The sequence below is a fragment of the Aptenodytes patagonicus genome, chromosome 1, assembly GCF_965638725.1.
Source record: "Aptenodytes patagonicus chromosome 1, bAptPat1.pri.cur, whole genome shotgun sequence".
NCBI classification, from domain to species: Eukaryota; Metazoa; Chordata; class Aves; order Sphenisciformes; family Spheniscidae; genus Aptenodytes; species Aptenodytes patagonicus.
In genome coordinates, this window is record NC_134949.1 from 199,343,606 (window position 1) to 199,626,969 (window position 283,364).

General features: G+C 40.6%; 1 protein-coding gene and 1 non-coding gene across 2 annotated transcripts; one reads left to right on the forward strand and one right to left on the reverse strand.

Moving 5' to 3' along the window:
• The first annotated feature begins 70,049 nt into the window (after window positions 1-70,049).
• On the forward strand, window positions 70,050-242,262 carry TRPC4 (transient receptor potential cation channel subfamily C member 4). Its single transcript, XM_076354478.1, has 11 exons — window positions 70,050-70,462; window positions 134,953-135,357; window positions 163,958-164,476; window positions 195,191-195,527; window positions 212,531-212,670; window positions 220,902-221,215; window positions 223,467-223,662; window positions 225,347-225,541; window positions 236,862-236,903; window positions 238,700-238,789; window positions 241,299-242,262. The coding sequence occupies exons 2-11, from the start codon at window positions 134,980-134,982 to the stop codon at window positions 242,013-242,015; spliced, it is 2,928 nt and encodes a 975-aa protein (XP_076210593.1). The 5' UTR covers window positions 70,050-70,462; window positions 134,953-134,979; the 3' UTR covers window positions 242,016-242,262.
• Window positions 127,649-128,241, reverse strand: LOC143156008 (18S ribosomal RNA). Its single transcript, XR_012994560.1, has one exon. It is a non-coding gene; the product is annotated as an 18S ribosomal RNA (ribosomal RNA).
• Window positions 242,263-283,364: the final 41,102 nt, after the last annotated feature.

Below are 283,364 nucleotides of genomic sequence, written 5' to 3' on the forward strand. Positions count from 1 at the left end.
TGCAGTCTGGATCAGTCCATGGCAAATGGTAGGGCTGTGTTTCCACCCCTGGGGCAGTCGGTTCCAGGTGTACTGGACACCCCTCCAAGTGAAAGCAAACTGTGGCCTGCACTCTGCTGCCAAAGGGATTGAGAAAAATGCATTAGCAATACCAATTGTGGCATACCACTTGGCTGCCTTTGATTCCAATTCATATTGAAGTTCTAGCATGTCTGGCACAGCAGCACTCAGCGGTGGCGTGACTTCATTTAGGCCACGATAGTCTACTGTTAGTCTCCACTCTCCATTAGACTTCCGCACTGGCCATATGGGACTGTTAAAGGGTGAGTGGGTCTTGCTGATCACTCCTTGGCTCTCCAGTCGACGAATCAGCTCATGAATGGGAATCAGGGAGTCTCGGTTGGTGCGATATTGCCGCCGGTGCACTGTGGTGGTAGCGATTGGCACTTGTTGGTCTTCGACCTTCAGCAACCCCACAACAGAAGGGTCCTCCGAGAGACCAGGCAAGGTGGACAGCTGTTTAATCTCCTCCGTCTCCAAGGCAGCTATACCAAAAGCCCACCTGTACCCTTTTGGGTCCTTGAAATACCCTCTCCTGAGGTAGTCTATGCCAAGGATGCACGGAGCATCTGGGCCAGTCACAATGGGGTGCTTTTGCCACCCATTCCCAGTTAGACTCACTTCGGCTTCCAATACAGATAGCTGTTGGGATCCCCCCGTCACCCCAGAAATATAGATGGGTTCTGTTCCTATATATCTTGATGGCATTAGGGTACACTGTGCACCGGTGTCTACCAGAGCCTTATACTTCTGTGGGTCTGATGTGCCAGGCCACCGAATCCACACAGTCCAGTAAACCCGGTTGTCCCTTTCCTCCCCCTGGCTGGAGGCAGGGCCCCTCTAATCCTCATCACAGTACTCGTTTCTCATTTCTTGTACGAATGAGTCAGAAGTTTCTTTATTAAGATCAAGAGTAAGATCAGCCCTTCTACTCTCTCTGGGGAACTGCCCGCTGGAAACTGGAGCAGCAATTTTCCTGGAAGAACCTCTTTCTGTGATTGTTTTCCCTTGTAATTCACGTACCCGTGCCCCTAGGGCTGCAGTAGGTTTCCCATCCCACTTCCTCATGTCCTCTCCGTGGTCACGCAGGTAAAACCATAGGGTGCCCCGTGGTGTGTATCCTTTATATTCTCTCTCTTGAGCAAAAGAACGCTTACTTCTAATAGCCGAGATACTGGTCCGTATAGGTGAGGAGTAGGACCTATCCTCTCTGAGTTGCTGGATCTCCCGGGACAGTTTTTCGGACAGTTTCTCCACAGCCGAGACGATGGAGGAAGAAAGACTTTCCTCGTATTGCCGGAGTTGACTAGCCAATTCATCCACTGTTTGTTCCTCTCCATCTTTCCAGGTTATCACTGCCAATGAATTGGCGTATGACGATGGTGCGCTCCTTATAAACTTCCGCCACATGGGTCGTGTGCACTTGACTTCGTCTGGATCTTTGGATAGTTGTTCATTGTTCAGGTCATCATAAATCACCTCCAGCACAGCTAATTCTCTCAGAAACTGGATACCCTTCTCCATGGTGGCCCACTTGCTTGGGCGACATATGACATCTTCCTTAAAGGGATACCTTTCCTTCACGCTTGACAAGAGTCGCCTCCAAAGGCTGAGGATACGTGTCCCTTTTCCAATTGCTTTATCAATGCCCCCTTCCCTAGAAAGGGATCCCAGCTGCTTGGCTTCTTTACCCTCTAATTCCAGGCTACTGGCCCCATTATCCCAGCATCGGAGCAGCCAGGTGACAATATGCTCACCTGGACGGCGGCTGAAATCTTTTCGTATATCTCGCAGCTCACTCAGGGATAGAGATCGGGTGGTCACTGTCTCGTTTATGAGTTCTTCCTCTTCCTCCTCCCCGATCAGCGGCCGGCTTTCCTCCTCCCGTTCTCGTGATGGTCCTTCTCTAGGGTCATCTGTCTCGTATACTTCTTCCTCCGGTTCCCTTTTAGAAGAAGCTTCTTCCTCCCTTACTAAACGAGCTGACTTCCGCTTCCAAGATTTCTTCTTGTGTACAGGGGCGACTGATACTGGCACAGGCTCGTTCTTTGGTTCAGCCACAGGGCGTGTTGCTGGGGTTGGAGTGGCCGCAGTGCAAGTGCATGTCACCGGAGTCTGAGTGGCCGCAGGGCCTGTTGCCGGGGTTGGAGTGGCCGCAGTGCATGTCGCTGGGGTTGGAGTGGCCGCAGTGCATGTCGCCGGGGTTGGAGTGGCCGCAGTGCAAGTGCATGTCACCGGAGTCTGAGTGGCCGCAGGGCCTGTTGCCGGGGTTGGAGTGGCCGCAGTGCATGTCGCTGGGGTTGGAGTGGCCGCAGTGCATGTCGCCGGGGTTGGAGTGGCCGCAGGGCCTGTCGCCGGGGTCGGAGTGGCCGCAGGGCCTGTCGCCGGGGTCGGAGTGGCCGCAGGGCCTGTCGCCGGGGTCTGAGTGGCCGCAGAGCCTGTCGCCGGGGTTGGAGTGGCCGCAGTGCATGTCGCCGGGGTTGGAGTGGCCGCAGGGCCTGTCGCCGGGGTTGGAGTGGCCACAGGGCCTGTCGCCGGGGTCTGAGTGGCCGCAGAGCCTGTCGCCGGGGTTGGAGTGGCCGTAGTGCGTGTTGCCCAGGTTTGAGTGGCTGCACGGCCTGTTGCCCGGGTCTGAGTGGCCGCAGTGCGTGTCGTTTTACTGTCAGAGCCAGAGACCTTCTCTTCCCTTTGAGGGTACTGAATGGTGTTGAACAGGGCTCGGTAGGCATGGGCCAGGCCCCAGCACGTTGCAATGAGTTGCATCTCTCTAGAGTTGCCAGGGTGACAGCATACTTTTTCCAAATATTCTACTAACTTTTCAGGATTCTGCACTTGCTCAGGGGTGAAGTTCCAAAACACTGGGGGTGCCCATTGGCCTAGGTACTTGCCCATCTTGTCCCACACACCCTGCCACTCATAATTATTCAGCCTTGGGGCAGATCTCTGGATGATATTCTTAAATTGCTTACCAACTTTAGACAAAACCGAAACAATATTCCCAAGAAGTATTAATAGAAGTATCTTAACTGCCCAAGGATGCTCAAAATACTGAAAAATTACTGTAATGAAGGAGGAAACATCATAGAAGAAGGTAGTGACACTGCCATTCTGTATTTCCTCCGTAAAAAAACTCTCAGAAAAGTTACTGCAATTGCTAGTTGTCTCCACGATATGGTATCCATGGTACAGTAACGGCTTCATTGCGAAGTTTACATACCACAGAAACGTCAAGGTCAATGTTCTAAAAACAAACCTCACAAGCGAGACATTACTATTCACTGCAGACCACAGCAAACTGCAAAACCCAACACCAATCTTTAACATGTACAGCAGGAAAAAGAGCGCGATGCAGATTATACAAATCAATATCGAGAACAGAGAAACCAACATTGTGACCCTCAACTATTAACAGATATAAGTTCCTTAATACACTCCGGTTAATCTGTTATTATCTCAAACCCTTCGTGCCCCACGTTGGGCGCCAAAAAGGACTGTCGTGGTTTAATCTCAGTCAGCAATTAAGCACCACGCAGCCGCTCGCTCACTCCCCCCCACCCGGTGGGATGGGGGAGAGAATTGGAAGAGCACAAGTTAGAAAGACTCGTGGGTTGAGATAAAAACAGTTTAATAATTGAAATAAAATGATAATAATAATATGATAATAATAATAATAATACACAAAACAAGTGATGCACAGCACAATTGCTCACCACCCGCTGACCGATGCCCAGCCAGTCCCCGAGCAGCGGCCCCCCCGGCCAGCTTTTCCCAGTTTATGTACTGAGCATGACGTCACATGGTATGGAATGTCCCTTTGGCCAGTTTGGCTGTGCCCCCTCCCAGCTTCTTGTGCACCTCCAGCCTCCTCAGTCAGTAGAGCATGGGAAGCTGAAAAGTCCTTGGCTAGTGTAAGCATTACCTAGCAACAACTAAAACACCGGTGTGTTATCAACTTTGTTCTCATCCTAAATCCAAAACACTGTACCAGCTACTAGAAAGGAAATTAACTCTATCCCTGCCGAAACCAGGACAACACCTTAGCATATATGAGGTAATTTATAAGATACAAACCTGTGGAGCCCAAGCTCCATTAGTTCCAGTGGCCCTGTTTTTTTCCATGATCAGGTGTCTGTGATTCTTAGGTAAGTTTCACATTCTTACTTATGTTAGAAACCAGGCTCTTTTTAACCAAAGGCTATCTAAATATGAAGTCATGAGAAATATGTTTCAACCAGGTATGACAGACAGACAGAGCTCTCAAAGATACCAGTTTTGTGGGAACAGGCTGGGGAGCGAAGGGAGTTTCTGCTGATGCCCCCATTATGGAAGAGTTGTGTGAGCCTGGCATCAGAGGTCACACAGGCAGAGGAGCTCATCTCTGCATAAGAAATCTGTAGGAAACTGGGCTTCTTTTGATCTGAGTCTCACAGCAATACTTGCAAATGAGAAGCAAATGAAGCCTGTGAAATATATGGTGTCCTGTTGAAGAAATACTACCCCTATGTCCACTTGGTAACAGGAAGAGATCCATTCACGTCCATCTGGGCAGCATAGGAGACCACTGAACTGCACTGAATAGGGGGGTACAGACCTCAATGACCATCATGTACACCAGGAGAGGTCTAGCCACAGAGGTCAATGGGAACAAGTATTCACTTTTCACACCTCAACAGATTTAGGTTTATATCAAAGCCTGTGTTCAACTTCAGCCTTTTTTGTCTCTGGGACATTTGCAGGCCCTGGAACAGCAGTGTGTTTTAGTCTGGCCTTTCTCCACACCCATGAATGGGGTCTTCTGCCAGCTCCAATTTTAAATAAGGAGCAGGAAGGGAGGTTTGGGATGAAGAGATCTCAATGCACAGCCCATTCTACTACTTCTCATAGCATTCCTAGGATATAATGCTTTTTTTCTTTTTTTTTTAATGTTTTATACTCTTTTAAATAGCTTTGCATTGAAATATCAACATCAGTAATCTGTTAGGTAGGATAATCTATGAGATAAATTGAAACAGAAGCACAGTTCCAAAATAAGTGCTGTCTGGCATTTTGCCCTTTCTTAAATACATTTTCCCAGAGGCGCCACCAGCTTGGCTGACAGGCTCAGCTGTGTCCTGCAGTCAGTCTCTTCGGAGCCATCTGGAACTGGCTGTATCCAGCAAGGGGCAGCCCCTGGCCTCTCCTCACAGATGCAGCTCCTCCGCCTGCCACCAAAACCTTGCCACCAACACCTTACAAGAATGAAAATAGAAGATGGACATGTGTTATACACTGGACAAACCAGAAATATTGCAGTGAGAGAGAGCAGAATCCCAGGATTTTCTTCCATCCTCCCATGAAACACCCTGAACCACTTTCTCCCTCTTCTCCTAAACTCATGGATCATGTCCTGCTCTGTATTCTCCTCTCAAATCAGACACTTTACATGGCACCTGCTTTTTTTTCTTATTTGATCTACCTCACTTAAGAAAATTCAATCAAAATTTCTTGCCATTGTGTTTACATTTAGCAACTCTAAAGATTTGAGAATCAAATTATTTTTTAGAAAGGCAAAAATGGTGAAAAATAATTGCATGTACTTATTGAAAAAAATGCAAGTTCAGCAATAGGGTCACCATCTACATAATATTTATTTTTCCTTCATTTCTTTTTTAGCTTTTCTTCTTTTTAAATCATGTTGTACATATTGATATTGGGTATCTAGTCCTTATTTAAATTCACAAATTGTACAGTAGATAAACTTCTTAAATGTAATGTATAGTTTGGATTGTGAAAACCAAAAATGATTAAGTTGTTTTAGGTACCCAAAAAATCCAGCATGCAGAAGCTCAGTACATTTTAAAGTCAGATGATAAAGGTAAGATGATAAAATCCTAATTATTTTTCTTGTCTTGTTATGAATAAAACAAAATTTCACATAATGACCTCATTCAAAATGTGAGATTTAGTTGAGTAATTATGTTTTGAATTCTGTGTTTAAAATAATCTCTGAAACTTATTTTCCCTCTTTTAATGTCAGTTCATCGTTATGCAAAACTTAGGAAGAGGCTTTCCATGAGGAATAAACCAGCCGCAAAAATGCCAGGCACCTGCTTATCCAGCCTGTCAACATTTATATTGGAAGTGAGTACATAGCAGCAGTTAATCTCACCTGTAAAATTATAGCTACTGGTGCAACCAGATGCTGAAAATATGTCTTTATGGATTTTCCTTTCCATTTTTAATGCAGGATATCCACTAAGATACGCTATGCTGAAAAAATCAGTGTCCTTATTTTTCAGCTGAAAATTCCACTAATAGCCAGGCTAGTATTACCACTGAAGTAGAAGCTGAAATAAAATGTCTCTATTTATCTTTCTCTAGATTTTCATCATCACAACGTTATTTCTCTAGATATATTAAGAAAGAAAGCCTTTTGCTTTTCTGCATGCACAGTGAGTACAATGCTACTGCAAATATAGCACAATAGGTTATAGCAATGCTTTTCCTTTGGATCTCTATTCTCACATTCCTGTTAACCTCGCTTAACATTATAACTGTCCTGGTTTCGGCTGGGATAGAATTAATTTTCTTCCTAGTAGCTGGTACAGTGCTGTGCTTTGGATTTAGGAGGAGAATAATGCTGATAACACAGCGATGTTTTAGTTGTTGCTAAGTAGTGCTTACACTAGTCAAAGACTTTTCAGCTTCTCATGCCCTGCCAGCAAGAAGCTGGGAGGGGGCACAGCCAGGACAGCTGATCCAAACTGCCCAAAGGCATATTCCATACCATATGACGTCATGCTCAGTATATAAATTGGGGGGAGTTGGCTGGGAGGGTGGTGACCGCTGCTCGGGGACTGGCTGGGCATTGGTCGGCAGGTGGTGAGCAATTGCATTGTGCATCACTTATTTTGTATATTCTTTTATCATTATTATTATTATTATTATTATTATTATTATTATTATTATTATTATTTTCCCTTTCTTTTCTGCCCTATTAAACTGTCTTTATCTCAACCCACAAATTTTACTTTTTTTTTTTTCTGATTCTCTCCCCCATCCCACTGAGGGGAGGGGAGTGAGCGGCTGTGTGGTGTTTAGCTGCCTGTGCATTAAAACACAACAATAACATAGCCTCATAAAGATTTTTCCAGTTTTTCCAATGCATCCAATGCATCTTTTCATCATCCAAGATGTTCTCTACAGCCTGGCTGAAACAATCCATATTTTGCTTTCTGGTGGAGTTACCATGCGATGTTACAGGGGAGTCAAGGCAGAGGATGGCTGTTGGGATGTCCTCCTCCCAGGAGAATTAGAAAAGAGATCAGGAAACAGTGGTGGTAGGAGCTGGTGAAATGGTAGCTGATGATGGTAGGAGACACAGAGTGGAAAGGAGGGATGATGGACATGATCGGGAGCATGGATGAACACGTAGATTTGACCTCGGGTACTGATATGTGAAAGGTTTTCTTCACATTACTGCATTCACAGCTTTGTGAGAAAAAAGCAAAAGAAGGTTTTCTTTACTGTTGCTGTTCCCCGTGCAATAGGAATACATCATCTCCATTTTGCTTATCTCATATACCGTCTTGCTGAGATGGAAGCACTGAACTATTTCTGTACTGTGTATCTAGAGTACTGTGGTATGAATGTCTCTGTAAGATAAGGCACCTGAAGCCATCAGTGGTAATACACTGCAAAGAGCAAGCAGCCAAGACAAGACCAGTAGCATCCAGTTAGCACAACTCCCACCCACACCCTTGTTCAGTGCTGATGCTAGCATGAGATTTGTGTTATGCTTATCACTCCATAAGCCCTTGGATTGCTACTGATGGTAAGGCAGCACTTCACTTTTAGGTACTTCACCAGTGGACACTATGCCATGAGACATTAAGGATATGTCTATATAGTAAATTAAACATAGTCAAAATGGCTTCCAGTACTAAGGCCAATTGGCATAGAACAGCTGTCTCCATATTCTCAAATTTCCCTACCCTCCAAAAATAGGCAACTGCCTTTTAGAAATTGTCCCCGGTCTGGTCTAACTCCCAGACTATTCCCAGGTACTGTCTGAGAGAGCTGGCTAGTTGGCAGAGGTCAAATTTATGGCCTGGACACTTCTAACAACCTACAGTGAATTGATTTCTACAGTCAAGTAATGTTGCCTGGCACCATTTAATTTTCGAATGCACTAGGACTCTTTGTTTTACAACTGGCTTCGTATGAACGGGCCTTTGCTTCTCTGCAGAACTCCGGTAATTTAGCTGGAGTTCTGCATGACAATAAAGTACTAACACTGCAGGTGCAATGGGAATATCAAGACCAAGCTGAGAAGAAAGACAAAATGTCAGTGAGAGATGAGAAAAAATTATGAATAGATAGTTATTGCCCATGAGGAAAATAAAAAAAAAATAGGTCAGCCCCACTAAAGGCACCTGTAAAAAAATGGTTCCAGCAGGATTTTGGTGTGGCCAAGTTTCCAATCAGCATCTGTAACTTTGGTAACTTTCTTTTTTTCTTTAAGGAAAGAGCAATAGAAAAAATATTGCTTATGGTCTTTTAACTTGACCATGGGAAAATACTTTGTTGGCTTTTTAAGTCTTTTATTGTTTTGCAAAACAAATATTTGTTGCAGAGACCTTGGCTTGAACTTTAATGTCTTAGGAACATGTAAATGTTACCTGTGGGTTGAATTTTCTTAATATGTACTCTGTTTTCCGGTCATCTCTGCAATTAACAACTAATTCATGGGAGGAAAAAAGATGTGCTGGAGAAATAATAGATCTATTTTCAAGTGAAGTTAGTAGTGTAAACTTTCAGCTTTTGCTGAAGAAAAAATACTTAAAATGTTAAACAAACTGTGGTGTTGATGATAAATCTACAGTCATTCAATAGATGGGCAGAACTGGATATTGATCTGAAAAAAAAGTAACAGGATGCAGGTGCACCTTAGGAAAGAAAGAAATTGTTCAAAGAAGAGGATCCTGCCCAATGTCTCTAGCAGAGCTAGATTTTGAAGTGATCATTAATTAGGGCTGATCAGAAGCTGATGAATTTGGTTTCTGTTTTTTTAAATAAATTAACTTTAGTAAAAAATTCTGTCTTTTCACAGTCAGAAACCCGAAACTATCTCAAGAAGAAGAAATACAATTTTTCAACAATAAAGATTAACATTATGGATACTTGTGGATCTAGAAATGATTTTTTTTAAGGTATAAAATCAAGTTTTTATTTATAACAAGGAGATAATTTGCATACAACAATACAGCTTTTATAATGCTGTTTCCATCTGAATCTGATTCCAGAGAAATTAAGGGAAATATATATATATGTTTCAGAGAAGGACTCCAGATCCTGTACAAGTTAGTATCTCAAAAAGGGCCACAAATCTAAACAAAAGCCTAAAAGAATTGGAATAAAAGGTCTGCAAAGAAAATTACATTAGGTTAGGTGCCTAAAAAAGGCAGGTATTTAAAACAGGATGACACTTTGGAAGATCTTAACTTTCTTCCTGGAAAGTTTCAGCATCTGTTGTTCGCTGCCTGTCCACTACTGTCAATTAATTAAATTTAGATGAAATTATTCATCCTTAAAAGACCTCAGTTTCTTATAAACACAACAAAAATCAAAATAACATCATCACAACACCAACAAATGTGGACAATTTACACAAACTCCACCCCTTGTCCCTTCACCACAATTACAACAAAAATTCCCCACAATTATTCTGCTCTCTAACATTGTTCAGTCCATGCTTTGCCCATTACCTCTCCCAATTACTATTCTTATATTGAATTCCGAAAAGCCCCATATTGGGCACCACAAAGGACTGTAGTGGGTTGATCTTGACTGGCCATCAGGTGCCCACCAAGATGCTCTATCCCTCCCCTTCCATCAACAGGATGGGGGAGAAAATAAGACAAAAAGCTTGTGGGTCAAGATTGGGGCAGGGAAGTCACTCAGCAGTTACTGTCATGGGCAAAACAGGCTTGACTCAGAAAAAATAATTTGATATATTGCCAATCAAACAGAGCAGGATAATGAGAAATAAGAACAAATGTAAAACTCCTTCCCCTCACCCCTCCCTTCTTCCCGGGCTCAACTTCATTCCCAACTCTTCTACCTTCTCCCCACAAGCAGTGCAGAGGTATTAGGAATGGGGGTTGCGGTCAGTTCGTAATGCTTTGTCTCTGCTGCTCCTTCCTCCTCACCCTCTTCACCTGCTCCAACGTGGGCGTCCCTCCCACAGGAGACAAGCCTTCATGAACTGCTCCAATGTGGGTCCTTCCCAGGGGCTGCAGTTCTTCACAAACTGCTCCAGCATGGATCCTTTCCACAGGGTGCAGTCCTTCAGGAATGGACTGCTCCAGTGTAAGTCCCCCATGGGGTCACAGGTCCTGCCAGGAGCCTGCTCCAGTGTGGGCTCTCCACGGGCTGCAGCTTCCTTCAGGGCACATCCACTTGCTCTGGCGTGGGGTCTTCCACAGGCTGTAAGGCGGATATCTGCTCCACCGTTAACCTCTGTGGGCTGCAGTGGAACAACCTGCTTTACCATGGTCTTCACCATGGGCTGCAGGGAAATCTCTGCTCCAGTGCCTGGAGCACCTCCTCCCCCTCCTTCTTCACTGACCTTGATGTCTGCAGAGTTGTTTCTCTCACATTTTCTCACTCCTCTCTCCCAGCATTTTCTACCCTTTCTTAAATATGTTATCATAGAGGTGCTACCAACAATGCCGACTGGCTCAGCTTTGGCCAGTGGCGGGTCCCTCTTGGATCCAACTGGAAATGGCTCTGTCCGACATGGGGGCAGCCTCTGGGTGTCTTCTCACAGAAGCCACCCCAGCAGCACCCCGCTACCAAAACCGTGCCACATAAATGCAATACAGACACATAAGTGCTTGCCGCAAATCCAGTGGCAAGGTAAACAAAGGTAAGAAATAGCTTTAACACATGTGAGAGGTGTCAGGGGACCATGAATAAGTTTACATGTGAAATGAGAAAAAGGAGTCTTCTAGCAGTCCAAAAGTGAGGCTCTAGACCTGCTTTTCCACAAGTGTCATTCAAAGCACTCAATGCAGCTTGTTTTAAACAGAACTTAATGCATTGCAGTTTGTTCAGTTTGTCTATGACACAGGGTTGCACTTGATGACTCAAAAACTGCTGTGAAATTTCTGTGCTTTTATATCTGCTGATAGCAATAGGCTAATGATAAAACATGAGTTAAAAACATTATCAGCAGTATGCTTTCACTAGAAAACAAAAGGAGGGGATTTAATTCTTATTCGATTTATCTTTGAAAAGGAGAAAGCTCTACTTTGCACAGAGAAAACAAAGGTTTTGAAATAAATTAAATATCTATCAGACTGAAGACAAGATATTTATAAAGATATCTTCATAATAGGCATTTTAATTAAATTCCAGCATCCACATTATATCAGTGTTCACAAGGGAGGCTGATGTACAATAGAAATAGGTTGTTGTTCATCATCCAGTCTGCTTCATTGTTTAAATACATGTTGAAACCTAAATGGTTCTTAACAAAAAGAATATGAAATTTCCAAGTATACATTTACATGTAGTACTGGAAAGGAAGGAATTTCTTCCATGATGCATTTGGGGTGTCAGGATGCTGTTTATTCCCATTTCACTAATCCATTATATTAACAAAGAGGACACAGAAATCTAATTACAGGTTTTTCTTTTGGGTCATGAGCCAGCACATGTTCACTTCTCTCTCTCTCAAATTTTCTAAGTATGATCACATTCACCAGAAGAGTAGAGAGGACAGCATGGGGCAGGAATTTCTGAAATCATTGAAAGTGAATTTCCCAGAGGTCCCAGTTCATAGCCCCATGATATATAAAACTCATTGCATCCTACTAGATTTTTGTAGTTTTAAGAGATAGTTTAGATGCATTTGAATGTTTTGTATATATTATTTCTCTTGGCATTTACCTTAAACATAATGACACTTGCAGTGTCTTACTCAGTCCATCCTTGGTTGCTAGGGTTTTACTCCTAGTCAGCAATGAAGACAAATAACCCTGAGACATAAATGACATCTGACAGTAACGGGTCTGAATACAATACAGTATGCCTTTTCTATGCTGCTGAAATCTAACTGTTTTTCAGGGACAGATTTGCTTTTTTGCTACAGGCAATTAAATTACTTTTTGTATTAGGTATTTAGTTCCCATTTCAAGAAAGGCCACCAACCTTTACTGAGAAAGGCTGGAAGTGTGAAATATATTGGAACTTTCTCTTGTCTCAATGAAACCTTTTCAGCTCATATATAGTCTGAAGGAATTCAAAAGACAACTTTTCTGATGGTGTTTGAGGGATACTGGCCACAATTACAGACATTCATCTTGTAAACAGAGGAGTGGCACTACCCTTATGTAGGTAGGCTGTAAATTTAGTTGCTACTTTTGAAACCAGGAAGGATCCTGTTAATCCTGGTGTTCATCTTCATTGCATGACCGTGAAATTAAAGAGCCCTGGATGAACCAGCAACTGCAGGTGAGTTTCTGACATTTCTTAAAATCCAGCATAGTTTCTATACTCTACAGAAGTAACCTGCAGGAATGAGTCAAGAGGGCTTTGCAAAGTCATCTGGCCCTCTCCTGTGACTCTATCCTCTTCCCCTGTTATTCTCAGCACAAAAATGTCTTGTTTTTTCCTTGGAATAAAAATATATTGCATAAACCCAAGTAAGTTGGATGCTAAGCATAATACTAGTGTGCTGGGTTGACCCCGACTGGATGCCAGGTGCCCACCAAAGCCATTCTATCACTCCCCTCCTCAACTGGACAGGGGAGCGAAAATATAATGAAAGGCTTGTGGGTCAAGATAAGGACAAGGGGAGATCACTCATCAATTACCATCACGGGCAAAACAGACTTGACTTGGGGAAATTAATTTAATTTATTACCAATCAAATCAGAGTAGGATAATGAGAAATAAAAAACAAATCTTAAAAACACCTTCCCCCCACCCCTCCCTTCTTCCTAGGCTTAACTTTACTCCCGAATTCTCTACCTCCTCCCCACCCAGCGGCACAGGGGGACCGGGAATAGGCATTGCAGTCAGTTCATCACATGTTGTCTCTGCCGATCCTTCCTCCTCAGGGGGAGGACTCCTTACACTCTTCCCCTGCTCCAGTGTGGGGTCCCTCCCATGGGAGACAGTTCTCCATGAACTTCTCCAATGTGAGTCTTTCCCACAGGCTACAGTTCTTCATGAACTGCTCCAGTGTGGGTCCTTTCCATTGAGTGCAGTTATTCAGGAACAGACTGCTCCAGCGTGGGTCCCCTGTGGGGTCACAAGTCCTGCCAGCAAACCTGCTCCAGCATGGGCTCCTCTCTCCATGGGTCCACAGGTCCTGCCAGGAACCTACTCCAGCACAGGCTCTCCGCGGGATCACTGCCTACTTCAGGAGCATCCACCTGCTCCTGCGTGGGGTCCTCCACGGGCTGCAGGTGGATATCTGCTCCACCGTTAACCTCCATGGGCTGCAGGGGGACAGCCAGCCTCACCATGGTCCTCACCACGGGCTGCAGGGGAATCTCTGCTCCGGTGCCTGGAGCACCTCCTCGCCCTCCTTCTTCACTGACCTTGGTGCTGCAGAGTTTTTTCTCTCACATATCCTCACCCCTCTCTGCAGCTGCAATTGCTGTTGCGCAGGGTTTTTCCCCCCCTTCTTAAATATGTTATCACAGAGGCGCGACCACCGCCATTGATTGGCTCAGCTTTGGCCAGTGGCGGGTCCATCTTGGAGCTGGTTGGAACTGGCTCTATCAGACATTGGGGAAGCTTTTGGTGTATTCTCACAGAAGCCACCTCTGCAGCCCCCCGCTACCAAAACCTTGCCATGAAAACCCAATACAACTAGGATCTAGAGGATCTTCTTTGATAAACTGCTCAATCTTACAGCCTTTGACAGAAACTAATTTTGCCAAAATTGTGAATGAGAATACAGTTGGAAGACTTCAGAATATAGAAGGCTTCAGACAGAAAGGCTTATTAAAAAAACAACAAAGAAAAGGCAGATGATGCACTGAACACTAAATATGACTGTTCATCGAATGAAATACTTGCTTTTTTTCTTCTGTCTTCTTTTCTTTCTAAAAAGGTTTATCAGTAATTTATTTGCTTTTCCTGTAAGTCTTTTCCATGTTTAGAAAGTCCTGACATGTCGGAGTCAGCTTCAAGTACTAAATCCCTGAGCTACAACTTTAACTCACAATACTTGGGGCAGTTGAGAGAAAGGGGGAATTGTGTTTTATTTTAATGGGGCTTTACACTGCCCTAAGTATATCTTTAAAAAAAAATCTGGATTAAAAAAAATAGTCTACATAACTATGGAGTTAATTATACTGTTATACGCTCAGCTGAGGTAAAATAACATAACCTTCAGTTCATAGCATATAAGAACGTGACAAACCGTTCATAACAAAACAAGTCCATCTCAAACTATCTGTTCCATTGGTCAGAACAAATCTGTAAAAAAGCGTTGCTCAAAGCAGCAAATTTGCACCTTGTGCTATCCTTTCTTTGAGGTAGAGTTTATGTAGGCTGACTTGAAAAATTACAATTAAAGCTTTTATCTTTCTTGCAGAATTTTTATACACACTTTGGAGATTCAATTTTTTTGCAGCGCACAAGGCTCATAAATTAGCCACTTTGAAATTGAGGATATTGAATTAAGAAATATTCAGGTTTAGAGAGTATATTTAAGAGAGCCTGTAGCAACAAAGACAGACAAAAGACTGCAAAATAGAGACAAGGCAGTCGTTAGGCACACATACAATCTGTGGAAATGTAATTATTTTCAGTCACTCAAATTCTTGCTCTTTTTTGCTAGCACAGCCATGGGACAAATCCCCAAGCTTGACATCAGTTTGGAGACAAACAGTGGAACCTGCTTTGGGAACTACTGGTACCTCAGTCTTGTACAATGTATACGCACATTATCGTTCCAGCTAAGAAATAATATGAAGTAGGAGTCTGATATAATGCCAATGTCTACCATGCAGACACTTATCTCTGAAGTAATACAGTCATGTTGCCAGTGGAAAGAAATAAGTGCTAGCAGGGCATAATTAATCTCTTCTTAAAGCAGACATTTGAAATAGGCCAAATGAATCACTTCTAAGAAGTGTCCATTTCTCTCAAGTATGGGATATTGATAAGAGGATTAGCCCAGCTGCAGATCTCTGCAACTAAAATAGGAGAAATAAATCTCAGTTTTCACACACTGTTGTATATCATAATCACACAGTTATAGGTATTTCTCTGAAGCCTAACAATCCCAGTTGGCATGTTACATATAATACTACATGGCACGTTACGTATAATACATAAAATACTATCTGAAGACATCTCCACTATCATCAGCAGAGCAGATATATAAAAGACTCTACCTCCCTAGTTCAACTAATTGAAAATTAAATCTAAGGAATTCACTAGTTATCCAAAAAGAAAGGAGAGGCAAAGAATTTAGGTTATCTAATCAGAAAAGTAAGTTAACATATTCCCTAATTTAGAAGGATAAAATAAACAATAACAAGAGCAGCCAACGAAGATAGACCTGATGTTTCTTACAGTTAAATAAATTATGGAAATTAAGGAAAGACCAGAGAATTGTTGGAAAGTTACAGCTCTCCCCAAGGTGTATCACACTGTCATTTCTCACATATAAGCATAACACTGCCTCCCTTTTAGGCTGCAAATTAAGAAAATTAATATACAAATATAAAGTTTGAATAATTTAAAACAGTGTGATAACTAACCTCATTTCTCTAGTTAATAAAAGGAAAGGAATTCTTCACAAAATGCTCTTCATTGCTATTATCAGTTCAATTCTGCCTTTCTGGTGGCAACAGAAGGTCAATTTAATGGCTTTGAAAGATCCACCAGTAATGACCCAGAATCAAAATAAGCATCATGCCATTAGCAGTCACTCAGCAGACAGTGAGCAGGTGGAAGATGATTTTGTGGTTCAGACTCAGTTCTTATATAATGATCCTTAGTTTCCTCTGAACTATCTGAAAACTGCCTTTAGAAATGTTTTGGAAGGAATTAGGGAGGACAGATACTTGCAAGATAACCACCTTACTCATCCATGAAGGGACTTTTATGTGGACATTCCAAGAGCTGCGCGAGGTGGACAGCCATGGAGTTTAGCCTTAAGAGTCAAAACAGAGGTTCAGCAATATGATGTACAGTTCCAGACTAGGATCCTGAACAACTGTGAGTCTAAAGAAATCTGTATTATACATCTAACTCTACTGCCCAATCTGTGACCGAATCAATTCTAATAAACACTGGTTTGTCTGGAAATATTCTCAGGTTTATTCAATTTACTTCTATGGACACAACCTGTGACTGTATTTGGGCGAGTTCCTTAATTCCTCTGTACTTAATTTTTTGTATGTTGATGCCTTACTCAGAAACTGCAGTGATATTGCCTTACACATAAAGGCAAACCTGGACACATACTTTGGGTAAATCTAGCGATACCTTCACTGAAATAGTCTTGTAACTTATTTCATAACCTGGACTGTATTATGTGAATGAATTAAAAAAAAAACTTAGTAGAAGTGGCTCATTTAGAATGCTGCATTCTCATATTGCATGCTTTCTTTGGAAAGGGTTTCTTGAGAAAAAAGACTAGAAAATTAACACTTTCTGTATTCTCCGCACCCACTACTTAAAAAAGAAAGAATAAAAATTCTGGTCTGAGGGGCAAAAGAGAGGGGTCATAATTTTTATGCTCTTAGTCATTTGATCCACCTGAGCAACGGCCTCTCTGCATGATTTTCTGGACTAATATGACTCAGCTATGGAAAAACATTAGTTCTTGCAGGATGTTTCTGAGCAAAATATCTGTATTGACTCCCTGTCTTTCTTCAATGTTAATCTACGCATCATGGGGATGATGAGTTCTTAAGTATCTATCTTCTCATAGTATTTAGATTGTTGTGTTTCAAAGTAGAATATAATCCCCAATAAATTAAAAAATAATATTTCAGAAGATTTTTCAGAAGGTAAATTATAACAAATAACTTGCTACATTCATACCCAATTAAAAGGAGTCAGCAGGTAAGAGTAGGTGCTGTGTTCTGCAGTTCGCACTGTGTTAGACTGTTCCCATCTTCTGTGCACTTTTGTTCCAGAAGAAAACCCTGAGGTGTAATATTTCTACTGCATGCAATGCATTTGTTGGGAAAATATATTGTGAATTTATACATAGGAGAAAACAGCTGTCATGTGGCTGTGACTGACCAGAACACCTCCACGGTGGAGGAGAGTTCAGAGGAGAAGGGCAAAAAAACTCAATGAGCTCAGGGAAGAATGTATCATGAAGAAAGCTAAACTTATCTCAACACCAGGGAGACTGGAGGGTAACGTTGGTTTTCGATAAGACAGCTGCACCATTGAATCATAAGGTTGCCTGAGGTAATGAACACAGAATAACATCTTCCTGAGCTACCCACACCAGTGTGCCAGGGCTGGGAGGGCATATATAGGGCTCAGCCCGACATAAAGTATAAAATCTGGTCAACTAATAGAACAAAACTGGAAAAGAGCATGATCTGGCTTCAACCCCATGTGTACCTTCCTAGGGACCGGGGACGCGCAGCATCATGACAGTGAGCATACAGGGACTGGTAATGAGAAACATGTTTGTACTGTGATTCAACCAGTATACTGCAAGTGGTATATTATTTTTCTGTTGTGATTTCAGTACATTGCTGCATCACTCTGCTAAATCAAAATCCCAAATATACCAAATAAGTAAAATTTGATAATAAACATTAAACCCTCCTCCTGGTCAGAGAGTATTGAACTCTGGCAGTGGTAAATGTCAAAATGCTTTTCTTAAGATACAGCTGAGACAAAAGTTAGATCTACTGTTGAAGAGGGTCAACTGAAATTTCAAATAATACAGTCAGAGTTCACAACTCATGGAAAGCAAGGCATAGGAAGCATACAGTACATGCGTGGTTCTCATTCCAAATTTTAAGTCACAAAATGGATCAAGCCTATCCCTGAGTTCTAGGAACATTCCCATTTCCCAGTATTTCATTGCTTAGCTGTAGACTGGCTGGGATACTCCTAAACAAAGAGTCACTCCTAGAACTGTATATTGATAAATGATCCTATGAAAATTTCGATGGCAAGATTGTCAATTATGCTATTATAGGGGAAAAAAAAAAAAAAGAGTTGCGGACAGGGACACAATGCATGCTTGCCTCTGCAAATCAGACAATGTGATAATATGGACCACTATGCAAAAATAGCCAGCTTTCAAAGCATAAAGAATATGCTTACAAGGATACATTAGATTGAACTGTTGGAGAAAACCAGTCACTGGGCATTTTAAATGTACTTCTACAAGTAAAATAATTTGGAATACTATTATTTTTGGTAGTTCATAATAACATAGATCCTTTTTTTGGTAAAATATAAGGAAAAGCAGTACTGTTTCAATGGAGAAATATTGTAACAGATGATTCTCTCTTTATTGTTGAATAAAATGGTGTGATAGGAAATACCACAGCTGTAGTACTATAGTGTAGCATTGAGTGTTCCTTGAGTTATTTTCGGTGTTTCCTTAGTAAGGTGTATATATATTTTTAATAGAGGAAGGTGGTTTTTTTTCTTAGGGGATGACAGGTCTGGTTTTCTACAATGGTTTTTAATTAAGAACTTGTCAGACACTTCCCATTGTAAAAGTGCAAAGTAAAAGTAAAAATAAACTTGAGGTTCTTTCACTCACAGCCTCAAACACCAAAGCTGGTGTATGAAGTCAACTGGATTTACTGCACATGCCATGTCTCTTCACACACTTTACTGGGTGAGCAAGCCACAGTGGAAACAGGGTGACTTATAAGTGAAAGTAACAAACTGCAGCACACTTTGACCAGATGAAATTAGTGAGAGAGAACCTCATCTCAATAATGAAGTAAAACTGTTGGGAACAGATAAAATGCTGGGGTTTTTTATTTTCTGATTTTTGATCATAGTGATATATGTCACAAGGTGAATACCTAAAGCAGTAGGTGACAGTCTACATTCCTCACTGCAGTATGTGGGGTGGGATTCAGCCACGCAAACATATGTGTCTACTGTCATTTTAGGCACTGTGGGGGTAGCCTGCCAGCTTACAGCTGAAGCTCCAGAAAGTTGTAAGTTGCCTGTAAATATATGCCATCTTCAAGTAGGTATCTTAAATAAAATAGGACATTTAAAACAGCACTAAATGCCTGTAGGACAACTCAGGCCAGTCCTTACCTTCTTTGCTGAAGAATATACATGTTGGTGTGTTTATCTATGTGTACAACTACAGAAATATGTTCACATGCATGTATGTCACCCACAGTCAAAGGAGATAAGTATCTATATTAATCTATGTGTATCTGTATGTGTATGCGATTTCCTTTACACAAACACATCAATCCTCTGCATCCAGCAAAGTGCCAGCTGAGCCCAGAACAAGGCTTTCTCCACACTGCTGCATCACTTACACCTTCCGTAGGCTGCCGTGACTGCCATGTTCGCTGTGTCACCTTAACTGGCTCTCCAGTCTTCCCTAGGCAATTAATGCACAATGTTACCTACTCTCCAGGTAATATTATTTTTTTAAAGTTATGTAGTCAGCATTTTAGTACAAACATATTCTCTTTTTTTTCCTTTAATCTAGGTGACCTGGTCTTCTAATGGGGCTGACGGGTTCTTCCAGAGAAGTGTCAAGCACCATCTGTTTTCACAGATGAGGTCTCAGTCACGATTTCCCTGTTGTTGAAATATTGTCAATCATTTTCTAAGGTCTAAGATTTTTTATAACACTGAGGTATTTAAAGAACCACAGTTTCTTCTCTGCCAGAAAGGCTGCTTTGTTTTGTTTTGTTTTTTTGTCAACAGATAAGATCACAAACCATATTCTGAATCTGTGAATCAAGTGAATCTGTGCATCAAGTGAGAGGCATAAAGGGGTACTCGGCTTCTCTCCACAGGTGCTGTATATTACTGATAGCAGCGTGGAGATGGTAATGGTTAATCAAGCATGTCACCTCCCTTCTTCTCTTTACTGGGTGTGAATTGGGAACAGTCTTGCTCTTTTCTCCTGTCTCAGAGTGCTAGACAGTGTGCCTGGTTTGATGAGGGAGAGGAGGAAGAAGCAAGTCAGCCTGGGGAGCGGGACTGCACTTTCTGTTTTTGCCATGGAACAAGGCAGAAACAGAATCAAGACTCTGCTTTTCAAACATAGGGGCTTTTTTCTGAGGGACAATTTCTCTCTGACTAAGCACATACAGGCTTAAATCTAAACTTGAAATTTTTGTATTCTGTGTGAGCAAAGTATCAGACACAAGTTACATCTATATTCATCTACACCACAAGTTACATCTACAAGTTACAATTAACATTCAGTTAATAATTTAAAATAAGTACTGCTTTGCTTTTAGTAAGAGGTCTGGCATACAGTCATACAATCAGAGAGTCATACAATGATTATAAATTTATCCATATTTTATTTAGGAAAGCTGATTTTTTCCAATTAGAGAGAAGTACTGTACAATAATTGGCATTTCTCTAAGGGTTGCTTTCTACGAAAAGGCAATTAAAAAAACCGGTCTGAAATGCAAATTGCATTTAAACCGACACTTTTATTCTATTTCAGTAAACTCTGAACTCAGTTGGAAAGAATTGTGTAATGATTACATTTTTGTACAAGATGGGAGGAGTGGTGTGGGATTTTTTCCACTACAGATCTCCTTGGATCAGTCATGTTGGATGGAATTCATCTCACCTGTCTTTAGCCAGATAAGTGTTAGTCATCTAGTTTAATCTAGTTTCCCTGGATTGCCTGGAGACAGATGGGCACCCACAAAAGACAGCTGAGCCATCCTCAGCTGTTCAGCATCTATGGGATGAATTGTACTCCAGATCATCTTATGTCTTCCCGGTAATTATAAAGAAGGCATAAATGGCTAGTTTAGAATAGATACCTGAATTTTACATAGCTGAAGTTATGCTACATGAACCCCAGTCTTTGTCTCAGTGTGACTCAGTTCTTCATAGTACTGCAATCTCATCATTACATTCATGCTGTAGTTTTAACTTTAATCCACAACAAGTTCTAAATAGACTTCAACTACATAGATCTTTACTTACAGGGCAGTTCCACTGACATTGGTTATATTGTTCATATAATAAGGCAGCATCATTCATTGTCCTCTATTGTCTAGAGGAAAATTTGTTTCCACTTCCTTTGTGATTTGTTCATTCTCTCTGGCCTTTCCTTAAGCTGATAAAGGAGGGCTAACTTTTCCAGTAATTTTCTTTAAAATAAAAAATAATTCTACATTTCCAGAATTTTTCCAGAAATGCCAGCTGTAACTCAATACAATGTAAGACAGCAACTAGTAAAAACGCTTTAAACTTCCAGCTACAAATTTTAAAAAAGTTGACTAAGGAGTTCTCTAGTTACTGAATACTGATTTTCAGTAATTCTTGCAATATTGGGAAGGTTCCTAAAGACTGAAAAAGGCTAATGTTGTACTCACAGTGTTGCTCAGAGTAATTAAAAACAGACCAATCTGACCAGCATCAGTAAATATGGGAATGGCTGACACTCTGCTAATTAAGAGAATGATTAATGAGTTATGGAAAACCATTAGAACTTTTCCAAGTAGTTTGCTCTTTTAATGATCCCAGTTTGGTTAATAAAGGTAATGGATGCTGCTGTAACATACCTCCACTTCTGTAATGATCATGACTCAATATTGTTTGACATTCTGATTAAGAACTAAAATGATCTGAAATTAACATGATGCACCAAATACATATATTAAAAATAGCCACAACAGATCTCAAAGATAATTAGAGAATCAGACAGTGTGATTCTGAGAGAGCAGAAGAATCTGCAGGAGTTGGTTCCTAGCTTTATGAGACATGCAGTTCTTTTCAATAACTTGGAATAGAGCAAAATCACTGATAAAGTTTGCTGATGGCACATATTTTTGGAAAATAATAAGTACGAAGGGAGAGGATAAGTTCCCCACGGCTGAACAAACACATTGCTTTGTCTGTTCAATGGAAGCAGACAACATGCTTTTTTATTCTGTCAGTGGAAGTTAAACATCTAGAAAATAGGTGTTATTGAGAGAACAGGAGAACTTCTGGTTGGCAGTGCTCCTGGAGAGGACTCTGGAGTGAAGGAGGAGCGACCCCTGAACCTCTTACAGAATATCTGTAAGACCAATATACAGTCCCAAGTAGGACTCGCGTGGCTACATTTCCTTTGTACTGACAGCTGTGACTGTGACCACATCCACATATGCTGGTCACAATTTATGAAGCTTGTTGATGGCCTGGAAACTGAGAAATCAAAAGTCTTGCCTTGTAATGGCATCCTGGGAGTTGAAGCTGAAGTACCTATACTGAGAGTAGAACATGGATAATGGGTACTTCAAACCAGCTGCCAAAGTTATAACAACATCCAATCCATACTGGAAGCTGGATTGAACAAATTAAGGCTAAAATAAAGATGTATTTTTACAGTTTTCAGCCTAATTACTCACTGAGAAAATTTACAGTAGCTCCCAGTGCATTTTCCTGACATTGAACATTTAAAACTAGGTTGTGATACTAATTTTTAAAAGTGTAATTCAACTAAAAATCTGGTGACATGTCATGGTTGATGTTTTACACAGCCAGACTTTTCTTCTGGGAAGTCTCAGTCGATTTTTTTTAAACAACAGTGAATAGATGAAGTTGACCTAATAGATGCAGATACATTTAGTTTTGAAAATGTTTAAAAGAAGCTCTTAGCATCCAAAGTTCAGTCACTTGCCCAAGGTCATACAGGGCGTGTGCAGCAGAACCAGACAGTAACTCATGATCTCCAGTGCTCTCAATATACTCTTCTTTCTCACCATCTGATGAGATCTCACTGCTGATTATTTAGATCCAGCAGTGTCCCCATTCTGAAAATGATAAGCATTAAAAATAAGCAACAGAAGCACAAATGCAGTTGCAAAAGCTTTTGTTTCTGATTCATTTTCAAATCACTTTTAAGCTGATAAAACAGAATTCAGTCCACGCTGGATGCTATGTATGATATGGTTAACTGACTTGGGGTGGGGGTGAGGATGTTATTACTTCAAATGAATTCTTTATACCTAACTTTAAAATCTTTAGTCTGCATGCTTTATAGCTCTGATTTTTGTTACAGACTTGCTAAGACATCTTGCCATGCAGGCTATCCTGTTTCGTGCAGTACAGCCTCCACCTAATGCTTGTCATACAAAAAATTCCCTACAGCCACCATCTCAGTCTCCAAAATGGCCCATGAAACCTTCATGGAGAAGCACTTTCTACTTTTTATACATACTTTCTTTTTTTAGCTGAATGATTGGCCCCATGATACTATCTCTTTCTTTAATTTAAATGTAAAGGATTGTCATTCCTTGAAGGATAGCATGCCTTGGTGTTTTATATTTGACTTGAACTCACACCCAGGCATAAGACAAATATAGAAGTAGAAGATAATTACATGCAGAACTCAGAGTTTGCGATTTGGAGTAACACAATGGTACCCAAGATCCTTGTGGTATACCATGACATGTCCTATCAAGCACATGGGCTTGGACAGATGGCTGGCACCACAGGAAACAGAGAAAAGTATGCAAAGACAACAGAATAAATGTAAAATTGAGCTTTAATGCTTTGTTTCCTCAAGTCCACCTACACTTCAGATGTTCAAAAAATAAGGTCTCATACAACCCAATTATCTATCTGCCCAGATACAATAATGCATTTCACAGGATCTTTGTGGCACATTTGTTTTACTACAGCTTTAATCTTTTTTTTGTTTGTTTGAAAATGAGCCATTTTCCCTAACTTAACATGTACAAAAACTAGAAAGATAATTTAAGATGCCTATTCTAGGAGTTTGAGGGTTTTTTCCTAACTTCCTAACAAGTAGTTAAGCAAGAAAAGACAGTGGAAAAAGAGAAAATTGGGATAGTAACATATTTTACAAGCACACTAAAAATTCTCATCCCGTGCATCGGTAAAGGTATAGGTGGCTGAAATCTGTTAGGTATGTAGTAACCTAGCAAGAAAGGGTTACTCAGTTTCTTTCTTCATGTGGTGTCAACATAATTGCTCAGTACATTAAAACATTACCTCAAAACATCCCAAATATTTGTTAGCATGGGTGTTTCCTCCCACATAAAAGTGGGCTCAAATCAGAACCATTCACCCACAGGCTTCCTGACAAGGAAGCTGGAGACATGAGAATTCATGTGTCAACCAGCCTGCAAACCAAACCTGGCTCATCAGGCTGGGTAATATGCAAAAGAAAGGTCCCATATCCAATCCACTGAGCAATTTTTTATTGTGGTCAGGAGGGCTTTCATAATTTAGGGCTTGTGCTTTGATATTTCAATCTAGCACAGTATAATTGAACCTTACTGGCTTCATTTATCTTATCTTCAATCTAAGTTGTTATAATACAAAAGCATTACAGAAGATATCAGATGTTTTGGCATCTGGGAGCATTATTTACAGTCCAGGAGACAGATTGTGAACATCCTGTAGCAGAGTTCATATCAGTCCATATTGCTTGTTAGGGATGTTTCTTCTTAAGCGTATTAGTCAAAGGAATACTTTCAAATGATCCAAAAATACTCAGTTCAACCAGGGGCCGAGGCTTTGCATCCAGAACCGTCACCTTTAACATTCTGCAAGTTGTGTTACCCGAAGAGTGTGTCAGCCCCTCATCTGAGGAACAGGACCTTCCATCCTAGGAAGCACGGCATGCTATGTGAAATAGTAGCTATTTTGTGCTTTCACAGATATTTTTATCCTGAAAAGTAGCACTGGGTAAGGAGATCAAAGATTGCTATCATGGAAGGTGTTATCTTGTTTCTGGTGTTGTCTTATTTTACCAGGTAAGAAAAAGAACAACACAAGTACCATACAGCATGTGCCTTTTCATCCATTCCTAAGGCACAGCTTGTTGCACAGCCCACATCCACTGAACACTTTTAACAGCTTTGAACAGCAGCACTGAAACTCAAAGAAAAAAAAAAAAAAAAGAAAAAAAGAAGAGTAATTTTCCCTGGGAAACCAAGTGTGAAGCAATTCCAGAATCCCTAGCGCTTGAAGGCTCTGACCTTAGGTGAGGCTGGAGCTCAGCCCCCCACTCAGCCATGTTTTTCAGGTGAGCAGCTTCAAGCTTCAGTATCCTAAAACTGTTAGTCCTGGAATAATCCATAGCTATCCCAGTGTCACAAACCCTGTCATTCTGTCAGGCAGACTGTTGTAGGTTTAGGAACACACTCCTTCCAGGGTCTTAAAGCAACTCATTTTCATTTCCAAAAAAAAACGTGCCAAATTGCTTAACACAGATCTAGGAACACTGAAAACACAAACTTTTTTGTAGGGTAGTTCACAAGCACCCAGACAAAAATACTTCCAACCTGACATGTTAGAAAGTAAAAATTTCAGGCTCAATGAACTAGAATTTTCTGCCAAAATAGATTTAGTTGATTTTTTCCTATTATCTCTAACTTTGTAAGTCATAAACATTGAATAAATTCACTACACTGATATGGTCAGCTAGGGGCATTTCTGCAGGGCAATCAATTTCTTGGGATGTCTGTCCCAGTGGACAACACATATCTTGTAAGTAGATATTTGGAGTAAGTTTTTAACAGCTGAGGCAACAAATCACTAGGTTTTATTTTCTCTAGACAGTGTTTATTTTTTACATTCTTAACTATTGACAATTGTATCTGTTTCCCTTGAAAAGTTTTTTTCTGCTATGTCTGTAAACCCTGTGACATGCAGCTAACACTATTTGTTGTTTAAATATCTTCTTTATGGTAAGACTTCATCCAAACTGGAATATTGCGTATCTCTATTACAGGGAAAGGACCACTAATCAGTAATCAACATCTGAACAAGAGAGTTTATGTTACAGAACCAGACTTCAAAGCAGCCTCAATGTGTGCCAAATCTCCTAATGAACACAATTTTTCATGTTACTGTATACTGTACATGATCCAAAGCCCTGCATACACTTTCTGAAGATTAGAAGAAAGTCAGCCATATAATATGCTATGTAAAAAAATAGCAGTGCAAAATGTCAAGTCCCTAACTCATAAAATACATGAGAATAGTTCTGACACAGCAGCAAGGATGACTTACTCTGGGTTTGTAACCTGATCTTCTGTCACCCTAGCAAAGACAGTTGAATTGTTACTGAAAATGTTCCTCTGCTGTGGAATTTCAGTCCATTTTTAAAGTTAAGCAGCATAAATTTGGAAACACCACCCTCCTAACTGTGGCATTTGAGGAGCCATTTCACAAGAGTCGACCTGCATAGTTGGGGCAGCAAGGGGACCCGAGGAGCGAAGCTGTTCAGCTGTCCCACTGTCAGCAATCCCCACTCTTCAAAAGCCAGAGCTTGAGTGGTCTCAGCGAGATCACTGCACTTCTGTACTGGCATATTCAGCCTAGGAATGTGTCACGTTGAATCTCTGCCCTATCTTTATATTGTTAAAGAGCAAGTTTTTACTCCCAGATTATCTTAACAGCTACAGTACTCTGAAAGTGCCATTTACCTTAGTACAACCACCCATTGCAAAGTAATGCAGTCAGGACTTGGCTCTTCTTTTTATTTTAAGCTTGTGAAGCTTCTGCCTGGCAATGGTCTCCTTTCCACTATGACTCACGTCCTCCTGTGTCTCAGTGACCATTTTTATGTCAGCATTTGAAATTTTTATTTGGTCTGGAAATGGTATACCCAGCAGAAATTTATCAGTTATAAGTGTTAACTGGCACACCTGACACTCTGCCTAAATGGTTAACTCAATTCCTTATAAAAATCCAACAGTATAAGAAATGAACTTGGAAAAGTGGAATGTGTAGACTGTTAGATGCCAAAAGTTTAAACATTCATGTCTCAGAACAGGCTCAAATGATCAAAGTAACCTTAAGTTGCTCTATTATTACAAATAGTTCTCATCTACAAAATAAGTCACTTTTTGGGAAAAAGTTTTTAGGGAAAGTTTTTGTACTTGAGAGTATAAAAGAAGTTGCCTATGAGTAAAAAGGGAAAAAAGGTGTTAGGAATTTAAACACTTGGACAAGACAAGTCCAGCACGTAATGTTGATGATGGTGACCTCTTCCCTGAAACCTAGACTCAACATCTGCAAGTTTTTCTTTTCCTAGTTATTTTTTACATGCATTAGCACACTAATATTTATTACTGGCTTTCTCAACAATGGGTCATGTTGACTAGAATACCAGGAAAAATGAAGATAAGTAATATCGAAAATGTTATTCTGGTGTTTGCATCCCCAGACTGGTACTCCTTCTGGATTTCAATTTTTTTTTTTTTTTTTTTAAATTATTGCTGCACACAAAGTGTAATTTTCTAGGACTTAATATTTTTTGTCCTTTAAGAAACATTCATTCATAATTAAAAGATCATTTAACAAGAAGTATATAAGTTCCGATTGTTTAAAATTGAGTCTAGGAAGATTTTAAAGTTTGAACTCTGTTGCACTGGATGACAGCTGAATCTAAAAGTAAATGCAAATGGAAACAAACATTTCAAAGATAGCTTCTATTATACATGCCATGCCAAGGACTGCCACAAACATATTTATCATTACAAAGGAGCATAAACTTCTATAATGTGCTGTTTTTCCTCCAGAAAATGCTGATTTGTCAAAACCAAAATGTTTCTCTGAATATGTGGCTTTTGATAAGTCTTCCTTGTTTTTCTGCTAAGTATTGTTCTTAGCTCCTTGGCCAATGCCACCAAGCCTGGCACAGGCTGCCCTGGTCGGTGTCCCTCGGGCTTGTCAACAACCACCCCAGTTGGCTGCCCATGTTGGTGGTTGCAACAGGCAGCTGGCCCATGAACCTGGACAGATCCTGTGGTCTAGGCACAGGGCTGATGCTTGGTCTTCACAGTGTTTTTTCTCCATGGCCTGGATGTCCCTCTTCCATTTGATAGCTATTCTGCGGTGGTGGGCAGTGCAAATGCTGCACCAGTATCATTTGGCAGCTCATCATCCCATAAAGCATACATTATTTTTCCAACATTTGGCATGCCAATAAAGAGTGACCCTCTGGACAGGATAATATGCACATGGTGATGATCAAGTTTGGAGGCATATTTTCAAGACTTTTCCTCATACAGGAACTGCTGTAGAGGCTGCCAAGCCCATATGGACTGGCCAAGGAAGCAATCCTTATCTACTCTGCATCCACCAGCAGGCTGTCATGCACAGAAACACACCAAGAGACATCTTCAAATAAGTGATGTTTCAATTGTTGGCCACATTTTCAGTATCCCTCACCAAAACAGAGTGTTTTTTCCAGTAAGAAACAAAATTTCCATATCCAGGTGTGTTTTAGGATATTTTCCATTGCATTTTCTAACTACATATAAGCAAATTTCTAAAATAATGTGCCATTTTGAAATGAGAATCTGAAACTCTTTGACTATAAAAATTAAAAATTAATTTTTGCTAAAACAATTAGAAAAACTAACACATATTTATAGTTTAAATGCCATTCAAATTTGTAATTTATTGATAGAAAAAGTTGAAACCCTCTCCCCAAATTTTATGCTGTTTTAGTAGTCAGCATTCATACAGATTACAATGAAAAATATACTGTGCTTATGACCTCCCTGCTGCACTGATAAAGACTAGCAGACAACCTAAATAGAGAGGGAAAAAAAGAGGAATTTGAATTTTTGAAAATAAAATACACATACTGTGCGAAGTTCTCCTGTACTCTCTCGAAACAGCCTGGCTTGTAACTTTTAAGATATCAGTTTTAAATTAAACTTGAAGAATGCAAACTTTGAAAAGCAACAGAGTTGAGAAGGTGTGGGAATCATGGAAGTATTTATAATGGAATTTCAGATAAAATTATTTTTTAAAATGACATTCCTGTGGACTCAAAAATCTGTTTAGGCTGCAATACAGATCTTTTTGTAATTGTTTTTGCTCAGATGCTTTTAGAAATTTAATTAACTTTAAAAAACTCATAAATTCAACACAATACAAATAATGAAACAAGAAGGAGTGAGAGTGTCAGGAACAAAATATCTACCATGTTTCTTGGTGTGTTGAAAAATAAAAAGACTTCTTGAACAAAAATACTACTTCTTCCAAGCTGATAATTTGCTGTTTTTTAGACCAATATAAATTGAACCTAAGGGAGAAATGGGAGAGAACTGGATTCCTGGCTTAGTGGGAAATTATTAAATTTGATTTTTTTTTTTCCTTCTACACTGGAACAAGACCAAAGAAGTCAGCGTGTCTTATGAAACAAAATTTTGAGGGAAAAAATAAAAGTCCGCACTTTGGGCTGATGAGCATTTTTTTTTTTCTCACTTAAACTTTCTTACTTCAAATTAAATTTTTAAAACCCCTGACCCAGTCTGAATCTTTCATAATGCTTAGATCCCACCATCCAGTGTTTCAAGGTGAATGTGGCCTTCTTCAAATTGCTGACTGAGAAGAAAGATCCTTTGGGAACAAGGATGGAAAGAAGGCAGAGAAAAGAAGAGCAAAAGGGAAGGACAAACAATAAACAAATTTCAAGCAACTCTTTCCAGAATATTCAGCTACACCCAGTCTTTATTTTTGCTGCTATACCTGGTGGTGCAAATTCAAAGCTTTTCACCCTTCTTGAAATTGCTTTGCTTTCTACAGAGTGATCTGAAATCAAGAACAAGGTGTTTTCAAGTTCTCAGTTTATATTAAACACCCAAAACCTCCCAACATGAAACTGGTGCTTTTCCTGGCAATCTGTCACTGCTACTTAACCGCCTTTAACACATCTTAACAAAGTGTTTCCTTGCTGAAGTACTCTCAATATTTGTGTGCTTGCTGTGCTCTGATTTTTATTCTTTGAAATACAAGTGCTTCATGACAAGAATCAGGTTCACAAGCTTGTCAGTAGCTTACAGTGTGTTGTATCCTCTGTACATGATAACTGGCACTGTGAATTTTTCCAGAAAAAAAGGTTTTCAGCTTTTTCATATCTCGTCACTCCATGATATCTTCTTTCATCTCTCTTGCCCTCTCCAAGGAACAAAGGCATGCAAAACCAAGAGCCTTTAGGATCTCTGCCTGTTCTTTAATCTCTGTGGAGTATTTTCTGCTGAATGCCAGGGTGTAGGAACAGTAAAATCTTGATCCCAGACATTCTTCTGTTTCTGTGCCAGGCTGTTTCACAGCGATCTCCTTCTCATTTGATCTGGCCCAGTCCTCAGCTCCACGCTCTGCCAATGTGGGCATCACCTGGCCCATGATACCAGTGTGTGCTGGCAGAGGAGGCGGTGGTTGCTGCCTGTAATTCTGATTTTCGATGACAGAGTCCCCCTCCTCCCCATCCCTTTCCTTTAACAGAAGGAACTCCTGGGGACTTGCAAGTTGTGGGGACCTACTGCTACTGCCTCTTGTCACCACAGAAGAGTCACCACATGCTCTTCTTTTCTTGTCACCTCTTGGCACCATGTCAGGGTTGCTCCAAGGTGGATAATTTACCATGAAGCTGCAACTCAGCAGTGTGTCAGTAGTGATAGATAGTTGGGGTTTTCCCAGATCTTCTGCAGATCAGGGCTTTCATCTGCAGTGCAGAGAAGTACAGGCCTGATACAACAACAGAGTCCTTGAGAAGTGGAGATGCAGGATGCGGCGTGAGGGAGTACAGGAATGGAATGATAAGAGATAGGGCAAAGGCTGGCACTGGAGACCTTATGGCTATAAATAACCCTCCAGTGGTCAGTTACAGAAACATAGGATGGGATTTCGACAAAACAGGTTTTGAGAGTAAAAAAGAAAACAAAGAAGTAGTATCTAACAAGTGTAACAGGCAACATGCATAATAAATTCAGGTGAGACAGAGAGCTGCAGACCAGGGGTGAAAGATCATGGTGTAAAAGCATGTTAGCAAACAGACAAAAATGGCCCTAAGTGGATCCTAGAGTGAGGAAGAAGAAACCATCAACATGGGCATCCTAATGCTCCCAGCAAAGGACTCCAAGCACTGACAGCTTCCTGTAACACCCCCACCGCCAACACCAGGATGACACCAGAAAGTTTAGGACCCTGAGGAGCAGAGGAAGAGTGAGCAGATCAGGAAAAGGGGTAGAAAATAAGAAGTGTGTGTATAACAAGTTTAACTGAATTATTATAATTACTGTAACTTTTTCTGCATAGATGTGTCTTTCTCTTTCTGCAACAATTACTCCTGGATTAACAATGATTCTTGGATAAGACTGTTAAAATTTTAATTATATTAACAATAAATTCTTGACTTTATATATAAGGTGTTTTTCCTCTTTTTCCCTCCAAAAAAGAGATTTTGAGTGTAATACCTGCTCCATACCCCAATAAAGTAGTAAAAAAAATACTTGTGGTACCAGTAAACTACATCATTATGACAAGAAGACATGGGTGTTGTCAGAATAGCACCCACCAGTTGTGATACAGGGGCAGGTCACTACATGAATCCCTGAAAAATGTCCTTTGACCTTATCCCTAAACATTACCTGCTGCAAAATCACAGATCCAGAAAAAATAAGCAAATCATATAGTTACATGAAGCTGTGTATGAAGCTGTCTGCTGCTTTGCCTTGTGCTGAAACAGTCTCAGAGGACATTAGAAATCAAAGAAGAATCTTTCTTAGCTAACAGATATCTGCAAGACATGAGCAGAGGATTCAGCTCATCCCTGGATTTCTATGCCTACCTGGATGGAGTGTTGTTTATTTTCCTTTCATAGCGAAGACTATCATAGAATCATAGAATCATAGAATCATTGAGGTTGGAAAAGACCTCTAAGATCATCGAGTCCAACCGTCAACCCAACACCACCATGCCCACTAAACCATGTCCCTAAGTGCCTCATCTACACGTCTTTTAAATACCTCCAGGGATGGGGACTCAACCACTTCCCTGGGCAGCCTGCTCCAATGTTTAACCACTCTGTCAGTAAAGAAATTTTTCCTCATGTCCAACCTAAACCTCCCCTGGCGCAACTTGAGGCCGTTTCCTCTCATCCTATCGCTAGTTACTTGGGAGAAGAGACCGACACCCACCTCACTACAACCTCCTTCCAGGTAGTTGTAGAGAGCGATGAGGTCTCCCCTCAGCCTCCTTTTCTCCAGGCTAAACAGTCCCAGTTCCCTCAGCCGCTCCTCATAAGACTTGTTCTCATCAGACCCTATGTTTTGAGTCCGTTACTCTTAAAATATTCAGAGTTTAAAGCTCACAGCAAGTCTATAGTTTAAAATCCTTGTGTTTCTCAAGTATGTGTAGACTCAAATAAAATGGCTAAATATATCAAAAGAATTGGTTTTACAGGCTATAATCCATTACTACTAAAAGTCATCATCTATCAGCCAAAGGCGATTTATTAGTGTCAGAGAAAAACGGGCATTCCCCTTGTCAGGAAAAATTCTGCACAGACTGTTACTCAATGAAAAAGCCATCATACTCCCCTTAATCAGCAGAGAATAGTAAATGAAGAGAAAAACCAATGATGTTTCTTTCTTTAGTCACAATTTAAGGAGAAACAAAAAGGCTACAGAATGTTAATATGGGATTGAAAGGGACACAGCACACCGGTGGATGCCAAATGCAGAGTGCAGCATTTATTCTATAGGCCTATGAGATAAAGGCATCACTAGAAATGAAGGACAACTGGTCCAATTGCAAATAGCAGATGAGTTGCATTTTCTGATAGTGAAACTCAGTAAGACAGTCAAAAGCGACTGGACATGATGGCTCTAAACTCTTCAGAAGGGACAGGCGAAGAAGGAGAGGCAGTGGGGTGGCTCTGTACGTTAGGGAGTGTTTCGATTGTCTAGAGCTCAACAATTGTGATGATGATACGGTCGAGTGTTTATGGGTAAGGATGAGGGGGAAGGCCAACAAGGCAGATATCCTGCTGGGAGTCTGTTATAGACCACCCAACCAGGATGAAGAGGCAGATGAAGCGTTCTACAAGCGGCTGGCAGAAGTCTCTCAATCGTTAGCCCTTGTTCTCGTGGGGGACTTCAACTTCCCGGATGTCTGCTGGAAATACAACACGGCAGAGAGGAAGCAGTCTAGGAGGTTCCTGGAGTGTGTGGAAGACAACTTCCTGACACAGCTGGTAAGTGAGCCTACCAGGGGAGGTGCCTCGCTCGACCTGCTGTTTACAAACAGAGAAGGACCAGTGGGAGATGTGGTGGTCGGAGGCCGTCTTGGGCTTAGCGACCATGAAATGGTAGAATTCTCGATTCTCAGTGAAGTAAGGAGGGGGGTCAGCAAAACCGCAACCATGGACTTCCGCAGGGTGGACTTTGGCCTGTTCAGGACACTGGTTGAGAGAGTCCCCTGGGAGACAATCCTGAAGGGCAAAGGGGTCCAGGAAGGCTGGACGTTCTTCAAGAAGGAAGTCTTAAAGGTGCAGGAGCAGGCTGTCCCCACGTGCCATAAGAAGAACGGGCGGGGAAGACAACTGGCCTGGCTGAACTGGGAGCTCTTGCTGGGACTCAGGAAAAAAAGGAGGGTTTACCGCTTGTGGAAGAAGGGGCAGGCGACTCAATAAGAGTACAGGGATCTCGTTAGGTCGTGCAGAGAGGAAATGAGAAAGGCAAAAGCCCAGCTTGCTTTTTTTTTTTTTTTTTTTTTTTTTTTTAGAATGCAATCTGGTCACTGCTGTTAGAGACAACAAAAAAAAGTTTTTACAAATATATTAATGACAAGAAGAGAGCCAAGGAGAATCTCCATCCTTTATTGGATGCAGGGGGGAACATTGCCACTGAGGATGAGGAAAAGGCTGAGGTACTTAATGCTTTCTTTGCCTCAGTCTTTAACAGGCAGACCAGTTGTCCTCAGGGTATTCAGCCCCCTGAGCTGGAAGACAGGGACAGCGAGCAGGATAAACCCCCCATAATCCAAGAGGAAGCAGTTAACGACCTGCTACACCACCTGGACGCTCACAAGTCTATGGGGCTGGATGGGATCCACCCGAGAGTGCTGAGGGAGCTGGCAGAGGAGCTCGCCAAGCCACTCTCCATCATTTATCAGCAGTCCTGGTTAATGGGGGAGGTCCCAGACGACTGGAGGCTTGCCAATGTGATGCCCATCTACAAGAAGGGCTGGAAGGAGGATCCGGGGAACTACAGGCCTGTCAGCCTGACCTTGGTGCCGGGGAAGATTATAGAGCGGTTCATCTTGAGGGCGATCACAAGGCATGTGTGGGACAACCAAGGGATCAGGCCCAGCCAGCACGGGTTCATGAAAGGCAGGTCCTGCTTGACCAACCTGATCTCCTTCTATGACCAGGTGACCCGCCTAGTGGACCAGGGAAAGGCTGTGGATGTGGTCTACCTGGACTTCAGCAAGGCCTTTGACACCATCTCCCACAGCATTCTCCTAGAGAAGCTGGCGGCTCACGGCTTAGACAGGTGGACTCTGCGCTGGGTCAAAAACTGGCTGGACGGCCGGGCCCAGAGAGTTGTGGTGAATGGAGTTACATCCAGTTGGCGGCCGGTCACAAGCGGTGTTCCCCAGGGCTCAGTACTGGGGCCGGTCTTGTTCAATATCTTTGTCAATGATCTGGATGAGGGGATCAAGTGCTCCCTCAGTAAGTTTGCAGACGACACCAAGTTGGGCGGGAGTGTTGATCTGCTCGAGGGTAGGAAGGCTCTGCAGAGGGACCTGGACAGGCTGGATCGATGGGCCGAGGCCAACTGTATGAGGTTCAACAAGGCCAAGTGCCGGGTCCTGCACTTTGGCCACAACAACCCCATGCAGCGCTACAGGCTTGGGGAAGAGTGGCTGGAAAGCTGCCTGTCGGAAAAGGACCTGGGGGTGCTGGTCGACAGCCGGCTGAATATGAGCCGGCAGTGTGCCCAGGCGGCCAAGAAGGCCAATGGCATCCTGGCCTGTATCAGCAATAGTGTGGCCAGCAGGAGTAGGGAAGTGATCGTGCCCCTGTACTCGGCACTGGTGAGGCCGCACCTCGACTACTGTGTTCAGTTTTGGGCCCCTCACTACAAGAAGGACGTTGAGGTGCTGGAGCGTGTCCAGAGAAGAGCAACGAGGCTGGTGAAGGGTCTGGAGCACAAGTCTTCTGAGGAGCGGCTGAGGGAACTGGGACTGTTTAGCCTGGAGAAAAGGAGGCTGAGGGGAGACCTCATCGCTCTCTACAACTACCTGGAAGGAGGTTGTAGCGAGGTGGGTGTCGGTCTCTTCTCCCAAGTAACAAGCGATAGGAGGAGAGGAAACGGCCTCAAGTTGCGCCAGGGGAGGTTTAGATTGGACGTGAGGAAAAATTTCTTTACTGACAGAGTGGTTAAACATTGGAGCAGGCTGCCCAGGGAAGTGGTTGAGTCCCCATCCCTGGAAGTATTTAAAAGAGGTGTAGATGAGGCGCTTAGGGCCATGGTTTAGTGGGCATGGTGGTGTTGGGTTGACGGTTGGACTCGATGATCTTAGAGGTCTTTTCCAACCTTAATGATTCTATGATTCTATGACGTAAATGAAATGAGAAAATTAGATCCATTAGGCATACTTTGAGCTTGTTCTGTTTCCTAATGATTCTGGTTTTATTTTAGTAGATTGACTATTACTTCAGTGGTGTAACTCTAGATTGATGCTGGTAATGAGATTATTCAAGGTTTTTACACATAGACCTGAGGATGTTCCAATTATTGTGACCAACATACTCTGCTGTAGCATCCCTTCAGTGTATACAACATCAGTTCAGTATATACAACATCAGTTTCTGTGCTTTTTCTTTGGATAAAAATGAGTAGCCATAATTTACACAGCACTGTCAGCTCAATGCATATTCGTTATGATGCTTTGTAAGAATTCCTATCAACCAGAGTACCTCTGAGACTTCACATTTCTAGGAAGTCTTGCTTGCTGCAGGACCATTTTTTAAGTTGCCATTTTGACACTAATAATTCATGCTGCAGAAGAGATCTTCACTGTGCTCCCTCTTTCAAGATATTCTTTATAAGGCTTATTTTGTTACCCTCTTTCCTTTTTGTCTATTTTGCCTCTGGTTAAAACTAAATCATACAGGTGCAAAGGTCTGACAGATTTTAAATGAGAAAAAACAAATCCAGTCTCAGAAGATACGATTTTCAAACTGGACTCAAATCAGTACTCATAAGTTTTACGAGCTCCTATGCGTAAATGCAAATCTTCTATTCTCACAGAAAGCTACAAAGTAAATCAAGTCTTTGATTTTGAAGTAGACCTTACTTATTCAATAAATCAAGAGGGAAGTTTAGGCATTTTGGCAACATATTTGTTAGAAGACAAGTTATGTGGTGACATGTAAGCAAAGGTAATAATTTGTTCTGTTTTCTGTATTCTGTTCTCCGAGCTGGGGGAGAAAAGCCCTCCAGACAAAGCAAATACGGGGGGCTCTCCCTTGGAAGACTGTTGCTGGAAGGAAACCATCACTTTTTTGGCAGAGGAGAATGTTACAACTGATATTTCTCAAAACATACCTCAATCTTTGGGTTTTTTAAATAAAATTTAAAAAAGATATTTTTATGTTCATTCTGTTTTGCTTAAATAGCTAATCTGCTGTTTACATATCTACCACTGTTCCCACAATATTTTGCTCATAGACTCATGGTTTGGCTAAGCTGATGAATGGCCATTAGCATATGCGACTATTTCAAGGCTCATTATGGCTCTGATTTCACACATTGTTCTATGGGAGATGGTGATCTTCCTCCCATCTCCCCACACCTGATCTCCAAGATGAACACCTCCATTCTTCACCTGGAAGTAGCTCTGGCAATCACTGGACCCCTCCATGAGCTGATTAAATTCACCCTAATGTGAGAAAGGATTCTTTTTAGTCTGAAAAAGATTTTTTTCTAAATTTAGGGAGTTAGCTTTCATCCAAATCTATTCTCTCAACTGGTTGAATGTGCAGGAAGGAGATTAAAATCAGAAATTAAATGCATTTGAGCTGCTGTGGAGCCATCAGGAAAGAGTTTTGGTTTTCATATCAAAAGTAAATAACTTCTGATTTTCCCCTTTTCTTTTTCAGGAATAATATTATATGGTTTACAGTGAAGGGAGCCTGAGAGGTGAATCAGAGCCATATCATATTGGTAGAAGTGCTTTTGCTTTTGAAAACATACGGTAGAAAACCATGTAACGTTATGAACATTACACTACCCTGTGAATAAAACTCAGAGAACAACATGCCTACCTTCAAAGACTACTTCTGAAAATGCATTGTAGAAAGTTGTGATAGACATGAAGGCCTTCTGGTTGCAGTGCATCTGTTCTAAACAAGTGACAATATTTCATTGATTTAAGGACTTCTATTTTTTTTATTTTTTCCATTTCAAACCCAAAGAAGGGGTTTTATGCCAAAAAATCTTCTTTGTTTTTCCAACTGCATCAGTTGGCCTAATAAAAAAATCTCTTCTCTGAACGTTTTGTTTTGGTGGATGTAAATACTGAAGGCTGCTGATATATGCATCAAAACTGCATTTATGCAAGTCAATAACCAATGAATACACTGTCTGAGCTACACTGATATAGTACTATTTACCAAATTTTTTACCTATAATTTTAAATATTCAGTGCTACAGTGCATTCAAAATGTTAATTACTAACTAGATCTGGTATCAATTATCATTGTCCAAGAAATAATTGTTGCCATATACCTCTTTTTCAGACATGAAGACAATCTGCTATATCTCTAAATTACGGTCTTTGATTTTATGCTGTTTAAGAATAAACTGTGCTCTGAATCACTCTTTTTTAATCCTTCATGTATAATTGAAGCTCAGACAATCAGATCTGATACTAAATCTTCTGATGTTAAATTTATTCACATTGATAAATCATTGTTTTGCTTCTTACTCTCTTCTGCCAGGATGCTAGAAAATAAATCTGATATAAGGATGAATAATTTGAATTATTTGCCTGTTTGGAAAAGTATTAAGCTTGGGGAAATTGATTTATTTGCACAATTCAAAGGAAGCCACATTTGTATTCCTTTTAGAAGTATGGTTCATCACTACTCTAGTGCATAAGAATTTACCATTAAAAGCAGCTCTAAAAAGTTATCAACAAGATTCATTTTGAGAGAAAAAGTATTTCTAAAGTTACTGTATCATAAAATATAAGGAGTCATGTTTTAATCAGACTCAAATGTATCTGTGGTACAAAAATAGGTCAACCTCTAAAATCAGATTGTATGAAGTTACAGATGTATGAAAATCAGTTTGGCGGTTTAATAATTACATTTGGAAACAAAATAGTTACATGCTGTAATTATAGTGTTAAACTACTGTCTTCCTTCAAATGTCCATAAAGGAGAAGAAAGCACATGTGTTCAAAGGTTTTTCAAACATTATTAAGTCTAGTGTTGTCTAATTTGATCATGGGCTCCATTCTGTTAGCCTTCCTCATGTTAATCCATTTATTACAAGGGACACTTCAAGACTAAACCTTTCAGCCTGGCTGAAAGCACAGTCTTCACTTCGTAGAACATTATTTTCTAATTGTGTATGTGTCTGTATTACTGCTTAATATGAAAACAATACATTTTTCTATCCACATATTTGTTTTTGATATTTTGGACCCTATATTATATTTTTAGCCATCATTTTGATACCTTCTATTACCATTTAAAATAAGAACATTATAGCTATCTGCAAAGGCAATTAAGTGCAAATGGAAATCCAGATAAATCCAGTTAGAAGCTATGTTCAAGCTACGCAGGAGCTTGCAAATACTGGGGTTTTAAATCATGGCTGTGTTACAGAAGTGAGAGCCTTTCCTAGTTTCCATGTTGATGTGCATACTCTGATAGCATCTCACATCTCACTCTCTGAGGAGGAGCCGTCATATTTTTTACTGTCGTCAGGGACTATGATTCCAGGGTATGTTACGATATGCATTAGTCAGTAAGTCTAAATGCAATCTATATGACTAGCAGGAACTATTCTATTTCCTTGTGGGAGAACTTAATGTTCTAACATAAAATCAGCTTTCAAGACAAATTCAGCATGGAATCTAGATCACATTAACTTCCCACAGATCACAGGAAAGCATATGAATCAGTGAAATTTAAAATTAAGACTACTGAATACACTGAATTCAGAGCTATCATATATATACTATAGTTTATAGTATAAAACAGTATCATAGTATTGTTATATTGCAGTATAGTATAATAATACACTACACTGTTTGGAGAGTGAATCTAAACAAGACTATAAATGCCTTTAAACCACTGAAAAAAAAATCCAAAGAGCCAAGAAAAAACTAAAAGTGTTTAGCCCACTTCGCAGCTTGTCTTCTATAGGCACCTTTCCAGCCTACAGACTAGCTGTTGAGCTTTTGCCTTTCTGAGATCTAACTAAAACATTTCTCCTGTTTTGGAGGAGAGTGGCTGCCCTTCTTTACAAGATGATGGCAGAAATAAGGAAAAGTGGGGATGCACAGAGGAAGAAAGAGAAAGGCCCAGATTCAACCCATTCCTGGAAACTATTAGTGGTGCTTATATCTGGTATTATGCCCGTTTCATCCTCCAAGTGCTGCTTCAGCAGATTTTCTTTAAGTTATCTCTATTCAACGGTTTTCCAACCAGAGGCTGAAATGAGACATCACTTTACCTCCATACTCACAGCTCCCACTCCCCTCATCTGAGAGGAATTTCTCTCAATGGCTTCTCCTTGAAACAGGTAGATAGCAATACACATTCGCTGGGTAAGAGCATCACTAAATCTTCCTTCCCCAAAGCAGATGCTGTTAACAGATAGGTAGGCAACCAAGAAACTGAGCAAAACTTAATGTGACACGATTGGTTACCTTTTTGATTATACTGGCACTCAAAAAGATGAGCCTGTATGTTGTGAAAAAGGTATGACAAACTGTGTGACCTAAATTCATCTCTGTAGATGTAAGAGTGCTTCCATGTGGAAAAGCTGTCCTGCTTTTACAGGACATTTCCTAACAATGTTTCCCCCCACCCTGTTTATTAAGACTTTACTGATTGTTTGGGTCCCATGTGAGCCCTGTCAGCAGAAGACTGCCCAGACTAAATCATCATTGTTCAGGGTTGCCAGGCAAAATATGTGAGAGACAGACAGTGCTAACTGGTACGGGATGCAGTCAAACCAGGGAGTGGGCTGACTCCTGCCCAGGTAGGGTGGCCTACGGCCAATGTGCAGACCCACACTCCAGCCCTGCTTGCTTTACAACATACATACAGGAATTTCTTTCAGTGTTTCTGGTGATAAAACAGGGACTGATCCAAAGCTGAATTCATCATGTTTGGGGTGAAGGGATCTTCCACTGGAAAAGTTTAAAGCTGTAGGAGAGAGATAGACAGAAGAGAAGAAGGAAAACCAAGCCCTAAAGACCAACTAATCTAATGATAAAAACAATTAGGTGGGATGCAGAATGCCATGACCGTAGAGATTTGACCATTTAGGACTCAGTTTGTATCTACTACTTTGTGGAAAACTTGGAGATAAAAATCCTCTTCTTTTTTTTTTTTTTTTTTTTTTTAACTGGATAAGAAATTGAAATGTTTTTGAAGTCCTGAAAGTTTTAATGGGATAAGAAATATGACTGTCTGTTCTCAATAATTTGCCCATCACTGTGCCATTGACATATGAGTATTGTCTTAGAAGATATCATCCTGAAACCTTTTAAAGCCATTCTTTTTATTTTAAAGTCATAAAATCCCTTGGTTTTATCTCCCATCTCAGATGTAAACAGTGATTTTAGAGCCAGAATCAGGCCAATTTGAAACATTTTGTTCTCATAGTCAGGAGGAACTAAATTTAAAAGTGCTAGTGAGCCAACACCTGCTACGAATAAAAGATAGGCCCAACTTCATGCTCCAAATTTATTTTTCAGTGCATATGGGAGATGTGGTAAATCTCCAATAGGCTGCTCGACAGTTTCTAGGGGAAAACACACATAAACAACAGTACTAGGAGAACAAAGTATCATGATATGGAAAGAGTAATTCTTTCAATGGATTATTGCTGAGGGACAGTCTAAATCTGTAAGCATTTTGAGATGGAATTTCTTTATACCCAGACTGGTTAAAATGTAGATGCAAACTGCATAAATCTGTTTCAGAAGAAACTGAATATAGAGAAGGAAAAAATCAGAGGTTGTAGCAACATGTTTGATTCAGAGACATAGCTGATGAGATCAGACTTATATTTGTACTTCTCAGAAACGATGAGGGCCAGTGAATCATGACATTTCTCTTCTGGCAATGAAATGTACATTTAGTTCTATTGTATGCCCAGAATAAGATTTTGCAGCGTTGCATATGTTTTCTTCTGGTTCTCCATGCAAGAGTGAATGTCACACTGAGAGGACTGACTCCTTATGTCATTAATAGGCAGAAAAATGTACTTTGCTTTAGATAGAATTTGAAACTTCACTGTTAAAAATAATAGTTTTTCCATACTCAATTATTTAAGGTTTTTTTGTAATCTTTCTTTTTTATATATTGTTGTATACAGAGCCCCTACAGAGAGTCACAGTCCAAAAAAAGACTTTGTCTGAATAACAAATCCAGCTGCATGCAATCACACTGCTTTATTACCCTTCCTAGGTCCCTCCCTGAAATACTCTTCTGCCAAGTGTCTACCAAAATGAGAAAATCTAGTTAACAGGTTTTCTACGATCACTTTCATCATGCTGATGAGTTAATATTTATTCTTGTATTCTCCATATCCATTTGATTTATCCACCTGTGGACAGCAAGGCATACTCCAGACAACTTTAATATAGGCCTGATGGCACAGGCTTCAGTGAAATCTCTAGAAGCATAGCAAGGATCCTGGATATGTGCCTAGGTTGCTAGTGCATGCTGAAATCAATAGCGAACATCATTATTGCTATTGTTTTGCATGCTAGTTGTATTTAGGCTGGCATTATTATGACAAAATGAAATACAATTATGTTTTACTCCACTGTGAATAAAATCTCTGAGCCTTCAAGACAGAGATAATCTCTACCTTAGCTATAAGTAAAGAATCTAGCTTTGACCTCTAGGAATTACCATACTACTTCTGGTGCTACTGCTACTACTAAGAAGCACATGAAGAAGTTTAAAATCTCAAAAACACAATGTAACAAGGAAACAAGAAAAGAAATAATGTAAATCCACTCTGAGGGCACCAGGGTAGTACTATCAGACTAGACGGAAATTATCAGTACAGCTTTTCATTTTATTGGATGCGTCAGTCTCCTGTCAGCAGTTCCAGAAACCCCTGGAGTTGTCTCTGACAGGGAAGTTTCTGGATGGCATCTGTTTAAGCAATATTGGAAATAAAATATGTTATTTGTTTTCCTGCTATTCTAACAATAGCCTTGATAACATGCAAGTTGCATAGTTTGCAGATGTATAAAAAAGCAAAGCAGATACAGACATATCTGCCCTTTTCTGCCTGCTTGCTGCTTAAACTGTGCAGCTAGACATACAGTTAATGATCCTGTTCCATCAATTTTAAATTATAAGATTCTTCCTTTGCTGGGAGCTGTTCTTCATCACTATTATCCTCTTTTGTGGAGGTCAACAAATAAAGCAGATATTTGGTTTATAACTGAAGTGCTGAAGTGATACTTAATGTAGTAGAAACTCACAGTATTCCCATCAAAGTAGAGAAAGCTGGACCATGACACTCCTATTTCACATTCTGAGTCCAAGAGAGCCTTGGTTTGGATCAGGTTTGTAAAATCAGGCTTAGAGTCAGCTCCTCGTTTAGAGTATATCCACAGACCCCCTCTAACTGTAATGGAGTTGTACCACTTATTCATCCTATTTTATGCAGACTCAAAATTAGGCTCACATTTCACAGTGTTGTTATAAATAGGCAAACACGCTGGCTTCATAGGGCTCTTTGGCTGTAATTTTGGTTTATAAGAGCTGTTGTACAGTTTGGCAAGTTAAACATTACACTTCTGGTCCTGACTTCTAAATCTCATGGCTATCAATATGAAGAGCTAATTAAAATAGAAAAATCAGCTCTCAGCTACCTACAGAAATGTGTACTTCCACATTCTACTTTGCAATGCCTAGATTTTAACTTGGATGACAATGACATACTGTCTAAAAATATTCTCATGCTTTCTGAAACGTACTGCTAGAGCTGGCTTAGAATAGCGGCTGTATGTCTGGGCTTTGTTCATTCCTGTATGGATGAAACATTCAAATGTAGATATTTTATTTAAGTAGATATGAATGACAGCTTTTTTTCCTCCTCATAACAACTGTTTATATTTCATTGGAAAATCAAGTGATGAAAATATTTGAAAATTTGAAAACCAATATTTTTATATGGAAAACCTGTGACAGCTTTTACCCCAGTCTGATAGTAAAAGTAGTTCACATGCTTTCTGTTATTACCATCCTCCATATGACAGATTCCCTGGCTAGAATACGTTTTCCTGTAATGCACTATTGCCTCCTGCTCCTGGGAATTCTATCTTTAGTGAATCATTGAAGGCTGAGTCTGATTGGAGAATGTGACCAGAAGAAGAAAGTGGTGATAGCAGGAAATCACACTATAACTTCTATGACAGAAGCATTTCTAAATGGAAATATTTAAGTTTTTAGTGAATTACATGAGATTCCTATGTGCAGTTCTTCAATTTTTAGTTAAAACTTTTCATGTAAGCAGGTCTGTTTTGAAGAAAAATACATTTAATCAAAACTCGGTATCCACTAGGAAAACGTGGGTTTTGGTTGTTTTGTTTTGTTTTTCACTACAAAGTGTAGATGTAGCATTCAAGGAGAAAACATGGAAGAATTGCTTTGAAAGCTGCAGTTCTTCAGAGTACTTTTACAGAGGCAGCATAAACTGTCCCTTTTCACACTTATCTGAATCCCCCTCCCATGGCAACTTATTTCCAACGCATTCTACATAATTAGCTGTGCTCCCACAAATCCTAAAGGCATGAAATACCTTCTTTAGCTTCTCCACTATTCTGAGAGGGAGAAGACCTTGTAGTTGTACATGGTCATAGTTTTCATGTAATAGGAATTAACAAAAAGAAATCCCAAAACTTGTTTTTAAAAGGCTGGCAAAAGACTTTCCATATCAATGCTTTCTATTTTCACAAAAATGAAGACATTATAATATGAACTTTAAAATAATTTAATTTAAGGAAGGTATTTTTAGAATCACACTGAACAATTGTCATTATCCTATTGATTTATGACAACTATTAAGGATACATTTTCACAATATTTTGTTAATAATTTTGACATAATTTGAAAATATCAAATCACTAATTATAAGCTGATATTATGGAATTCATGTTTATTTAAGTGATGAGTGCAAAAGAAAATACATTATTCCCCTACTCTTATAACCATAGCTCTTACCACTCTGTTGCTTATGACTCTGACTGTTAGTATATTCAATTCAACAATTCTCTTCTCCAGGAGTTAGTACAATACAAGCATTTTTACAGGGTAGTGCAAAGGCTGGCCTATAATGTGTTCCTGGATCTAGTCCAAGAACATTGGAGTCAGTAAAAAAGCCTATTAATCTCAGTGGTCTTTGTATCAGGCTCTACAGAAAGTGTGGTATCGTAGATTTCCTTAGCACAAAAGTAATATAAAAAAGCTTATTTTAATAAAATTCTTGTAATCAGAAGCTTTGTAAATATATGCTTTTTATTTTAGGATAGGATGGTTGTTGATTCTATCTGAAAGTGGAAAATATTTCAAAAATATTTTCCTCTATAAACTGGAAATGCAAAGATTTCAAAGTAGTGTTGTCCATGTCATCCCCCCCCACACCTTCCCTGCTGTTTTTTAGTTCCTTCAAATATGTTTAAAATAATAATAATTTTACTTCCAAAACTTTCTAGTCTTGGACCTCCACCAGATCTCTCCTTCCCAGTCTTTGTTGGACACATCTATCATATTTTAATCATGTCTCAAAAGGGTTTTTTACACATATGTTTTCAAATGCCTTCTGTAATCCTTGTGAAGCCTACAGATTTCAAAACATATTTGACATCTGGAACTGCCTGTTTTAATCCATTTTTAGTCAAGCAGTCTGTTGTACAGTGTTTGGTATCTCCACGACATATTAACATTTAGATTTAAAATGTTAGTCTTCAATAAGACACTGTACTATGCTATCTTTAAATTATTTCATCTATCACTTGCTTGCCAAGCTGTTATGTACAATAGGATGAGGGAGCTAAAATACTCATGACCATCAGTACCTGTGATAGAATGAGCCAAAACCTTCAGGAAAGGGTTGGGCATGACCCTTCATCCAGTAGTTGGAAAAAGGAATCAGGCTTTTGCTGGTTTCGATCTGATTCTGAGGAAGTGGCTAAGAATATGAAGATGGAAAGCAATTTGGATGAAAGCAGTTCCAACGCAAGTGTTTGTGATTGCAAACAAGGAGAAAGAAATCCCCCGAAGGGAGTTTTCAAAAAAATCAAGAAAACAGTGAGAGTTCCTGGATGGTGCTCCAAAGGGTAATATAGTGCAGATGGGCAAGCAGGTTTTGAAGGGAGGCAATATTAAATGTCAAGGGGAAAACTGCCCTTTTGTTATATGTTACCATTGCAGTACCAAAAGTCTTTTAATGACCATGACATTATTAGTCATATAAAAAAGCAGCTCCAAGACAGAGTACTAAGAATACATAGAAAAGCATAGTACAAGCTTGTTGTGACAAAATCAAGGAAAAATAAAGAACATAATGAAATATACAAAGAAACACATAAAATTAAAATAGCATAAAAAATACATTAGAAAAGGTAGAGCAGTGTAGGCCTCTTTGTAAGGAAGACAAACAATAAATTGTTGACATGGAAAAGAATGAATTTGCCTTTTTTCTTTTTTTTGATTACATAACTTGCTTCAAGATTCTGTAAAAAAGTTAACAATAGCCATACATTCAGCACAGTTAAAATTAACAACAGAAATACAGGGCAAACCAGAAAAAATTATACTTAATATTTAGAGTTGTCAGCAAGACAAGAAGTATATTGCAGGATTCATGCAGAACTTGGCAGAGCAATCTTTGACTCTTCAGCAATTGTCTTCAGGAATCCCTAGAGGAAGCACAAGACCTCAAAGATCTTGAATGGGCAAACACAATAGCCATTTTTAAAAAGGTATATAATAGGTGATCTAGGAATTTATAGATCAGGCAGACTAGCTTCAGTATCAAAAGGGATCCTGCAAAAAATCATGCAATGTTAAATTTGTAGGTATTGAAATATTCTTGATGATAAGAGAAGATGATAGTAAGTGAGAATGGAAATTGACAATAAATTATTATGCCAATTATATATATTTTTCTTCTTTAACCTAACTTTTAGACCAGCGGATAGGAGACAAGTAGATTACACCATAGATGTTGCTTTGAGTAAGGCTTTATTGTGTCCCAAATTATATTCTTGTAAGCAAAATAGACAACTATGGTCTGGATGCAGTGATTTTGTAAGGTAGGTACTAGTTGAAAGATAATATTCAAAGACCAGCCAAAGACTTCAGTCAAACTGAAGGACTCTATCAATGGAGTCTCAGAGGCTACCTCTGAGACTACTACTCACTCTTTCCTACCAGTGAGCACACTGGGGAAATGTGGTCCTGAAGTCCAGGATTCAGGTGCCCAAGTTGCCAGGACAGGAGTTGGCTAGAGCAGACTGTGAGCCTCTGCTTCCCTCAGACCTTGCCTGATATTTTTTTCACAGAAATCAAGGAGGAAGAAAATTGAAAGGCAAGAATACAAAAGAGGGAAAACTGAGTAGATACAACTACCACAAAAATGCGTCTCAGCTTGGACTGGATCACAGGTGGAAAATGAGTCATTGATGTAATGCAGTTACTAAAAACATGGCTATCGGACTGAAGTGTACTAGCAAGCATGTTACATGTAAGGCATGAAAAGTCCTCGGAACTAGTTGTGCTTTGATGGGAGTACATATGTCCAGTGTTGGAATCCACACCTTAAAAACTACAGGCAAGCTAGGAGTCGGAAAGGAAAAAGTATAATGGATAAAAAACCAAGATATCTGAGCAGAACATGGATGGGTTGCATTTTTGTGTGACCTGGAAAAACAACCAGAAGATGTGACATGACCATGCCTTTGAAAAGAAGTCATGGATCATTCCATCTGTGTGTTCCTTATGGGCAGGATGAGCGGTACCCAATTTATTTTGCAGAAAACCTGATTTAGAATAAATATTAACAAAATCAGTAAAAAATGTTTCTAACTTGAGGTAAGTTAAAGCACTTAAGCAACTGCATCAGAATGTCAGCAAATTCCTATCAAACAGGATTTTCAAGAACTAATTAAGCAAATATGTGGAAGGGTATCACATGTAGGATATACTTGATTCTGTCTTACAATATAGGATGGACTGCAGGGCCTCTTGCAGCAATCCCTAGCCCTACATTTTTATTATTCTGTATATAATGAGCTTCAACGTCAAATTGTTTTCACAGGCTAGGAAATAATGACCTGAACAGCAAATTACTTACGTTGATTCATGCTAATGTAATCAGCTAGGTAACTGGTGTTGCTCCTGGTAAGACATAACATGGGCAGGAAAAAGAACATAATTTTGACCTGGGTTCAATCCTAATTAAATGCAGAAGATAGACTCTTTTCCCAGTATTATGATTATTTATTGTGGCGCTCTCCTAGTAGGTAAACATTCATCTTCATGGAGATCTGAGGAACATTTGCATTCCTTATTCACAGTACTCAGAGTGAAAAGAGGATCACACCTAATTTCCTCATAAGAAATAAAATAACCATTGCAGTGTTTTAGGATTTGTTCTTTTGTTGGCCTTTTCCTCCCCTGCATCAACTGAGAAATATTTACTGCATAATGCTAGATCACATGATCTTATTCTATTTCTTGAAGTATGAAATAACCTTTCTTTGTTTCCTATGTCTAGCAGCTTGCAACACGGTGTTTTTTTAGTGACAGAACACAAGGTCTTCAGTTAAATGTTGGCTTGTAAGAAGTAAATGGACTTTCCATTTTACCCAACAGTGAGGAATTTGGCAAAGCCATTCATGAAAGCTGTTTGCCAACAGCAGAGAGGAACAGAGGAGCGGTGAAAAATTTGACACTTGCCTCTCTTCCACATTCAACCTTTTCACAGAGACTAAACCAAATCAAGACTGAATGAGAGTCTTTTGTTGGTATGCCATGTAACTTGCCTCTGTTTTTTTTGATGCATCTTTTTGCACTCTGAGCCAGCCCAGGCTCTAAATAGTAATCAGTCATAATCAGGTAATCGCACATGAGTTTCAGGCACCCTTGAGAAACAGTACCTCTTGAGATGGTCTGCTACCCGCAGCAAACATATCAAAATCACACTTCTTATAATCACCCTCCTTTTTCTTAATCTCTTCTATAGTGTGTCATGGCTACCACCATCATCACGTCCACCCTCAGATCCAGGAGTTTCCTACCCAGTACTTCTTAGACATGATGTGCCAGCAGGCCGATAGACTTCCTGAGTTCAGACAAATTGTTTCCTAAATATTATAGGTAACTTCCTTCTCCTTTCCAGTGGTTACTGGAACCTGCAGATGCCATTTTTGACAGCTAACAGGTTATTTGGATATGGCAACAGGTTTCTATGGATGGAGTGGTATGTCCCTGTCTTTTTGAATCCTTATTGAGTACTTTCTCACTGTTTGAGAGCTCTGCTTTGCAGTCTGTATTTCCAACTGACAGTTTCTTCAGCACTGCAGACTTCTCTATTGAGAAGTCCTGAATTAAATTATTTTTTTAAATAATGACATTTAGAAAAGCATTAGATTTATAAGGCATTATCTGTGATATTGGGATATACTCTTATCACCAATTCAGAGTTATGTTTCTATCATTTGACTGTAAAGTTAGGAATAGAATATCTAACGTTATCCACCACAGTCAGTAAGATGAAGTCATCATAATTATCACCAGCATAGTAAGAACGTTTCTGTTAGTAAGCAACAGGATATAACAAGGTGTGCTTTGTTGATCTATATTAAGCTCATTGACTTGCCAATAGTTATTGAGAGACTTCAGGTGTTTTTTTTTTTCTTTTCTGTGTATAAGTTGAAATAACGGTTTTGATAAGTTACTGAAACTCTTTTGTTCCTTTTCTCCATACTCATGCTGGCTCCTAACTATAACCTTCCAATGTGATTTAAATAATTCACAAAACATGACACCTGCTGATGCCAGGGGAGGTTATGCCGGGGATGCATTGTGGTTTCCATTGGAAACCTTACAATGTTCTGTAGTTCTGCATGGGAACATAACACATTAGCCTAATGTTTTGCTTTGAGTGTTAAGAGTTTTATGAAGCCAGAACTCCCAGAATGAGCCTGAGGAACAAAAGAAAAAGCTTACATGGAGTTCAGCAAAGCACTTGATGATTGTCACACAGCTCTGTTAATGACTACTGAAGTTTTCAAAACCTTGGGTCAGAACTAATTTCTGCTGGTCCGCATGTATTTTCCATTGGCTTCATTAGTGCTGGAAAGAGGAAGGTGGAATTCCAGTTAGTATATTTGGGGTTGCACGTGTTGTCTGTGTTTTTCACTTGGACGTGGTCCTACTTGTCCTTCAGAAACTCAGCTGAGCAAATTTGGAGATGCTTTTTATTGCCAAGGAATCTTGATTCGTTGACTTCTATGTTTCCCCCACTAGCAAAGAACATATATTACGAAGATTTGAATACCCTCATCTCTGACCGTCATATGCATTCTCTTTATCTTTGGGACTGTGCAACTATACTACAACTCAGGAAAACTTTACAGTGTGGTGAATAAAGCAGTCTCTGCCTTCACCATTATCTTGGCTGGGCAGCACCATCAGTGGCTCCTGGATCATTGCATTTCTTTCTGGACAACTCATAATTACCTTCACAAGTACAGATTTAGGTTTTTCTACTATGGCCACAGTTTATTTCACCTTGCAACAGGCTCCTCCAAAAGCTCACCAACTGCTTTAGAGTATCAAAGAAAGGGAAAGGACCCTCATGTCTGTAACTGATCACACATTAATGTGAAGATTGATTTCTGCTGTTGTGTGGAAAGAAGGCACCATTGTTCAAAAAAACCATGGAAGCAGGGAGCACTGTTATTAAAACACCCACCAGTAGAATTGTTTGTAGCGATGGGATGATAGACCTGATTCCTGGTGGGCAGTTGTGTTGGATAATTGCATTTTGCATGTCACAAATACCTTTGAGGTTCAGTTGAGTGTGAGATTCTTCTTGCTTTACTCAGTTGTGTACAGCTGTTATGTTCTGTTTAATGACTACCTCTGTCTCCTGTTTTTAAAACAGACATCTGTATTTTATTGGTAAGAAATGTTTTCTCTCAGTGAATTCTTGTCCAGAAGCATGAATTTCATTAACATGTGAAAGCAGTAAATTTTTTATGAAAGGTGAAATAGAGTATTGTGTTGGTATGGGTTTTTTCCCTTGTAAATGAAGTTCTTATTTGTTAACTATAATTGTTATATTTTATTCTGGAATTTCTCGCCAAATATAAAATAAAAATAAAAAGAATGTTTGTGTTCAGTAATGTTTATAATTTAAATAAATAAAAAGAAAGGAGATAAGCAACTGCTTTCAAAAGGAAAGATGCAAATCATACTTAAGAAATGAATGTGTTTTCCTTCACATTCCTTCATTATTTCCATATTTCTTTTAGGCATAAAGGGGCAGAAGGCCAAAAAAACAGCTACAGCATAGATGTGGTAAGGTCTTTCACTTTTCTCCCTTCAAAGAGGTACTGAACCAGAAAGCATTTTCTACAGAGATCCTTGCCCTCATCAATAGCAAAACATGTAGTCTCAGTATTTTGCAAGATACAATGCATTTCCAGAATTCTATAGTAAAATGGCCATGGGGACTATTTAAGTATGATCTTCACCAGCAGTATTCGGGGCTATTCTTTTTTTTTCATTGCAGCACTCTACCTGTACCAGAATGAAAAGCATTGTGTTTCATCAGTCAACAGCCTAGAAACAGAGTTAACATGCTGGCGTAACCCATGCTTAGGTCAATTGCAAAAACACATCCATTAGAAAACAACCTGATCCCCAAAGGGCAGGTCAGGCAAATATATCAAGTGTTGCACAAGCCACTGTGGAAGAACACTAAAAATTTGGGAATAAGTTATCTAGAGAGAAGCCATGTTCACTCTGATGTTCCCTTCAGGTTTGGTTCATTGCCTTCAAAAGTTTTATTCTAAATATGTATAGGGTATTTGTTTAGTGTTCATTCTTAATATTTTGGATCCAGCTGTGGTTTGATAATACATTATGCTGTCTCACATCTGCATATGGGCTTATAGTTCCTATTTTTGGATGACCATTTGCATGTACAAATCTTTGAACAAGAGAATTCCTGTCTGTGAATGGGGTTCTTAAAAAACAGCACCCTAATATTATCTCAGCTCCTGTAGTTAACAGTGTTTTACACCCAAAAAACACTCTTATTATTGCTACCAGTGCTCAAAACATTTGTGTAGAAAAATTTGAAAAGATGAGTGTTAGAAGGAAATAGAGCTGTCCTTTGCAATGCTACTAAACTACAAACTAATTCACTTCAAAAATTTGACTAGAAAACAAAATAAATTTCATGCCTGATATCATCACAGCTATATCATTTAAAGTCTTTCCCATAGTGCTGATAACTGTTTTATCCTTCAGCAGGCTGCCTGGCTGTCCAGCTGAGAGAGAACTTCCTTTCATTTAATTAGAAAATGCAACCTTTTAAAAAAATAATTTAAAAAATGTTTCATTATTTTGGTATATAATCCCATTTAACCAAACATTGACTAGGAACTCTAAAGTTTTTATCATTCTTATTTTTGTATTCTATCACTGATTTTTTTTTTTTTCTTTTTTTCTTTCGTAATATGTTATTTGCTGTAGTTTATACCATTTCCCTGAGACAGCCTAGGGACTGATATTGTCTGCCAGACAGCCCTGTTTCGTTCCATGCATTTTGCCTGGGGCAAAATGATCACTGATTCTTTCCAAGTTTCTGTCATAATATTTGTCCTCTGATTGTGCTGAACTAAATAAATTACTAAGAGCTACTGGATTATGTTCTTTACAACATTTGAGTGAAAGGCCTTCACTTACGTCTGTGTAGAGCAAAGAATGTTGCAGGTAATTATATTTTGTCAGTAACATACTTACACGTTTCAGCTGGCTTTGGAACAGGAAGCATTGCAAATGGTTATGCAGTCTGCTTTTCATAATTAAGTATATATTTGTTGTTAGGAGATCTTGCATCAACTTTCTCCCTGGCCTTAACAAGGCTATTATTTCACCCAACTGCTGACATGCCAAAGTCCCTGCACAGTCTTTCTATTTTATTTTATCCTCCTGTCTTTCATTGCTATTTTTAAACTGGCATTACTCCCTAAATTCACAGATGATGAGGCCAAAAGGCCTGCAGGGCATCACGGGACTTCCGTGGTGGCCCTGGGGAGGCTGCGTGCTTGCAGCAGGAGCACCAGGCTCATCCCTGCTTCCTGGCCATGCTGCTTGCCCATGTCGTGAGCCCCGTGGAGCCACCCAAGACAGCTCTGCACCTGAACAGATAGACAGTGTTTGCCAGAAACATCAGAAATCCTTAGTTTTCATATTTAGAGGTTTAAGGATCCTCTGATAAATACTTAATACCTCTTCGTGAAAGGCAGGGGCGATGACAGTGGTATCACTATAGTGAACAAATGGCTCCCCATCACCACTTGACACCAGCTATACTCTGATGGATTTTTTTAACACAGAGTATATGCACCGTAGCTCCATAGCCCTAGGCAGTGCTGGCACAGCATACCGATGATTCTCAGTCCATTCTGATGCTTGCATGCCTGCACACGTGCACACTCTCCTACACATATGCTTACAGAGTCAACATAGTCATTCTCAGTTAAAAAAAAAAGTTTGTAATTTTTCACAGAGAGATAGATCAAAACTCTCTTATTTTAAATGCAGATATTGACTTAGTGTCTATTTAAATAAAGCAACATGAAGGTTGGTAATTGGTATCTGTGCGTGTGTTTCTGTGTGCTTATTGTTTCTCAAACCAAGTGTCTAAGGGAGACAGCAAAAATAAGGAAAGAGTGAAAAGAAAGTATGTAACAATGGAAAAGAATTAGAAAAAAAAAATAGTTTCCTCTCTTACAAAGTTAAATTAATTTGATAGCTTTATGATGAATTAATGATTTAACACAATTCTGTGTAAATACATGCAATCACCCACTTAATAATCTATGAACATGCCATATGAAGTCTGACTCTGAATTACATTAATGTTAAAATAATTTAAAAATAAATCAAAGGTTTTAAATGTATAAAATTTGAACATTAAGCTACACAAAGTAGGATATAAAAGCACAGTAAATGATAGATACAAATGTGCTTTAAAATGTTTGTAATTACTTTCATGCACATAACGACTATTTATGCAAAAATAAATCTACACAAATATCTTGCAATGGATATTGGTGACTTCAACATGAAATTAATAAAGTTAACTGTTGGCTTTCTAAAGTGTTATAACATTTATCCTTAGGATAATGAGGCATTTCCATGACTTCATTTATGAGCATATTTGCCAAGGGACTAATAGAATTATCCCCACAGAAATAAAAAAAAAAAATCTATGAAGAAATAAGCAACCAATATAGTTGCTCTGAATTTCAATAAATGAGCACAGCAGACAACTGAAATATAGTCTGCTTCAAGGAATCTCAGCAATACTCAAGTCCAAAAATGAACAGTGCAAATGCATTTGAGAAAATGAATATCACCAAATATACACTGTAGAGCATATAAACATTGTTATTATAGCCCAACTATGTTCATTCATGCACGGTAAGTTCATTTATTCATCTCAGATTGATGTAATAGATCAACATATGTATAGTCTTACAATAGGCACTTCCCTGCAAATAGATTACAAAATTAAATATGTAAGTGAGAGGGCGGGTAAATACTCAGCGGCGTTTTGTGCCATTTGTTTTACAGCTAATTAGAGGGGTCCAAAATATAGCCAGAGAATGAGATAAAAACTAAACTGTGTGGACAGTTAAAGTCCGTTGTTCAAGCTCACTCCCTGACTTTCTTTTATTTAGGACATTTTCCACCATGGTTATATTCATTGTGCTACTGTATATTTGACTATTTTAAAAACAGTAGAAGAAGAACACATGGTAGCTTTTATCTGTGAAGCTCTGGGTATTTCTGCACTGTCAAAAAACTTAGCTCTTCATTGCAGTCCTGGGCCTTTGTCCACAGATTGCCCATGTAGCATTAAAGTTATTTTATGCTGCAGTTTCTTCTCTGAGTGTTCCTCTCACAACAAAACTCAGCACGGCAGGATGGGTGTGGAGACACCTGCTCCGGCTCCCTCCCCTCCTCGCCAACACTATCCCAGCAAGGTCTGCACCTCCAAGCACCCACCCATGAATTCATGTCACACCCCTGGACATTCAACTTCCACCTCTGTTTCTTGCCATAAAAAAGAGCACTGTAGCACAGCCCTCAGATTGTTTTGGATGCTTTGAATGGGGGGGGGGGGAGAAAAAAAAAGAAAAAAGAAAAAAGTGCCCAAAACCCCAGAACTAAAACAAACCCCAAACAAGTAAAATACAATCACTATGGTTTAGGTTTGCTAGTACATGCACAGATTCTGGGATTATGTCTTCTGTTTAAAAATATATATGTTCCCTGTGTATCATTAATGACATGAGACCTTACAAAAACTCCATTATACATATAGGGCTATTTGTTGAACAAGGTAGTTATAAATAGTTTGATGTCACCCACATCTTCACGCAGATTGGGTACCAGTCTGGGTCCTCCTAGATCATGGGTTGGAGGCTGCCTAATGAAGATTAATGAAGAAAAACAGAAAGAAGAAAAACAACAAGCATTTTCATTTATATCTTTAACTAGAATATTCCAGGTGGGATACCAAGACATCAGACAAAATGCTAGAATTGAAACGCTGTCTCTTTATTATGTAAAGAGACATTAATCACAGGAAGGAAAACTGTGTATTTTTCCTTCAGCTTCTTTGTAATTTTCTAAGATGGGTTTATTTTTTATTAGACACATGCTTTTACAGGCGATAGACAGAGAATTGCTAATGTTCAGAGTCTGGATCATGTCCTGCTATCACAGAAGTTTTATTTCTCAGATTAAACTGACAAGGTGCAGCAGATGGTGACTGAGACCATTTGTTGCTGAGAAATAAAATGTTTTATAAATCCATGCACAATATAGGGTTAACTTTCCATGCAAGGCGATTCTGGATTAAGCTGACTTCCTCCAAACCTTCCCGTGAGGTTCAGTAGCTTTGAAAAACATTTCTGAAAATACATCTGAAAATAATACTTCAAAGCAACATGTCAAACAAAGTAGCAAAATTAAAGAGTATTTTTGGAGTACACCTATGAAGGTCAGCTGAGTTTGACTTTCAGAATTACTGGTTCTGCCCCTGGTGAAAAATTTCCTTGCCTAAACAGCCTTTAATCTTTTAATACAAGCCAGTTAAATTGTGAGAGAGGATACCACTGCAAAAAAGAAATCTGATTCCTTAAAAGAAAATAGTTCTCTGTATAATGTTTGAATCCAGAACTAAAAAGCCAGGGAAGTTCAGGCATGTGTGCACTCAGGATTTAGTGCTCCTAACAGGGTTATTATTAAAACATCTTGGGCTTCTAAAATAGTTTTCTCTATCTTCTCGTGATAAAGAAGCAACTACAGTACAGCACACGCTGCCCACAGTGCATGTTTTTTTTAGAATTAGAAGAGAGAAAAAGAGGGAAATTTGGATGAAATCTATACAAAGAAGAGATTTTCTCTGCCGTAGTTGGTAGGAGAGTGTCGCTTGGAAGGTGGTCTGTGTGGGGGCTCTGTGCTGAGCAGGCAGCCGAGAGCTGGCTGCAGATGCTGGGGAGGGAGGGAGCGACCCGAGCTGCAGGTCCCCGTGCTGGTGCCTGCCCTCAGGGCTCCCAAAAGGGACAGCAGCTGCAGACAGCAGTGTTGGTGACTGTGGATGGAGAAGTCCACCCCACTGAGTTGGCATGGCATCTGTGGGTACGTACTGCATTACAGGAAACCAAAGGGGTTTGAAAAATATTTTAGACCCATCCAGCCGTTTGACTGTCACTGCCTCGTGCTTGAATGATGACTGGCAATATTTTAGCAAGGTTACCAAGACTGTAGAGCTACTACTATCTGTGTCATTAAGCTGGTGCAGAGTCACTCTGAACAAGAGATAAAAAGGAGGTAAAGGAGAAGTTTCTTGAATATCTCAGATTGGCTGCATATCAATGCAAGAAGCAGGTTAAAAACAAAAAAAAGCCTTAAGAAGATAGAAGTCAATACTTTAATTGGCTTATCAGACACTGGCAAGAATATTAATAGATGTGTATGGCTTGGTCATATAAGAACAAGGAATATTTATTTGTTTAGAAGTGATCAGTAATACAGATAAATGACCCAAAGTATTTGTCCTGGGCATTTTAAAGAAAACAAAACTGAGAAGAAATATGAAAGTAATCTTTAAGTATGCACATGAGGGCTGCAGAAATGAATTGAATAATATCTTTCCACAGGACCTGAATGAACTGGCTTATTTATCAAACACATATAATTTATATGTTCCTTTTCCAGGTTAAGTAAGGTGGCCCATTCACATAAGTAAGGCTGGTAAATTGTTGTCATTGGGTAAGATGACATGTCATGATACTGAGTCCCTTTTAATCCCTACCTACTATCGCTCCTAACCTCTCCTCAAGCATTTGTCACCCACATGAGCTCTCCTTCCTTCCTTCCTCCTCAGGGTCATGAGTCTTGCAAAAATCAGTTTATTAACAGTCCAATTAAGTTTATACAATAGTTCATGCAATTACAAGAGGAGGAATTAGTCTAGACTTGAGGAGAAGCTTTCTACCATCACTGAGCATGAGTGCTAGACTGGTTTAAGTAGCAGGACTATGGTATTTCCACCTTAAAAATAGTATAGAGCTGCACAAGTATCCATCAGGCATGGTTCAGTCGTGGCCAGTGCTGCTTTAGGAGACTTTAGATTCCCTAATACAGCACTCCTACTCCTTCTGGCAGCTCCAGAAAGCTCCTTTCCAGTGAGACACTGCAGTCACCAACCCTGACACGTGCTTCAGGACTTACAGCAGTTCTAATGCAGAGTCTGAGACTGAGTATCCTGCCATTTTTATAGTCTTTTCCACTATTACAATAATTATCCAGTAGCTGCATTGTATTTTGAAGACCCTGCCTGATTAAGTTGAAAACAGATCTGAGTGCATCTCTCAGCTCCTCCAGGATCACTGTGCCTCTTGGGGCTGCCACGCTCCTTCTGGCTCCAGCAGCCCTCGCCTGTGGCTGAAATACAGCGATGAAGTGAGCGGTCTCCCATGTCAGGAAAAAATTAAGGACATTTTTTCACCATGATTTGAGTCCTGTTTCCTGTCTAACAGCACAAATCAAAACCAGTGTTATCTGGCACCAGTGCTATCTTCTCATGGGTCAGAGACAGCGGTAAAACCAAGAACTGGGAGACGTAAGACTGTGCTCCATGAAGAGGACTTCTACCTCATTCCCCTCCTGGAGGATTTTTTCAAAGGCCAAGAATAATCTAACCATACCTTTTTTGCAACATCTTTTTTGTTTATTGAATGAAAATGGTGTTATATCATCCTTTTTACTTTATATGGGCCATTTCTTTTCACTAACAGTAACCTATTAAGACTAATCATGCAGAAGGTTACTTTTAAAAGATTTATTGCCTCTAAATTAAATATATGAATTTCATCAGCCATCAGACCTCAGCAGTTTTCCCAGATAGAAACAAGATGTTAAAATATCATTATTATTTTTTTGAAATCACTTTCAAATGTATCATTTTAGATGGTCGATACTGACTGTTTTGGGAACCGTTGTTGAGGAGACAAAGCATGAAAAATGTCCTTTATTCCTGTGTGAGGTATGAAAGCAGCTAGTGCATAGGAATTTTTTTCTAGGGTGACAGATGAAACAGTTCTTAATGTATGAAGTGATTTACCATTAAAACTAAATACTAACAAATACAAATATTTTAGCAGAGGGAAAGGTCTCTATAGACATAAAATTGTTACAGAAGTCACTACAAAGAAAGAAAATGATCTAACAGTCACAGAATCTCAATGATTAGAAAATTTGATTTTTCCGTAGTTCAAGAAATCTCTTTAGTTTTGGAAAACTATTCATAAATTTTAACATGCATAATAAACCTAAAAATTCTTGAAAATCTTGACAGTCACTTGCACAAATGATACAATTACACATAGAAGTATTTCCACCCACAAAATTATCTAAGAGGGAAAAAAAAAGAAAAAGAAAAGATTTCTATTTCATTAAATACTACGTCATGTATTTAAGCAAAGTCTTTGGGTAGCAGTGGTGAAAAGCGTAACATCTCAGTGAAAATGCCAGCATTACATTATATTTGACAATGGATATGATGTCAAGCAAGGTCAAGAAGGCAGTTATTGATAAAGCTTTAGGATTTTCATATTCAGGTCATTTTTGCCATGTCTCCAAGTCCTTTTTCCATGACTCAGCTTTTACAAGTCGTTGTTATCAACAGTGCTGTGCTAGTTTACACAAACATAGACTATTCTATTGCACTAAATATCCTCTGTTTAGTGAGTACACTTATTACCATTCCTTTACAGTAACAATATGTATAACTTCAGTATAATTCCAAATAGTCTTTATGCTCTACTTCAAATTATCTGAACAGCTGCTTCAAATATTTCTCTTCCCTAGAGAAGCATCATGAGTAAAGTTGGATGACTATTAGAAACACATCCTCATTATCTCTCATTCTGACATTAAAGATGTGTTTATATTAACTGCATCTTCTCCTTTTGTGTGCTTATCTGTGTGAGCATCCTAGTTATTGTATTCATAGTCAGGAATTTTCAGAAATTTAGTGAATATAAGAGAATGCAACAGAGTATTTACAAAATCTAGATACTCAAGACTGATCTGGAATGAACTGAATTTATTGTGGAGAAACATTGAGGAACTGATTTTGAGCAAAGAATTAATTTCAAAGAGATGAAATAGTTATTTCAATATTTTTCTCAGTTCTATCTCTGATGTCTGAGTAATAGTGATTGTAGAGTCTTTACAAACCCTGAGAAAGGCAATCAAGTAACTCCACTAGACTCCATAGACAGTGTGTAGAATGAGACAGTACAGGTCCAAATGATATTCACATCATATTCTGTTGCTTCATAGAAATCTTCAGTTGAAAAATGGTGCCATGAAATGCAATTACTCCCTTATTGTATCTCTGTTAATTGCTTATCCCATCTCAAGGTCTGACAAGTCTAAATTTTCTTACTAGAAGATGTGGTACCCCTTCATCATCAGACCTTGTCTAGGTTATGAGCCCAGGAGGCACAAATCGTAGCTGCCTGCCCAAGTCCTCACGAATCCTCACTTCCAGTTATGGCACAGTTTTGTGGGTGTTGCAGAAGGGACCAATCCCACACCCACTCCATAGACTATGTGGTGCCTAGGAAATGAAAGGACTCATAGCTTATCAGGCAAACCAGATCTTGACCTAAAGGATGCAGCTGAGATGATGTAACTCAGCTTAGTCCATACACTTATGGACATGATGTTTGTAAATTCCTCCTTCCAAGTTGCAATATTGCTTAAATTTCCTTTCTCAGCAGGCCATGCTAGTTGTGTTTCTGTGGGCTACAAGGATGAGAGTCATTGCAGATGTTTATACGAAGGCTAAGAGCCATGTTCTGTCTTTGTAGTCATTGAGGAGAAAAAGGCATTCCTATGGCAAAAATATGAAATATTTTCATCTATGAAAACATATTGTCTAAGCATTTTGTCTACACTGATTGCAGTGTAGCTCGTATGAAAGAAAGTACCTCATACAGACATCTGTACTGTAGCTGTTTAGTATCTGGTGAGGTGGATCTCGCTGGAGGTCTTAGGACCTTCATAGAAACTAGGCACCCATGGAAGCAGGATCTGAGCACCATATTAAGTGCTGAGCTATCCTGAGATACAAAGGCTTCAGGGTCTTGAGGAGATGACAGTTTGACTGTGATAGATCTCTACTTTCTTGATTCCCAGTAGTGATCCCAGCATAGCATTGATGGAAAATAAACTCTTTTTGTGTAAACCAACCAGTCCTCCCACAGCAAGGGCAGCAGTGACCAGAGGCAGGGAACAGACACAGCAAAACTGTTTTCCCTTGCTCTCGTGCAGTCAGTCATCAAGTGATAAGAGGCTAAAGCTCTGTCCACTAAGAACACCCAGAGAAATGATATCCTGTACTACAGACTTTCACCAAACAAATCAAACTAACAGCTGTATAACTATTTTATGGTGAGTACAGTGCCAGAAAAGATACTGACCTGAAATAAAATACTTACCAGCTTCTCTCCTTTAATAAAAAATACCTACAAACACACACCTACATATGTGATACACATTTTTTCGATAAGATAGTACATGATTGTTGTTCTTTGGCACAGAATTGAGCATGAAACTCTACAAAGTGTGTGAGATAAGAAATAAAGGAAAGAGAAGGGTAAAATTAATTCTTTGTGTGAGCCTATTTCATGTCTCATGTGTATGAGTAAAATGATGTGCACTTTACGCATCTGTGCAATGACTGCAAATTGTCTCCACAGCACCATCTATCGGTCTTTCCTCGACTGTAAATCATGCTACAGAAAATACGCACCTGGAAACTACACATCTCGGGGCTGAGGCAATATAGCCATATTCTTGGTACGCTTGTTCTTCCCTCTGCTTTGCCCAGCTTCTGTCACTTCTCTTCAGCTAATAATTAGAGGCACAACACACAGGAGTAATTGGGGAATATAATGGTATCCATTTATTTCAGGACAAATAGAAGTTCTCTCAGAATTACTCATTAAGCAATGTTCTGAAAATCTATGCAACAAATTATCTTTCTTTTCTGTTACACATAATCAAATATGAAGTAAATTTCCTTCCGAGTTTAACATCACTTGGAGAATACAATACCAAAAATGTAGCTAAAGACTGCATTAAGCAATTTGAAATCCAGGAAGCCAAATTCATATTGTTCTGTCACACACAGAATAAATAAATAAATAAATAAATAAATAAATAAATAAATAAATTCAGAAAGCTACCAAAGCACTCTAAAATGATAATAATAAAAACATGAGTCAATTCTCTTTTAGTTTATTTCTGTGTAGCTATATACAAGCATAAAAGATCTGGCAAAAGAAATTGTTTCTAACTGTTAAAGGAAAGCAACTTCGATCTTTAAACATACTTTGATATCTTCTTGATACCCTCTGCCTCTCTTAATGTCATCAGTATGACCCGCCATAAAAAATATATATATGACCATTATGCTTAACTATTAATGAGTCTCAGTATGCATAGCAAGACTGGTTATAAGCAGTCCCTTATACACAGAAATAGTCCTCTTCTAGCACTTTACATTCATGAAAACATCTAAAAAAAAGATTAACAACTTTATCTAAAAAGCAGAATTAGTGCAGCATCCATTCTAGGCAAATCTCTTATTGTTACTGTTGTTATTACTTACAGGTATTTATGATTTCTTCCTAGACACTGAGTGCACAGTCATAATGGTGTGATAAAGAAAGGTGATTGACACATCATAAGTAAGAAAACCAAGTCTCAGAAACAGCACAAAAGAAGTATTTACAAGGTAGGAAGAGAACTGATGTCTCAAGCCTGAATATCTTCCATCCCCTACTTGTTCTAGTGTCCGTCTGCAAAATGAGTGAATTTTATACGCTGTCTTAGGTTCTACACACTTTCGACACAACCCACCACCAAGCTGAACTGTTGTTATTCTGCAAATTGTAGGAAACAGATCATTAATATACTGTAAAAGCCAAACATTTTTAAAAACATCTCCCTTTCTCACACATTAAAAGCATTACTGATATGTTTGTCTGGTGGAGAGAAGGAGAATAATTATGTCTTTTTAAAGGCTTGGGGAATTAGTCTGTGATTTGCATTTAAAACAGAGTTCCAAATAGAGGGCAAAGAAAAAATATGTTTGCTTTATCAAAATGTTAGTTGAAAAAAATATGGAAGTGATAAAACTGCCAGAAAAGCACATTTAGGACAGGATTCAGTTGCCTGGTGCCATTTTAGGCACTGTGGAGCACCTGGCCGGTGGGATATCTCAGTTGCTCCTTTGGGTGGGTTTGGATCTGCTGTCAGGCTGGGGTTACACCTGCCAGCCCTACAGAGCCTACAGCCCTATTCCTTTGGGATACCCTAAGGAATCTAAAATGGTGCTTATGGTTAGGCAATTGAATTCCTCATTTAAAGTCCTATTGTCTTAAACCGCAATGGGCACAAGCCAAATTCCTGTACTCGCAGGCACTAGTGCCCTGCTGGCTTTTATGGGACTCTGTCCAAAGGGAAGAACTCCCCATTTTCAGATGTAAAGGCCAGGACAGAAACTGTATTTGCTCTCTTAAGCTACATATGCTTCCAAAGTTGAATCACGCTGTTCAAATGGCATCTGAGAGTGGAAACAGATTGGCTGCATGTCTTTCTTAAAAGCATGAAAACTCAGTTTCCCAAAATATCGTCTATAAAAAGGGGTACACTAAGTTTTGGAGAAAAAATGTCTCATTACAGCCACTTAGAGACTCCTAAAATAGGAAAAAAGCTACTCTTAGAAAAAGGTTCACATGTTTCAAAGATATGGATTCCACAGCTTTCTCATGTGAAGCCTTCCGGTATTAAGTCTTTTTATAGTTAGAAACATCCTACTTATGTATAGTTTAGGTTTTCCTTGCTAAGACAAAAAATTGATTACTACTTCTACTTCTGGTGAATATGTTAGCTGTCTCTTTACAACTGCCTTTTACACAACTATAAACTATACAATCTAACTTAAAGGTACCTTTTCTTAGGCAGAACAAGCCCAGCTGAAGTATTTCTGAAAGATCACATTACCTTATTATCCATGATGTTGACCTCTAGGCTCCCTGCGTTTTTTTTTTTTTACACCACTGTCAAACGTGAGGTCCAAAGCTGATGTAAAGCGCTACTTAGCTAGAGCAAAACAATGATTTCTCATGTGTTACACTCCTGCTAATACATTCTGAATGACTACGGCTTTCTTTCAACTATTGCTTTTTTTGCAAACAGCTTCTCATGGCTGACACTCTGAGCATATGTTCCATTAAAACCTCCAAACTTCTCCTACCAGCCGTCTAACTATGTTGCCACCTTCTTTTTTTGAAGTGCTGTTCTCTGCTGTCATCATTCCTATTATTTCAAACTCACTTTTATCAGATCTGAGAGGCCTCCACCTTTACGTTTTCAGCTGTTCTGCCCCATTAAGACAGAATAAAATCTGGTTATACACTCTACCTGTTGAGGATGTAAAACCACATCTCGAAAATTCCAAGAAAAGTCTCCTTTTTTTTTTTTTTAATGCTTTAGCACGTGTTTAAGATGTTCAACCACCTCTTCTCCTAAATTGATTTGAGGTAGATCTCTCTTTTGAAACCCTGTTTCTTCTTCCCCTAAAGACTTTTGATGTATCTGCCTTCTCTTTTAGAAGATCATAAACACATTCCTGGTAACGTAATGTTGCCTTCTCTTTTTCCCAGCCTTTTTTTCCTGAACAGCCTGTACCCTTCTATATCAACACTCCCATCCTTTGATTTATCCTACGAAGTCTCTGTCTTGCCAATTAAGTTATAGCTTTGTTTGTGTAGCAAGACATCTCGTTCTTTCTGTTTATTCCACATACTCTTAGAGATACCTAAAATGTCTGGCTAGTTGCCCTGGAATCCTGCCTCTTGTTTCCCTTTATCTCCCAATTGAAAGATCTCATTTGTTTCCATGATTTCAGATCTTTTACCAGGTTACCAACCTTATAAACGCAGGTAAAGGTTTCAACTCTTTCAGAAAATGAGAAAGGGATCATTGCCTAGGTTTACATTCTACTCTTCTTCAACAAACTTTGCTTTGCCATTGCTGTCGTAATGCTTTTGCTGTGTAATTGTAAGGACTATGATTCAAACATCTGTTTTTGTGTCTCTATAATGCTGGTGTTTACCTGTGAGATAGGGGCCTGATCGCCTATTAGAGCCAAAAGGGATCTAGTGTGGATTCAGGTGCCTGTGCATAGGTGTCCAATGCCCTGTGAGATGCCACAGAGTATCTGGCCTAACCTCCAAAAAGGTACAGGTCACCTTTAAGACAAGTTCCTTGTCAAGGCACGACAACACAAATCATATCTGCTCACCTTCTGTGGGTGTCTTGGATAGCCTTGGGAACCTCAAACAGCATGAGGCACCTCTGCATTTGTGTTTGCCCCCTTCAGTAGAGTGCTTAGAGACTATCAACTCATCCTGAAGTCAAAACCACACTCAAAACTGAACTTTTCCCTAAGCTCCCATGACTGTATTGAATAGATTTCCACTGACTGTAAAGGGAGCTTAAGACACTCAGCAGTTCAAAGGTCTACACCTAAATTTAGATGTCTCTAGTTCGGAGCTGAATCCCACTCTAGCCTTAGGTTTGATCCGTTAGACCTGTGCTTTCCTAAAACCCCTACACTGAAAGGCTGTGACAGAAAAATCTCAAAAAAATGTAACAGCTGGGTATTCTGAAAGAATGTAAGTTCTTACTGGGAAGCACAGACATCTGAAAATAATCATGGAAGACAAAAACTAAATGGCCTTGAAAAACACCAAAAATTTGAAGGATGTCATTCTACTATTCGTTAAAAAAATTTCAAAAGAAAGCAGTGAACCTTAGTGCACCAATTTTCACCCTCTGATGTCAGAAAAATAAGCTTAAAACATTCAAAAACTCAGGGCAGGAGAAGAAAGGAGGAAGAGTTTGTAGCATGTCAGTAAAAATAACAGATGCGAATTCTGGAAAACTGACAAATGTAGGTAGGTAAAGGAACTTTAATTGCTTGATGTCCGCTAAAAATATGAATTGTTGGGATTTAAATAGTAATAAAATGGGAAGTCTACCTAGGATTCTGCATACTTCTAATGTAAGCTGCAAAAATAAAATTAAATATCAGTTTAAGTGCCAATAAAGCTAAGGGACCTGCTTCCCTCTGTTAAAATACAAACCCCAAATATCTTCTCACCTGAATAACTTGGAAGTCTTGTGAAAGTCAAATAAGGACCATGCATCTGAAACTAAGGTTGACCAAATACCAAAATTTGGTATTGGAAAATTTTTCCAGTAGTTCACTTGTGTTGGCCCTGTCTATTATTTTTTCCTTTTAATGAAAACAAACTAAAAAAGAAACAAAGAAATATAGTTCAAGATTCTAGTTGACCTAACATAGAAAAAGAGCCTGAGTCTAAGGGTCTCACAGCTGAGGTCAGTACTTGCCTGCTTTGAGGAAAGTGTAACTATTTATTCACTTCCCTGGATCAATGTCTCTCCCTCTACTTCTCCTTCCCCTTGCATGTTCCTGTCTCTCTCTTCAGTAATGACCCTTTTCCCCCACTAAACCTTCACAAGAACAATTTCTCCACCAATAAACATTTCATTAAAAAGGAAAGATTTCTGCTGGTGTCGTCGTCGTCCCCCCTGCCCTTTCACAGATCCCTCATGTTCTTCAATCATTCAATAAAAGGAATCTCTTTTTCTCAAGTCTTGGAAACTTGAGTTTTGACTAATGGCATTTAAGTACATAAATGGCAATACAGTGAGTTATGTGGAAGAAAAGACTTAACAGTATGGAATGCCTGGTGTGGGCTGGCAAGAACAATTTACTGCTTGCAAAAAGTTCCGGCTGGGAGAAGTGCATGGCCTGTAACAATAGAACTAATGGAATTAACTTGTTACAGTTTTCATAAATTAGATTAATACAGAGAAAAAAATGATAATCCTTATTCTTTGTAACAATGTAGTCTCCAAAACAAACATAGAAAAAATTCTAAACTGCAACAAGAGATACTATTGTACTGTGTGATTTCACATTTTGCATCATTGCTAATGAGTAATAGATCAGTAGAAGCATATTTAAAAGTACATAAAAATAATAGAAACCTGAGGAAATCTTCCTTATTATCCTAAATTAATAAAAATAGTAAAATTCATGTTTTAATTAATTGGCTAAATAGATTATTTTAAATAATTGCTCTAAATTCCTTTCTAATGCATGTAAATCTCCATCTTAGTGAAAATTTCATAATCGTTTAAACTTCCATGCTACTAGTAAGAAAAGCTGTCGTTAACACAAAAAGAAAAGATGCTGAGACATAGGAATATTATGGCACCTTTTACCTGGTACTGACTGAGCAAATCTGGTTAAAATTTCTGCATGGCTTTTTCTTTCCTTTTTAAATATAATGAGCCATCTCTCCAGGTAAGCTAATTCAGCATCACTGATTTGGGTAAACTTACTCTGATTCGCACCTGCTGCAGATGTTCTTACCTGTACCCATTGATATTAGAAGGCGAAATCAATTAGTTTTTTTCTAAATGCTCCAACTTTCTCTTATCTTTCAAGCTACCATTAATTGTTGTTTTTCTGTTTGTAGTGGTTCATGAAATAAAACAAGAGATACACCCTAATGATACTTGCACAAACTGCAGAGAGAAGGGAAAAAAACCCTGCTTGGTATTTTGGATATATAAGATTTAGCTGAACTGCAGATGGCCAGCTGCTGGGCATGCCTCAGTAGGTGTTCTGAGGAGAATGGTGTAACATGGGGGTAGAAATGGAGAAGATCCCAAGGAGAACCTAATTTGGTATGACACTGTGAGCAGATTAAAGGAAGGCCCAGTCATGCTGTTACCATATAACCTCTAAAACCTCAATATGTGATACGCGTTTCACAGAATGTTTAATTTTCCCCCTATACCTCTGTCTCCCTGCCACAGAACTTACTGCTGAGAAACATTTGGCATCTAGCTACGTGCTAGGAATAAAATATGCTAGCATACACTCAGAATGTTGCAAAGATCCAGACCCCACTGTCCTGAATCAGAAATAAAATTCTATTTGCTTTGTTTTCATCTCAGTAATACTACAGAGATTTTATCTGAACATTGGTTTAACTGGGAATTATAAGCATTGGCAAGACCCACGGGAGACTGCTAATGGGTTATCATAAGTAAAATGCCAGAAAGCGTCAAGCACATTGATAGTGCCATGTTGCATTCACCCCTGAAAAGAAGAAATGTCACAATGATACACGTAAAAAGACAAAGGAAATACTGTTAATTATAGAGGTATTTTCTTGTGATAAATTGAACACTACACTCAAAACAGAACTTGGCTTCTCAACATCTACTAATAAAATGTATGGGAAGAAAAAGCACTCTCTGCTCTGGGAAGTGAACATCAAATACCTCTGAAAGTAAGTCTTGTCTACACTTCCAACCTGCAGTAATGCAGTGCAATCTCGGCAGTGCTGATAGCATGCACAAGGGGTACAAATACTCCAATGATAGGTAGATCAGCTCGCACTAACACTTCCAGTGCAATCAAATGGTGTAGCCTTTTCCGTACTTCATTGTGGGCTCTCAGGCTGTCTTTGCACTAGGGTGCCTCTACTTACCCAATTCTCTCTCCTTGCCTTTGTGTGGATGTGCATGTATGGGTATATGTGTGTATATACATACATATGCATACACATTTGTGTGTACTAGAATGAGTGTAAAACAGCTTCCCAAAACAGCTGCTTTTGGCATTGGATCTGTATTTGAAACAACGCGCGTTGGTCTCATGAGGTCAATTAACATCTCTTAGGAGGCGCCATGCAGAGGCCTTGTTACAGCGTGCCTGTATTGCGCACTGCTCAGTGGCACTAGGCTGTTTTCTGAGCGGCTCCCCAAAGACACTATGTTTTTGCCAAAATCTTAACAGTAACTCATTTGGGGCACACCTAAAATATGTATCCCAGTGGTTCACACACTGGTCTGATGCAGAGGCTCGATGCTGCAACCGTGGAAGTCCCAGAGCAGAATCAATCTGGCATTTTCACCACTCAGCTCCTACTGCGCTTAACGCAGAGTAGCTGCATCACCGCTTCCTTTTTCTTTGCTGCCCGCGGAGGTCTGGTGCCTGTACAAATAGCTGCCACCGAGAGCGGTGTAGCTGGCAGTTCCTCAACAGTTGCTGTAACGGCGTTTTCAGGCTTGCCTGCTTCGTCAAGCGCTTCACGACTCAGTGCGCCGAAGTCTCTTCCAGAGGCACGGGGCGAAGCTCAGCACGACGGATACGCTCGCTCTTTGCATTTTTCGCACACATACCCCCAACACACCCACCCCCGCCCGCCCTGGGCAGCCTGGCCCTGGGGCAGGGCGCCGCTCGGCGCGGCGGGGCGGGCAGCACGGAGGCTGCCGGTGGCCGCGTTGCCTGCGCGCCGCTGCGCGCTCCGCCGGGGCTCGGCGGCGGCAGGCGGCTCCTTCCCTGTGCTGCCCTGGGCTTATTTCACCCCCCTTTTCCCCCGCTTCCGCGGGAACCCGAAGGTGGAATCTATTCACCCAACGTGACGGGCAAAATCAAAACGGCGGCGTGCTGCCCGGTGGTTTCAGGCAGGAGTCCGCCTCTCGGCGGGGCGGGGCGGGGCGGGCAGGGCCGGGGGCCGGCGGGGATGCTCGCCCAGGCGGGGGGCAGCACGGGCGGGGCACAGCGGGCTCTGCATACGGTGGCGGGTGCCCCCCTCAGCTCCGTGCCTGCACCGTGGCCAGACCCCAACACGGGGCCGAGTCCGAAGGGTCTCAAAAGAAAAAAAAAAAAAAAGAGAAAGGAAGAGACCTGGCTGTCTTGTCGTGCCTTCTCAGCATCTCTGTCTCTGCACGTTGCACCTTTTTCTTACCATTTCTAAGCTCGTGCATTTAAGTTCTGTCCTAGTTTTTTAGGGAAAGGAAAAGTAAAGTGGGGAAACGGTGTCTAGCCTCATTCCCTCCGCTCCTCTATTATGAAGCTTGGCTGCGGCTCGGTCCCGCACAGCCTCCTGTTAACGTCCAGGCCGGCCTGACCCAGCGGCACCGGGCGAGGCTGGGGCAGCATGAGGGCAGGGACCTACCGCGCTGGACGGTGCGCGGAGGGGCGCACTCGGGACCAGCCCAGCCTGAGCCCCCGCTCGGGGCGGAGGCACGGTCAGAGCCTTCGCCGCGCCTCGGGAAGCAGCATCGCGAAAGCTACCGAGGCCAAATCTCGGCTCCAGGCTCGAAGCGCACCGGGAGCGGCCCCCGCGGAGGCGGACTCAGAGCCCCTGCTGCGATCGCATGGAGCGGTTTAGGTCTTTCCCAGCTGCAGAGAGTTGTAGTAGCAAACTTTCTCTGGAGTCGACCGCTGCTCGTCGGTGTATTTGCCTTTGAGCGGTCCCGTGCGGTGCACGTTCTTGGCTCACCTAGGAGCCCAACTCCATCTCTAGGTGGGTGTCTTCTCGCTCCTGCCTCCCCTCCTCTCCCCGGGGAGACGTTTGGGTGAACACTGAACAGCCAAACACCCGCGAAGGGGCAGAGCGGGCGGGGGCGGCCGGCCACGGGGCGGGCCGGGGCAGTGCGCGGAGCCTCGCGGAGCCCAGCGCGGAGGCGCAGTGCGCGGCGCGCCCGCAGGGGGGCGCAGGCGGGCAGCGCCGGTGCCGCCGCGGCGCGCAGGGGGCGCCGGGCGAGGGGAGCGGCGCGGCCGCGGGGGGCCGGCGAGGGCAGCGCGGCGGGGGCGGCGGGCCGGGCGCAGGGCGGCGGGAGGGGGCCCGCTAAGGCAAACCTTGCCGCCGGCCGAGGAGAGAGGGCGTCGGCGAGGACGGAAAACCCCAGCGTTTGCCCCTCTGCGCTCTTCTTGCCTTTATTTCTGTGTCTTTCCTCCCTCCCCATGCTGCGCAGCCTGCGCTCTCAGGGAACCGTCGCATCGAAAGGAGCTGTTACTTTTTACAGCCAGCATGAGGCTCCCCGAGGGAGCAAGGAGATGCCGCACTAAGCAGCCGGGGAAGAATCTGCCTCTCATCTGTTGCACCGGAGCCCGGCGGCAGGCGCGGTCCCCCCGGCTGGGGGTGATGGACACCCGCTAACTCGTGGGCGTGTATCCGAGAGTGTCTGCACGCGTGGCAAACACGAAGAAAATAAAGTAAAAATGGGAAAAAGTGGCTGAGACGGACGAGAGCCGGTGAAATAAAACAAACACCTTTTAAAGGGATTTAACTTACAAAAGGGATTGAAAAGGATACTACTTCCAAGGGAAAATGTGACCTGTTAAAACTGTTGAAGGAAGATGCCGGCTGTCAACGCATGCACCTAAACCAAGTAAGTTCTCGTCAACTTTGATATATTATCTTTCTGAATCTTTGATTACCTTCTTGTCCGTCTACAAAAAAAAAAAAAAAAAGTCCCTAGGACGGTCTGAGGTAACTTTTACGCCGACACAAGCATAAAGCGACATTGTGCACCTCCTTGGTCACAGCCCAGAGGAGCATTAAGATCCCTTTCTTTCCCTCGTACGTAATAAACGTGTTTTTTCCCTCGCAGCCGCTGCCGTGGGAAGCGGCATCCCTCGGTGGCTGGGTGCAGTGTGACACCTGCAGGACAGCAGAGCGCCCGGGGGAGGGAGCGGGCAGGGGACCGCTCCCCGGCGGCGCAGCGGGGGAGGAAGCTCCGCATCTGCCATCCGCTCCGGGCAAAAGCGAGGGCGGCCGCAGGTGGGAGCCTCGCCGGGCCGCCCTCCCAACCCGCGGCTCCTGCCGGCCCGGGCGGGGCTGAGGGGCACCCCGGCCCCCGGCGGTGCAATAGCGGGAGTTTGCATGTCACGCACAGGGGCTGCCTGCTTTCGGCCCCGCGCACACGGGTCGGGGGGGAGAGCCCCGCCGCGGCGCCTCCTGCCCCGGCGCTGGGTGCTGGCGGGGAGCCGGGGCGCGGCGGGGCGGGTCACGCCGCGGGCCACCGCTGCTCCCCTCGGTACCGGCGGCCGCAGCTGGGGTGTCCCCGTTGTCCCCTCGAAGGGACCTCGCTCCCCGCCGGTGCGGTCCGCAGGGACCCTCCTGGGAAGGCACAGGGCCTGCCGGGAAGCCTCCGGGGGGGACCTGACGAAACGCAGGTAGATGGGAGGAGGGCACGGTGAAACGAGCCGTGGGACGGCTCACAGATAAATAAAGTGGCTGGTGGGATTCATCCCTGCGCTGGGTTTACACTTGCGAGATCCTGACTGTTGTGGCAATCGGACAGAAGCCATAGTCCTGTTGGTAAGAAGCAGCTGATGCTCTGGAGGCTTAAACGCTGATAGAAAATCACACTCTACAAAGGGGCAGAACTGCGAAATTCGCTGCAATTGGCAAAACCTGCAGCCTTGTTAATCTAGTATTTCCCTGTTTTTACAAGAAAATGTCGTTTATGCCCTTTTGTTTTACTGGACTCAATTGAGTGATTTCCCGTTAGCATGGCAACCAAAATTTGCATTTCTCTAAGCGTACCTTGTAAGTGAGATGGCTCTTCCAATGCTAAAACACCTTTTAGGTGGAAGTAATAAAAACACTTTCATCTGAGAAAGAAATACTTTTTATAAGAATCAGTGCACATATAGATTTCCTATAGAATACAGTATATACAGAATCGGAAATAGTTTATTGTAAGTCCTACACACTAAACTAAATGCCAACATTACAGCACTACTTGAGGCTACTTGAAATTTCAAATTTAATTGTACTGGAGTGACATAGCACGTTTCAGTGTTTGCTGAAAGCATTACTTTCTCCAAAGCCCAGACCTGGAAACCTTAGCAAGGTTATCTATGCAAACATACAGATTTTTTCCATAATTTAACCTCATTTACATAAGCAAGAGTTTTATGTACAGTCAGAGAAGCCAAGCACCAAGGTGAGACTGCTTTAGAACTGTCTTAGAATAGCAGAAATTCTGGACTTACAGAAGACGTGAGTTTACACCCCTTCTTCAGGCAAGACTCGGAAATAGGCTTTGTCCTTTAGTATCAAAACAGCTGAAACTCTCATGGCACAGTTTGGTTTTCCTTTGTTGTCGCCTTCTATACTGAAAAACCTTGGTTTTGCTTGCAGAAGGATGGGGTTCTCCACTATAGTTTTTCTTCTCTTTCATCTGTTGTTCAGACTTTGGAACAGATGAGACTGTATTTGGAAACAGCGAAACAAAAACATGTCTGTCTTTTAAATTCAACTTCAGCCACTTATTCTGAGTCTATATATAGTAGTCATTGCCCTTAAAATAGCTCCAGAAAGAAATTCCATTTCTTCTTATCTCATCTTATTTAGAGCCAAATACTGCCAGTTGAAATTTAAGTCAGTTGAGGTCTCTACAGATCTGGTATGATTTTGCTTATCTTTTTGAGTATGCCTGCTGAAAATATGTGTCCAGAGCAATGTGGCTCCACTCTTGATGAAAGTGCAGTTGCATTACTCCAGTGGGGAGAGCTCACCAAGTATATATCGGAGGACACATGTAGAGAAAACTCTTAAGGGATTAGCTTTCACCTTTGTACGTGTGTGTATATTGCCTCACTTAGATGACAAGTAAAAATGAGCGTGACTGCTCCTCCCAACACCTGAGACCGGGCTCCATGCCAGTACACTGTTTAATCTGTCAGCTTTTTCTGGGACGTGATTCATTGGAGTAAGGGTGGCAAAATCAACAGGGAAAATCCCGTGTAGCCTCTCTGCTGCTTCTGGTGATTCTGGTAATCAGCGCTAAAAGGGACTGAATTCCTTTTGAAAATGATGACTAAGTCACCATAGCTTGTCTTACAGAAAGGCGACATAGAAGCAGGAAGAAAAGACTGTTATAACCTGTTTCAAGAAAAAGCAGACAAGAACAGAGGAAGCATTGTTCTATTCAGACACTTAATGGCTTTATGAGTGTCAGATTTACCATTACCTTTTCTGTTCAGATTTAAGTTGTGTTGGGTTATATTCTGGTTACTTTATCAAATATAATATTTTAAATTACTGAAAGGAGGTTGAAATCAATCTTCCATCACCATGTTTTGTGACAACAAACAAATTTCAGAAACCATCTTTTTTAGAAGCCCTGAATCCACTGAGGAAGATAAGACAGACTTGCCCTTACTTTACTACACTTACACTACTTTACTTTAAGCAGTGTAGCATAGCATTAGTATAACACCAGCAACAACGGTGCCCGGATCCTCATGTCCACTGTGATTTGTTGCTGCATAACAAATTCACCTGATTAAATAAATATTAATTAATATAGTTTTATATAATGAACATAAAGAAAGGCTGAGCAAATTAAATCTTCTTTTTGTAACAGATATCCATGCACAAATCCTTCATAGGTGCATTAGCTTTCAGTCAAATAGAATTTGAAACTGTTAAAAGAGGAACACCTGGATATAAGGCATAATTGCTTTGCACAGTGAAGTTTGCAAAGAAATTAAAGGGTTTTAGTGTGCAACACAGACAAAAGTAACAAATAAATGAAATTTATTATAGCAGGTTTTTCTTAGAGTTGTGGGCTGTTTTTTTTTTCTCCCTTCAAACTTCTGTTTTAGTTTGAATTCTCAAAGTACTTCTAACACTTTTTTACAACCACCTATTTCTAATTTAGACAGTGACTGGTGTGAGACAAAAACTGAAAAGAACCTTGGATAAAAATTACCTTTTTTTTTACAGCTAAGCTATTTTTCAGTGAATGTGGGCTGAGGGGGGACAGGAAAACTTCCTCAAATTTGAGTGAATTTTACATATGTCTAAGAGTATGAACCAGTCAAATGTAACCTCTAAAGTCTGTGACAGCTTCTGCAATTGCTTGGTCACTGAGCCTTTGCTCAATACACTCACCTGAAAAGCTTCGCACATACCTGTACATGTCAGATGAATTATTTGAATGTTATGATAATATTATCCGGTATATTATGCAATGGGTAGAGAGGGGAACAATAGATGGAGAAAGATTTTTCACTGGGCTTTCCTGAGACAGAGGTTACGGGATTATTCTGGAGATACTTTCCACATATCATTGAAAGCTTCTAAGGAGCAAGCAGCCTTTCCCCAGGAGGCAAAGGCCCCCATCCCACTGCTGGTGCATGGACAGTCTGTGTGTGGCCAAGCCCTGTGGTGGTGCCCCTGAGCTCTTCCCCATGGGAAGTATTGGGCCCAACGCTGTTTAATATCTTCATAAGTGATCTGTATGATGGGATCAAGTGTACCCTGATGAAGTTTGCTGATGATACCAAATTGAGTGGGGAAGTGGACACTTTGGAAGGGAGAGACACTCTGCAGGAAGACCTGGATAGGCTGGAAGAGTGGGCTAACAAGAACCTTACGAAGTTCAACAAAGACAAATGTAAGGTCTTGCACCTGGGAAAACAAAATCCGGGAGTGCAGCACAGGCTGGGATCTACCTGGCTGGGGAGGAGCTCTGTGGAAAGGGACCTGGTGGTCCTGGTGGACAACCAGCTCAATATGAGTGAACAGTGTGCTGCTGCGGCAAAGCAAGCCAACAGGATGCTGGGTTGCATCAACAAGGGCATCACCGGCAGAGATAAAGAAGTCATTATCCCACTCTACTCAGCACTTGTCAGGCCACACCTGGAATGCTGTGTTCAGTTTTGGTCCCTGCTATACAAAAAAGATGTGGGCAGGCTGGAGAGGGTCCAGAGAAGGGCCACAAAGACGATCAAAGGACTGGGAAGCCTGCCATATGAGGAAAGGCTGAGAGAACTGGGTTTGTTCAGCCTTGAGAAAAGAAGGCTTAGGGGAGACCTTATCACCATGTTCCAGTATTTAAAGGGTGGCTGCAAAGAAGATGGAGACTCCCTTTTTACATGGAGTCACATGGAAAAGACGAGGGATAATGGGTACAAGTTACTCCTGGGGAGATTCCAATTGGACACAAGAGGAAAATTTTTCACAATGAGAACAATCAGCCATTGGAATAACGTCCCCAGGGAAGTGGTGGATTCCCCAACATTGGACACTTAAGATTCGGCTGGACAGGGTGCTGGGCCTTCTTGTCTAGACCGTGCTTTTGCCATGAGAGGTTGGACCAGATGATCCTTGATGTCCCTTCCAACCTGGTATTCTGTTAATGTATGATTCTAGTCCTAGCTCAGCACATGCTGGTTTTCCATTAGTATTTGCCTGACACTCAATTTCTTTTTTTTTTTTTTTAAGTGATTCCTTCTGATACCAGTTTTTAGGACCAAAAATACATCCTTCCTTGGCTCAGAGAATTGTAAAGCTCATGCCATCTGCATTCACACCCAAGACCAGACTGGAAAAACAGATACTAGGGTCCTCATGTCCTCGTGCCAGCTAGTTGTGCAAGGTGCAGTTCAGTTGGCTTAAGGTATCTTCCCTGACTGCCAACTGCCACTCTAGGAGGACACCAGTCTCCTAGTCTTGTAGCATACAGGCCAGCCTTTTTTTGGCTACATCTGATACCCTGAACTGACATGAAATACTTACTGAGGTGAAACTGTAGGATCTCTCTTCCTTTCCTGGAAAGAGAAAGGCAGAAGCAGAGAGTGAACCATGCTCCGTATTTTGTCATCTCCTTTATAGCAGAACAAGCATCGTCTAGAGGTGCCTGTCTCTATTTGCTAACTATGCAGCAAGACCCGAGACAAGAAACTTGCCTTCTTAAGTTAGGTTAGCTGAATCCCAGCTGTGCATAGCAGGCTGTGGTAGTACAGCATAAAGGTTAAATAAGCACAGAGGTCAGTAGTGAGATCCAGGACAAATGGTTACTATAATCAGGCTAAAATGCATGTTTTTTTAAAAAAGCCATGTATACACATGCACACGCACCAAGCTGCTGTGCTAACTTTGAAACAATCCGTAAACAGCATGAACTTAAAACTGACTGTTGGGTGTATGCTTCTGGGAGTTTGCCAGCTGTCAGCTCTGCAATCCAGTTTCCTTACACAGGATTCTTCAAAACATATAGTCTTATGCAAACTGTCAATAACTACCTAAAACATTTGTCACTTTTCAGCTCAGGTGTCTGGTTCTCATGTCCGTCAGAGAGGCAGCAGCTGCCAAAGAGCCAAAAATTTTCTCAGTGAAGTCCAAGTAGTGGGGATGATTATTAACCCGGGCCATAAAGCATGAGAGGAGCATTAATACAACATCTACCCCAAAATGTATGATGGGAAGTTGGCCTAGCCTGAGAGCTTTGCTGCTCCTTACAAGATATGGGCATTCTGCCAGTAAGAACCTTCCTACAGTAGACTCCATGTGGGATTGACTGAGAATTCAAATTTCTCACTTTAACCATAATTTAATCAAAGTACCCACTCACATCAGGGAGGTTTGCAGTCCTAGGAAAATCAATGCAGTCCTGTGTTCATTAGATTAATGGACACGCTTTTGTCTGTGTTCCTTCTGTGTTGCCCTAAATCAGGGGAAGAATACTAAAGGATTCTATTTTGAAGATGAAAACTAATATTCCATAGCATACAGATGTCTTTAGCAGATTAGCAGTTTGGTGTCAGACCTGAGTGTACAGTACTAAGAAGAGAGAACACCAAATTTACTCCCAATGAAAATTTCATTGTTTTCTGTATTTAAATGTATTTTTTTCTAAAAATTTGTATACTTCAAAACTTAGTTTGTATTTGCTAATAAATATTTTATTTCATGCATTGATTTGCTACTATCATTTCCATTATAAAAAGCAGAACAGGCCAATTTATTTTTTGAGTAGAGGAACAGACAATAGGATTGTAGCCGAAGATACAGGATCATATTGTGTCTGATTTAAGGTTACCCCCAGTATATGTGTATATAGTAATTTATGTCAAAAACATTTTTGCTGACAAATCTTGAAAAGCTCTAAAAAGGGATTTTTGCACCAAAGGTCAGGTTCTTTTCACCTAGCTGCCAAAAATTTGATTGCCAGTTGTAAACCAACCATCTATGTTCCTTGTGTAGTCACTGAAAAGAGACAGAAACCTCCAGTGGACAAACTAGTCCCATCTAACTCATACACCTGACATAGAGTGGGAGGAATCAGGTATTTATTGTTGCTGGTTGTTGTTGGATTTCACACAGCTAAAGTAAGGCAAAATGAATCTCACCCTAGCAGTTTCAAAAAATAAAAAAACATATTCAGAGGGGACAGAAAATAGACACCTGTTTTCTTCCAAGGTATCTCAAGGTCTTATTGACCTTCATGGTATTGATGCAGACATTGTAACATAACTAGATAACTACAACATAATTCAAATATCCTGTTGTCTGTTCTCAGAATTTTTAAGAGTTTGTGGTTGGATTAGGTAGCTGAAATACAGCTTGTAGCTGTGCCAAGGGAAACAGGAGCATCAGCCGGACCCGTGTAAAAGAAGAACACACAGTTCTGGGTGCTCACATCCCGCCTCCCGCAAGTGCAAGATGTCTCTCCTCCAGAGAGAACATCCTGCATCTGCGGAGCAAGGGAAAGCAAGCACAGATTCTCTTCAAATGCTTTCAGCATCACTATCTCCACAATGTACCTTAGTCTACTGAATACGTAATTACAACAGAAATTATCTTTCAGTGATGACATAGTTGTTTTAATTTCTGTTCATGTGGAAATGTTCATTATTATCAAAACACTTCAAAATAAATCCTTCTGCTATGCTTCAACACTGACTGCTACATACATTCTGCCTATCTTCTACTGGAAAACAACTAAAATATCCCATTTGTGTTTTGCTTATACTGACAACATTTTGTTTTAGATTGGGAGAGATGTTTGCCTTTCATTTTTGATGGTAATCACTTAAAGTGATTAGAGATGCAGTCAATCCCTTGAACTTGTTTATGCTGGCATGGTGAGTTTGTTTTTCAAATTTGATGCGTTCTATAGTACATTTGTACCTGCAACATCATCAGTTTCAAAAACATATGCTTTCCCTATGGTGGCTTTAATTATCTAGCAGATACCCTACAGAAGGAATTTTGGCCATGAATAAAACCAAAACCAAGTTGCCTACAGAACAGTTGTCTAATTTGCCTTAAGCCTCTTAGCTACAAAACTGTCATTCAAAAGGCAGTAGCTGCTTGTCTTTGAATTCATCTGGACACCTTAACGTCAGACCTGTGAATCAAAGCTAGTCTTTGTAGCTTGTAGAAGGAACCTAGTAACTTCGTAGGGTGATTCATGTGACCTATCTTGAAGGAAATTAATTGCCCTCTGCAGGGGGTACTTTTCTTCCTATTTGTAATAAAGGAAAATCGGGATGACAAACCGGCCTTGGATGTCAGTGTTTTGGATTCCTAGGTTAGCGAATATGAATCTTGCCTTTATTTTTCAAATGTTTTAAATCGAAGTACTTCATCGTGCCACATAATGATTAATAAAGCTTCCTAAGTCTAATATGAAGAATGTGCTATACCAATTTTTAAAAACTAATTAGGAACCTGGCACCTACGGCACAGAGATCACATACTGCAAATTGACGGCATAGGTAGGTATTTGTACTAAGTCCTGGGCTATAACTACTCTTGTATTTTCTTGTAAAAGGCATCAGGCTTAGTACAGAGCAATTGCAAAATAATATTTTGGTCTGCCCACTTACATAAAAACATTTTCATGATTGTTTAACTTAGTGATATTAACTTTGAGCATATTTATTTATGCACTGAGGCCAGTTGTACCAAATACTGATGTGATTTGAGATGATTACATTTATTGCTGCCGTGTCTTTACGTAGAACTAACCTTCCACATAACTTTTTTTTTTTAAAATCTTTTTTTTTCAAATCTTTGTTTTTTCAAATCTTTTTTTTTTCAATTGAGGATTTGCTTCTTCTACAATACTTAAAACAAGCACACCGAGCAAGGGTTCAAATCTCACTTCTTTTGAGTGTGCTTTGTCCACAGGTGAGAGAAGCAGGGGATGCTCAGTGAGCTGGGTTGCATTTCAGTGGTCGGGCACTAGTCCAGCCTCAGAGCTGCACTGAGTTACTGGACTAACTGACAGCACACACTGGATTTTGTAGGGATGGATTAGTATAAAAGAAAGATTTCTCACTCATCCCCAGAGTGCTTCCTCTTCACTCACTTCCTAGAAACCACCCTCATTTTGCTACTGCCTCTGCTGGCTTTAGGCCAGGTGGGAGCTTTCTTCCATCTGAAGAATTCCTTTGGGTTAACTGCAGACAAGACCTAGCTTTTTAAATCTTTATAATTAAAAAAAAATCCAGCGCATAAGATACAATCTGGATGTATGCCTTCAATCCATTCTGTCATTGTATTTTGTTAAAGGGACTTTACTCTCATAACAAGGTATTTCCTTGCTTAGCACCACACTGTTTTACTAATGTTTTCTTACTGATGTGCTCTTGTGCATTCACCCTTGCCCCTTATTAATGTCGGATTTCCCACTCACTTGCTCAATATGTTAAGTCCAGAAGTTGTAGGTGAGCTCTTGGTAACACTGAAGAGGATTTCATTTGGCTTTAGTGTTAGGAAGCACCAGGGTCTCTGGGGAGGAGCCAACCACCTAACCCTGAGGAGAGGGTTAGGCCAGCAGTATCCATGTGTGGGTCTGCAGGTCTGTCCGATGAGATATGTTCAAGGAACTCATTAGCTTGTCAGTCCTCAAAGGTTCTGTAGTTCTTCAGGGCACTGCTAGTAACACTCAAGAAATAAGTAACTTAGGACATTATATCGTGCACTACCCAAAGCCCACATGTCAGGGTCCTTATTTTCAGGAAGAATCATTGGTGCTTAATAATTCTCCTCAGTGATAATATACAACCAGGTTTCTCTTAAAACCAAAGTTTTGCTGACTTGGGCAAGGTAGCGAGGGCATGAGTGGGACTTCAAGGAGGAGAGAAATATATTGACATTTCAAAACAAAAATTAACAAAACAGTAGGCATTTTCATTTCAAAGCAGTCATACAAATAAAGGACAATGAAGACCATGTCTCTGTTGAGAGACACTAGTGCATTCAAAAAGGCCAGCTCATGCTCATATTCTCCATGATATTCCCATTGACAGTTAGATAACAGACATCTTTCACGGCTTGATTTCCTTCTGGAAACATAGTGATTTGGTAGACAAGTATACTGGAGCAAAATGACACTTTAGTCATCTTACTCCATTAGTGTTTTCTTCCTTAATTGCCTGTTTACTGTTATTTTAACACTCTGTCCTTAAACCCTTTGCTTAAAAACAAAGTCTACAATAAAAATTGCCTAAAACAATCAAAAACTCATAATAGCAAAGCTTTATGGTCAGCACATGATGGAATTCAGTTTGAAGAAATAAGATGCTACCTGTGTTTTGTAATTTAACCTTGATTCAAGAAAGTATTTGAATGTAAAGAAGGCTTGGTGTTCTACTGAAAGCAATGCTTCAGAGGATGCTTCTCATTAAGCATTCACTTAGTTTCTTTCCTCAGTATAAGACATTTGCCTGAATCCAGGTTTAAGGAATATAATTTGAAAGTTCAGGTGAAAATTTTATATATGATAACAAAGAAAAGTATCAATACTACACAAATTCATACAGAGAATCCAGCATCACTTTAGCAATTTCACACGATAGAATTATATTAAAGATGTTTCTGCTATGCATGTTTGCATTCTCCTTTGGAAGTGTTACTTTCTTTCACAGATGCAACCCATTATTTGATTTTTTTCCCATTCCTTTATCATAGCTGTCTGAGAAAACTGCTTTTATTACATGCTTTTATTATATAGGTAGCTGTCATTTAACAAGTCCATTTTATAGCCAAAGATGCCATATTCAAAAACACTTTCAGCAGCTTTTGCATACCGTAAAGCTTCCTAAAATCCCACAAGCTGCCTGCTTTTCAATCTATTTGCATACTTATTTGTTTTAGATTGCAACTGTGTATGTTCTTTGGGCTTAGAGAAATATGAAGATCACAGGTGAATTTAAAATGATGGCAATGGTCAAAGTAATTTGAAATTCTAGCACCCTAGTGTGAAATTTTACAAAATACAAAATGAAACAATTGTGCCTTCTCATCAATCATACATGCATTGGTTCAGATGGAAGATGTAATTCTGAAAATTTGCCCCCTTCGTTCCAAGAGAATTATAATGCTCTGGCAGCTTTTTGTTTCTTCTCAATAATTTAGCAGTTTATGAAAAATATATTGTGTCTCCTTCTCCACTCTGATGCAGTCAATGCAATTACAAGTTGTGGAGAATCTAGTCCAAAATCTTGCTACTCTGAGTATTTTAGAAAAATGTATAGGCCTAAAACATTAATCTATTTACCATCATTACCATGGTTGCAGCGCGCATCTGCCCTGTGTAATGTTGGGATGGCTCTCAATTATTTTGTCCATTCTGTATCTAAATACTTTTTTCTATTGCAGTTCACAGATTCATATATTGAATCTTTTCATGGAGGGAAGCAGTGAATCTTTGCTTTAAGTATACTCCTGTAGTTGACAAGGACTAAAATTTCACTGCATCTGATTACAAGAATTCCTGTATCTTTCTGTTGCTGGGGAATTGGCTTTAAGAATGAAAATTAAGTAGGCAATGACACATCTAATTTTTAAACCAAACCTCTGTTTTAATAGTTTGTAAAACATTCGGGAACTATTCTGAACAGTTTTTTATAGAATTGCCAGAAAACTGATTGCCATTTCAAGATGATAGCACATCAAAGCAAAAAAAAATCAGTCTTGGAAGCCTCTATTATAAGCAGAACTCTAGTGTACTATTACATATTCAATATGTTCAAGCTGTTATTCATACTTCCAGTAGATCACATATATTTCATTGAACATAAGGTAACATGGTTTTGTTTAATGTTTTATCTACTTATGTCAACTGTGAAACCAGGTGTTGTGTTATGAAGGAATCATAAAAATTTTTGTTCAGTTTCCTCAACTTTGCTTAATGTCTTGTGACAGCTCAATAACTTCTCCGAGTAATAGCAAAACACTGCAGTAGAGCTAATTTCCAATGTGGGCATTCCACTACCAGGTTTTATAGGAAAGGTAAATAACTCTGTTCATGTTTTGATAATTTTGAAGGAAATAGTAGTGTCTACATCCATAATCTGAAAGATTTACAGATTTATGGATGCCCAAATTGTATTATTCACCAAAATATGCTTATAGATATTTATATTTTTGTGTGTATATACATATAACACATATATCTTTATATATACACATAACAGAAGAACACATATGTATATTTACATATATAGAGATATTTATGTGCACTATGTGACTGAGACACATTAAAGGTTAATTTTTGTTCTGGTGAGTGAAAGAGAAAAGCTCTCCAGAGGTCAGGAATACAGTCCATTAAAGTGTCTATCTTGTGTGTGTGCACACAGAGTTATCTGTATCTTGTTGGCTGGGAATATTTACCTCTCTCTGCACTTGCTTATATGATTTAAATGCTAAGTGTTTGAGTCCAGTTCTTGGCCAAGTATGTCTTCCTTGCCACCCCAAGCAAATAAGAACTGTGAATTTAACTGTAATGGCAACCTACCAGGACATGGAAAATTTGAAGCCATCCAGAGGCAGTTCCTTTCCTCACAAGTTTAGAGACTCCCAGGAGGTGGAGGCTTCTTTAACAGCCAGCAACTTCTGGGCATGGAGCTGACAGCCCTGACACTGTGCGAACTTAGACACAGCTCCTACTAAGGAATTTTTTTCTTAAGTCTAGTAGCACATACAGCTTGACTAGGACTGAGCCAGTATCTTTCACTTTGTTTATTATCCAGAAGGAATTTTTTTGGTAGAATTTTATGTAGAAATAATAGCTCATTCATTTAAAAACACAGCAGTCTATTCATCACATTCATGTATGTCTAACAGTAACATTTTTAACTGTTTGATCCTTAGATGAACTGCACATGGCAGCTGTCAGGGAAAGCTTCTGAAAGAAGGCAGGATACTTTTGTGCTATGCTGCTTCAAAACTTCCTCAGAAACCTGCTTCTGAGTGTAGAAACCACAGCGTGCATGATATAAAAAGAAAAGGTAGTTCATCCTTCAGAATCCTGCTGGTTGTTTCACAAAGAGTCATTGCAGCGGCAGAAGCCTGGGAGCTGATTGTGTTTTGTGATCTCCTGCACTCAAGTGTAAGAACTGTTAATGAAAGTAGAGGAGGAGGATACAGGCACAATGAAAAAGGAGATTTTAGAGTAAGCGGTGTATATCATCTAAGCCAATCTAGAAAACATCAGCCTGGCCCAACAGTTTCAGTCTCCCTGTGACATGCACCTGAATACGGTCCTTGTTGATTGGTTCAGAAAAGCAGTTACTTGAAATGTCTGATAAATCACCTTTGTTGACATAAAACAGGAAACACATAACCAATATTCCATATTCTTGCCTTAAACCTCTTGATCATCTCTGTACTCGCCCGTCTACAAAACACTGAACAAGCAGCCCCTTTTTTGCCTGGACCTGTGAAGTAGCTGCACAGGGTGATTGAGTGTAAAGGAACTGGAGGGGACAAAGCCACCTAATCCCTTTGACTTCTCTAGTTAACCATGTTTCAGTTAGTCACAAACTGGTCCTTAGAAATTACTTTTCAGATCTTGATCTCATATGCTTAAAAAAAATATTTTAAAGTTTTCAGAATTGTGGCACAGAAAGGCTAAATGACTTCTGACTCATTAATCGTTAATATCTATCATCTGTGGATAATTTATCCGGTTCCTTTGAGTGCTAGCTAATAACTTATGCAGTGGAACTGGTAACTTCCCAGATCAAATAAGGGTAAGTGCTAATATCAAGACAAAATTAATAAAATGCAAGGTTTTGACTTGGATTGCCAGGTCAGAAATTAAGATGATAGCCAAAGCTGTACACAAAATACATTTGCTAGTTCAAGTGAAGTCAGTAGCAGCTTGTTCTGAAGAACGTAAGTAAAGCACAGACTCATTTTTGCGGAGGTCCATAAAGCGGGCTCTTTTCTTCATTGATTGGGTGATAGGCTTTCACAGACATGTTTTCACATTTCTTTCCTGTAATATTTTACTGCTTATCTCCTTGTTGTTTATAATCATATATTCAATTTTTAATCATTATAATTATTTTACTGTGTCATACCAAAAAAAATACATGAGGTCTGTCCCAGTGTTGGAACATAGACAGACCTGAGGGCATTGGGATTCCTCCTCCAGCTGTCTAAACCTTGAATGCCAATGCGATGAAATTGAATAGCCCTCTTCAGGGGCAAATCATTGTCTTCAAGTATACTAGAGGCTGAAACAACCTCTGAAAGTCCTTTATGGAGTGAGAGATCCTAAGTAATCTTAGCTTAATATCTCTAGACTGCTGACAATGAATCTGTTCCTAATCAGAGGGCTGAAGTTGCAAAAAGAGTGACAACTGCAAGCCTCATCTCTCCCATTTTCCTCTGCTGCCTTTCTGGGTTTCAGTAGTGGCCAGAAACATGACTGAACTAAAATTGATAAGTACAGGCACCCCAAAGTTTTCTGTAATGCTAAAACCAAGAAGAGGACATTTCCAAAATATCTGTATTGAGTTTTATTTTAAAAAAAAAAAAAAAGGAAAGAAATTGCTACAGGATTACAGGTGTAAAATGGATTAGAGATGAGAACAGAAAGCAACAGTAATTAAGACCAATTTAAAAGAAGATTTAACAGCTGTTCAATTCCAAAACATTAAGAGACTGTTTAAATAAAACACACAGAATAGGAGGAAGCACACCAGGGAATAGACAAATAGCGAAGAGATTTCAGAGAGGGTTTAAGAGTAGATAAAACCATGGTTTGCTGAAGAGGGAAGAGGTGGCTTGAAGTAGAAGATTAAAAGATTGAGTGGTACAGTAAAGCCAGATCACAGTGAGCCAAAAAGATAAGAAAAGCACTTGCTTTGTCATTTGCTAGGGTAGATGACAGTGAAGTGGGTAGTAGTAATTTGAGAAATAGTAGTTTTCAGGATATACAATAACCAGAGCTATTGAACTGCGTTTGTAGTGTAGCAGAACTGTTGTACTTAAACACGTGTATGCCTTCATTGCTTTCTCACCTATAGTATCTGGCACATTGAAACATAAATCCTAGATTAATGAATTAATTTATCATTTCCTTAACCCCGGCCCTGCAAAGATTTATTCCATGCACTGTGAGTGATCCCCTACCCAGCTAAGTCAACATTTGCTTTGCCACTGACTTCAGCTGTGATATTACTTCAACTACTGAGTAGTTGTAATGCCTTTGATATTTTAGCAGCAGTCAAGATTGAAAGGTGCCACGAGTGGTGGGACAAACTGGCTTACTGGAGTGTTGGCAGTAGAGGGTGGGACATTTTACCATATACCATCTTGGAGATTTCACATGAAAGAAATCAAAGGATACATGAGAATGTGCTTAAAATTGCCTGGGAAAGCACGAAGAAAACAAAATATGATACCACTGGGGCCTTAAATAGCATTAGCTGAGTGATACCAAAAGTCAGCTATATAGTATCATGGATGTAATTTCTGAACTGTAGCAGTCCTGGCAGCTTTTGAGAATCAAATGAATCATGTATTTGGGTGATACAAAATTCTTAATTGTACTTAATTCTCAAAATATTGTCTAGCTGTTGAATAAGAAGCAACACAGACCAAGATCTACACCGAGTCTTGGCAGTCAAGTAGGAGAGACTCCAAATAAAGAAAGAGTTGTAACAGATCTTTTAAAATGAATATACTCTACTTGAACAGAGAGATGAAACTGGGCAATGGAAACAATCCTTTTTTCAAATAAGATCAATTGAAAGTGAAAGACTCCCATTTCAAGTGTCAACTGATCTTGATAATTTGTGTTTTTCAAAGTGTTGTAAAAATGGTGTTGTTACTATCTCTAGGAGTAAGTGTTGATTTCCTAAGTAGAGGGTATGTGAATCTCATTACTTGTGCGAAGTAACACAGTGAACTCATAAACTGTGGTGGATTAAAACCTGGAAGATAACAACTGACATGAAGGAAATAACCCGTGTTGAAGGTAATGGAGGTTTTTCAACTAACTTTAATACAGTCACAGCCTTACTGCCTCTATCTAAATTCTTTTAAACCTAGTAGCTTGTGTTTGACAGTGGCAAAAAGCATATTTCTAGACAGGAGTACAGTAACAGAGGAAACGTATACCATCATTTGTTGTAGTACTCTCCCAGACTCCAACCACTTTCAGTTCACGGTCTTCCTTTGCCAGATACGGTTCCTCTGTGTTTTGTAATCCTCTGCGGGTTTTTGTTTCATGAACTCATCCAGTCTTCTATGTAAACCATGTACACTTTCAGCATCTTCACAATCCTTCAGCAATGAATTCCTGTCGTGGTTTAATTTCAGTCGGCAACTAAGCACCACGCAGCCGCTCGCTCACTCCCCCCCAACCGGTGGGATGGGGGAGAGAATTGGAAGAGCACAAATTAGAAAAACTCGTGGGTTGAGATAAAAACAGTTTAATAATTGAAATAAAATGATAATAATAATATGATAATAATAATACACAAAGCAAGTGATGCACAGTACAATTGCTCACCACCCGCCGACCGATGCCCAGCCAGTCTCCCAGCAGCGGCCCCCCCCGGCCAGCTTTCCCCAGTTTATGTACTGAGCATGACGTCACATGGTATGGAATGTCCCTTTGGCCAGTTTGGCTGTGCCCCCTCCCAGCTTCTTGTGCACCTGCAGCCTTCTCAGTCGGTAGAACATGGGAAGCTGAAAAGTCCTTGGCTAGTGTAAGCATTACCTAGCAACAACTAAAACATCGGTGCGTTATCAACTTTGTTCTCATCTTAAATCCAAAACACTGTACCAGCTACTAGAAAAGAAATTAACTCTATCCCTGCCGAAACCAGGACAATTCCTCAAGTAACTGCCTGAAGACTCATCAGCTCTTGTTCTTCTTGAACCTGACTCCTACTGCCCTCGCTGGACTCCTCCTGGATCTCATACCTGAAAACCAGTGAACAATTAATCCATGTCTGTACTCTTCTTGACACCCATAATTACACAGACCTATGTTACACCTTCCATCTGTCATTCTTTTACAGAGTGAAGATTTGTAACTTAGTAATTCCACTTCTGGAAGCTCTTCTGGAAGTTTAATCATTTTGCTGCCCTTCTCTGAATGTTTTCCGGTGCTACTGGCTCCTTTTTGAGATAAGGAGCCTAGAAATGCATGTTCAATCCTTTGTGCTACTCTGAAACTAAAGACACATATACATTTCCATTAGTATGAGTGAGCAAATTCTGTTTGACAGGAAATGGACATATTAATTAGAGAAAATTCATCTTATCTTTTGGGAACCATGACTCCAAATTCTTTGCCTTGCCCCTTGTTATAAAAGAAGAGTTACAGAATACTTTCTTTTTCCTGAAGCCAACTTGGCAGAGGTAGCTGAGACATGTGGGAATATAACTGGTCATGACTCATTTAGGCTTAGACAAGAAAGGAAGATTTATAAAATACCTTCTATTTTGTTTATGGAAGTCTATTTCAATGCTGGGAGCATAACTTCTATTATTCTATTTGAAATAAAGATCAAACAGCTCTGTAAAACCTGAATCATTATCTTCTGGAAATGCTTGCTAATACTAGTAATCAGTCCTTCTAATTCCTCTACATGTGTTAAAATTCTGCTTATTGCTCACTGTAGCATATGGATCTAATGCAAATTGTACAAGAACTTTCATTATTCACTTGAACTTTCACTGGTTTTGCACTCTAATGATTCTCTGCCCAGCTGAACTTGTCATTTTGAGTTCGTTAAAAACACATCTCAGTCAGGCCTGTGGAACTGTAGAATTTAAGAGAATAGGAATTTACTGAGTCATTTAATACTGAAAATAAGCAGAGAGACTACCCACTACCCTTCAGAATCCACCGTTCTTTTCTGTCTTTTGCATTCTAATTACATGTATCACAAAGTTATAATCCGTCTTTTTCTTCAGACTTGAAGAGTAGAATGTCAGTGTATGTATTTCTCTTCAAGACATCCAAGGAAAATAAATCAGAGATCCTTTAACAAAAAGTTAACAGTTTGATTGTTTTTCCAGTTTGGCCGTTGAAGGGAAAGGAGTCATCATTCAATCTCATTTCTCTCACATCTACCTGCAAAATTTAGAATTGATATTATAGTACTGTTGAGACGCATTCATAGTCAAGTTCCCACTCAGTTGGCATTGACAGAAACATAATCCAGCCATGGGCTACAGCAGTTCTGATTTTCACCAAAGTAGCGTTTGAAAACTTCACACATGCCAAAGAGTGATGTCAATTCCCTAACACTGCAAGGTGTTGTCTTTATTATTGTATATGAACAGCTGAAGTAGAGGGAAGGCTTAGTAGGCCAAAGCCATACAGAAAGCCCGTGGCTGAACTATTGCCAAACTTTGAGGAACCATTAACCCTGGAAGTGTTTCACTGTCTACCTTCCCTATCCTGTCTTATAATCAATTTTTAATTACAAACAATGCAAAGGTGATATGATTCTATCATGCATATCTGTGGCAAAGCATTAGGGATGATAATCTTGTAGTTCAGAAATGCTGTGAAGTCTATAACTCAAGTCACTGCTATATAATCTGAAAAAAAACACCCCTTTGTGCTTCTCATTTTGTTGTGTTGCTGGGTTCTTTCCTCAGCAGCTGCATTGCAAAGCTTATTCTGCTTTTGATGTGTTTTGAGCTGGGATTCAAATATTCACTTGATTCCAGCAGTGCCCTGCATCTTGATCATACTGACATAGATCATGCTGTTTGACAACATTTCTCCATGCAAAGCCTTGGGACATCACACATTTGCATTACTCTTTCAGAAAGAAAAAGGCTCAACCTGCAATGGCTCAGTTTGTCTTTCGCTGAAAATCTTGACAGGGTTACAGAACACTGCAGATAAGCTTTAGTCATATTTGACTGAAGAAAAAAAATTGGTGAAAATATAAATGAAATGGTGACATGTACAGCATCCTTGAGGTCCCTCAGTTTTCTCTCTTGGGCATCAATGATGAATAATTGTTACTGTTATAGGTGGCCAACTCTGGTTATGGGACCCAGGGAGATTCCTCCTGTCCCAACCCAATGAATGGGAGGCTGCAGTTACATGTCCCCAGGTCCAACCTGTTGCCATGTTGAGCATGCATTCCCAAAAGACACATATGTGCACGTGGGCACACACATGTACAGAACATGGCTGGCCACACAGATCAACACAAGCAGAACACAATGCCTTTACCAGCACTTGCACCCAGCACTCACATAAACATGAACACTACAGAAGGTCTGATCCTGTTCCTCCTCTACATGCACGTCCCTCTGGTTGCTGGCCTTAAGCACTCAGTGTAGCCAGTAGCTGGTCCCAGATCCCCTGGTCTCCCCCCATTGCTGGCACCTGCACCTATAAGCTGCTTAAGCTCACTGTCCCACTCCAAGTGCTGGTATTCAGACCTCTTACCCTACTTGCCTGCTAGCCAGCTTGAAGTTTGCTAGCATTCAATCCCACCCAGTCAGAGTAGAGAGCACACCTACACAGGAGACTGTCAGAAGTAGGATTTGATGAGGAGAAGGGGCAGACTGTGGTGATCAAGTGCAGGGCTCAGTCCGACAAACATACTGACCAGCAACCCGTCTAAACTTGACCAGCCCCTTTTATCCCACTGTCTCTTTATTTTCCCATATTTATTTTTTCCCAATCCTTGGGAAGAATGGACTCCCACCACGATTCCTTCTTTTCCCTGCTTTTGATCATTCCTCTAAACATCCCATAATAAATTTTGCACATTCCTCAGTCCCCCCTAAAACACCCCATAATAAGTTTTACACAATCCCAACAATCTCTTCCCCCTGCACCTCACAAGTTCTTTACTCTCTAGTTGGCATGGCTTTCTGGGGTGAATTTTCCTCCTTGACTCTTCTGGGTGGGTTTCACACCGCACAGTGATTAAATCTTTCCCCTGCAAGATCTTAGAGAGCAGCCAGGTCCAGGTGCTCCCTTTGCATCAGGTGGGCTATTGGGGTTCTACCACCTGACATGGTTCCTCTGGTCCTCATGTGTCACCATGTTTACTGCAATTAGCCTTTAATCAGATAATCTAACACATACTGTCTTCATGGTTAAACTATTGAATGAACCAGTTTGTTAGTAGTCATCCTAGTGGGTAATTGCACCTTTTTCGTTCTATGAAAAGTCCTGAATTCCCACTGTATACCACATTTGAATAAAATCAGCTCACTAAAACTGGATGATGTGACAGCAAATCACCATTCAGGGAAACGCAAACTGAAAGAATGTTTATTATAATAAAATGAAAAAAGTTTCTAGATTTTGTCCTTTTTACTTCATGCTGATGCTGCTGGCCTTCTGACGGTATTGGTTATACACATGGTACTGCTTTGCTTTCTTCACTGTGTCGTGAAGCAAAAGTGCCAATAGAACATACCTGGTCCTTTCTCAGCAGTTTCAAGGTAGGCAAATAAGTAGCTCTGTACTGTAGCTCAGTGTATAAGTTTTCTTTCAGTGTACATTATAGTAAGAGCTAATATTGTGCTCTTCAGCTTCCTGGACAGAAGATACAAGTGCACCATTCATACTCTAGATGAACTTCTTTGTAGCTTAATCTGTTACCTTCCCGGATCCAATCAGGCAATTTAAACTGTCTCTGTGCCACTGATGCATCCAAGACTGTTTGGCATTTCATAAAATCCTGGTTTGTCTGGAAGAGTCTATTAGACTCCAGATCTTTGCTTTCTCCTCTAGTGAATGCAAGTTGCTTGAAAAGAATGTTGCTGCTTCATTGTTTAAAATCTCTGTGATGTTTCATTAAAATTCATCATTCCTATTGTGATGACAGCTACACACTCCAGCCAGGGCTCTGCTGAGCCCCAGACTAATGTAATGCTTGACCCACTAAACTCATGATACTAGTTTAAAAACAGCACTCCTCACATTAGATCTTAATGTCTCTACAATTAAGAGGTCTCACTTCTGATTAACCAGTTTCTTCCTTTTCTTCTTGATGTCATTGTACTTATCTGCAATGGTCCAAAGCAGATGTTGTTTACCCTGAAGAATCACATTTCCTAATGACACAGTTATTATTAACAATTACACATTATAAGACAGGGTTCCATCACTGATCGGCTACATTTTATCTAGTTTTACAAGGATGAATACAGAAATAGATATCCAAAATTTTAATTATTCATTGGTGTAAAATAAAAACTAAGCATATTTCCATTTTAAGATTGATTGGGGTGAAAAGTATTTACACATACATTCTGGAGTTAATTATCAACAGAAATTCTTACCTTGTATATGAGCATTAAGATAAATGCGTCATCCTGAGAATCGAGAGTGAGTCATAGAGAAGCAGGGGAAGAGAGAAGTCCTATCAGCCAGCCCAGATAGACCTCTCTGCTCTGTCAGCACTGCTAGGAGCATAGCTAATGAAGGAACAAATTGCAAAGGCAGACACTGGAAATAAATATTCCCAAGCAAGGCATCTGGATCTTGCAGTTGCCAAGTATGGTCTGTTTATACTCATCATAAATGTTAACGCTATGACGAGAAGAGAAAAAGGAGGAAGAAGGCAGGACAAAACAGCAGGAGTCATAGCAGTAGCAGAACATGGTAGTAAGCCACCCTTCCTGAAATGGATTGCTTATGTTACAGGAGACGAGGCTGTATTTCACTCTAATCATCAGGCTATGCATTTGCAAGGTGTAGTTAATAACTACTGCCCTGGAAAAAATGATCATACTTTATGAAGGGACATAAAAATTGCGGATGAGTATGGTTGAACTGTACATTTCACTTAACTGACTGTAATAAGAAAAAATACATAAAGGAAGAGTCATGATTTGGATTTTTCATAGTACTTTTAGTGTGCAGTAGGAAAAGTTAAGAACTGAAAGACAATATATATAAAAAATATTGCCAATGGTTACTTCCAAACCAGAGACTGCACTAGACTTATAGCAGTGAACTGTATAATAAACACTGTAGTATGTGGGTGCTGCTACTTCTGCCATTCATATACAGTAAATATTATTTCACTTTTGCTTAAAAAAGAATATTTTAAATTGCAAAATGAATGTCATAGTATAGCCAAGCAGTGAACTTTTAGAAATGGTACTATACTGCTTGCTGTTTATAGCTAAAGAAGCTAACAGTAAAAGATTACTTTTTAGGTACAAAATTTCTAGACCATTAGCCCAAGACATATTTAAATATGCAGAAAAAATTGCATGCGGTGAGAAAAAGCTTAAAAAGATATAGAACTTTATTTGAAAATAATCACATCTGTATTGTTCACACAGGTGATACCAAGTACCTGAACACGCCTGCAAATGCCAGTGGAATTTTTTTTTAATAACTGCCTAAGGAAAGTGCTGGCCCCTGAATTTCATAGCATCCAAATAGTTTGGGAGAAGAGATTAATTTTGTGTAGAGCTTCCTTTTACTAAAATTGTTAAAGAAAAACGTCATTTTTCTTGCATAGAGTCACCTTTCAATAACTTTGTTTATCTCTTAACATTTTACCTTACTCTTTAGAAGTTGTTTCAAATATTTCGTAAGACAAGAGCAGCTGTTCTGTAATTTTGAAAATTTCTGTGCTCTGGGCAAAGCAAAAATGAAGTAACCACATAAATTTTTAAAACTTTTTTTGTTTAGTTATTCCACAGTAGTGAGACACATACAAATACCACACAATATACATACATGTCCACAGTATCTCAACAGTTTAGTCACTTAAGAACAAAATACTGTCTTATAAAATGCATGCCCCTCTCATTTTTTCTCAGTCACAGTGGGTGGACTCATGCAAGCACGAACATTCATAACTGAACAGAAGCTTCAAACTTTGATAACTTCATTTCAGGTTGGTCTTTGCTGTGAAAACAATAGAGAACCTCATCTGCTACATGCTAAAGATGAGGGTAAAGCATTGCAGGGAACACAGCAAAGACATTTAAATACCTGCAATTGTATGGACATCTACCTATGTATTCAAGTATCTGATTATGGTGTAGTAAGTGCAACGTAGTCTCCAAATTCTTCCTGTAGTATTGATCCAAAGATTTCTTCTGTCTTGGACAAGCCAATGGTTTATTGCCACTAGGAGTCTATGATGTGCCATGTGAAAGTTCCCTGGATGCTGCAATGATTAGTCGACAGTGGAAGGTGAACATTTACAAAGTACTCTATGATATAAAAGAAAGAAGAAAAAACTATATATTTAATTTCCAGATTTTCTAACCATCACATAGACATAAACATGTGATGGATATTTCTGGTCTGATCTAATACCAGTCAAGACTGCTGGTGCTATTTTGATTGCCTGCAATAAGAGGAAACTGTTTTAGTCTGGTGATTTTTTCCCCAGAAGGATGTTTTCTCAATACTATTTGTTCAAATTATGATCTTAGTTCACTTCAGTTTTCATGAAAATTTTGCATGGCAGGGTTTAAAACTAGTTCTTCACAGGCATTCCTGACTATGAGCTAGGCTTATTTAATCCAGGAACAGAGATAATGCCAACTGACCACAAGAAGTATATTTACAAAAAGTACGCCTCCTACTATACCTGTGTTGCTAATGATAATTGTTTATATAAAAAATTCTTAAACTACTCTTGATTATGGTGATTCCACAACCTTTCCTTCACTATACTTACAATTAAAAAGTTTTCTGTTGATGTCACAATTAGGTTGAAATGAATAAATCAAAACCAGAGTAAAAGTGAAGAAAATGCATGTAAGTAGATTTTTTTAAAAAACAGGTATAAAGTAATTGCTACCCTGTACATAAATCTTTTGCAAGCAGGCTGAGAGCAGCAAATGGAGACTGTTAGAAACTTTCTACTGTGCTGTAATGAGGATACAGTGTCTCTCATTGTGGAGGCTTTCTCTATTTGAGTCTAAAAGGAATTTTAAAATATATTAATTTTAGTAGATATTATCTCTAGAGCTCTTAACATATTTTTTTTGGAAAATGGGTAAAAACAGTGTTTTGAGCCAGTCCAGTATGCCTATGTGCATCTTGGATGCATGTGCAAGTAGGCCCGATAGCTTAATCCGAAATCCATTCTAACCTGTGAATGTTGACTTCATTTTTAATCAGGTCACTCTGCAATTTCTTCATTAAGTTCAGTAACGGCAGTATTGGACATTCTTCCCCCAGCAGGAATGAGAATAATAGCTCTTCTGCATGCAGCGCTTGTCCCCGGTAAATCAGTTTTACAATCCTAATTCTGTGAGTCACTGGGCGACGTGACTCACCCAATCTCACCCAACGGTATCTTGAATTCCAGCCCAATGCTTTGCTCACCAGGTAACTGAACAGAAGTACAGCTATTCTGAAATCTTTTGTTCCCCTTCCTAAAAGTCTCTCCTAAGCACATTATATAAGCATGATCATACTTCTCACTGATACAAGAAGAACTGTGACTATTTATGAGTGTATATATAGTTCTGCAATGTGGAGCTGCATGCATGAGTTCTCTTATCCAGTCTTGCAGTATCTATGGCTTTCCGTCCCTTTGCATGGAGGTGAAGGGGGTATGCACCATTCTTCTGGAAATAAAACGTATTTGTCATTCCTAAACAGGTGCTTAGGATTTAACTTATGTACATAGTGAACTCATAGGCTCCTTTACATTTAATAGTGCAGGATGAATGTCATAGGGAGGAGAAAAAAAATTAAATGTGGTAATGTGATCTTGAAGTGGAACAATTCCATGAAAATTTTGTTAGAGAGGCCAAAGTTAGATCCACTGACTACACATTTAATTCCTTTTAATTGGCCACACTGCTTGCATGTCAAATGAAATTCGCTTTTCATTTATATTAAAAGTTACTTTTATACAGTGGCTCTGTAAAAAAAGAAATCTCTGCATGTGCAGGAAGAAATTCTCCTCTGAATATTTTATATCACCTGGCATTTAAGGATCTGAAAATGGGGCACTTTTCTTGAAATCCCATACATAATTTTGTAGCTAAATTCTAGCATGTAGTACTCAGTCTGACCCAGATCTTTGTGTAGTTTCTTTTCTGTCTTGTTTTTTTGCTTTTCAGGATATGATGGACAGGGAGTGATGTAAAACAGTAAAACAGAAGGCTAGTAAGTAAATGTAGGCAACAAAATGACCTGAAATAATGGTCTCCTTAGAGGTTTGCTTCATGTAAAGTGGTGCAACTCAAGGAAAGATGAGAAGTTTTCATAAGCCAAATATATTCAGTCTTTTATATGCCCTGTGCATTCACAACATCACTTGTAATGGCTGTGTAGGGCAAAGCCTTCAGAGTAGCTTTAAAACAAATTAAACCCCACTGAGACTTAAGTAAGTGCCAGAGTGCTTTCTGAATCAAGGATAGTCTTGTGCTAGCTCTGTTTCTAGGACTGTTCTTATGAAAATACATTTACTGTTTATATTCATGTCCCACCTCTAGATTTAAATCCATCACGGGTGCCATTTTAGAAAAAACAGTGGTCCTGCCCATAGCAGCCATGTATAAGCAAATGACAGAGATGGTAGAGAAGAGCTAAGTGTGACTGTTCATTTTGTGCAGTGTCCCCTGTGATCTCTGACTGCACTGTCCCTTTGCCCTTCTCTTCTCCCTGAGGTCTCAGTGCTAAAACACTGCCCCACATAATTGCACTGAGATAACTCACTCAGGCCACCGATCTCCTGCTTGTATGTAAATACCAGAAAGGCAACTGAGAGACGGGTACCATCAATACCTCAAGGATACAGACAGTAGAAGGCTCAGGCTGTTCCTGCCATGCTCCCATTCAAAACCTGTCAATCACTGGCCCTGCTTTTACAGATGTAGTTTAGATCAAGTAGGAAACATGGAAACACTCACTCAGGCAAACATTAGGCTTACTGGCCTGAAAAAGGACCTGTTTTTTTCCTGTTTGGGGGAGGTGGAGGAAGGAACTTCTCCGTGCTGGGATGAGATTTCCTTTTGTTGCTTTCTCCAGTGTTCTTAGCATCTGAGCAAGTCTTGATTGGTAGGACAATCTCCTAGGGTGCCATTTGGCTTTTATGGATGAAATTCTAGTTAGGATAGGATCAAACGCTCTTGGCATAGCAGCACAATTATTTTGGAGGAGTTTTAGGGAAGTCCATGGTTGGAGAGCTTTTTGTGACTTGTTCAGTCTTTCACTGGTTCTCTGCTTCATGATCCAGCTATCTGAAACCCAACTCCTTCACTAGAGATCATTTCCAGAGTTTGTCTCTGGGCAGTGCTGTGAGTGTTTTCTGAATTGACATGGGCATTGTGGTCATGGAAACTTGAGGAGATGGCAGCCTCACTGAGTACAATGACTAAAAGCTTTTACCGAGTTGGTAATCATCAATGTTCCTTTATCAGGAAAAAACTGTACGTCAGTCCATGCCTGGTGTCCCACATTGACATTATTTCCCAAGCACATATACTCCTCTCTGCAGCACACACAGTCATGAGAATGGTTTCCTCCTGTCCATCACAGTTAGTCTGTGTCCCCTCCGAACCAGCTTGGGGCTCCCTCACTGGGGTAGTTCCAAATTTCATGCTGACAGGTCACCACAGACATAATGAAGTTTCATAAAGTCATGTTCCATCTAAAATACCAGAGGGGTAGAATTTTTTTCTAAGTACAGGTCTTAAATATGCAATTTTAAATTCTTCCATAAACTGACAAGTCTGGAGAATTAGCCTTTTATGCTTTTATGTTCTCCTTTCTGAAGCTGCTTTAGCTCTGTCTGGACAGCATTGCTTTGTTTAGTGATAGCAATTGAGTTGTTGCCTCTTGTAAGATGACGATGTGTTTGGCAAATTTCATCTAGTGTGGCTGGTCCAGTCTTGTAATAAAATGTAATTTGGTCTTCTGGGCTAATTTACAATTGGAGAAACAGATCTTCTCAGGTAATAGCTATTTTACTTTGCTGTTGCTGCTACTACTGCTAAATTGTTTTCCTCAGCACTGCATGCCCAAAGGTGTCTGTAGTTCTTAAATTCAACCAAATACAGCAAAATACCCTCATCAATATCTTGTAGGCTTTGAGTGTGAAGTAAGCTGAAAGGACTGTAACTCCCTGCGGAGATGCAGTTAGGGAGATTCAGGATGGGTGGGGGAGGAAGGGAAGAAGAGGACATGGCCTCTTCCATGGTGTAACATGAAGCATGGGGGCCCAGAGGGTTCTGTTAATGGGCAGCTCCATGACTCTGACAGCTCTCCTTGCCGTCCCATTCTCCATGTAGCAAATCCACGACGGACTCTTCATTAGAATGGCAGCAAGCACAAATGGTAGAACCTCTCTGAATGTACGTCTTGCAATGACTGTACGTTGAAGTCATCACTGTCATGTTACTTTAGTGTGCTATGATATTTGAATGTCAGTGCCATGTCACAAACAGGAAAGTAATTTCCTTTAAAAATAATTAAAAGAATAGAAAATAAATTAAAATGAAAGCTACAGGCTTTCCCTGTCAAGCATCTAGCTTGTGCCTCTTCTAATATCATTAATTAAAGCAAAATGTTCCAATAAGTGTATCAGAAGTTTCAAAATATTACAAAATCTTACCTTTATTTGAGCTACAATATCTCTTGGCATTAAATTAAGGAAAATATAGCAGTTTTTATTCAACATTTCTTGATGACTATTCCTCAATATGTAATATAAAAATGTGTCATTCCTGATTAACTTTTACAGTTAAATAATGTTTAACTATTACATTCTTCACAATAATTAGGAGAGAAAACCTCTGTCTTTCACTGACATTTTCCCTGTCAAAAGACTTTTGAATTTACTGAGACTGTTTATTATTCCTGCTTTCATTTAGCTGATTTGCAATTCGCATCATCGTGCAGCCTCATGTATCCTTCAGGCAACGAAAACCAAACTACAATTGAGGTAAATTTTTACCAAGCAAACCAAAACCACACAACCAAACAAAAACCCCAGACGTTGGAAGTAATCTTCACACCCAGGCTGTCAGCAAACACAGCGTGAAGACACTATCCTCAGCTCAAGCTGCTCAGCACTTTGTGGATAGGAAAACTCATTTGTAAATTAATTTTGGGCATGTGGCACCTGAGCACTGTCTCACCTGATGAGAAGTCTCTCATGGAGCAGCAGGGCGTGCATTGCTTCTGGCGGGGAACATCTTCTGTGAAGAGGACATTAGCCTGAGTGACGAGGCTCCATGCTTTGTGGAAAGAACTGCTTCATTACTCAAGTCATAGGCCTTGGGTTGCTAAAAAAACATGGAAATATCTGGTAGCTGAAGTTGCTGGCATATTTGGCGGGGTTTGAAATCTGTTCTGTTTTGGTCCTTTTACAGTACGTGTTTTGGGGACATTGGACCATCTACCAGTGCAGCCTTACAAGACATGCATAGGACCCATCCCAGACAGGCTGGTTGCATCTCTTTGTCCAAAGGGAAGAACAGAGAAAATAATATATAAATTTTATGGTGCTCTGTTACATGGCTGAGTATGACTAAAGCATATTCTTTTACGCACCTCTGTAGACAAGATGCAAAACACCAAGGAAGATCAAGGCCTCATTTGTATGAATTGTAGAGGTCAAGATGCCCAGGGAGGAAGAGACATGCAATTCCTCTGCATAGATCTGCCCAGCAGGCAGAAATGCAATGTGACACAAGTTGTGTCTGGCCAAAGGAGGGCAATGTGGTCCTCAGCTCCGTCCTTGTCCTTCTGTCCCTGTGCTTGGAGCCCAGGACGTGGAAGAAGGTTGCAAATGGGTTGACTCAAGCCTCTCGGCATGTGTGAGTGGGACAGTCCAGCAGCAGCTAAATCCCCTGGAAACTAGACGGCATCCTCCCCTCTGGCCTCAGTGGGTCAGAGGCTCCCACTTCCCATAACAGGATGGTACATCACCTGTGAAAGCACTTTGCAGTGAGCAACACAGGACTGTTGACAGATCTCCACAGACAACAGGGATGGTGGCAGGCTAGCATAGTTAAGGTGCAGTAAGGATCAATAAACTCCTAAATAAGGCTTGAACCAACATTTCTTACTCTATGGAGATTCTTTAGTGATACTGCTGTGGTGCCTTTTGCAGTGTATCCTAGGTTCTTGCTAATTCTGTCTTCTTTATGAGGGTCCTTACATGAGCAAAACACCTACTGAGGAAATGAATCAGTGTTGCACGGTTCGGCTCTTGGTTTATTTCAGGCAGGTAAACATGGGCACATGGGACTTTTTTCCAAATTTCTGGTTCCATTAAAGTGTAATGAACCTTGCCTGAGGGCACTTTATGCAGATCACCTGAATCTTTTATAGCTGCTATTTGCATATTTTATATAAAGAACCTGAATCTCAATGTGGCATTCCTCTAACTTCATCAAACAAATATGAAGATAATAAGAGGGAGGCATCAACTTCCTTGCAAGAACTAGCAAATTTCCCCACATGCAAACATACAAACACACTCACACAAATCAGCGGTTTTCATTAGTTAATTTTAATTTATAATGGAATATTTCTATGGGAATAGGTACCCAGGTTGCATTCCTTTTATAGGAAGGATAGACATTTCTTTTAATATAATTTGGTATCTATGTGACTTAAAGACTATGTGAGTGCTCTTAATGAAATCACATAAAATCTTATATATGCCATATTTGTAACCTTACATTTTGATCCACAAATCTGTTTATTGTTATGGAGATTTGGATCTATTTCAGTCTTTTATAACATAATTGTGGTTGATTTTTGTCTTTAAATATGTAATCCATAAGAGAAATGTCATCACTTTAATAGCATATATAAAAAGATATATATATAAGTATTCAAATATAAATATAAAAAATATAAATATCCCAGTAGGAATGCAGACCTGTTATATGGTAGGACCATCTCCAGTAATAATATTTTTTCAGGTAGTTCATATTAGAGTTTGTTCTGTGTCCACAGATTTGGTAATGTGTACTTAACAAAAATTTACATCATTGCATCTGAAATCTGAAGTAGAAAGTAAGAACATAATCCATTCTGCTAATGAGATTCATGAGTTGCCATTCATTGTAAATCAAAGTCAGTAAAACTTAGAGATAGTAAAAATAAGACAGATTAAAATTGTTGATATCAGAATTATATTTTGGATGAAAACTGCAGGGGGAGATTAATATTTTCAGAATGTTGAAATAATCAGATTTGATATATTTGGAACAATGTTTCAAAAAGTTTTAGTTATTTGATTTTTTATTTCATTTTTAAATTATTTAAATGCACTATTAATGCCAAAATTGTAACCTTTTTTTTTACTTTTGATTTCTCAACATATTCTCTCCCCACACTTCCATCTCTCAGCATTTCATCTTCTTGAGGAATATTGAAATAGTCTCATTTGGAACAAAGCCCAATTTTGAAACTTTGAAATCCTCTGTAAAATGGCATTTTGATCCTCTGCAGAGCATTTGTCTGTCATTAAGTAATGACCCCAAACTAAGACTTTGTCAGTATTTCAGCGTGCAGATTTCATCCTCTTTTTTGGCAGCACATTGTATAGCACTCCGTAAATTGTAAGAGTTGATTAGCACATTCATTAGTTGTTTGGACTATTGATATGATGACAAAGTTTTAATGTAATTTGAGTTATGAATTATTGACATAAAACAGGTTAAGTATGGAAGTCTGCAGAGAAGAGAAGGCCCAAATAATACACTCAGACTAACTAGCTATTACAAGTATTGTGCATTTCAGGCGGGCTTTCTGGGCAGCTGGGACAAAGCCGCACCTCTGGCATGGTCTGTGCATGTTATTAAATTTTCCTGCAAAATTACTTTGTGGTAAGTAACAGAAAAGATAAACAGAGTAGTGGGGGACAAACTGAATGCACTTTGCTCTAAATTTGCATAAGTTTCCAAAGAAATGCGATGCCCAGGGGTCTGTGCCTCTGAGTTGAAGGCTTTCTGTACTGAGTGAGCAAAGGAGAGGAGAAAGTAAGTACACAGGCAGTCTGTTCACATTAGCTTTATTTTCCTGAACGTTTCCTTGGGTTGCTTCTGTGCTGGGGAAGAGAGTGGAGATTACCTAGTATAATTTAACTGTTATACCCTCTCTCTGCTCTGAGCGGGGTTAAATTAAATGGTTCCTGGAGCTCTGTCTGCAGCAATATTCCCTGCTTGGAGCTACACCAAGGTGGAACAAGTAGCTGCGCTGGGAAATGTAAGAACAAATTATCTAATGAAAATTTAACTTTTAAATGATATGAAGAAGGAGAAGGAGAAAAAGAAATACCAAGAAGGAAGTTTATTTTTATTGGCAGATTAGACAACATGGTGTCTCAGCTATGGTCTCCACAAGCTGGAATTGCATTGGTAACCACCCTTTATTTTTGCCATTTCTGTTCAAGCTCAGCAGGTTCCTGCACCACACCATAAGGAGCTACATATTCACATCACAAGCTGGAGCTCCATGTTTAATTCACTGACAGCAAGTAAATCCAGCAGCAAACATAGGTCTGGTCAAAATACAGAGGAGGGAAGAAGATGTGTGTCTACACACTGTTCGTATGTAATGTACGTGTAGTACACAGGCACTGATATGATCGCTGGGAAAGGGCTGTACAGCCATGTGCCGGCACTCACACCACTCAACACAGGGACGCTAGATGCTCCCTGGTATTAATGAAGGACTAAACCCACCCTAAGCCCATCAGCACTGCTTTTAGTGACGCACCTTCTGAGCATGTCCAAAGGACGGGTAGGTTATGTTTTCATGTATCAACACGTTTTCATTCAGAAAGGCTACAGGGAGTGTAATTTATTTTAGATGATAATTGCTGGGTTTCTCTTCTTCCATACAAAGAAAATCAGCAAAGCAGAGATTATTACTCCAACTTTAATTAGATATTTCCACACCCTCTAGCTTTCAGGTTATTGTTTTTCCCCAGTAACTATCTCAACCTCTGTTGCTCTTCTGTTGAATAGATGTAGTATGTAAGAACTACTACAGCAGCCCTTTAAAGAAATAAATTCTCATCTAAACTAGTAGTACTTGCTACTAGTAGTTTATACTCTTAGTTCTATGTGAAAAAACTGATTTTTTTCAGATTTGGGTATTTTGTTTAGAATGAAAATTATAAAAATTGAACACAACTTTCTATAAGTAGAAAAGAATTTCTTTGTCAAAACCTTTTTTTCATAAGCTATTTCTGCAAGCAGAAATCATGTTCATGGCAGTGGAAGATGATGCAATAATTCACCTGATTATCAGTAAAGCTACCGATCTCAAATCTGAATTTGATCAAACCAGAAGAATAAACACCTCAAAAGGTCATGCTAAAAAATGCTTGATTTGAGAAAATTTGTGAGCGGTATAATCTGTTTTACATTTGCTAACACACAGGCTTAAATAGGAAAAAAAAAAACCAAAACTGGACTCTTATCTTTCTCTAGAAAGAAATACCATAAAAGATGGTTCTACAATTTACTAAAGTAATCTCAGCTATGTGTATTATTTGCTTTGGACAATTCTGATGGGACTTAAGAAAATGGGGATGTTTTGCCAGGTCTGACCTGAGGAAAAAAAAATCAAGCTGAAAAGAAAAGGTGCTCATTTCCAACTCAACTGTGTTCCCCTTTCAGAGCACTTACTGAATCAACATCTTCCACACCTTATTTAAAAGATACTGCAGCAAAGAAGAAACACCAGTTGATTCCCATCTTTTAAGACAAAAGTTTATGATCATTAATTTAAGGCAAAAAATAATCTATTTTACTTTTAAAGTAAGAATTGCATCAAACACCAACTATTGGAACTGTATGTAGTGATATCACATTTGCTGTTCTGTGTTCATATACTTACAGAGAAATTTAGTAATCATTTAATAATCAATTTAGTAATAATTTCAGCCTTCTGTCCTATTACACTTAGTAATTAAGGTGGTGCCAGTAACAGTCAGTCAGTGTTTTTAGTTTAAGATCCTATTTTCAAGACTTCCTTCAGTAATGTTCATTTGGAGAGGACATACTATATCCACCCAGTGAGTAAATGTCACTGATTCACTAAAAAAAAATTCTAACAATCTCAGAGCAGTTTCTTAAATATAATCTCTAATACAGATGAGAAGTGAAGAATTTTGACATGATCCAGAGAGAGGGAAGAAAACCTTTAATTAATTAGAAGACTTCAGTCATTCCACAGACTTATTTATTTAACTTTGGAGAGATGTCTTTTAAAACATTTTCCTCGCATATTTATGTCATTTAGCTGGATGAGAAAGGCCATACTCACCAGAAAACACAGCTATACTTGTAAAAATGCTATGGCAACGGACAAGTGCTTTTGTTGGCATAGATTATGTCATTTAGGGAGGTACTGGAATTATTTTGGATGAAGAGTCCCCTGAAACTTGAGACTTATCCCACATCCCAGTTTTCACGTAGCATATTTCTATCCAGGGTGCAGTCTTCTTAGGGAAGTTGGTGATGGCTCTGGTGCTCTCCTCCTAAATCATCATCTTCTTCCTTTCCAATAGTGAAGGTTTTCTTTCTCCACACTTTCTCCAGTCTGCAGTGGATTGCATCCTTTTCCTGCTAGCTTTCTGCAGCTGGTTTTCTTGCCTGCTGGCATCTGAACTTCACAAGCCATTGTACTAGATCACCTTCCTCCCTCTCTGCAGCTCTCCTGATCGCTTCCCACATGAGCACATTTCCTTTGTCTCAGTTTGGACTCATCCTGTTCATTGCCTGATCCCAATCCATTGTTGAATATATTGTAATTTAAACTAGCTGTTCAGTAGAAGTTCATCGTAAAATCAAAGGTGTTGTCACCTCCTGATTTAGTAGTGGTAGATGCTTCTCACAACAAAGTGGCTGTCTTTGTGGAAGAGCTTTCTATGCTTAAAATCAAACAGGAAATATGCAGTGAGTTAAGTAATAAGCAAGCATTTTCACAGCTTATTGTCAGGGTGCAGATGTCATCTGGTTGACCGTGATCTTTTTTTGGAACCACAAGGAAGAAACTGTGATATATTAGAGATGTTGAGGTTCTGTAACATGGCAGCTACGCTTCGTGTACATGCTGCAAGGGTAGTTGTTTCTAAACATTTTTTTTTTCGTAGTTTCCTATGCGGCCTTAGTGTCTCTTTAAGGCTGTTGTGTGGGAATGAAATGTTTAGTGCTGAAGGATCAGATCCAAAAATAGAAAAGAAATAGTTCTGAACATAAGCAACCATCTGAAGTACAAAGCCTAATGATGAATATCATTATTAAAAATAGGAAATGGTGGTAGAAATGCTACTGATATATTCATGTCTAGTAACAGCTTATTTGTTCTGTCTCCAGTAAGATAAGTGTCCTGGAGAAACTGTATGGAAAGTTGTGAAATTGAAGGTAGTAAATTAAAGTTTCCCACCACCAGGTTTTAAAAGCTGTAGTGCACACTCCATTACAGCAGAAAGTCTGGAGAATGCTTCCTTCTAGCTACTCTCATGACCAAATTATTTACAAAAATAAAAGCAAAATCTGCAGAAGCTGACATCTCCTGGAATTTGCTCTTTCAAAGCTATACCAGTTGAAAACCCTATTAATAAGTGTATGGGGTTTTTAAATCCAATTAATTATTTACAACCACTGTCGTTGCTTGAGGGTGGCTTTTCCTAAATAATATGTAAGAATACTTCTGATGACGTTTCAGCCTGTGTGTCCTCTTTCTGGAGGGGTGGTATGTAGGGCAGATGTTGATGTTTCAGTTTACAAGGCGAAGGATTGTGGAATGTTTTGAGTCTTGATTTAGGCCCAGGAACGAGCCCTGCGGCTGCTTGGGAAGAATATTCTCAGCTGAGAAGCAAAACATTCCACAGTCCTTAACCAACTCAAACATCGATATGTGACCTTCACACAGTGGCATGAATGAAAGATTTAAAATCCAAGAATAGTACCATTTTAGATCTGAGTTCTCCAATGTGCCTGCATTGTCATATGGTGACTCCATAATTTTAAGTTACATGTTGTACCAGGGACATTGTGTTCAACTAACAAGAAAGGGAAAAATAAGTTTTCCAAAGAGTCATCATTCCTTTTATATAGCAAGTATATACATGGCTACAAGGTTTTGGGTCAAAGAAGTTAATTTTATTTGATTTATAATAGATGAAAATTAAAAGTTTCCTTAAAGATACTATAGTACAGTCTCCCAAAACTGATAAAACTTGTCAAGCTTCAGAGTAACTACTTTGAAACATGAATGAAACTAGGACCTATTTTAATTAAGGTTTAAGTTACAAATAATTTACCAAGTGTTAAAATTAAGCATGTCACAGTTTTTTTGTTTTACAAATATAATTGTTGAAGTTGTTGCAAAGGTTAATATTAATTCCACTATGCAAAACAACTCTAAATCTATAAAAATGTGTACTACAGATCTGAATAACCAGCTATCCAAAACACATTTTAATATATTACTAAGCCTTCTCATACTGCCTTTCATAACTCTTCTGTGGCCCACATGGAAAGAGTTTGTGGGCTAAATCCATTTTCTGGATGACATACTAAGAGTCTTCTTACTTCATTTAGGCATGGCTAAATTTAAGCAAATCAACGTCAGCCTCCCTAACAGTCCCCAAGATCTCCAGGAGGAATTAATCTGATGCTAAAGGAAGCATCTAAGACATGTACGAGGAATCTCCCTCTGCAGCGGCCTGTTTAACTACACTGACAAAGGAGGAGTCCCCTTAGTTAATCAACTAAATTTAACTAAGCCTACTGTAGACAACTAAATTTAGACAACTAAACTGAGGTGGGAGGAATTCCTCCACAACAGTTTACATGCCAGTTAGAAACGATGATTTCACTGTTGTGGGCAAAGATGAAACTGGCTGTTTGTCTTGGTGAGAGTGAAGGCATAGTATCAGGACATGGGGAAGCTTTCACAATTGCCCCATTCTGTGTCTGTTTTGAGAAGCTGCTGGAGACAGGCATTAGTCACTCCAGTATGTTCCTCATGCAATTCACTTTAAAACTGATTGATAGTCATTTCATTGTCATCTTGTCATGATTAGATTATTTTCTTTGCCAGCATCCTCTCACTCAGGATGAAATAGTTTGTTATACTCTTAAACTGTGCAGCCCTGCGTACACTTGCAGTGTGAATTAATGGCCAGGCATCAGGAAAAGTACAGAAAAACCTCAGTTCTTTTTTCCAAGTATGTTTCTGGCATAGTATGTGATACTGGGTGCTTATAGCTCTGCTTCCTTTTTCATAAATCATCTCTTACATTCCAAAGTAACTTTTGCAATAACTACCATGATGGCTTTGCATTTCAGATATTAGCTTCTAGGTATTCCAACAAGACAAATTATGTATTTATATAAGTAATGAGGTATTTTTTATTTGTCAACTAGACCACTGTGGAAAGTGTAGTTCAGAACATCTTATTTTAGCTACATTTTTTCTTGATTTACAAGCTTGGGATAGAGGAGTTAGGAATATACACCAGTTGGCTGACAAAAGCTTAGAATTTTGCACTTGGCAACTGATCTGTTTGAGATGGAGAGTGATGGTCTTACAGGAGTGGTAATTATTTGTAGTGCATTAACTTGATGGAAGATGACAGCCTTTTCCCGTTAACGCTATATTGAAAGTTTGATGGAATAGTCCTTGGAGTTTAATTATTCTGCAAATGTCCAGCTATTAAAAAAGTCATAACTGGATCCACTTTAAAGGTTGTTTAAGCAGCAGGAAACATCTCACATCCCCTTTACCTGGCAACCTACCAGACTGCTTGACATCTCTGTCTCCATCCCCCAACTGCATTTTGCAAACTATGCAAGTAGAAGATTTAAGTCATATGAATGTATTTTCAGAGGAAACAACCATGCTGAAGATATATTTGATCCATATGATCCCTGTAATTTAGAACACTGCCATGTCTACTGAAGCAAACATTAGAAAAGAACAAAGCTCTCTCACGTGAGGAGCTTTTTTTAGATTTCTTTTAGTTATAATCAGAAATAGTATCACAATACAATGTAGCTCCATTTAGGCATTTGTAGGTGGTGTGTGGAGAACATTATCTTAAGAAAAAGAATATACAAAGCATCTTTATTCAGACTCAACATAGCAGTAACAACTAAGCAGATTTGCTTCTAAAAAGGCCACACTGTAATTAATTCAGCAACTCTTGTGGTTTTCTAGATGACAGAGTTGTTTCTGACCTGCAAATGAACATAAGGAATTGGAAATCCCTCAATTATTGTTTCTAGGAGACTTTTTGTTCTGGAGGTCAGTACAAATAGTGCATAGAGTTTAAGAACTATAATTTTAAAAGTCTGTAGTGCCATCCAAAATAGAATGCCTTTTCCTTGTTTAATAATTATATTCTGCTTACTTGATCTGTACTGTAGAATGCATATAAAGCATAAATCCAAATTCTTTTCAATGCATGTTCAGAAACAAGATTACACACTGGCAGAGCAACATTTTGCTATGGCCAGTTATAACCGAAGACTTTATAGGGCAAAAATTACTTTATAATTTTCAGTTCATTTTCTCTATTTGTAGACCATGTCATAAATTTGAACATATTCTTATTACAGTCCTGCTATAATTCTAACTTCGTGCTTGGTAAAAGGCGTGTCTTGAAATACTCTCCTCACTGAAGGTTTCTATTTTATCTCCTGACCCTTTAGTACTAGCCAGTCCTGAATGCAGAACTGAACACTGACTCTTCCAGCCAAGTGCTATAAGCACTAGTCTTTGGCATCACTCTCTTGTCCCTTCTCCCTAGTCTAGTCAATTTTGAATCTCTTCTTCAGTGGCAAAATTCAGAAGGAATACTGAAAAATACGATTCTTCAGAATAACATTGTGATTGGGAGATATGGCTATAAACCATCTCAGGATGCTTCTTTCAAGATTTGGCCCAGTGCTCTGAACACTGAAACATTTTATGAAAAACAAGAATCACATGTCTTTTTTGTTTGAAAGCAGTGGTCTCAGCTCATTTTCTTGAAAAACAGATTATAATGTCTTACCTTCGAGAGAAAGACTGTGAGCCTTATCTAAAGAGGAATAATTTCCTCTAGATCTGTGAATGGAGGGGGGGGAGGGGGGCAACTATCTTCCCACAAAGAAGTGGGGTTTAAAACACAGAATCATAGAATAGTTTGGGTTGGAAGGGACCTCTAAAGGTCATCTAGTCCAACCCCCCTGCAATGAGCAGGGACATCTTCAACTAGATCAGGTTGCTCAAAGCCCCATCCAACCTCACTTTGAACACTTTGAGGGATGGCGCATCTACCACCTCTCTGGGCAACCCATTCCAGTGCTTCACCACTCTCAGCGTAAAAAATTTCTTCCTTATATCTAGTCTGAATCTAACTTCTTTTACTTTAAAACCATTACCCCTTGTCCTGTCGCTACAGGCCCTATTAAAAAGTTTGTCCCCATCTTTCTTATAAGCCCCCTTTAAGTATTGAAAGGCTGCAAGAAGGTCTCCCCAAAGCCTTCTCTTCTCCAGGCTGAACAACCCCAACTCTCCCAGCCTTTCTTCACAGGAGAGGTGTTCCATCCCCCTGATCATCTTCGTGGCCCTCCTTTGGACCTGCTCCAACAAGTCCATGTCTTTCCTGTGCTGAGGACTCCAGAGCTGGACGCAGTACTCCAGGTGGGGTCTCACCAGAGCAGAGTAGAGGGGCAGAATTACTTCCCTCCACCTGCTGGCCACGCTTCTTTTGACGCAGCCCAGGATACGATTGGCCTTCTGGGCTGCGAGCGCACATTGTCAGCTCATGTCCAGCTTTTCATCCACCAGCACCCCCAAGGCCTTCTCGGCAGGGCTGCTCTCAATCCCTTCATCCCCCAGGCTGTATTGATACTGGGGCTTGCCCTGACCCAGGTACAGGACCTTTCACTTGGCCTTGTTAAACCTCATGAGGTTCACATGGGCCCACTTCTCAAGATTGTCCAGGTCCCTCTGGATGGCATCCTGTCCCTCTGGCGTGTCGACCGCACCACTCAGCTTGGTGTCATCTGCAAACTTGCTGAGGGTGCACTCGATCCCACTATGTCCTTGATGAAGATATTAAACAGTACTGGTCCCAGTACGGACCCCTGCAGGATGCCACTCATCACCAAATACGGACCCCTGCAGGACTCCACTCCTCACCAATCTCCATCTGGACATTGAGCCATTGACCACTACCCTCTGGATGTGACCATCTAACCAATTCCTCACCCACCGGACAGTCCACCCATCACATCCATACCTCTCTAGTTTAGAGACAAGGATGTTGTGGGGGACTGTGTCAAAGGCCTTACAGAGGTCGACATCTGTAGCCCTTCCCGTGTCCCCTGCTGTAGTTACTCCATCATAGAAGGCCACTAGGTTAGTCAGGCAAGACTTGCCCTTGGTGAAACCATGCTGGCTGTCTCGAATCACCTCCCTGTCCTCCATGTGCCTTAGCATAGCTTCCAGGAGGATCTGTTCCATGATCTTGCCAGGCACAGAGGTGAGACTGACTGGCCTGTAGTTCCCTGGGTCTTCCTTTTTTCCCTTTTTCAAAATGGGGATTATGTTTCTCCTTTTCCAGTCAGTGGGAACTTCACTGGACTGTCATGACTTCTCAAATACAATGGATAGTGGCTTAGAAACTTCATCCGCCACTTCCTTCAGGACCCGCGGAGGGATCTCATTGGGTCCCATGGACTTGTGCACCTTCAGGTGCCTTAGATGGTCTCGAACCTGATGTTCCCCCACAGTGGGTGGCTCTTCATTCTCCCAGTCCCCGCCTTTGCCTTCTGCAGCTTGGGCGGTGAGGCTCGAGCACTTGCCGGTGAAGACCGAGGCAAAAAAGTCATTGAGTACCTCTGCCTTCTCCATGTCCCGGGGAACCAGGTCTCCCACTTCATTCCAGAGAGGGCCCACATTTTCCCTTCTCTTTCTTTTATCCCCGACATACCTATAGAATCTTTTCTTGTTGCCCTTGATGTTGCTGGCCAGATTTAATTCTATCAGGGCTTTAGCTTTCCTAACCTGATCCCTGGCTGCTCGGACAATTTCTCTGTATTCCTCCCAGGCTACCTGTCCTTGCTTCCACCCTCTGTAGGCTTCCTTTTTGTGTTTGAGTTTGCCCAGGAGCTCCTTGTTCATCCATGCAGGCCTCCTGGCATTTTTGCCTGACTTCCTCTTTGTTGGGATGCATTGCTCCTGAGCTTGGAGGAGGTGATCCTTGAATATTACCCAGCTTTGTTGGGCCCCTCTTCCCTCCAGGGCTTTGTCCCATGGCACTCTACCCAGCAGATCCCTGAGGAGGCCAAAGTCCGCTCTCCTGAAGTCCAGGGTGGTGAGCTTGCTGTGCGCCCTCCTCGGTGCCCCAAGGATCTTGAACTCCACCATTTTGTGGTCACTGCAGCCCAGGCTGCCCCTGAACTTCACATTCCCCACCAGCCCCTCCTTCTTGGTGAGAATAAGGTCCAGCATAGCACCTCTCCTCGTTGGCTCCTCTACCACTTGGAGAAGGAAGTTATCATCGATGCATTCTAGGAACCTCCCGGATTTCTTATGCCCTGCTGTGTTGTCCCTCCAACAGATGTCGGGGTGGTTGAAGTCCCCCATGAGGACCAGGGCTTGTGAGTGTGCGGCTGCTCCTATCTGTCTATAGAGCGCCTCATCTGCTCGGTCTTGCTGGTCAGGTGGCCTGTAGCAGACCCCCACTGTAACATCACCTGTCCCTGCCTTCCCTTTAATCCTGACCCACAAGCTCTCGGTCGGCTCCTCATCTGTCCCCAGGCAGAGCTCCATGCACTCCAGCTGGTCATTGACATAGAGGGAGACACCCCCTCCTCGTCTCCCCTGCCTGTCCTTCCTAAAGAGCCTGCATCCCTCCATCCCAACACTCCAATCATAGGAGCCACTCCACCACGTCTCTGTGATGCCAATAAGGTCGTAGCCCTGCAGGCGTGCGCACGTCTCTAATTCCTCTTGTTTATTCCCCATGCTACGTGCGTTTGCATAGAGGCCTTGAAGTTGGGCCCCCGATGAAGCTGTTTTACTGGCTGGAGTTCCTTTGTGCTGCTCTTCAGGCGCTCTCTGCTGACCTGCATTCCTTCTCCAGGCTCTGGGCATCTATTGCTGGCCCTGGCATCAAACTGGTAGGAGTGGGATGGATTGAGGTTCCCCTCCCCCAGCATCTCTAGTTTAAAGCCCTTACCATGTACAGCAACCCCTTAATTCTTACCCATAAGCTTTCAACCTGCTCATGGCTATTCTTCAGAGACAGCTCTTCACAATCTATCCATTTCGTGATGTAGAGGGCAACGCCTCCGCCCCTCCTTCCTCGCCTGTCCCTTCTGAACAGCCTGTAGCCATCGATAGCCGCACTCCAGTCATGGGATTCGTCCCACCAAGTTTCAGTAATGGCAACTCAGTCGTAGCTTTCTAGCAGCATGATGGCTTCCCACTCCTCCTGTTTGTTGCCCATGCTGGGTGCATTGGTGTAGAGGCACTTCAGCTGGGCTGTCAGACGTGTCACCTTCTTAGAGGAACACCCCTTAATTCCTTTGAGGTATTTCACCGGTGTTTGCCTGTTGGCTCCTATTACCTCAGGAGCCCCTGGCTCATCTCTGTAAGACTTCAAGTGTGCTCCAGTGTACCCAGCACGTCTCGGAGCAACAGGCTGAGGGCCCTCGCTAGTACCCCGTCCCTCTAACCTTGGCGTGTCATCCCACGGCTTGTCACAGGCAAGCCTGATGTTATCCCCCTCCACCTTCGAGTCTAGTTTAAAACTCTGTCAATCAGCCCCGCTAGCTCATGAGCAAAGACCCTCTTCCCCCTTTGAGAAAGGTGAATGCCATCTGACGCCAGCAGGCCTGGTGTCGCGTAGACCATCCCGTTATTGAAAAACCCAAAATTCTGGTGGTGTCACCAGCCATGGAGCCATGTATTAATAGGCTGGGTCCATCTGTTTCTTCCAATGTTGCTGCCTGCAACTGGAAGGAGAGAGGAAAAAATTACCTGTACTCTGGATTCCCTTACCAATTGTCCCAAGGTCCTGAAGTCTTTTTTGATTGCCCTTGGACTACGCTTTGCGGCTTCATCGCCACCCACAAGGAAGAGCAGTAATGGGTAATAGTCCAAGGACCGTACCAGGCTAGGAAGTTTCCTAGTGATGTCCTGTTGTGGTTTAACCTCAGTAGGCAACTGAGTACCACCCAGCTGCTGGCTCACTCCTCCCCCCGCCTCCCCCGGTGGGATGGGGGAGAGAATTGGAAGAGCACAAGTGAGAAAAACTCGTGGGTTGAGATAAAAACAGTTTAATAATTAAAATAATAATAATAATAACAATAATAATAACAACAATAATAATAGTAATAATAAAGTAGTAGTAGTAATAATAATAATATACAAAGCAAGTGATGCACAGTGCAATTTCTCACCACCCGCCGACCAATGCCCAGCCAGTCTCCCAGCAGCGGCCCCCCCAGCCAGCTTTCCCCAGTTTATGTACTGAGCATGATGTCACATGGTATGGAATGTTTCTTTGGCCAGTTTGGCTGTGCCCCCTCCCAGCTTCTTGTGCACCTCCAGCCTTCTCAGTCGGTAGAGCATGGGAAACTAAAAAGTCCTTGACTAGTGTAAGCACTACCTAGTAACACCTAAAACATCGGTGTGTTATCAACTTTGTTCTGTCCTAAATCCAAAACACAGCACTGTACCAGCTACTAGGAAGGAAATTAACTCTATCCCTGCCGAAACCAGGACATGTCCTTAACCCGAGTCCCAGGGAGGCAGCAGACTTCCCTAAGAGGAGGGTGTCTCCCCGGCATATTGGACCCTCTGTTCCCTTCTGAAGGGAGTAGCCTACAACTGTAACCCATCTTTTCTTCCTCGTGGAGGTGGTCGTGATACGGGGGTAGGTCTTTCTGACCCTGGCAACACCTCTGGTGTAGATGGACCATCATCCACATCATCAGTTGACTGACCTTCCAAAGCCAAAGCCTCATACCTGTTGTATAGCAGCACCTGGGAGGACAAGGTAGGCAAGGAGGGGGTTTGCCTGCTGCCCTGAATGTAGACTTGCCTTCATTCACTCCTTTCCTTTAAGTTACTGCCTTCTGCCTGGCCGGGGGAGGATACAGGATCCCCTTGATCTTGTTTTTTTTCTGGTGGATGTTCCCGTTTCTGTCTCGGGGAGGGCAGAGCATGGTTCCACCAGTCTATTTCTTTCTCAGACTCCCTGATGCTCCTTAACCTGTCCAATTCCTCTCAAAGCTCTGCCACCAAGCTGAGCAGATCGTTCACTTGGTCACACCTCACACAGGTGTTCTCACTACTGTCATCAGGTACTAGTGAAAGGCTCTGGCACACCCTGTAGCCTGAGACCTGGATGGCTGCATGTTTTTGTGGGAGCTGTGTCTGGGTTGCCACATCAGTTCTGGTGAGTGCAGAGGACATAGCTTTCTGCCGGGTGGATACCATAGCTAAGCTCCTTCTGGGAGGGTGATGGCCACCACCTGAACTCACCTTTTTAGCTGGTAGGGTGATGACACCCTTCCTGCATGCCTTTCCACGTATGTGCTGTCCTTGGCTATATGTTTTTGAAATGCTGTCACTTTGAGATCCCATCCTGAAGGATTTAAGCATTTCAACACATAGAGTAAGAACCTATTCATGCACTTAAGATTATGCTGTCATATATGTAACTGAACCCTTCCCTTCATACAAGCCAAGTGCTTCTTAAAAAAATAATCAACTCCATGTACCAGCCACCAGAACCCATGTAAATAACTGCAATACTCTCAAGTACCAATGAGCCAGGGAGAACATTCTTAGGTATTGAACGATCAGAGCAATTTATGTCAATGCTAGAGTTTCAACTCTGAAAACGATAGATTCAGTTATTGTAGCTGCATCTACATTAGTCTGTTATCATATCAGCAGAGTACCCTCTAAGTGAATCTGCTGATTTTCCTCCTCCTACCATGCTTTTTTTGGCACTGCAGAGCAGCCTGGAGCATGTGGACTAGATTCCTTCACAGGACCCAAAGCCAGAGCATGCACCCCAGGAGCATGCCTACCACACTCCAGGTACTACCACTCAGCTCACAGGACCAGGATAGAGCTCATCTGAGGTAAATCTCCTGAAATACAGGCCTCTCAGACATTTTTGTGTCACTCTAGAGGTCTGCTCCTATTGCGCTCCATTTGCTGAGGCAGATGCAGTCTTAGAGTGTCTATTCCTCTAGGCATCACAGCAAGAAAAAATAATGCTCAAGGTCCAGTGCACTGCCATGACCCACTGGAGGCTTGCAGATGCTTTTAAGGAGCACAAAACAAGTCTTGATAAGCAAACTGGTGCCTTGGTTCTGTCACACGCAGATCTGCAGTAGCAGGTGGTTTTCTGAATATAGCCGAGACAGCGGGGCTCTTGTCATGGCAGGCACAGGTACACCTGCTCCTGCTTCCTCTTTGGTGGTTGCTCTTGATCAGGCTTGCTTTGCACAGTTAAAAGCAATGTTGCAGTGTTTAGCTATTTTAGCAATCGCTCAAATCGCTCATCAAATCAGACTGGACTTTTAGAGTAGAAGTAGAGCTGGTCACCAGCCAACTTGATTCTTCACTTCTACCTTCTCACCTGACACAAACTGGAATTTGGCAGATAGTCTGCTAACAGTTTTCTCAAGGAGGCTGGCTTGTTTTCCTTTACACTTGCTATTTTTGGTTTAGTCTGGTTTTGGGGTTTTTTTTGGAGGAGAGGTGTGGATGAAATGAAAAGTTGATTGAAGAAGTGTGAAGGTAAAGGTAAGGATAAAGACTCTTGCTTCAGAGGTGGCACGTGATACTGAAGTCGTGTTATGCTGTCACCTGTGAAAATATGACAGCAACAAGTTGTGAATGTACTAGAAAGCTTTGCCCATTGTCCCCTAGCAAAAGGCAGACATATAACCAGTATACCCCAAATCTTTCTCGTTAATAGATGTCGTAGATGAAAACAACTAGGATGAATGGTTGTCAATAAGCAGGCTGTTAGTAAAATTTACTTAAGTAGGTCCTTGTGAGTATAATTAGAAATAATGGGGTCAAAGGTAGCAAAGTAAAATATCAGCTAAATATCTGGAAAGCATTTTGAATAGTGAAGTGTGTTGGACTGTGAAACTTTCTCTCCTAGTGTTGAAATACTTGCATATGTATTCATCATTTATATTCTGTGCTGTTTTGCCTTTCTAATGTGATATGATAATCATGTATCTATGAAAATTATTGGGAAATCTTGGTGCCTCTGATATAATCCTAGCAGTATGTATCTCTAGTGGGGCAAATAGTGAGCCAAATATCACAGATCAGAAATAACCAGATGGCAGCCCAGAAGGGCTCTGACGTCTGCTCAAATGTGGAGTAACAGAGTACCAAACTGTGGGATGATGACACCCTGTTGCCTGCTAGCACTTTGTGTCAAGGCAAAAACTTTAATTGCCCCAAAAGTAGAGCAATGCCTGCAACAGCCTCATATATGCCAAATGATGACAGCTAATGTAATATCTCTTCATTTTCTCATCAGATATGGATTTAATGGGAGACATTGTTGACTTCACTATTAGTAGCAACAAGTGCACGGCAAACTCTAGATCATGCAATGAGGTGCAATGGCACAGGCATCCCCCATCCACTCCAGTATGTTGCCAGCATCTTTGAAGTCTCAGTCTTTGCTGACCTTCTGACATCATGGGGAAAGGAGACATGCTCCTTTCCATCCCTCTGACCCAGCGTGTGTGTCTTTTTATAGACTGCACAGCCAGGGAGCAGTTTGACAGTAACACCCTTAGTGCTGCAGCTGCCTTGCTGCACATTGTGTGCATTCTTCCTTCCCCAGCAGACATCTAAACTCGGTGTGCTCCTTGGCTCTTCCAAATGAGTAACCTGGCAGAGGATACCCGCTGCAGAGGCAGCCAGTGTCCTGCCTGTTGTGACTTTCACCTGACCCAGTTCAGGTGAACTGACTCTTCTTTCCCTACCGATGTTTTGTGTCCAGCTACCATTAATTAGAGGTGACTGTAGGAAGCCACAGGGATTCTGTGAGCTGGAGCTTGCACTGCTGATCTGAGGCACAGGATGGCTTACCAGCATCACTGTTTTTTGGGCAGAGCCACACTGCACATGTGTGTGGGGCAGAAACACGCCTTGCCTGTCCCTCCAGAAGGGCATGGGTCTTCCACCGGGTTTGTGTCATAACTATTAGTTCCTTGTGGACATCTCTGATACCCTAATGTATCATCTTATGCCCCTACACACCAATATTCAGACAACTGAATTCTGCTCAGCATGTGGGATTAGACTCCAGACCCACACAGGGTCTATATGCAGGTGTCCATACATATGTTAGGTGACAGTGTAGCCTACAAAGTATTGCAGCTGACCAGTGTTTAGATACCAAAGGTGAGTTGAATCACTTTGTAAGTGCTGCTAATTCTATTGACTAAAGCTGTGATAAAGTTGCCTAAAGATAGTTGTCTACTGACATCTGACATAGCGTCCTGCTTGCCTTCTACCTGTGGACAAAGAAGGGTATCCTCTTTTTGGCCAGTCCCCAGGGATGCCTCAGACACGTAGGATATCTTAAAAGTCATTAGAGACTCTGTTTAGGGAATCTAAGCTGATCCTGGCTATCCTCTGACAACAGAGGGAGTTTAGGGACTTACCTCAAATGTTGATGTCTACATTTAGACATTTAACGTAGGTGTCTTAACCCTGAACTGAATCCCACCCACAGTTTTATCCTCCAAAAAGAAGTAGTCTAAGGACATGAGATTGCCTGAAGCAAAATGCCAAGAACTTACCAGTAAATGATTGTCAAACATATGCAGCACTTCGACACAGCTCTCATCCAAACAGTTGGTTGCTTTTCAGAAATAAATATGAGTATACTTTTAGGGACCCCTGCCACTAGGTGTGATTCTCAATTGTGTGTAATTTACCATATTCAGCTGGACACATGCTGTTGCTTGATCCACTGCCCATTTTTGTTGTTATTTGGCTACAATTTCTTTTCTGGCCCAGTCCTGTCAGTTGCTAAGCCACTGCTAAAAATGGTGAACATTTTTTGCTCTGACTGATCTCCATAAAATGCAGGATCAAGACACCCTCGTTCAGTCAAACCAAATAATTGTTTCTGAGAAGAAGAGGGGTTTATTACAAGCTGTTTTTTCTACCTTGAGTTTGACCTTATGTTTTCAGACAATTAGCTTGATTAAGTTCTTCCTGACATGCCACTGTGCAATGAACAGTGGAACTACTCTGCAAAGGTGATGTCTAAATTACACTATCCTTGAATTAGTCCCGCTCGTCTCACTATCTAAGCAGCTGAGTGTGATTAGTCTAGAAATAGTCTGACCTCTGAAAAACAAGTTGCTGATTTTTACCATGAGAATGGTTACTGCGAACGACATTAAAACTTCTTCCAGCTTTTCCTTACTCAACCAGCATTGAGTAAGCACTCAAGCAGAGCACGTACAAATGGCAATTTCATTTTCCCCCTTGTTCCAAGCAGTCAGTGTAGAGGACTGAGGGATACGTGCTTCAGTAACATGCTATCCCAGGCATCTGATAGCCTTAAATTTTTGCTGCTGTAAAAAAATCACTTTGAATAATTCAATTCTTAATCTTTCCCAAAGGGAATCTTCTTTCCATTCACAAGCCTTCATTTCAAATGGGATGATTTGAAGTTATTTGTCTGCTTTTCTCCTCAGAGCTCTGGTAAAACAGTATCAACTGTTTTTATGGCAGATGATGTTACGTTAACAGTTCCTGAGTATTTGTCAAGGGCTACTGCATGACTGGAGCTGTAGCTCTCGATGGAAAGAATGTCATTACATAATTTTAGATTTCCTTGAATAGAAACCACTGGTTTTGGCCAGAACATCAGGGCACTAACCCACTTCAGCGGTGTGCAGTGTTGAGCATAGCTGGCAGTGGCTGGCCTGGTGATGATGTGTGTCATGTGTGTCTGTGCACAGCCCAGCAGGGACTGATGGAGATCCCTGCTGAGGACACCGGTTCGGTTGTAGGGAAGCAATGGCTGGAGGGCATGTTGCTATGATGAAATGTGCTAACTGTGCTTTCAGAGAAGATGTTGCTGTCAGGTCAGAATAATCTGTTCTGCATTTAGTTAATGTACCCCCTGCACATGGAATTTCTAACAGAGTCATTGTTAGTTTTTCAGCATTTTCTTTGCAGTTTCATTTGTGCCCTGCTGTTCTCCCTATATATCTACGCTGGATACTTGTTTTTCTTTCATCAGGTCCTGAAATGTCCACTCTTATCAAGTTCGTAGACAATTTTCTCTCTTGCTTTGCCTCTCTTTTATTCTAGCAAGTTTTCCTAGAAACTAAAATTCATCTTGGCCTAGGTCTTTGTCTTCTGTCTTGCATTTACTTAGAACCTGAAACCAATTTATTTGGTGTTGATCCCCCACATTCCAAAATCTATGTGTAAACACTTTGAGATGTGTTCTGATTTTATAAAATACAATTTTCTGACAGCCTGCACCAACTTGGATGGAACCTGATGTTATTTTTTAAAAAATCATATTAAAAGGTGCTTAAATGAATGTTTAGACCCATGATGTTTTGGAACAATGTGCTTATTATTCAAAACATTGGCCTGATCTCGTATTAGCATGGCAATCTAATAAGTGAGAAGATGAAACCAAAAATGCTGCAGCTATTAGATAGTATCTAAACATACATTGTCTTTACAAACTCATTGTTTTTTATAGATACACCAAACCGTTCTCATTCATATTAGTGATATTACTTTGTTCCTTCCTCACAGGAATAAGTTTATTTCAGAAGTTCAGTATCAAAATAGCATTATCTCAATTTCTTCCTATTCCCTGATGTCAGAAAGAAAGCTAAATTCCTTCTTAAAGGCAAAATGACAATACAGATAATCTATCTATTTCCACTAAAGATCACTTTAATCCTTCACTTAAGATGAATCCCAGAGTGACTCAGAAACCCAGTCAAAGAGCCTAAGATATTATTGTTTTCTACAAATGCATCATGAAGTTATATCTTGGGAAGTTAGAAAAGTTATTCTATAAGCAGGTGCTAGAACAAGAAAAAATGAGTATGAATTTTCTATGAGTAATTTTAGACTGAAAATTAGGATTTTAAAAAAGTATGTTTTGCGATGATATTCTAGTAGATTCATAGAGCCAAGAAACTCCTTTCAAGACAGAGCATGAAGATTACTTAGTAGAAGTATATAGCAGTGTTACTAATAGCTGGTTTTGCCTTTGGTTTGTGTGGATTGTGCTCAGCTTCATATATTAAACTTTCATCTTTAGAAGAAACAAAAATATTTGCAAATGGAAACTCCATCACTAGCAACTGAATTTGAAAGAAATTCGTACGTTCAGTATGTAACTGTGCAATGTTAGCAGGCAGGGGACTATGGACAATGTCGTACACACCTGCACAATGACAATTAATTGTAATAGCTTGCATGTGTGTATTTGAAGTCGTCATCTTTATGTAGTTTAAGGTCAATTTCACCTCTTTCTTAGAAAACTAATTTCAAGGAAAAATAGGTATTACTTCCCTTACCAGGTATAGTGGATTGTACAGATATATCCCTTGAACATGTGTGAGCCTCTTTAATCTTTCAGGACATTTCATGAGATTTCCAGTGGTCACCAATGGTTTGGTATGTTGGTTTAGCACAGTATCTGAAAGGGGACGTGCCACAACTCATGGTGCAGGCCATCACCTGCTGCTATATGTATTCATACTTAGAAGGGAATTAGAGTAAGAAAAAGGTTTCCTGCAAAGGGAAATCTTTCCAAAACAAGATTGGCCCATAGCCTGCAGCTAGGTTGTTGCTGTATCTGATTTGCAGTAGTGACAGGCACTGGCATATCAGGGGATATTCCTAATCGAGGTAGGGGCGTGTCTTCCTTAGTGTATTTGTCTTCCTTAGGTTTTGACCAAATGCAATTTCTTATTTGCAATTTTTTCTTTTCAAAATGAACTTTCTGAACATCTTTGGTTCAGAAACTTCTTCAAATGCAGGCGTTCAGGCCTAGAATCATACCCAGCTATGCCAGTCAAAGAAAGAAATGGAGATTTGACTGAATTGCTTGCAGCGACTTTCCTTCTCTTTCTCCACTAACTTTAGAAGGAGTCCAAGATAAACACATTCCAACTTAGAAACCTTAGCAAGCTGTCTAAATTTAGGTAAGTTGAATCTAGGTACAGCATCACTGAATGTGGTTAATATCTACAGTATTTACCCCTTACATTCATTCACTAGTATGGGATGGATGTCATTTTATTTACTTGAAAAAAACAGTAAACACTACAAACTTCTCTTTTTAACCATTTGATGATGGCCTCTGTTTTGCCTCACTGGCAAATTTGATAAATAACAAAATAAAATAAAATAAAATAAAATAAAATAAAATAAACAACAAAATGATGGCTCATATTTATGTTCCACCTATCTTACCTGATAAAATAAAATGGTGACAGGTGTATTTAGAAGAAAGTTTTCAAGAATAAAGTTCATGCAGTTCACAGTGAACATTCGGCATTCATAACTACAAGAGGTCACAGTCAGAGACTTACTGAGTACTAACAGAGGCAGAGAACTGTGTCATACATGTAGGTAAAACTCCAGCACTGAGGAGGAAGCTGATTGCTGCAAGGCTGGAAGAAAAAGATTCTTATATATATGCATCTTTGCAGAATTAAGTACATGCATCATGAAGTTTCTTTTGCTTTGCCCTTGAGACCAGTTATTTCACTATTGCAGGAAGCAAAGTACAAAAGTTTAGTCTAATCTATCTAGGAGTGCAAATTAAAAGATTAAGCATTTATAGAATAATTAAAAAAAGGGTTTTTTTTCCATACACTGATGGAACATTTATCCGCAGATAATCAGCAGACTGAAGGTGATGATTCTGATACAGCCTTGAACAAGGCAATTGTAGGTCTAGAACTTAATCAAGCAAAACATCTAAGCGTGAGAGAAAGAAGTATTAAAACAATTATATGAGAAGCGTGTCTTGTGTAAGTGTAGCATGTACACTTCAGGTTACTCAGAAAAGGTGATCTGGCAAAGAAATAGTGCAAACGTGGAAGGAGACTGAATACTCAGTTCAGTTGCCTACTTGTAGACGCCTATTGCCAGTTGAATGCCTGAGGGTACCAGGGGTTTGGGGTGTGACATAAGAGCTGGAGGGGACCCATGCCCTTTCAGGGCAGCAGCTGGGTGACAGGTCGGACACCCTGGGGCATTTCAGGTGGCATCAATATGCGAGTAATGGGCTGGAGATGTAAAGGACCCAGGTTTGTGCAGCCTGGCAAAATGAAGTCTAAAGGAAGGACAGCTTTTTCTCCAAATATTCTGGAGGAAGGATAATCCTGTCAGCAGTCCTCAACAGCTGAACCTAATTTAGGATTGAGGAAATTACCTTGTCAGAGAAATGAGGCTCTGTCCACCACCACTCACAGAAGCAGCGGAGGGGAAGGTGGGTCAAGTGGGGGGATCCCAACTACTTCTAAGAGGGAGTCTGATCTGTTCAAGTAAAGATTGTCTGAGAGAGCTGCCCGTGATAAAGAGGCTGGGTTTGGTGACCCAGGAAGCCTCTTCCAGTTCTGGCTTCTCAGGACCAGGAAGCGATGCTGATTTTCTCTTGATCTGCCTTATGATAGAGTTCAGATGAGGTATTTGTAGTATTCCTTAAATCTGTGAATCTCTCATAACATCTGAACTTCTTGATAGCTAAAATAATGTTTCAAAGAATTCCTGGTAACCAAGTTTCATTTTGCCAAAATTTTAATAGCATTCCCTGTTCTCTTCAGCTTTTATTTGATTGTCTTGCCAAGCAAGTATTCCCAAACTAAGAATTGGTTGCAGCTCTGAGTTAGGCTAGTTTGTGTTTAGATGAACTTGTACCCTCTTGCTCTAGGTGCAGGAAACATACCACAGATGCTTCAAAATGAAGTTGCTTACTCCCTAGTTCCAGAGATAAATCTGAATGATTACTTTTTAAACTAGATGAGTGAAAACCTGGCCTAAAAGAGTGCAGAATTAATCCTCTGCCAGTTGGAAACCATGACAAGATGCATTTTCCACAGTGAAAGTTTTCTGTATCAATTATTTCCTATTTACATCTCTGACAAATATATTTTTCCTGTGAATAACATGCTGGAATAATTACATGTTTGGAAGAGGAGTCATTATTTAGGAGAAAAGACTTTACATAATACTTCAGAAAGCAGCTCATAAGTGAGTGTTGAGGAGCTAGATTTGTTGTTAAGATTTTCAGGTGATCTGTTTTTAAAGTTTTTGCGTTGCAATATGGTGATGTATGTTCTTCTGACCTTTTACCACCCAAAGAAGAAAATACAAACTTCCTGAAGGGTGCTCAAAGTATTTCAGCTATTACCAAGCTCACATAATTACTGCTAGGTCAGGGATCTATAGAGCACTATAATAGACATGCCTTTATAAGCCAGGGAATCCTGACAGCTTTCTGGTTTCACCACTTCCTAGCAATGAGAATTCTCTTATTGTTACTATTTATATTTTTCCCTCCTGTTCTCATTTAGCAGGAGACATTTAATCCTGAATTGTGATTTGGCCATATGCATAAATGACAATTTGGCCATGCATGCAAATTTCTGGAAAGAAATGTTCCCCTGGATTTAAGCAGCCTTATATAATACCTCATCAAGCTATTCATTAGGGCATGTTCTGTGCTATATATTTAAAGGTCCTGAGTGACATGAAGCTGTCATTTTATGACTTCTGGTAAATAGGAGTTGTCAGACGTCTGGTTTTCTATTCTATTCTTTGAAGTCTTTATTGCTACAAGGGCAGGAAGGGGTTAGTCATCACATAAGAATAGAATATATTGAGAAAAAAAAAATCATTATTTTGTCAGGCTTTGGTCCAGATAGTAATTAGGTTTTGGTGTTAAGCTAGTTAACTAAACAAATTATATATTATTTGATTGATTTCAATAAAATTCTTTTGTTGGGGTTTATAGTCAATGGGTAACCGTCTTTTCTAGACTTGTATAACTACATTTTGTGTTACCTAACTAATTAGGTTGTGGAACATTGTCTACTATTGAGTCTAATTGGTTTGCTTTGATATCAATTTGATTTTGATTTGATTGATCATTATAATTCTTTTTACTTGAGTTAGTGTGTTATTATTGGTAGCTGAGCTTAGGTAATAAGTTTTCCTGATTTTATTTTTTCATGAAGTCTTTTAGTAAGATGTATTAAAATACACTGACTCACATGTCTCTGAATAAGCAGTGTGAGGGCAGAACCATTAAGGATCTGGGTGGAAACAGGCCAATAAATTCCAAAGAGTGAACAGTTCCCCCTAACTAGTCTTTATTTCATGCCAGCTTTTGTTATATTTTAGTTCAGGCTCTTTCAAGGCTCCCCGCAAAATACACACACCACTCCGAGGGCAGCAGACAGTACTAAAATGTTTACGTGAGCATACATGTTTATACACAGATCTCTTCACAGCTGGCTTTCTATTGGCCCTAAACACTAGAAAGTGTTCTAACTTATCCTCGGGGTGGCTTAGCTTGTGCATCTGAAAATGGACCCACATTGGAGCGTTTTTATTAGCAAGTCTTTACTAAAGGCATTTGGGCAGTCTGCCCAAAACCTCCCTTTTCTGGCCAAACTGCATGCTGCCTTGAGCTTCATCACGTGAAGCATGGGAAGACATGTGGAGCTGCACATAAACATATCCTGAAGCATAGAAAAGTCACTGCCACTTGTAGCATAACTCCCACAAGTAATGTTCCTGTCCTGTATTTCCCAAGCTACCCTGCCTCCTCTCCCCTTTCCTCCTTAAGTGAACTTGTACAGTCAGACCCTTTCTGCCCAACCATGGTTTGATTTCTCAGCAGAAATTGTGTACTTGTTTCTTCTCCCATGCTTTCCTCATTTGGAAAAAGACCGCCCACCCTCTCCATGAGCAGGGGACAGCCCACTCCCCACATCTCCTGAGAAATGTTGCTGTGCTATATGAATGCTGCAGGATCACATCCACAGAGCATAAGGTCAGCGCTACTGTTGGAAATGCTAGAAGAAGGCCTTCTGTGTCGCCAGATGACACTGAAGTACTTTCTCTTGAAAATTATTTTGGAGAGCTCCTTGAATTTACCCAGGAGAATAACACCAGCCAAGGAGACAGGGAGGTCAGCTCAACTGGATGGTGCAGTCACTCATTAAGATCATTATCTGTGTTACTCCCTTCTCTGTCCCTCCCACCCCAAACTGGCTGCCTACTGCATGTAGGCTGGGCAGATATTGTTCATGCTCCATCATTTCGAAGAACAAGTTCATGTCAGTCAGTGGAAAGCAGTCTTTTTCTCCTTTGCTCTGGTAGCAGGCTTAAATGCTTCAGTATTCCCCTCTGAGCAAGAACAAATATTTCAGGCTTCAGGGGCATTCCCACACTTTCCCAGGGATATTTGCTTACTGCTACCCATCAGCAAGAGGTAACCATGTTGTTACCATGTTTTTTTCAAAGACTGCCTCTTTCTAGTTTAAATAAAACTGGGAAGATGAACTAATTTAATATGTACTAGAGAGCTATTATCATCTAATGATACTTCTGTGAGCTTGTGGTGCTCATTTTTTTCATGTGGGGAGCTGATTTTTCACCCATAAGGTAAGTGAAATTAGGCTCAATTTTAGCTGTATTTGAAGAAGCAAGTTCTTTAATACCTCTGATTTTATCAATTATGCAGATTTGCAATGCTGCGTGCCTGGCCCCAAATCATCCTACCCCTATATGATCTGTTAATAATTTCTAATATCTCTCAACAATGTTTTTTCCATAATCTCCTAAAACTGATCTTTTGATATTTCTCAAATCTCAGGATGATACCAGTCCTGACCTTAAAGGTCACTGTTACAAGAAGAACCTGTCATTCTCGACTAAGATCTGATGTGATGTCAGCCCTAGAAGATGAAAGTTTACTCCCATTCGGTGTAAAATGAACTTACGGAACATCCTTACACTATACATGAAGCACTATGATTTAAACCCAAAAAATTGTGATGAAATTGCATCCTGTCTTAAAATTGACAAAAAAAACATCTAAGCAAGTAATCCCTGTCACCGCATTAAATGTTTATCACATTCAGTGTCAGCATTTGCACACTCCTGGGACTCGATCTCTTAAGCTGCTAATGTGAGACGCTGGTGGAATTTAATCTGTCATATATCCATTGTATCTTGGCCCCTGAAAGTTGTTCTTTCTAGCTGATGTCCTGCCTTGCTGATTGTGAAACCAGAACACGTATAAGCAGACAACATGACAGCCTGCCTCCCATCATCCACTGACAGCTGTATACTATGTCATGTTCTTTGCTTTACTGCAACTTGGATTATAGGGTGCTTTAAATCAGAGCACAAACAAGAGGTTTAGCTCTATTCCCAATTAACCAACAGCCTCATAGGGAACATATACCATATTGCGCTATTCAGTTTATCATCTCCTGCATGCATGACTCAGTGTTAAAGTCCAAATTGCTACTTTTGCTATTGTTAGCTTTCAAGTCTGAAGCTGATCTAGTTCTAACAATGAAAAATGACTTTCAGGTGAGGACCCCATATACTGTAATGCCAGCTATAACAGCTGTAAAATAAACAGCACTAGAAGGCATGCATGGGCAGAGGAACTCCATCACCTGCAGCTGAAGTTGTTAGAACAGTCCCTGGAATGGTGTTGGCTCGAGCCAATTAACATCTTCCTACACCATTTCCAGGCACAGTTTAGGAGTTAGCATGGACCCCAAATTATTCCCAGTAGACAGTTCTCATTCAGCTGTCCTATTTTGGGACCAAGAGAGTTTAACAGTATGGGCACAGCCTATCCAGTTGACCTTAGTGCTAGAGGCGCATTTAAGTTACTTGTTTAGACATTTGGTTATATACCAGTATCTGGACTGATGCTGGGTTCAGAAATCAAAGGTTTATCTGCGTTTCTTTTGTTCTTGTTCCAATGAAACAGTCTGTCCTGGTGACTGAAAATGAAGGAACTTCATGCTTCTTTTGGACTGGTCTTTCTCAGAGTTAGAGTCTTGCTTTCAAAAATTCCCTTTGAACATCATTTTTACTGTGTATCGAATAGGATTCTGTGTCAGATTAAAGCTGGTATGTCACAGATCTATTTTAGAAAGAAAATTTCATACTTTCCTGAATATAACAAATGTCAGAAACTTTCCTTTGCCATGAAAAGTGCATATAAAATAGTTTCAGAAGATCACAGTGAAATCAGCATGTTATTCACTTGTCAAATATGTTCTGGTTTCCTGAGCAGGGTGCTTCTATAGTTACTTCTTATGAATTTTCACTTTTTTTTCACGCAAATAGTCTGAAAAGCAAACATGAGCAAAATCAAAGTGTACTTTTGATGACATCATAGAAGAAGCTATACAGTAGAATAATGCTATAGTAAGTCTAACTTAGTGGTCAGTGATGGAAATAAAGTATCTTTAGAAGGGGAGCATCAATGAGGATTTCAGAAGTTGCACAGGTGGATACTACGGCGCACATCTGTGTCCATCCAGCTGCCCGTCTGCGGAAGGAGATGTTTTGTCATTGGGTGTCTTCTCCTGTCTCTGAAAGGGTTACAATGCATAAGCACTGTGGCCAGCAATAAAAGTGGCTTGTCACAGAGGCCCTTGGTGCCTGCTGGTGGGTCACTCTAATACTCCTTTCTCTCCGTCACACCCAGCTAAGATAGTGTTTTGGGGTAGGGGACAGCATGCAAGGGAATGCAAGTCAGGGTCCCCTGGAAAAATAGTGAGGATATGATCATATATTTAGGGGCAGCAAATAAGGCAAAAGCAGAGGTTGAATAAAAGCCAAAGAATTCTGATTGCTTTTTTTTTTAGCTTTAACTTTGATGGGGAAACTTCTGTGTGCCTGTGGTTATAACATGTATGTATATGCACACATGATATAGCAGCAGAAGGTAATTTCCAATCATTTATTTTAGCATCAGTAAAATTAATAATATCAGCTTTTCTTAAGAAATATCAAATTCTCAGATAATGATTTTGATTATTCCAATGAGTGGAAATCTTAAATATTTGCAAAGAAGGTGGAATGTTGCCATTCCTCCCTGAAAAACAACGTATGAAAAATGCAGTCCCATATAATTTGAAATAGCAGTCTGTAGTAGGTGTAAATGAAACTGCCTGTTAAGAAAGAAAACTTTTCTTGTAAGAATCAATTTTCTGTCAAAGTATTATGGTTTTCTTCTTTTATGTATTTCTCCTGCTCAGGTGCTGATGATATTTCCCTGACATCTGCAGAGGCCAGGAAGCACTATATATATATATGTGTGTATATAATCATAGAATCATAGAACCATTAAGGTTGGAAAAGACCTCTAAGATGATCGAGTCCAACCGTCAACCCAACACCACCATGCCCACTAAACCATGGCCCTAAGCGCCTCATCTACACGTCTTTTAAAGACTTCCAGGGATGGGGACTCCACCACTTCCCTGGGCAGCCTGCTCCAATGTTTAACCACTCTTTCAGTAAAGACATTTTTCCTCATGTCCAATCTAAACCTCCCCTGGTGCAACTTGAGGCCATTTCCTCTCGTCCTATCACTAAATAAAAATTTATTTTTTTTAAATCGTGGCGGACTGCTAGCTCGATCCCAAGTTCCAACTATGAGCTTTTTAACTGCAGCAACTTTAAGATATGCTATTGGAGCTGGAATTACCGCAGCTGCTGGCACCAGACTTGCCCTCCAATGGATCCTCGCTCAAGGATTTAAAGTGCGCTCATTCCAATTACAGGGCCTCGAAAGAGTCCTGTATTGTTATTTTTCGTCACAACCTCCCCGGGTCAGGAGCGGGTAATTTGCGCGCCTGCTGCTTTCCTTGGATGTGGTAGCCATTTCTCAGGCTCCCTCTCTAGAATCGAACCCTGATTCCCCGTCACCCGTGGTCACCACGGTAGGCACAGACAGTACCATCAAAAGTTGATAGGACAGACATTCGAATGGGTCGTTGCCACCACGGGGGCGTGCAATCGACTCGAGGTTATCTGGAGTCACCAAAGCTGCTGGGCAGGCCCGGGTTGGTTTTGGTCTGATAAATGCATGCGTCCCCGGAGGTCGGCGCTCATTGGTGTGTATTAGCTCTAGAATTACCACAGTTATCCAAGGAGCGGGAGAAATAGTGTGTGTGTGTGTGTGTGTGTGTGTTTGTGTGTGCGCTTGCTTTGGTGCTGCTATAGGCCAAAGATAGCTGACTATCTTAGTCAATATCTTGTCTTCAAGTATCATAGTTATTTCTTTTTTTTTCTTTTAATGCTGGATTTCTGATAGAGGGAGAGATGCTGGAAAGTCCAATAACTTGGTAATTACCAGACCCTCCTGAGAAAAGTTTTAACTAAGATTCCCCCTCTTTTCAAGTGACCATTCTGAGCTCTAAGCTACTGGCTGTTCCAGGACTGTGGAACTTTTCTGATAAATGAAAATTTTTCTGCTGGAAATAACGCTGAACTGCTGAAAAAAATGGCTCTATTGCTGAACTTATTCACTATTTATAATTACCAGTGTATATAAAAATATAAGCTTTCTGAACGTCAATATGCTTTCTGACACTGGTTTGCTTAACTTTCATCTAAAATTGAACCCAAATTTAATTTGGAATAAAGGTTAATGCAAATGTGTCTTAGACTTTTTTTAGCACAAAATGTAATTGTGACTTTTGCTTCCAAAAAGATGTTTTAAAAATGTATGGAAAAGGATTCCAAACCTAATTGATTGAGTCTTCAGTTTAGAAAGGAAATTAGGAGTAACTGGGAGCTTACAAACAGGGGAGAAAGGACCGATCAATACAGTAAGCTAGGTTTCAGAGGTCACAAAGTCCAATAATATGAGAGTAGTCATAAATCAAGCTGACGAGGGCCTTGAAAGGGAAATTAAAACCAATTAATTTTTGACTATGTTAATAGAAGGGTATGACTTTTCTCATCCTAATGTAGCTGTCTAAAACAAGCCAGACAAAACTACACTCAAGAAGTGCCTTACTCTCATCTGTAAACACTGAGGGCAGGAGTCAGTTGCTAAAGCAGAATCTGGGTGTTTGGGCTATTTGAGATGCCCAGGACATCGGCACAGGGCTTGCATTGGCCCAAGGCTGGCAGGTGTGACATGGGACCTGCTAAGGAAACCTATGTCCTTCTGCAGAAACAGTGGAAGATGGGGTGAGGTAGCCAAAGCAATGTGAAAATATGATGATAAATGTCAATATTTAAATAAATCAACTGTGCTCCTAAAATTAAGTGAGATGAATCTTCCATAGGATGTTAGCTCTGTGCCAACCTTGGCTTGGGCACATCTCATGCCATTGGAGAAGCACTAAAGCATTCTGCCTGGTTTCCTGTCATTGCAAATGGCTTGACTCTAGGGGTCAATAGATCCATTACATTTCATGTGTTATAATTACTTAGCTTATAGCTAAAAATTTTACCGATGTCAAGCTGCAATGTTTTGTAGATATAGTACTGTATTTTTGAAAACTTCCTTTAAGTTCTTAAAGTGTATCTTAAAGTATATAGTATATAATGTGGTCAGACTAATGGCATGAAAGTTATTGACTATTTTTTATAATAATGTATATAACATTATTCAATATTTTTGTTAATATTTATTCTATCATTTCTACAGCTAGCTTGGTGATGAACAGCATATTTGCAAATACTGATAAAGAAAATCATAAAACCAACATAGAATCATGGAATGGTTCGAGTTGGAAGGGGCATTGAAAGATCATCTAGTCCAACCCCTGCCATGGGCAGGGACATCTTTCACTAGACCAGGTTGCACAAAGCCCCATCCAACCTAATCTTGAACACTTCCAGGGATGGGGCGTTTGCAGCTTCTTTGGGCAACTTGTGCCAGTGTCTCACCACCCTCATTGTAAAAAATTTCTTCCTTATGTCCAATCTAAATCTCCCCTTTTTCAGTTTAAAACTATTACCCCTTCTCCTATTGCTACAGGCCCTATTAAAAAGTCCCTCTCTGTCTTTCTTAAAAGCCCCTTTTAAGTATTGAAAGGCCACAATAAGGCCTCCCCAGAGCCTTCTCTTCTCCAGGTTGAACACTACCATCTCTCAGCCTTTCTTCATAGGAGAGGTGTTCCAGCCCTCTGATCATCTTTGTGCCCCTCCTCTGGACCCGCTCCAACAGATCTTTCCTGTGCTGAGGACCCCAGAGCTGAACGGAGTACTCCAGGTGGGGTCTCACCAGAGTGGGTTAGACGGGGAGAATTACCTCCCTCGACCTGCTGGCCATGCTTCTTTTTATGCCGCCTAGGATATGGTTGGCTTTCTGGGCTGCGAGCGCACATTGCCGGCTCATGTCCAATTTTTCATCTACCAGCATTCCTAGGTCCTTCTCGGCAGGGCTGCTCTCAATCCATTCATCACCTAAATATCTGACCCTATTTGATGCTCATTTGTTTTTTCTAGTTGTGGGAAAGTTAGGCTAAGTGTTTTATTGTTTTTTAACTGTGTTTGGAGAAACATGCACTTTCAAAACAGATATATTTTCAGCTATGACATAATTATCTAGTAAAGACTATTTTTGAAATGAATTCCTCTTCCTTTTGCACGCAGTGAGACTTTTTTCCTAAAACATTTCATAGCTGGGTTTACAGTTAGTCACCACAATTTCAAAATATGCTGTGCATGTTGGGGCCTAGTTATTCAGGTATTCCAGAGACATAGTATCTTATGTAATCTCTTCATACAAAGTGTCTTAAAGAGTAAATTTCATCCTTGCACAGCTTGACATTATTAGGTTTTAGCTCTTTTATTGTAAGTGCTGTAACTAAGTCCCTCATCTGGATTAGAGCATGGATTAGTAGATCAGAATACTGATCAATGTACCATTACTTCTTAAAGCAGTAGTAATTTTCAGTGCTATCAGTTTGGTCAGAGGAATCATCAAATGTCTTGCAAAGTCAGTTGTAATAGTTTGTTTTTCCTATAAAAAATACAAACCAACCCACAGATTATGTAGAAAGAGGGTATTGTGATATTTCTCCAAACTGATCAAAAGAATTTATTTTGCTTTACCAAGTCCATTATTTGTTCTTCCTCAAGTCAGAGAAGGTTTCTCTAAATGTTGAATATATTGCATTAGTTATGGCACGTCTTAAATATACCCAGTCAGGATTATGGGGATGACAGGTAAGAGCAGAACAATATTGAAGATCAATTCCTGTCTTTATCTTGAACTTCTTTCCCAGTCCCTAATTCCCCTCAAGTTCAATAAAGAAACACAAGACCAAAAGAATTCCTCCAGGATATGAATTTGAGCCCCATGAGTCTGAATACTTGGATGGCTCAGGTACAATCTGTCACATGGTGTTTAGTGGCTTCTGGTTGTAATGTGTTTCTGATGGGTGCTTATATTCCTATTTTCAGGGCAAGTTATTTTGTCTTTATCTCTTCTCTGAAGTATTTTTATTCTGACAGGTGTATGGACTCTGTGGAAACTATAATTCCAGTTTTGCTAAGTTTTGCACCATAAATTTTTGTTTCCTTTAATTCCCCTCGCACTGGTCTAGTGTACTGGACCTCTTGTTTCTTTAGACTCTTGTTCCTGCAGAGGAACTCAAAGCAAATGGAGACTTCCTTACCGCTGCTCCCTACTCCTAGCTCTTACAGCTCTTGTGTTCAGTTTTGGGCCCCTCACTACAAGAAAGACATTGAGGTGCTGGAGCGTGTCCAAGGAAGGGCAATGAAGCTGGTGAAGGGTCTAGAGCACAAGTCTTATGAGGAGCGGCTGAGGGAACTGGGATTGTTTAGTCTGGAGAAAAGGAGGCTGAGGGGAGACCTTCTCGCTCTCTACAACTACCTGAAAGGAGGTTGTAGCGAGGTGGGTGTTGGTCTCTTCTCCCAAGCAACAAGTGATAGGACAAGAGGAAATGTCCTCAAGTTGCGCCAGGGGAGGTTTAGATTGAATATTAGGAAAACTTTCTTCACCGAAAGGGTTGCCAAGCATTGGAACAGGCTGCCCAGGGAAGTGGTGGAGTCACCATCCCTGGAGGTATTTAAAAGACGTGTAGATGTGGCTCTTGGGGCCATGGTTTAGTGGTGGACTTGGCAGTGCTAGGTTAACAGTTGGACTCGATGATCTTAACGGTCCTTGCCAACCTAAATGATTCTATGATTCTGTGCTGAAATTCATGTCAATGAGAAGCCTGGAAAGTAGAGCTCCTCTTCCTCTCTTCTGAAAGAGACAAACTAAGCTTAGATCTAATTTTCCCTATTCAAGAATCACGAAGAGTGAACGCAAGAGGTTCCAGCAAGTGTTTTCTTTGGGGTTTACAATGAAGCAATAATAGACCTTCCCCAGACATCATAAAAACAAAGAAACAAAAAAACCCCAAATCATTCTAATGAAATCATAATAGATCCCATCTGTAAATCGCTGTAGTCTTCTTCTACCATAATCATCTCTATGATGCCCAGTTTCATTGATCCAAGATAATTGCTGGTTTAACTCCCAAGAAATGGGGAGGCAATGATCTGTTTATTTGTTCCTGTGCTTTCAAGAGAGGAGCTTTTAGCAATAACCTTCCAGTTGCAGTCACTCAATTTTCTCCAGGGGTCTTGAGGAACTCTTTGTAGATATTAAGAAACTGAATAATGTTTGTGCATTGTTGTTGGTTAACCCATCATCTGCCTGACAGATATGAAATAGGCCCCTTGTGAGACCTAAGTCATTCTGAGGTGGCAGCTGGAGTCAGGCAGGACGCCCTTCAGCATCCTGCACCAGATGACAATTTGTGAGCAGTGGAATGGAGCCCTAAATCTCCATGGCTGTAATGGGATATAGCAACCCACCTTTCTTGTAGATATCTACTTGTGAACATCTACATTTAAGTCTGTTAATTTGGAGCTGAACATACACGACACTTTTTTCTTCTTGAATTGAACTTGCAATTTTGAAAAACAAGAATGAAAAGCAAACTGGTAAAATACGGTGCATTAACAATAAGAATGTGATAACTCTGTTCCAGGGGTACAAAACAGTGCAATGGATATGTACTTTATTTCACTTAGAGTGAGATTAACAGAACATAATCCACAGACTGTGCAACCTCCAGTAGCCCAGACTGCAGACCAATGCCATCTTGGAGGGAGAATTGGGAAACATCTTGCAAAGGATTGCAACTGCTCAGCTTCTGTATATGGATCTGGAGGGGAATTCTTTCTAACGTGTCTCCTTTGCTGTCTCCTGCCTGCCTCAAGCCCTATTGATCTGCTCTGGAAAACAAAGAAAACTTAGTAATAGCCTTTGTACTTACCTCTCATCGCACTGCATAAAGAGACTGGAACAGATTAATTACTATGTTCCTCACAGTGTTTAGTGAACTTTTTGATAAATCAAAACCTCACAATAATAAAAATACACATTATCTTTTCCAAATTAGGATCTCAACAGAGATTTTTTTAAATGCCTGAAGGAAATGGAGGAAAAGGCAGTGGGTTACTGCAACTTGCGTTGTCAGCCGAGAAAATGACAAGAAACTACAGTTCTTTGACTTAATAAGCAGTTCAACCTCTAATTGAACTTCAGAAGGAAATATTTTTAGTATACCCTATTCATTTAAGTCAAATTTTTCTCTTCCCTTTTCCCTCTTTTCCTTTTCTTATTTTTTTCAGATAGAAGATAGAGCCAGGAGAAAATCATCCTGTTAGAAGGAATTATTTTTGCAAAGTCCTTGCACAAAGTATACAGAGTAAAAGCAGAGGCATTAAATGTTTTATTATATGTAAGACTTTAGAGTTGTTTTATGGTTGCAGTGTTTCAGTATTAATTCTAGTTTAGAACGGAATAGTTCAGAATCAAAACCATGATGATTATCTACCAGTCCTTGGAAATTTATCTTATATGGATTTTGTTTTTCCTTTTAGGCTCTGAATTCTAATTTATATGTTAGTAAGTGGTGGTTGGAAAAGCATTTTATATGAATGTTTTTCTAACAGCATTTGAGATTGAATCAAAATCTTAGTAGGAAAGCTCACCACTGAACTGTGCAATCCATGCCTGCCACAGATAAGTCAGGGTATTTCAGCAGCACTAGGAAGATGTAAATGCTAATAACTTTTCCAACTCTAACATGTTCTTTCTGCCCAAGCTAAAGAAACAGATAAGGAGGGCTGTATTTAGTTGTCCACACACAAGCATTGAGTGATGCCTGGGTTGTGTAGGATATCAGAGACATTTGCATGGAGGTACCAAATGTGCACAGGCCTTGTGAAAGACCCAAGCCATGCTGGAGTGCAGATGGGATAACCAGTGCATCTCAAAGAGGCCTAGGTACCTTAGATGGGCAACTGAACCAATCTCTAAGTGACATAACCACTACCACAATCAGGCTTAAAAGGTGTAAGTGTCCTGTAGTCTACTGAGCAGCAGCAACTGTATATGAGCATACTTTTAAACTGTGGGAAACGAGGTAGTGGAACTTAATGAAGAAATTAAGGATGAAGTGGAGCTACGTATTTGGTGGAAACTACATTGTATCATATCACCTCGTGCTTGACAAAGGTTTAAGGAATACATACAAGCAAATGGTATGCTGACAGATAGGCTTTGACTTGGTAAGTTGCAACAACTCGGTTATATGCTTTGGTTTCCACATTTTGCTGGTGATCTTACAAGTTCTATCGATAGACACCATTTGTTCTTGTTTTAACATCACTTTTTAGTATGAGTTTTAAATACTTCTATATTGCAAATATTAATTTGGTGCACTGTACCTCCAAAATATATTACTGATTTAATCTTTCTTTTCATATTGCAGAGACAAAGTATTAGAATGGCATAAAATATGGCCCAGTTCTACTACAAAAGAGATGTCAATGCTCCCTACAGAGATCGTATCCCTCTTCGTATTGTACGGGCGGAGTCCGAACTGTCTCATTCAGAGAAAGCCTATCTGAACGCCGTGGAGAAAGGAGATTATGCCAGTGTAAAGAAAGCTTTGGAGGAAGCAGAAATTTATTTCAAGATCAATATTAATTGCATTGATCCCCTGGGAAGAACTGCACTCCTTATTGCAATTGAAAATGAGAACCTTGAGCTCATTGAGCTGCTCTTAAGTTTTAACGTATATGTGGGAGACGCTCTGTTGCATGCCATACGAAAGGAGGTAGTTGGTGCCGTGGAGCTGCTGTTAAACCACAAGAAGCCCAGTGGGGAGAAACAGGTATGTGCAGGATTTTCTCTAGATTTGTGGTCTGCTCTAATGAAAAGAGAATTGTGCAAAGAGAGTAAGCAAAAAGAAAAACAAAACCAGCATCATCCTTGCACGCAAGTATTTAAAATCAGAAAATCAACAACTTGATGCTGTATGCATTGTATTAATTTGTGTTTAGACATCATAGAATCATAGAACAGTTTGGGTCAGAAGGGACCTTTAAATATCATCTAGTCCAACCCCCTGCCATGGGCAGGGACATCTTTCACTAGACCAGGTTGCACAAAGCCCCATCCAACCTAACCTTGAACACTTCCAGGGATGGGGCGTTTGCAGCTTCTTTGGGCAACCTGTTCCGGTGTCTCACTACCCTCATTGTAAAAAATTTCTTCCTTATGTCCAATCAAAACCTACCCTCTTCCAGTTTAAAAGAGTTGCCCCTTGTCCTGTTACTACAGGCCTTGGTAAAAAGTTTCTTTCTGTCTTACATATAAGCCCCCTCTGTATAATGAGAGGCTGCCATAAGGTTTCCCCAGAGCCTTCTCGTCTCCAGGCTGAACAACCCCAACTCTCCCAGCCTTTCTTCATAGCAGAGGTGTTCCATTCCCCTGATCATTTTCGTGGCCCTCCTCTGGACCCGCTCCAACAAATCCGTGCCTTTCTTATGCTGAGGGCACCAGAGCTGGACGCAGTACTCCAGGTGGGGTCTCACCAGAGCAGAGTAGAGGGGCAGAATCACCTCCCTCGACCTGCTGGCCACGCTTCTTTTGACGCAGCCCAGGATACGATTGGCCTTCTGGGCTGCGAGTGCCCATTGCTGGCTCATGTCCAGCTTTTCATCCACCAGTACCCCCAAGGCCTTGGGGCTGCTCTCAATCCCTTCATCCCCCAGCCTGTATTGATACTGGGAGTTGCCCCAGCCCAGGTGCAGGGCCTTTCACTTGGCCTTGTTGAACTTCATGAGGTTCAAATGGTGCCCACTTCTCAAGGCTGTCAAAGTCATCTCTGTCATTCAATCAAATCTGCACAAGTCTACAAGGCTTATCAGTTTAATGTAGTTAAGTCACATGGGATCTAGCTTCCAATAAGAAAGGGTAAAAACATCCTGCATCCTTCTTACCCCCAGCCCAAATAACAAGGTTTTCCACTTACAGCTGAGCGAATTGTTAACTGCTTTCTATATAAAGCCAGAATTGGGCTCACATTTAGCCGATCACGCGTAAAACCCTTTTCTTGGAAGACTGTGCAGTAAGAAAAGTTAAACTTCTTCAAGCCAGAGCTTTGCGTCCATTATAAACTCACTCAGGAAAATCTGGAAGTTGATAAAACAGTTAGGTTTTGCTTGTGAGACCTCTGACATGGTAACATTATGCCTGCAGATATTAGTGGAAAATCCTTAATCATTTAAAGATGCAAATCATTCCAAAGAGAATAGTAGTGGTAAGATGTGGCCCATTTGAATTAATTATGAAACTCCCTTTAAAGTCAATGAAGGTTTCAACCCCTCCATGTGGAGGTCACCATCTCCCAACTCAGCAAGGCAACACTAGGAGACATGACCCAATTGATCAGAACTTCAGTCCCATCTCCAGTAGTTGTCCATCCTATCAAGTACAGCTAAAAAGGTACAAACTCCTCTCCCTTTCTCCCTGTCTTCTCGCAAAGGAAAAATCATTACATACAGTCTCATTCATGATAAATGTGATACCTACTCTGCTTCCCCTTGCAGTGCCTTGAGACACCTCTAGGAGGTTGTTAGCCTCTTGCATATCCTTCTCATTTTAAGAAACCAGCGGAGACAGGATAACATAGCCCATAAATTCTGATATTCCTAGGACTCTTCCAGGAAGGAAAACCTTAAAAATAGTTATAGTATCATATTGTATTTTCATCTATTTCAATTTTCATGTATTATAGGTATTTTATTAATGTATTTCAATGAATAGTATGTTGAAATGATTACAGCCTTTTCACAGGTAATGCATACAATATAATTTAATTACAGTATAATGTACTTGGCTATGGATAGAATCGCAGATAATAGGTAAAGAGTATATTTTTTGCTGATAAAATAACATGAATTCTATGCTTTTTTGTTATGGAAAGAAAGAAATATAGTAGGTCTTTGTACAAATGTGTGTGTCTGCCTTCTCTTCTAGACAGTAAAAGCAGAGCTCCTTTATAATGACAACAGATTTATGTCAGAGAAAGGGAAGAAAACTAGATTTGCTTTATGTTTGGCTCGTTTCGTTATTTTTCAACTGATAGTGCAAGATAAGAATACAATGTATGGGAATTTCTCAATGCAGTGTACTAGGACCTGGAAGACTCAGTGCACAGCCCTGTGCCAAGGCAGTTAAACCACCTGTGTCTCCATTCTCCAGCCTCTAGAGTGGAAGTTGCCATTTGCAGAGCAGAGTTCATCTCACTTGATGGTAGCCATCCAAAGCTGTGTCTCATCTCTGATCTGGCTGCCTGGGCTCCCCTTACCAATGGAGAAAAATGGAGATCACCGGAGAGCAACTCATGCTGTCTTTCTCAATTACTTGTCTTAAGATGGCATAAACCACTTTTTGGACTAGCTAGAGAAAGAGTCTACAAATTTACCTTACCCTAAGTGCCTAAATTTCAGGCTGTTTTTTAGACTTTCAGGACTACTTTTTGGTATGTGCCACAGCTACTGTAACGGAAACGCTTGAATACAAATAGTAAGACTTGTTTTAGGTGAGCTTCATGCTATAGCAGATGAAAGACAGGCTTACTTTTTGGGTGCATACTACAGTGTTAAATTAGCCACAAACTGCTTTACTCCAAACTAGAGGTTAGCTCTCTGGGCTGGAGCTTAAGCACATTGTTTCAGTGCCACACTCCACTGCTGGCTGGTATGAAGGGTGCTGCTTCTTCTCTTCCTTGGTTTCCTTGTGGGGTAATGTTAACATCCTTCTCAGATTTAATCTAGCAAAGTGTTTTACAAAAGCTAAGTTATATTCTCTTTTCACAGCTGCACTTGCTGAGGGTCTTCCCATTACCGTAAAGCATGAAGAATAATCACAAATCATTCGAAACAAAGACATCTCCTTTTGTGTCTGTACAAGGCTAGGCTTGCCCATTGCAAATGCAAATACTGCTTGCAAGCCAGTGCTTGCAAAAAAATGGCCTTTAAACAAATCGATTATTTACACGTGCATGCCATTGTTTGCACTGGGGATCCCAACAACCATGGGTATCATATATAGATGATATGTAGATGATCACATTGGTTCATTTTTAGGAACAGGTCATGCTGAAGAGAATGTAAATGTGGATTACATTTTTGCAGTAAGCATTTTGCTGCAATGAAGCTGATACAACTGTGAATATTTAATATAATCAAAAATACCTGCTGGCTGAAAAATCATTACAATAGGCTAAAGATATGAAACCTGGATGCTTAGAATTATATAGTAAAATTTATATTTTCAGTGTTTAGACAGAAAGATAAGGTTTTTTTCCCTGGAGAATCAAGTTCCTTTTGAAACTCCATTTCAAACTACAGCTTGACTTTTTTTGATTACTTTTTATTTGTAAACATTTGCCATACTGTTTAGATGATGATTCATTTTCAGACTCTGTGCTTCTAATAACATGATATCTCTGCCTGTTTGGTTTTCCTTCTTTGTGTAAAGCTGGACATGTGTGGTAAAAACCTGGCTCCTTGAAGTTAGTGGGAGTTTTGCCATTGATTCAGTGAGGTCAAGATTTCACCCTTTTGTTTTTTTTTTTTTTGCCCCTGATGAAAAGTTGTTCACAGAGGAGATGGATAACAAGGAATAAGAAAAATGCATGTGCTAAATACTGCCAAGCTCAAGAAACAGTTTAGATTCCCAAATATTTCATTAGTGCTGAAAGTTATGAACATTCAAATGCAGAGAAAAGCTGATATGATTCATGATTTACAAGTAAATGAATTAGCTCTCACTATTTTTTTATATTCACGCGTTAATATACTATGTATGATGCATAGCTAATTTCAGCTTTACCCTCATACAATAATGTGATTATATTTGTAAAACGACAGAATTTTTAAGCATAGGATTTCCCACATAATTCAAGAGCTCATTGACAATGTCAGAAAGCCAGAAAAAAAAGTCCTCTTGTATCAACGGAAAGCTGCAGTTCTTCAGGGTAGCTGAAATGCATCTTTTGAAAGAACTGACTTTTCTCCAGAATTTAATTCTTTAAACATTTAAATGTTTAAAAAGAAAAGGAGGAAAAATGTAAAAAGATGTTAATTCTGACCAAGAATCAGTGCATTTAGTTAAAATAATATATTTTTGCATTTTTGGAGAAGTTTTCCAACCAATATCTTCAAAATTAGGAGATGCCACTGAATCTTACTCTTTAATGCTTCCTCCTCAAAAAAAAACCAAAACAAAACCAAAAACCAAAAACAGTCAGATCTTGTTGAACTTATATCTGAACTCTCTAGTCTACTGACCACTCAGCTATTGGAATCTACCTAATATCCATACGTGATGTGCTTTGCATTTCAAAGACCGCATGGGTTACAGTGGTTTTAAGCTGATTATCAATATATGGATAAATCTGGTGCCACCTGGTGACTACAGATGAGGCATGTATGTTTAACAGCTTTGAATTGTATTTGACTCCTTCTGTTACTCAGTTTGTGAGTGAGGTTTTTGTGGTATACGTTAATACAACTCAGGAAAAGGTTATTTCATCACTTGCATTATATTTTCTACACTTTTTTTAGCTGAACCAGGTGCTAGAGCACACATAAAAGAGAATAACACAAATTAAGGTGAATGAGTTGAGGAAACTTGTGCAAGTACTTTTAAATCACCAGCTCTTCAAAGCCATATGTCCTGAATTATCTGCCAAGTCACTTGTTGCTTACCCTGATGAATAGTTGAATGCCAAATTAAGAGGGAAAAAAAGCTGTTCTTTAAAATTTAGTATCTGCAGAAAACGTTTTTATCTTGTTAAATTGCATGCAGCATCCACAGATGGGGTGGGGCTTCGGTAGCATAAAAAAATGAGTAGAATACCTTTATCTAAATCACAGCATGCTCTGCTGCTTGAGGAACCCAGGCATCGATCTCTAGCTGGGTGGTTGACTGCCTAAATATGCATGTGTATTTAGGGAAGACTGAAGCAGAGGGGTAGCTGTCTTCTAAGGATGCTACAAAGCACATAAGTGAAGCTCAAGTCTCAGTTATTAAACTTGAATCTGTGTATCACTGTATTAGGGCATGGGAACCTGACTGCAATGTTTAGATGCATTGCCTGGCTAGCAAAAGCATATTGTAGTGCTTTTATGCCTCCCTGTTCACTATTAGATGTCCATCTTGTGATACTGTGGGTATTTTTATAGGTGGACACCCTAGGGACAGCTTTCTGCAGATGTCTGAAAAAAATACCGTGCTAATGCCAGACTGGCATTTGCAAACATAAAGGAATTACTATAGGAGGGAGAACTTTAGAACGGGGAGGGAAGTGATTACAGTGATTTGTCCCTGGTTCACTCCTTCTGTGGTGTGGAAGTCAATTAATGTGAAAACACTGCTGGGCACAGAGGGAGGGTCATGGTAAGAAGGTTGAAGCTGGCAGACTCCAGCCCCTGCAGCTTTCCTCCAGTCAGTTTGGAACCGAAAAGTTAGCAGCCATCAAGGCAGTTTGGGAGCTAAATCTTCTATATATCAGGTTACTCAGTCTGTGGGTGCTTTGGATGCACAGATCAAATGTAACCCTTACACTGTCTTCTCCAGAGGTGCTGGTGTCCTCAGTGAGACTTCTATCCCTGTCTCCTGTCCGCTGTCCAGACAGGTTTCTCTATTAACAGGAAGATCTTTCTGCCTGTAGTGCATCAGTTCCTTGTACATCACCTCTGCATTTCCAGGGTGTCCCAGCAAGGTGTTGTTTGGTCAACATTAGCAGAACAGTCAATGCATAAGAGTCAGTGCATACTTTCTGATGCCTTGGCTTAGGAAACCTTTGTAAGAATTGCTTCAATTAACTCCACCTCTGCAAGAATGCTGTGAAATGTGCGTTTCATTTCCTGAAGGGGAGACAGAAGGTCTTTGGGATCAGCTTGACTCCTCTCTCTTTTTGTGTGCTCTGCTGTCACATCATGTGCAGAGAAAGAAGAAATTGCTGGCACAGGGCTGGAAGTAGGAAGCTGAAAAGAGACCATACCCACCTCCTGCACCTTTCATAGCTTGTTCGCTCTCTTGCGACAACCAGTAAGGTCACATCATAAACTACTTTATGAAAAATCCCTGTCTTCTACTTGTTGTGCTAAGAAATGTTATACATGTTGAATTTCTCCATGTCATACTTGCAACCTCTGTTTCTGCTGCTTGTTCACCCCCACAGACCCAGTCACAGTCCCTGCCAGCCAAAGTCAAACCAGGAAGCCAGGCCTCAGCTTCTTCAATGTGGACTTCAGACATTGTTGGCTTCTATAAATACAAGTCCATGGCATAGACAGTTTTATTTCATTGGTTTTCATGCATTTTCCTGGCAGTGTCTCAAAGGCCCAAGAAAGGATAAGTTCAACATGTTGGCTTTTGGGAAAAAAAGTATTTATTGGAACAGACAAAACCCAAATGTCCAAAACTTTAAAGGTACAGACAGACATTTCGGAAGGACTGAAAGACATGCAGCATATTCCTTAGTGAAGAGCCTATTGCATATGGGTACCAGACACAGGGTAAAAGAGTCTGGCATGTGGTTAGGAAGTAGTAGAAGATACTGATACCTGAATTAGCATCTCAGCACCTTCATGAATTTTTACTGCCTTTTCAAGGCTAGAAATTAGTTAAGATGGGGTTGGACTAGATGATCTTTAAAGGTCCCTTCCAACCCAAACCATTCTATGATGCTGAGATGGAGATGATCACAGCAGGGATTGCCAATGCCACCTAGTTACAGTGGACCTGATGTCCACCCACCCCAAAGTAAGATATATTCACTTTGCAGAATCCTCTTCCACCACCTCAATTCTCCCCATAATTCCCGTACTTTTATAAACCTGGTTAGCTACCATTTGGGTTGCACCCAGAGCTATGGATTCAAGTTTCTGATTTCACTACCAGGTTTTGAGACTCCCTCAGGAAGAGCATAAGGCTAGTTACCATTTTCTTTCCAGACAGACGGTGAGCAACCCTTCTTCATCAGTATTTAAGGGCCTCTTTAGTAGCCTCTCCAGTCATGGTAGGCTTTACAACTGGCATATTCCTGAGCAGCTAGGTAAAACGGATGGTATGTTTTAGCCTTTATTTCTGAGGGAAAGGGACGAAATGAAAGAGATGAAAAGTTTGATGTAGGGAGTAAGCACAGCAAGCTGTGATTATATGCTTTTATATTATAAGGAAGATGGCATCTGGAAGAGATAGGTGAGGTGAGAAGTAGTATGTAAGAAGATAGCAGCTCTGATACTTTGCACACCATGTGTGAATCCAGGAACCTAACCCAGCCAAACATATCCTAATGCTGTTGTATGCCACATGCACAGTGCTTCCCATGGACATTTTAGCCGTGTGTGAACAAAAGGATCCAGGACATTTTGGAGTTCCCAGGCCCCAGGTCGTGTGGTGGCAGCATCTTCTCCCAGGGAGGCACCAGTACATCATCCCACATCTGGGTGTTGAAAGAACTAGTAGAAAGCTACAGAGAGGTCTGGCCAGCCCCCTGATCTGGATGATAGGCAGACCAGCACCTCAGAGCTTGCTCTGGCATTTATGTATTACTCAGTGTATTAGCAGCCACTGTGAACTCCTGCACAGGAAGAGTTATTGAGGTGGATCAGTAGGAAAGCTTGCTATCTTGGGTCTTTGGGGAGGTGGGGAGAGAGGGGGCATTATTTTGCTGCCACAAGCTAAAGTTATATTTTATAAATCTTGATGCATTTAGCTGATTGATAATTATTTGGAGTGGGGGAAGGCAGAAGAGAAGAGGAGGTGTTGACAATACAAGTTGTCTTTCACTTGAATCTACTGCATGCAATTCTCATCAGAATAAACAATGATTGATCTTATGCCAAAATGTGTCTCAGCATCTGATTTTTTTTTAGCAGTGTTGCCATGTGGTTTTGGAGAGAATGAAAGGATGTAGGAGAACAGCCAGGAGGAGGGAATGCTCCTGTGTGAGGATGTGTCAAGGATGTTGTACATGGCCATGTACTACATGGATGTTCAGGCACTCACCTAAACTATCTGGGAAGGGACACAGACAGCAAGGCTAGACAGTTGTGCAGGCAAAGTACCTTCAGTCTGGCAGCATTCCCAGAAATAGATAAAAAGTCTGAAGGTGAAAAGTCAGGAAACAGCATGAAAGCAGCACAGAGCCTGAAGAGTCATTTTCCATTCCTGAGATGCTGGCAGCCTACATTCTGCACTTCTGACAGAGGTCCTATCAGGTCTGACAGAGCTCCTATCTCCTAGGAAATTCCCCACATGTGGCCTCATCACCCTTTCATGTCTCTCAGTATCTTTGTACTTCTTGAAATTGCCCTTTGAGGAGTTCCAGGGTCCTGAGATGAAGGCAGTGCTCTTCTCTGGAGCTGCGCTCATAGCCCAACTTGAGTCTCAGGCTTCTCTTAGTACATGCAGAGCATCCAGTCAGCTTCGGTCCATTATTTTCCTTCCAAGCCTCACGGGATGATATAATTTTCCCCACCCTGCGTTGTCCCACAACCCAACAGTGTTCATGGGGAAGCTGCTATGTCGGGATTGTACCTCCTCCTGGTAACAGTGTGGGTCACCATGGAGGGGACTAGGGGAATATATACAGGTTGTAGGTCCAGCACACCTGCAATGGACTTTAACTACAAAGATGTTGGACCTGCTGTTTTAAGATGTTATTTCGAATTTTCACCTAGTTATCATAGAATCATAGAATCATTAAGGTTGGAAAAGACCTCTAAGATCATCGAGTCCAACCATCAACCCAACACCACCATGCCCACTAAACCATGTCCCTAAGCGCCTCATCTACACGTCTTTTAAATACTTCCAGGGATGGTTACAGAACTGGGACTTATATTGGTGAAGCAGGGGCGGAAGAAAAGAGAAAGATTTTATGAGCACTGCATGATGCCTTATAGTTTTTTCTTATCTAAAACTCTTTCTCCAGTAACTTTGGAAAATATCAGTCACAATCACTTGTGTAATGCTCTTCATCTGTTGAGATTAAAGCATCATTTTTGTTTTGAAAATGTCTCCCACAGAAGTTCATGAACTAAGTGCCTTTTTGAATGTTCTGATTAATGACAGTCTAGCTAGTAATGAGTATGGAGGAGGCAATGCAAAGCTATTTTGTCGGGCTTGAAGTACACAGTCTTGAAGTGGAATGTGAGGGCACGACGTTGGTTCTTCCCACTCCTAGCTGCCTGAGTGGGTAGCTGAGTATTTTTTTTCCCAGTGGCATCTGATTAATTAGAATTTTCTGACAGGTTTTAAAATATTGATAGACAGACATGAATGCAGAAGGCTGTGTAAGGGATATTTAAGTTTATAGATGAAATAGATATAGTAGCCTATCCACATGTTCAGTCTTTCATATATTTTTATATATATAAAATATATATAAAAATGTATTTTTTAATATATATATTCATATATATATTCATCACCTTTCTTTTCATTTGGGCACATGAACACAACATGTAGCTTTTAAGAAGAGTTGTACCATAAAGGTGGAGATGACTAATTGCATATGAGATGGAGATATGGATTTACAAAAGTGTTGTTCTTTGATGTTTTAGAGGGATGCTGACTGTTTTCAAATTCAAAAAAAGCTGCACGTTAAGTGTCATTACGTCTTGGCAATAAACCCAAATTGTCTGTGTTTATATGCATCAGAGGTAGGGTGGGTGGCTGTGTAGAAAAACCTGTGACAATTACTAAAGAAAGACTCCAGAAGCTGGTATGCTGGTGCCATAAATAGAGCTGCTAGCAACTTCAATATTGAGGTAGGCAATGTGTTCTACAATATGCACCCATCACCTTGTAACAAATGCTAAATCATAATATTCCAAAGTTGAAGCAGTGGCAAAAAAAAGCATGCCAAAATATGGGGGAACATGATAGTTTCTTGACCTGTACAAAATGATGAGCCATTTTTTATTGGCAACATTAAAAAAATTGACTAGGAGGATCCTTATGGATAGATTCCTGGCAGGTAGTGTTATTGATGATGACTTACACCAGCTGTGAATCTAATCCTCCGTTTTAGCAGTTTGCAGAAGTTCAGAAAACACTGATGATGCTAAATACAGATTTAGTTCAAAGACAATCAGTGAAAAAAATTTCTGCCAAAACTTTAAGTGTTATAGATTTAGAATGATTACGTGCTTCTCTGTCATTATTTGCTGGCTTTTTCAGCTTTTTTTCAGCTCATGCTGCAAATGAAAGCACTTTTCTACCATGAAGAGATGAGTGCAGATTAGCCATAAACAGTTGAAAATCTAAAGTAAATCAAAATCTTTATAAAATCTAAAATAAATCAAAATCTTGAGAAGGTTAATGCAAAAATGAGGTCTGTGGAAAAGTCAGATTTCTTCTCAAGAGGTCACATTTTCAGTGCTGCTTTACTTTCCCTTCTTTTTATATTTATTGAGCCCCACTTTACAGCACTCACCCAAGTTTACAATCAGAATAATGACAGCATACAAATAAAAAAAGAAAATGTCCAAAATCTCTGCCTTCTACAATTAGTGGTCCTGTACTGTCATCTCCATAACCCTCCATGCCTGGAATCCTTTCTGCCAAACCTACCTGCTTTCACTTCCTGACAACTCAACAACTACGCAGACAGTTTCAACTAAAGATTTTAACAGCCTTTCAGTGCTTGATAACAGGTTAAGAATCAGCTCTGAGGCCAGTAGTATAAATCTGTTAAGAAGACTGGGAGGTTCAACAAATAGAACCTTTTTTAATTGAGGCAGTCTTGTCTTCTAAGGTCTAGAAATCCCCATAGTCAATTATCTTTACATTTGGCTATGCAATTTAATTTATGAAGTTAACAAATATATAAATATTAAAGGAGCAATATAAACAAACCAGTATGTTCTCTGCCTAGAGCAGCCTCTCAGGGGACAATTAATGGTTTTGCCTGTGATAAAACAGACTGAGGAGATCTGTGCTATATATAAATATATGTATACAGATATATGTATGTAAGGGGTGGGAGTCAGCTCCCAATTCAGATGCTTGAAGCTGAATGCAGTAGAGCCAGGGGTCTATGCAGAGATGTCTCCTGAGTTAGAGCAGACTGCCTGTCCTCCACCTGTGCTGCAAAAGGATGAGACCTACATATCCGTGTAGATATCTCTGATTCTCTAGGGTATCTTAAACGGTACTAGATGCCTATGTCTAGGTACCTGAGTCACTCCTTTAGTGCGCACATATAAGCCAGATATCTGAGCTCCCAATAAGGTCAGTGAAGAGCTAGATGGTCTGCTGACCAAATGCAAGTGTCTACCGTAAGCTAAGAAAAATAGTTCTCTGGACTCTGCTGACTACATCAATCAGGGGCCCAGCTCGGAGGCTCACATGTAGTGGCTAAGTGAAATGTGAGGCATCCTAGTGTATCTACGAGACATGTGTGGGCCTGGTAGTTGCACGGGACCTGTGCAAGACCTGTGCCTGTATGGAGTGATGACTGGAGGTCACACAGGACACCTGGAGGTATCTGAAATAGCACTAGACACCTACATGGGGACAATTGAGATGAGCCCTAGATTTGCACTGGGTATAACAGGAGCTTAAAAACCTAATTCACATATAGGCCCTATAATTAGGTGTTTAAATCTGGAGATAAATCCCACCCTGTAGGTTCATCTACAACATATCCTCTCTCTGACAGTGTCCAATGCAGAAATCCAGGAAAGATTTTAGGAACAGGACCACTAGAGCCCTATAGTTGAAAGAAACTCTTTCAAAGGCACAGCAGTTCCTGATGGACACAATCTTCCAGGCAATCCAATGCTGCAAAGTGGTCCACTGAAAAATATTTTCAAAGAGACATTCTAGAGTTCTTCCTTGTCCGTGAGCCACTGTGCTGAAATGCAGTTACCTGGAACTTGCCTGTGGAGATACCTCTTAAATAAGGTGTATGCAAGGAAGAGTAGAATTCGAAAGACTTTTTTCAAAGTGAACATTAGTTTTTGAGAGTGAAACATGCAATCATACCTAATAATCTTTAAAATGAATGGCTTTCCAAACCTTCAGCCATGGGAAAACCCTATGAACATTTAAAAAACAGAAACATGCCACTGTCGAGAAGCTTGCTCATGTATGGCCTTCAACACTCCACCATCAACTTTGCTCTTGTCATAGGGCATCCCTTGTCAAATTGTTCTGTAAGCATTGAAATTTATGAAATGTGATTTCTACACAGCTATGTGCATAATGATTGAATTTCCTCTGTTTTTAATGTTACGAATGTTCATCAAAGCTTTTTAAGAGGCTGATGCACTCATAATATCCTCTTTTTATATGAGTTCTCTGGTATCTAGTAATATTGTTGAGCTCACACACCAGAATTTTCTTCAGATCTCAATTATCCATCTCTTTTAGAAAACTTGCAGGAATTCAGTATCTCTAATATTCCTTCCTGTTAACATGCACCTGGAACAGCCCAACAAATTCAAAAGTCACAATGGAGTGACTCAGAGAGTCCATTAACATGATTACAGACACTTACATTTCTTAGAAGACTACCAATTTAGCCTGTCAATTTACCAAATGTTTTCTGGATGGAGAATACACATCGCATATTGTGCTGACAGAAGTGTTTTAATTGTCCTTTATGCCAGTTCCAGGATCCATATCTTCCACATCTTCACCCCAGACTGGCAGGAGGCAAAATAATTTCCCCTTTCAATTCAGCTACTAAAACATTAATGAGGGTTGGTAATGAAATATTATCTAAGTTTACAGGCTTGTCACATTGTGTGAGGCCTTCTGGCAGAAAAAAAAAGGAAACCTGAAATATCCACCCTCAAAGCCTTACATTTCATATTGTCTACTGCCCAGATGCAGCCGAATATTTACAGAAAATGAAAAAAAGTCTGCCACCATTTTGTTTTCTACCAACTAGCTTTGTGACATCAACTGTAAGTACAAACAAGCTGGCTGAGAAGATGAAATTTCTCTTCCCTGCTCATTTAAACCTCTGCTTATTAAGCCTCTGTTACTACCGTGCACTGAATTGAGTAAAAATATACTTACATAAGCTCAAAGAAAAAACTTCCCATATCCTAAAGCACATTGGGAATACTTCTTTACACATTCATTACTAGGATGCACCATGTGTATAAGGTGTGTACAGATCAAGATCTGCAATCAATGAGTAAGCTCAAGATGAGTACAACGCTAAGATCAGACTAACCTGAAACAAGAACAACTTACAGTATTAAAGGATTTGAACCAATCCATTCCTCTTGGCACCAGTTTCAAAGCTTCTTTCTAGCAATCTACCCTAAATTACCTCTAAGTAACTATTCTGCTCCTGGTCTTTCACTGCATAGGACAGGTTACAATAATGCATGCCTCCCCCATGTCTCCATTGATCTCTTTGCAATGGAAATTCAAAAGGAAATTTTTGATTTCTAGCAAATTCCTAAGCAAATTTTCTAAACAAATTTCTATTCCTTAGCACTACATCTTCCCAAAACCTCATAAGCAGTAGGATTGTTCCGTTGATTCTTACATGCAGGGAGGATCTTGAAATGTCTGTTGTTAAGGCATTGAACACAGCTGAGAATATCATTAAGCTGTAATAATATTCAGTTGTCAATACTTTGCCTCTCAAAGGAAGTTCCATTCTTCACCGCTAGCATAGTTGCATGAGCCTTGGTCTCCTCCATCTACTTTAGAAATGAGTCCTTTTTTTCATCTGCGAAAGCTGGAAAACTTATGGTATGGTTCAAAAACTAGAGGTGCTGCTAAATAACATACCAAGAATAACATACCAAGAATAGCGTAATTATGAAACAGCTTACTATGACATTTCTCTGCATCCTCTGCAGATTTATGGGGTTTCTATGTCCCTGCCATATTCTTCTCATAGAATCATAGAATAGTTTGGGTTGCAAGGGACCTCTAAAGGTCATCTAGTCCAACCCCCCTGCCGTGGGCAGGGACATCTTCAACTAGATCACGTTGCTCAGAGCCCCGTCCAACCTGACCTGGAACGTTTCCAGGGATGGGGCAGCCACCACCTCTCTGGGCAACCTGTGCCAGTGCTTCACCACCCTCAGCATAAAAAATTTCTTCCTTATATCTAGTCAAAATCTACCCCCCTTTAGTTTAAAGCCATTCCCCATTGTCCTGTCGCAACAGGCCTGCTAAGAAGTGTGCCACCATCTTTTTTATAAGCCCCCTTTAAGTACTGATAGACTGCAAGAAGGTCTCCCCGAAGCCTTCTCTTCTCTAGGCTCAACAACCCCAACTCTCTCAGCCTTTCTTCATAGGGGAGGTGTTCCATCCCCCTGATCATTTTCGTGGCCCTCTTCTGGACCTGCTCCAACAGGTCTGTGTCTTTCTTATGCTGAGGGCTCCAGAGCTGGACACAGTACTCCAGGTGGGGTCTCACCAGAGCAGAGTAGAGGGGCAGAACCACCTCCCTCGACCTGCTGGCCATGCTTCTTTTGGTGCAGCCCACGATACGAGTGGCCTTCTGGGCTGCGAGCGCACATTGTCAGCTCATGTCCAGCTTTTCATCCACCAGTACCCCCAAGTCCTTCTCGGCAGGGCTGCTTTCAATCCCTTCATCCCCCAGCCTGTATTGACACTGGGGGTTGCCCTGACCCAGGTGCAGCACCTTGCATTTGGCCTTGTTAAACCTCATGAGGTTCACACAGGCCCACTTCTCGAGCTTGTCCAGATCCCTCTGGATGGCATCCCGTGCCTCTGGTGTGGGGATACCAATCCATACCTCTCCAGTTTAGAGAGAAGGATGTTGTGGGGGATCAAGTCAAAGGCCTTATAGAGGTCCAGATAGACGACATCTGTAGCCCTTCCCGTGTCCCCTGCTGTAGTCACTCCATCATAGAAGGCCACTAGGTTAGTCAGGCAAGACTTGCCCTTGGTGAAACCATGCTGGCTGTCTCAAATCACCTCCCTGTCCTCCATGTGCCTTAGCATAGCTTCCAGGAGGATCTGTTCCATGATCTTGCCAGGCACAGAGGTGAGACTGACTGGCCTGTCGTTCCCCGGGTCTTCCTTTTCTCCCTTTTTCAAAATGGGGGTTATGTTTCCCCTTTTCCAGTCAGTGGGAACTTCACTGGACTGCCACGACCTCTCAAATACAATGGATAGTGGCTTAGAAACTTCATCCGCCACTTCCTTCAGGACCCACGGAAGAATCTCATCGGGTCCCATGGACTCGGGTACCTTCAGGTGCCTTAGATGGTCTCGAACCTGATGTTCCCCCACAGTGAGTGGCTCTTCATTCTCCCAGTCCCCGCCTTTGCCTTCTGCAGCTTGGGCGGTGAGGCTCGAGCACTTGCCGGTGAAGACTGAGGCAAAAAAGTCATTGAATACCTCTGCCTTCTCCGTGTCCTGGGTAACCAGGTCTCCCATTTCATTCCAGAGAGGGCCCACATTTTCCCTTGTCTTCTTTTTATCCCCGACGTACCTATAGAACCTTTTCTTGTTGCCCTTGATGTTGCTGGCCAGATTTAATTCTATCAGGGCTTTAGCTTTCCTAACCTGATCCCTGGCTGCTCGGACAATTTCTCTGTATTCCTCCCAGGCTACCTGTCCTTGCTTCCACACTCTGTAGGCTTCCTTTTTGTGTTTGAGTTTGCCCAGGAGCTCCTTGTTCATCCATGCAGGCCTCCTGGCTTTTTTGCCTGACTTCCTCTTTGTTGGGATGCATTGCTCCTGAGCTTGGAGGAGGTGATCCTTGAATATTACCCAGCTTTCTTGGGCCCCTCTTCCCTCCAGGGCTTTGTCCCATGGCACTCTACCCAGCAGATCCCTGAGGAGGCCAAAGTCCGCTCTCCTGAAGTCCAAGGTAGTGAGCTTGCTGTGCACCCTCCTCGGTGCCCCAAGGATCTTGAACTCCACCATTTTGTGGTCACTGCAGCCCAGGCTGCCCTTGAGCTTCACATTCCCCACCAGCCCTTCCTTCTTGGTGAGAATAAGGTCCAGCATAGCACCTCTCCTCGTTGGCTCCTCTACCACTTGGAGAAGGAAGTTACCATCGATGCATTCCAGTAACCTCCCGGATTGCCTATGCCCTGCTGTGTTGTCCCTCCAACAGATGTTGGGGTGGTTGAAGTCCCCCATGAGGACCAGGGCTTGTGAGTGTGCGGCTGCTCCTATCTGTCTATAGAGCGCCTCATCTGCTCGGTCTTGCTGGTCAGGTGGCCTGTAGCAGACCCCCACCGTAATGTCACCTGTCCCTGCCTTCCCTTTAATCCTGACCCACAAGCTCTGGGTCAGCTCCTCATCTGTCCCCAGGCAGAGCTCCATGCACTCCAGCTGGTCATTGACATAGAGGGAGACACCCCCTCCTCGTCTCCCCTGCCTGTCCTTCCTAAAGAGCCTGCATCCCTCCGTCCCAACACTCTAATCACAGGAGCCACTCCACCACGTCTCTGTGATGCCAATAAGGTCGTAGCCCTGCAGGCGTGCGCACGTCTCCAACTCCTCTTGTTTATTCCCCATGCTACGTGCGTTTGCATAGAGGCGTTGAAGTTGGGCCCCCGATGAAGCTGTTTTACTGGCTGGAGTTCCTTTGTGCTGCTCTTCAGGCGCTCTCCTGCTGACCTGCATTCCTTCTCCAGGCTCTGGGCTTCTATTGCTGGCCCTGGCATCACACTGGTAGGAGTGGGATGGATTGAGGTTCCCCTCCCCCGGCATCTCTAGTTTAAAGCCCTGTTCACCAGCTTGGCAAGCCTATGACTGAAGACGCTCTTCCCCTTCTCTGACAGGTGGACCCCGTCAGCCCCCAGTAGACCAGGTTTCTCAGAGCGAGTCCCATGGTCTGAGTAGCCAAACCCCTGGCTGTGGCACCAGTCCCATAACCATTTGTTGACTCGCCAGATTCGACTGGCCCTTTGAAACCCCTTCCCTTTGACCAGCAGGATTGATGAAAAAACTACCTGCGCTCCCAAGTCCCTTACCGCTGCTCCCAGGGCTCTGCAGTCCTTGTTGATAGTCCCCAGAATGCTCCTGGCTGTGTCACTGGTGCCCACGTGAAACAGCAGCAGCAGATAATCGTCAGTGGACTGTATGAGGATTGGTAGCCTCTCGGTGACATCCCTGATGTGAGCCCCCGGTAAGCAGCCCACCTCTCTAGAGAGTGCGTCCGGTTGGCAAATGGGTGCCTCTGAACCTCTCAGAGGAGAGTCGCCTACTGCTATCACCTGTCGCCTTTTCTTAGTGGTGCTGGCTGTTATACAGGGGGCAGATCGGGCTGCAGTACTCAGCTCCAGCGCTCCTCCCGGTGTGACAGGACCTTCCTCTTCAGCCTGCAGAGCAGTGAAGTGGTTCTGCAAGGGCACCTCAGGCTTCAGGGGAAGTCTCTTCCTCCTGCTGGTCCCTGCCTTTGCAACTGTCCATTCTTCTGCATTATTGGCCACCCCGCTCCCTTCTGCGTGTGCCGTTGGGGGAGTTTTTGGCTGTTTGGCCGTGGGCTGTGGGTCCGCTGCAGACTGCACTTGGAACCAGCTATCTAGCTCCTTCTCTGCCTCCCTGATGTTACGCAGTCTTCTCACCGCCTCCTGCAGCTGGAGGTCCTCAACCTGGGCACACCTTTTGCAGGCAGGTCTGCTGCCTGTCCCTACCCCAGGAGAGAGGTCTAGGCACTTCCTGCAGCCTGAGGTCTGCACTGCAGCCTCTCCCTTCAGCAGTTCCGTCTGCGTGGAGGCATCGGCCGCCGCTGGGGTAGATGGTGCAGACCCCCAAGCTGGAGCCGCGGCCTTTACCCTCAGATGAGTGCCCACCATTCTGCCTTGAGGGTTGGGTAGGATGAGTGCCCTTGACCTGTGCCTAGTTGCTGGGTTATGTGTACGTTGAGTCCCCCACTTGGCCCGTGGAATGCCTCTCCTTCGAAGAGGTGCCCTCCCTGAGTGCCCTTTTGCACAAAGTGCCGCGCAAACTGCTGCGCCACGCCCTAGCTGACGCGCCACGCCCTGTTTGCCTGTCCTAGTCGCAGCACTCCTGGTTGCAGTGCTCCCTGGGGCTGCCTTTAGTGGGAGTGGGGGGTGGCAGCCGTTACTCCTGGCCCTTCCCACGCCTCGTCAGCTGCCCTCGTGAGAGCTGCCGGCTCCCGGCGGGTCTCTGCGCTCCCCTGTGGGTTCCCCGGCTCAGGAAACCCCCCTGTACACCGCGATCCGCCACTCCACTGCGGGACGCGCCTGCACCGGAGCTGATTGCCTGTGCGAGTCGGGTGTATTCCTTTCTCATAATATTTTGAAAATATATGAAGCATTTTTCTTCAAGTGTTTTGCAAATTTGCCTGATTCCCACTTTGTTCTTTGAGAGTATAACTCTTTTAATTTTCTCAGAAACAAAATTTACTTCCCAGCCGTGAAGATAAATTACTTTGCAATGCTAAATAATTGCAATCAGCTGTAAAGAAGTTTAGCTAATTCCCACCCTTCCCTCTGAGATGCTCGTATCTCTTAAACAGTTTGTTGATACCTAGAGAGGCCACCAATCTGTTATTGTTCTTTCTGCAAAATCTCCTTTACAAAAAGCATCTTTCTCATTCCTTAGCCAGTGGGATGCCTTTTCTTGTTTCTAGATCCACGAAGCTCAGGGTAAAACAAAGGATCCAGCTCAGATTCTAAGAACTCTTTTTTCTAACATTTCTCTCAAGACCTCACTGGAGAAGCAAGCCAGTTTTCTTCTGCCTCCCCAGCTAACTATTGGAGCCATTTTGGGAGAAGGCAAAAAAAACAGAAAAGCAAGAGCTTTTCCACATTTTTCTAATCAGACCGGAGACATGGGTTCTCAGGAAATGGAATGTCAGACATAAACTTCACTAAGATGATTTTGCCTTTATGAACCATTCTGTGTTTGAGAAAAGTATCTATGCATCCATTTAAAAACATTTAGATGGGAAGGAGCCCACTAGGTCTACTTTGAACATTCAGGAAGTTTCAATATTGGCTTAGCTTTGAGAGATATATATATTGCAAACTTTGAGAGAGGCGTTTATGAGCTTTATTATGATGCGACAAAAATAATTCAAGTTCTCCTTTAATCATTTCCATAATAAGGTCTTTGTTCTTTCTTAGCTCTCATATGTTTTCAAACCATATTAATTTTCTTCTTTCACTATCCCTGAGTGAAAACAACACTGTTTGCTTCTCATTTTTCATTATGAGCACTCAAGCAATGCCCAGAATTCTTACTTGAAAAACTCTTCTCTACCTAGTTTCAAAAAGATATGTGGTGAGAGAGCAGGTATGAGTTTCAGAGCTGGAAACAAATTCAAAATATCCTGACAGTCTTTTATTGAGTGTCTACTTTTAAGTCATTTCAGACCCTTTTTCAAACTATTGACATTGACTGAAGGAAGGGCATATCCATCCGCTAATAATGCTCACAGGAAAACATTAATTGAAAATGACCACTTTTGTGTACAGGCTGTATTTTGGATCAGCTCCCAGAGATACAGGGAGGAGAAAAAGAGAAATAAAGTGCTGAAGCCTTTTGTCTTCAGTCACACCCAACCAATGCATGTCCCAAATCAGATATCTTTTCCTCTGATTCTATCTGGAAGCTGTTATAAATTCATTTTACAGCATTTCCTTTCCATTCTCTATTCTCCTTTTTCAAATAAAAGAAATCAATACTTTTTCAAACCAGGGAGGATCCTGAAGAAAATAATCAAACATACTGCTTGTAAGCACCTAGAAGAAAGCATAGACATAACTAGCAGCCTACCAGGATTTATCAAGAACAAGCCTTGTCATAACAATATAACTTTCATTCACCACCAGATAGCAAGCTCTGTATGTTGGGGAAAAGCAGTACATGTCATATAGCTTTAGTTTTGTACGATTTCAAAAACTGTCACTCAAAATACAGTCTAAGAAAACCACACGCAGAGTAGTTGCCAACAGTACTCGGTGAAACAGGACGAATGAATCAAACAGAGGGATGAAACAAGTGATTCCGCAGGCGTCTATCCCAATCAGCATATTAATTTGTGACATTTAGGGTGAAATAGAGAGAGGGCATGTTAAATCTGAAGACGCCACAAAGCTGGGGGGATCACAAGGCTGTGCAGGACACACTTAGAATTCAGGATGGTTTTGGCAAACAAGAGACATTATTTCTGTAAAGAATAAAACAGTTCAGTAAGAAAAAGTGTAAGGTTCTAAGTAAGCAGAAATAATCAACCAAGTATGTATTGGAATTGAAAACAATTAAGATAACAGTTCTGCAGGGGGGATTAAAACAAGACTAACAGAAAAAGGCTGGACAATATCATATTACTGTGCAAAAGTCAGTATTTGCATTTGGTCACATCAGAATGAGCACAGATGATAAGATATACATGAATTTGTCCTCTGTTATACTCAGAAGTGGTAAGGAATGTGCAGAAAGAAATAAGAAGGTTCAGAAAATTAGAAAATATTCCCCATAAGGAAAGTGTGAAGGAATAAGACTGTTTTAAAGAGAAAACTGAAGCTATAGGAGAGAAATAATGTATTCTCTGTATACACATTTTATAGAACAAGACATTATAGGCTTAAACTGCACAAAGTTAAAACAAATTAAGTATCAGAAACATTGTCTGGAAATGGTGCAACATATCCACCCACCACTGCGGGGCTTTGAGAACAGATTGGTCAAATATTTGTGGGGATTGATCTAGGTGAGTTACCATACTTTGGGTTCAAGGGGGCAAACAAGACCTTCTGACAAGTTCCTTCCTGCCATCCAGTGCTTCTATTGCTGAATCCTTTTACACTGTTTGGCTGGAATGTTCTGCAGATGTGTTAAGTATATACCGTCATTTGTACCATGCAGTTGTGCAAGTCATCCTCATTGTTTAGAAAAGTGATGTTGGTTTCAGAGAATTGCTAAATGCTATTGTAATTCTTTTTCTCACTATATAACATTAATGCCTTTTGTGCAATCTGGCTGGCACAGAGACTGGGAGTCATCAGTCCATGCTGTGACTATTGTGACACACAAGTTGATTCAGCTGTAATAGAAGGAGCATGAAAAAGCATTAGAAAACCATTGGCTCACATCTTAGGCTAGGTTAAGTGTAACTGATAAAAAAAGATAAAAAACTCCAAGGTTTTGAAAACTCAGCTTGTTCTTGGAAAAAAATAGAATGAAAATAACTCAAACTTGTAAATTTAACTTTGCAAAATTCCCATATACACAAGAAGACAAGCACTGAAGCCTCGTTAAATGTGACAGGGATTTTGTGCTAGCTATGGTAACATCCCTGTTCCTAGTCATGTTCCAGCAAAGCTGAAAGTAAATTTTCAGCAAAATAAATGGACATGATATTGCATAAAACACTCTTCTAACTAACTGGGGGGAAGTTATCCTTTGCTAACAATAATGCATATTAGCAGCAAATAAGGCTATTTAGGCCTGATCCTCAGAAATATTTATGGCCCATGTTGCATACACTGAGAAGGGCTTGCAAGGAGGCACAAATGGCAGGTCCCTGCCCTACTAATAGGAGATAGACAAAAAGCAAACTCCTAAAGGGAACACGTTCAGCATTAACTGTTTGTACCTTCTTCTCACAAAGCCTGGAAAATTGGCCAGAATTGGCCAGTTCTTTTGGAAAACATCCACCTTGTATCCCAGCAGTACAGGTTCGGAGGCATGAGCTATGGTTAGCTGTGGGTTAGTGTTAGTATTAGCATGAGATAGCAGAGCCATTGAGTTTTGAGCTAGTTCAGCATATGGCTTGTGTCTGCTGAATAAATTCTGTTGGGCTGTATGTTAAGGGGAGGGTTAATCTTACCTAATTTTAGATAGCTAAAGTTGGGTATCTGTTTTGGGTTGCTTATCAAAGCTCCTCTCTGTTAGACACCTTCCTTGGCTGACTTGAAAGATAATATTTTCTTATGAAAATATTAGAGATATTTTATAAAATTAACAGTTAGAATTGTAATAATAAAATAGTATAATCATAATGATTTGATCTGAAAAAAAAATGTTGTGGGAATTGGTCCTTTTCATTGTTAAATTATAGGCAAATTTTGGAATAAAGCAAGGTTTCAAAATTAAAAAATAAAAAGAATCCAGAATCTTTTGTTTAAAAATGTCCACACAGAAATATCAGATTTTTAAAATATTATTTTTTGCTATATCTTCCTGACATTAATTAATAACTGGAATTATATCCTGGGTTGATAAAACATTTGCTCAGAAAACTGTACCCAGCTGAGAAAAGAAGCAGAACGAGTTGGTCTGCCTAGGCGACCTAGAGTTACTGGCAGAACTCGTAACAAAACTTGTGTCCTGGGGTCCAGATAAGTTGTCCAGCTGTTACTGCCTGAAGTCAGATTTATCTCTTTTCTTACCCTCAAGAATCCACCACTTTTTCCATTCATAATATCATTTGGAATTTGACAGAAGATACTTCCATCGCAAAGCTGCAGCCCAAAGAAACCTTCCCACCACAAAGTCTCAACTTGTGGTTAGGATTTCAATTTGGCTAGTCAGTCTTTTCATTCTGCTGTGAACCACATCCTATAATTTAGCACAAGAGGGAGGTGTTATGGCCTTATGTGTCTAGCATTTAGAATTTTAATTTGAGTTCTTAATATATTTTATATAAGAACCAATATTTTAATTCTTTAAACACACTTGATTTAAGATTTAATATTTTATTTAAGACCCAAAAATATAATCATCACTTAACCTCAAATATGTACTGCCCCATTTTTATCATCTCTGTTGCTTGTGGTTAGACTCCAGAGAAAAGAAATCTGGAAGACGAGCGTTAGACAGCTTGGCAGCGTTGAGCTGAACTGTGGGTGTGAAAACATTGAAGGACACAATTTGTAATGAAATCTTATCTGCTGGACTTAGACAGGCAGCATTTCAGATGTTTAATTATTATTCGAAGTGTGCATTCTTAAGAAGTTACAATATCTCTAAAAAATTTCATTGCACATTCATAGATTTACATTTAGTCCTCAGGCTGTTGTCATTAACTTACAGTGCCTCAGAGCAAGGGTGAGGATACATCTGTTCCCTACAAAAAAGAATAGATGTGGAGGCAGAATTTTATAAATGAAAAGAAAATACTTCAGTAGCACATTAAGAGTGTGGTACTTATCTTTAGGAAATGTAATGAGTCTAAGGACAATAAACAAGTTGAACCCTTTCCAGGGAGGCCAGGGAAGCTGCCTATGGAATGCAGAAAATGACCATATACCAGATGGGTGTTGCATGGCTGGTATCACACACGCTGCTCTGAAATGATGCTGTCCCTGAGCTCAGCTTGGCAACTTCTATCCACTTGCCTGCCTTACACGCTTGACGGCCAAACAACATGCCAGCTGTGCAACGTACAGCGAGCACTTTGGGACGGGGAAAAGGACTTTCGGCCAAATCTGGGGCCACCATTGCAGGCCTGCAGTTTGTGCAGTCTTGTGAGGATAGTTTCAGCACGACTTTCAGGACTGATTGTGTACAGACCCCTTCAGTGGTGTGACAACTGAATTCAAGTTATCTTGAAGTTGTATCTTCAAGTTATGCAAGTTATCTGGTAGTTTATCAGTGACTTAGTGCATGTGAAAGGAGTTGGGGGTAGGAGGATTTTTTCAGTCCTTCCTGGTGGAACTACTGCCATCATCATAATCAGGATGTACTTCAACTGATATAATAATATGAAACCAAAGAAGAGAAGAACTCAACAAACCAGAATGTAAATCAGAAAACTGTATATACATAGGGATAACTTGTATGCTGTGGGCTGTACTGAAATGTGGAGTTCAGCATTTTCAAGGTGTTTGGCTGATGACAGCTATAGAGCAACAGTGCTGACGCAACTGATGAGCTTGATGACACACCTTTATCATATTAATTTCCTTATATAATGTGGTACTGCATGAGATGACATATGTATTCATCTTGTTACCTGTTCTATATCCTTTTTTTACTTTACTTTAGGCTTTTCCTCCAATCATGCTGTCATGATTGACATGACTCAGAAATTTATTCACCTAACTACTTGCAGCCATTGCAGGATTTGCTCTTCTTTACAAGCAAAAGGCAAAATAATTGTAAATAAATAAACAATGACAAGAACCAAGCGAGCTATCTATTTACCCAAAGAAATAATTTGCTTTACGTAGATTCTGAGCTCTTGCACTTAAAAAGTGGATAAATGGGCACTGCAGTTTTCAGTCTATCTGTTAAGATATTGTAGTAATGAAAGCCATTATGAGACATCTAGATGGAGACATGGATGCACCTGGGGTATCGGTTCCTCCTTTTCCAAACTGACTGTTATCTTTTTCTGTTTCCTGGATATCTAACAGATCATCAACGATCAATTTCTCTACCTTGATGTCATAGGGACAGAAAATGTCTCAGACCTAACTGACATTAATTTGGCCTAGATTTCTCTTTCTGTCATAGCAAAGGGGCTTCTCTTCACACAGACCATACAGGGAACTTAAAAACATATTGAAGAGGGTTGTTCCACTCGGTATCTAAAAAAATTGTTAGGTATCTAAGTCGGACTGACTCATTCCCACTTAGAGTAAGTGCAGGGAAAAGGAATGCAACAAAAAATCTCATGTCCTTGAGCACTGAAGTGTACAGACTTTGAGCTATGCTTTCTTCTTTTCTGTTTTGTTTTCTTTTTGCCTACTCATCCCCATACAGATACGCATACAAGTATACACAATCACCAAACTGCTTTGCTCAGCCCTATAAGAAGTGTTGAAGTAGAAAATCTTCAACAGAATGTAAGAAGGCAAAAATCATTTGACCTTCTAAGTTTGAGCAGCCTCACACTTGACATATTAACTCCACAGTGTATAATATATTCACTATACTGCTAAGCCTTGGGGAGTCACAGTCAGTGACTGTAAGACCTAGTAGCTTTCCATCCTCCCAGGATTTAAGGAAGATTCGTATGTTTTCTGTGAGTGTTCTGTCAAAGATTTAGATTGTGTGGCTAATATCAGTGTGTGCTGGTTATTTGTTTTGGCTTCTTTAAAGGGAATTATTTTTCAGTATTTTGAAAGTGAAATTCATCATAAGTCTGATGACTTCAGAGCAAGTACTCTGGACCAACAGTTAAATGTTGAAATATTCTGAGTGCCATGAGAGCACTCAGAACTTTAAAAGATAAGTACTTCATTATGCTGCAGATAAGGGAATAATTTGATCTTATTGCTTTGGCATTCTGTATATCTTTGGTTTAAATGAGTAGGAAATCTTAAAATAGGAGGTGAAGGGTCAGGAGTTAAACTCATGATGTAATTAAAGTTGCAGTCTTAGGGTTTGCCCTTTAAGTTTAAATGTTTCTGTAAGTTAAGGCTGAAATTATTTAATACACAGTTCTATATTTGGGTAAATTCTGATGGTATGAATTCCAAAATGTGTGCATTGACCTTATAGCTAAGTTACCTTAAGTTGAAAGGTTTTGATAAGCTGTGAGAAAAACAAGCAGCTTTTGACTTAATGGACCCCATGTACAAGTCAATCATTGTAATGCCATGTTGTTTGAAGCTGTGTCTCTCTTAATTTTTCAGAGAAGATTGTCGTTAATGACATGTAAGACAGCCTTCAGTTCTGGCAGGGCTCGAAGCAAATATTAGTTTACTACTGTCAAAAAGTACAAAGATAATAACATGCTAGGTGACAGAGGAATACTCTGAGAAGTTGGTGAGTTTGGAGTTACAGCGTTGTATCCTTGAGTCTTCCGCCCTTGCAGCTCTCTCCTCTACTCCCTGGTACCCTGACCCCGGGCCCAAGGGGGAGTCTCACTAGTTGTGGTGGATGCTGTCAGAGCACAACACATCCCTCCCTGCAAACCTTTTTCAGACCTATGACGGCCCAAAAGTTCACCTCTCCTAATGCAAAGTTTGAGCCTCTAGTGCCATTTTAATCTCTTTCTAGCCTCAAAAGCATTGACCACAGTTGCAATTTGGAGAGCAGGAAAAGTGTGTGTGTGCACACATGCTCTCTTTTTTTTCTACAGTAACGAGTGAGGTTTGGGGTTGGAAATGGGTCTCATTTTCCCCACTAACACCACAGACAGGTGAGAAAAGAGATATGGATTTCAAGCCCCAGTCCACTCCAGTCCACACTGGACAGGAATAATGGAGCAATCTGGGCACGTGGGCATCCCCGGGAGGGCTCTGTGCAGTGTTCAGCCTGGAGGTGACAGATGACCAGGGGTGCCCTGGAGGTTTCCAGCGTTGCGAGAGATCTGACAGAGCAGTGTGGACATAGCCAGAGTCCTCTGAGAAGACACATGCCTGGGTTGTGTTTCTTGTCCTGACTGCAGCTGAGACTGGGCATAGCACAAAAACCTTCTGCTTGTTCTTGTACCCGAGTGTCTCCCCCATCCATACGTACGTTCAGTATATCCTCAGCTGGGTTCCTTACCTCCTGAGTAATTTTAAACCCATGTTTCTCTGTGTGCCTGCACACACTACACTATTTCATTTGTACCTCAGAATAAAGAAGAGGAAGGCAGAAGAGAACTTGCTCAGGAGCTGCTCGGCTCACAACCGCTGGCTGTAAACACCCCCATAAGCCTGTGGGGAGGACTGTGAGGACAGCTGCTCCCTCTGCATGGGGTCGTGAGGGTGGGTGGGCTAGCTCAGGCATCCCACAGCCCTCCTCTAAAACGGACTCCGTGCCAGCCTTACCCAGTGCCAAGCTAAGCGTGCATGTTTGAGTGTGTGGGAAGGGAGAAAAGGGATTTCTGCCCATTGACTCCACATACCTTCTCAGAATCCGGCACAGCTTCTTGAGGTCAGCAATGCGCTATGGCCAGGCAGGGATTGTTTCCCTAGGGATGTGTGATTACAGACCCGAACGCCGGATCTCCAGTCTTGACTCTCCACCCCATTTTACATGAATAAGTGGCGACCTCCCAAAGTAATTCTCTCATTCAGTTAATTAGTGCTTCAGGCCCCTGTTTTACAGCCCACACACATAGCAGCTCTTATACATGGACACAGTCCCATTGAACAAACATAAGCTGTTTTACATGCAGAACAGCTGAAAAATGTACAAAATACACACTGTCTTCATTAGAAAGAGGGAGAAAAAAAATGCATGATCTATGGATTTTATTTATGGATTTAGATCCACAGACTACCATTTCTTTTCAGCTTAATTTCATTATCGTTTTCTTTTCCACTGAGTTTCTGCCTGATTCTGTGCATTTCATGCTGTGCTCCGCTTCTTTCCTTCCCTTCCCAAAGCTCTAAACGTAGCTCATTTCAACTCATTCTTGCACTGTTCTCACATGCTTTACCTGTTTCCTATTAACTTCTCCTCTTAGCTATTTGTGTTTTTTCCACCTGGCGACAAGGTCATTCTTCTGTCATAAGACTTCTATTAAACACTTCTTCCTCCTTCCAGTGGCCATCTATTTCTCTAGCCTTCAGATAACTTCTAGTCAAATGTTTTTCTTTTCTCTTCCTCCTAAAGGGGCATCACTCAGAGCACCTCGCTGATGTGGATTGAGTTTGTATTTGGTTATTGAGGTATTGACCAAAGGCAGTCCATAAGTGGTGATGCCAGTACCTTTTTTTAATTGACATTGGCTAATTACACTTACATGGCTTCATCATACTAGTCTAATGAGCTGTCTTGATTTGGGAAAGACTTCAGAATCTGGTATTGTAAAAAAAAGAAACAAGCTGAAAATGAAAGACCTTACAGTCTTCTGATAACATACAGAAACATACCAGAAGACTGAAAATACAGAAATGCACACCAGAAAAGGCTTTAAAAATGCCCTCTTGGGGCCCTTCTTCTACCAGCTCCCCCATTTTCCTATAAAGAGAGTATGTTTGTTTGCGCATGTGAATGTAGAACTGAGCCTTAAGACATTAAGCTCTTCACAGCAGGTATCTTTGTTTCTCTATACAGCTACATTTCCAACCTTCTCTTTAAGAAAACATATCTTCTCTTTATCATTTACTTTCCCACTTTATTTTATAACTCTAACTTGTCTGTGTCCTGTTCACGGCTTCCTTCAGAGAATCACAGTTATGCCCCCATGATTCTCTCTTCCCTATAAAACTGGGCGTAACCAGTGGGAGATGAGAAAGCATTTCCATCTTGCTCACAGCTGGCACGTCAAGGGACCCAACAGGAGCATTTGTGTCTGACTCTTCCTTGTTTATCTAATCATTTGCTCTAACGAATCGTCACCCATGGGCTGTTTACGTACAAACAGGTTTTATGAAAAATCACACCCTGTTTATAGCAATTTATTAACTGGAAAGAGGCTATTTTAGCTAATTGAATTGTTATGTTTGAAGTGTTTCCTTCAACTCTGGCCAGAAGCAAAGATCTATCAGTAAGCGTACTACCTGGTAAACTATTTATAGCTTAATTTTCTATAGCTCTTGTTCAATGAAGAGACCTGTAAGGGTTTTTGCTTTTTTTCACAGGTGCCACCAGTGCTTCTGGACAAGCAGTTTTCAGAATTTACACCGGATATCACACCCATTATTCTGGCTGCCCACACCAACAATTACGAAATCATAAAGCTCCTTGTGCAGAAAGGGGTCTCTGTGCCAAGACCACATGAGGTCCGCTGTAACTGTGTTGAATGTGTCTCGAGTTCTGATGTGGACAGCCTCCGCCACTCTCGATCCAGACTCAATATTTACAAGGCTCTGGCAAGCCCATCTTTGATTGCTTTGTCCAGTGAGGATCCTTTCCTTACCGCTTTTCAACTGAGCTGGGAGCTGCAGGAACTGAGTAAAGTCGAAAATGAATTTAAGTCGGAGTATGAGGAACTGTCGCGGCAATGCAAGCAATTTGCAAAAGATCTCCTGGATCAGACACGGAGTTCTAGGGAATTGGAAACTATTCTTAATTACAGAGATGATAATAGCTTGATAGAAGAACAAAGTGGTAATGATCTTGCAAGATTGAAACTGGCAATTAAGTACCGTCAAAAAGAGGTGAGTTTGCTGGAGAATATTTAAGCATATTTAGTAGTAGTAATGTGATAGATAATAGCCTGAAATACATCCTTTTAACTGAGACAAATTGCTGCTTATCTTTTTTGTTCTACAGGGTCTCTTCTTTTTTTATATTTTTAATTAGATGAATTTGAGTAGCTGTTATAGTTTGATAGTATCAGAATTTAAGATGTTCTTTTATAGCACAGATCCAAAGGAATTTTTTTCCTTTTGCACCTGAATAGACATAGTCTCCAGTAGTTGTGCTTTGAAGAGCTCTTCAATAATAGGATGAAAAATATATACAGCATACTTCAAATTAGCTTTAATTGTGTCTAACAGAAAGAGGAGGCTATGTGTTTAAACACCTGTAAAATACTACAGGTACCTCTACAGAGAGGTTTCTTCAAAAAATAACTATTATAAATAGATACTGAAGCATAAGATTAATAGCAATGCATGACTCCCCCAAACTTTGACATTCACATTCTTTTTCATAAAGAATCCAAAATGGAGATACCTGGGTATTGGTTTCCATGACAGTTAAAAATTCGTGAGTTTACTTTGCTGATATAGATAGGCAAGTGGAATCAGAGGATGTCTGCTTTTCTTTTAAAAATACTCAAGTTCTTATGTGCATGCAAAAGCAAAAGAATCAAGACAGAAAAATGAGTTAGGAAGACAGTTCCCCTGATATTTCCAAAAATTCACTTGATCCCTGCTCATCGTCATGTCAGAATGTGTTTTATCATCTCATTTGGAAACTGTACATCCAAAATCAGCTGAACTGTGGAAGTGTATAGGCAAGACAAATGCTGTTAATAATTAAATGTTACTTGTTCATATATAATATGGCAAAAGCTTAAGAAACTTCTGTGTTATATTGAACTAGTCTATCTATCACTGCTAAATCTCTGTTCTGCAAAAAATAAAAGCAAATGCATTAATATATTAAGTATGTTAGAAAGGTTTGCAGGAACGATAACCAAACGTAATGATTCTGTTGTCCATTTGAAATACAATTTAGTAATGCTAAGAAGTTATCATGAAGGTAGGGACCTACTGAAGTACTGCTGGAAAAACATCTCAATTGGTCTCTGACTTCATAAGTCTTCTAATAAGCATTTTTTCCTTCAGAAAATGTATTGCATAATTTTATATTTGATAGTATAATGTTTTAGGCAACATACTGCCACATAAATTATTTTCAGATGGTACTATTCCAGACTTTTCTTAACAACTATTATTTCTATTTCTTGAAATGCCAGTCCTGTCCTACAGTCATTTAAGAAATTCTAGCCTGGACTTCTGTTTTCCAAAGGATTCATGCATTGAAATAAAATTCTGACCTCTCATGCTTTTATTTTTTAAACCTAAATACAAAGCTTGAATTTTCTTAATTTGAGATAGAGACAGTGAGAGACATCTTTAGGGTGAAATGTTTTTTTATAGTTGCATCTGATTCCTGTGCCTAATTAAATTGCAGTAACACAGCTGATTACACTTCATTGATTCTTCGTAATAGCAAACATTAAAGCAATACTGATTTAGTGCAACAATTCCAAATCAGTGGATCTTTTATATTTTATACAAATTTTTCATTTCTATAAATATTTCCCACTATCCCTAGCATTTGAGTCTCCCTGAAGTAAAATCGAGTTTTATTAGATTCTTTTGCTGTGTTCCTAAATGTATTCCCTGCTAGATGCTGGAGCAAATAGTAGTCACTGTACCTGATCAGTCATTTTATTTCTGATTATTACAACAGTTTTCTGGTAGGTACAGCTCCAAGGTCAAGACACTTACCTCAGGCATAACAAATGCTTGGATTCTGGCAGTCCTGGTCCATATGGATCATGAAGAAAATAGATCAGACAGGTCTTTCTATTTCTTGTGTTAAGGATGTTACAGAAGCCACTGAATCCAGCAGCCTCCAGGGTCTGGGTATTCTTTCAGCCTGGGCACTGGAGCCCAGCCAGGAGCACCTGGAGACCCCGGGGTCTCTGTCCCAGGCATAAGCGTACTGACTGGCCCTCTTTACACATGAGTGGCCCCTTGATTGCCTTCTCCTCTCCACTTTGCCATGTTTGTTCCTCCCTGATCCTTCCCCACCCTTTACCCTTCCCCTAAACATCCCATAATAAATTTTACATAATCCCACAAGACCCCTCTGATATCCCATAATAACTTTGAATTTCCCATGTGTCCCATGAACCCCCTCAAACATCCCATAATACTCGTGATAATGACGTTTTCCCCTCCTTATGATCAATTACAAAGTTGAGGTTGACCCTCCTCAAGGCAGTTGCAGCTGGTCCTTTAATGGCTCGTTCGTCAGAGGCTAGTCTTGGTCTTCGTCATTATCTCTATTATACCCTGGTTTCTGTGTTGAATTTATCACTTTTCTTGTTGTTTTCTATTTCTGTTATACTAATTAACCCTTAACCAGATAATTAAATGAACAAATAATTCAATGAAGCAGATGCTCTCACATTTCATATACCCTTATGCTACAACTATCCAAGCTGCTTGATGGCAAGCAGCAGAGGCAACTTATAAACCTTATTTAAAAATGGCAGGAAGAAAGTGTGGGCTGGATTTTAACTAGCCCATTAATGTATTATTTTGGATTTAACCTGTTTAAAAGTACTGGTTTGGGTTGATATATCTGCTTCGTCTGCCCTGTGTGTCTCAACCACCAAAAGTCAGTTCTCACCAAAGACTTTTCTATTATGACAGGAGCAAACATGGATTTGTGGTTTTTTGATGATACCAGTTCTAGTTATTGTCTTTCTTTCTCTTAACTTGCCTGCTATCTCGCAAAATAATGATAACAAAATATCCCCCAACCCAACCCCCCCAACAAAATAGCAAAAGAGATAAGAATGCATTGTCTTCCCTTCTTACCTTACCACCCATTCCTAACATCTCAACCTTTATTCGCGCTATTACCAAAGGACATTGTAATGGTATATTGGGGCTGAGGTCAGAGCTCCATGAGTAAGCAGTCAGGTCTGGTTGTGCAGAACATCCAGTCTAAGTCCAGAAATCGCAGCTAAAAGTAACAAAATAATGAAGAATGAGGACAAGTAAATAGGAACATGAGTCTTTTTACATTGCTTTTGCAATTCATTGCTCAGGAGTTAAAGATTACTTTTTTTCTTTCAAGTTGAAAATAACACCAAAAATTATTAGCAGTAATTCCTCTTGGCATTAATAAGCAAGTGAGTATGAAACACATTAGAACTAAACCTTGTAAAGGACTGGAGTAGGCTTTGGATAATATAACTTGGTTTAATCTCAAAGACACAAGATTGGGTAGGAACAGCAGATTGAGGGTACTCGTAGGAGAAGCAGACAAGTGAATGGTGAAGAATTTTCATTGTGTAAAGAAAGGAAAATTGACAAACATGAGAAAAGATAATTATCAAGCTGGGAGTTGTTGAGGAGCTTCAAAATGACATAGTGTTTGATCAAATGTAGATCTAGAAATACCTTGTAACAAACAGAAAAAGGCTCTTAAAAGTGAAGTGATTAAGCAGTGCTTGGTGTAGTGGTCTGCAAGCCCCTGGTACCACCTCTGTATTATCATCTATGGAAATGAAGAAAGTACATTCATTCTCAGAGCTGTAAATGAAGAAAGCACATTCATTCTCAGAGCTGTCTGCGTTGTTCATGGTCACCAGATTGCCCCTGAAGTGGACCTTCTCCACAAAACCAAACAGTTTATGCCAATTGGATTTGAGGTTCTCCACAGTGAAAGTTGCTTATCTTCTGCATTTCCATTCCTTTTGCACTTCCCATAATACTGTGATCCTCATTCATGTACTGTCAAAAGGCATCTCAGTGGTAACAATTCTCAGTCCATGGAGTCATGTCAGAGGGAACATACTATGTATTACCAAGGAAAAAACTTCCCTGATAAAACCATCTATCTTCCTTCAGTAATAACTAATGAGGTTGAAAGAGATTTATAGTTTCAAGTTTACACTGCGGAATAATGTCTGGCAAGACTGTGGATAATACCTGTTCTGAGTTAGGTGGCAGAACCAGAGAGTATGTGCCCGCATGTATGTTTTGTGTGCTTCCCCACAATTTTTTTTTTGCATAGCACATGGGACACAACACCCAAGGTACCATTTTTTTTCCTGTTCATTTTGCACAATTGATGCTGTTTGATTACAAGCAAAGACACATTGCTGATGTTTATGGTGCCTGTTTCTGACACCTACTGTTGCCTGGGCTACAACTAGCAGCAGACAAGAGAGATGCCCTGAAGTCATGCAACCAGTCTGCATTGGGCACAAACATTTCATTGTCTAATTATCTCCTGTATAATATCTCAACTAAGGGAGATTTTGGTTTTATGAAGGCTGTCACTTACAATTTCATTGAGCTAGATTCTAAGCACACAATGAGCAATGAGAAATAGTTTCCCTTTTTCCTGAACGAAATAAAAATGTTGTCTGATTCAACTGCAGTTTCATTCAAGGATGTAGAAGTGTCCTGGTTTCAGCAGGGATAGAGTTAATTTCCTTCCTAGTAGCTGGTACAGTGCTGTGTTTTGGATTTAGGAGGAGAACAATGTTGGTAACACACCGATGTTTTAGGTGTTGCTAGGTAGTGCTTACACTAGCTAAGGACTTTTCAGCTTCCCATGCTCTACCGACTGAGAAGGCTGGAGGTGCACAAGAAGCTGGGAGGGGGTACAGCCAAACTGGCCAAAGGGACATTCCATACCATGTGACGTCATGCTCAGTACATAAACTGGGGGAAAGCTGGCCGGGGGGGCCGCTGCTCGGGGACTGGCTGGGCATCGGTCGGCGGGTGGTGAGCAATTGCACTGTGCATCACTTGCTTTGTGTATTAGTATTATTATTATTACATTATTATTATTATTATTTTATTTCAATTATTAAACTGTTTTTATCTCAACCCACGAGTTTTTCTCACTTGTGCTCTTCCAATTCTCTCCCCCATCCCACCGGGGGAGGGGGGAGTGAGCGAGTGGCTGTGTGGTGCTCAGTTGCCGACTGAGGTTAAACCACGACAGGAAGGGAAATCCTTGATTCTGTATATGATTCACAAGCAGAAGTTATTTTACCTGTAATAATAATATGTCATTCTGAGTTTAAGTAATTTACAAAACCCTGGTGCAACAATGCAATTAAGTAGCAGAGAATAGTAGCAGTCTATAATTAGTAGACAGTCGTCTTTGCCACTAATTGCAAAAATGCATGTTCTATCTCTTATATATTGAGAGTTTTTAATAGAGAAATCACAGCAAAACCCCAGTGTTTCTCATTCTTCAGTTAGCTTTGTTTCAGCTTTGGTTCTGTTTAGGTCTTATGCATGTATCTGCACATATGTGAAAGAGTGCTTACTAAAATGCTTACTAATTTTCCCATATATGTGAAATAAAGAAGGGTGGGGGGGAGATTAATGGACTGAATCAATATCCTCTGGTTTCACGGTAAGTTTAATTAGTGCAGTTTAAATACTTATACTACTAATTTATATCTCTGTCTTGTCTTGCCCCATACTAACTGGCCCATGTCATTTAAGCTATAGCTGTATAAACTCAAACATAGTAGCAGGGTGAGGTTATAATTATTGGCAGTATTGTCTCATTTTGCTTTGTTATTAGACATTCTGATATCAACACAGAGGAAATACAAATTTTTAAGTATATAGCTGTTAACCTTTTCTCTTTCACTTTTCAAATTAATAAAGGCTAGCTGGGGTTTTTTTGGTTTTTTTTTGTTTTTTTTTCTTTTTCTTTTCCATTCTTAGTTTACTTTGATCATATTTCACTTTCTCTGTAATAACAAGATCATTAGAAAATTTGCAATACTTGATATTAGCAGGATGTAAAGTAGATTAAATTCTGCACATTTCAGTTTGACACTCTTGAAACATTTTAATAAGCTTTTTTCTGCCTTTATCTTTAAAAACTAAAGTAAATACATAGTTATAGCATCCATGCATGGTTATGTATCATGCTGAGGTGTAGATGCGGCGCTTAGGGATATGGTTTAGTGGGCATGGTGGTGTTGGGTCGACGATTGGACTCGATGATCTTAGAGGTCTTTTCCAACCTTAATGATTCTATGATTCTATGATTCTATGATAAAGAAGCAAGAACTAAATTTGCTAAAAGATACATTCAGAAGGACATTTTTCCTGATCCTGAATTAACTTCTTTAAAGGATTGATTTAAAACATAGAACCATTTCTAAATTTTAATTTCTCTTTTCAGTACATTTCTGTAGAGCTGAATAATCAATGTTTACCAAAAACTCGGCTGCTTAACTACTAAAACTCTCCCAAATGCCTCTAGTTGGTCTTCTAACAGTTCCCACTTCCCAGGGGCAGGCCCTGGCTTTCTGAGTTGTTAGCACCTTGCAGAGCCTCAACTGGCAAAGAGGCAGAGAAAGAGTGAAAGAGGGAGTGGGTTTAAACAATTTAACACAGTTAAAGACATTTAGATTTAACAAGAGTACAGGCTTTATTAATAAGAATTTCAGAGAAAATATTTCAGGGAAATCAGCTTCAGACTAGCTTGCTCACTTATTTGCAGACAGACAAGAAGTGAGACAGGACTCCCCCACATAGGAAACATACATCATGGATCAACTGTTTTTAACATAAACCTGTGTGTTCCCATAAAGCACAGACCAGAGATTACTGATATGAGCAATATCACTAAATTATTAATTGGTTAATTAAGTCTTAAATACAAAAGTATGATATTCACATTTCGTAGATCAGTTCTTGTTTTCTAGGAAAATAGTGGTGCAGGATAAAAAAAGTTGTTTGTTACTGATAATAAAAGCCATCTGTTTGCTCCTGTTCAAAAGAGGACTTTTAAAAATGCAATCACCAGTTCTTCACTAGTTTTCTATGCAAAATACAGCCTCAGTGAAATGGAAGTGTTTCACAATAATGTCACAAATTCAGTGAAATATTCAATGAAAACATGTCAAATCATTTCAAATCTGTCATTTCATGTTGATATCTAAACACTTCATTTCAATAAAGCTTTTTAACTGCAGTTTCTTCTTACTTCACTTGGACTTCAACATTTTTGACAATGTAATGCCCATACCTAATATAATCCATATCATATTATTATGCAAAGCAGTATAAATATGATAGAAAGCAAAAATTATTCCTTATCAAAATTGAATATCTCAACAATGCCTAGAGAAAATAGTTTTAAAGTACTGATACGAAAAGTTGCCATGTTCTTAGTAATGTTTTTTAATGTTTAAACTGCCATTCTGTTGGGAACGTTGGCTTTTTATTCAGATATAGAATATAAAATGTCTCTGGAAATGCTGGAAATTTCCATAGAGCTCCTCTGGCAGCAATACAATTTAAGAGTCTAAGTCACGCTTTGTGACTGTCTCAGAGAGTAGAATTTTCCTTTGGAACCACAGATTGATTTTGAGTAATTTTAGTAGCCATTATAATGAATTTCTCATTAAAAGTCTTTCAGATGCAAAAGCCTGAATTATTGACTCTGCAAGCAGGAATGACTTTGGAAACACAACATCGAAGAATTAGCCTGTGTTCAAATAAAAAGCCCCACACCGGAAAGATGAAACACAGCAGCCATGTGTTAGCAAGTCACTGTGTATGTGAATATTTGTCAAAAGACCTGAAAGGTGCAGTCAGAAGTCTCTGTGTAAAAAATAACAAAAACCCACAAAAAAACGGACTCTGATAATATTTGGACATTTTTAACACCAAAAGAAGATGTGTTTAGTCTTATGAATCCTATAATTGAGAGGAGTGATGTATGCACGTTTGGGTCCATGTCTCCAAAAGACCCATTTCTGCAGACTCTCGGCCATAGTATTCAAAAAGTTTGATAAACATTTTTCCAGGCAAGAGCCAGGTACTCTAAAACAGGTCATATGTTTGCTTTGTAAATCATGTAAAAGTCTCCGTGTTTATAGATAAAGACTCCACAGATTGTTAAATAACATAAATTGTGTAAGTAGCTTATCTGCTACTCATACTTAATGTCCTACTCTAATTCGTTATCTATTACCTCAGAACTGAATGAAGTGTAGGTGTCCCTGTGGAAGCTGTACTTATTGTTGCTAGAAAAATTGTTCTTTAATCGTAGGGTGGGAGCACGTCTGCTTAATACAGCATTTAATTGTGCCGACATTTTACATGCCTGGTGATGCAATCCTCCTAAAGTATGTGAGCAAATTCCTTATACAGTCAAAAGGCAGAGGTATGCACAGAGGGAGATCCTGTCTGCTCAAGATAAGACGTCTAAGTTAACTCCACAGACATCTGTCTCTGCTCCCTTGGCTGAGTAAGGAAACAGGGCGCTTCAATTAGAAGAATTACTTCATTAGGCATTGAAAATGTAGATGCAAGTTAGACAACTTATTGCATCAACTGCAATTTCTACCCTGTGGTAACAGCAATTTCAGATTCTGAAGGCTCAGAGCCCACATATGGGGAAATGAATCTCAGCACTAACTTTTTAATGATGTCTCAGAAGGCATCGATAACCTTTGAATGCTATATGCCGCACACAAGATGCAACCCTCTCATCACAGTTCTAGTTAAACTATTGATGAACCGACACCAACGTCTTGTTATTTTGAACACTTGCTAAAAGTAATTAACTCAAAGAGGAGGAGACATGCTGTTAATGAAGTACAGTGGAAATCTCTCATTTCAGTTCCTTTTCTGCATCTTCCTTAAAAGAAATGTTGCTGGGATGTCTGCCTCAACCAGGAACAACCAGTAGTGCATACTCCTAACCAACAGTGCACAACCCTTCTGTTCAGATGTGACTGGCAGCAACAGAAGACGGCTTTTGGTTTGAAGGAGTCACTACTAATGCAACTACAAGATTCCGTACAAACCTGGGGTAGATTTAGCACCATGAGCTAATTTTTTCTACTTACAATAACAAAAAACATTTGCTTAACAAACAAAGTTTTAGAGAAAAAAAAAATCTTTAACAAGGTGAATAAATAAGGTGGTGCACAGGATTTAATTTTGAATGTAAACCTGTAACTATAGAAATTTACAGCCCTCTTTCCTTCCTCCATATACTTGATGGGGATCTGGCTGTTCTTAGTTTAGTTAGTTTTGCTGAGTGATGAGCCCCAGACTGAGCTGTGGTGGGATTTGTATCGGCTGGCTGCCTCCATTCCTCCCATGGCCTCCATCAGCCATTCCTGACTGCTGCCACCCCCTCCCTTGTGCAGCTCCTCCTTCGTGCTCCCCATACCTTCTGCCATAGCTGCATCAGCAGCTATGCTTCATTCCTCACTGCAAGTCATTTTGGCAAGGCCCAAGAGCTTCAAATAATTTGTATTATTTCAGCTCTAGTAACTGCCCTTGTAGCATGAAGAGCTCATACAGGCATCTAACTTGTAGAGCAGTATTTAAATCCTATTTTTTTTTTTCCTTAGCTCCCAGGACACTCTTAAGAAACCTCTCCTCTCTCACATATCTTTTAGGAAGCTCTTACACAAAGCCTTCTGTCCTCCTGTCCAAGATCTAACCTTTTCATGCCTGTGCTAGATGCAATTGGCCTAAAATAGAGTGACTGCTTAACCAAGGCTCATTTAAACATGCTGGCTGAAATTTTGCATGCTGTTGCAGTGCAAATTTTTCCACGGCTTGGCAGGACTCCCTCTGTAATGATAAATGTTTCTTGAACAATAAAACAAGACAGCCAAAGCAAACTTGTTTTAGGCCTGTCTGATGGTTCTTGTAATTTACCTCCTCTTTGCTCCACCAGATGTCCACAGAACATTCTTCTCTTCCCTCCTTACCCCTTGTTTTTTCTGTAGGCCTCAGCTATCAAGATTAAAATAGTAAAGGGTTTCTTCATTGATTGCATGCATCAATATGTACATCCATTATTAAAAAAAAGACATGAGAAAAACAAACTTTTGTTATATGAACTCACTTTTGTGCCTCCAGAAAGATCAGATCTTTATTCAAATTTTTGAGTAGACAATAAAACTTTCTAAACTTTACAACTCCAGGAGTTAAAGCAGAAAAATGAGGAGATGTGTTGAGTATGGCACTGGTATGACAAACAGGAGCTTATGTTTGTGAAAGTCATGTAGCTCTGAAGTTTGACTGTTGGCATTTGAACTTCTAGGGTATTTTTCATACTGAAAAGAAGATGTTCACACAAAACTATTAACAAGTCCTCCTTACAGAGACACTTGGCTTTCTTCTGCAAATAATAGGATGACATTCTTCCCCATTCCATTCCCTCTTCATCAGATCATCCTTAGGCTATCTCCTTTGGCATGGTCCAGCAGTGTCTCCCATTCTTTTTTGACCCACTTCCTTCTAGCCCAAGATTTGATAAATTCTGGCGTGCAGTGGAGGTATCACAAGTAAGGGGAATTTGCCAGCACTCTGGTAATGCTCATTTGAACTTTGAGCTTTCACAATCTATTATTTCATAGTTAGTCCAAATACTAGAATAGCTTTCAGTCAATAGTTTGGATTGAATGAGACAGCTGAGAAAATTAGGAACTCCCTTGGTGGTTATTTGGACTCATAAAATATACCGGGAGACTCTATATTATTTTGATACTGTCTCAATAGCTTTCCCTTGTGATACATTTAAACATCCTTTCTCCTTTTTATTGGCACACTCCAGGAATCTCAAGATCCATATTTATTTCTTCATCACCCTTTGTCTCCTCTTTTTTCTAACACTCCCTCCCTTTTCTTACTGAATTGCGGAGACCATTTCCCATTGCCCATTCTCTATTGCCCTATCCACAGGGCCGATACTATTACAAATATTCCTAGGCCCCATCTACTGCTCCTGCTTTTGGCTCCCAAAAAAGGAGGCTACAGACCCGTGGCAGCAGAAAGAAGGAGCTTGAGGCTTAGAGACAATCGTTCCCTAGGCTGAACACCAGGAGAACATGTCTCATACCCATGCAGTCTCACGCATTTCTGTTGAATCTTGTTTTCCCTAATTAAGTGACTTCGTCTTGGGAGACAGAGCAGGTCAAACAGGAATCCTAGGACCAAAAACCCTTGTAAAGACACATAGGTCATGAAAGGAAACTTCTCTTGTTTCCCAGGCTCAGTTATAGAAGAAACAGTAGGGTTAAGTAGACAAAACTGTGGATTTTGGCCCTTCTTTTGCCACCAGCTTGCTCAATGATTTTGGAAAGATGATTGCAAGTTAGATTCAAAAGTGAAGTATAGGTATCTGCAGCTTCTGTCTAACTGTGTAAGTATGTAAACTCCCTAATCACTTAAAGATTTAGTGGAATAATCACTTGGGTCACTATCTGTGCCTGCTGGCTATTCATCCAGTCACTGAAATCCATGTATGTTGAGTTTTCTGGTGCCTTATTCATACCTCAGCCCCAAAAGGATTCTCAAAGGGGGACATGAACTCCTTCCTCTGTCTGAAGGTGTGCTCCCTGAGAGTGCCATAACCATGGAGAGCGCCCCAATTTACCCTGCCTTGGGATTGTCTCAGTCCTTTCTGATGAAGTTGACAAGTGTACTTCAGATCAGCTTGCAAGGTGGACTTTGGGGCACAGCTAGCCCACAGTCTACACATAGCTTCAACATCAGTTTCCATGTCAGTCCCATTGGGTGGATCTTTGGTCTCTTGTCTTTCCACAAGAACCCAGTGCTTTGATCTACGTGCAGCGGTGTGCCTTCAACCACTTATCACCCTCTATTATGTATTGGGATTATAGGATCTTCAGGATATGTTTTGCCTATTGTTTATGGGTTGAACTGTGCCCAGCACAATCAGGCCTTAGTTACAGATAGGACCTGTTTATGTTATTGTAACACCTTGAGAGCGGTAATTGTGTTGTAAGGCTGACTGCAGCTCCTAATGATGAAGGGTGAAGTAAATACAGGAATCACTTTTTTTTTTTTTAAGGCTTGTATTTTACTTGTTTTGTGGATAATGCACTCATGACACTTGCAAAACAAATAATCTAATGGTTCATTTCTGCTTAAAGAATGAAACTAATCCAACCTACCTCAGCAGAAAGAGGGTACGGCTAGAGCAGTCTATGGTACTCATTGACTCAGCTTCTGCCTTTTACTCGATAAAGCTTCTGCTTAGACCTGCCACAAAACTGCTCTATTTCTTATGTTTCAGTGATTTTTTGAGGACTTTTTAAAGTTTGAATCTTCCTAAGAGAATGTCTTCTTGGGCCAGGAAAGGTGATTTTTCTTTGTTTGCTTCTGTGAATACATTATCATCCATTTCTTCACCTTAAAATAAAATCTTAACTTTCTTTTAAAACATGACAACAGAGTAAAAATTATGCCTTTTGAGGGCAAAACTCCAGAAGAAATTGCTGTTGTTAGTTACAGCTTCAGTTGTCTGGAATACAACACATCAATGTCTGCTAAGTACTGTTGTGGGGACTGAAGGAAGGATTGGGAAAAAAAAAAAAAGCATACTGAGTTTTTACTGAACGATTGTGAAAAGCTTGCTAGTTTTGTTGCTTAAAGAAATCAGTTTTATTTCATTAATATCACTAATGAATATAGAATATAACCAGTCTTTCTTCTACTTCTATGTTGCTTAACTTTCCTGGTAATTTCTCTTACATTTATATGATGCTAGATTTACAGGACCTGACACAACTTAAAACATGTGCAAAGGCATGCTGAACCAGAATAAAAAGAGGAGAGAACTGAAAGCACGGGTTTTTTTCAATGGTATTTTTATTAAATTTGGTCTCACAATAATGAAAGTAGACCATTTAGCAAGTTAAATATGCTGCATGTCATGCTTTGCAGACACACTCAGGAACTGATCTGCTTATCTGATATGTAACTGCTTTCAGTTTTCTTTTTTTTTCTGATTAGACAAATGCTTAGCAAGACCAGGACAAAGAATTGAGATTGCAGACTCATTCTGGCTTGTACACTCCACATTAGAAGGTGTGTCAGGGATTTAATAGATCAACAGTTTTCCTTTATACAATAACCCATATTTTCTGTGTCATGTATCTCAGTCTTGTGCAGATGTCTTGGATATACTTGGGCATCTCAAATGGTACAAGAGATGTAGGAATTGAAAACTCTAAGGTCTACCTGTTGTTTACACGTGAGCTAGGTGTGTAAGCGCCTGTTAGAGTCAATGGGTCCTAGAGCATGATTCAGATGAACAGGCACTAGGGATCAACTTATTTTCCTAAGCACAGGTGTCTAGTGTTATCTGAGATAACCTAAGCTATCTGAGATGAATAAACAGAGCTGGTAGATATGGCACAATACCTATAGGGGATATGTGCCCCTCCAGACCAGGAACCAGTGGCCAGAATCATAGAATCATAGAACTATTAAGGTTGGAAAAGACCTCTAAGATCATTGAGTCCAACCGTCAACCTAACACCACCATGCCCACTAAACCATGTCCCTAAGCGCCTCATCTATGCGTCTTTTAAATACTTCCAGGGATGGTAACTCAACCACTTCCCTGGGCAGCCTGTTCCAATGTTTAACCACTCTTTCAGTAAAGACATTTTTCCTCACGTCCAATCTAAACCTCCCCTGCCGCAACTTGAGGCCATTTCCTCTTGTCCTATCGCTGGTTACTTGGGAGAAGAGACCAACACCCACCTCGCTACAACCTCCTTCCAGGTAGTTGTAGAGAGTGATGAGGTCTCCCCTCAGCCTCCTTTTCTCCAGGCTAAACAGTCCCAGTTCCCTCAGCCGCTCCTCATAAGACTTGTTCTCCAGACCCCTCACCAGCTTTGTTGCCCTTCTCTGGACATGCTCCGGCACCTCGGTGTCCTTCTTGTAGTGAGGGGCCCAAAACTGAACACAGTAGTCGAGGTGCAGCCTCACCAGTGCCGAGTACAGGGGCACGATCACTTCCCTCGTTACTTCAGGACATCTGAAACAGCACTAAATGTCTGTATGATACTGAATTGTATCTCCAGATGTAAGGTAAATTTCTTCCTATCATCCATTGACTGTATTAACTAGATAGTCACTGATGATGGGAGCTTGGTTAAATAAGCACACTACTTACATGTGCCTAAATTTAGGTGTTTCAACCTCAAACTGGATCCCTAATCCGTGGTAGTCATTCATGGGGAGAAATAGGCACCTGTAGGATATTATTCTGTTCATCTAATCTAAAACAAGATTATTTGCCCTTTGGAGCTGCCTTTTCTCCCCATTGGCTGGTGAAGAGGGGTCCTCATGACTGTCTTAGACCATATTTTCTATAGCTAAATTTATAATGGAATTTATTTCAACTTGGGTGTCCAGTTTTGCAATATTCAGAGTTTCTCTGCAATACTGTCATCTACTAGTGATAGCATAGGAAGGAAAATGCCTCCTGGCATCACCATTTTATGCTGTCACTTGCCCCTGAATACCATATACAACAGCAACTGACAATGTTTCTTAGAGAACATGTCACACAGGTGTGTGATTTAAGGACTGCTTCCTTTCTGTACAGCCAGTGACTTATCACTATTCTTGACCAGTTCCATACAACTATGTGTCCATTCTGGAAGGGCAGATTTCCCTGTCCTCTGAATATGTGATTGAATAGCATCTTGACAGTGCCAACTACTTAAGTTTCTGTCTGTCTTTGCCTCGTCTCTGTTCTCCCCGACACAATGAATCCATCAGTATTCCCACTCAGTTTTTTGTTTCATTCTTGGCTTGAATTCTGTAATCTCTGTGGAATCTCCAAATAGGGTGTTTTATTCTTTTTTTTTTTTTTAATCTTTCTGCTTTAATTCAGGTCCTGCCATTCTAATTTGATATTTACTGTTTCCATTATTGTATTCATATCAGATACTCCTCTAGTGAAAGATGCAAAGTTTTAGCGAGGCAAAAGGCTAAAGAAATTGTGGTTGAGATACTTTGCAAAAATAAGACATTCTGAGGAAAGATTTTTAAAAAGTGAAAATACTTTTGCTAGGAGGAGAATAGGCTCAGTTGTTCGTGAGCACTTGCAAACAAGCAAGGACTTGATTAGGAAGGATTTTACAGAATGTTTTGAAGAACAGGGGAAAGCCAAAGGTTAATGCATATGAATGAAAGAAAAAACAAATCCAGAGCTGAACATCCCCTGGCATCTTCTTTATTACATCAAACCATGTCTTTTACGCTTTGAATGTGTTTCATTCCTGAATAATGTTGTAAAAATGTAAGGGTCCTTAACATTTGTGGGAGAGAAAGACCAATGCGGATCTTCAGCAAGTAGAAATTGCTGAATGTCTACAAAGTGTAACATGACTATGCTCTGTTGCCCAAGTACAGGATCTAGATCATTATTTTTTTAAGTAGATGAAGAGGAAAAAGAAACCTTTTGCTCTGCCTGCTGTGCAGAAAAAATAATAATATTTAATTACCAAGGTAATGTAGTAATTTAAATTAAAGGTTGTTCTAAATAGCTAACCTTAAGGGCTTCATTAGCAGCCCTGTTATGGTTCACAAAAAGACATGACTCAGTTATGCAGCATTTGACATTAAGACAAGCTGAAAGTGTAACAGAAGGTAAAAATGGTTTGACACATTATTAATAAAATTAGTTCAAGGCTCGGACTCTTTTTTCTGCCCTCTTAATAGCATGTAGAAAGAAATGAGAAATGGCCATTCCCGTAGTGTGTTTGTGCTATGAGTCCTTCACTCATTCCATATAACCTCAGGTATTTAACTAAGGTACCTCTGCCAGCAGCCTAGCCTTGGGTCCCTTCATAGTTGATGGGAAGAGAGACATCTCCAGACAGCAACTCAGGCTGCCAAAGAACAAAATCATTTTTGTCACCACCTACGTTACTTACACTCGTTGCAGAGGAGACATGGGATAACTAACAGGCTAAAAAGAAGGTAAAATCCTTTAAGAAGAATAGCATGTAGTTTCTGGAAGGTAGGTGGCAGTGGGCATAAGCTAATTTTTGTAAGTCTTGATATTCTGTCGTTCTGAGAACTGGAAAAGCCCCTCAAGATGAGAGAGATGAACCTTGAGGGCCTGTTTACTGGAATCCCTTTGACAATCCAAGATGCAGCTTCCCTTCTAATGTACCGTGTGATCTAAGGGTCTGCCTTAGCAGGTAAGTTCAGAAAGAAACCAAGTTTACCACAGAGACTTATCTATATGGGCTTAGACTCACTCTAGAGTTCATTGGAGGGGAAAAACCTAAACAGATGATCTTCAAGGTCCCTTCCAACCCAAACCATTCTATGATTCTATAACTCTATATTAAAAGTCTGTCTTGCTTAGGGAAAAGGCTTCATTCATGCAGTCATGTTTGACCTCAAACAGGTCATGTTTGAGTTACAGAAATGGTCAAACAGTCTCAGATCAGCTCTTCGTAAGCAGTTTAATGTTTCTGGACCTGAGCTACATACAGATTAAGAGACAACAATTTGAACAGAAATATGTGAGCTTCAATGTTCTTGAACCTGCTCTTCACTTTTCAAAGAAATATAACTTCTCTTTGACCACCATGATCCATGTATCCACCTTACAGAGGAGCTGGCAATGTGTCCTTGGAAGAAGCTTTATAGAACTTGTACTGTTTGCACAGGCGGCACCTTCCTCCTATCAATATCAGGTTTTTGGGAGCCTCCATCATGCCACGCTAGGACTTTTTTTCACCAACATACAGAGATTGGGTGATGATTTTAGATTTTGCCTGGAGAAGTAAGCATCATGCAAAGCTGCATTTCAGAGGTTTGGTCTGAGGGAAAAATCCTCAATTTTACATGAAGATTCTCAAGATTAGATGGAAAGTTTTGCAAGAGATAACTGTTGTTAGAGCTATGACAGTCTGCAAGACTCTGCTTGTGTTGAGCCATTTCTTCATCATTATTTCCAAAGCTGGAAACCAGTAGTGAACTTACTCAAAATCGAAGTCAAAGTCTTGAAACAAAAAGGCAAAGCTTTTATTTGCACTGAAAAAATATTTTCTTTTACTGTATGTGGTCCCGTTCTCAATATAAATATATTAGTCAAATCACATTAAAGGTGAGTAGCATAATCACAGTTGAACAAAGAGAGATCATCATTTTCATTACAGTAAATTAAGGTTAGATCTTCCTAACCTGGCTGTGAAAAATTTCTCTTTGCTCTGTACTAAACCTTGGCAAAAGTAGTCTGGGAGTAGGAGCAGTTTTTGTTTTCAGTGACAGATCTTTCCAGGTATAATCATTGCAAATTACAGTGTGCAAATGATGGTTAAACAAGACCTTGTCAATACTTAAGACTATATTGGTTTGAAGTTGGCTTGCTTTTCTGTTGCAACTTTTTCAGTTAGAGTATACGTACCTGACCACAGAAACACCACTTGGACACTAACTAGATTTGTGGCCAAAGAGATGTCATTTACCTTGAATTTAGCGAGGCTTTGGACACCATTTCTCACTATATTGTTGTATGCAAGTTAGAACGTTACAGTCTGGATGGAAGAACAAAATAGCTAAAAAAATGGTGGGATGATCAAGCTCAGAGGATTGTGGTTAATGGGTCATACTCTACCTGAAGACAGGTAAAAACTGCAGTGCTGCAAGGATCTGTATTGGCCCAGATTTATCAGTGACCTGGAGAAGATGCACGAGTCCACTCTTAAAAAAAGTTTGCACATGACACTAACTTAGAGACCAGCTGATATGCTCAGTACAGGGCTGCCATTTAGAGAGACCAAGACGTGCTGGAGGAATAGGCTGACAGGAGCCTAGTGAAATTCAACAAGGACAAATGCGAAGTCCTGAACCTGGGAAGGAAGAAGCCCCTGCAGTGACACAGGCTGGGGACTGACTGCCTGGCAGCAATGCAGAAAAGCAGCTGGAGGTGTGAGCGCCTCCAGCTGAACAAGGGCCAGCAGCAAAGAAGGCTAAAAATAGCTTGGGCTGTATTAACAGGAACATAGCTGAGGTAAGTGATTGTCGCCCTCTAATCAGCACTCATTTGACCACATCTGGATACTGCATCCAGCTTTGGGTCCCTCAGTACAAAAGATGCATGGATAAACTGGAGCAAGTTCAGTGGAGGGCCACTGAGATGGTGGGGGGCTGGAGCATTTGCCCTCCAAGGAGGAACCAAGGGAGCAGGGCCGGTTCAGCCTGGAGCAGAGATGACTTCAGGGGGAACCAACATCACCCCCCCAGTGACTACAGGGCGGTCACTGAGGATATCGAGCCAGGCTCTTCACAGTGGTGCATGGTGGAAGGACAATAAAAAATGGGCATCAGTTGCAAGAAGAAAAGTTTGGACTGGATATAAAGAACAAAAAGCTTTCCCCATAAGGAGAGTTAAACAATGGAACAGGTTTCCTAGACAGGTTGTGCTGTCTCCATCCTTGGAGATTTTCAAGACTTAACTGAATAAAGCCCTGAGCAACCTAGTCTGATCTCGCAGGTGACCCTGGTTTGAGCAGAAGGTTGGGCAAGAGACCTCCTGAGGTCCCTTCCAGCCTGAATTGTCTTACGATCTGATGACAGGAACTGAACAGTCATATTTATTGTAGCCAGTGTGCTTGGAAGTCTCTGTTAAGCTGTCATCAAGTGCACAGAGGATGACAGATACTTGCCTCTCTCTTCTTCTGTGGTATTAAGAAATCTGATGACGTTAATCTTTCTCATACGTGTTTGCTGGTATATGCCCTGGCATTTCAGCTGAAAGCCTAACGAGAGGAAAATTTTTGTATCTTCTTAACCCTTAACACCTTTAAAGGGTACAGAAAGAATATTGCTGTTGTTATTAATATTGTAGCAATAATCCAGGGATATTTAACATTACATATAGTTCATCAAGTTTGGAATAACCAAGCAATATGAATTTTCAAATGATTAAGGAAGGAAAGGGGTAGATCAGTATAAAATTATTTATTACGTCAGAAGATAGAATATGAAAGTGTTCAGTTTACAGATTTTTTTTCCCCGGGAATGAAACACAAATACTTAGTATTAGAAGTAAAAGTAGTACCAACAACAACAAAAAATTAAAAGAATTGACCATTTAGCACTGTATATTATTCTTCCTCTACCAACTTTTCAACAAATATGATGATACTACCTCAAAACATTTAGGTGAAAATTATTGTCTTGTAATCTTCAAAAGGAAAATTAAGGCAAAGAATTCCCTTCTTTTCTGCTTTCCTTCCTTCACAAATGCAATTAATGTAAATTGACCATAGTCGTAACACTGCCAATATAAATATTCTGCCAATACCAACATAAATATTATTCTCTCAGCCTTGGGTCCTTTGGCTTCTCTCATCTCCCTCAATTTCCATGGAAAAGCTGGGTTTTGTAACAGGTCCAGCAAGTTCAGTACTTCAGAAAGAGAAAAAAATTTCCCCAAAGCAGTAGTGAGATACATCTGCTATCAAGTCTTCTTTTCAAAACAGGAGGTCAGTTTTTGCCTTTGTAAGCTGTCAAGGTTAGATAATTAAGGGTTTGGTGTGTCAGATCCCTTGCTGGGGTTTCTGAAATTCCCCGCAAAAAAACCCTGATGTTAGATTATCTTTGAAGTTCTGAAATGAGGCACTAAAGGAGCTCACAGTTAAAACCTAAGAGTACTGCCGCTGTTTCCCCACACAATTACAATGTAATTTAGTTGACAGTATAGTTCAGTTACCAAGTATGGATCGTTTTGGCTGCCATCCTCTCTGCCTCTCACTGAAGTGTTTGGATGCTGAAGAAATCACAATTTTGTTGTGGTGATGGAGGCTGCAGTCAAGAGCACTACAGCTTCTGTCAGGGTTGGAGCTGACTGGCACAGAGTAGGCAGTGGTAAGGAACAGAGAGGAGTGAGGGTCTCACCACCATCACCTCAGCAAGGTGGTATTTTGGGAGTAAATTTGAGAGGGGTGTTTGTTAAAGAAGAGGTGCTGCTTCGCTGATTACAGTATTTGATGGTATTAGCATGAGACTTTTGCAGCTGCAGGCTGGATATTGTGGAGAAAAATAGACACTGAACATGACTCTAGTTCAGGAGGCGTCACCCAGCCTGCCTGTGGGTCAAGGCAGAAGACCTCCAGCTGGCTGATTTTGTTACAGCGTGTATGTTATGCATAAGTGCAGGGGATGGGAAAGGTACATGTGCAATCTAAATTTAAATTGCACTTCACATAAGAACTTCAATGTTTTTGCAGGTTTGCTTTGGATTTTTGCTCTGTATTCACTTATCTCTTACTATACAATAAGTTTCTTTATTCTTAATTATAACAATGTCCAATTCTCAAATAAATTTCAGTTTAGGGAATCATGATTTCAGGCATATGATCAGGATACATTTGCTTAACACCGCAGAAGAGTGCAATGGAAGCAGAACAAAACATTCCTTCAGAATACCAGTGAGCTATCTTTCACAAGGATTAAAGAGCAGCTCTTTCTTAGAAATGTACCCTTTCTGACTTGCTGGAGCAGAAGCTAGGGCATGCATGTCATGCAGGCAGTGACAACAGCCTATGGAGTGTATTTCTCTCTCAGTGAACAAATTGTCTGTGATTTGTCGAGGAAGAATGTAGCCTCAAACCTTCAGGGACTGAAACACAGCCTTTGCTTACATCATTCCACATATGCCTCTTCAACCTCTAGCTTTTTGCAAATGGTCATTTTCCTCCACATTTTTAAATAAAATATATTCCTTTACCTGGAACTATAAGCCAATGTGTTTTACTCCATGTCCATGAGAAACAACTATGGAAATTGGGCAAACAAAAACACCTCCTGAGTTACCCAGTTTCTAGGAGTGTGCAATGAATTTTAGAAACACCAGTCCAACACATAAACATATCACATAAATCAGTAAAATAGTGTACAGGAAACTGGTCTTTGAGACTATGTCTGTACTGCTAAATGAAAGCAGACTATAGCATGACCCTAAGACTGAGTGATACTAAGGGATTTGTATGCAAACAGGCTGCAGCAAGTTGCAGATTTGCCTTTCATAGAACTGTCTGGAGAAGTCAAAACTGGGGTCCAGTGCTCAAATTCAGTCACTGTTTGATTTCTCAGTGTAGATGTAGCCTGAAGATCCCTAGAAGTGACGCATATGTAAAAACTCAAGTAAACCAGGCTCTTTACTGGTTCCTTCATCGCTCTGGTTCTTCACCGTGAAAGAAACTAGCAGTGTTCAGACATCTCTGTGTATGAGAACAGTGAGAGTAGCACCAGGTTTTCATTCGAGATACCAAACTCTAATGTTTTGCCACAAATAGCAGAGCTCCACGGGGGAAAGCACTACCCAAGGACTGTGATTATTTCTCCAGGCTGGCAGATGCTGGGTACACAGAATTTCATTAACAGCTATTGTAGGTATCTTCCCATTATGGGACAGCACAGAATTTTTTAGGTCTGTTCACAAGAGAAGGTCATTTTCTTCAACCACAACCTATTATTAAGTGTAAAGGAGCTTTTGGAGAGCAAGGCTTTTGAGAAAGCAATTATATTCCCTGTAATTCTTTCCAAGATTCGTATTCTGTGTTTAAACCGCAGAAGCTGCATGTGGTGGCTGTCAACCGGCCGATCAAGAGCAGTGCCTCTGAACTCATTTAAGGCAAAACTGGGAAGAAAGGTGAATTGTACAGATGATGAAAAAATTGAAAAACATCATCTCTGAAGGCCAGAAAGAAGGTTCATGAAGGCCACACTTGACTGATATAATTGATGCATCTGCTACAGACTCACATGCATTTCTCCTGCAAATGGTCTCGGAATAATGCTCACTGAGAGGCATTGCCAGAGACCTATCATTTCGGCTTAGTCGTTATGCAGGAACTGGGTGATTAATCTGATTTCTCAGCCTTTAACATTCTCAGATAAACACACAGCCAAGTTAAACAAGAGGAACTTAAAGATGAAAAACATTAAAGTATTTGAAGAGAGAGAAAAGCAGACTGAGTGACTATATACATTCTGTTCCTAAGTATTAATGAAACTACAAAGCCAGACCTCCCTACAACATGTTAATAGAGAACTTTCAAGAGAAAAATATGCAGTTTATTGCTTTATTTAGTTTGAATGCCTTTGTAATCAGTCTGTGGTTTTATTTTTCCCTTATCCCTCTACTTCTGTATTCAGTCAGCCTTCAAATGAGTGTTGTGCTTTCCAAAAACTGGATTCACACTGATTTTGGGGAACTTTGGCATCTTCAGTTCCACACAAGCTTCACATAATAAACAGCCAGTTCTAAAGAAAGTGGGAAACCTTGGAGTTCAGAGTGACTCCGTTGCTGGGTCTCTTATCACTTGGCTAGAACAGCATAACCTTGGCGTCAAGAATAGTTGTGCTCATATCCATTTTTCACATCAGGATGCAGGATGTCACCTCGTAAAGCTAAGCTAACGGACTGAAACCTAAATTTGCCTGGTGCTAATGGAAGGTGAATATCACTGCTCCAAGAAGGTTTCTCTTCACAGAAACAGGCAAAGAGCCTGAAAATGGAGAAAAGAAGGAAGAAAAAATTTTGTAGTCAGGTTTCTTCCAAATAGCTCAATACCCTGCTCAAACCTGAAAGAACGTTCAAAAAGGGAAAATGAAGCTAAGAATGTTTCGCTACCTTGTTTTGGCCTCTGCAACTAACTTGCACAAATGAGGAGCAGGGTGGTCTCCAGTGATGTCCATAGAAATTCTTAGATGAGCAAGCAATACCCAGAGGAAGAACTTAGCTTTTCTAGTCCCTTTCCTACCCTCCACTCACTCAGAGCTTTTCCCAGCTAATTTTTCTCCAGTTAAACTCAGACTGCGTTGTGTGCTTCAGTTGCTTTCAATACATTTGCAGCTCCCTTATGAATTTTGAAAGATTGGTTTATTTGTAATTTTTCCTTCTGGCAACATGGCAGCTACAAAAAGTAGACAAAATGGTACAATGAGGTGGATGTGAGGGAACTCATCGATTCTGTCATATAGTGGGATTGTAACTAACTTAAATTCTAGCCCCTTCTCACTGACCAGTTAATGCTTAGAAGCCTTACCAATACAGGACACAAAACCAGCCTGAATGTAAGAAACACGCTACTGATAATTGCTGACTGGTTCAGAGGTGTGGGGTTTTTTTCTTTTTACAGCCCCTGGGGCTGACGACAGACTATTCTTTATACAAGTGGCTATTTGTTTCCGAATCAGTTTGAGTCGATAGCATGACTTACAGGAACTCCATGCTATGAGCAGTGCATGTTATTTCTACCTGTGTTAATATATGAAGTTGCTTAGAATATATATTGATTTTGGTCTTCTAAAAGGAACTTGAACTTTCGAGATTATAAACAAAATGTGTTTATATTTTTGGTTTATTCAGTGTTAGAATGAATACTGGGAGAATGATTAACCACTATTTCTATTCTCTTATCAGTTAGTTTATTTTGTAGAAACTATTGGTGCAGACAGCAAACTTGGTGTCGGAAGTATCTGAAGACTGCTTTGGGAATAATAGGATTGAAGTGATAAAGACCTAACGAAATATTTTGGCTATTGTGTCTTTTTCCCCACACATGATGCACAGATTATTACAGCACAAGTGTTTGGAACAGTTGAAATGGTTTTATGTGTTGTTTGGCAATAATATGGTTCAATGATATGAGAGAGACAGGCTCTGCCTCTTTTCAAAGGGAATAACCAATAGTGAAAAAGACCTTAGTAATACCTTGTATTCCTAGAAAAGTAATCCAAACCTAAATAAATAAATTCAAACCTGTAAACACAATTACTATGGCTCTTACTAAGAATTTTGTTGCCCCAGAAAACACTGCTTGGCTTAATGCAGTAAGTATGTGGGATCATAAAAAATACTTAGTTGAAAGATAGCTCTCAAGATCATCTGGTCCGACATCCTGAGCAAAACCAGGCTAACACTGAAGTTAAATCAGGTTGCTAAGGAACTTGCCCAGCAAAGTTTTGAATATTTACAAGGATGGAGATTCTGCATCTTCCCTGGACAACCCATGCCAGTGCTTAACTACTTTCGTAGAGAAGAATATTTTCCTTAGGTCAAACCAGAATTTCCCTTGATGTGGCTTGTGACCATCCTCATCCTTTTGTTGTTCTCCTGAGAAAAGCTTCTGTCCATAACCTCCCTTTCATTTGTGTAAGTTAGCAAGTCCCAAACATGATTCTTCTCTTTTTGAGTCTGAGCACACCCAAATAACTTCTTCTCTCCCTGTACATCATGGTATCCAGCCCCATAACCTCTTGGAGGTGCTCTGTTGGACTAGGACTTTGCATATAAATATCAGTCTTATTTTTTGTTTGCTGTGCATGGAAATACACCAGCTAGGTGTGTAAAAACAGGGATCCAATATAACAGGAGTAAATTCATGTTTCATTATCTCTGCAGATACTTACAGAGGTTCTTTAATTATTTTTCCCTAAAAAATGTTTTAAACTGTGGTGAGTTTAACACATGCCCAGAATGGGAACCAGAAGTATTTTACCAGCATCCCAGTTCTGAAATTGGGAGCTATTTTACACACTCTACCCAAAGCCCAACAACTGATTCACTTTTCTTTACCACTGGGAAGTCTAACAAGGCTATTCTTGTGTAGCTGGTTCCTAAGAACTGCATTCGAGTTTCAGTTGCCATTGCCTTTTCTAAGCAATTAATCAGAATCGCTGCAATTATAGGTAAGTCTTGACTTATTTAATAGATATTTAATAGTTTTCTGTGTGCTGATTCATTTTACTGAGAAGGAGCAATGAATCAAATTAAGAGCTTCTGCTTGCGATGGTGCAGCAAAAAGGAAATTTAAAATGTTTAAATTAAAAAATGCAATGTCTTTGTATAATAATGTTTATTAATCCTTTTAATGAAGTATTTCAGTCTTCACTTTTATGTTTTCCTTTTCTTTTTTTTTTCTTCCTCCTCATATTTGAAGTTAAACAATAGGACAATTACAATAAGAAAAACTGGCATTGTATTCTATTCTTGGTGAGAGCAGTGTAAACTCTGGATTTTACGATGAAGGCATCTATGCTGTGAATTTGTTTCACTATAGGGACCTGATCTGAAGCTGATTGCCCTGATGATATACAAGTTGGTGTGCTCCGGTGCTCTGATCCCAACTGAGCTGGCTAGTTTCCTTAATGACGAAGCCGGAGACAGAGCTGAGGAAAAGTTGACCCAGTGGTTCGGGTCCAGTAATAATCATGTTATAATGATAGTCTGCTCCAGTCAGCACTAGACTTAGACGGGATGGACATGAGAAGATTCACAGTAATTGGTACAGGGATCAGGGCTTCTGGCCTGAGGCAGAAAACAGACGGTATAACTATACCCAAAGGAGTCCAGAACATGGTTCCTAGCTTTTAGAAAGGAAAATGTAGTGCTGATCCAGTCAATAACGTTAAAGCATTTAAATTGCAATTAAATGTTATTTGTCTTAGTGAACCAATCCTCACAGAGTAAGTGCCGAAATCCACAAATATAATCTTTGGTGGAAGAAATAGAAAAGAATATGCAGTGATGTCTCTAGAGGGAGAAACAATCTACCAAATTTAGGAGTCTACTTAATGAGGTTGGGACTTGAATCTGTCATTAGTGCCAAGCAAATATACTCTTCACAACCAGTAGATAGAGAATTTTGACATCTAAATTTGAAGTTAAAATAACTAGAGGAGCTTGGGTTTTCATTAAATATCTGGGAAAAAATGTAAAATATGAAAAGTAAAATGTTCTAGAGAAAGAAACAATAATTGGACTTAATTCTTTTTGAACTGGAGTACAATCATTGGAAAATGTGTGGGACAAAGTAGCAGACCTCAGAGCTAACATTTCCTACCAGCTTGGCTGTAATGGCTGTACAAAACAGCACAACAGAGAATCTGGCTATGGCGTTATAAAAAGTATTACTAAAAACTTTCTGATAATAATTTCTTTTTGCTTCCTCCCCCAAAAAAGATCTTTAACATTCATCTATTGGAGAATGGTATCAGGGATAGTTCTTTGTGTTACAGCATAACTCACTTGTACATAAGTCAAAAGGGAAATCACTTTCCTTTGACAGCTTTCATTTCTAGATGACAAATCACGTTCTTTTTCTGTTACATACACTAAACTACCTATTGATCTCAGAAAGAGAATTTAATTTGGACCTCAGATTTTGTTAGACTACTTTGTAAGTGTAAAAATGAGTGCTCTATTACAAGTGGGGTTTTTTTTATATTTTTGTGTATTTCCTAATACAGTGAAATAAATGCTTGGAGGTATTACTGTGCTATAGGCAAGAACTTGACTTATTATGATGATATATTATTTATAAAAACAATTATTTTTATAAAAATATTACTTCTATAAAGACAATGTATAGTTAATACTATCACTTGTGTTATTTCTTCATCATTTCTATTGACTGAAGGATATGTATTATAGCAAAACTAAAGATTAGATTTAATCAGCAGTGAAAATGAAATTCTGGGCTATGTATATACTTCGGTATCACTAGAATCAGGCTCTGCTATTATTTATACCAGATTATTTTTGCTGGCACTGTGAATAATTTCTGATTTTCACCAGTCTCAGGGAAGAGCCAATTCCCAGCATGACAACTAAGAGAATGAATACCAAAACATTTTCAGATGGGCAGACTCTTATGAAGGAGCTAAAGATGTGCAACCAGGAATAATCATTACAGCAAAATCCCTCACATAATTACAAACTGCTGGAAGCTATTGAAAGCCATTGTAATGTGAAAATATAAACTTGCTGATTGCTAATTATATGGAGACAATGTCAAAGTCAAATAACATACAACATAATACTGACAGTACAAAAGATACTTTGAATACCTCAGAATGTAATATCTCCAATTAAGGAAGAAAAATTATACTACAGTGAAAATATTTTGGCATAAGCAATGCAGAACTGGCAAATTAATGTCACAGAGTATTTCTATTTCTGCTAGTCATAAAATATTTGTGTCAAATATTTTTTTAAAAAAATTTTTTTTAGCTCCCAGTTCAGCAGAGGACTTACATGTCTACTTAGCTTTACTATGTAATCATCCTAGATGTGATCCCATCCATTTATACAGTAAGTGTCTTATTGCTTGGAGCATGTCTTTTTACTATCCACTTCTACTGTTCCTTTCTAACAGAAGGGTTTATAAGAGAGTATAAATCTCATTTGACCAGACAATTTTGCCATGAAGGCTTTTCTTTTCCTTTTTTCTGTAGAGAAGGGGTTTTTAGTGGATAAATTAAAAAGTCAAGTGTAATAAGCATTCAGGATCAGTAATAAAATATATTAATCACAGATAAACTTGACCTGTATAGCCATATGTGACCTATGAGTAATGTTTGAGACAGCCTATACAGACGTCATTTACACCGTAGGTCCCAGGAAGACTTCCCCGCCCCCAGTTCCTGTACGTGCTCAGATACTTACTTATTACACATGAGGACAAGGTATGGGTACGCAACATCTTCCCCTCATTTCCTCTGGAGGAAACAGGTCCACAAGGACAAGAGGGGAGACGCAGTGTGCAGTAACAAGCTCCCCTTCTCTGGGCAACTGAGGAATGAGACTGTAGGATTCACCATTGAGTGCATTTTTCTTGCCATCAGGGTACCTCAACTGTTCCCCGTTCAAGAACTTCCCTCATTATTCAGCTAATGTAATAAATGTAGGTATCAATCACTGTCAAACATATTTCACAAAATATGATGAAAATCTCTCAACCACAAAAATGGAACAAGTAGTCAAATTTGTGAAAATTAATGTGGACATTTTTAATAATGTAATACAATTCCTTGATAAATGAAGCAGAAAAGCGTAACTATAAAAGAAGTTGTTCCTTCATCTGGGTCCCAAATACAATGAGGGAGGCCCAAAGGTGTTGAGAAAGGGGACACAGGCAAGACTTAGGAACTGATTACTTTTAGGTGAGAGGATATGTAATGGGAAGATATTGTGAAGAAGGGGAAACAAACATGGATCTGGCACACTCCGGGGAAAAAAAGGAAAATATTTTACTCAGGAATCAGTCCACGAGTCATACTTTTTCACTAGTCAAGCAAATCACTAATCTGTACCTACCCAAGCAAATTGAGGTGAAAAATTTTGTAGGGAGACCCCTGTTAAAAACTTGGCAAAAACATAACTTTGAAACCATCTGCTCTGACTGCATGCAGTATTATTCCAGACATTTGTATCTTGAAACAAACACCCTGAAATGTTGTGAATGCATTTTTTTCCTAATGGAAGAGAAGACTCTGTTACCCTTCTTTAAGGCTATTTTCAAGATGCTTACGGTATGAGTAAATTTTCTTCTCTTTCACAACAGTCAGAGGCAGCTTCAGTGCTGGTGTCTGGTAGGCAAATATGTCTCTGCTAAGGACACTGGCATTTCATTAACATACACCAGCTTTGAAATTGGCTCAGGTTAACATTTCTGACAAGATCCAGACATATATAGAAAGATGCATGCTGACTCTTGTTTCATTCCAAACTAAATAGCATTGTCTACCGGTAGTAATCCCAGTGATTTCAGAAACTGTTTGAGAAGTTACCTATTATTCATCCCCAAAGGAATTTGGCTCCTGTCGTTATAAGTATTATCAAAATAATGTAAAATCCCAAACTAGGTGCATTTGATTAGAATTCAAATCTGAAATTATTTGGTGTAAATTAACAATTTTATTATTTAATAAGATAAAGAAGTTTCTGCATAGCTTTATTAAGCTAATGATTTAATCCAATGTATGCATATATGCATGTGTGTAACTGTATTGGGTTTGCACGGCAAGGTTTTGGTAGCAGGAGGCTACAGAGGTGGCTTCTGTGAGAAGCTGCTAGAAGCTTCCCCTATGTCCGATAGAACCAATGCCAGATGGCTCCAAGACAGACCCGCTTGCTGGCCAAGGCTGAGCCCATCACAGAGCGCCTCTGTGATAACATATTTAAGAAGGGGGAAAAAAACTGCTGCACAACAGCAGCCAGAGAGGAGTGAGAAAATGTGAGAGAAACAACTCTGCAGACACCAAGGTCAGTGAAGAAGGAGGGGGAGGAGGTGCTCCAGGCGCTGGAGCAGAGATTCCCCTGCAGCCTGTGGTGAAAACCATGGTGAGGCAGGCTGTCCCCCTGCAGCCCATGGAGGTTAACGGTGGAGCAGATATCCACCTGCAGCCCGTGAAGGACCCCACACAGGAGCAGGTGGATGCTCCCGAAGTATGCAGTGATCCTGTGGAGAGTCTGTGCTGGAGCAGGCTCCTGGCAGGATTTGTGACCCTGTGGGGGACCCACGCTGGAGCAGTCTGTTCCTGAAGGACTGCACCCCGTGGAAAGGACCCACGCTGGAGCAGTTTGTGAAGAACTGCAGCCCGTGGGAAGGACTCATGTTGGAGAAGTTCATGGAGGACTGTCTCCTGTGGGAGGGACCCCACGCTGGAGCAGGGGAAGAGTGTGAGGAGGAAGGAACGGCAGAGACAGACGTGTGATGAACTGACCGCAACTCCCATTCCCCATCCCCCTGTGCTTCTGGGTGGGAGGAGGTAGAGAAAATGGGAGTGAAGTTGAGCCTGGGAAGAAGGGAGGGGTGGGGTGAAGGTGTTTTAAGATTTGGTTTTAGTTCTCATTATCCTACTCTGATTTGATTGGCAATAAATTAGATTAATTTTTTCCAAGTCAAGTCTGTTTTGCCCGTGATGGTAATTGGTGAGTGATCTCTCCCTGTCCTTATCTCGACCCACAAGCCTTTCGTTATGTTTTCTCTCCCTGTCCAGCTGAGGAGGGGAGTGATAGAGCAGCTTTGGTGGGCACCTGGCATCCAGCCAAGGTCAATGCACCACAATGTCTTTTTTTTTTTTTTTAAACAAACTGCAACAACTCTGGCTCTCTTTGATATATGTTGCCTTTATTTTCTATTTCTTATGTCAAGTCCAGCATGCTGCTACTCTATGTTCCCTTTATAAAAGAAACCATTAGGGAAAATAGGAACTAGTGATCAAATAAAAATATGACATAAAACCCTAGAATATACTTAAAGCTTCTTTGAAAAGCTATCTGAAAAATATTAAATATTGACTGGGTTTGGGTTTTTTTTGTGAAATTAAATTTTAAGGATCATATTTTAAAAACTGAAATCACATCATGGAGAACAGACAGACCATAAAATATGGTACAGGATAGGAGTATATCCTGACAAGGATTAGTGAAGCACTGGGGAATGTTAGTGCTCAGTTCGTATTGTGCAAGCATTATGTAATCTATCTGTAAGAGGTTAGTCAGTATAAAAGCATGTAAGCCTGATTTTTAGAGAATTAGCAGGGAAGATACTGAGAATAGTTCGTTCATGGCTGTGGAATTCAGTTTCCCTGTTTACAGATCTCAATCATGCTTTTCATTTTCATAGTGACTTGCACCTCGCGTTCTGTGAATTCTCCACAAATGTTGCTGGTTGAATAATGGAAGTATTTGTGAACTTGTTTTTCAGTTTGAAATCAGCTTTTGGGGTACATGTGTTTTACAGTCTGTTGGCTCCTTGTGTAATCAACCAACAGGGAAGTCAAGCTTTATTGTGAAAAGTGAATTTTGATGGCTTTGTACTATACTTTTTGCACTGAAGGAAGGGCAGGCTGACCCAGCCCTGTCTTACTGGGATTATCAGTATGAGTGGGCTTGCACAGGCTGTGGATTTATTTTTTTTTAATCACTATCCAAATGTTACTTATCGTAACATACGTAGCATGAAAATAACTTTACAGAGGTAACAAGGAACTAACCATCTTCCTTTCTTCTTCTCTCTGTAGTTTGTTGCTCAGCCCAACTGCCAGCAGCTGCTTGCATCCCGCTGGTACGATGAGTTCCCCGGATGGAGGAGGCGACACTGGGCTGTGAAGATGTTGACATGTGTTGTGATAGGACTCCTTTTCCCAGTCTTCTCTGTGTGCTACCTGATAGCTCCCAAAAGCCCATTAGGGCTGTTTATCAGAAAGCCATTTATCAAATTTATCTGCCATACTGCATCCTACTTGACTTTTCTGTTCCTGCTGTTGCTTGCCTCTCAGCACATTGACAGGTCAGACTTCAAGATGCAGGGACCGCCACCAACCATCGTCGAGTGGATGATATTACCGTGGGTCCTGGGTAAATGTATTACTAAAGAAAATACAGTGAAAAGTGTTTTGACCCCTGTGGTTTTGCCAAGCATTCCTGAGGTGGGAAGATACAGTAGAGAGTTTCGTCATGAATTATTGACCTACCAAAACAGGCAAATGGTCCATCTCCTTCGATACCTAGCAAGAGTAGTAGACAACTTGGGAAGAGTTTAAAAATCCAAACTGTTGCCACCTGATATATTACAGTGAGGGAAGACAAAAGATATCAGGGGCTCCTTCCTGTGATTAAGCAGTGCCCTGAAACATACATGTTGATATGATTTTTAATATCTATTTTCTCCAGGCCAGAAATTGTTCTGATTCTTCTGTCCATTTTTTTTCTTTGTTAGTCTACTTTTAAAAAAGGGTTCCTTTGCCATGATAATTATTTTTCATGTATTAGAATGAGGCACAGTGTCATTTCTGGAGTGTTGTCACTAACCTCAGTTACCTAAAGTATGCTTCTTTCTAATATGACAGACCTACCTACTGCAAATAGCGCTGACCAGCATATTCAAGTGAGTATTTTCATTAAAATACACATGGAGAGTATTTCTGCTGTGCAAAACCATTGATGAGAACTTGTCACTCAACTTCAAACAAAATATTTTACATCAGAAGGAATAAGAAAATCCCCTAGCATTTTTAAAATGGGGGGAAAAAGTCCCACTCTGTCCTGATAGTTTAAAATAAAAATTTCAGTCTGGGATTATTGAAAGCCTACTTTGTGTGGGCCATGTCAGCCTTAAATGTCTTCCTGTGTGATTGTTCAATCCTATCGGATTGGACTATCCTAGGTCCTCCCTACCTTTGGATGTCTCCCTTGCTAGATGGTATGTCTCTTGCTGTGCCATGGTCTCTTCCCTGTTTCTTGTTTTAGGAACACAAGCTGGACCAGGTCAGGCCAAAGATAGTTGGTCTTGACTGAAATGAAATTGTAGAAGGAGGGACTTAGTAGCCTTAACTGCAAGCATTTAAGTTTGATATCTTCATTTAAATTGTCATCACATGGACAAGTTCATGCACCAACTTTTCTGAAATGTTTTGGTCGGGTTTTGATACTGTTACCTCTCTCAGAGCTTCCCATTAAGATGCTGTTTCTCTTCACTTTTGCAATTTTTCCCAAACACTTGGCTTTTTTTAGAGCAACCAAACTGACAAGGCTTTTGGCATCATTGATCATATTTAATTTACAATGCAGTGTTGAATTTATAATACACTAATTGGCAGTGCCTGATATTCCAGAGAAGAATGAGTCAGTGGCTTTTCCTCTATATGTTCCTGGCTAGAGCATTGCAGGAAGCTGGAGGCAGAGCTACATCTGTCTTTCACTTAAGCAAACAAGCATGCATGATTGAAAACCCTGTGTACACTTACTTGTGAGGAACCTCTCAGAAGGACCTGACTTCCACAGATGAACGGCTTTCTGAGATTTCCCCCATGATAGCACAGCATAAAACAGTCCTCACCACCAGCCTTCATTGTAAGGTGTGTTGTCCTTTGCTGGGTAAATATTGCTACTAACATTCAAAAAGCCAATATCTAGTATTATTGCAAAGGAATTAATCAATCTGGCAGGCTGCTTAGAATGACATTTCCTACAGACAAATCAAACTAACTTCTGTGGATGAGATTCACATTTAAATATTAAAAAAAATTTCCTCCAGTAAATTTTCCCAGTTTTTTACCATCGAGAAATAAGAAACCAATATAAAATTCATTAGTTTGATACATTACTTCCTTAGAAATAAATGCTACAATGCTGAGGAGGAGCAGGGGGGGTCTTCTGTGCGAGGAGACATTAGTCTGCCCTTCCAAAATAGCAGGTGGTCAGTATCTATCCAGCTTTCACAGTATCCTGAGGCTGAAGGATAATAGGAACAAACGCATAGGTGACACATAGACCTTGACACACCAGAGGGGGTTTTATCATTAACCTATCTTTTTAAAGAAAGAAATTAGAGCCCAGAGAAAAAGGCACAGTTTCAGAAGGGCAAGGGCTAGTTTCAGCTAAAGGCAGTTCTCAAATTTTGGTGACTAACTGCTCTCCAGAAAACATGCAGTGGGAAAAGGAAGAACCTCCATTGCCCTCAACCTCTGACACTGTTGTTTACTCAGGAAAGGTTTAAGTAACTCAGCATCCCAAAGCACTTGTTTGAAGAAACCATTAACCCTGAGAATTATGACTATCAAGATGACTATCATTTCTAAAAGCAGCATTATTATTTGCAGCGTAGACTCATATGGCCAGATTATGCCAGTACTGCCTGTGCTGAATAAGCCCTTCCTCTGCAAGCAGTACAGGTCAAGTCAAGGGAACTGTTTGCATAAACAAATATTCATGAGCATGAATAAAGATCAATAGTCAGATACCATGTGGTCAAATAGCTTGTGGTTAATCTAGACTGTAATGTTCAGAGAAACTCTGCCTTCCAAAATCTCTTGCATCTAAAATGATGTATTTTACACACTGATCTCTAGTGGTTCCTAATTAGTGGCTTCCTGTAGTTCCAGTTTCACGTTTGCTGGGTTCCACTTTCAGACTTGGGTTGATGTAGTGCCTTAGCCCACCCAAATGATAAGGCCCCAGATTCACCCATCGTCATCTCAGGCAATTCATTAGGTACCTAAGTTCCCTGTATCATTGAAGGAGGCAGACACACATCTCCACAGAACACTTCAGCTGTGAGCTGAATGAATGAATCTCAGCCAAAACCTGCTGGTTTTTTATTCACATACGTACAAACTGTGGTCTAGTCATCTTTTAATAAATGAAATAAATAGTTTTATTAAGTCCTTATTAATAAGCTAAGGTTAGTTTCCAGGCCACAATTTAGTCTGTCATCTCTTCAAACTATTCAGTTATGCAGTATCCTTAAAAAGAGTAAATGCAGCACTCTTGAATTACACAAGGGAGCCTAAATCTGAGGTACATAGATATATCTTTGCATTTTCTGGATGTAGACGAAAAATGTTGACATCTGAGAAAAAACTACCGTGGCTCTAGGGTTATAGTTTTCCTCTGAAATTGGAAACATGACCAAGTAAACCCTTTTCCCAAAGCAAAGGTTATCCTGGAGCAGCTACAGCATGTCAAAACTATTAACATTTTAAACAATAGAATTCTTTGTTTGTCTTTCTCTTAATTCAAATAGCTCTGCATGCAGTTTGCATTTTAATAGCTACCTCCCTTAAAATGAAGAGGGGAAAAGGAGCTCTTCTTTCCAGGCTTCTCATTGACATGAATTTCAGCATAGAATCATAGAATCATTGAGGACCTTTAAGATCATCGAGTACAACTGTTAACCTAACACTGCCAAGTCCACCACTAAACCATGTCCCTAAGCACCACATCTACATGTCTTTTAAATACCTCCAGGGATGTTGACTCAACCACTTCCCTGGGCAGCCTGGTCCAGTGCTTGGCAACCCTTTCGGTGAAGAAAGTTTTCCTAATATACAGTCTAAACCTGCCCTGGCACAACTTGAGGCCATGTATTCTTGTCCCATCACCTGTTACTTGGGAGAAGAGACTGACACTCACCTCGCTACAACCTCCTTTCAGTTCTCCCGAGCCTCTTTTTCTCCAGGCTAAACTACCCCAGTTCCCTCAGCCGCTCCTCACCAGACTTGTTCTCCACACCCTTCACCAGCTTTGTTGCTCTTCTTTGGACACGGTCCAGCACCTCAGTGTCCTTCTTGTAGTGAGGGGCCCAAAACTGAACACAGTAGTCGAGGTGCGGCCTCACCAGTGCTGAGTACAGGGGCACGATCACTTCCCTACTCCTGCTGGCCACACTATTGCTGATACAGGCCAGGATGCCATTGGCCTTCTTGGCCGCCTGGGCACACTGCCGGCTCATGTTCAGCCGGCTGTCGACCAACACCCCCAGGTCCTTTTCCGACAGGCAGCTTTCCAGCCATTCTTCCCCAGGCTGCATGGGGTTGTTGTGGCCGAAGTGCAGGACCCGGCACTTGGCCTTGTTGAATCTCATACAGTTGGCCTTGGCCCATTGATCCAGCCTGTCCAGGTCCCTCTGCAGAGCCTTCCTACCCTCGAGCAGATCAACACTCCCGCCCAACTTGGTGTCGTCTGCAAACTGACTGAGGGTGCACTCGATCCCCTCGTCCAGATCATTGATAAAGATATTGAACAAGACCGGCCCCAGTACTGAGCCCTGGGGAACACCGCTCGTGACCGGCTGCCAACTGGATTTAACTCCATTCACCATGACTCTTTGGGCCCGGCCGTCCAGCCAGTTTTTTACCCAGTGGTGCATATGCCCGTCCAAGACATGAGCAGCCAGTTTCTCCAGGAGAATGGAGCGTATGTCTATTTCATAGAACTTAAAAAGTTTAAAGATTGTGTATAATATTCTAAGCTCTCCAACGATCAAACAGTAATTAGCATTTGCCTAATACTTTGTAATAGAAGGCTGAATGTGCATAATTAGCACATATTAAAAGTGTCACTAGAGTAGAAGGCTCAGAGGAAAACCTGTATTGGGCTACATTTCCATGAGGACTATCAATTTTACATTTTAAAAGTTTCTTAAGGAAACTTCTGCATTAATTTTGTCTTTTACATGATTAGGTCATTACACAAGTGGTGCTACAGTATGTGGTGATTATCTGTGGAACAATAAGTCAGTATAACAAGGCTAATGTTATAGCTTTAAGAAGCAGTTGTGGAAAAATTTCTCACTAAGAAGAGTCAGAATCTCCTGTCCTTGCATTTAAACAAATAAGAAACAAGCTTTTGCTGGTAAGGAAAATTAATTTTGTTCTTTATATTAGCTGTCAATTCTGATATCCCAAGCATGCCAGATGCTTCACACTACAGAAACATAGGCCTGTTTCCTATATTTGAGAATCCATCACCACTGAAAAAAAAAAAGACAGAAAAACAAGAACTCCATATTGTGGAAAAAAAGTGAGGAAGAACAATATTTTCCGTCATCAAATTCCCCATCCAGTTGCTGAGTGGCCCCTGGGCATTATAACAGTGATGCAAAGGGGAAATTAAGTAAAGCCCAGCCTCACCCTCTGTGTGCCTTGACTGCAGCTCACATAAAGATCATATTGATCCCTATAGACTTGCTATACCTGTTCTTCTGCTCTAAACCCTAGACTCAAACCTAGCAGTGACCATGCTAAATGTTCTCACAGTGGGCATCACCAGGGAACGATACAAAAAGTCAGAGAAGAAAGCCAACAACCAGACAAACATGGTGCTTAGTAGATGTGGTTAAAAAGCTCCCTGCCAGTTGTTCAGGGTGGCTGCAGCAAAAAGAACATTTTTTAGGCAAATTTGTTTTGATGAGTTTTTTGCTCTTTTATGGGCATCTTTAAATGCTCATCGTAATTATGCTGTTCAGAATAGTGCCTGCAGCAGGAATGCAGCCTTACTGAATCACTTTAACAATGCGTTCCACATCCTTTCTGTCAGAGTGGTTTATACTATTGGAGTGTGTGAATCTATAGAGAATGTGGATGTTTGGGAACTGTGCAAACTGCAAACATTTGTGGTCAGCAAACTGCTGGTGGAATGTATGGGAGTGTACAGTCTTGTCAGTATTTAGCACAATGTACGTCCAAACCGATGGCACAGCAAGGCGCTTCAGATGAAGTGATCACAGAGGTGGCAAGTACACTGTGCATCATCTTCTAAATTTGGTCAAGCAAGTGTTGTGTAAAAAATTAAACAGTCAGTACAAATTGACATGTTCCAGGGAGCAGATATAAAGGATAATATGGACAGCAGGATGAAACAGTACATAACCAGTAGTGACAAATAAAGTGCAGAAGAGGAAAATAATCCCAGACAAAGCTGGAACACAACTTCAGTCAGAAAGAAGGATAATGCACGTAATGACCACTCAAGGCCATTTAGTCCAAACTACTGCTCAACACAGGCTGACTACAAAGATAGATCAGATTGCTCAGGTCCTTGTCCAGTCAAATATTGAATTTCTCCAGGGACAGATATTCCACCGCCTCTCTCAGCAACCTGTGCCTGTGTCTAGCCACTGGTGAGCTTTTTTCCTGGTATCAGCTGGAATATCCCATGCCACAACGTGTAACCATTACCTCTTGTCCTTCCAATGTGCACCTCTAGGACAAGCCTGGCTCCAACTATTCATAAACAGCAATTTCATTAGTGGATAACAGCAGTAATATCCCCCCATTAGTGTCCTCTTCTCTAGGCTGAACAAACCCAGTTCCCTCAGCCTCTTCTTGTACATCATGTGGTCCAGCCCCTAGTCACCTTGATGACCTTTCACTAGGTTCACTTCAGTCAGTTAATATCTCTTTTTTGTTGGGGATCCCAAAACTGGACCCACTAATGAAATTATTTATTTAAACATCAGGAGAGCCACTTCTTGTCAGGACTGCCTGACTCTTGCCAAAACAGGTCCTTAAACCTACTTGTAGGTTTACCAGGTTTTAAATATTTAAGATTAACATTTTCTATTTAGATGATTTTATTTTATTCTTTGGTTGTTGGTGGTGTTGGCTGATATCTGTCTGAGTGTTTAAGATTTAATCTAGAATGGTGTTGCCATTTCCAAAACTGAGGCCAAAGAAAAATGTCTTGTTTTGATTATGATAAAAAAAGCCAGGAGACTTTTTCTTTGGGAAAACACTTTCAATGGTGCCATGACCTCCAGTTAAATATGGGTAACCACATGTAACTTTTGCTATTCTAGTAAAAATCTACCCTAAATTTGAAAAGCCTTTATAAATGTGTCTTCCATCTAAAATGGAGCTACAGACTGTGCTTTGGTTCCTGAACCCCATCCGTAGTGTCAAACCAGCCATAATCAGTGGCTCTTAGTCACAGTGGCAGAGATGTGATCTCTGGACAAGGATACCCCTACACTTAGCAAACCTGGAAGCTTTTACTTTATTCTGTCTTCAAATCCTTTCCCTAAGCATTCAGGATCAGCTGCAATTTAGGCTAGATGGAACAGTGCTCTGCCTATCTTTAATGGCCTTTTACAGTATTTAAATAGAGTACAAAAAATAAAGGGAGTTCTCTTCCTTAACAATGACTGTCTGAATGTTCATTTTACATACACTTTTATTAGTTATGGAAAACTTCCCTCCCACAGGCAATGCCTTAGAGCTGCAAACAAGGACTCTGTTTTTACAAGATAATATAAAATAATCATATGTAGACAAGTATTCAGTGCAATCAGATGTTTTCTTGCAATCACAATATTTTGCTGATGGAAGCAGGTTTTGGCAGGATCCTGAGACACTCTTTGGACTTCAGTCCTGTTTTCAGTTGAGTACCATTGTGCTTGCTCCTCTAGCATTCAAATATTTCACACTTTAACATTACAATCGTATAGCTTGAGGATAAAGAAAACAGAAAAGGCCTGCAGTGTGTGTGCAAAGCCTAGCTTTGATGCCCTCGCTTCCTAGTAGGGACCCTTAGTAAGGAGGCTAAAGACACCTGTTGTTTTTTTTGTCTTCTTTAATTCTCTCTCCCTAATTTTCCCTTTCTCCTATTTTTAGCAGGAGTAGTGAATGTTTCACCCCCACACCATTATTCCTGCCCTAGTACTCTCCTGGGACAGGTTCAGTCTTCCCTCAGGCTGAGAAAAGGCAGGTTTCCTGTTCCCTGTGCAAGAATTTTAGCCATAAAGCTGCAGTGCCGAACATTCACACTACTCTTGGGGGATATAGTTTAAGCATTTCAGGAAAGGAAGATGTTTTGGATGCTGAAACTCAGTCTCATGTAGATATCTAACTGAAGCCCTGAGATAGGCTTCTAAGTGCTGGTGAGAGGCAGTGTTTGAGACCCATTCCTCTTTCCAGTTCCTGCTGTTCCTCTTCTCCAGGCTGTCTTAGCACTCAGTATTCATAGGCTGTGGACCTCAGCTAGGCACTTGATACTCAAAGTGAGCATAAAATGCGATTTATGGGGAAATTAGGTCTCTTGCATGGTGAATTTTACTTTCAGTACTGTGTACGTAATTTAGACATTGAATCACGGAATATTTCAATGACTAAAACCCTTCATGGGACTGGGCTCCCAAATACGAAGTTTAGGTCCACTGTATTGAGATGTTCAAATCCTTACATGCCTGTTAATGGGAGAGAAGGGGATGAGCAGTTTCCTACATCCCTAAATATTCACTTCTGGCCTTGCCTAGAGCTGCATGTACGATGCTGAACTGGTCTGTGCAGGACTCTGGGAGCTTTTGAGCAATGCTATAAAGGCCTTTCTGTGTTTCACAGACAAGCTATACATTCATTTATTCTGCCTACAGGTCTTGTATCCCTTTGTGGATCTAATCCTTGTGCACACTTGAAAACTGTATTTCTTACTATTAACTATCTGATAAGAATATCTTCATTATATTATTCTAGCAACACCGAGAGAATGTAGTAAGTGCTGGCAAAGATAAGGAACATGCAGATGTTTGGAGGTACAACACTTTAATGAATATTGGATTGCAGTACTGTACACATTGGCTACGTATTGCTTTATAAATTAAGGCTGTCTATGGTAATAGCTAGGATATAAGCCTTGCTCCTTACCCTCTCCAAAATATTTTTGTGAAAGCAAGAAACTATTTTCTGTATTAAATCAATTTTGATAAAAACATGCCACAAACAGGTTCAATGAAGCCATGGAGATTAAAGGACAATGAGTAAAATTATGCATGCTCCACTTATCATGTAAACCTGTTGAGCTTAATAGAGATTTACAAGCAGTAAATGAGGATATACTTTTTCTTTAAAGAGATTTATAGACTCCTGTGCGAAAGTACCTGAGAGAATGGACCAATACTTTTGGCTGGCTCCATTTCTGTCTACAACATTATTGTAGAGCAGAGTTCAAAAGCAGAAATGTGCAGAATTTCTGTACTCTATCTCCATATTTAAGTACCTGTCCATAGCCCCTTACTCCAAACTCAGGCATTTAGCAAGTTTGGTTGTTATGAATTAGGAGAGTAAATCAAAATAAACATAAAGAAAGCAACTCAGGTGCCTACAAAGAGGCTCCTGGTCCCATTTTTGAACTCTGATATACTCACAGAGAGGTTGTATGTGTAATAAATACCCTACAGCAAACCTGTACCTTTTTTTGGCAAGGCATGGGGTGGCCAGCTTGGATACGTAGGGCATCTAAAATGGCGCCAAACACTTCTGTTTAAGCACGTAATACACTCCAAAAATAGAGTATCTTTCATGTTTCTCTAGATCGTGACAACTACACCATCACCGTCTACAGTCTACTGGTATGGAAGGCTTAGGTGCATGAACCTGAAATGGTTTGGATGGGCATCTTTGATTAATTTGAACTTTATTAACCCTACTAGCCAACTCATATGGAACATAACAGTCAATCCAGGGTTACAATTTATTTTTGCATACACTCCAGGACATTAAACATTTTTTCTTGGCTTATATTCCTGTTCTTTACCAAAACCCTGTTTTACAGAGGCAAAAAAATAGGAGAAGAAAAAGGGCCAATAATGTTAAGATAGATGTAGTAAGTTAAATCTCCTTTAATCTTCCACTATGATAATGAACTACAATTCATTTACATTCCAGAACATTTTGCAAAGGAAATTCAAAAGACTGCTTAAAAAAATTTAACTGCTAATTATATATATTTGCTTTTGGCATTTATAGGAGTACTGTGAAAGTCAGACTTGCCATTCAAGTTATGAAAGAAAGTGTGTGGTCTAAAGATAATGGCTACTGTCCCTTCTAAAGATACTGGGTTAAGGGAAGAGCTATCCCACTTATATAGATGCCTTACTGCATAAATACTCAAGCAACTGAACAATCTGATGCTATTGGACTAGGTGGTGAAACTAAGCCATAAATATTTGAAGGGCTGTTCAATGCTGATTGTACAAACCATTTGCACCTGCCGTTCCATAGTGGGTGAAATACATATATATAACAACATAATTCATAATGCCATACCTAGACCAGTTTCATTTGCAGCTGATCACTGTTTCTTCGAAATTATATTTTTCCTTGAACAGAGTAAATGCACTGCTGGTACATAATCAGCACTGAATGCTCTCAGCTCTGGTAGAGTATAGTTCATCCAAAAAGCTTGAATGCTCCATAATCCTTGTATTGTTCATTACCTTTTCACTGCACTCCAGAGGCATTACTGAACTCATCTTCACTGCTTCCATGGGGGAAGGAATTAAATTCAATTGTGCAGATAAGAAAGTGAAGACAAAGAGTGAATTGAGGTTAGATATTAAGTATTCTCAGTGTTGAGTTGTGTGCACAGATAATTTAAACCATCAATTCCCAGACTCAGCTTGCTTGAGCATAACTGTCCTGGGAAGAGAGCTGGGACATAAATGGTGCCTCTGGCCATGTCATTCCCAGCTCTTTGCCTGACCTGACACAGGACTCAGACACTGTGCACAGTTGTTCCCCTCCCAAACACCCATTTTACTGTCCCCAGGGGAAAACAGAAGGCATGCTTTTGATTTTGTGCATGTTCCTTTGAAATAGCTGTATTCTGTTAACAAAGCGTGCCCCAGAGATTGGGAGCCCTGAATTATGCCAGGATGCCTCTCTGTTCCTCTTGTTACCTTCATATACCTTCAGCAGAGATCAGTTCATCAGCCCAGGTGTAAAACAGAAGAGGTATTTCAAGCCTTATCAATGCTCACTGAATTCCCTGGAATTACTTTCCTTTCCTTCAGAGATCATTAGCAGCTTGTCTCACTTCTTGTTGTATCTGTGAAAACCTCTAGATCGCATAGTAGAGCAAAGTTGAGTTTGTCAGTTAAATGGTTTCACAGTCCAGTGAAAATATGTTCTCCAAGAAACACACTAAAAGGTTGTTGTTGAACTTGGCATGCAGAGATTGACCCTGAGGAACCTCTTGCTTCCCATCACTTAATGGTAAGGAACAAAAATAGCACAGAGCAACCAACCTTTTGTGGGAAAGGTAAGGACAAAATTAGCTAGGGATCCACAAATCTTTTTAAACCAAAAATAGTTCAGGATACTGCCTTTCATATCTTTCTTTGACAAATCTTGATGTTACAGTAATACTTTAACTATAATTATATTTATAAACAACAAAAATGTTGTGGAGATGGCATAACATTTTTGTGAATTTTTACAGTTGATGGAAAATGTATTTGATTTTTGTAGTTGCTCAAGATTCAGTACAAGAAGGGAATTTAGACAAGGTATATCTAGGATTTTTTGTCTTAGAACTTAATACACCTTTGAATGGATTTTGTAGGGGAGTTATTTTTTGGCTGTTTGTTTCTTTTGCATGGGAATGAGAGACATGTTCCTTAGGAGTAAAATCACAGGTCTAGGTAGCTGCAAATTGATAATGAGATAAGTCAGGATAGATCCAGTATTTTTACCATCTGAAAGTTATCTGCCAGCCTGCACAAAAAGATATTGTGGCTAACCCAAGGCTTTATCCAAAGGGGCGGAGAACATTCTTAAGAGTATTGAGCTACTGCACTGCTTAAAGTTGCAAGGTGTGAGTGTGCAAATAGTCTTACTTTATGAACAGAAAAATAGGTCCACGTTTTTTAAAAGGCATTTCAGTGTCTAACATCCAAAGATTTCAAGACTGGAAATATAGCTTCAAAATCTAAGTCTATAGATAAATATATAAAATAAAAGCTAGTCTTATCAGTCTATATGTATTGACGTACCGACATATACAAAAATCTACAGATTGATCATATGTAGTATGTGATATCCATTACTCAATTCTTAAGGATTTTTAAAAGTCTTATGTGGTAATTGTAATGAAAGATGGTATTTTTCTAAGAAAGTTCTTATTTTATTTCAGTGCCTTTTGTTCTTCAGTAAGAAGCTTTTTAATTTCTATCCATTTTGTTGGCCTGAATAAAATTTATTTTTACAATATGTAGGGTTTATTTTAGCAGAAAGAACTTTTTCATCAATGTTCAGAAGTGTTTACTGCAAAAAGAAAATATATTTAGCACACAGATTCCATTTTTTTCTCCAAATTTATTTTATCTGATCTATTTTAGTTCCTTTCTTGCATCAGGCAAACTGGACTTCAGTCAAATGGTTGCATTCATCAGCTTGCATGTATAATACTTCACAGTGCTATACAAAACCTCTCCATGGTGTCTGTCATTCCTAGGGCCTCATATGGTCTATGGGATTCTTGCCCTGAATTTATGTCTATTTGATCCCATTAAAACCACGGGGTGTTTAATGAAATTTGTTTCTATCATCTCAGCCTGTTTCAAAATATCGATGCTGTTATTTCTCTTTTACTGCTCCAGTATCTAGTTATAAACAATGCAACAAATGCTTGAAAGTTTCACCTTCAACTTTTCAATTTAAGTCCTTGATTAATGAGGTGGAAGAGCTGCATAATGTTGATAATTTCCTTTCAAGTGGCAATGAATGATAAAAGCAGGTTGATGGGGAATGGGTAGGTGAGGGTATAAGAGGCAGGTGTGAAATCTAGCTGGTGTGAAGAGATAGAAAGGACACAGTTGGAGCAAAGAGACAACCAGAATATAGCAAAGATTATCCAGCTAAAACAGTGAAATCTGCTCCAGGTGGAATTATTTCAGCTAAATACAGGCACCTGGAAGTAAGACATCTGTTTTAATTCAGCCTAATCTTCCATGGCTCCCTTTTCAGTCAATGAGAAGATTGAGCCACCTGCAGATGACAGGATTATTGCCTTGGAGATGCTTGTTTCCTCCCAGGGAGGTAAAGAGAATTTTGGGCAATGAACTTGTCCCCAACCTGACTGTCTAAAGGCTCTTGCTTTTAGATCTACCCCTTGTATTTGACTGGTTCCTCTTAGCGGTTTTTCCCCAGTACCTCTGTGCAGGCTGGTGATGTGCCCTCAGCTTTGTTGAGACATTGTCTTTCTTGCTGCTGAACACGTAGCTCTGACGTGAGCTCTGTCACCATGTGATAACATTGCTGCTTTGGCACATTAATAAGCAGACAATGCCTGGACACTAGATCTCTTTCCTACCTGTAACAATGCACCCATTAGACAGTCTTGTCACTGCATGTCTTCTCCTCTTCTATCATGTCAGGTCGTATTTTGGAACTGCCCAAAAGTCTCCTTAGATAATAAAGTCAGGTTGTGTCCAGTCTTCTAAATAGAAAAGGGATGTGTGCAAGGTCACAGAGATAATGCTGCCCTGATCTCTGGATGTCTTTTTCTTTTTTTAAAAAAATACATAGATTTTCCTAGCCTTTTCCTGATTCTCCCAATGAATGTAACAGAACAAATTTGGCATACTGTATCACACCCTGTGAAGATAAGAGCTGACTGACTTCTCCCCCCCGACCCTTCCTTATTGCAAAAAGATATAGTTATGATCTACAACAAGATTTCAAGACCTCTGGCTATGTGGCTGTAAATTAATCCTAAACAGCACAACTTGGAATCCCTGAGGTTCATTGCTTAGAATAGGTCCATCATGTAAGCTCACCAGGCCTTAGAGAAGTCTCTGCTTTGCAGAAAGGCTCCAGGACTTCAGAGTACGCTTTTCTAGGATAACCCTTCAGGCACACTTGGGAGGATTTACAGAACTCCAGAGATCCCAGTTCTTCCAGCATTCATTGCTCTAATTGAGCATCCCTCAGGATACCTAGCCATAGAGACCTGGTACTTCCAAAGACTCTGATCCCAGCATTCATGGTGAGATTGCCCTGGAGTTGTGGATTTTAGCAATCAACCTTAGGACTTTTTACCTTCAAAGATTTGCCTTCGAAAAGACATGTCTGGGAAGCTCTACTGTGCATGCATGGATTGTGTGTCTGTCACAAACATAGCATCCATCAGTCAGCCTATCTTCAAGTTCTCTGGAGTACCGTAAGATCTCAGTAACTGTATTTATATATGGAGTTTGCACTTAGATGCTTTGGCAAGAAAGACTAAACTATCACATCTCCAGTACAGCCAACAAAAATGTAGGATTTCCAGTTTTCCATAATCATTTGCTTGAAAAGAACAAGTCCTGCATCAGGATGAACATAAAAGTTGTCTTGAACCAAGAAAATTTTAGAACCACCACCATTACGATGTCAAAGTATACTCAGAACTTTCAGCTGCCAGACAACTTCAGCATTACTGATAGTTTGGATTGGTTGTGTTTCTAATTCAAAATGATAAATTTACAATAGCCATATACTTTCTTCCACTATTCTATAATAGGTCAGTATTTCTCTGTTAGTGTCAAATTTACAATTGCATTTCATTTTCTGAAGCCCAGGAAGTGCTTGGAAGAACAGTCTGGCTTTTCACTCACAAAACAGATCAAATGCAGCAGCGTTAGTCAGCATTTCTTTTTCAATCTGTATATAATTCTATTATACTTTAGGCAGTGCTATCAAAGCATATGATGCAGAACAACAGTCTTACAGAGAACAGCCTTGTTGCATTTGTCTTGGCTGGTTGTGAATCATGGAATATCTCGGCAGAAGACATTAAGGAACCTACAGCCTCTTGCTTAAGCATTCATCTTATTAATCATCCCAACCTATTTCTGCTCTGTTTTTAAAGCATATTTTAAAGGGAATGCTTAACTGTGATGAATTACAAAAGAGTTTATTCAATTCTATGAATGTGTAAATCCGTAAAGCCTTTTTATTTGGGGATTTTCTATCAATGCTTTCTGTGCATTCTGCTGTGCATAATGCACAGTCTGCTTTCTGTGCCATAGCAGTCTTCCCAGTGTCAAGATCCTGGGGCTACATCTGTATTATTAAATAAAAAAGACCAAGGAACTGTTCTGTAACACTGAGGCTTAGGGGACTTATCTGTATTACACAGCCTTTGGCCCCAGGTCTCCTCTGAGCCTGGAGCCAGGTCTCCTCGGGCTCCTGTGGCACAATGGTTATTTTATGTGCCGTTCTGCAGTTGGAGCAGGGGTGATTCAGAGTAGTGTCTGAAATGTGAGGGGTATATTGCAGCCCACAAAACAGCTGCTTTTATGACCTGATGATGCTTAACATGTTATGCCTAAAAGGTAGTGGAAGAGCAAGCAGGGATATTTCAAGTACATGGACGGCGTGTTGAAGGTTGAAGGGGACTGTGGAGGGAAGGGGGAGCCAAACCTGCTGTCGTCATGTTCATACTGTGTGTCAGGAGTCACCAGCTCTTTGAAGAGTAAGTGGTTAAGTCATTTCACAGGCTGAAAGAGGCAGGCATTCAGGAGCCTGCCTAGTAGCCCTGTGAAGGTGTGTTCCCTTTGTGATGGCACTTGGGCAGTTAACAGCAGCAGTGGACGCTGTTAGTGGATATTGACCCCTGCCATACAATAATGTTCAACTGTTTTCTCACTGTGACTTGAGAATACTTGACTCACTGCAGCTTGAAAATAAATATTAGCTTCTTAACAGTGCTATATGTTGTGTATTAGTTTTACTTGATAACCTAAAGATAGAGCTGCAATCAGCCTGTCTAGGCTGTCGTAGACACTAAAATGGGCATATCCCACTTTCTGTCTACAAGTTCCCACCATGGTCCTTTCTCAGAATGTGTTCCCCCAGCTCTGCAGAATACTGAAATAGTGATGGTGGCATGGCTGAAAATGAACCCTATGAAAAGAAAAGTTGCTGGACCAGTCAGATGATTCAGATACTCCTGAGGCTCGTGATTACTGATGATGACACACCGAAACAAGATAGGAGCATGTGACTGAGATGTGAGCAGAGAAGGTAGTGAGGAAGGGAACCTTTCCTTTTGAAAGCAATCAGGAGACAGAAAGACTCAAGCCTAAACGCTACAAAATGAAATTGTACTCCTCCCATCTATCCCCCTCCTGCCTTCCAAATAACTAAAAAACCTACCTGGCACAAACCAGAATAGACCAGGAATTACTTCTTAGGGATCACGTTTGAGAGAAGACACAAGTTTTCCATGCAGTCAACTAGAAGACCGTTGAAACAAAATGTTAAGGTTCAAGGTGAATTAAGCCCTGACTAGAGTGATACAGGACTTTGTAGGCCCCTGCACAAAATCTGTTCAACATTTTCTAAAGGAACATGTGATAAGCAGGTGGAGAAAAGGTATGTTGAGTTAACTGTATCTCAACATCTATGTGTGAGAGACTGGTCTCTTTTGTGGTTAATTTTGTCCCTTTAATGAGCACAAAAGTAAGAAATTCCTTTAAGAAATTCCTTTAAGAGATAATTAACTGAGAAAAATTAAAAGCTCTATTGGTATTGTTATCAAAGAAGCTCTGTAGATAATAATATGAAATATGCATCTAAATGTTCCATGTTGTTTTATGATACCTTATTATACAATATTGTGGAGTATCTTCTTCAGAGAGGTTTTAAAGAGTCTCCACACAGTTGTCTCTGGAGCTGTTAAACCAAGTTCATGTCATACAACTTGCAAAATTTCCCATTGAGATTGAATATTTCTGTATCACTTTGTGTCCAGCACAATGTGTGCTCTGCACACCTGAAAACAGTTTCCACTCCTTCATATCCCAAAAGAAGGAATCAACAAAAAATATTCTGCTGGAGTTTCCTATGGAAAAGGGAGACTTTAGTTCAGCATTGACAACAACAAAAGACATTCTCTTCCTTATTGTGTGGGTTCCAATTGAAATAAATGAATGTGTTGGATTGACTCCTGCAGTCATAAATTTCCCAGATTGAATTATACTGCAGCAGATACCAGGGACAGAGATGGCAGTGGTGACTGCTTTTAAGACCCTTTTTATACTTATTATGATACAATGGGAAAAGAGATTGAAGAAAGCCAAAGAAATTGCCCTTGTACAAGCAGATGATTTTTTTGGGTTTTGCCTGACAATATTAAGTCCGGAAACATTAATGGGAAGATAAAATTTCACCTAACTAGATGTGTAATTTAAAGCACTTAACCACCTTCCCTTTATAACTAATGTAAGGAGAATCAATCCATTATGAGATAAATGTCTAGAATAGTCACAGCCTTTTTTATTTAATACTCACGTTTAATGAATTATGTTCTATTTACAGGTTTTATCTGGGGTGAAATTAAACAGATGTGGGATGGTGGACTACAGGACTACATTCATGATTGGTGGAACCTCATGGATTTTGTAATGAACTCCTTGTACTTAGCAACAATCTCTTTGAAAATTGTTGCATTTTCAAAGGTAAACTTTTTTAAAAAAATTCAGCAAAATATTTAAGATAAATGAAATTAGGCTTCTTCAAACTTTCTTCTGTATTTGGAGGTTCTCAGGCTTAGCAATGCAAGAGATATATGTTGTGCTCCTTGAATCTTCCACAGCTATGACAAGAAGCTAGACCAGGTTAAGAGCTAACAAAACATTGTGATTTATACTTTTTTCTTCTTGGCCCAGGCAATCTTTTGTTATTTGATCCTGAACAGTCATACTGTCATTTTCTTGGAAAAGGAAAATCATGGGCAATATTTAATAATGTTTGCAAAAAATTATGTTTTGTGTTAGTCTTTGCCTATTTTTCAGTAAGAAATTATTTCTCCTAATACAATTTTACGCACCATGCAAAACTTCCAGACAGGACTACAAGAAAAATATTTACTCAGAATTATGCGGGGAAAAAAAAGCTTAAGAGCAAGATTTTAATTTTGTTTTGAAAAATTATGATAACTGCAACATGAAAAAGTAAAGCTGAAGAGGATAGAATGGTCACCTGCAGCTGGGTATGTTCATTTTCTCATCCTTTTCATGGACTTCTTGTGAATAGTTTTATATTTCCACTGTTTGAAGTATCTTCCAGCAAAACAGCCCTTCTTTCCAAAGCCGTGGAACATGTTGCATTTTGTATGTATTCAACATGAACCCATAACTTGATAGAAAGTCCTCATAAAATGAAATATTTTAATCAAAAAATGGTCTCTAACAGAAGGAAACCACATCTGAAAGGAAATTAAAGCATTTCTTAGCATCTGTCGTGGAGCTCTTATCACATCCAAGTAAAGATAACACGCCCATTTTTACTGGCCACTGTGATAAGCATTGTATTTCAGCTGTTTCAAGTTCCCTGCCACCAGCTACCCTGTATGCATGGAAGGAGAGACTCTCCTCTGCCAAGATCCTTTTGGCTGGAAAAAGAAGAAGAGACAGCTGTCAAGTAGCTGGTTATACCTCTCTATCCTCAAACAGCAACTGTTGCTGCTGCAGCCCTGCCACAAGTGTAGAGAAACATAGGAACCTCTAATTTATACCATCTTGAGTCTATTCACAAGAGTTCACGTCAGCTGATCAGGGGCAGGGATGAGCAATGACCTGTGATCTGTTGACACACCAGCCTCCTCCTGTGACAAAAGGTTTCTGGCACGCTGGCTCTCTGGCTGCAAACTTTCGGCAGTCTTCTCACCCAAAGAAATTTGGAGCTGTTGCCTGAAAGAGCAAGGTGTTCAAAGGTGCGAGGAGAGCTGTCATTTAAAGCTGATGAAATGCCTTTTTACACACAAGGATGCCTTATCATAAAGTGACTTGAAAATAAATAGTAATTTCACTGTCCCATGTACAAAGTGAGCTGTTCATTGAAAATGCATGTTTCCAAAGCATTGGAGATGGCCAATTATTCACTTCGGAATAATATTAATTAGAAGACATTATAAACCTTTCATCTCCCAGACAGCTTCTGCTTACGGTAATCAGATTCCAAGGTGACAGTATCTGGGATAATGTGCACCCATTACTCTCCAAATTAGTGCTTGCATGCCAATCATAATCAACACAGTGCATAGAGCACTATCTTTGGTTCTGCAGTTATTATTTTTTTATGGCATGTGCACTGTTGCACCCAAATACCTTTTTGTTCCTTAAAAGACCTTCAGTTGTGGTAGTCAATCGAAACACATGATGATGTAATGAACAGAGTAATACAAGTGTAATTTAATACCCAGCCACATTTCCTTCAAATACCTACAACAGAGTTCCCTACCTCTATGCCCGATGAGATTGAAAGGATGCCAAATGTAACCAGTACATTTTGATGTAAAGCTTTTATTTTCATTTCCTAACCCTTGGAAGACAGGTTTTTCTAAAATGTAGCTTTTCTGTATGTATTGAATCAAATATATAAACCCAGTTCTTAGATGTATTCTACCTTCTATGAATCAGCTCAAGCCACCTAAGAAAATATTTTAACCAACTCCCTTGAATAAAATTATGAGAGTACCCTCATACTGCTCTCCTGTGTGATAGAATTTCCCAGAGAAAAACGCAGTGTTTATTGTCCATTCAAGGCTCTCTGACTGACACAGTATTTAAGCAGATGGATATTATTTACAGCAGCTGATGGGATAGTGTAAAATAGACCAGAGTGTAATTTCAGGATGAGAGAACTCAAGGTAACTCAAAGTTATCTGTTTCATTGCCAATATTAAAATAAAATGAGTGCATTTCATTTTTCAAAGGGCTATGCTTTTTGTCTCTGATTGTATATCAACATGTAAGGTCTTTTAAATTACCCAGTATATCCACTGAAAATGCTCTCTCCCTGATAAATAATGTGATTATAAATAGTGCATTGTCACATGTTTTATGAGAGTACAAGATGACTGATTTTAAGCAACACATCTGTTTTGATAGAGGGTTATAAATATCAATAGAAATTGTTGTGCTCTAAGAAAAATGGTTCTTTTTATGGTTTTGGAAGATAATTTATTTTGTACTGATGCATAAAGTTAGGTACAGTGCCAAGTTATGTGCAGACCCTGCTTGCTTTATCTTAAATATTTGTTAAACCTGAGCATTGGACCTAGTGCTGCTTGCTTCCAATTCTGCTAGATTGCATGAAAGTTCGTATTACTGATTATGTGTCTCAGCCACTGACGTGAAAAGCTAGTAGGGAAACAGGTTCCTATTCAAGGCAAGAACTCTGAAAGGTAACTAAAAATACATTATTTGTCTCAGTATTTACTGGCTTAATGATCACTGTGTCAGATCTGCTCTGTTCAGTAGTAAATAAGATTATATTTCTCTTCTGCCACCAGTTCTGCAGAAGCTAACATCTTCTTATATGTTCGCATTGTAAAATGTTTTTGATTGATGTTTCACCAGATTCACAGACCAAATGTCCATTTACACAGGAGCATTAACCCTCCCTCACCCACCCTGAAAAATTACAGACTCAATTCCTCAGTGTAATTACTGTTTTAAAGCTCTTTGCTAAGCCATCCCTCCGCCCTCTTCCTACTGTTGCTCTGAAATTCAGCGTAATGAATGCAAAGATTGGGACATATATTTGAAAATAGGAAGAGTTCACATTCACATATGACCTTTCAGGAAAGGATTTAAAGTTCTTTGGAAATTGATATTATTTAACCTGTCTTTTTGTTATCAGAAATAAGGAGTCACATTTGACCAAGGTCCAACAGCCCATTAAACATTCAGGTAGCCTGATCTATATGTCTGTTTGATCCCTCTTGGTGCTTTCATGAGATCTACAGTTCATGACTTTTGTTTTCATGGGAAAAAAGTGATCACTCAGCTTTTTTCCTCACAAATGGTTCTGATATTAGATTTGCATTTGAATTCCTTTGAGTAAGGATCAAGAATTATTATCTTGTATTCCCTGGATGACATTGCACAATCATCATATATTTGCCTTGAAACTCTACTGTTTATATCCTGCTCAATTTGTTTTCTGCTCTTCTTAATTTTCCATTGATATGCCACATACATTTCCTTCAACCAACGAGCCAATGATAGGTATTATTTAATCATGTTAGATGATGGTTGGCTTTGTTACATGTCAGAAGGTTGTGGGGACAGAAATTCAGCAGGGTCACAAAATAATAAAAGAAAGACTGCGAAGTATCAACATCATGATTTACAACAAGCTCAGCATTGCTATATTTGCTCTTACCATTTTCCATTCCCTAGAACAATAATCATTTATTTATTCTATATAGAAGAGAAGAACATCAACAAGCATGAGTGAGAGAACAAATACTTCAATTCTGCATGTTTTGGGTTGTTTGATCCTAAAATACAGTTGTTTTTTTTTTCATATTTTCACTGTTTCTGGTTTTAATATGCCTAGTCTTTTCGCTCCTCTGCCTTCTTTTCCTTTTCACATGTGAGATTCTTTGTTCTCCTGGTTCTTCTTTGATATTTCTAGATTTCTCTTCAGCATCCTCTAGTTACTGGAATCAATAGGGTTTTGTTGTCAGAGCCCTCTTATGATTCTCTTTATATTATTTGCTGTCTTCTTTCAGCTAGTACATTTCACAGATCATTTCCAAACTTACTTCTCAGGCCTTCACCTTTCTCACTATTTTTCAGGCAAGTATTTCCAGTCTCTTAAATCATGTCTCTTCAAAACTAAAATGACAGCCCTCACTCTCTGCTTACAACCATGAGACCTTTTGCATTGTATCCACACGTGCAGGAAGCACTTGGGCACGAGAAAGGTAGTCAGTTAATCTGAAATAACACAGCTGTGCCTTTGATTTTTCTTTTACAAATAAGAGGTCATTTGATCTTTTCTGACTGTATTAACACACCAGTTTTGTGTCTCAATCCAGAACATCATAGATAAAGTCCTTTCTTCTCACCTTTCTCCTTAACCCCATCTCTTCCAGAAAAGGTGACATTGGATAAATATTGTCAGATTACAACTATAAGATAGCCTCTCCCCTACCCCAGTAATCAATGAGGAGAAACAGAGAAAGTTAAAGAGCAACTCATCTGACCTGTTTGGGATATCTGCTTTCCTACTACTCTAGAAAAGCCCATTTTTCTCTGCTGACTGTAAAAGGAGGTGACAGAGAACACAGATGTGGCTGTCCACACCTGATTGATTTAACTTGATACTTGCTCTCTTACTTTACGATATACTATCCTTATTCAGTGTCCTGTAGTTCCATGTTTTTTCTCAGAAGGTATTTCCTTAGATTCCCCCCCCCCCCGGGCTCATTTAACTTCCTTGGAATCTACCACTAATTGCCTTCACCTAAAATATGTCTGCAGTTGGATGCTTTTGATTCGCTACCAAAAACTCCATCTCTTCCTAGTTTCAAATATCTTATTCAAAATTTTTTCATTAATATATTTTACCTTATTCCCCCAACACACCTTGTGTACTTGTCCCTAATCTGAGCATCTACGGCATTGTTCAGCACTTAATCTTTGCTTGTACTGACAATTGTTCCTAGTTATTTAATAGGTGCAAGTTTTCACACACCAGGGTTGTAAAGTGCCATCAGAATTCACAGTAATATACTGTATAATATTATTCAAAGAAAGACATTATAGAAAACATGCTGAGGAGTTCTCACCTCTCTTTTCTCAATAAACATTGAAATTTTTTTCTTCTTCATTTTCTTGCTTTTATCTCTTAGCTGATGTTTCTGGTAACTCAGTTCTGTTTTCTATTCCCTGTTACTTCATCGCTGATCTTGAATCAATCAGAATTGGAATGAAGGGCAATAGTGGATGAGGCAGAATAGCATCTTGGAGCTACAATGTCACATGCAGTAAGACTTGCTTTTACAGCATGACCATTAGGGCAGAGGATAGTCTAACGAAGAGAGTACTGACCTATGACTCCAACAGGTCTGGATTTAATTCCCTACTCTGTAGAGAACAAATATCACTGGTGGTTGAAATGTAAGGCTGAATAATTCTTAACTCTTCAATGGACTACTGTTCTCCGGTTTTGCAGTTCTTATCCCCAAATCCACAAGACTGTCAGATGCTATGGCTGCATGTATATGAGTAAATAAAACTGTGCCAGGGATTGCTGTCAGGCACTGGGACTGTCTCACCTGCGCTACCAGTTGGTTAGAGCAACTCCGGCATGGTGGGGTCCTGTGCCAGCTAGCACTGTCCAAAACAATGCCCAGTTCCCATCCACAATTTGAATCATAGAATCATAGAATCATAGAATGGTTTGGATTGGAAGGGACTTTAAACGTCATCTAGTCCAACCCCCTGCAATGAGCAGGGACATCTTCAAATAGATCAGGTTGCTCAAAGCCCTGTCCAACCTGACCTTGAATGTTTCCAGAGACGAGGCATCTACAGCCTCTCTGGGCAACCTGTGCCAGTGGTTCACCACCCTCAGCATAAAAAATTTCTTCCTTATATCTAGTCTGAATCTTTCAGTTTAAAACCATTACCGCTTCTCCTAACGCTACAGCTCCTATTAAAAAGTTTGTCCACATCTTTCTTATAAGCCCCCTTTAAGTATTGAAAGGCCGCAATAAGGTCTCCCCGAAGCCTTCTCTTCTCTAGGCTGAACAACCCCAACTCTCTCAGCCTTTCTTCATAGCAGAGGTGTTCCATCCCCCTGAGCATTTTCATGGCCCTCTTCTGGACCTGCTCCAACAAATCCATGCCTTTCTTATGCTGAGGGCTCCAGAGCTGGACGCAGTACTCCAGGTGGGGTCTCACCAGAGCAGAGGAGAGGGGCAGAATCACCTCCCCCGACCTGCTGGCCGGGGATGATGCTTCTTTTGATGCAGCCCAGGATATGTCTGGCTACCTGGGCTGCGAGCGCACATTGCTGGCTCATGTCCAGCTTTTCATCCACCAGTACCCCCAAGTCCTTCTCGGCAGGGCTGCTCTCAATCCCTTCATCCCCCAGCCTGTATTGATACTGGGGGTTGCCCTGACCCAGGTGCAGGACCTTGCATTTGGCCTTGTTGAACCTCATGAGGTTCACACAGGCCCACTTCTTGAGCTTGTCCAGGTCCCTCTGGATGGCATCCCGTCCCTCAGGCGTGTCGACCGCACCACTCAGCTTGGTGTCATCTGCAAACTTGCTGAGGGTGCACTCGATCCCACTGTCTATGACATTGATGAAGATATTAAACAGTCCTGGTCCCAACACAGACCCCTGAAGGACACCACTTGTCACCGATCTCCAGCTGGATATTGAGCCGTTGACCACTACCCTCTGGATGCGACCATCCAGCTAATTCCTTATCCACAGAATAGTCCATCCATCACATCCATACCTCTCCAGTTTAGAGAGAAGGATGTTGTGGTGGACTGTGTCAAAGGCCTTACAGAGGTCCAGATAGACGACATCTGTAGCTCTTCCCTACTTGGGGAAGGCAAGACTTGCCCTTGGTGAAGCCATGCTGGCTGTCTCAAATCACCTCCCTGTCCTCCATGTGCCTTAGCATAGCTTCCAGGAGGATCTGTTCCATGATCTTCCCAGGCACAGAGGGGAGGCTGACAGGTCGGTAGTTCCTGGGGTCCTCCTTTCTACCCTTTTTAAAAATAGGTGCAATGTTTCCCTTTTTCCAGTCACCAGGAACTTCACCTGACTGCTGTGTCTTTTCAAATATCATGGAGAGTGGCTTGGCAACTACGTCAGCCAATTCCTTCAGGACTCTGGGATGCATCTCGTCAGGTCCCATAGACTTATGTATGTTCAGATTCCTCAGGTGGTCATGACTACTCTGAGAGCAGTTACCTTCTTTGGAGGGTGAGTGTGGTGTGGAAATGATGTGACGCCTGGCTATGTTGTTTCATCTGGCCCCAGTGACACAGAAAAGTCCCTTTCCTTACTACTGAGGGCATGCTCAGCAGCTCTGAAGAATGCAGCTGGGTGGGCTAGAGTAGGTAAATACAGACTGCACCATAGTCCCTTTTTGAAATCTGCCTCATATTATATTATCCCATCGTTTTAGAGTGCTTCATAGCATACATTCTGTCCTCTGATGCATTCTGTAAAACAGATTAATGAGACCAAATAAATAATAATGAGTCTGCCACAGTAATTAAGCCTCAGTTCAGAGTAACATCTTTCATGTTCAAGAAATTTTTTGGTAGAGCTGGAACAGTAGAGTCACAGTTCCAGGGATCAGACTCTTTGATAATGAGACACACAAGCAGTTTGCCATGGTTCATTAATAAACAGCTTTTTCATCTTTGGTCCAGTGTTAGTGATTAAGCGATATACTTATTCCTTGATTAAATGTTTTCTTTCAGCTTGCCAAAGTTCTTGCAGGATTCTATCCATCATTGTCATATCTGCACTGTTCTCCAAAGACCTAATTTACCTGATTTTACAGCTGAAAGTTTCTATAATTCTAAAACCCCAGGTGTTCAAAAACTATTCCTTTTACTCTCAGTCAGAATTGTTAGACTTGCTTTTGTTACTGTGAAGATTATAACCAAATGCAAAGCACAGGCAAAAAACTAGAAAGCGTAGACAATCCTGCAGATAAAAAAGAAGGACAAGTACATGGGTACTGCCCATTTTTTGTTTTGCTAAAATAAAAAATTTTCCTGAAGACACGTTGCTTTCCAAATGATGTTTAGCTTTATTGTGCTATCTGCAAATTAATTGAACAGCTTATAAAGAAACTGACATACTTGTTTATGCATAAAAACAGAGGAGTAATTTCTTCCTTTCTGCTTATTTTCAGTATAGTGGGTCAGGTGAACGGGACAGCTGGGACATGTGGCATCCAACCCTGGTGGCTGAGGCCCTGTTTGCAATTGCAAACATCTTTAGCTCCCTGCGCTTGATCTCATTATTCACTGCAAATTCTCACCTGGGACCTCTGCAGATATCTCTAGGAAGAATGTTGCTGGACATTTTGAAGTTTCTCTTCATATACTGCCTTGTGCTGCTAGCTTTTGCAAATGGATTGAACCAGCTGTACTTCTACTATGAGACAGATGGAACTGACAACTGCAAAGGAATACGATGTGAAAAGCAGAATAATGCATTTTCAACGTAAGTGGCTGATCTATTTCTATCCCCCCCCCCCGCCCCCAATATAGTAATCACTTAGATGTTGTTTACAGGGAAGAGGCTGTCTGTTTTCTATTGGTATTACAGTGGTGTCCTGACAGACACATCTAAAGTTACCCTCATAAAAAAATTAAATATTAACATTACATCACTCTGTAATAATGTTCATCCCATACCACAGTGAAGTCTGTACAATTTAAGATATCTCAAAATATAAAAAGATAAAATAAAGAGGGTGATAATATGAGATTAGAAAGTACATATTTAGGATTAAGGGAAAAAAGGTCACCAGATCAGAGCTTGCTTAGCCAGGCAGCTGTCGCTCTGCATTTCTTCTGTGTCTACTTGTGGGCATTAAATAAGTTTGGTGTTCTAAAACATGAAGGTTCCTTGTAAATGTGATAAACTGAGGCAGGAAAAAACATTCAGTCCAGGCTTCTACTGACCCTGAGTCTACTCCACACAATCAAATACTGTATTCTAATTTCTGTTTAAAAGTGTATTTATTTTTCTTTCACTTAAAAATCAATTTTACTTCACTCTGTTCTGTAGTTCATATATAGTACCAAAACAGTACCAAATGAATACTAATTCTCCATCTCATCTTTCAACTTCCAATCTGAATCAAACTCCTGCTGTAAATGCCTGTTCCCTGTTACCATCTATGAATCACATCTAGGTTGTTTTTAAAATATTTTTATTACCAATGGCTTCCTTCTTGAAGTAAATATTTTTATAAAAATAGCACCTTTTATATCATCTTAATCAAGTAACTTTGCTCAGGCACAGCGTATTTATCTTGCATATTAATAACATCTTATACAGGTCTAAACTCTGTGTGATCTGAACAGAAAAGCACAGGGAAATTTTTCAGAGCTGAACATTGAGGGAAGCAATATTATTCATCTGGGAAATAGTGGGGACTACTGGTACTAGTGCCAGAAGGTGGTGACAAGGCAAACTGTGATGCCTTATGGGCCTTTTCTGCAACTGTGAGCAGGGGAGGATAGTGGTTGTTCGATTTGTGCTCACACAAGTGTAAACAATACAAGAGACTCCAGAGCAGTATTTTACCACTCATATATGCTGTATAACAGGAACAGAGATTGAGCACCTAGAGTTTCTATAAATAAAAGCATACTGCCCTCTCAGGTATCTCTGTAGGGCAGCACTGTACTGGGTTGCATGACAAAGTTATGTTTCATACTTGATACCACATGGTGGGAAAGGGGCTGAAGTGTTAAGTTTTGCCTAATTCTGAACAGCGGGTCCCAGCGTGCAGGACCACCCAGGGTGGTACAAGTCACCACGATTCAGCAGCCTCCCTGCTCTGGGTGCAGTGGGGGCAGCACTGGTGGCCCACACATCCCGTCCAGGTAACCTTCTTCTGGTGTCGGGGTGAAGGAGCAGGAGAGAGGCCATGGGGAAAACTCACTCCAATTAATCTCAAGATATGGGACCAGACAAGCAGAAAATTTTGCTAACCAGGGCCCATGCTTGTGACACTATAGTGTAGCTGAACATTGTACAAAAGAGAAATTATGTCAAGCTATCTAGTTGCAGAGGATTTTTTTAAAGTTGTTCATTGTTATTTAGCTTCCTAGCTGTTGTTCCAAACTTCTCTAAGGGAATATCATATTATTTAGTTATAAAAGCACAAGTTTCATTTGAGAGTGGCATTTTTGCCTTTTTAATATCTCCATTCTTTGAAAAACAAAACATATGCTAATGATAATAATGTCCTTCTAATTATACAACTCCTTTTATCTCAGTGGCTCTCAACACTAACTAGAAATTGCATAAACTGACAACATCAAGTAGGTATGAGGATACCATAATTGTTTTAACATCTTGGTGAAACACGATCATTGAATTAGTTTTGGATCCTTGTTCTACCCTCTACAGTCAAGGCAAAGAGTCAAAATACTTCAAAGACAGGTGTCCAAAATGAGATCTCTAAAACTATATTTATCCCTCAGAAATTTGAACAAAATTAGCCTTTTACTCGCAGGCTTATTTATAGATTCAGTATTGTATATCTAGAGGCTCAGATTTGAAACATTAAGCCATTGTTTCCCTAGAAAGATATTCCATATATGTTGCCTATATTGTGGTAAGTATCATTCATCTCAATCAAGTCAAGGACTTTTGTGTGTCTGGGGAAAAACTGAACAATCTGAAAAGTATATGTATTGTTATTATACAGCTATTCCTTTTGGGTTTTGTTTTTCAGATTATTTGAAACACTGCAGTCATTATTCTGGTCTATATTTGGACTCATCAATCTCTATGTGACCAATGTGAAAGAAAGGCATGAATTTACTGAATTTGTTGGGGCCACCATGTTTGGTACCTATAATGTAATCTCTCTGGTTGTTCTACTCAACATGCTAATAGCCATGATGAATAATTCTTACCAACTTATTGCTGTAAGTTGTTCCTTATCCTTAGATCATTTATAATATATACCTTCTCTCTGTTCCTACATCCCATGTTTCTGGCAGTAAATCTTTTTTACAGACAGGATATTGGGACAAATTCTCTGATTTGTTCTAATTCTTTTGCACTGTTCTGGAAGGACATAGAAACCAGACCCCAGCTGGATTGGGCAGAGGGGCATTTCCCCACAACTCTGAATGGGGAAGAGGTGGCCCGGCTGCAGAAGCCAGCTCGTGGGTTGAGAAGGGTGTCCTGAAGCTGCTGACAAGTGACATGGGCTACAGCCCTGTCCAAGCTGCACTGTTCAGGACCTCTCCTGAGAAAAAGACTCTGCCAAAGATTGCTCTGCTTCTACTTTATTTTTAATACATTGTATTTATTAATCTTTAGAAGGCTGCTATTTTTTTATTTTTATATAGCTTTAGTATACAATTAATAGAAATTGGATGCCCACATTTCATGGACAATTTTTGGACCCATGAACAATTCAAACAAAAGGTCATAACTTCTCATTCAGCAGTGTCTTGTTTTCTCATTTAATGAAAACTGTCTTTATCCTTGTCAGAGCTATTGCCTTATTTTTACTTCTCAGCTGTCTATTAAGGAGACTAATGAAAATAAACACTGATTTATCATATGATAATTCAAATATGATCATGCAGAAAGCAAACAAATAAAAGAAAGCTTCACAGTCTGAAGATTTTAATATGTGCCTTTTTTCTAATCTGGAAATTACAAGTTTTTCCACAAAACAAATACTGATACTTGTTTATATAATGGTAATTGGCAAAGTCTGGTACACAATATCACAACATACTAACATTCATCAAAACTCAGGTAGAATATTTTTCCTACTAGAACTTCTAAATTACTGTTTTGATTACCGTATATCTGGCTAAATAATAAAGGCTAGGGCTAGATCTGTAGTTTAAGTTCTTGGCTACTATGTTTGTTGTCCAAATCTAATAATAGTGATTTAAACTTCTTGTTCAGATGCTAGGATTTAGCAATCTTTCCATGGACCTTAGTTTTGATTTTTTTTTAAACTTTTCAAAATTATACAATATTATATAGAATCCAAAAGAAATAAAATTTCAAATAAAAATAAATTAACCCCCTCCACACACAACCTATTCCAAATATATAATTCTGAAGTAGGAGGAAAAAACCATACTTGACTCAACAGCTTTAAGTAGCCTCATGATTTGTTGGATAACCTATTTGTGAATTTCTGCAGCTGGCAATTACTAAGAGAGTGCACGAGACTTACAGACTTGTTGAAGCTGCTACACAGCAGAGTAATTAGAGTGATCTATGTGGAATAATGATGAGCTGTAACAAAACACCTCTTCCAGAAATGGAGCATTTTTCTGCATGTAATTATCCTTTGTTGTTTGAGGGACTTTTAATTATTTAAAAGCCTGTAGCAATGAAAGAATGGTTGAAAGTGGATATATACTGTACATATCTAACATCTCTTTACTGAAGCAAAGCAGCTTAGCTTTGCTTTGTGTTAAAGACGTTCTGTCAAAAAAAGATGCCAGTATTTTAACAAGAAAATTCATTAGTATTTCAGGATTGTTCTAGTTTTAGGTTTTCAGATTTTTGTAGAGGTTTGTTTCACCTTCTTAACTACAGCAACATCTGTGCTGGTGTTGTGTTTCTTGTGTGCAGGATCATGCAGACATCGAGTGGAAGTTTGCTCGAACAAAACTCTGGATGAGTTACTTTGAAGAAGGAGCAACTCTGCCCACTCCTTTCAATGTCATACCAAGCCCAAAGTCTCTCTGGTATCTGATAAAATGGTTATGGAGACATCTCTGCAAGAAAAAAATTAGAAGAAAACCTGAAAGTTTTGGAACAATAGGAGTAAGTCCTGTGTTTTACTCTGCCTGTAGTCCTCCTCTTTGCTATATAGATGATTCTTTCTCAGCCATAGAGAGCAGGGAAGCATCTGAACTGTCAGATAATGTGCATATGAGTTATAGAATAATTCTAGCAGAGAATGATGGGGGGTTTTTCTACATTCATGTCAATGTATTTGACTAAAGAGAAAACATCATTGTATTCCTGTGCAATGACAAAATGAACCGTGACTGTGCCTCTTCTACAGATAATGCAAGAAAGATTAAAAGCAATAAAAGTATCAGAGATCAAATATGTATACTTGTCTACCAATCCCAGAGTTGTAGTTGGTGATCTCCAGCTCAAGTGTCACAGTTCAAGTATTACTGACATATCATGAAACACAGAATTGTGTATAAAGTATTTGCCATGGGATATTCTCTGTCTCTCTTTCTACATCTAATGAAATGGGTTTACATTGAAAGCGCTCTTACCAAAAGATCTTCCCACTAAAGAAAACATTTTGAAAGGTAACAGCATTTAGCATTAGGCAAGGAAGGAGAGGCGGTTCGGTAGCCCTGTATGTTAGGGGGAGTCTTGATTGTCTAGAGCTTGACGACGGTGATGATAGGGTTGAGTGTTTATGGCTGAGAATCAGGGGGAAGGCCAACAAGGCAGATATCCTGCTGGGAGTCTGTTATAGACCACCCAAAGAGGATGAAGAGGCAGATGAAATATTCTATAAGCAGCTGGGAGAAGTCTCACAATCGCTAGCCCTTGTTCTCGTGGGGGACTTCAACTTCCCGAATGTCTGCTGGAAATACATTACAGCGGAGAGGAAACAGTCTAGGAGGTTCCTGGAGTGTGTGGAAGACAACTTCCTGACACAGCTGGTGAGGGAGCCAGCTAGGGAAGGTGCCCCACTGGACCTGTTGTTTGTGAACAGAGAAGGACTTATGGGTAATGTGATGGTTGGATGCTGTCTTGGGCATAGCAATCACGAAATGGTAAAGTTTTTGATTCTCAGAGAAGTAAGGAAGGGGGTCAGCAGAACTGCTACCCTCGACTTCCGGAGGGCAGACTTTGGCCTGTTTAGGAGGCTGGTTGACAGAGTCCCTTGGGAGGCAGTCCTGAAGGGCAAAGGGGTCCAGGAAGTCTGGACATTCTTCAAGAAGGAAATCTTAAAGGCGCAGGAGCAGGCCGTCCCCATGTGCCGAAAGACGAGCTGGCAGGGAAGAAGACCGGCCTGGCTGAACAGAGAGCTTTGGCTGGAACTCAGGAAAAAAAAATGAGAGTTTATGACCTTTGGAAGAAGGGGCAGGCAACTCAGGAGGACTACAAGGATGTCATGAGGTTATACAGGGAGAAAATTAGAAGGACCAAAGCCCAACTAGAACTTAATCTGACTACTGCCATAAAAGACAATTAAAAAAGTTTCTATAAATAGATTAGCAAGAAAAGGAGGGCTAAGGAGAATCTCTATCCTTTATTGGATGGGGGGAAAAGATAGTGACAAAGGATGAGGAAAAGGCTGAGGTACTTAATGCCTTCTTTGCCTCAGTCTTTAACAGTCAGACCAGTTGTTCTCTGGGTACCCAGCCCCTGAGCTGGAAGACAGGGACAGGGAGCAGAATGAAGCCCCCATAATCCAAGGGGAAATGGTTAGCGACCTGCTACACCACTTAGACACACACAAGTCTATGGGGCTGGATGGGATCCATCCAAGGGTACTGAGGGAGCTGGCGGAAGTGCTCACCAAGCCACTCTCCATCATTTATCAGCAGTCCTGGCTAACTGGGGAGGTCCCAGTGGACTGGAGGTTAGCAAATATGATGCCCATCTACAAGAAGGGCCAGAAGGAGGATCCAGGGAACTACAGGCCTGTCAGTCTGACCTCAGCACCGGGGAAGATTATGGAGCAGATCATCCTGAGTGTCATCACGCAGCACGTACAGGACAACCAGGTGATCAGGCCCAGTCAGCATGGGTTTAGGAAAGGCAGGTCCTGCTTGACTAACCTGATCTCCTTCTATGGCAAGGTGACCCACTTACTGGATGAGGGAAAGGCTGTGGATGTGGTCTACCTGGACTTTTGTAAGGCCTTTGACACCATTTCCCCCAGCATTCTCCTGGAGAAACTGGCTGCTCATGGCTTGGACAGGCATATGCTTTGCTGGGTAAAAAACTGGCTGGATGGCCGGGCCCAAAGAGTCATGGTGAATGGAGTTAAATCCAGTTGGCGGCCGGTCACGAGCGGTGTTCCCCAGGGCTCAGTTTTGGGGCCAGTTCTGTTCAATATCTTTATCAACGATCTGGACGAGGGGATCGAGTGCACCCTCAGTCAGTTTGCAGACGACACCATGTTGGGCGGGAGCGTTGATCTGCTCAAGGGTTGGAAGGCTCTACAGAGGGATCTGGACAGGCTGGATCAATGGGCTGAGGCCAGCTGTATGAGATTCAACAAGGCCAAGCGCTGGGTCCTGCACTTGGGTCACAACAACCCCATGCAACGCTACAGGCTTGGGGAAGAGTGGCTGGAAAGCTGCCTGTCGGAAAAGGACCTGGGGGTGTTGGTCGACAGCCAGCTGAACATGAGCCGGCAGTGTGCCCAGGTGGCCAAGAAGGCCAACGGCATCCTGGCCTGTATCAGCAATAGTGTGGCCAGTAGGAGTAGGGAAGTGATCGTGCCCCTGTACTCAGCACTGGTGAGGCCGCACCTCGAATACTGTGTTCAGTTTTGGGCCCCTCACTACAAGAAGGACGTCGAGGTGCTGGAGCGTGTCCAGAGAAGGACAACGAAGGTGGTGAAGGGTGTGGAGAACAAGTCTTATGAGGAGCGGCTGAGGGAACTGGGATTGTTTAGTCTGGAGAAAAGGAGGCTGAGGGGAGACCTTCTCGCTCTCTACAACTACCTGAAAGGAGGTTGTAGCGAGGTGGGTGTCGGTGTCTTCTCCGAAGTAACAAGTGATGGGACGAGAGGAAATGGCTTTAAGTTGCGCCAGGGGAGGTTAGATTGGATATTAGGAAAACTTTTTTCACCGAAAGGGTTGTCAAGCATTGGACCAGGCTGCCCAGGGAAGTGGTTGAGTCACCATCCCTGGAGGTGTTCAAAAGGCGTGTAGATGTGGTGCTGAGGGACATGGTTTAGTGGTGGACTTGGCAGTGCTAGGTTAACAGTTGGATCTGATGATCTTAAAGATCTTTTCTAACCTAAATGATTCTATGATTCTATGATTTACTTAGAATTGTCTACTTTAATTTAGGGGTAGAGTTATACCAGAATCATATTGGTACCGTATTCTGATAGTGCTGATCAGCAGTGAAACTTCTAGAAAAAAAGAAGGGAAAATACACACAAGGGGAACAAGAATAGTCCTGCACTTGAATTCAGCAGATGCCTATATACTACCTCAGCCACAGGCTTTCTCTGGTAGCTGCAGTGGGCAAAGATTTGAATTTGCCCCTCCTAGCTTTATCCAGTTGAGATACCTCAGTGAGCAACACAGTTTTTCTACATTCTCAGAGGAAATAGTCAGGCAACAATCTAACCCAGCAACAACTAAATCTCTCTAGTTGCGTTTTCTGCATTTTCTGTAACGAGCGAGTCAGTACCTCAGTAACTAGACTGCATTTAGCCAACTCCAACATAAAGAAATCTATTGTCAGTAAAATGTGGATAATGGCACTTTCCTGATACTCTAGGGGTTTGATGTGTACAAATGTTTTCAAGTCTTTTAGGAAATCAGATAGCAAAGCATTAAGTGAGAGTATGAGAGTATGTGTGGGTAAGGGGAAGAAGAAAGGGTTATTATAGTCCTCATGCTGTCGACCATGGTAGCAAAACATCCATTCATTTCAAAGAAGCCAGGGGATACAATACAATTCTTTGCTGGACCATTACTCTATAGACATTTTCTTCGTATTTCTTCCCAGTTTCCTGAGAAGTGACTAATAAGGATAGGCTTTTCCTACATAGTCTCCTGTCATACCCTGGTATTCAGTTTTTCACCAGATATACTTGGAGGAACAAGTTCACAGAGGTGTACAGATATATCATAAAGAGGAAGAGGGACATATAAAACTAATTCACAGTTTTTAAGCTGATGAATGGATTTTGTCCTTTTTGTGGAAAGCTTCTAATCAGGCTTATTGCAGTATCCTGATCTTGAAAGGAAAATAAGCTTCACTTAGCTGTCATACTTGTAGATAGGAAAGAAACAGGCAGAAAAGGAAGCTTATAAGCATGAGAATGACATTGAAACAAACCAGTAATAGACTGCAAGAAAGAAACACTGAAAAAAAAAATTAAAATTAATATTAGAAAAACAGTGAAGAGAAAGAAACAGTGATTTAGATAGAAATAAAAATAAAAAACATGAGCTAGCATTAATGGTGAAGAATTTCAAGAATAAAACATTACTATTTAACCTAGCAAGGGAAAGAAGTAAATGCAGAGACCAACAGGAGGAAAAACTATGAGATTTTGTTAGAAAGAGAAAATCAAGAGAGTGATGTACTTGTGTGTGTGGGAGAGTGGGCAATGCTTCTAGACATTTGTTAAACATTTGGTAGGGATGATTAGCTATTGTAAACTGATAGAGTGATATTAAAATTAATGGAGTGATGCCAGTGTATAGCAGCGGAGGATCTAGGGTTGATTAACAGAATATCACTGTTTGACTGAGACAGATCCAGAATACCCTTATACATCCCAGCAAAACTTTCAGGACAATATTTTCTGTCAGACTTTCTATGCAGGATAAGGGATTTTTTTTTTTTCCTTTTTTTCCCTCTCAAACTGCAGCTCTGGGAGTAAACTCATTCCTGGCTCTGTGGAATAGTAAAGAAGGAGACAAGGTGCTCTCAGGCCCATGCTGAATGACATGGTGAGGAAGGGGGTTCAGAAAGATCGCCCCCTGGTTCCTGCAGCTACCTCCTGCTGGGGTACATAAATACCAGCTTCTAGAAATTAGCAGCTTGGGTTTTGGAAAACTGGTGCAGCAAAGGGTCAAAGGGCAGGGAGTCTATACACAGTGCTGGTTGGGAATTTTTCCAAATAGAATTTTCTTTTTTTTTTAATGAAAAAAATACAAATTCCTTAAACCCCAAACTTTTTCATTAATATATACCAGTTTGCTGTGGTTTAACCTCAGTCAGCAACTGAGCATCACGCAGCTGCTCGCTCACTTCTCCCCCCCCGCCCTGGTGGGATGGGGGAAAGAATTGGAAGAGTAGAAGTGAGAAAAACTCGTGGGTTGAGATAAAAACAGTTTAATAATTAAAATAATAATAACAATAATAATGTAATAATAATAATAATAATAATAATAATAATAATAATAATAATAATAATACACAAAGCAAGTGATGCACAGTACAATTGCTCACCACCCGCCAACCGATGCCCAGCCAGTCCCCAAGTAGCGGCCCCCCCCGGCCAGCTTTCCTTTCCCCAGTTTATGTACTGAGCATGACGTCACATGGTATGGAATGTCCCTTTGGCCAGTTTGGCTGTGCCCCCCTCCCAGCTTCTTGTCCACCTGCAGCCTTCTCAGTCGGTAGAGCATGGGAAACTGAAAAGTCCTTGACTAGTGTAAGCATTACCTAGCAACAACTAAAACATCGGTGTGTTACCAACATTGTTCTCCTCCTAAATCCAAAACACAGCACTGTACCAGCTACTAGGAAGGAAATTAACTCTATCCCTGCCAAAACCAGGACACGGTTTCAAAGAAGCTTTTGTTGGGAAAGACTTTTCAGCTTCAGGATGGAATTTCTGTTTGGAGAGGGAAGGAGCAGGTGCCAAGTAAAGCAAATAGCTTGGGCTAAGGGAGACCCAGGTTCGCTTCTATTCTCCAGTGGATATTTAATTATTTACCCCAAGCAGAACAGCTCTGACAGGAGAGATTTCCATCTCAAAATCATTAAGACCCTGGCAGGGGAAAGATGCTCTCTTGGGAGAACAGAAGAGAATGAGTTGAACCTGGCTTCCTTATGATTTGAATGTGAACCACTAATTACTGAACTGTTTGGGAGTGGAGGACAGGCAAGAAAGAGATGTAGGACATTTTTGGTTAATTTCTGTAGAATAAATTTTTTAAAAAATCATTTGATGAGAAAAAGTGGAAATCCCAAAGTCTGTGAGACAGTAGGGCCATATCCTTCACTAGTTTACACTACAAAATAGGCACTTAGCTGCAAATACAGCTGAAACTCCTCTGAAGTAGAGGGCTCACCAGCCAGCAGCAAGACTTCCACCTGCCCAGAAAAAGTGAGTGGCTGTGGCTGATCAGGCAGATTCAGTCCACACATCTGGGCATCTCATAAAGCTACAAAGTTCTTCAGCTAGCTCCTCAGCTATAACAGAAGTCCCATTAGGAACATTTCACTATTTCTAGACCCAGTTATGCACCCAAGCTCCAAGATGGGATAAGATGTGGGTATGCATTATGCGCTCCGATTTCCACATTAGGAAAATCTCTCCATACTCATCAGAGTGTGAGAGCCACTATTCACTCCAGCAGTCAGGTCTACACACAGTTTGGGTAGATGTAAACCAGATGCTGTTAACTGGATTTTTCCGAAGAGTTAAGTCATTGGAGAACAAATGAGCACACCATGGTGATCTCAGTTTGTCCTAGGGGATTGCATTGCTTTCTGGTTTTGAAAAACTTATTCCCATCACCCACAGCTCAGCCTTGGGTTCCCAGAATTTCTTCAGTTGTCCCAACAAATTAAATTTAGTACCTGTATGCCCTTACAACTGAAGGGAAATGAAGACTTTTCTCTGCCTTTTGTTTGGGGATGTCAGCTGACAGCTCTCTGACTCCAGCTCTCTGGAGTCTCCCCTGTAATAACTCTGGCCTCAGAGCTACAAGATAAGCTTTGTTGGGACCTACTTCTTTTCATTGAGTCCTGCATTATGAACTCTGATTCCTTCCCTATGACCAGTATGGGGGAAAAAACACTATAGACTCAGTTTCAGGCTCCTTTTCTTACATTGGCTATATGGATGTATGGATGCCATCTTGTCTGTAAGGCAGAACTCAAAACATTTTGTTCTGAAACCTCTAAATGCTAACTTTCCTATTAGGAAGCTCTAATCAGCGGTGACGTACTATGGTGTTTTCCAGCAGAAAAAGCAATAGTGTGCATCCAAAGGCTGAGTCAGTGCTAGAGGATACAAAACAGACGATAGACAGAATGCAGCTGGCTTGTTAAAGCCAGCATTTTTCAAGGATCAGACATGATATCTGCATAAGAAACCTTACTACCAAAAAGTCAGGAATCATGAGCTAGGAATGAATCAAGGATGTATTAAATGTGTCACCAACAATCCACTGTAAAAAAATATATATTTGTACACTTGAAAGTTCATTATATGCAGGCAGAATTCGTAAGGGTTCAGGGTCAGGATAGTTTACAGCAGACATGCTAGTGAAAGGATTTGTCTGGCTCATATGAAGAAGAAAACTGTCAGTAGGAATGAGTATGGCATGGTTGCTTGGGAGGACCATCTACAGTGCTGCTTATAACAAAGCTGTCATGGGAAAGAACAGGGTCTGCAGGGAAGTGAGGTGCCTCTGAAGAGTGCTAATTAATTTGGTTCTCCTTGGATCTCAGTTCTGTGATTCTGCCATCCTTTGTTGTACTGGGACAGCTGAAAACAGTGGGTGGTGAAGTCAAGGAGAGCTTTTTCAGGGGACGGGATTCTTCTCCAAAGCAACATGGTGACCAGCCATGCTGATGGCAGCTTCTCTAGCCACAGCTACAGCTGAAGGAAGGCCAGGATGCTTACATGTGATTTACTAGTACTTCAGCTCTACTATTAATCAGACAAAAATCTTCTACCTTTCAGATTTCAGCACATCTTAATTTTCTGTCATTTTGACATATCCCGGCTATGCAGCATTCTCTTTAGCTATTATCACGAAGTATCTCCTACACTTAAAACTCTGAAATAACAGTGTGTGCTGCTCTTTATATATATATAGCAGTTCTGTTAACTTTGTCAGCTCACCTTTGCAAAAGCCGGATTAGTAATGTAACTCTGTGGATCAGGCTGAAGTTTTCCTGACTGTCCAAGGCCTTTGGGTGTCTCAGGGATACTCCTGTTAGCCATCTGAAACCCATTCCTATTTCAAAATAGAAGAGATGTAAGAAAAGAAACCCCAACCCCACTGGAATAAATTGTACTATTTTCCTCAAATTACATTCCACTTTATGTCTGATCAGTTGCCAAAAAATTTTTTGCCTATAATTTTATGTATTTCAGAGGAGAAAGTGGAAAGGATTGTCAGGGATATCTTCAGGGGATTTTTTTTGTGCATCTGATGTTTAGATAAACAGTTACCTCTTTTCTAGCTATCCAGATTTTTATGCCATTTTTCCAAGCAACCTACATGATAATTATCATCATTTATCCGAGAAAATCTCCTTTCCCCTTCTCTTAGTCTTTGCTCTCCAAGTGGAAAATGATGCAACTCCTAAGTCAATATAAGTATTTTGTATTTTCTCTGTAATGCGTGTTATTGAAAGTTGAGCAAAACAATAACACCTTCCACCTGGAATGGAAATAAGTAATCTGGAGTGTTTGTTGTATATAGCCAAGGACTATCTCATGGGAAACCTCTCTGTCAACACAGATAAGCTCTTACCCTTTTTATGGGATGCTTCTGTTCAAGATGAGGAATATATCTCATGACTTCAGACAATCTTTACATTTTCTGGACCTTTATCACTAAGCAAATTTGAATTCCTGCTTTATAAAAGATATAATTTTGATAAAGCACATCAAAAGAAGTAATTTAACATTATCAAATTTTTGATTGCTAAAGAGACTTTTCTTCCAAACAATGCGAATTACTAGGAATGCCATAAGCAGGAAGACCAAAAAGATTAGTAGAACTGCTGTGAAAGCTTCCTAGAGGATATTAGTGCCCCCTTTGGAAAGTGATAAAAGTATCCCCTTCAATTTCATGATCTCATACAACATTGTCATCAGAAGAGTGTTTCTTCCCCTGTTGCTATTTTTAGTCAGATTTAACTTTTATCCCTTTGCCAGCCATAGTTCTCAACACTTCTTCATGCACATAGCACAGCTGTTACTTGAAACAAATTGTGAACAACTACAAATTAGACTATGACCAGGTAGAGAAAAGCAGCTGGCTGCGAGCTAAATAAGGATAATATGAGTGTTAATGCCATTTTATTTATAGTGAATAGGTTGATTTTCAGATATGTTTAAGGAAAGATTCATTCTGCTTTCAGAACTGGAAACTGAATCTGAACATTTAAACAGGAGGTAGAGAACTGATGGGGGTAATCACTTTGATAGGTTATGTGTATGCATATATCCCTGTGCAGTATGTATGTGTCTGTGTATGAAAACACACCATTAAATGCATTCTCTTTCAGCTTCTCAGTGGTATGGATTGAAAACAATTGTTAAGTGCAGTAGAACTGTTCTGGACACATTACTACATAAACTAACTTGTTTACATAGTCATCCCAAATTGCACTTTTTGTCATTGCATTGAGTGAAAAAGCCACAATCCCTGTTTCTGGGAGTTTCTGAATCAGTTGCAAAAAAAGGATAAACCTGATTTAGCAATTTCTTGTTATGGGTACAGAATTAGACCTATGTGTTTATTTCACATTTCACTGTAAAATAAAGCAGAGCAGGCAGCAACTGCAGAAGGTAGTCTGCGAGACAAGGGTCAGCGTTTGTTTTATTTATAGGAATTGTTAGCTTTACCTGAACTGAAGTGTGTTTCAGTTACACCTTAAGGTGTTTTTTCCTTTACCTGTGAGTCAGATCAGCTGTCGAGAGCTCTCTTAGCCATGGACTCCCTTGGTGCTCTCAGCAGGAATGAAACATCTCCATCGTGTGGTCAACTGTGAAAAATCAGAAAATTTCTTCTAAAAAACGGCTAAAGACAGGTGGTGGGAGGGTATCGGCCTTCCCACGGCTGCCTTGCCCCCTCCGGCCCTGGCAGTGGGCAGGCTCACCTGTTCCTCCACCCTTAAACACAAGGAATTTCCATGTTCTCTTTGGATGAGGCATAGTTACAGAAACACAATCTGGAAAAATACTGAAGACGATGCTTATGTATAAAGCCCTACCCCACAGCGTGTGCTCAGAGTGATTAGGAAATAGTGATTTTCCCCTTTCTATTATTTTTTGCCAAGCCCAACCACACAGATACTGCATCCCTCAAATTAATTACAAGCAAGAAATCAACCCTAAAGTGTAAACTGATTCCGAGTACAGGGAAATTGTTAATCATAAGTTGCCAATCGGTTTCAAGTAAAAGAAGATGACAAAACACCTTGCTGTGCCTGCCTCATTATGCAACTGAGGTCAATTTTAACAAGGCCCTTGGATGTCCTTTTATCCTGTTTTAAGATGCTGTAAGTGTTCTGTTTTGTAGAAATACAATGAGTGGTCAGACACCTTTTCTCACCGGCAGCAGGTATAAGAACCCAAGTTAAAATTGTAAGGCTTTTTCCCACTAGTCAGGGATAATTAGGGTAGAGAATAGGGAGATGTGACTCAGTATGCTATTGAGGACAACAGTAATTCAAGGACTAAGTAATTCAGGCCTTTTTTTCCCCCATCTTCTTCTGGACAGCCCTTAGATATGGCAATATAATCTAATGCAACACTTGCTTGAAGCCTGTGCCATGCTTTCATCCTACCACACTTCTTTTTGCTGTTCCCTTTCAGAGTTACTATCCCTCTTACCCTCCTACCTTACCAACATCAAACTCTGCATTGCAAGCTAAGTTTCTTTCTTCCATACCCCTCTATGTGACCAAGTGTTTTTAACAGGGAACTAAGCAGAAAATTTTCTCTTTAATGTGGTTTTATACTGCAGGTTTTGGTTAGCTCTATCTTAAATGAGACATTAGGAGCCATAGCAAGTGTCTTGCTAACACCATGTTTATGTCAAGCTTTTCTCAATTCAGTAAAATACACTTCAGTCTGTGCAAATGAGTGACATGATCACACTGTTCTCCTTCTATCTCAGATCAGTGACTTTGGGCCTCTGCAAGCAGGGACCAGGCTGCCCCACCACATCCATGCCAATGCTGGGATAGCAGCACATTGATGAAAATGTAGAAAATCCACTTTGCCTTCCCAATTACAACATTCTCCCTTCTGGAAAGCTAATGACAGGCTTTGCTCCAACACTGCCATTTTTCAACAGACTTTGAACCATCTCTCTCAGCTTGCTAGATACCAGATATTGCACAGACCTGCTGTTTTGTTATACTGTAAGTATTTTACTACCAGACAGGGATTCATGGTTTTTTTGTTCTTTTCTTTTCTTTTTTTCAGAGGCGTGCAGCTGACAATCTGAGAAGACATCATCAATACCAGGTACAGGCCCATGTTTATTTTTTGAGCAATTATTCTTCTATGCCTCCAAAAGGTCTTCAGGAGGGAAAAAAAGGAAGAATTTCATGAGAAAGCAGAAAAAAAAAAACGATAAAAGAAAAAAAACACAGAATGCATACTTATTTCATCCTCAGCAAATGCGCATAGTATTTTTGGTGTTCAAACAAGAGCATTTGAGAAGTAGGCTTGTCTACTTTTGGGGTGCAAAAGAGTATTTCCTAGAGCAACAATATACTAACCAGTATTTTGCCCACTGTAACAAGGATGGCCTTTATAAAAGCAAACACATAGTCTCACCCAATGCTGGGATTCATCAGGATCATATGTGCAGCTCACTGACGTGCTCCATCAGAACCTGCTCTCCATATCTCCGGCTCTGGTCCCCCATAGACAACTTCCTGTCCCTTGATAACCCCCCCTGCCTAGATGCCCTATAAGCTGTTCTTCTTCTCCATCCTTCCTGCCTCAACCTCTGAGTTTTTGAGATTATTGTAGCACAAGGAATAGTTTTCAGATTTATTTTCAATTTTTGTTGAGTTAAAAGTGCTGCAAGTTAAACAAGATGTGGGCTGTATACTTGTAGGTTTGGTAATTAATGGATTCCATATGGGAAATGACTAGGTAAACCAGGACTTTTCCAACCTGAAAAAGAGGCAGCTGTGAGAAATACAACAGGGATCTCTAAAATCATGGGGAAGGTGAACGCAGAGCATCTGTTTAGCATCTATCCACAAACTGAATACCAGACACATACTAGGCTGCATTAGTAAGGCTGTAAGCAGCACTTTGAGGGAAGTGATTATTCTCCTCCAGCCCACACTTGTAAGACTCTATCTGGAGCAGCGTGTCCTGTTTTGGGCCCACTACAAGAGAAATGTTAACAAACTGGAAGGAATCCAGTAAAGGGCCACCAAGATTGTTAGAGGGCTGACATAAAAGGAGAAGCTCAGATTTCAGGCTGGAGTAAGTTAAGGGGAATCTAATTGCTGTCTTCAATAGCATAGTGGGTGGTTAGAGAGAAGAAAGTGCCAGATTTTTCTTGGAGGTGCACAGGAAAAGAAGAGGAGTCAATGGACACAAGTTGTAGGAAGGGAAATTCCGTAAGGAAAATCGTCATCACAGTGAGGGTAGTAAAGAATTAGAAAAAGTTGCTCAGGGATCCTGCAGCATCTTCACCCTTGGAGATATTCAGCACTTGACTGGACATGGCCCTGAGCTAGATCAGACAGCCTGCAGGTATCCCTTACAACCTAAATAATTTTAGGATTCTTAGAAGGCAGCAATGGAAATTATCAGAGAGCAGGTTAAAAATAAACAAAACCCCAAATGGACTCTTATTCCAGCTATACCATGGAATTCATTGGCAGAGGATTTGTGGATGCTGAAAGTTTACATGAGTTCAAAACACATAGGAAAACTTGTCACAGCCCATTAAACCTAGAGCTATCATTTCTGATTCAGAAAGTCTCTGAATCTCACACCGCAGGAGGCTTGGGAGAGTATAGCTGGAAATAACATTATATAACTGCACTAGACTTGCACTCCTCATGAGGCATCAGCAACTGCTCACTGTCATGTTACTGGCATGAGACATACCTTTGGTGAAACCCAATACAGCCATTCTCAGGATAATTAATATCACCACTTTCCATTGAAAAGCAGGACAAATTTTCAACCAGATCTAAGTTTTATACATTTTTTGTCATGTTCCTAAAGCACAAAGAAGTCTAAGCAGGCCCAGTGAGCCAGAAAGCTAACACAATACTTTATATTTTTAGGAAGTTATGAGAAATCTGGTTAAGAGATATGTTGCAGCAATGATAAGAGATGCCAAAACTGAGGAAGGACTGACAGAAGAAAATTTTAAGGTATGTGATAATATATATGTTTATAGGTGTTTTAGTAGGATATTACAAGACCGTGAAGCATCTTTCTCAAACTCCCCAGTTGTTCAGGTACCATATAACTTGATTCCTAGAGCAATGTCTGTGTCCTGATGGACCACACACAGACAGTATTGTACACGGACTCCAGCAAGTCTCCTTCTTTCTTTAGATGGAGAAATAATCAGTTTTATCAGCTAGTTTGAATTGTGCCCATGTAAGGGGACACCAAAGTGGGACTAGGTGTGTATAACAACATATTTGCTAAAGCAAGATGCAAATAGTTTCAGCACCTTAGGAAATAGAATTTTTCTGCTATAGAGCATTGCTGTGCATTTATTTGTATGCATACCACCTTTTATATGACTTAAAAGATGGAAAACTTAAATAAGCAGTCAAATATGAAAATCTTTTCACACAGAGGAAGTGAACAGGGCCATATGTATCACAACGCTTACATCTATCGCTGTGTATTTCTAGCATCAAACATTTTTGTTACTATTGGCACCTCAACCTCCAAACATTCAAAAATATATTCATCTGCCTCAGCTCACACATGCAGAAGATACAGCCAGAGCCTGAGCTAATTGCTTCATTATTGATTCATTCAGGTTGTCTTGAGTGCCATCACATGGCACGTACAGGACAACCAGGTGATCAGGCCCAGTCAGCATGGGTTTAGGAAAGGCAGGTCCTGCTTGACTAACCTGATCTCCTTCTATGGCAAGGTGACTGGATGAGGGAAAGGCTGTGTATGTGGTATACCTAGACTTTTGTAAGGCCTTTGACACCGTTTCAGCATTCTCCTGGAGAAACTGTCTGCTCATGGCTTGGACAGGCGTACACTTTGCTGGGTAAAAAACTGACTGGATGGCCGGGCCCAAAGAGTCATGGTGAATGGAGTTAAATCCAGTTGGCGGCCGGTCACAAGCGGTATTCCCCAGGGCTCAGTTTTGGGGCCAGTTCTGTTCAATATCATTATCAACGATCTGGACGAGGGGATCGAGTGCACCCTCAGTAAGTTTGCAGACGACACCATGTTGGGTGGGAGTGGTGATCTGCTTGAGGGTAGGAAGGCTCTACAGAGGGATCTGGACAGGCTGGATCGATGGGCCCAGACCAATTGTATGAGGTTCAACAAGGCCAAGCGCTGGGTCCTGCACTTCGGCCACAACAACCCCATGCAACGCTACAGGCTTGGGGAAGAGTGGCTGGAAAGCTGCCTGGCGGAAAAGGACCTGGGGGTGTTGGTCAACAGCCAGCTGAATATGAGCTGGCAGTGTGCCCAGGTGGCCAAGAAGGCCAACGGCATCCTGGCTTGTATCAGCAATAGTGTGGCCAGTAGGAGTAGGGAAGTGATCGTGCCCCTGTACTCGGCACTGGTGAGGCCACACCTCGACTACTGTGTTCAGTTTTGGGCCCCTCACTCCAAGAAGGACGTTGAGGTGCTGGAGCATGTCCAAAGAAGGGCAACAAAGCTGGTGAAGGGTGTGGAGAACAAGTCTTATGAGGAGTGGCTGAGGGAACTGGGGTTGTTTAGCCTAGAGAAAAGGAGGCTGAGGGGAGACCTTATTGCTCTCTACAACTACCCGAAAGGAGGTTGTAGCGAGGTGGGTGTCGGTCTCTTCTCCCAAGTAACTAGCGATAGGACAAGAGGAAATGGCCTCAAGTTGTGCCAGGAGAGGTTTACACTGGATATTAGGAAAACTTTCTTCACTGAAAGGGTTGCCAAGCATTGGACCAGGCTGCCCAGGGAAGTGGTTGAGTCACCATCCCTGGAGGTGTTTAAAAGGCGTGTAGATGTGGTTTGGCTCGATGATCTGAAAGGTCTTTTCCAAGCCAAATGATTCTATGATTCTATGATTCTATGATTATCCGTTTAGAGAAAATGAAGAGAAATAGGGACATCCTGAAGGCAAGGTGCCTTCTCCTGAGGCAGGCCTTTAAGAGACAGAGGTTGCACTGGCTGAAAGCAACCTGCAATGATTAGCTCTGACTCAGCTGCCAACTGTCAAACATTTAGTGGAAACGCACGAAGTCCTACCTGCACTGCTACTCACAGGGAGGCATGCACACATGTGTATGCCTTGTGTGTGCGTGTGTCCCTGTGTGTGTGTGCAAGGGATGGTGTTAAGACCTGATCAAAATGTTGTTATTATGATGGTATAATACTGTCTAGCAGATTGGCTGTAGGTCTTCATGTTGTCCGTGCTCCTTCCTCCATCACTGTTCATGATTTCTTTGAGTGGTCTAGGCTAAGGCACATTTCCTCTGAAGTTTCCTCTAATAAAATTGCTGATCACTTTTCTGTCTTACCTGGAAGATCCATTAGACAGGCTGCAAAGCACCTTGATAATGCCAGGTATTATCCAGATGGTGAAGTTTATTACTGATCCCTAGCATAAGCCTTTTTTTTTTTCTTTTTTTAATTACAAGAGAAAAAGTCAAATTAGCTTTCATGCTCTGATGTTTCATCTTTCCTCCTAATTTTTAGGAGTTAAAACAAGATATTTCCAGCTTTCGTTTTGAAGTCCTGGGTTTGTTAAAAGGAAGCAAGCTGTCTAATTCGCAGACTGCGAAGATGAACAAAGATGCTGCCTCTCTGTCAGAAAGTGAAGAAAATAGTGACAGTGAAGGAAACAAGAAAGGAAAGAAAAAGACCTTCAGCCTTTTTGACATAACAACGATGATTCACCCAAGATCAGCCACTATTGCCTCTGAAGCACATAATGTAAGCAACGGCTCAGCAATGATGGTGTCAGAGTCCACTAAGGAGAAACAGAAGCGTGTGAATTTTGTAACAGACATAAAAAATTTTGGATTATTTCACAGACGATCAAAAACAAACTCTGTACAGCAGAGTACAAATAAAATATACACCGTTTCTGAAGAAGTTTCCCGTCAACAGGCAGAAGAACAATGTGAGAAAACTGCTGAACTGGAAGAGGGAGAACTGACCATGAACTGTGAATTAAACATCCAAAGTACTGACGAAAAATGCGTGTTAGCTGAGTCACAAAATAACGGCGACTCTTCGGATTCACAGGAAGAGGGAAGTATTTGTGTTTCAGAAACGGAGAAAACGGAGTTAGAGACCTCAGAACCAGCCACACCGCAGGATCAGCTGGACAAGGAGTTGGGCATTAGCGTTGACTGTGATCTGAAACAGGAAACAATTGATCAGGGCGATTACGTGATAACAAGGTTGTGATGCTTACAGGAGGAAGCATTTACAAATATATATATTTTGCATAGTGCTTGGGGGGGGAGGGGAATGTTTTAAGAATTATATTAGCAAATGCAGAATTACACTTTATAGTACTCAACTGTGTCACATGATCTTGTAACATAGTAGTCAAGAGAAAGATAATACGGGGACCTTCTGTTTTGTAGCCTGCTTTAGCTTTCACGATTTGTTTTACATTTTTTAATAAATGGAAGCATCTTGTATTCTTGTACTGTTGCAATAACCCACAGAAACTTTTTAGCTATCTTTTTCAATTACAACAAATGCAATTTCTCTCATATGATAGTTGACTCCTATGATAAATATTTTTCTATGCAAATAAAAAGTAGCTTAAGAGACTTGTAAGCCTTTATTTAACTTTGTAGGTTCTTAAAAGATTCTGGGCACCATAATAATCATAAGCGGCTCCTGTCAGCATAATTCATGTCAAGCTATTAGAATCATTTATTTAAATTGCTAGAAATTTGATTTGTTTCAAAAGCTATACAGAATCAAAAGATAAAGTATATTCTTCTATTTATTGAACAAATATGAATACCTATAAATTATGAAAGACCAGTCTCTTTGATTATTTAAAAACAGCTTCTCCCTCCCAGCAAGAGGATTATCACCGTCCTGATACCATTGTTAGAAATGCATTTGCAGGATTTGAAGATTGTAAAAAAAATGTTTCTTACAGTAAAAGAAATATCTGTGGCTTGCTAAAAACTGATGATGGATTACTCCCCGGGAATCTGTAATCACAACAGCTACTGCTTCTTCAGCCATTTATTTTTCCAAATGTGGACAACCTATGCACTTTAATATTCAATTGCTTATTAGCTTTTGCCTTCACAATACATTCGTATTTGCTAAGAAAAAGATACTTCAGGAATAAACAAGCATACAATGATCCCCTGAGTACTTGAAAATATTTGGCAATTTGTTGAGAAGTTTTTAAAGGCAAGCCTTAAGAGAGTTTCTTTGACAATTTCAGAGTTTGGGGGAACCTGATTGGAGGGTTTATAAAAAATACTTAGTCATTTAAATGTATAAAGAAAACCTAATAGTATTTTTCATAATTGATGAGTGACTTATTGTCTTAGTCAAAACCAGTATTTTTAAAATTAAACAGTCTGTTTCTTTTTAATCAGTGACTGGTGTCCTACATTATTAAAAATGTAATTTTACAACTGACCTAAGAATGACGACCCTCCAACTCTCAGCACCATCCTTCTCCTCCCTTGGAAAGACATGAATATACCACATCAGTGTGGTCATTTCGTTCTTAACTTCCCTATCCCTGCCATGATAGATTTTGTAGTTCATATTAGCCTGTATTAAGGAACCTCTAGAGGCATAGAGTACACTCATATTCCAGATGGAATCCATCACATGTAACTGCCACCTTGTAGGACCTGATCTAAAGCCATACCATTCTGGATCTAAACTATCCTGGTACTGAACTGAGTTTTGAAAATCCAGACAAACCCCTCTCATCTCTATACTTTTAGGTGGGTTTTCCAGCTCTACTTTACATACGTGCTATTCTCTCTGAGCTCACATATTGAAAGCTTCCTTCCTGCACATCTATCTGTGCCACGGCACCTAGGAGTGAATTAGTTGAACCAAAATGGAAAATAAGAGCAGTAATTAGACAATAGTTTGTATAGCTTTGCAACAATGGATTCAAACCACATTTGATTGCTAAGATATTGTTGATTTCCATCTTGGCCTCTTGACTCCTCTGTGGACCCCCTCTCCTTCACGCCTCTCTCCTTGTCCACCTTTAGATTGTGAGCTCCTCGGGGCAGGGCCTGTAGCTTTTCTGTTTGGAAAGCACCTGAATTATTACAAGCATAACAATAAATAAATAATAATAATAATGGTGGAATACCTTCATATCATTTTTACTAGGTCAACTCTTTCAGACAGTTCTCTTTTCTACTGTAACATTTGGGCTAAGAATGACATAAAGCCAATGTATCACGTGTTGTCACAAAATTCTCTATATCCCAGTTAGTCCTTCTCCACCACTGATTACACTTTCTCACTCTTCATCATGGTTTGTAACACCTTGGAGTCCTGAGCTTACTACCCTTTCACTAGCCAAATTCAAAACAAACAGTCCTTGCTCCAAAGAGGTTTCAATGCATTCCAGCCATGTGTTTTCATTCTAGACAAAATGTGCCTGAGCACGGTATTTATAATGACACTAGCACCATTATCAGAACAAGTTCACTGCCACAGGTCTAAGAGCTCTGCATATTATTCTGCCACCGTAAGAGCCTGTTTCTCCTGTGCATGAAGTTCCCAACAGGGCAAAAACACAGGACAGTTAACCTGAAACATCAGCCATGCCGTCACATCATGACGCCACTGTGCTGGGAGTCGATCTAAATCTTGGAGTACACACAAGACAGAAGAGCAAAGACAGCGCAGGTGGGCAAGATGCTTAGGCACAGGGCCATGGCATTGGCATTGTATTGCCTAGCAATAGGTGGTCAGTCTTTTGCTGTCTTTTTTCTTTCTTTTACAATCAAATATTGAAATGAAGGTCTATTAAATAAAGCATACTTCAAATCAACGTTTGCTCTATTTTTATGTGATTCTTAGGCATTGAAGCCTGACACAAATAAGGACCTGATCCCGTTCCATTTAAATTTAATGGCAAATAAGTACCTCATTCTGTGAAAACAGATAAGAGCCCAAAATATGTCCAAATTTGAAATGGTGGTGGACTTTTTTTGCTTTGCAGACAGCCAAAAAAAACCCTTCTCATTGGATGCCTCCAAGAGGACATCTGTGCCAAGAAAGATTTAGAGGTGCTGTCCTGGTTTCGGCAGGGATAGAGTTAATTTCCTTTCTAGTAGCTTAGTTGCCGACTGAGGTTAAACCATGACAGGTGCACAGAGCAAGGTTTGTAATGCCACAGCAGAGGCATTATTAAGCTTTGCCAAGCTGAGCACACTTTCTCCTCAAGAGAAATAAAAGGTTCAAACCTACCTGTCCCTGCCTGCAGCCTCCATTAGCATCAATATAGGAGGAACACAAAAAAAACCAGGATATAAACCCCTATAAAAGTCTTTTGAAGCAGAGCTTAAAATCATGAAATATTTCAAAGAGTTAGAAAATTGTCTTAATACAAAGGGGTTTAATCCCAATATTAGGTTGTTCAGAATGTTCAGAAAACATTTTTTAAATTTATACTTTTTTTTTTTTTTTTTGGTAAGGACAAAACCTGACTGCCCTTTGCATTTTCATCAGCTCCTGGAGAAACAGAGAGACTACAGACAGCTCAGGAGGACTCTTCTACCTCAGCATAGCCGGGAAGGAGCCAGCTTGAATTCTTGCAACCCAGTCCTCCCAAGCACAGGGGGTCTGAGCCAAAACAGACTGGGTAGTGGGTATCTTTATCAAGGTTGGTTTGACTTCCACTCTCCCCAGGCCACACATTGATTCACAGTCAGAGGTGAGTGATGCAAGGGCTACATGCTATACCTTCAAAACAAAATTGCAAAAGTTGCTTCTGACTCTGCATGCTTTGCTAGCCCTCAAGGGCACTGCAGAGGTGAGAGCCATGCATCAGAGGTTTCAGACTGCGGGGCCCTATGAGCTGGCTGCAGGCCACTGTGCTACCTGTATGTGGTACAATATCACCAGAGAGCAAGCCAGGTAGATGCCTCTCAGGGAGGAACCATGGCTCTGCAGCTGGTTTTAATCTTGGTTTCTTGGTCCACAGATTGAGACCATTACATTTTGACTGGTGTGGGCCAAACACCTCACACATACTGTTTGTATGAGGCACTTGGCACACAGCACCTTTTTTTTTTTTTTGATAGGTCAGAATTTAATGAGAAATTCGATGACTTTCCTAATCTGAGGTTTTCTGTGAATAAGTGGTGCCAAGTTCCAAGAGAATGTATATCTTTATCATAGCTATAACTGTTGAGAGCTGTAAAAGGTGAGGAAACTTCTGGTATTTGGGCACCCAAAAGTTCTTCAACAGAATGTTTGAAACAATAACGTCTTCCTTAACAGCATCCTTGGACCAATCTTTCAGGAGGAGAATTTTTGCATAGCTTCCTCACAGAAATAAAGCATAGACAAAAGACACAAAGAAATGATTATATGTCTGTCTCAAATTCTGCTATATATGTATTGCAGGTTATAACATCCCATTTCCTCTCTAAACCTCAGATGAATATTTAATCAGACTCTGGGAAGTAGCATGAAAGAGAAAAGAAGTGGATCATGCTTAAAGATTGTGATGAGGCAATGAGCTTTTGAATACAGTTCAAAACATTTGGTATCAAGTTTTCTTCTGGGAATGTAGAGGTACAAGTTGGACAACAACTTAATCCATCTTCATTTTAAAGTCTCAAGAGATGCCAACAGCTTTAGTGAGTTGGGCAACCTCACAAAAACAATAGTACTGGTAATGGTAATGGTAGTGGTAGTGATTGCAGTAGTAGTAGTAGCAGCAGTAGTAATAGTAGTAGTAAATGTAAGTAATAACAGCAATCCTATGCATTTACCCCTGGGAAGTGGAACTCCTCAGTTCTAATCACTCTTCTAAAGTTTGCATGTTTTCCCTGTCGAGCAACCATTCAATAACACCAGTAAGCTGTGCTTGGGGACAGCTGTCCTCCAACGTAAGTACTCTAATCTCTAGACTAAAAATCTAGACTAAAAATCTTACTTCTCTGTGTTTCAGCTCTTTGACTAGCTGAAGCTTTAGTTATGGACCCTACATTCACTGCAGCAGGAGCAGATTAGAGATCCTTTGAGACAGTTTATTGTTAAGTAGTTGGACCACACAAATTGCTGCGGTTAAGGATGAGTTTGAACCCTCCAGATATGAAAAGGAATTGAGCCCATTGAACTACATCAAATCAAGTTCACTAACCACTGATTTAGTCCTTGAGAAGTTGCCTTATTTGTATACGTGTAAAAGAATGGAGCAGAGATGGCTCCTCGTTAACATTAAAACAACCAAAAAAAAGTTGCAGCCTTCAACCTTCATGAACATAGGACTGTAACAGAACTCAGTCATATATATGACCAATATATTTCGGTTTTATCACGGGTCCCTCCATCACATAATTTTTTTCCTAAATCAATCAAATCCTCTACTGTTGTTAAACATAGTTATGAAATGTTTATACACATGAATAATTTCAACTGTTTATATTTGTACCCTTTGGGCAGTCACTATCTTTTAACTTTATAGCTTTTCCCTGACTGTTTGTTCTTCTGACTATACTCTTCCCCCTTCAGCCTTGGGTTTCTTTGGGTGTAGTCTAAGCCAATTATGCTATTTTCATTTTAACTAAAACTTTCTGCTCTCTTTAGTTGACTGTCATAGTTACAGTCAAGTGCTGTGCAGCATTAGGTCTTGCACTGTTCAGTACTGCTGTGGCCTTTTCAGTCTGACCTTTAGTTCTTTGTAATCCAACACCCTTCTACTGTGGAACTAAATTGGTACATTCAGAGGCCAATGCATCTTTCCATTTCAAACACCATCCTTAACATCAGATTAATTGTGTTTGACAGAGGTCCTTGCCGCCTTTGTACATTTTAGAGGGAGTTTAGGTAGCTATGACTAGAAACGTAGCTTTCCAACAGCTGATAGATGAAATGAATACCAGTTCATGCTGGTGCTTCTTCAGTATCTTTTCTCTCACCTCTCTTCTTTGACAATGCAATTGACGATGACCTTGTTGATAATGCAGTCTCTTTAAGGCAACATACTCACTATTGCATTTTAAGAGTATCATCAGAGCTGTGTTTGCAATAGGGACAGAGGAAGTATTCAAGATGTAAAATAGGAGCTTCCAGAAAGATTGAGCTTCTAAAGATGCTAATGCTTTCTAATTACTAATTACCATTACTAATGCTTTCTAGTCTGGAAATTAGTAATGGAACCTCACACGTGCAGAACTCATGGGAAACTATTCCACGGCATGGAATCAAGAGTTAATTCATAAGAGCTTGCATACTTTTTATTAATGGAACTGAAAAAGCAAGAATAGCCCCATCTAGATTTGTTTCATATGCTCAACTTTTTAAAAAACCAAGACATTCACAATAAACTTATTCCATGAATGTTTAAACAGGCAATAAAAGTCCATGGTTAGTGAGGAAGATAAAATAACCTTCTAGAAAGCCATGTGTTTCAATTTAGCAAGTTAGTGAAAAGACTTTTTCCTCCTGTAATAGAAAATCTTTTTACAGATTGAAATACTGTATCCCAAAACTCCAGTCCCCATTAAAAAACAAAAACAAAAACAAAAAACCCCAAACAAAACTACACAGATTTTTCAGACTTCAGAGATGCATGGGTTTTCTTATTATAATTAGTACCCTAAGAACATCTGAAAGCACTGAGCTAATCTTTCATAAATTTAATGGACAGCATAGGCTGCTCCTTAAATGTGGCCAGGTGAGAACAGTAATGGCAAAATAACTCGTTCTGGTTAATGACTAATGTTTTTAGCATACAAAATGCAGTTTACAAGATGGGAGATGCATACATCACCATTTTCTGAAAGTGTCAAGTGTGTCTTAAAATAAATACAGTAAGTATTCATACACATTCAGAGAAACTCAGGAATTCCTACACAAATGCTCATTTCTGCAATAATTTTCATTCCTTTTTCTTCCTCTCATCTTCCCTATCTGATTATTTGTTTTTACAGAGAATGTGTTGCTTCCTCAATAAAGATAGATATCTTACACTTTTCTGCTACGTTTCTAAAAGTAGACAGTAAGACCCAATAGTGCAATATTTTCTGTTGCATCATCTGGAGTATAAACTGGGACCTTGGGCCCATAGGATTACAGTATAGTTTCCTAGGGAATACTAGAAATAGTTTTATTTGGTTGAATTACATGTGGTACTGGGAGATATCATTCAGCCATGTCACAAACATGAATACCCATATCCAGCTACCAAAGCATGGAAATACTCTTTCTCCATGACTATTTTAACTGAATCTAGTTCTACCCCAAGAAAAAGAAATAAGAAGAAAGAAGAAAATTGAAAGAGATACTTTTTTTATGAAATCACACTTACTGTAGTGCTTATTAGTATCCTTAGTTCCCTTCACTTTTATTAAGTAAAATTAAAGGGCTTGTTTTTTCAGCATCCGTTTTTTAAATGATACAGTTGCGTCCTTGGTTTGCTTTGCAAGACACCCAGAGTTTGTATTTAATGATTAATAAGAATTTCATTAACTGAGAGATTCTAAATCAGGAGACCATTAAGGGAGACCTCATCTGAAGACTGGTTCTACTGATTTTATTTTTACAGGATTGTAGCTTCCCAAGATATAAAACTCCCTGACCATTTCCCAAATGAATTTACAGTCCTTGAATTACGTGGCTCTGATCTGAAATCAGGTCCACATGGAGGAAGCATCAGGATTTCAGCCTCAGAGAAATGTGCTCTGCTCATTTTAAGAGTCTACAATAATGATTTGCTTTCAGGAGAGAGGCCCATTGGGTATGATTTATATTCATTTAACAGTCATGTCTAAAGAATAATAACAATAATACAAAAAATAGAAACACACAATATATGCTGGAAAAACAGACAGAATAATCCATGTTTCAGTATTTAAGCAACAGACTTCTGTCTAAAACAGGCCAACCCAAAACATCAGTCCAAACATCCAGACTTTTAGAAAGTCACACTCAAACCCAAATCTGGCCCAAATTTCCCCAGAGAAATGAATACTGAAAAAGTTTATTCATTAAGGACCATGTATGGTGGAGAAAGAGCACTTCATTTTGGGAGCTACTTCTTTGTTTGTTTGTTTGTTTTCTATTTCTGCTGAACATGAATAACCTCTGAAACCTGAAATATTCCCACACACTCACACCCTGGAGCTGATGAAGAGAGAACCAGATGTATGATACTGAGCCAAGATTTATCCAGCGTGGTCAGGATAAGTAAGTGATGAAAGACCAAGTGAAAGCAATTATAAACCTGAAACTGGCTGTTAGTATTGCAAAATAAAAAAGTTTTTCTAAGAAACTAGAAAAAAAAGACAATTTCCCTGGGAAATCAATCTTCCACATAAAGACAGTATTAAAATCTCATTTGAAGTATTCGCATTAGTCAACTTCTGAAATCTCACCTGGGATTTGCTTACTGATCTTCTGTGACACTGTCATCAGTGTCAAAGAAAGCATAACAACATTGACTTATGTTATCTCCTGACTGTGTCAAAGTGATTCTTCAAACTAGGAGCAACATTTCAGGCTTTATTTTGGCTTATTTTCCTCTCTGGCCTGTTTCTTTCTCAGTTTGAAAAACAGAGAAGGAATACAATTGGAAGAAAGACTATTTAGTTCACATCTTTATACTTCAGATGAGAGTAACTATCCCATTAAACAGAGATGATGATTCATCCCAGAGATAGGCACATTGCAGAGCAAGATGGAATAACTCCTCTCTACATCTGTTTAAGATAATAGATGTGCTGGAAACTTTAGAAGTAAATTACAACAATACTACTATGTATTATTGCTGCATCTGCAGGCCAAGACTGCTGCCTATTGGAAATATTTATACCTGCAGCTGCTGCAGTTTGACGCAAGGCTGAGCTGTATGGTATGAATAGGGCTATACCTCAGTTCCCACACCATCTCAGTGGGAATAGCTGTAGTGAACAGAATTTATGAGGAAAACAGCGTGCTAAGTCATGTCCTCAGCACCTGCTTCAGGAATCACACAAAATCATTCAGTCAATGGTTCTTTGAAATCAATTCAGTCAGTAAATGACATAGACGAACAATATACATACCTCCATGCTCACTTTGGTTCTTTCTTTTCCAGGCTTCTCTCTGGTATTCCAAATTCTCTTCCCCTTTGTTTCTATCTGTATTTACTATTGACTCTCCATCCTTCAAAATTCAGTCCTCCAGTATCTCTTCCTCTTCCACCATTCTTTTCCCTGTTCTCACATCTCCTAGTCTTTTTGCATGCTTTCTTTCCCTCCTCTGTCCTCGATGTTCACTCAGTCAAGTCATTCAGTCACACACAATTTCTGAACTAGTATATTCACTCTTCATATATCACAAGAAAATGTAACCGGTCTTTCAACCTGATTAATCTATTCTTCATCTCACATGTTGTGTGACCCAAAACAATTTTTTTTTAATCATTTGTCAGTATTAAGCATGAGGCAGAACACCAAAGAACACTTTTTGTGTCAGGGGGTCATCATACTACATGACCTTTTTTCAGCTGACTTTGGATCATCATGCATTAAACAGACACCACAAATATTGAAGAGTACTCTAAAAGCTTAAGCTGAGAGTGAAGAAAACCATATCCAGCTGAAACTGCAGTTGGAATTTACTTCCAATACAGTTTGGTTAAGACATTTAGTCTAATACACCTACTCACACAACAGGGATATCTGGTTTTTAACAATGATAGGCAATGAGGATTTAGGATTATATTTCATCATTCTAATTTCCATCTTGGGGCCTATTTTGTGTTTTAAGCCTTCCTATCAGGTTCATACTGATGCTTTCAGACAGAACCATTTCCATTAATGGAAGGAGGAAGTGAACATGAAGATGACTAAAGCATTCCCAGAATTTGCAGGAAAATCTACTAACTGATCTTTGTTTCTTTTTTAACCTTTTTAAATACAAATTAATTTTTAAAAATGAATTGAAATAACCTACTCTTTTTTTTTTTTTTTTTTAGTTTCATACTTTGTTTATTGGCTATGAAACAAAGTTTTCGCTTTTCAGCTCTTTCCCAGAAATGTTCTATCCTTCCACTCCCTGGGAATGTCTTGTATTTTAGTAGTGTATTTTCTGCTCTTAATCATGTTTTGTTTGCTAATCGTGACCTTGTGATCTTTGTATTTTTCCAGTAAATGACTTGGACATGTTTAAGATGTGCTTTTGATTTGGCATCAAGGCAGTGAACAAGCATATATTTTTAATATCCAAGCATGCTTCCTAATGCCTAGACCATCTCTTTTCACAGAGGTTCTTGAAACCATCACAACAGAGGAGAAGCTAACATTTGCTTTATTGCATTATGACTTTGTTAACTAAATATTGAAAATTAAATACTTCACTGCTATACCTGAAGCAGACTTAGGCATTTCTATTAAAAAAAGGTAGATATTTTGCTATCTCTTTGTTTAGCACCCAAGCTTCTTTCATAATTTTTAAGGATTAGAAAGAAAACCTCTGAGTATCAAGTTACTTCAGCTACTGTTGGGGAAACTGAAGACGCAAAGGGGCAGGAGGTGTTTCCTTCTAGCTTAGACTCCTAGGTCCTCTTTCCAAAATATTGGTAGACCTATTTTAAAGGACACTCAGCTCAGAAGAACAGGTTCCAATTCTTGCTCTCTCTGAAGTGCACATCTACAAAAAGATTGTCCATACCTCAAGGATCTTAGGTAGCCTGGAGGAAGCTTCCCACTCTTAGCTGAAATATATACTGTCAAAGAAGCCTGTATGTCCCAAACCCCAGCTAAGCACCCTGAACAGTTTCTCCATTTCTTCTTATCAAAAAAAGATATCTATAAAGTAGAACAAGTCTAACAGGAGAACCTAAGAAAGATGCTTATTAATATAAAATAGTCTGGTGGATTTGGCATTCATCCCAGCTACAACAATCCCAGTACCATCACACTGTCTCTGATGGGACTTTATCATGGTATCATCATCAGCAAGTAGCTAGGTCTCCCCCCAGACTACCGGAGTTTTCTCAGCATTAACCTATTCTGGTATGAAAGGCTAAGCATAACCCAGACCTAGCTGGGAAAATGCTTGGCTTGCCAAGAGCTTGTGTCCCTCTGGCACGATGGACTTGAAGCTGCACCTTAGCCCAGGCTGCAGAGGGTTCTTCATTTGCAAAGAAAGGCAGCCACCGAGCGGCTGCTGTGACTTTGTCAGCAGCACCTCCACCATGAACTTGAGCCCACAAGTATTTCTGGAAGCATCCCGGCCCCACCCACTAAATCCCTGGGAACACAAATATATCAGATGCTGAGCATTCATTTGACTCCCATAGCAAAAAAGCTAAGAGGTGGCTTAAAATCATTTCTCCCTTGTCCTTGTTTCTGCCTTGAACAAATTCAGGGGATTGATGTCTAATATTCTGTGAGATAGAAGGTGCTGGTGTTTGCAGCATTATATTATTGGTTTGACCTTGCCTTTGAAAAAACAAACCTAGGAAGAGATTTTGGTGACTAGCTATTGCTGCATTCATTTTTTAATTGTCCACTAGTTTTTGATGGCTTAGTCTTGATGCTTATCAAGAACTACTTCTTACCTATTTTTATCACTTCATTGTTGTAAAACCTCAAATTGAATTTTCAGACCTTTGTAGAGAATGTACAGACCCCAGGTAACATTACAGTAAATAAGGAAACCTTTCAGAACATCTAACAGTCTTGAATATGTTCACAATACAGGAAATTTTTAAAATTAGATAGGATAAAAAAGATTATAAATTAAAATAAATGTTTTATACATACCTAAAATGGCAGATCCAGGGGAAAAAAAAATAAAACCAGAACAAAAACTGAAGCATTGGAGTAGCTTTATAGGTCTGAGGCCAACACACTTGGAAGTCTAAGACCTATTTCCAAAATAGTTTTAGGACACAAACAGAAAAATAAGGTTGACATTCCATAGTTGGAATAACTTAACCTGAAATACACGTCTTCTCTTTATTTTAAAAAAAAAAAAAAGTAGTAATTTGTAAATTATACTTACTGACTCGTATTTATTTCAAAGAAATCTGTTTTTTCTGAAAACTTTTGGCAAAAAGGTTTTTTTCTGCTCTTGAAAGGAGCTTACTTTTACCAAAGCAGTCCTTAATCTACAAACACCACCATGCTTAGCTTTGCAGATACAACTACTCCCACTGAACTTGAAGCTGAATTGAATTATAGATTGTATGCACACGTGCAGCTTCCCCTTGCAAACTGACTGGCCTTCTTTCATTTTTATATTTCTATGTTGATTCTAATCAGTCAATGAAGCAACAGAAGTCTCTGCACTCTAATGCAGGGTACTATCAACTGCTCAGCTGATCGGGTTGAAAAATACTAGAATGTTCAGGAAAAGGGCAGTACATCATTATTAGTTTCTCATGTCAAAAGAGCAACATTATTTAGCCTCATGTAATCAAACGCAGAACACTTTAAATCTCAAAAATACTTTGCGTTATGAAACTCAAAGGGAATATTTCCCCTCAAAAATTGCCCAGAGTTTTGATAGAAAGCTGCAGGCTTCAGCTCGGCCACTCAGAGGCTGTCATGGTTTTGTGCTAAATAGTTTGTTGTGGTGTTTCTGAGTTTTTTCCTTTGGCACAAAGAGCTCCCCAAGCCTCTGAGGAAAACCAGGAATGTGAAATATAGTCAATCTTTACAGAAAAGGCTCCAGAAATTTCTGAATACTGTTCTATTTGTACTTTCTGACTAACAGGGCTTAATTCCACTTTTATAATGAAATTCTTCACAATGCATTAGGTCTCACATCCCTAAGGATATACAGGAACCTAGAATGACGGTGACTGGGGCTCTTTTTTGTTTATGTTGCATTGCACAGAATTCTGCTCCTTCCTCAGGGCATACTTTTAGGTAGCTATTAAAGTAAAACAAGATCCATCCACGGGCCCTGCTGAGAATTCATCTTTAGATCCTGTATGCTGTGCAACGAAAATAATATCAACAGTGTGAATGCCCTGTACTGCTCTATGTTGCAAATACATAGACAGAATATTTCAGCTTTTAACAACACTATTTTTTAATCTATTTCCTTCTTCTCTATTTATACATTCAGCTTACAAGCAAATTATCAGGACACCAGTATTGGGACAATATTAAGGATGACTCTAGATTTGAGCTCAGCATCTACCTCTTCTTCTGGAATAAGTATTTCCCATTAATCCTCAGATGTTATCACAACATTTAAAGCTTTCCTTACGTGTAAGAAAAGCAAGTTGGTGAAATTTCCCAGTCAGGCTCTTTTTTTTTGTTTGTTTTTTGCTTTCTTCTGATCACTGATTTAGTTTTGTGTAAGAGATTGCAGAGGAAACTACACTATACTATCCACACCAAAAAATCACCCTTGCATATTTTAGAAACATAGAATCATAGAATCATTGAGGTTGGAAAAGACCTCTAAGATCATCGAGTCCAACCGTCAACCCAACACCACCATGCCCACTAAACCATGTCCCTAAGCACCTCATCTACACGTCTTTTAAAGACCTCCAGGGATGGGGACTCCACCACTTCCCTGGGCAGCCTGGTCCAATGTTTAACCACTCTTTCAGTAAAGAAATTTTTCCTCATGTCCAATCTAAACCTCCCCTGGCACAACTTGAGGCCATTTCCTCTCGTCCTATCGCTAGTTACTTGGGAGAAGAGACCGACACCCACCTTGCTACAACCTCCTTCCAGGTAGTTGTAGAGAGCAATAAGGTCTCCCCTCAGCCTCCTTTTCTCCAGGCTAAACAGTCCCAGTTCCGTCAGCCGCTCCTCATAAGACTTGTTCTCCAGACCCTTCACCAGCCTCGTTGCCCTTCTCTGGACACGCTCCAGCACCTCGATGTCCTTCTTGTCGTGAGGGGCCCAAAACTGAACACAGTATTCGAGGTGCGGCCTCACCAGTGCCGAGTACAGGGGCACAATCACTTCCCTACTCCTGCTGGCCACACTATTGCTGATACAGGCCAGGATGCCATTGGCCTTCTTGGCCGCCTGGGCACACTGCCGGCTCATGTTCAGCCGGCTGTCAACCAACACCCCCAGGTCCTTTTCCAACAGGCAGCTTTCCTGCCACTCTTCCCCAAGCCTGTAGCGCTGCATGGGGTTGTTGTGGCCAAAGTGCAGGACCCGGCACTTGGCCTTGTTGAACCTCATACAGTTGGCCTGGGCCCATCCATCCAGCCTGTCCAGGTCCCTCTGCAGAGCCTTCCTGCCCTCGAGCAGATCAACACTCCCACCCAACTTGGTGTCATCTGCAAACTTACTGAGGGTGCACTCGATCCCCTCATCCAGATCATCGATAAAGATATTGAACAAGACCGGCCCCAAAACTGAGCCCTGGGGAACACCGCTTGTGACCGGCCGCCAACTGGATTGAACTCCATTCACCACAACTCTCTGGGCCCGGCCGTCCAGCCAGTTTTTGACCCAGCGCAGAGCACACCTGTCTAAGCCGTGAGCCGCCAGCTTCTCTAGGAGAATGCTGTGGGAGACGGTGTCAAAGGCCTTGCTGAAGTCCAGGTAGACCACATCCACAGCCTTTCCCTCATCCACTAGGCGGGTCACCTGGTCATAGAAGGAGATCAGGTTGGTCAAGCCTTTCATGAACCCTTGCTGGCTGGGCCGGATCCCCTGGTTGTCCCACTCATGCCTTGTGAGCGCCCTCAAGATGAACCGCTCCATAATCTTCCCCGGCACCGAGGTCAGGCTGACAGACCTGTAGTTCCCCGGATTCTCCTTCTGGCCCTTCTTGTAGATGGGCGTCACATTGGCAAGCCTCCAGTCATCCGGGACCTCCCCCATTAACCAGGACTGCTGATAAATGATGGAGAGCGGCTTGGCGAGCACCTCCGCCAGCTCCCTCAGCACTCTTAGGTGGATCCCATCTGGCCCCATAGACTTGTGAGCGTCCAGGTGGCATAGCAGGTCATTGACTGCTTCCTCTTGGATTATGGGGGGTTCATCCTCCTCGCCGTCCCCGTCTTCCAGCTCAGGGGGCCGAGTACCCTGAGGATAACTGGTTTGCCTATCTGCCTATTTAATTATATCTGGTTCCTATTGTGAGTAAAGACATGAGTACAACCCTGTAACCGGGAAATATATGGCTTACCACAGACTGATCCTACTGTTAAAATGGGGAGGAGAACAAGACGACACTATTACAATAATGTCTCCATGACAGTCATTACATGCCATAGGTGTGGAAAAAATCATTACAATTGGGAAAAGGATTTCAGGGAATTTTTATAGAAATCTATTAGATTATCAGTTCCCCTGTATGACAGTGGTAAGAAAAAAAAAAATAGCCTGTAGTGTTTCCAAGTGATAAAATGTTAATCTCTGTTCATCAAGCACTGTCTGAACTGTTACAAGTTTTTGAGACAACCGTGCCCTAGAAAGCCAGAGCAGGTGAGATCCTAGTTTAAATATACACCCTCTAAAAGTACTGAGAAGAAAGACAGGTTTAGATGACTCCATTGGATTTTTTTTTTAAAAACATAACATGGACCTTGAATTGAGCTTTTACCAGTTTACATGCAGCTTTTTAACATGGCTGTATTAATTTACCTTGTAATTATAATTCATAAGACATATTTAGGTGACTATTTCCCTTATTGCTTAGGCCATACATTTCCTGTTAGCTTATTTATATCATTAAAATTATTTAAAACTAACCAGGTTGCTAAATCTGGTGAACACAATTTGGGCTGTAGATTGTATATAAGCAGTTTCTTCTGCCTACTCAATATCCAGACCTGAACTGTCTGGTCTTGATTAGCTCTGATGAGTCACACAAGATTGACAGTGGCTGATCCTTGTTAAGCTTTCACCTATCTAAGGCAAAGCAGTTCAAGTGTTCCAAGCAGCTTTTAAAGTTCGTTCACATCTACAAAGTATTTTAGTGAGTCTGTTTTAAATCGTTCACTGGAAACAAATTTCTTTTAAGTTTGTGGGCTTTGATTTTGTTTTTAAAAAAAGTGTTCAGAAAATTCTAGTACTTATTTATTGGAATGTATTTTGGTTTAGCTTAAGATCCATGCCTGCTCTTTGGGTTTAGAAAAAGATTATGTAGAAGTAACACAAAAATACACCACAGCAAATTAAACTTGCTTAAAACACACTTTCATTTTGATCAACTCTGTATGTAAGAAGCTGGAGTCTGTAATAATGAAAGGCTAATTTAAAACACTTGAAATTGAACCATTATAGGAGTAATTATCCTAGCTGAAAGTTTGTTTTTATATCCAGAGTTCAAAGGGAGTGTAATGTGAAGTACCCTTTGCTACATCTGTAAGGGGGAATAAAAGGTCCATTACAGGCCTTATAGTAATATGGCATTGGGCTTAAAGCTGCCAAGCACCAAGAATAATGGTTGAAATGCTTTCATGCAGATAAATTTTCATGCTCAAATCTCCTGGGTTCTCTTGCCATTTGTTTAATAATAAAATGATGGCTGAACTTTCACATCCCCGTTTCATCAGTTCACAGAAACAAGAAAAATCACATTCTGCTCTACACAGGAGTCAGCTGAGTCTCTACAGGTATTTTTGGAAAGAACTTAGTAACTGTTTTTTAAAAAGCCATATCTAATGGGAGGGCGTAAAGACAACAGACACCCAGTGGTATCTAGTGAATGGACAAGAGGCAATGAACAAAAACTGAAATACAGGAAATTCCATTTAAAAATAAGAAAAAACGTTTCACTGTGAGGGTGGTGAAACACTGGAACAGGTTTCCCAGAGAGGCTGTGGAGTCTCCATCCCTGGAGATGTTCAAAACTTGACTGGACACAGCTCTGAGCAACCTGCTCTAGCTGACTCTGCTCTGAGCAGGGGACTGGACGAGGTGATCTCCAGAGGTGCCTTCCTGCCTCATTCTTTTCTAGCTCTATTCTTTTAAGTATGAAGAGCTTGAAATTCAAACAGTACAGCTGAAAGAACTACCAGATGAACATATCCTCTCCACTGACAGTTTCATTACTGATTTTTTAGATTTGCAATGCAGTGAGTTCCTGGAAGCCTCCAAGAAGGAAAACTTGAAAAAATGAAGAGTTTGCTTGTAGGCAGCCCAGGAGTTAAGTTCTCACCTCATTTGTCCACCTAGAATGAGAACTGTATAGAGCCTGGTGATGCAAGCTACTTTGTGATAAATGACACCAGGGGGTAAAGCCTGCAATGTGCCACTGAACAGGGTACACAGAATGTACCTCTGAGGTCAGGAAAGCCACATGACCAGTCCTAAGCTTCTCCACATGCTGAAACCCATCCATCCTTGAGAAGTCTGTGTCTGATATGATCAACTCTCCCTCCCTGAGAACAAGCCCTCAATACAGGAGATGGGAGGGGTGGTAGCAAAGCACCTGATTCCTCCGGCCTGTGGGATCCTTTTTTAGTTTGATATGTGCTTTTTCTTATAAGAAGGGAGGGCATAGAAAGAATTTTGTGCATCTGAGAAGGTTAAGATGCATACAAAGGTTTTAAACTCCATGGTATTTCTATTGCAGCAGACTATATTTTCCAGATAATCTGTAATCATTGTCACAGACAATTATATAGTAAGACGTTTGTTAAAGTAACTATTATTTACTTTATAAACTACAATGACTCATTTAAAACTCTTGTTATTTATTATGTCAGAGGATACTTATTCACTTCCTAGAGGACCCCTGCCACAGTTAATTATAGCTTTTTTTTGAGTCATTACTCTTGTTCCAGCATCTGCAGTCCTTAGAGAAATGTTTATTTCACCAATCAGTAACTTGATAAGGCTATAATGTATAAAACAAATGAAGGAAAACTCTCTGTTCTGGAACATAACCTTCTTTAGTAGAGTAGGTGCCTCTGAAATTCCTTTTTAATGTTTATGTGCGGTCACTTATTTTTAATCTGAGCCAACTACGACTCAGATATAAAGCTGAAGAGCAAAATAAGTTTATTTTTAAAAAAACACTTTTTGCTAAATTTAGGGGTGTTTATCTGAAAATAATTTTAAAATACTCAAGTACAAAATATTTAACCATGCGGCTTCCTTTTTTTCCATTCAACTCATATCAAACTGCCGCTAGACTTAATTTTTTGGCAATGACAAAAGGAACTCCTCTCATTTCTGTTTGGTTTGTATTTTAGGTTCATCTTCAGATTTGTATCCTCCTTTCCATGACACTTATCAACACTTATGAACTACAGCTGTTAGATAAAGGGTAAATGCAAGACATCTGATTGAAGTGAACTGTTGCATTCAGTTTCCATTTATAATTTCCTGATCCCAAGCCATAGCACTGACCCAGACTCAAGGAAGGGCAGCTTTATCAGTTCTCAGTAGTCCCAAAGGGCTAAGCAACATAATCTGAATACAGCCCTCCACAGACACAGCTCCTCAGCCACAGCTTTTACCCTGAGGGCAGTAAGAGTAACGGCAGCAGATCTGTCTGGTTGCTGTTCTTTGCAGTCCCTTGCTGCTTCCTGGGACAGGAATGTTTTGCCTTCCTTGGAAGAATTGACTTTGAACTCAGACAGTGAGCTCTATTTAGAACCTCCAATTCTATGTCTAGTGTAAGACAAAAACGTTTTAGTCACACAAGGAGGTGAACATGTTGCAACCACATCAACACTTCCTATTGAATAGAAGAACTCATTAGCTTTAGTTTGTGTTTTCTTTTGATGCTGGTCAGACTGTGGTTACTCTTGAATAGTAAGAATACTGCATATAATCTTCCATCTTTTATTTACTTTATTTTGCTGTCAAACATCTTTGCATTTTAGGGGTCATTCACTTAGAATAGGAGTTATTTACTTAGCCAATAGGCTTTCTAAGCTTACCATTTCCACAGTCTCTTAAGGATTTTCAAGCATGACATATTGTTCTACACTGGAAGGCAGAAGCTGGAGCAAGCTTCTCTGTGGTCTGCACATCAACACGAACACACACAGCACACACTAACCCACACATCCCACCTCTGCAACAGGTGCCAGCAATATCACCACAACCCCAGGACCAGTGCAAAGTTCTTTGGCTCAGCTGTGTTTACAGGATGTGTTCTACCAAATTTACTTTCCATAATCATTCTCTGAAATCCACCAAATTAATATTTGCTGTTTTCAGAAGCTGTTTCTGCAAAGGAACCTTGCCTGCAGAAATAATCACAGCTGGAACACAAATCTTATGTCTTCAGATATTCAGAACCTATAAAGATGGGCAAGTGTTAGCCCTCAATTGAATAGGAAAATAAATAAAACGGTGTTTGGGAACTAAATATGCACCGTAACTTGATTGATTTATTTGCTGAAATACATGCACATGTTTAATTTTTCATTTCATAAATCATACAGCTCCAGGGTAGCTGCTGAAAAGATACCTGGTGAGAACCTCTGTACTGAGAAAGTCAAATTAATCAAAGTCTTATAGAGGAGAAAAACCCTCAAGACATCTTGTGATTTAAATCCAAACAAATCCACTCTTGTCTTCAAACACAAATAATTAAAGAGTAAGACCAAAAATTTTATTAGAAGAATCAGATCTTCCTTATAGTGTAAAACATCATTTCTTGAGACAGGTAATACAATACAAATCTTGGGAGGAAGAATTAGACAGTTCACCATGAATACTCAGGAAGACAAAAGGATGCGCAACACATCCCACCCTTCACCTTGCTAAACAGGTATTTAAGAACTGTCCGAGCAGCCTTCCAACTCCACCCCCCCTCCCAGGCCGTAGGGACCGACACTGCGACGACACACACCCATCCTCAGCGAAATGCCACCCCTCGCCTCCCCAAAACACAAAACCAGGAAGGCGGCGAGGGTTTGAACGTACTTCGTGACAAACTCCACCCCTGGTCCTTGCTGGATGGGCTGTAGAACAAAAAACCAAGAAAGGTACAAAGTTTTGGTGGGGGTGGGGTGGGTGGTGGGTTGGTTTTGCCCATTGCCAAGCTCTTTGGAACCGGCTGGAACCGGTTGTGACTGGCACAGGGCAGCCCCAGCCTCTCCCAGCACAACCTAGCCTGCAGCCCCAGGGTCAGATGTCCATTGTTATTTAATGACATCTGCTCAAGATGCTCCCAAACGTTCCTTCTGGAGATGAAGAGCAGCCATGTGCTGTATAAGAGTCCCTTTCTCTTAAATCTCTGTCTGAACACTTAGCTGGGGCGGTGGGGGGTGTCTGCAGACAGAAATTAGACATTTCAAGAGCCTTTGTGTTTAAACTTCTGAGAACCAGACCAAAGCCAGGCGCCATTTCTGACGGCACCTTCAGCAAAGAGGAATTTCCTAAACTCTGTATGCACGTGGCTACCCAGTACACAGGGCTTTAAAGGCTGGGTCATGCCCTCTGTCGTGTATCTGGTGTCTATGCTCACTTCAAAAGTCCAAGGCTTCAAAGGGATTTTTTTCTCCAGCTTTGATGGTAACAGCCAGAGCTTTAAGGCAAGTCTGGGCAAGGCATCAGCATAAATGTGCAGTTGCTCTGTAATGACACAAACCCCACATTCAGTCACAGCTCTCATTAAATGTTAGCAGTACATTACATTTAAAAGTCTGGTGTGAACATTATATACAGTTTGGACTGATTATAATTTATTTTGACAGCCTCATTCTCATTTATATGTCTTCCATTTTACTTTATTCTGGAAGTCTTAAGGGCTTCCTTAAAGTGCATGCAGGTTTATTTCCTTTCCAAGTCAGCCATCCTTATCCTGCCAGAGGGAGCTGTGTGAAATAGGAGGAGACCTTAAGTGTTTTTAAGCAATGGTGTGACAAAGAACAAAGCATTTGGAAGCACTGCTAAAAATGACAGAGCAAAGCATTATGTTTTTCACTATTAACCTCTATGCCTACACCATCTGTTAGAAATAAAGATCAATCTTAATATGCCCAGGGTTGCTGTTCTCCCATTTTTTGCTCTTCATCCTCTTTAACTCCAGGTTTTAATTACAGATGGGAGGATTATCATATCCAAATTAAGGCCTGTGTGAGCAGAATATAGGAAGAAATTCTAAATTAATTTAGACACACCCTTATATTAAAAAGGAAACCTTGGAACTAATGATTACTCATGCTAGAATTATCTAGTATTATTCAAGCTAGAACTGGAGATTATTATTTAGTTAGAAGTAACATAAGACATAATATTGACCAAGTATTGTTCCATGCAACTTTGATGACATGTTCACATGAAGGACAGTTTGTGTCAAACTGGTCAAATATAGAAGTCTGAAAAAAAGCATCCAGACTCACTCCCAGGAGCTCTGGGTGCTCAGCTCAGGAGAAATCACTTTTTATGGAAGCATCTGTACACAATGTTATTATTCTCTAGTCAACTTTCTATAATATAAATTCTACAGAAAGTACCATCTCATGCATGTCTACCAACCACAGTATGCTTCGTATGATGCATCTCATAGAAAATCATGTTATACCTTGGATGAATGGAAGTATGTTCTTTGTAACTTGCAGTGCACCACAGAAGTGACTTAAATTAAGCTTAGTGGCTTAAATTTTGGATCTTGCTTCTTTCTCCCATCTATCATTATGGTAATTTCTTGCATGGGCTGCCTGATTCATGTAAGTGGCAAGAGTCATTACAGTAGAATTTGATAAATATTTCTATATCCATTTCTTGTGACAAACAGATGTATGTGACAAACACATCTGACTTCTGAAAATTGACAACAGTAAAAACCAGTTGCAGATGAAAGGCCATCAAACACAGTAACTCATTCATGACCTCCTACTTTCTCCTTCTCTCAGTCCAATGGAAGAGTGTCTGCTGTAGCCTTACAATTTAAGCAAACAGTATCACTGACTTAATGTTTGAGTGAACAATCCAGGACCTCCTGGAAGATAAGGCATTCCTATTCTTTTGAATGAGAACTGGAGCAGGCATTAAATACACAAGTGCTATTTTCTGCTAATTTAAAAAAAAAAAAAAGTTATTTCTTGCAGTTTTACAGCTCACATTAATTGTTAAGGTACATTTTTCACGATAAACCTTTCATGCTATCAGTATAAAATTCATTGCCTGATAGTTCAAAACAATCTGAATTTTTATTGGGGTGTATAATTGACCTGTTAATTGGCTGCAAAGAGCAGGAGCATGGTACCATTTATTCTTTCTTATTTCAGAAAAGAGTCCAAGATGACAAAAAAATTCAAGTTTTCTTCCCATAGTATTTTTTTTTCTTAATTCCAAAATCTGTTTTGGATTTCCTATTCGCACACTTTCTCATGCTTTATAATATCAGGTTCCCATTCAGTGTTCTCACCATCATTTATTTTATTGTAGAGTATTCAAGGTGTATGTTCATCCACCCTAACTTAATAGATTAAAAGTTAAATGTCACCTTAGGCTTCTTTTGTAGTCAGTGGGAAGAATCATAGAATCATTTAGGTTAGAAAAGACCCTTAAGATCATTGAGTCCAACTGTTAACCTAGCACCGCTAAGTCCACTGCTAAACCATGTCCCTAAGCACCACATCTACACGTCTTTTAAATACCTCCAGGGATGGTGACTTAACCACTTCCCTGGGCAGCCTGTTCCAGTGCTTGACAACCCTTTCAGTGAAGAAATTTTTCCTAATACCCAATCTAAACCTCCCCTGGCACAACTTGAGGCCGTTTCCTCTCGTCCTATCACTTTTTACTTGGGTAAAGAGACTGACACCGACCTCGCTACAAGAAGAGAGGTATTATTAGAGCATGATCCTTTCTGAGCTAAATTAGGACCTCTGGAGAGGCTGATTTCACTCCACTAAATGTAAAAAACCCAGGGGATTTAGGTATCTAACTTTAAATGTCTAAAGCTGGATGAGATTAATGCTACTTTATTTTTTCTCTAAAAACTGTGATCATCCTTTTTCCACATCAGACACTAAAGTCATCAAAATTGTCTAAATTTTCATGCTTTCCAAAAACTATATTTTCTTGCTCTGTACATACTTTTTATCCAGACTTGTCACAACAGTCCATCAATGAAGCTCTAAATAGCAATTATTTTATGTCCTTGTCTTAGCTACTCATCATTACCACCTCTTTGCCAATAATGCCTTTTTCCATTTAAAATTCTAAATATGTCTATGACAGATAAAATCAGCACACTCAGATTAGGACCTTTTACATGCTGTTTCAGAAGTAATAGACTTCAGAATCCTTGAATTTTCTTACTTATTTCAAGAAGAAAACCCCAAGGCTATTTTAATTGTAGAATAATTATTTAACTATCTAACTTGTCCAGTAAGGAATCCAGACTGTTTGTATTATTACTGCTGAAGGGCTCTATTTGTATCTCTTCAGAGAAAATTTGCACTTCTTCAAAACCAGGCATCTTTCCCTGATGCTGATACACCCACCGTACTAAAAACCAAACACACAAGTATAAAAGAGTCAAAATCCATCAGTAGAACAAAACACGCGGACACACAGAAAGGAGCCAAAATCAATTAGTAGCGGGAAACATTTATCTTTGCAACCAAAGCTATGAAATTGCTATCTGTATTATTGTTAATCAGTCAGTGACCATTTTCCTTCACTGTCCATGCATATAAAGCAGCTATGATCTTAAGTTACCAGCTGAGTAAATGAAAGAAATGCAGAAGCTCACTGAGTTGAAAAGGCCACAAAAGGAGTCTCGGGCATTGTCTGTAATTGCCTAAGCCAGCAAATGATTGTCAACTGAAAAATATCAGCCGCAGAAAGGCAGAATACCTATATTCTGTGTTACATACAGCTCCTGAACGCACACCTGTTTCATCCAGAGAGGAAGAGTGGAAAATGGTGCTTTGATAATGTAATTATTTACAGTACTTGCTGCCCATTCTTAGGCAATGCTTGGTAGGAAACATGCAATCCAGTATCAGTTTTCCAACTCTTTCTGATAGGATTGGTTTGGGCTGGAATGAGGGCAGCTCTTTCACCAGCTCTTTCAAAGGGACACGAGATATGTAGCTTAGACAGTTCCAGTTGGGTGAAAGAGCTCCTCATTTTGTGTCTGCATCAGATGCTGATGGGACCCCAGGAGATGCCCTTCAGGTCAGGCTGGCCAGACAGGGACAATGTTGACTCAAGACAAGGGACAGGTGCCATTCCCCAACGACCAGGGAAGGCCTGCATCCACCAGCAGCCACATGTCCCTCTTGCCCCCAAAGTCCCTTCCTCTTCCAGTTACATCTAAACCCAAAAGGTGTCAGAGCTGCAGGTCCCCTCCTGCTAAAAACACAGAGGCTGACATGTTGTTTTAGCTGCCATTTTATGGCAGGGACGCAACATATTTGACAATGTTAGACCCATGTGTTTTCATACTGCTTCACAGTTTGATAGTTGCCTTTCTTTTTAAGCTGCCAAACCCACAGGATCTCAGAGCAGCTTCTGATTGGCTGCAGGTTTTCTTTGGATCTCATATATAAAAAAATATACATTTTTATATTTTTTTCTCTCTCCAGATAAAAAGACATATATATCTTATATATATAGCAGTTTTATATAGCATATAAATAGCATACATAAATAAAACATATAGGATCATAGAATTGTGGAATAGTTTGGGTAGGAAGGGACGTTTAAAGGTCATCTAGTCCAACCCCCCTGCAATGAGCAAGGACATCTTCAACTAGACCAGGTTGCTCAGAGCCCCATCCAACCTGACCTTGAATGTTTCCAGGGATGGGGCAGCCACCACCTCTCTGGGTAACCTGTTCCAGTGTTTCACCACCCTCAGCATAAAAGATTTCTTCCTTATATCTAGTCTGAATCTTTCAGTTTAAAACCATTACTCCTTGTCCTATTGCAACAGGCCCTACTAAAAAGTTTGTCCTCATCTTTCTTACGAGCTCCCTTTAAGTATTGAAAGGCTGCAAGAAGGTCTCCCTGAAGCCTTCTCTTCTCTAGGCTGAACAACGCCAACTCTCTCAGCCTTCCTTCATAGGAGAGGTCTTCCATCCCCCTGATCATTTTTGTGGCCATCCTCTGGACCCGCTCCAACAGGTCCGTGTCTTTCTTATGCTGAGGGCTCCAGAGCTGGACGCAGTACTCCAGGTGGGGTCTCACCAGAGCAGAGTAGAGGGGCAGAATCACCTCCCTCAACCTGCTGGCCATGCTGCTTTTGATGCAGCCCAGGATATGTCTGGCTACCTGGGCTGCGAGCGCACATTGCTGGCTCATGTCCAGCTTTTCATCCACCAGGACCCCCAAATCATTCTCAGCAGGGCTGCTTTCAATCCCTTCATCCCCCAGCCTGTATTGATACTGGGGCTTGCCCCGACCCAGGTGCAGGACCTTGCACTTGGCCTTGTTAAACCTCATGAGGTTCACACGGGCCCACTTCTCGAGATTGTCCAGATCCCTCTGGATGGCAACTCGTCCCTCTGGTGTGTCGACCGCACCTTTCAGCTTGGTGTCATCTGCAAACTTGCTGAGGGTGCACTCAATCCCACTATGTCATTGATGAAGATATTAAACAGTCCTGGTCCCAATACAGACCCCTGAAGGACACCACTTGTCATCGATCTCCATCTGGACATTGAGCCATTGACCACTACCCTCTGGGTGCAACCATCCAACCAATTCCTCATCCATGGAATAGTCCACCCATCACATCCATACCTCTCCAGTTTAGAGAGAAGGATGTTGTGGTGGACTGTGTCAAAGGCCTTACAGAGGTCCAGATAGACGACATCTGTAGCCCTTCCCGTGTTCCCTGCTGTAGTCACTCCATCACAGAAGGCCACTAGGTTAGTCAGGCAGAACTTGCCCTTGGTGAAGCCATGCTGGCTGTCTCGAATCACGTCCCTGTCCTCCATGTGCCTTAGCATAGCTTCCAGGAGGATCTGTTCCATGATCTTCCCAGGCACAGAGGGGAGGCTGACAGGTCGGTAGTTCCTGGGGTCCTCCTTTCTACCCTTTTTAAAAATAGGTGCAATGTTTCCCTTTTTCCAGTCACCAGGAACTTCATCTGACTGCTGTGTCTTTTCAAATATCATGGAGAGTGGCTTGGCAACTACGTCAGCCAATTCCTTCAGGACTCTGGGATGCATCTCGTCAGGTCCCATAGACTTATGTATGTTTAGGTTCCTCAGGTGGTCATGAACCTGATCTTCTCTTACAGTGGGAGGGACTTTGCTCCCCTAGTCCCCATTTTGAGGTCCATCCGCTCGAGAGGTGTGGGAAGAGAGGTTGCCAGTGAAGACTGAGGCAAAAAAGTTGTTGAGTACCTCACCCTTCTCCTCATCTGTTGTTACCAGTTTGCCAGTCAGTTCGTCAAGGGGGTACACTTCCTTTGACCTTCCTTTTCTGGCTGACATACCTGTAGAAGCCCTTCTTACTGTTGTGTTTGTGTCCCTTGCCAAGTTCAGTTCCAGCTGGGCCTAGGCCCCCGCCTACACAACTGGGCAATGTCCTTATACTCTTCCTAGGATACCTGACCCTGCTTCCACTGCCCATGCATTTCCTTCTTGTCCTTTAGTTTGACCAGCAGGTCTTGACTCATCCATGCTGGTCGCTTGCCTTCCTTTCCTGATTTCTTACACCTGGGGATTGAGAGCTCTTGCACTCAATGGAAAGCGTCCTTAAAGATCTGCAAGCTCTGTTCTGCTCCCTTGTCCCTGAGGGCAGTTTCCCAGGGGGTCCTATTGACGAACTCCTTGAACAGCTGGAAGTTTGCTTTCCTAAAATTCAGGATACTGACTTTAGTCTTCACCTCTCCTGTATCCCTCAGGACTGTTGTCCTGGTTTCGGATAGACTTAATTTCCTTCCTAGTAGCTGGTACAGTGCTGTGTTTTGGATTTAGGAGGAGAACAAAGTTGATAACACACCAATGTTTTAGTTGTTGCTAAGTAGTGCTTACACAGAGTCAAGGACTTTTCAGCTTCCCATGCTCTACCAACTGAGAAGGCTGGAGGTGCACAAGAAGATGGGAGGGGGGCACAGCCAGGACAGCTGACCCAAACTGGCCAAAGGGATATTCTATACCATATGACATCGTGCTCACATATAAAGCTGGGGGAAGAAGAAGGAAGGGGGGGACGTTCAGGGTGATGGTGTTTGTCTTCCCAAGTAACTGTTACGCATGATGGAGCCCTGCTTTCCTGGAGATGGCTGAACACCTGCCTGCCGATGGGAAGTAGTGAATGAATTCCTTGTTTTGCTTTGCTTGTGTGCACGGCTTTTGCTTTACCTATTAAACTGTCTTTATCTCAACCCACAAGTTTTCTCACTTTTACCCTTCCGATTCTCTCCCCCATCCCCCTTGGGGGCAGTGAGCGAGTGGCTGCGTGGTGCTCAGTTGCTGACTGAGGTTAAACCACGACAACTGTGAACTTCACCAGTGCATGATCACTGCAGCCCAGGCTGCCTCCAGTCTTGACGTCACCGATTAGCTCACCTGCATTGGTGACCAACAGGTCCAGTATCGCATCCCCTCTGGTAGGGCTGTCTATTACCTGGCCTAAGAAGTTATCCTCAATGCACTCCAGGAGTCTCCTGGATTGCCTACAGCTCACTGTGCTACTTTTCCAGGAGATGTCAGGGTGGTTGAAGTCCCTCAGCAGGATGAGAGCCTGTGAGTGCGATGCCTCCTGTAGCTGGAGTAAGAAGGCTTTGTCAATAGGCTCCCCTTGATCAGGCGGCCAGTAGTAAACACTGACCACAAGGTTCCTCTTGTTGCCTCGGTCTCTAATTCTTATCCATAAGCTTTCAACCTGCTCATAGCTGTTCTTTAGACAGCTCTTCACAATCTATCCATTTCTTGATGTAGAGGGCAACACCTCCGCCCCTCCTTCCTCGCTTGTCCCTTCTGAACAGCCTGTAGCCATCGATAGCCGTACTCCAGTCATGGGATTCGTCCCACCAAGTTTCAGTAATGGCAACTCGGTCGTAGCTTTCTAGCAGCATGATGGCTTCCCACTCCTCCTGTTTGTTGCCCATGCTGGGTGCATTGGTGTAGAGGCACTTCAGCTGGGCTGTCAGACGTGTCACCTTCTTAGAGGAACACCCCTTAATTCCTTTGAGGTATTTCACCGGTGTTTGCCTGTTGGCTCCTATTACCTCAGGAGCCCCTGGCTCATCTCTGTAAGACTTCAAGTGTGCTCCAGTGTACCCAGCACGTCTCGGAGCAACAGGCTGAGGGCCCTCGCTAGTACCCCGTCCCTGTAACCTTGGCGTGTCGTCCCACGGCTTGTCACAGGCAAGCCTGATGTTATCCCCCTCCACCTTCGAGTCTAGTTTAAAACTCTGTCAATCAGCCCCGCTAGCTCATGAGCAAAGACCCTCTTCCCCCTTTGAGAAAGGTGAATGCCATCTGACGCCAGCAGGCCTGGTGTCGCGTAGACCATCCCGTTATCAAAAAACCCAAAATTCTGGTGGTGTCACCAGCCATGGAGCCATGTATTAATAGGCTGGGTCCATCTGTTTCTTCCAATGTTGCTGCCTGCAACTGGAAGGAGAGAGGAAAAAATTACCTGTACTCTGGATTCCCTTACCAATTGTCCCAAGGTCCTGAAGTCTCTTTTGATTGCCCTTGGACTACGCTTTGCGGCTTCATCGCCACCCACAAGGAAGAGCAGTAATGGGTAATAGTCCAAGGACCGTACCAGGCTAGGAAGTTTCCTAGTGATGTCCTTAACCCCAGTCCCAGAGAGGCAGCAGACTTCCCTAAGAGGAGGGTGTCTCTCCGGCATATTGGACCCTCTGTTCCCCTCTGAAGGGAGTTGCCTACAACTATAACCCATCTTTTCTTCCTCGTGGAGGTGGTTGTGATAGGGGGGGTAGGCCTTTCTGACCTTGGCAACACCTCTGGTGTAGATGGACCATCATCCACATCATCAGTTGACTGACCTTCCAAAGCCAAAGCCTCATACCTGTTGTACAGAGGCACCTGGGAAGACAAGGTAGGCAAGGAGGGGGTTCGCCTGCTGCCCTGAGCGTGGACTTGCCTCCATTCACTCCTTTCCTTTAAACTACTGCCTTCAGCCTGGCGGGGGGAGGATATATATCCATAAAACTAGTGGTATAAAATGTAGGAAACATTCTTTAATAAAAACAAATAAAATCAATAATTGAAGTTTAAATGTGAACAGAAAGTAATCAAACAAAAGTAAATGGCAGGTTTGGAGCCCCCAGCTCTACAAGGTTCCTTAACAAGCCCTCACATCTCTGGGGTGGGGAAGTTCACAAGGCTTGGAAGGGAGGTTCCAAACCAGGCTGGGGGGGATGGGCACAAGCAAGTTCGAACATGCCAGAGGGCTACTGATCCATCCTAGGAGGCCATCAAGAGTTCCAGTGCAACTCCTGATACATGCAAAGCAGAGGCCAGTATTCCCCTGCCATGGGGAATCTTCTGGAGTGTTTGAAACTCCCACCTAGCGAGCTCTTGTGAAAATGAGTCAATGAGGAGTTGTGGGATGATGCTGCCTGGCTGGTGGTGCTGGGGCCAGCTGGCCCAGCTCAGAGAAAAGTGACTGGCCAAGCTCTGAGAGCTGGTAACTCCCATCACTCACTTCTTACTCAGCCAATTGAGTTCCTGGGGCCTGGAGCATCCCTGCATGGTGGCCCCCATCCTCTTCTCCTCCTGGCATCCCCTTTTGATGGAGACAGAGCCTGGAGAGAGAGCCACAGGGGAGACTGCAGAGCCTTCCACTTATTCTACACCTCTTATGTCTCTTTAGAGTGCCAAACTAGAATCATGCTCAACAGGGTCTTCTTTCCCTCCTGATTCCACCAAGCCTGTTCCCTTGGCTGTGGTTTCACTGGATAGTAGATAAGGACAGTGGGAATCTCATTCATCCATTCATGCACATCACTAATTAGATGACAAGGCATTTGGCTATTTATTGAACACATATTTTACATATTCCTTTTCTGGGTTAAGTAAGGTGGCCTGTTCTCCTAGCTAAAGCCAGCTGATTTTTTCAGCAGGTAAGATGATGCGTCATGATTGCCAAGTCCCTTTTAGTGCCTACCTATTATTCCTCCCACCTCCCTTGCTTCTGATGAGCATCCATTTCCCTAGGTCATGACAACCCACAAATGTAATTTATTTACAGTCAAATTAGTTTTATACAATAGTTTGTGCATGACTTGCAAAGATATGTACAATATCCACAGATGTGAATAAAGCCATTCTGGAGAAGAGTCGAGCCACCTTTTCCTATTGTTTTTTCAATCAGGTTTTCAACAGCACAAGGTCAGAGCTCCCCACCCAGAGGCTGATCCAGCACTCCTCCTGTGCCTTTCTTATGTCTTGTGGGGACAGCGGAAGAGCAGAAGAGAATCACCCTGCTGGGGACTGGAATTCCCATGGAAGATATTTCTGGCAGGAATTTCTCCCCATCTTTATGCTTCAAGTGTCAGGAGCAGAACAACCCTGCGTGGAGTGCCTGTCACTGCAAGAGAGACGCAACCGGTGTCAGCATGGCACTGCTGCTGGGCACCCGCCATGCCTGCGGGATGCCCCAGGAAAGGACTCGTACCTAGATGCAGCTTTGATGGCACCAAGCATGCCTACAGATGGGGAGCATCATCATGTGGTAGGACAGCTTTTACTCCACGGGTTCCAGGAAAATAATGCAGGAGGCTTCCCCATCCTGGTGTGCCTGCAGTGTTTATGCTGGGCCGTGCTGGTGATCTGGGGCTATGCAGTATGGAAGAGGTGGGCAAGGTTAGGAAGTGCTGAGTCCTTCTGCTGTTCTGGACAAGGCTCTCTCAAAGGCTGTAGAGGCCAACTGCTTCCTGAGCACTGTGCACATGTCCCTCTTCCCATGCTCTTCTTCCACATGTCCCACCCAAGGGCCCTGGCACGCTCTGGCTGAGGCCAAGGCATCAGCCTGCAGGAATGGCCTGGGGCACTCGTGCCGAGGTGGGAGCTTGCCTGCAGGGAGGAGCCCTGACAAAGGCAGTCATTTTCCAGCCCAGAGCTAGGGATATATCCCAAGCTCCCTGGGGGCCCAGAACAAGTAATTTCCAGGATACTGCTGAGTCTGGAGGGTCCTGCCCAGCTCCAGCAGCCAGACTAGGAGCACTGGGGGCATAAATGAGCCCTCCACATCCTACTTTTGGCTCTGGGAGGTTGCTAGGAGGTGTCACTGTGGGACAGGGCAAGCAGGTTCCTCCTTTACTTGGACAGTACTGACAAGAGGGGGACGGAGGCACAAGAGGCCCTGCATGAGGGCTGTCAGCCCCTACCTGTACTGCCCAAAGAACTGAGAGACAGATCCCTTTTCACAGCCATAGGGCAAGAGCAAGCTGCCTTTGCACCACCTCTCCCAGCAGGTAATGGTGGCCCCTCTCCTGCCGCAGACATAGCAATGCTGGGAAGAGCACAGCAGGCCCCCATCAGAGGCGTGTTCAGGGGTCCAAAGGCCTGCCCCACACCTTTGGGAAAAGTGTATGGATCTGGGCACTTCTGGCTCACTTTCTGCAGGTCCATGCTGTGGACTGAGGTTCCTACTTATGCTGGAGCCTCTCTAGAGCTCTTGGGACTTGTGGGGATGTTTCCTGGAACTCACTGAAAACACCAGCGTACTCAGAGGACGAAGTGACATCTGCAGAGTCCTTGGGATGGGATTTCACTGGGGTGCCAGGGGAAAGCAGGAGGCAGCCCCAGGAAAACTCACCAGGCAATTCTCATGGGTGCGGAGACCGTGCTTATGGCTTTTCTGTCCATAAATATCTGGGTCAACACCCACCTGGCAGCACAACATGCATGCAGGACAAAGGAGAGCAAATGCTACAACCACTGAGACCCTCTCTGAGGCCTGGAAAAGTGTCCTTGAAGGATTCACCACCCAGGACCCACTTTGTCCTTGCCTTGCTGGGTGATAGGCAGGGCTGGAGCTGCTGGAAGGGGGCTTTGTGGGTTTGGAGAAGAAGGGGGCATTGTAGAATTGCATTGCAGCACGTGTTGGGCAGAAGTCATGAGGGAGGCTGGGGAAGGCTATGGCTGGTATCAGAGGTCAGAGTGCCTCCCTACTCTCTCCTGTCTGTGCAGTGAGAGGTTCCAGGGGCTGTGGTTACCTTACCACCATCGCCAGTCCCACTTCCCAGGGCAGAGGGGCACATGGTACCTGTCACGTCTTCTCTTGGATCAAAGTAATCCTTACATTTCTCAGGCCTCATCAAGATCATATAGCTCAGTAGAGAATTTTCCCCCAAACTGAAGAAAAAAAAAAAGAAAAAAAAGCAGAAATTCAACCTAAGATAACCTCTTCTTAAAGTAGACTTTTTTCTGAAGAGCTGTTTCTGCACTGTATACTTGGCTTCCTATATTATTGTGACAAAGGTTTGACCCTATATTGGGGCATCCTACATTCCAAAAGTTCTCTTTCAATCTCTGAAAGTGAAACTTCGGTCATGCATACTGTCAGGTGCTCTAGTGCTGACTTTGAAATATGTCACCTTTTCAAAGTTGTCCTGGGGACAGACTTTTAAAAGAATTTAAAGTTGCATGGAATTGTAGGTGGAATTCTTCCCATGTGTAAGAATGCATCTTCTAAGTTGCTAAATAACTTTTAGAAAGTTTGTCACTCAGTGATTTACAAAAGTCAGTAGAATATGTTCATTTTTACTTTGTTCCTTATCAGTTATAACTAGATTCATAAACTTATTTCTATTTGTATTGGTAGCATCTAAGAAGCTAATCCTTTGCACATCGTTAACCCTAATTAATCAGAAGTCTGAGTTTTATATGAACTGCAGGTACTGGTTATTTGCTTGGATAGCCTCAGAGTCAGTCACATAATATATAAATTTTCCGATATAGATACTCCACAGCAGTCAGCAGCACTGAAGTGAGAAAGTCACAGTCTAGTTATTTAAAGAGGTGGTTGCCATGTGTCTAATAGTTTATTAGCTATCATTTCATTAAAATTCAGCTTATTCAGTGGAGTTAAAATTTCTTTAATGATCAGCCAGATTTGTGCCATGCGTAGTATATTCTTTAGCACTATAATGGCGTTATCTGTACTGCAAAAAATATAAATTTACCCAATCACTCAAACAATCTGGTATAAACTTTTATGCATGATTGAAAAGGAAAAGCTATCCCTCACACAAAATATGCATCTCCTTTTGCAATAATTATCTCCAAGGAAGATATTTCTGGCATCCAAGATATATAGTACAGTGTTTGGGCTTATACTTTACTGTTTTAGGTGATATGAGAAATTATAAAACTTTATTTTTCAGAACCAGAATAATCAAACAGCAGTTCTGTTCATTAGCATAACAATCCAGTAATTTTATACATAGATCTTTCCATGAAATTTCAAGAATCTCATTTTTAATGCGCCACACATCTGATCTTCTGTGGATGTGGATGCTTGTTTTGTTCCATGGCTTTTACTCCTAAAAGCCAATATTACAGTTCAATTCCTATTAATTCAGCTTTTCTGCAGCAAGAGATTATCTGATACTGAAATGCTTGCTTGCAATGAATAACTGCCTGCTAAACAAGTAAGCCGTGTCACTTAAAGATGCATCAGGCAGGCTCTGACTTCAACTATTGCACCTGCCTCTCACAAGGATGCTGTTTGAAACCAGTGTCAATGCCAACCCACAGTAATGAGCTGTGTCATGTAACTATAACTTTAAGTGTTCTACAAACACCACAAAATAGGTAGGAATCACACAAAACCACAGATGAGGTCCTTATAACATGAAAGGTGACCACTCGAGTGATTTACTCTTAGTCCTACACAATATATTCATGCATTAGGTAGTACAAGTGAGGATGATTTCAAAAGACGGATCTGTAAGTAAGCAATAAGCATATTTTGTGAAGCTATGGGCTGTTCGCTGTAGTTATGGGAAAAAAATAATTCTGTCTTTTTGATTAAGCTTGATTCTGAATACAATAACCCCTCCCCCCAGTGATTAAGCTAAATAAAGTATTTCAAAAGCCACTGGGTTGTATTGCTATGGTAACCCACTGAACCACTGAAATAATAATTGTGTGCCTGACATTATACATAAAGATTTCATTTTCCCTCCAAAATACAGTACTGATATACTTAATCTTTTCCTCAACCCTTTTCCCACATCAAGGAGAAAATCAGTTTTCTCTAACCTCGCAGCATTATATCTACTGATTTGTCAAGGTAGATTATATTCCGCATGATTTTGTTTGTGTAATTTTGCTTTAGAAGTCATGATTCTTAAACTGAACAAAGTTTCAGCTTAATAATAAAAGCTACAGTAGATGTCACCTCCTATGAAAAGTCGCATATTCTAGAAAGGACCGAAAATAAAACTGATGTGCAAATGTTGAACTGCATCCAGACACATATAGTACAGATCAAGTCTGACTGTGCATGCTTTGAAAAGTCTAAAATGCAATAAATGTGCTTATATGACTTGCTGAATTGAAATCTAAATCTGAAACTCACATTCATCTACCAGAGCAACACTCTCTTTCTGTAAATGTGTTTTACTGAATATATATGGAATCCAGTTAAAGGCAGAAGTTTGATTTCCTTCAAGCTGGTTTATATGATCTGCTTTAGAAAGGTGACATTACTCATATTTTCATACCATCTTAGCTCTTCAGAAGACAACTTGTGTATTTTAAGATGTTCATGGTGAAGACAGTCTCACGATTTTTGTCAAAAAAGTATTTCTGTTTTGAACCACCTTATCACATTGTATAGGAGAGCTACAGAATTGTGTTCCCCAGGGCTCAGTTTTGGGGCTGGTCTTGTTTAATATCTTTATTGATGATCTGGATGAGGGGATTGAGTGCACCCTCAGTAAGTTTGCAGACGACACAAAGCTGGGCGGGAGTGTTGATCTGCTCGAGGGTAGGAAAGCTCTGCAGAGGGACCTGGACAGGCTGGATCGATGGGCCGAGGCCAACTGTCTGAGATTCAACAAGGCCAAGTGTCGGGTCCTGCACTTTGGCCACAACAACCCCATGCAGCGCTACAGGCTTGGGGAAGAGTGGCTGGAAAGCTGCCTGTCGGAAAAGGACCTGGGGGTGCTGGTTGACAGCCGGCTGAACATGAGCCGGCAGTGTGTCCAGGTGGCCAAGAAGGCCAATGGCATCCTGGCCTGTATCAGCAATAGTGTGGCCAGCAGGAGTAGGGAAGTGATCGTGCCCCTGTACTCGGCCCTGGTGAGGCCGCACCTCGACTACTGTGTTCAGTTTTGGGCCCCTCACTACAAGAAGGACGTTGAGGTGCTGGAGCGTGTCCAGAGAAGGGCAACAAAGCTGGTGAAGGGTGTGGAGAACAAGTCTGATGAGGAGCGGCTGAGGGAACTGGGACTGTTTAGCCTGGAGAAAAGGAGGCTGAGGGGAGACCTCATCGCTCTCTACAACTACCTGGAAGGAGGTTGTAGTGAGGTGGGTGTTGGTCTCTTCTCCCAAGTAACTAGCGATAGGACAAGAGGAAATGGCCTCAAGTTGTGCCAGGGGAGGTTTAGATTGGACGTGAGGAAAAATGTCTTTACTGAAAGAGTGGTGAAACATTGGAGCAGGCTGCCCAGGGAAGTGGTGGAGTCCCCATCCCTGGAGGTATTTAAAAGACGCGTAGATGAGGCGCTTAGGGACATGGTTTAGTGGGTGGTGGTGTTGGGTCAATGGTTGGACTCGATGATCTTAGAGATGTTTTCCAACCTCAATGATTCTATGATTCTATGATTCTACATTCTGGCCACAGAGGGAGACTGGAAATAGATATTTGATGTCTTTTTCATTGTGTTTTGTTTTGTGCACAAATGTAAACCCAGTGAAGGGTCTCACTGGTATGAGACAATGCCTCTGCACTGAGTTCTTATTAGCAAGACTATTTATTGGGCTTATTGGGTGAACCCATAATTATTAGAAGTTAAAAATCTAAATACTTTCATTCCTGGAAGGGGTAGTTTGTTTCCTAGAAAAGCTTATACATCTTAAGATTCTCCAAAGCTTAGATAAACTACCTACTTTTTGGTATGAATATTTATAAGAAGAAACCCTGATTCAGAACTCATACTGGGTTTTTTTATTCTACACTTACAATACGGTAGCCTAACCACATACTGAGAAATCCCTAAAATTTGTGCCACATATTATAGCTGGTTTTAGGGAAGGAACACCAGACAATTGCCCTGTCTCTAGAAATTACAGAACCCCAACAGGCTAGATAGGAATGTAAATGAGAAGAAGGAAGGCAATGTATCTTGTCATGTCTGGAATTGGTTCCCTGAATTTAATTTCAGCTCTGGGCAGTGAACACAAGCTTGAACGTCGGACAAATAGAGATGCTTGATATTTCACACCATGTGGGAATCCAGGGTCCAATCCCTCCCTGCTTAGTTACAGTGGAAGCTGTGGATATCCAGTAACTCTTGAAACTCAAGATTTTAATCTGTTTTTTATAATCAACCTTGTAAATAGAATTATATTAATTTTCATTAATTTTTTGAGATATATTCTTCACTGAAAAATATTTTAATCTATTTTTAGTATTTATCACTGCCTTAGCAGTGATCAATCTTGCGTTCAGTTTACGCAATGACTTCTGAAACCGAGCCACATTGCTTCCAGTTCAAAAAATAATCTGAACTGGAAGTTCAGTTTATTAATATTGTTAGATCTTGCTAACAATATTAATGGTTCTATTTCCTGAAATCTTTGAGAATACGACAGATAAGTCTCAAAAAACTGCACCTAGATGCCTAGACCACTTCTCTTTTCCCACATTCGGTTGACACTACTACATCCTTTACTTAGCAATAAGACTAAATTTATTTTGCTATGGCATGTGCACTTGAAACTTGAGAAAAAAAAAATCATTGATGATCCTGCATTTTAATGTCAAATCCATTTCCCTTCCATACATTTCATGACCAGCAGCTCAACTTGAGCAAATTAAGCATTAATTGAGTGCACCCTCAGTAAGTTTGCAGACGACACCAAGCTGGGCGGGAGTGTTGATCTGCTCGAGGGTAGGAAGGCTCTGCAGAGGGACCTGGACAGGCTGGATCGATGGGCCGAGGCCAACTGTATGAGGTTCAACAAGGCCAAGTGCCGGGTCCTGCACTTTGGCCACAACCCCATGCAGCGCTACAGGCTTGGGGAAGAGTGGCTGGAAAGCTGCCTGGCGGAAAAGGACCTGGGGGTGTTGGTTGACAGCTGGCTGAACATGAGCCGGCAGTGTGCCCAGGCGGCCAAGAAGGCCAATGGCATCCTGGCCTGTATCAGCAATAGTGTGGCCAGCAGGAGTAGGGAAGTGATCGTGCCCCTGTACTCGGCACTGGTGAGGCCGCACCTCGAATACTGTGTTCAGTTTTGGGCCCCTCACTACAAGAAGGACGTTGAGGTGCTGGAGCATGTCCAGAGAAGGGCAACGAGGCTGGTGAGGGGTCTGGAGAACAAGTCTTCTGAGGAGCGGCTGAGGGAACTGGTTTTTTTTAGCCTGGAGAAAAGGAGGCTGAGGGGAGACCTCATCGCTCTCTACAACTACCTGGAAGGAGGTTGTAGCGAGGTGGGTGTTGGTCTTTTCTCCGAAGTAACAAGTGATAGGACGAGAGGAAATGGCCTCAAGTTGCGCCAGGGGAGGTTTAGATTGGATATAAGGAAAAATGTCTTTACTGAAAGAGTGGTTAAACATTGGAGCAGGCTGCCCAGGGAAGTGGTGGAGTCCCCATCCCTGGAGGTATTTAAGAGTCGTGTAGATGAGGCGCTTAGGGCCATGGTTTAGTGGGCATGGCGGTGTTGGGTTGACGGTTGGACTCGATGATCTTAGAGGTCTTTTTCAACCTCAATGATTCTATGATTCTATTCTATTCTATGATTCTATGATTCTATGATTCTATGATTCTAAGCTTTTAAGTTTCACTCCACCTCAATTTGGGTAATCCTTATTTTCACATCTTCCAGACTGCCACTTTTCCCTGTGTTTAACATCACCACCTTATAAAAGCTGAAAGTATTTGTTTCATTTGGAGCCACTCCTAAGTCTCTCTACATTATACTCAGTGAAAAGCAATACCAGTTCTTTTATTATTATAGTTTTATTGATGTGATCAAAGGCCTAACTTAAAAGATCAATTTCATCTTAAGTTCCCATTCTTTTCTTCATTTCTTATGCAAAGCTTTCTCAGTGACCACACGCCACCCTCCCCCCCCCCCTAAATTTCAGTATCTTTCTTATGGTTTTGATTCATGCCCTAGAAGCTGTATATTCTAGGTCACAAAGCCAGGCTGTAACAGGAAGGACTCATGGCAGTCAGGATTGTACAGTCTACAAATAACAAGAAGCTTGGAATTTTACCTTAAGTTGACAGTAACCATCACAAAATTCACAACAAATGAAACAGCTACCATTTTTGTAATATATATCCTGGGAACCCCTCCTTAGTGTTCCTGACAATGCAGACACTGCAATAAATGGCCTTTTGATTAACTAGAAGTGTGGTGACCTTTACTTGCACTGGAGTAGATTAAATGACCTTTGAAATCTGTAAAAGCTTTCCAGCAGAGTAAATAAGCATTTAGTTGGGCCATTTAGAATGCATATTACTGACAATTTGCTGTCATTTCAACCTCAACCAAAAAAATTATTTGCAAGGAGACATGTTAACTAACTAAATAAACTGGATGGTACTGGGTGACTCGTAGGTTTTTCTTTTTGCTTGTTTGTTTGTTTCCTTTAAGCAGCAAAGAGATCGTGGGCACACAGTGTAGTTCACTATCATACCGTCTAATACCAGGGCAACCTTGAAATACTAGTGGGTGACAGTACAAGCACCCTTGATGTAGGCTTTTGCTGCTTCCTCGGGACCACGTACTACATTCCTACTGCTGCCTGAATCGCTTATTAACTCCTATTGATTGGTTCACTCAACTCTTATTTCAGTGTTACACTGATGCTTGCCATGTGCTGTATAAGCACAAGAACTCGGTAATATTGTGGATCTTATCTCAGGCTGCATTATCAGGTGACGTGCTCATTCTCTAAGAAGAGAACTGTTTGCCTATGGCAACAGCATCACCTGCTGTTGGATGAGGAATCAACATTCCCATTTCCTGACGAGTTTGCCTGATGCTTATTTTATTTTTCAGGGTGACTGAGCTGAATATGCAGATCAGGACTGAGGAATAAGACCATATAACTTAGGCCAAACTGTCATTTTTTATAAAATATTGCCATATGCACATAACTTTGTCAGTAAATAACAATTCATATGTTGGGATGTCTAGTGTCACTTTGACACAGAGAAAGCAGAATATTTTGACGTTTGGGGCTGTAGATTTTTCCCAAAATACATGAGAAGGCTCAGTCCATACTACAAAAATCTTGTGAGGGATTTATTAGAAATAATCCTTCCCTGGGTTTGTAAATCAACATTAAAGATGGTTTCCTAAAGAAAAAAAAGAATATGGCATATTAGATACTATAAGTCTTAGTTTAGAATCACATCTAGGAACATTACATTTTAAATTTTAAATTTAAGCATTATGCATAAACATTATAGAATAATTCTGTAATAAACAAAAGCTGTAGTATGTACCATGATGTTTTAAGATTTAGCAATAGTTCTTCTTCCATCAGAATATGACTATAAAATAACACTTTCTAAGGGATCAGATTGATTTTAGAACTTCTGTTGACTTGCCTAAAAATTAGACACCTATAGCTTCCAAGGATATCCAAAGATGGATGCTTCCTTACATATTGCAGGAGCCAAAGTATTGATTGGTATTTCCAACTCTGAGTCATAATAACGACAACTTTGAGTCTTCCTTTCTCCTTCCCTTCTCTCCCAAACTCAGATGGCTTAGAGCTGTCTTTGTGTTTCTCCATCTAGCAATGCTTTCTGTGATTTAATCCCCATATAGATACACGTGCTATGTCATGCATTCATTGGGGGATGTCATGGAGAAGAATAATATGAAATTACTTTGCTAAACACCTTACTTAATATGTTGATTAAGCTTGTGAAGACAGAGTAATGTATAGTATAAGCTCAGTTACTGAAAAACAGTGAAAACATGAGGAGAAAAACCATTTGCAGAGGCGTGCCAAATGAAATTTAAACTTTAAAACAAAAATAATTTATATTTAGGAGCAGAGTCCTTTGTCTAAGTCCTGCAGTAAATGACCAGAGAGAAATGAATCCAGAATTAGTACTGGCTTCTTTTGAACCATAATACAATCATGTTGAGATTTGTTTTCACTTTTGTATACCTTGTTGGCTGAGAGACTTTGACAAGGGAGGCTAAGTTCAGACAAGAGATACATAATGATCGGAAGAATTGGGTAATGGGGAAAGATTAGAAGATTCAGATTGTATAGCTTGGCAATGCGAAACCTAATGAGATTTATAAGAAGAATCTAAAAGCATTTGAATAAATAAACCCAACAGTAGGAGAAAAATTAATTAGCTCCTGCAGGTGTGATGTAGCTATGCTTAATAGGATGACCTTAATAAAAGTGAAAATTTAGGCAGAATACCAGCAAGAGGCCCTGTGGAGCTAGTCATTAGGTTGGGAAATAGCAGAGGAAAAAGGTAATAACCCAGCTGATCATCAGAAAATATATGGTACTGTAAAGTAATCTTACTCAACATAGTATATTTCTAAGTGTCTATTCCTTGAAAAACAAACCACCCAAGAAAGGATGCAAAGGGTGGGATTCTTCTCATGTGACATTGGGCTGTGTAAATGTTAGGAGTCTATTTCAGACTAGTCACCTCATCTGCTCTGCTGTTAGAGGAGAGAGGCACTTACAGAACAGAAATCATCTGCACCTAAAATCTGAATTGCTTTCTGTCCATCTGGGATAAAAGGGGAGCCGAGATGACTAGCTTTGACTCTGAGATGGCTAAATTTAGGTCATATGAACCCTAGTTTGAACAGCAATCACATCAAAAATCATCAGTTGATCAGGGTCATGGTGTTTCAGAAGTGAGTTAGGATACCTTAAAGTAAAACTCTGATGTGACAGAACATAAGTGGGTAACTTAAGAAGGTTTATTAACATCTAAATACTGGTGATAGTGGAGGAAAAAATTAGGAGCCTTCTTGGACTATTTTATTGTAATTTCCCAACAAGACTGATTATGACTATCAACCCATGCACTCACGATCATCCACTCCACAGGGCCCACCATCAAGTCCTTCCTAGTTACTTCCTTGAGGTTTATTTCCATTTCTCATTTGTGGTGATAGTTGTATATGGATTCATCTTCACTAAAATAGGTATGGAAAGGAGAGAGAGCTGACAGCAGCAAACCTTTGCCAGGCAGTTACATCAGAAATCCTGCAGTGAATGTTTTGGTGATAATCCATCCCCTTGGAAACATACTTAACATTTTGGATCTTACCTTCAGTCAAACCAAACTTGATTTTATTCCTCTACAAACTTTCCATTAAGGTATTATTATTATTATTATCACTATTATTATTATAATTATTATTATTTTATTATTTTATTATATTATTAGGTATTTACTTTATAGCTCTGGGTTTGTGTGTATCCATGTAAACATCAAGCCCTCTTCCCTCTATTTGATATTTAAAACCCCCGGATATTATGTGAGTTTGTGTGGAAACCAGGCTGCATCTGTTCTAAGCATTGCTGGGTCCTTCACTACACCAGGGGAACT

Excerpts from the sequence above, each read along its gene's own strand:
- TRPC4 (XM_076354478.1), top strand. The coding sequence starts at position 134,980 with ATGGCCCAGTTCTACTACAAAAGAGATGTCAATGCTCCCTACAGAGAT. Across the intron at positions 135,358-163,957 it reads AGCCCAGTGGGGAGAAACAG|GTGCCACCAGTGCTTCTGGA; the intron begins GTATGTGCAGGA and ends TTTTTTTCACAG. Across the intron at positions 223,663-225,346 it reads ATTCTTACCAACTTATTGCT|GATCATGCAGACATCGAGTG; the intron begins GTAAGTTGTTCC and ends TCTTGTGTGCAG.